The sequence below is a fragment of the Streptopelia decaocto genome, assembly GCF_964273445.1.
Source record: "Streptopelia decaocto genome assembly, chromosome: 1".
NCBI lineage: Eukaryota > Metazoa > Chordata > Aves > Columbiformes > Columbidae > Streptopelia > Streptopelia decaocto.
Genome location: NC_138663.1, coordinates 11,978,031 through 12,266,388, shown reverse-complemented (window position 1 = coordinate 12,266,388; position 288,358 = coordinate 11,978,031). Strand labels below are relative to the sequence as shown.

The 288,358-nt window shown below is 37.7% G+C and overlaps 2 protein-coding genes across 6 annotated transcripts; one reads left to right on the top strand and one right to left on the bottom strand.

Annotated features, from left to right (window-relative positions):
• Positions 1 to 6,518: 6,518 nt before the first annotated feature.
• Positions 6,519 to 45,716, top strand: CD36 (CD36 molecule (CD36 blood group)). Of its 5 annotated transcripts, XM_082057524.1 has the most exons (15): positions 7,291 to 7,417; positions 8,531 to 8,582; positions 20,080 to 20,310; positions 29,323 to 29,483; positions 31,594 to 31,738; positions 33,745 to 33,924; positions 34,075 to 34,166; positions 34,598 to 34,644; positions 37,114 to 37,183; positions 38,833 to 39,020; positions 39,861 to 39,979; positions 41,295 to 41,368; positions 42,126 to 42,180; positions 42,382 to 42,546; positions 43,259 to 45,716. In XM_082057524.1, exons 3-14 carry the CDS (start codon positions 20,191 to 20,193, stop codon positions 42,544 to 42,546), a joined length of 1,416 nt encoding a protein of 471 aa, XP_081913650.1. In that variant the 5' UTR covers positions 7,291 to 7,417; positions 8,531 to 8,582; positions 20,080 to 20,190; the 3' UTR covers positions 43,259 to 45,716. The 5 variants fall into 5 exon arrangements, with proteins under 5 accessions (XP_081913651.1, XP_081913649.1, XP_081913650.1 ...); XM_082057525.1 differs by lacking the exons at positions 7,291 to 7,417; positions 8,531 to 8,582 and adding an exon at positions 6,519 to 6,665; XM_082057523.1 differs by lacking the exon at positions 8,531 to 8,582 and having other exon boundaries at positions 7,261 to 7,417.
• Positions 45,717 to 66,172: 20,456 nt separating this feature from the next.
• Positions 66,173 to 189,834, bottom strand: SEMA3C (semaphorin 3C). Its single transcript, XM_082045430.1, has 18 exons — positions 189,461 to 189,834; positions 186,204 to 186,344; positions 120,272 to 120,432; positions 117,710 to 117,772; positions 114,038 to 114,157; positions 110,159 to 110,249; positions 106,264 to 106,383; positions 104,146 to 104,288; positions 101,987 to 102,101; positions 99,896 to 99,965; positions 97,004 to 97,148; positions 91,970 to 92,192; positions 82,543 to 82,631; positions 80,355 to 80,396; positions 78,923 to 79,080; positions 75,231 to 75,298; positions 72,047 to 72,177; positions 66,173 to 70,128 (listed from the first exon to the last, which is right to left on the bottom strand). Exons 2-18 carry the CDS (start codon positions 186,304 to 186,306, stop codon positions 69,715 to 69,717), a joined length of 2,256 nt encoding a protein of 751 aa, XP_081901556.1. The 5' UTR covers positions 186,307 to 186,344; positions 189,461 to 189,834; the 3' UTR covers positions 66,173 to 69,714.
• Between the last annotated feature and the right edge of the window lie 98,524 nt (positions 189,835 to 288,358).

Sequence of the window (288,358 nt, the reverse complement as noted above, 5' to 3'; positions counted from 1 at the left end):
GAAGTTGAGCCTGAGAAGAAGGAGAGGCGAGGGCAAGTTTATTCCAGATTTATTCTTATTTCTCATCCTATTCTGCTTAACTGGCAATAAATGATGAGTCTGTTTTGCCCATAATGGTAATTGAGAAGTCATCTTCATGTCCTTATTTCAGTCCATGAGCTTTTAATTCTATTTTCTTCCTCTGTCCAGTTGAAGAAAGGGAGTGATAGATCAGTTTGGTGGGCACCTGGCAGCCAGTCAAGGTCAACCCACTACACTTGCTTAGTTTTTTATTTTCTTTGTTATTTTTAGTATCTGTTTTGAATCTTTACTTCTCTCCTAATTTCCTTTCACAACATAATCATGCTCAAGGATTGTTAGTCTATTTGCTGTAAGTTCAGATAGTACTTAATTCTGGCTCTCCCTTATTAACATCAGAGTTTCCTTTACCCTTTTACATACTCTTTGGAGTTGAAAGTTTCCTCCCAGCTTTCTTACAATTAAGTATTGTTTATATGTGCCTGGAACAAAATGATTAAAAATGAAAAGAGAAGCCAAGTATCTTTGGGCTACTGGCCTCTGAATAGTCATTATTGGCACTTATTTAAGTATGACTTTTGCAACGTCAAGATCTGTCTCAATCTCAATATGTTTCTTGCTCTTGACTTCTTACTTTCCGGCATCACATCGTTTGCTATGCTTCCCACAATTACTGCCAGAGCCATTAGAGACCCAAAGTTCATGTGTTGTTCCAAGTCCTTACAAAGTGCAAGAAACATTCTTGTGACATTTTGTTCAGTATCTTTGTCGTTTAACAAGGATCAGCATCTGTTAAAGCTGCCTAGTAGGGCAGATAGTCTTTGACCACAAGATACAGATCTTTCCCTTCTTCACACCAGTTTGCATTCTGACCCTGATAATAATGCAAATATCAGAGGATTTTGAGTGCAAGTTGTTATTTGGGCTTTTCATTAATTAGAAAGTCTGCATATTCCATAAAGGAAAAGGTAATTTAACTGTTTAAGTTTGCAAACCTTGGATAAAAGAGTGTTTATTCAAGATATAAATAGATCAAATTCTTAATGTTGGTCAGTTCACAAGGGATGGTGCCTCAAGGAAGGAAAAACAGTCCAGGCATTTCTGTACCTTGTTAAAGGAGCCTTTATTTCAGAAATGCAATGACCAGATCGGTGAAGCTTACAGTTTGTATATAATAACTTAAAAGATAGAAGTTGTAAATTGTAAATTCACATATTAAGATATTAATGTTAATGATATCTTCTGTTGATATACCTATGGCCTGATTTTTAAAGCAAAGTCTTTCAAGTGGCTTTATTTGTTTAGAGTGTGTCTTCTACTGAGTTTAGTTTCAGAGAGCTATTCAATAAAATATCTAAAAAAAAAAACCTCTTTAATTTGGCATTGCTTTCTCATTTTCAGCAGGAAAAGAAAAAAGAAAAAGAAAAAAAAAAAAGTCAGTTCCAGTTCTTTGGGACAACAGCCTGTTGCTTGAATTGTGATATCATGCCTTTTTTCATCTAGCACTGTACGTGACTTGTGTTTGCTAAAGTAGAAAAGGAACTGTTTGTCAGCCCTTTGTAAAGCCTATGGTTTTACATGCTGCACCTTCCTATGTCCTTGAAGATATATTTTTGTTAATCAAGAACTCTCAAACAAAGTTTTTCCAAGAAAGGATGTGCTGAAACACACATGGGATATACTGAAAGTTAATGCTTGTTCGAAAGACACGAGGCATGCTCAGCCTTACATTTTTCATCAAAAGATGTTTTACAGACATGGTGTTTGTGTTTGGAAAATACAAATGAGCAGCCAAAGAAATGGAAGCCAATTAACATCTGCTGAGTTGAAGAACAAATGTTAAGAATCTTTCCAGTAGGAGAGGAGATGAGCACTGTTAGCACTGCTGGGAACACTCCAGCTGACTCTGGTGGGCAGAATTCTGGGTTATAAGGCTAAAAAAATGACAGAAAGACTTTTTTATTCTGTTCTAAGAGATAGTAAAGAACTATTTAACTGAGCAACCTAGAGCTGAGATTTATATTTTTTTCATGATTAAAACCAATTACTGTTTGGCAAGACTGAAATAATCTAAACCAACAACTTTGTTTTTCACTTTGTAGACACTATATAAACAAACACACCAGTTCCATTGTTTTAAATAACCAGCATTTTTTTGATTTTAAAAGAGTTCTGGCAATGCTGATCTCTCCGTTCTGGGGAAAATGGTAATTTCAACTAAAAGGGATCTGATTTTCCAAAGGACAAAAAGCAGTCTTCATAAATCAGCTGTGTGAATTTGAAGGCATCCAGTATAACATAAGACTTCTGAAAATAAAATTTTTGGAATTCATGTACATTAGGATATTGCAGGGTTTGGGTTACAGAAATAAAGCAGAGATGCTGTTTTCAGCCCTACCAAGACTTAAAAAAAATACATGGAAATAAATGGGCTTTATCTCTGAAAAAAAAAAAAAAAAAAAGAGGAATATCACAGAACTTTTGATTTTCCACTTTCTTTAATTTATGTAACTGCATTACTTCTCTGATGTAAACCCTTTTGCATTCCTGTGCCCTGTCACTTGGTCTGGCTCCTATTGCTAGGTGACTCCAAATACATGCAGAGTCAGTTGGAGAAGAGGACAATTGCTATTACCAATTCTGGACATGCAGGCAGCAGGTTAGGCAACCGGACTAGGAAAAATTCCTTCTCTGACATTTTGCTTTGAGACACGGGAGTTTCCAGTCTCGCCGCCTAGACGCAACACCAATGCCAACTCTCCCAGCCTCCCCGCAGGCTCAGTGGAGATTCTCTGTGAACATTCAATTACATAAGTAAATCTGGCAGGGATGGGTTGTCATTAAACAAGGAGCTATGCCACTTTGCAGTTTCAAAATTCAGACTAACTTTTAACTCTTGAACATGCATAGAAAAAAGTATTTACATTTTATAAATTTCTCTTTACATTTTTATTTCTGACTTTAGACACTGCCAGACTTTCTATTAACAAAAATCAGGTAGAACAATACTTTCAAGGGCTCTGAATCTTCATAAACTCTACGACAGTCCATTTCTTATGCTAGACACTGAGCCACTGAACTCTTCAGGAGCTATTTTTCATGAAAAAAAAAAATCTTCCTATCCTACTGTTTTAATTGAAGTGGCAATTACTCATGCAATATTCAAGTTCAGTGTTGTTTGCTGTTGTAGTTTCAGAACAGAAATGCAACATATTGCAATATCTCATATATTTTCTTGTTATTAAAGATGCCAGACAGAAAGACATAGATGTCAAATATTTGTCAGTGTAATACTTTTTCATAAATATCAATCAGCATTGCATGATGTGTCTAGATTAGTGTGCTCCTTGCTAAACTTTATTATTGAACTGATTTCTATCCTAATATCTAATTAACTAGGAGCCATGATTATTTATCCATATGACGGGTCCTTTTTATACCTCTAAAACTGCTTGAAGAAAAATGACTGTTTGGTATTCCATCAGCACTTCATGAAGCTTAGGCTTAATGCATTGCAACACAGAGAGTTTGGCAAGTATTAATTATTAATTACTTGTGTGTTTAATTAATTTTTACTAATTACGGTATGGTGGAATAAAGAATATAAGAATAAATGAGAACAAAACCCTTAATGAATGAGATATAATAGGACAATTTCATATTGCAATTATTTAATAAAGAGTTATGTGAGCAATTTCAACCGTGATGAAATTCACTCTGAGCAAAACCTATGAACAATGCCCATATGGCTGTTTGCATTCATGTTATATGCCATTGTGTCAAGTCTCAATAACTGCAGTCACTTTTTCAGGATGACACTCATCCCATAGCAAGTAAATCCCAGAGTCAAATAAGTCTCAATTACAAAACAGGGATGAGACCAGGGCAGATAAAGATTATATTATAATTTTATTTGTTTCTGCTCCCTTCTAATGCCTCATGAAATTGAATACACTTTATTTTTGAAATTCTGAAAATCCCTCAAAATCTTTGAAGTGCATATTGGCATGCCTTTTGGGGAATATTGTGTAGAATAACACTCCTTTTTTTGCTTAGGAAGAAAGGAAAAACTTCGTCTCATGCTGGGAAATATTCTGAGCTAAATTTTTGCAGAGAAATAGACACTCGTGCCAGTTAGTTCATGAGAACTATTTTTAATTTGTCATAGAGTAAGGATAAGAGGACTAAAGTCATAGAAAGGCATACTTTTCTCTGTAGAAAATGAAGGGGTTTGGGTAAACATTCAGATGTCTACAATGTAGAGAACAAAATGTGGAAGGATGAATCCTACCCAGAATGGCTGTTCGTTTCTTTCATTCCACAAGATGCATATTGATTTAGAAAGCATTAAAGATTTTTCAGAAAAAAAAAAAAAAAGCTACAGTCTACTGCATGATTTTTATTGGTTTGTGAATTTTTTTTTCTGTTAATTTTTAATCCTGAAAAAAATTGCTGAAGTTCACACACAAGAAACATCACACTATCTCAGTTCTTCCACGATGCTGAAGGGCTGGACATCACATTCACAACAGTGAACAACAACCACACAAAGTTTCCATGCAGTAAGGATGTCACATATATAGTTAATGATAGGTTTATAATGGATTTTGATCCTTAGGTTGTAAGATCCAAACAAGATATGTTTTCAGGTGATCCAGAAAGATCTGGAAGTGAAAGCAGGAGATGTGTCGAGTTGGCACATTTGCATTTGTTCTATAATTTGAAAGTTGTTCTTGTCCCATCCATAGAATGTGTACTGAGCGCATGTCCAGTGCATAATATGAATTAAAGATGAAGTATCAAAATGGTATTTCCATGAGGCATAGTTCTAAAACTGGGAACCTGTCATGGATTAATTTCTTCATAAGAAAAGGAAGGCTACATAGAAATACAGTAACCACATTAAAGAGGGCTCTAGCACCTCAGGAAGCACCTCAGTTTGAGCAATGCACTAAGTGTGGCAACACGCCAATGAAATAGGTCTATGTTATTGCCCCATTCTTCAGGTGAAGAACCTGAATGGTATGAAAAGTATGGCTGGGTTAAGGCTGTGTGGGGAATCATAACACAGTCTCCAAGGTCTGTGTAGGCACAAATCCTCCTAGTCACATACATTTCAGTGAGACACACGTGGAAGTTTCCAAGAAGAAGGTGGTACTTTACAGGGTGTTTGCATGATGGAAAATGGAAATAGGCAAGGTTGCAAGAGACAAAAGAGCTCTACTATGAGCTAAGTCTCAGGAGACATTCTTGGAATTTACAAGACTCATGTATGTTCATGTGCACATACAAGCATGTATAAATGCTTGGGTAAAAAATGGAATATTATTGCCCTTAAAAGAGGGCCTTTGCATTTTACTTGGGCACAGGAAAATAAACCATCCACAGGTTAATATGTTTTCATGTTTGCTATGAAAGAAAAGACCCTCTCACAAGTCTCACCAATTCATGAGGCAACATATGCCTGTCATACCAAGATGAAGATTCCTCTTATTACATGCAGATGAAGAATCAAAATACTTGGATCTGCTGTCTCCAAATGGCAAATAAGTTGTCTTTTACTAGATTTTTAATAACCCTGATGGATGAGAGTTTTCTGCCAGGAAAGCTTCCACTAGAGTTGTTTCTGTTTTTCTTGAGGAGATTCATACACATTATTTGAGTGTGCATAGAGACACTATTTAGGTATGTGTACATTAGAATCACAGACACCATAAAACTATAGACAGAGGCATGGTAGGCACACTGATAGTTATCAACTGACAGATACCCATGTTGTTTGATCAAGATACTGGCATGCTCCTTTGAGTACATGGACTTTGGAAAATACAATGTTCAGTAATCCCTAAAATGTGTAATTATTGTTAAAACAGTTCTCACACACAGAAGTGCACTGGAAATAATCTTCCCTCTTGCATGAAAGTGCAATGTGGAGATGAGCATTTCAGCCTGCACAACCAAGACTTTTAAAATACTGTTCTGAGATGGTAAAGATTTATCCTCTGAGAGGATGTGTAGCAAGGCTTAGGAAAAGGGGAAAAAGTCCATGTTAGAGTCTGACAGCAGAGAAAAGGAATCGTGAAAGAAAGACTGGCGAAAAGCTAACTAGAAAACCACTAACAGAGCAGAGTGCAGCATGGAAGAAATGGTTGCCAAAAGCTGGAGGGACTGAGCATTTTTATGTCTGTAATCCTGTGGCTGTTACTACCAAGAAAGTCTTGGGAGTGTCCTGCTGAATCTTCTCCAACACCATTTTGGGAATCTGATAAGTGACTATTGTTACTTTTTGACTAAAACAGAGAAGCCTGAGTATAATTAGATGGAGGGTGTGCACTCTGCCACAAACATGCCTGGGGTGTTTCATGTTGTGATGACATGTTTACAATTCTGTAATCTTCATGCTATGTAATTTTAAGGATTGTTTTTAAATGCTAAACACCGATGAGTGCTCTGACTTCTCAAAGCATAAGAAAGAAGTGGAGGATACACCCTATATCCTTTCTAGCTGTTGTGGCATGGAAGGAAGGGCACAGCACTGATTTTGAAGGTCCAGAATGCCTGATCCACCAGTGAGACTGTCTGCCTCTGTGTTCAAAGTTTGACTTCTTCCCAGCTTCATCTCAGATCCTCTCTCAGTTCCGGTGCAGGTAAGATAAGGATGAGGTTTATTTTTCCTTACCTGGCAGGTCTGCTTCTTTGTGTATGGGTGAAGCTGTTAAATATTCATTTTTGTAGGAGTGGGAGGACTTCAAAAAGAGTTCTGAATGACAGCTGGGGAGAGAAAAGATCATGGATAGGAGTACCATGGGCTTTACTATTCAGAGGCTTTAGGAAGGAACACAAACAAGAACACAGTACAGGACTAAGTTACCAAACGTAAATTGTTATTTATAATTAACCTTTTCAGGTAAGATTCATCTGTGTACCGAAGAACGCTGTTAAATCTGGCTTTCAGTTGCAACCAGTTTTTGATGAACCAATGGTGTGAGGTTATATACCAGGCCTTCCGGCAGAGAGACAAGGGAAGTAGGAGAAGAACAAAATAGTATCATAGGGGATTTGGGTGTACATAAAAGTTAATGTCAGGGGAAAAGGACAGAATTGATGGAAAGCTGTAAATTCTGGAATTGGGGAAAAAAACCCTAGAGTATAATCCATTGGGGGAGGAGACAGAGCAGAGGAGATGCTTGGTATTGGAGTGACAGCCGAAATGATAGGGTGGAAGGTGAGAGAGATATACAGAGAGCTGGAGGAGGGAGGAGGTTCTTGGGGAAGGAAGCAGGAGAAAAAGGAAGCACATGTAGAAAGGAAAGCAGAAGGGAAGTCTGGCAACAAGCTGGAGACTGCAGCTGTGAAAGCCATACAGGAAGCAATCAACAGGACTCCAAGAAGACCAAAGGTAGAACAACAGTATTTACATAAGAGGATAGGTCAGAAAATACCCAGATTAATGGAAATTTCAGGAATATTTTTATTTCCTTCCTTTCCCATGTCACTTCATTTTCTGACTAACTTTAGAGAAGAAGAAACTTCATAGAAAACCAGGCAAAGAGACTTATAGCATGGGATGCCTCTTGAGTTAGTACCTGTGGGATGTAACCTTATAGCTCCTGTCATACTGACTCGTCAGGGTTCTGTTAACTCTCTGAGACAGCTTTTATCTTCATTATGATAGGCCTTGGCAGACAGGCTGCTCACTGCTGCTATTTGCTGTGACTGTCTGGAAGGAGGTGCCACAATCTGCAGTTGAAATTAGAAAAAAAAAAAAAATACAGTGCTTAAAACTTTAATACTTTAGGAGTTTTTAAAAAGTACTTTAAACAGTTCATAGGTGCTATGATAAAGGGATCTAAAAAGGATCCAAAAGAACATGTTGAGCAAGTCATAACACTGTCACTTGACTCAGATGTTCATCTAGACAACAAAATTCTGAACTAAAGCCTGTTGAAATCATTAGAAAGATTTCCATGAATTCGAACAGTTGCATTCACAGCTGTGACCTCTCATCCTGACCTGTCTCTGTGCTTTGTGTAAATATGTATAACAAGCCCAGATCTGAAGAGCTATCTCTAGCATAAAACTCCTTACCTGGCTTCAAGTGTGTTGCGAGGATTAACTAGGATTAGATGATGTTTGCAAAGAGTTGTTGCAAAGAGCAAAGTCAATTAAGCTTGTTCTGGACTGACAGCAGGGACCTGACACAAGAGCTGGGGCTATTGCAGAGGGTAAGGAGCTCAGAGGCAGGGGCTGGTGTTGAAAGGACTCCTCAGAGCTAGTCTTTCTTGCAAAGCGAAAGCGTGAAAGGGTATTATCTCTGTTTATAATTCCTTATCACTTGAGACAGTTTAGCTACCAAGGAGTTTAAAAGGTCTCTGCAACTTTCTATTTGTCTTTGTGGCTGACGAAAGATTGACTGGCTCGTAGGGCGCTGGACAGGCAGGGTTGCTATAGGGTTGCTACAGCAACTTGATTTTCTGTGAGGAAGGAGCTAACTTAGCAGGCTCTTCTGCAGCTCTCCAGTTCCTGGCGGCCAGAGCAGTGAGAGCAGCTCTTCCCCCACACAGGTACGTGACCCTGCTCCTGGACTAAACACAGTTTCTCAGCACGCAGCTGGACTTTGTGTTTGTTTTGTGAGCCTGCTGTTGCATGCTATTGCTAGCAAAATGCTCTGACATGCTAGAATTACTAGAAGCAAAGGTAGATGTCATTCAGCCTCTATTTTTCTTGTCTGTTTATAAATCTAAGAACATATTTACTAAAATTTTGAAAGTCTAAATATATTGATAATCAATTGATTTTACTTGTATATTTATATCCAGATGATATTTAATATATTGTTAATATTTCACTGTACATTCAATTAAAAATTAATGTGTTCACTTTTTAAACTGTAACATAAGTATAAACTGTGAATCACTATTTACATATATATAAAAGTGTATAATATAAAGGATTATATATATGTATTAAAAAAATATGAACAAAGAGAATTACCAAGTGTATGTATGATAATAAAATGCATGTTTTATATGTGTGCTATAAATGAACATCTGAAAATACTGTTGTTAATTACAGGAAAAGGCCTATATGTACATTTCTCTGTAGATTTAAAATTATAATTAATGTCCACTGAAGATGCAGATGTAACATATATTAAATTAATTCTGATATGTAATTCCTGAGATTGACTCAATAAATATAACATTATAATGTAAATACTAATAACTTGTGCTATTTCAGTGATCTGATTCTCTTTAACAACTGATACAGTAAATATGATACTAACTCAGTGATTTTTTTTTCTGCAGTTGTCTAGTTTGGGGGAAGTTTTTCTGTCTTTAAGTGATAGTTCAGAAGCATTTATATAATTGACGCAATCAAGAAAATGACCAGAAATGTAGATTTTATTTTTTTTTTCAGTTAAATGATTGTATTTTGGAAATACTTTTTTGTAACTGATAGTTATATGCATATTTCTGTAACGTGGTTTCATTTGAAAGAACAATGCCATACCTTAGTATCAGAAAATGACATAATCTGAGTTCAGGGTATCTATTAGTTTCCTGTTTCATTCGCTTCTAGTGCACTGAAATCACCACTAGTACTTTTTTCTACTGCTCTTTTCTGTATAGTTGTTAATGTTTCTTAATACACAAGAATATTTCACAAATACTCCTAATCTCTCAAGACTTTCAGCTACTGTCAATGTATCTCTTGTGTCCAGGTTAATTTTATTTTTTAGTTTTTTTTTTTTTTTTTTTTTTTGAGTTCGAGATGTATGTTTTGTACTTTCAATGTAATAATTGAATATCTTCACAAAAATATGAGAAAAGGAAAATTTCTTTGTCACACACACAAGAGTAGAGCATTAGCACTTAGAATAAAGCATCCTATGGTATAAGAAAATTTGAATAATAAAGTGTATGTATAATTAAGTAGTTTAGATGAAGCCTAGCTCACTACATCCATAGGGTAAGGCCATAACAGGTGAAAAACTCCATGGCAGTTGGTACACATTTTCTTGAAACTGTCTGAGTATGGCATTCTCACCCAGACTGGTTGGCAAGACCTACACAGTCTGCACCTCCACTGCCAGCTGGAGGGGAAAAATCTGCTTCTCTGAGAGTGTTTCCATTTCTGAGAGTGTTGCCGCTGCTGCAGTCTCTGAGATTTCCCCTGAGAAAGCTTAATCAGGAGGGGCTTTGGCCTGTATTAATTCTCAAAATGATTTTCTATATCATCCTTTCTTTTGTTAGAAAACATGCATCTCACTGGCAGAGACCTGTTCTCCTGGTACTCTCTCAATCACCAATTCTGATTCTCAAAGTGGGGCTGGGGAACCATCCCAGGACATGGAGTTGGTTAAGTAAAGCTTTCTTCTTGTTTGGCTCCTTCTTGTGTTGGAGACTGAACTGAAGTCCTGGTGGCTACATGTTGCTCAGACCAAGGACATGTCTCCAGGTCTGGAATAAGAAAAAAGGGTGTCAATTATTTGACAGGTCACCAGCTCTTGAGAAGTCACCAAAAGTTTGACCTTAAATTTACCTCTTCATTAATTGGAAAAGTCCCCTGTACGTATGTTGCTCTTAATTACTACACAGACAAAATTATGGTGTGGCTGGTCGGCAAAAGCTGGCATAAGGGCTACCCAGTCATTCATCAAAGCTGCTGCCATTGTCTGTTTGGGATGACTCACTATGGTGACTATTTCTTAACCAGGTATTGCACCAGTGAAAGAGTTTTGAATTACCCCATTTTCTGTGATTTCTGAGCCAAGGAGAAGAGTTTTGCAAGAAACGTAATATATCCAAGTAGGGACAAGTTTTATTAAATTTCTCTTGACTTTCAAAACATGCTTTCAAAATTTCCCTCCTCTATCATTGGAGCCTCCTCTCTATGCCCTCCTTAGGTTTCCATGAGAAACGTCTCTAGCGTTAATAGTCTTACTCAGCCCTTTTGGTAACAAATTTTTGTATATCTTTGTTGCTTCAGACTTGGCCAGAAGCCTCAGTTATTATGTTACAGTTTCGGTATTAGGTTCAATTCTATGAAGTTTCTGTCTACATCCTCAGTGGCTCTCACATGAACCCACAGGACTGGAAGAACCAAACTCCTCTCTATCCCTAACTCTCTTGTGCTTTTTTCACCTCATTTCACTGCTAAAATCACTTGAAAATAATTTTTAAAGGGATTTTGAGAACTGAGAAACGTGGCAGTTTATGCATGCCATAGTCAGTGAAGAAGAGCTCAGAAACAATATTTCTGGGGAAAAAATGTACTGAACCAGCTGCTGGATCTTCCTTTATACATTTTTCCTTTAAAGAACCTAGTTACAGTATGACAGAGAAACTTATCGCTGACAGGAGCCAAATATAACACACTGTTTCCACTCTACTGCTGCCAAGTTGGCTTGAGCCAACGGTCTGTTAGGATATTTTCCATATAGACAGAACACATTGAGAATCACAAGAGACATCACCCTAGGTCCCGACACTTCACAGAGCTGGGGAAACTATGGTTGAGAGTTGTTAGCACGTTATGAAGGAGCTACACAGCAGTTTGGAATGAGTCCTCCATGTTCTTCTGGTGGGCAATCAGGTATTGATACATGCCTGGGAGTAACTTTTTTCAGGGGGCTGAAGACTGCTTTATATGAGTGGTTGGAGGATGCCTCAGGGAGCACACTGGAAAGCCCTGAAGGCCAACACATGTACAGGAAAAGTCTGCGGTGCAAGGTGGGCAAAAAATTCTACAACACCTCTGCAATCTTTGGCCAAACTTTCCATTAATGTCAGGTGTGAAATATTTTGAAGTTTTCTCATTGCATTTTCTTCTTGCTTCGCAACTTATTTGCACTTAGCAGAGCCTTGTACAGCTGTCCTGATATTGTCAGTATGGTGCACTGATAAAGGGAGGAGCTGAAAGACTTTCTGGGGAGTTTGAGTAGAATTGTTCTAACATTAACCTCCTAAAAGTTATATGTCTAACTTAAATGAGTCCTTAGATCCTCTAGAGTTAAAGGAGATACATCAGTACCTCGGAAGGACTTGATACATTGTTGATTACGAAAAACATTTAAGGTACATAGGATGAATCCAGGGAAGTGCTCATACCTCTCTACTGAGAATAAGTCAATTTACCTTTCTTAGGCCAAATGCCTACTTTTCACCTGGATAAAATTATTTGTATCAAATATTTGTAGCTAATTTTAAACAAGAAGACAATTATTGCTATGAAACTATCTATTTCTTTTCTTCCAGGTCCTTAGAGATAAGGTATTAAAAATGAAACTGAAAAAAACTGCAATATCTTGATACCTCCCTCTTTTAAAGTGAGGTGACTACTCATGCCATATAACACTGTTCTCTCCCATGGCTTTTGGAAGATTAAGTGGTAGAAAATAGCAGTCACAGTGACAGTACCCGAAACAAAGACAGTGAACATACTATTTAGGAAAAAAAAAAAATAGATTATTGTTTTATAATTTGGATGTTACATATTAAAGTTCTCTATAGGCAGTACTTGAAGACAGGCCATGTTCATTCTAGGGGAGCCTCATGTGCAATAGAAGTGAAAAAATTTTGAGGCTGATCTGGATGGATAGCTCATGTACTGCTTCTTATGTATTCTTATGTATTATATGATGAGGTGATAAGCAGAAGATTTTTCATATCCATAGGAAATCAAACTGCCCTTCATTAATACAAAATTGCACTGCCTATGAAGGAACACCTCCTAGTATCTCCAACACATGCAGAAGGACAGAAGCCTCACCCAACTGGCAATATATTGCATGTTTTCTTTTGTAGTTGATTCATTTTCCTCATTCTCTTCCTCAGTAGAACTAAGTGCACATGAGTGAACATGACTGTGACAGTAGGATTTTGGGTAGGGAGTGTAGAAGTACATAAGATGATGTTGACAGAATGAGCTGGACAAACAATGAATCTGTGCTTTTACTTGCTATAGAAAGCAGGTAAACATAATTCCTCACTGCTTTATTTCAAAATAGGAAGAGTGCTCAAAAAAAATAGAAATCAGGTTTTGAATGGTGAGGGCATTAACTTCATATTCTGCCCCAGGGCTTGGAATCTGCCAAACAACTGAAAGGTTTCTTGTTTGCTTGTTTTTGTTCTGAGTTTTGTGTTTGTTTTGTTTTAAAGGTTTGGATGCTCTGAAAAAAAATCAGAGGGTGCAAAAGTACAGAAAGGAGTTTCCTGGTGTTTTCTAATGTACTTGGTAACCTCAGCCACATCTCCACATCTGACAAGGGATTAATGTCAAGATTATTTTCTGCAAGTCTCTTTATAGGAAGGTGAAGAAAAAACCCTGATACTGACATAACTGTGGAAACACAGGAACATAAAATCATGTTGTGCTGTACAGCACATCAGAGAATGCCCATAGGAATGTGGAAACATTTATGTTGGCATCCTCAAAATTAAAGTTTTGTGTGCCATAAAGGTATGTCATTCCCTGATGGAAGGGATCTTAATGTGAAAAACAAAAAAAAAGCAAAGAGGGAGGAAAACACTGAGTGTTTAGTAATCTCAGGGCTTATGGAATATTAACTCTTCATATTTGTTCTCTCTGTGTTTGGAAAACACCCCAAAGAATGTGATTTCCAAAAGGCCCCACTATGAGATGTCTCGAAAAGCCAGGAATCACACTCATCTTTAATATTTTCTTGTCAGTAGCATATTTATTCCAGGAAATGTGGGTGGACTTTATTTAGAGTTTAAAACTGTGTTGTTCTGCTTCCTGCAGTTTTCTGTGTCTTCATCAAGCATGTGAGTGTCATTTTCACCATTTCTCTTTCTCAACAGTTTCTCCTTGTGGGGTAGTTTGTCTGTTGTCTTACCTCTGGGGACTCTGATGGAGTACATAATTTTCTTCTTTTTCTGTCATCGCTCTGTATTTTCTCCCCTATAACCTCTGAACTGTGATATGAAGCCAGAGAACATAGAAGAACCATTAAACACTTATGCTTGGTTTTAAGAAACAGAAATGACTGATAGCCAAAAGTATACAACTTCTCTCTTAGCTCCAAATCATTTTAGCTGGTTTCTGTGGTCAAACTTGACAGTCATGATTTCGCAGCCAAGCACTGCCTGCTAGAAGATATTTTGCTTATATAGGACAATAACAGGATATCATAAGTAAAAAAATTAGCAAACACAACTCAGCATGTATCTGCTGAAAACTGAGTTTCATTTTATCTGCTTTAGTGCCGCTAGGATTCCAAGAAAATCACAGCAGTAGATATTTCCCTCCCTTCTAAATGATGGACATTGAATCCCATATTATCCAAATGAAGAAAATGAGCACGGTAGGGAACATCTCCATGGGCAGGTGTGAGTAGCTGGAATTGCTTCCTCTTAGAAGAGACAAATCTACAATGAAGAAGATAGTGTAGCCTGGGGGGAAAACTGGGGGATCCCAAACAAGAGCATCCTCAGCGGGGGCAAAGCTGTCACAATTGCCCAGAGAGGTGGTAGATGTCCCATACCTGGAGACATCCAAGGTCAGGCTGGACAGGGCCCTGAGCAACTTGATCTGGGTGAAGATGTCCCTGCTTATTACAGGGTGGTTGGACTATGTGACCTTTGAATGTCCCTTCCAACCTAAATTATTCTATGATTCTATGATCATACAAAGAGATAGAAATAATTAATGATAATTATAAAAATAGTGCATGGAAACCATAGTGTGGAGGACTACTTCTTTCAGCAGTTAAGCTCCGTTCTTTAATTAGAGAATAGAAGAAAGCAAATTTACTGCACTTTTCAAGGGTGTGGAAATGGAGTTAGTCAGGGTCACCAACTTTCCCTGACAGCATGTCTTGTATAAAGACTGTCTTACAGGTTGCTTTCAGAGGACCAGGTCTGCTTTCACTCTTGCTTTCACTACTAAGAGATAAAACCTTAGATTCATCAGTCTTAATCCATGTTAGATTCAGTTAGCAGAAATAGATGAGAGGAAAGGAGCTTCTTCCACAAAAGCTTAACTTTCAAATAGGGTGATATCAGAAACAGAACAGGAAACAATCAGTCAAAACACACCACAAATGTTAAACATAAACTATCCAGTGTTAAACCTTGAAAGTCTGGACCTAAGAAGCTATTTTTAGGAATATCCTATCTCTTATAATAAAATAAGCCAAATATAAATCACTTCCTCTCGCTGTTGCCAGAACAGTATTTTAAATCAATCCATTCATTTAATTCACCTGGGATGAGGAGGAATTTAAAATATTTGTGCAAAATCTTGCCAAATTGATTATTGTTAATTTTTTGTAGACGCTGTGCTGGGTTTACTCTTTGGTCTACACAGATGTCAGTGTAAAAATAACTGATTTTTAGATACATCAAGAAAAAGAAGCTTCTGGGTTGGAGTTCATTGAACTTGCAGTAAAAGAGGAAGAGCCTGGGCACTTTATGAGGAAATGTTGTAATCCAACCTGTGGAAAAAAATCCCTTTAAAAGATATTCTGACATTTCCTGATTTTCATTACTTGAAAATATATTATCACAAGGATTAAATTGCAAAGGTGTTTAGCCTGTATTTTGGCAGAGAATTACTGGACTAGTAAGGCTTTACTTATACAGCAGAGCATGCTATAAAGCAAAGAATATTTGAAAATATTAAAGCTTCTTAAAGAAGCTGTGAGGAACTGGTTAGTCATAACTTGCCAATATAAGCAGTTTTAAAACAAATGGATATTAGAGAAGTGACCAGGAACCAAGTAAGTAAGTTAGCCTTTTGTCTCCTTGACCTTTGGCTCACTTGGATCAAAATTTGACAAAGATTGCAGCTGCTAAGTATATTACCACGAGATGTTGGTAGTGGCTTTTAGTCAGACTGTAAAAATAACCCCCGCACACAAGCTCCAATACAACCTAACTTTTTATTCTGGCAAAATGATAAACAGGGAACTGACGTCTCTTGCAATATATAAGCACTCCCTCGGAGTTTAGAGGCTATGTACTTGGTGGGGAGATTTAGCTGCTTGTCTTCTGGTAACCTGATGCAAGTCATGTGCTAAGCTCTTGTATGTTTAGCTGAAAAGTCAGTTGTCCTTACTCAAGGTGAGTCATACGATAGAATGCTTAAAATCAGAGAGTTTTTCTCAGAAATACTTTTGAAATCAGTTGGTGGAAAGCTCTTGAAAATATTTATTTGTAATATAAAATAAAATGACAGGATTTGCAAAGCTATTGCAAGAGAAAGTGAAATTTTACATGTATTAGTGAAATGCCTTGTTATTCTTTTAGCAATGGTTTTTTAAGTTCAGTGTTGCTGATATTCCCAGGTGCATTCTGTCTTAATATTTAATATTCTTCAAACTACAGTTCTGGGGTCATGTGAATTTATCAGAAATGCATACTTTTTAAAGTGATATTTGTTGCATTTACTATTGCAGAGAAAAAGCTCAAACATATAATGTAGATGTATGTCAAAGATTAAAAAAAAAAAAAAGAAAAAAGAAAACCCACAAGAATAACCTGTTCCCTGAAAATGTATCTCTTAAAAACCTAAGGGTTTTTAATCCCACCATCTGAGTTTGGAGAAAATGGAATTATATTTAAAGAAACACTATGTTTTGTGATTGAAACTCTTAATAGGAATTTAAAAAGCCCATTTAAATTTTCACTATATAAACTGCTTCTTCTCCATGTAGTTGCTCTCATTTGAGGCAATAAATCTCATTCTCTGTCAGAGCTGAAGTAATGCCATGTCAAACAACGCTTAAAAATTGCTATTATAGCTGGATAAATCATTTAAGGAAACACATCTAATAGGTTTTTATTGCTTTAAACTGACATGTACAGAAGTATAAGTTAAGTAGGGAAGAAAAAGTTTAATAACATTTTGCATCTTTCTTCTTATTCAGTTGCTTATAAATTGTATTTTCAGAGATTTGAATGGACTGTTTCCATTGTCAGTATTCTGTTAAATACTTTTCAAACAATATTAAAAAGTACATGCCCAGCACTCTATGTGAATATTCTCATTTATCCTGTAGTCCAATCTAAGTTTAAATGATGCTATAATCTCATAGGCAACATTTAATTTTGTTATGGTACTTTCTATTCTGCTTATGGTAAACTATTTTTGCTTGAACAACAGTTTTTGTTGGTTTGTTTGTTGGTTTTGTTTGTTTGTTTGTTTGACACAACTGCATTCTTATTGGAAATTTCTACTTTAATGTTCATATTTAGTGTTCAGTTGTGATTATAATAGCTTGTTGTTTTCTATGTGAAACTGAATGTTGTGTTGTGAGGGCTCTTCATTGCAGTTGTGTAATGGATAATTTGAATTGCATAAACTGAGATATGTCTAGACTGCTATTGCATTGTGCTTCGTGGGAGAAGGGTGAATAGTCTTCAGCTTTTAAAATCTTGGAATAAACTCAACTTACTAGCAACCAGCTGCTTTCTAGCCGTTTATTGCTAGTGCTCATGAGAGATACCTAGTCTGCCTAACAAAAAAAAAGAAAATCTATTGCAACAGCATGTAGAAACTTAGATGGAAATGCATTTTAGTAGAAGATGTATTTCTGCTTAATTTGAAAAGCTTCAGTATGTAAGCCAAGAAAAAAAGCCTAACAATGTCTAAAAGCCTTCTTTAAACACTTACGGCAGAGATAATTTCATTTTTTAATTTCAAAAATATGTATTTCCACTCATAAAAAATAAATCTGCTAGAATAGATAGCATTGAGGAAAAAAATCAACCTAAAATATTACTTTTCAGAATATGATTTCATTGCGAATTTCTGTTTCTCCCTAGATTTGCTATGATGTGTGACAGCAGTTAGATTTTTAAATGCCCACATCACTTATCCAATGAGTTGCACAGCTGTATTACAGTTCTGCTTTTGCCAGACTATTTAGTCCATTAGATCCTGGTCCGAACATACCTACAAAGATAATATGACAGTTGGTCCTACTGACTTTCACTTAGAAGTTCTTCAGGTTTAACAAGTTTCTAACTTGAGTTTGCTTCAAAGTTTGCTGTTATCCACATTATGTATCTATCCACTGTATCAAAGACCCCTTAATAACTTGGTGTTTTTATAATTCAGACAAGTTGTCTATCAGTTATCCTTGTGAAAATTGCAAAAGTTTGGGAAAATGGATTTTTTTCTTAATGTTACCCCTTTGATGAGTTTTTCTTGCTGTTTTGAGCAAAGGCACAGACTAACAGAGCTGGCAGAGAGGAAAGCAACTAAGTAAATCTGGGGTTCAAATGGGGTGTACCTCCCCAGGAGAAAAGCCAGGTTTACAGATGTAAAAGAGACTCTTCTCCGTCCCTAGCGAGAGTTAAAAACATGAGCAAAATCTGGGGTTTTTTTCGTTGGTTCCTTTTATGGGCAGGTAAAGCAAGCAAAAGGTAAAGTTTGATGTGGGAACCATGAGGAATGACCTGGTGGCAGATGGATGGACTGGCTGACTTTAATAGGAAGGACATTTTTCTGAGATTGCAAGATTTGGTCATTCTGCTTGCAAGTATCAAAGGAGAAATGATTAAAATACCAAACGAGCTCACATATACAGAAATAGTCATTGTTAATGGCAAAAGAGCCATAAGCTGCTGCTAGTGCAAAAGTGGGCAAAAGGTGGGTGTGCAATGCAGATAAAAGGAGCGGTCTGGGCTCAGGTATGGACATTTTATATATATATATATATATATATATATATATATATTTGTGAGTTCAGTAGCACACATCATCAGCCTGCTGACCATGGTACCTTATGTCAGTGCCGCACACTGTATGTGTCTGTTTTTGTTTTTAATAAAAGGACATCATAACTGCATTTAGAAAAATAAAATACATTCTATTCCTATGCCTGCTTTACTATGTAGAAATACATGAATATGTTTTACCCCTTTAATCCTTGAGAATTCAGATTGAGTTCTTCTTCCACTCCATATTCCTTTTTTCCTTTGCTCTTTGTGTTTGGCCTTGAATGCGCAATTAACTCTGCAACTAATACCAGTTTTAAAATTGATTTAGAGATGAACACAACATGTTAACAAGAAGAAATTGCTAAGAATAAAAAGGCTATGGGCAGCATCATCTAAAACAGAAAACAGTGGATTTTCTGTTACCTGGAAGTATAAAAAAAATAACAAACGGACAGATTCTGAGGATGTGGTTAATTCCTGAGCAAGAATAAATTAAAAATTAGGCAATTCTTTATCTTAGTTATTGATAAAAAGTAACAAATGGGAAAAAATCACCATGAGCTTACGTTTTACTATATCTCTCACTACTGGTGTAATTCTGATTTTCTTTACAACACCTTTCACTAGGGGCCAGATCTTAAGATATGTTAACACATATTACCAGTAATAGTTGATTTCCAATTAGTAATTGCAGATTTTTTTTATTTCTGAGACAGAATGGTCTTGAAACATAAGGTGTTACGTCTTTCAAAGATAGAAATCTAGACTTGCTTTAAGAATTCTGCCTTTCTGTAAGAACCTTGGTGATGGTAAGGATGGAAAATCCAGTCATGCTTAACTTGCTAAACCAAAGTTTTATCCCGTCAGTAGCAGATTGTGGATTGAGAGGGATCGGGAAGACAGGCTCCTCGTAGGTGTCTCCCATTAGAGGCCGCCATTCCCACCAAGGTGCTGGTGGACCTTTAGGGCTTCCTTACTGGCACAATGCAGAAGCAGCGTGGGTAGCTCACCGCAGCTGTGCAAACTCCTGATTTTCCCAGAAGTGGGAGTCACTGGCATTGTAGGCTGTGATAAAAGCAGAGGGCCATAGCCTCCTCCTTTGGCACACAGAGATTTTAGAGAAGGTGCTTGCCTCAGGAGGAGTGTTAGTTGCATAATAGTTATATCAGTTTACCCTAATGAATCAGAGCAGAGAAAAAAAAAAAGGACTAGCTTGCCAGAAGTATATGCAACTTTTTTTTTTTTTTGGCACTGGCTGCCAGTGTCTGTCTGGTTTTGACATGTTATCTCCCTACCTGCTTCACCCCATGCACTTTGTACTTTGAGCTTTGGAATGTGACTTTTGTTCACTCTCTCCTTATATTAACAGCTACTTTCAGGAAGATCAGTGAGCCTATTGGGAGCAAGAAGTATAAAAAAATCAAGCCTTGCAGGGAGGATATTTTCACGTTGTTTGTCTGCACCCTGACAAAGGAGAGGAATGGCCTGTAACAGGAGCTGTGGGCTCCTCACTGGGGCCATCATCGGTGCTGTGCTGGCTATCTTTGGAGGGGTTCTGATTCCAGTTGGAGATCACCTAATAGGCAAAGCAATAAAAAAGGTACATGATTTCTAAACCTGTGTTCTGTTTCTGCCCTTTTCCTTTTTTTTTAAATTTTTTTTTCTTTATTAAACTTAGTTTTTGTAATATATACAATACAAACTTCCTTGGGAACAGATAACGCAGCAAAAGATTTTTAATATATTAATTATATTGCCATGTTCACTTTCTTGCTGTCTTTAGTGCTTCACATGAGAAAACAAAATATTGCTTTCAATAAGTGTTTTCAGTAATGTAATTTAGAAGTAAGCATTTTTAATTTTAATTATGTTTCTTTGTAGTTTCTTTTGTTTTTACCCATGATGATCCACTTACTTATTTTTCTGCATTTTTTTCTTATTTTGGTACTCACTCCATGGACTTATATTTATGTACTGCAAATAATCTACACAAACTTTTGGTGCAGAATCTAATCCTATATTTGCATGCATTCAACACACATTCTGTGACTGTATGATCCAAGCCAATGCGCTCCACAAGACTACGGGATCTGATCATATACATCTCCTTGGCTCAAGGAGTGTAATGAGTAGTTGAAGTAGAGCATTGTAGACCTGACAGACATATTTTCTTTTTGTTTCGGTTTGGTTTGGTTTGGCTTTTTATTATTTTATTTATTTAAAATTTAGTGCTATCTTTAAAGAAAAATGAAAAGTCAATTTGTTTAACCTTTGGCGAAAAGGATGTGTAACTAAGGGTCTAAATCATGGAGTTAGGGTTAAGTTAGACATGGGGTGTCCACCACAGAGACATATAGAGTCTCCTTGGGGTCACTGCAGCCAAAGTGGGCTCTCTTACAGTTAAAATATTAGAAACATGAATGTCTTTGGCTGATGTTAATCCTCCTGTTGAAGAGTGTGGTGATCTTGGACATACTTATTCAAAGGCCCTTCTGGAAGACTGTCTTTAACAGCTATATGGATATATGAACTGTCAGGAAATGTTGAACTGTCTGTTGGGGCCCTGCCTAGATTCTGTCATATTTTTCTTTTTTTTAATGGAAAATAAATGGCCTCTACACAACATTTTAATTTTGTCTAAAAAATTGGTGAAAACCTAACTGTAGAGGAATTTTCTAATTCTTACCATATTTTTCATAAATTTTCAAATGTATAGAGAATAAAAAAAATAATTCTCACTACATAATGTCTCACCCACCTTGCAACATTTTACAAAGAATTCTTACTTTCTATATTTGCAAATACTTTTAATTGATTGATGTATTGAGGGGATGGCAGGTTTTTTAGAAAGCACGCTTTAAAAATGTGTAGCTCCTTGCTTTAAATATTTACTTTGAGATAATTCAGATTGCTGTCTTATGCCATTAAGTATTTTTGAAGCAAATTACACATATTAGCAATGTTATGTGTTCATCTGTTTACATATAATAATGAACCAGTTATACAGCATGGTTTGCAAATGTCTACATATGAAATTATACCTGCATGAGTTCTTAGTGGTAAAGTGCTTGACAGGGTAATTTTTTCCTCAACCTCTTTATGATTTTCTGCATTGTGATCATGTTTCAGATGCTTGTACCTATTTCAAGGCAGCTTGTTTGATATATACATACACACACATATAGGTAAAGGAAAATTTGTACCAGTATTCATATAAAACATAAAAGAGTAAATTTGTAGATGCTTCATTTTTTTAAGTAAATGGATACATTTTTTTTCCAAACCACAAATCATACTAGATTATATTTTTCCTTTTCCTTTCTCATTTACCTGTGTGAATGAAAGGACTAGTAAGAAAAGCAGATATTTATTATTTGCTACAGTTATATTTAAGATAAACACAGAGCTGACTTCAAAGGAAACAAGTCTGCTGAGTAGAACATACTGAACATTCACCGTTTTTTCTGAAATCTCACTTTTGGAAATGTCATTTTTTAAAGGAATTTTTTGGTAGAAAAAGGTCAGTTTCAATGACAATTTTATGTGGAATTTCTCAAGAACAGAGGCTCTGGGAAGGTAAAAAACTAATGAGCAAGATATTCTCCCAGATGTGGCTTGTAAGCATTTATATTTGTATTTGGACTTGTATTAGGCAAAGCCTAAACTTAGGTCCTCACCACTTGGATTAAAAAGAATGTCAAAATGACATACTTTTAATAGAAGAGAAAAACTGTTTCAGATATCACCATTAGAAGCAAAATCATGTCTGAAATTCTGCATAGTCCAAAGCTTGAAAAAAGACCCAAAGTTGTCCCTCTGCCTATCCTTTCTCAGAGTAAATCTCAGTTCTTAGCACAAGTTGACACCACAGTTAAGAAAAAAACTATGTTTCTAGGGGAAATCAATTTTGCTATAGAATGTTATTGCTCAATCAGAGAAACCAATGTTGAGTAAACTTTTTTCTCCTGAATGAATAGTTTTAGGACACTTCATACTACACCAAGCCAAATTGTCATAAATGAATTTATTGTCAAGATTTAGTCAAATCACGTTATCATCAATTTACTCTCAAGCAAGTCCAGTTGAGCTTCTTAGCATCTCCCAATAAGCTGGGACAAATTTCTTAAAAAAAAAAAATAAATAAATACAATCAATAGTTCTGACCATTCTTGTTTTGCTAACAGCAAAAGCCTGGGCATGCTTCCCTTAAGCACACACCTCTGCAGCTTATCAGACCCTCCCAGCCTCACTTCTTCTTTATTGTAGTAACTGAGAGATAAACGTGAATAAACACCGCGGGACATGTTTTCCTGGAAGGCTGCATATTGTTGTTGAAGTGAAGAGAACGCAAGTGTATGGACAATCTCAGGTGCCCTTAGAAATTTGGCAGAGACTCCCATGGTATAGGCTGTAATCTTCTAGTAGGCAGCTGCTGTCCCCCACCCATGAACACTCCAAACAAAGTCCATGTAACATGGACTGTCAAGGCCAGGCTGGCCAGGGCTCTGAGTAACCTGATCTAGTTGAAGATGTCCCAGTTCATTGCAGTGGATTGGACTAGATGAGCTTTGCAAGTTCCTTCCAACCCAAACTATTCTATGATTCTATGAGCAAGTAACACCAAGATGTCACCTCTTTATGTGGTCCAGCTTGCTAAAATACATCTGTGATTCAACACAAAGCACTTTGCTATCTTCTCTAAACCTAGACTGCTCTACCTGTGTCTCAGATTTTTGGGGATAAGCTGCTTCTACTCCTGCCTGCAGCACGTTTGAAGAATTTCAACATTACATACATTTTCTGAATCTTTTTAGAAGCTCTTTTAAGAAACTGTCACTTGAAGAGCACACTCAAAATGAAACCACCAGTAGCATCTTGGCAGGGATCCACTGACCAAGATTAGTACTAAGCTATTTCAGCTCTGATACTATTCAAGGAAAGGAGACTTACCCCTTAAAAGTTGCTCTTGATTTCAGTACCAAAGGAAAAAAATCTTAGTTTCTGCAATCACTGAATCTACTGAGAGAGGAGAGATGCTTTTCCATGAAAGGCTTAGGGGTTTAGAAAACTGCCCTTGGTAAGTTAGGAGTGAAACAGAAAGGTTTTGGAGTTCTTTACAAAAAATATTTTGTTTGAAGCTATCAAAATATACATTTTAAAATTACTCCACACATTTTCGTTGCACATTATCATGTCCATTTTCATATTATTAGACATTATAATGTCTAACATTAAAAAAAAAATCAAAAGGAAAGGTAAATTCAAAATAACAAAGCAGAAACCTTGCAACTGATATTGTTGAAAGGAGATATTTTGACATAGCTTGATTACTATTTTTTGCCTTGTCCTCCCTTAAAACTGTATAATTTGTTTAGGCAAAATTCCCATCATTTCAGTTATAATAAGAATTTTTGTTCTTTTTCAGTTGATCAGATTTTTTTCCAGCTAGGTCTAACCACTCAAACTCATTGGTAGCTTTTTGCCAGAAAAATCTTTATTACCACTCCTCTAAGAGCTTTTGCTTTCTACCTGAGTGCATGAGCTCAGGAGGTTAACAGAAGCCACGTAATGTTACTTAATATATTAATTCCTAATGAATTGATATACAGAATGGTGTATGCTTTGCCAAAATATCTCAGTGCTCTGCTCTTTCTGTAGAGCCCTCAGGGTTAGTCTCTGCTATTTTTAGAAAAAAGCTATCAATTTTAGCTATTATTATGTTTAGCCATCTGTCTCTCTACATATCTGCTACGTATGATTGGCCAGATTGTATCTCCTCGGCTACTGGAGGCACAGGAGATCCTCCTAATTTAAATTGTGCTTGTGACACTCATGTGATACTTCTTTATCTAAACTAATGAAGCTAAAACAAATTATGTCTCTCAGCAGAACATAAGTGATTTAATCACACATATTCCAGCATTTTCAATGATAAAATTTATTTACTTTCATAATCTTTTATGATCAAGGACTAAAAAAGGACTAAAAGTTTTGATCCAACAAAGCCTGAATAGAAAGGCTAGTAATAAGCTAATAATAATAACTTTAAAAGTAATAGAAATAATAAATAATAAATGGCTTTTCTGGAACTTAACTTCTACAGTTTTATGGAACTGTATTGTTTGTTTCCTCCAACTTACACATGCAGCCCAACACGTACAACACATAGAGACAAACTAGTTACAATTTTGTTACAGCCTAAAGCATTCGTGGAATCACTCAGTTCCCAGAAAATGGCATATTTTGTCCATTTGGCCAGATTCTTTGTCAAAACAGCAACTTTGTCTTACATTTTGTATTTCTTTGCCAGAAATCAAGATGACTGAATTTAGCATAAAGCAACAAAGTACAGCAAGCTTGTACTGCTGACTGCTCAGCATTTCTTGAATTTATGTGTTGACAGTTTACCCGCCACAAGAGGGGGAAAAATTGTGATGAAAATAAAAAGAGTTAAAATTCCCCCTGATTTCACTCAGTCTTGCCCAGTTAGGTTGTGAGATGAACTTGGCTGTGTTGCAATTGTATATTTCACATCTACTTTTACTAACAGTAGTTAACTACTGCATAAGATATTAGGGCTGAAGCAGGTTGACTAGGCAGCTGAGAAGTGTTTCATACTATCAATTCCAATTTAGTACTTTCCCAAATTACCTTATCTTTCATAGTATCACAAAGCATGTCAGTGTTACTAGGGAAACATACAAGTGACTAGCCATAGAATCATAGAATAGTTTGGGTTGGAAGGGACCTTCAGAGGTCATCTAGTTCAACCCTTCCACAATGAACAGGGATATCTTCCACTAGATCAGGTGACTCAGAACCTTGTCCAACCTGAGCTTCGGTGTCTTCAGGGAATGGGGCATCTACCACCTCTCTGGGCGACCTGGGCCAGTGTTTCACCACCCTCATTGTGAAAAATTTCTTCCTCATGTCTAGCCGGAGTCTCCCCTCCTTTGGTTTAAAACCATTACAACCTGTCCTATTGCAACAGGCCCTGCTAAAATATCTGTCCCGGTCTTTCTTATAGGCTCCTTTTAAGTACTGAAAGGCAGCAGTAAGGTCTACCTGGAGCCTCCTACAGGCTGAACAACCCCAACTCTCTCAGTCTGTCCTTATAGGAGAGCTGTTCCAGCCCTCTGATCATTTTTGTGTCCCTCCTCTGGACTGTCTCCAACAGGTCCCTGTCTTTCCTGTGCTGAGGGCTCCAGAGCTGGATGCAGCACTGCAGGTGGGGTCTCACCAGAGCAGAGGGGCAGAATCATCTCACTCAACCTGCTGGCCATGCTCCTTGTGATGCAACCCAATATAGAACTGGCCTTCTGGGCTGCAAGCCCACATTACTGGCTCATGTCCAATCATTCATCTGCCAGCACCCCCAAGTCCTCCTCAGCAGGGCTGCTCTTAATCCCTTCATTCCCCAGCCTGTATTGATACTGATGGTGGCCCTAACCAAAGTGCAGGATCTTGGACTTGACCTTCTTTAACCTCATGAGGTTCGCATGGGCCCACTTCTCAAGCTTCTTGAGAGAGGGGTAGTATTTAGGGCTGGCATCACCAGTGATCAGGTAGCCAAAACTCAATGGCTTGCTGGTGTGAGGGTATTAGTTTTATTAAAGGAAGACATGAATAAAGACAGAGCTTTAACCCACCATTTGCACTCTTGAAGTATGTGACAGTGAATCATACACACCACCTTTGTGGGAGAAATTTTAGTAACAATAATGGCTGAATGCCACTGAAAATAATGGTCTTGCTCCTTTCCTTCCCTTCCCTCTTTTGTCCTGCTATTTCCCTTGTTTTAACTCTGGTTGTCATCCGATCCTTCCCCCTACCCACACCCCCAAGCCAAGTGGATCACTGGTAGAAAGGTAACCTAGCACCAAAAAAAAAAGGGGAATAGTCTTCCTCCAGTCTGGCAAGCAAAAATCACTCCCTGAGGACTGAGAGCTGGCACAAAGGAAAATGGGAGGCATGGGGATCAGGTACCGGGGGCTGCGGGAGCTTTTCCCTTTGTCTCCAGCGCTGTCAGGTTGGATCACCTGTTGCCTTGTATCATCCCTCAAGAGCATTCACGGTGGCACTAGCACAGAGTGAATGGTGAGCTACAAATCCACACAGTAACTTGTTGCAACCTGGCTGTCCCATGTACTCAGGTTCCAGGGACCTCTTCATACCACGTCAAAGTATTTTTTCTCCATTGGCATTCCTAAAGTTATAGTATGGACATACTAGTTACTCTTGCAAGAAAAATAAATGAGAACCAACCTATCTCTTTAGGTGGACAGCAAACTCATTCTAGATTGATAAAAAAGTACATAATACGGTGATATACAGTAAGAGGCAGTACAGAAAGTACATGCAAAGGATTATCGCATAGCTTACAGTCTCAGTTTACAAGAAAAGTCATCCTGGCTGTACTAAAATGCCAGTATAAAGTTCTGCACTCTATTAGCTTTCCCTGCAATAGCAGAGAGCGGATGAGAGACAAAGATCCACCCTTGGGAAAAAATAAGATCATTGACATGGAGAAAGCTGTGAGGAGTTATGTTCCTTATATTCTTCCAAGTCAACACAAAGTCATGAAATGTGAACATTGCAGACTAAACATGTTTCAAAGTACTCAAAATGTCTGAAGTTGAAGGCAGGTTGGGGACTATTTCTGTGCTTCACAGGAGAGGAGGAGAGGTGCTATGGCTCGGGCACCCAGAGCAAACTCTGAAGCAGCAGGGAAGTTCCCATATCATCCTGTGTTATTATAACCCTAACAAAGGGTTGTAAGGGGACGTACAAATGGATGGAGGAGAAAACTTAAATCTTTAAAGAAGTGATTCACACTTCTTTAAAATCTATCATCACAAGGTTGAAACTTTTCTATTCATGTCTGTGTCTGTGTGCTGTTGACTTCTAGAGAGATTAGTTTGTTCTCCTGACCATATATCTGCCCTCAACCGTTTCCCAATCCCATTTACACAGAGGCAGGAGATCAAATCCTGGCATCTACCTCCATCCCAGGACCCTGCTGAGTACAGATCACACCCAGACTGAGCAGACTGAGTTTTACATATATTTGTATCAGACCGCATCTCACAGCTCCCTTTAGCAATTCCCTGTGGAAAGTGAATAGGTGATTTTCAAATCATGTGAGCATTTCCCTTTGCACCAAGGAGGTAGTCTGCCCCACACCGGATCATAGCTTTGACAGTCTTGGGCCTCCTGAGGTTTACAAAACAAGGGTGAAGAGCATTTTAGCCATCAAGTGAGTGCAAGACCTCAAGCTGATGACACATTTGCTGTGGCAAGGTTTCCTTTCCCTCTCACATAAATGCACATAAATTATAGCAGATATTCAAACAGTAAGCCCAGTGCTTTACACCACCAGCAAGGCTTTTGCAACTCCACCATAAAACAGGCAAACAGGATTTCTACAAACAAAGCTCTGCCTGTGTTATGAGTTCTCCAAGATGCAGTGCTCATTTCTAACTGCAGTGGTTATTAATTGGTAGTATATACAGTTTTGTTTTGTTTTGTTTTCTTTTTTGATGGTGCTAAACAATCTCTAGAGACAGAAACTTAAGCTAGAAAGAAAATCTAGAAACTTGTCATTTAAAAAGTCTTATCTTGCTATCTGGAGGGATTCTAGCATTTTAATTCCTGTGACTCTATGAGCCATGTGCAAATTGCCTAATTAATATTGCACCACTCTAATAAAAAAGAATTTCATATGTTGGAGCCAAGCAGCTTAGATTTTTGTTCTTATTGTAAAAACTCTTCTGAATTTTTACCATGGAGGGGAAACAATACATTATAGCAGGGCTTTGGGAAAATCATATAGAAAGAGGTCTGATGCAGACCAGGCAAAGCAGGCATTTCCCTGACAATATAGAAAACATACCTTTAAATTCTCTTTGTCACTGCACAGTCCCAAGGAATGAATAGACATTTACCATGTTATAGCAGAGTGCCACGGTCCTGCATTGTCCTTATAGGCATATTTTGCCCTCATTGCCTGGACCTGGGAAACTTTCCTAACAAAATGTTATCAAAACTAGAGAGATTTCTTAGAAAGTCTCAGTTTTGGTGACAAGAGTTTTCTGACAAAAAACAGTCCTGTAAGAACACTTTTTGCTTTCTTTGGGTGAAAAATTACATAGTGTCTGAGTAATGCTCAGAGATAACTCTTGTTTCTTCCCCTGGGCTACTTAAAAATGTATTAAAAGCAGTTTATGGATTCTGAAAACTGCTGGGTATTGTTCAGTTGTTCAAAGATTTTTTTTTTTTACAAATGCTCAGAGAATTTCGAAAATATTTGAGAACTAAGGCAATGATCGACCACAGCAGTAAGAAAGTTTTGCTATTGGCTACAGTAACAATTATAACAGCCTTGTGATCACTTATTTTACAGGGACTCAATTTTGCTCTCACTAAGCAAGAATGTCAGGCTGCCTTCAAATGTTGGCCAAAAATGTGCGCTGTATGTCTCATATTTATGATAAATTAGCCTTTTTCTTTTTGTTCTGTTTGTTTAGGAATCTTCTATAGTCACCTGGAAAGTAAATGCAGCTTGTCACTCATTTTTTGTGGTTAATTTTAACTTTAATTTCTGTCCTTTTAGGAAGCTGTAATTTCAAATGGTACCATTGCTTTTCAAAATTGGCTTGTGCCAGGAAGTTCAGTTTACAGGCAATTTTGGATTTTCAATGTGGAAAATCCTTCAGAGGTATTAGAGCAAGGAGCACGTCCAAAACTTGAACAAAGAGGACCTTACACATACAGGTAAGCAAAGACCCCTGAGTATGTGATGTCATATATGTTTTGTTAAATTCAGAGAAAGTTCTACTGAGTTAAAAGTTATTTTTGAAGATCCAGCATTATATTTTAGCCAGACTTGACAAAAATGCCTGAACTGCAGCTACACAGAGCAATCACAAACACTTTCTGTATTGGGTTTCACATTGGGAAAAGCCATCTAGAAATAAGTAACTGGGTGTGAAGCTGTTTGCTCTTGTGAAAAACAATTTTTCATTAGCAAGGTGTTTGCCACAGCAACACAGAGGCACATTGCACTTCTTGCTGTTCAATTTTTTGCCAAATTTTTAGATAGAAGAAAATATGACAGATTCCCTAAAGCCAAGAGTTTATCTTATCACCCATGTATCTCTCAATTATTTTAATGATGTGTTTTGTTTCTTTGGTCCTTTATGACTTATTTTTAAGCCTATAGCTTTTCCTCTTTCAATTTTTTCTATGAAAAGCATTCATTTTTCTGAATGTACTAACTAGGGCCTAGTTGCAGCAGTCCCTCATCATTCAAGGAAGCTTTTAATCATTTCCTTAATTTTAATTGTGATGTTGACATAGAACTTGTAATTCTTCTGGAGTCATTAGGCCAAATATCCAGCTATCACTAGCACTCTTGTTATGAAATTTATTTCCTAAAATGATAGGATATTTCTTTCTTGAGATATTTGGGGATGCATATTATCTTTGCAAGAGAGCTTTGTATTACAGCATCTATGGCTGAGGTGCTCTGATGCCTAAAAGATTATTTATTTCTCATTAGAAACAGAGAACGCTTGGTTCATAGAGTACCTGGAAATAGAGTACACAGGAAATGGCTACACAGGAATCAGTAAACTAACCAGCTAACAAATACTGCAGAAGGTGAACTCCTGCCAAACAGAAATGTTTTATTCTGGTGGTGGTGATGGTGCCTATTTTCTCAAGCACAAGTCTCTTCCAGAAGCCTGGATGAGACCATATAAGAAATTATGGATATAACTCGTCTCACTGCTGTGGTCATGCTCACCTGGGATAAGAGGTCTACCTGAGTCAATGTGACTTTCAATTGCCCCTTAAATATTTTCTTATTTATTATAATGTAGAACAACTGGCCTTGAAAATGCAACTGTCCCTATGATTCTGTTGGAAACCTTGTTTTAGGTTTTTGTTTCCAGTTAGAAGTAACATTAACGAGAAAAAAAAAAACAAACTCCCTACTTTCAGGTAGTTGTTCTACACATTACATTATTAATGAAAATAATATGTACCTTAGTGATCTGGTGACAGGGTATGCTTGAGAGGCTTATGAGAATCTCAGGAGAGCTGAAACACTGCTTATAAACTTCCACATGCATAGGAAATGCTATCGAAGTGACTCCCATTATGGATTTAACCTGTAATCTCTTTTGTTGCAACACGACCTATCACAGAATCACAGAATCACAGAATGTCAGGGATTGGAAGGGACCTTGAAAGCTCATCCAGTCCAATCCCCCTGCTGGAGCAGGAACACCCAGATGAGGTTACACAGGAAGGTGTCCAGGCAGGTCTTGAATGTCTCCAGAGTAGGAGACTCCACAACCTCCCTGGGCAGCCTGTTCCAGTGTCTGTCACCCCCACTAAGAAGAAGTTTCTTCTCAAATTTAAGTGGAACCTTTTGTGTTCCAGTTTGTACCCATTACCCCTTGTCCTATCAAATAAAAAGAGTGTTTATTAACCATTCTGAGTCATCCCCTTCTAATTACATGCAACCATGAGAAAGTTTAGAAAAATGTGACAAAACAGTTAATTTAAAACAAATATAAGGAGATACAAGGTCCATTATTAAAATTAAAAAAAAATACTTGCTTTCATTTTAGTATGAAGAAAAAAAATATTCCCTCAGGCACTAAGGAAATATTTCCAGAAGACAAATATTTTACAGAAAATGGATTTTTTTACATATTTATTACACAAATTCACATAAGAAGGGGTTATAAAAAGTTCAACATTCATCTTCAAAAACATTCATCAACTTTTAAAAAAACTTCAGTAAGGCATGGTTATGTGTTGTCTCAAAAATGAAATGTTAAAAAAATTCTGTGTTTTTATTTCCTATTTCAAGGGTGCGATATTTACCCAAAGAAAATATCACGGAAAACTCTGATGGCACAATATCCTACATGTTGCCTAACGTTGCTCGTTTTGAACCTGATATGTCTGTTGGGACAGAAAATGATACCATCACGTGCCTCAACCTTGCTGTTGTTGTAAGTAAAGAAATAAAACCATAATGTCCAAGTTCAAATGCTGAGATACTGGAGGAAATAGAGGAGAAGTTAGGATTAGTAATACTGAAACTGCCACAGGATATGTTTCTTCTCTATGAACTCAGATGACATGAGTGTCAGCTACACTGAGGATAGCTGTATTACTGTCTTAAAAAACATTTTGAGGACATGTTGCATATATAGTAAGGTTTCCTTTGTATTCCTCAGCTAATTTTAATGGTAAATGAAAATTGATTTGTTCCTGTCAGTGGAAACAAAGTCATGAGTTTGGATAGGATGTATCAAAAAGCATCCTCGTAGTCAGTTTTAATGTGAGAATGAATCAAGATTTTGTGGGTGGATTCCCTTTCTGTGTGAGGTACAGCATGGACAGTAAAAGGCAGATTTTGCATCATCTTTCCATAATATCTTCTGTCCTGTTTAGGCAGGGGGGCTGTGTTAAGTCCCATGCTCAGTAGATGCATGGCCTCACTATCCCAGATGCCTGCTCCCCGTGGTAAAATCTCAGCACAACTGCAGTGACATCCCCTGAGCTCTCGTCTCCTGCCGAGACCTTAGTACTTAAGATAAAAGTAATGGGGTCCCACCCCAGAGTAGTGCTAGACCCTAGTCCAGACATTTTTTGTGTTGTCACGGGCTGAGAATGTTTGCCCTTAATTGATGTTTACATTTTATGGATTTGTATTCAGTCCTGGTTGTGTTGCCTGGTTGTGTTGCACTAGATCTGTGGTGTCTGCATGTTCAGGATCTCTGTGAGAGAGTGTGTGCTAGGGGCAGAGTGAAGAGATGTTTGCTGTTAACACAGTATAGAATCATAGAGTCAATCACAGAATCATAGAAGATAGTCACAGTAGAATTTTGAGAGATTTTTTCACACTTTATTAACCCTGGGGGGATTGAACCCACATCTCTTCTGTCTCATAATCTTGTAATATCCATACTTTCTTTTTACTTTGTGTTCAAGTTCAGACAAGAGGGAGAGATTCCTGAGGTTGAGGAGGGCAGGAGTTGAGAGCAAAAGGGACTCTTCCATTGCCATCCTCATAGCACTAAGTACAGAGCAGTGGTCTACTAAAGAGCTGAGGACTTGCTCTAAGAGAAAGACTTATTCTTACACAGATTCACTTGCCAGAATTTTTACAATTTCCTGCTTTACTAGACAGGCTAACACAGATCATTTCTGTTTGCTTTCCACAAGCTATTCAGTGCGTTTAGGGACTTGACTTTGTGTTTACGCCTCTGGGAACCTTCATTACAATTGCTGCCAGGAAATCTACATTATTCTTCATTGAATTAGGAGAAGATATCCGTTATTTAGAATTAAAGCTTTTCAGAAAGAAATTGTTTGTTGCAAATGTATATTCTTTCTAAATAAAGAATTAATGAAGACTGAGCACTTGGTCAGCTTTATGCAAGATACAGTTGTATTCCTGCTAGCGTAACAGCAAATCTAAATGACTTATCTAAGCCAATAAGTAACAAGGCTCATATATTTTTACTGACCTGTTTATAGTGTGACTGAGTCTGAAGTGTGTGACATCTGGAGATGACAGAAAAGAGGTAGAAAACTGGAAGTGGTACAACCTTTGTTATACACATAGGGATTTGAGATTATTACTTGGAGATACTAAAAAAGCCATCTGGCCACAGACCTGGGTAAGTGGCTATCAGTGTCCCTGCTTGAGCAGAAAGGTTGGACCAGATGACCTTCAGAGGTCCCCCCCAACCTCAACTGTTCTGTGATTCGGTGATTAGGATGTTCTAGTGAACTCATGTAAGCAGTAAAGACAAATTGTCTGCCTTTGTGTAAGTTATGCACAGTAATTGTAGTAAGGATTGTCAATTTTAAGTAGGAAATTAGTTTACAGTGAGCTGCAACTCTGGAAACCAGCTTTGCTAGAGGTTTCTTGGAGTCATTCTCTGTGGTTTTGATCTAAAGTGCATGCAGAATTCTATGCTAAACATTAATTTTATTGCTGTTGTAGGCTGCACCTGCTGTGTATACAAACACTTTTATACAACTGCTACTGAACACTTGGATTAAGGCTTCTAAGTCACAAATGCTGCAGAACAGAACAGTGAAAGAAATACTGTGGGGATACAAAGATCCCTTCTTAAACAAGGTCCCCTTTCCCTTGGACCCAGTTCTGGGAGTCTTCTACCCGGTAAGTGAAACCAATGAGGAAGCAAAGCCTTTGATTGTCATACTGTGAATAAAAATTAAGGCAGCTGCTGTGAGGAAGAAAAATCTGACAATGCTACAATCTAGTTCAGTACTTCTAACTGTTTTTTCCTTCTTCTTGTGTCTGTTACAGTACAATGGGACATTGGATGGACTTTACAGAGTCTATACTGGGAAAGAAGATATTAGAAAAACAGCAATAATTGAAAGTTATAAAAACAAAAGGTATCATAGCACTTGTAAAATTAAAAATTAGACATTTTTTCAAGGTATGGCTTTTGAGGTTTGATTCACTAAGAGCTATAGATAAATGGAAAATCTTCAACAAATCAAAAGAAGTTGGATCAAGCTCTGGGCTTAGCAAAACCACCTCTGTGTTGTTAATGATTCTTTTAGGAGCTTGGATTTAAGGCAGTTATTGATTCTTTGATACAAGTATTTATTTCTGTTTTTCATCCTTATGTAGCTAGATCCCTTTCATCCTATTGCGATGCATCATATAGTGTATCTGAATAAGTGAATCAACATCTGTATTCTCTAACTTTGCTAATGGCTCAGGCTTATATAGGAGCAGTTATATTTAGCAATAAAGGTAATGAAATAGATGACGTGGTATAATATAATAAATACAGAATTACTCTTTTTTTTTCTTAAAGGAATCTTTCATACTGGCAAGGTCACTGCGATTTGGTTAATGGCACAGGTGAGCCTATTAGAGCTTTTTTAAACTTCAGTATTTCTTGATATAGCAAGGGAATCATGAGATACATTTTTTAAGTTAATTCCCCTGCACTTTAACAGTTCTATATTCTGTATATTAATGTTTATATAAATATGAATGTGGATATACTGCTATTATACATGTATATTTGTGTATCTATTATTAAATACATATTATACATTATTTTACATTATTTTATATTTGCTGTACACACACCCTCTTCAGCTAGAGTACATGTGGAAGAAATACAAGAAAAGTATCCATCTCTCTGTTTCTACTAATTATCTTTAAGCTATTATATAACTAAGATATATTTTCTTTGCTGTAGTAGTTGAAACTTAGCTTTTCAGTCTAATACTGTACATTAATTTACACTATTGAAAACCAAAATTAAATGCACCAGAATGGACAGAAAATATTTTTACTGAGCTACAAAAAGAAAACAAGGTGACAAGGGAGAAGGCTGTCAGACTGGTGACTTTCAGGTCACCAACAAGAGAAAAGGGATGGAAAAGTAGCTTAGTTCAGGATTAATAGACTACAGAAGAATATTTTTGAATTTGCTTTTGGAATGAATATGAAAACAGTTGTGTTGTTTAAGACACATTTGTTCAAGATGACATTTTTCTTCTTGATGAGTGAAAGCATGGCTGTGAGGACACCAGAATCTGTTGAGCTGAGGCTGGCAGATGTCATGGTGGATGCTTTTGCAGAGAGCCTTAGGCTTTCAGTGAACAAGTATCTAAACAAATAGTTTTTTTTGATGTGTGGTTTTTGTTGTTGAGGTTTTTGTTGTTGTGGTGGTGGTTTTCGTGATGTTTGCTTGTTTGTTTTCCTTTTCTGTGCTGCTTTCCCTGGCACAGATAATTTTCCTTATAACCTAGAGCACATGTCAAGTTATTTTGAAGTATTTCAAGTACATCACAAGAACCTGACTATCTAAAAGTCGGTGAATCAGGATGGATTAGTTCCTTTTAAAAATAATTGATTATATTATATTTTTAGGTTCTGGGATTTTCCCTCTTTCTTATAGAGTCTGAACCCTTTTTACCCAGGGTCAGCATTGTGTTTTTTCTTCTTCCACAGCTGATGGAATAAGCATAATCAGCTAACTAGGCTAAGTGCTCCAGTACAGTGAAAACATGGAGCTTTACCTTATTAGCAAAGGTTATCGTGTCGTTTACAAGAGCATTCAGTGTGACTGCTCAGGAGAGACCATGTGTTTAAAGAAGCAGCAGGTTTAAAAAGTCATGTGAGAATTCCTTCTTATCTTGTAAGCTTTCACACCAAAGTGCAGCATGTATAGTATAAATAAATATCTAGATAAAAATATTGAGTATTATTCTACTACAGGGCTTGAAAAGCGTCCATGTTTGCAAACTCTCCAAGACTGCCGAGATTTAGAAATAGTGTGTCTAGGATGATCTTGGATGTTACTTAAGAAAAAGTGCTGCTGTCAGCAGTGAGCAAGTGGCAGTACATAATTTAGCTTTCTCGCTCTTGCCAACTAGATTGAAAGATATCGCAGATGTTCTCAATCCCTTGGTTATGGCTGCTGAGTAAGAAACTAAACATAAATTATAGCAAGAAGTAACAAATGTACTGGTTAAAAGTTTCTTACAACACCTTGCTTGGAAAAATGACAGTCCTCTTGCTCAACTCTGGATTCTGGCAACACAGAAATGTGCATCTGAGCTATCTGTGTTCTTATTATAACAAGTAGAGGAAAAGGTATTACACAGTGCTGTTCCTGTGACCTATTTTGCATGTCTACCATGAGGTGAGGTGGCTTGTGCCCTAGAATTGCTTCCTTCTCACCATAGAGAAGATCTCAGCTTGCAAAGAAGGGGTCTGCTTGAGCAATCTTTGCTGAAAAAAGGTCTAGCACTATTAAATAGCCAGTTTTGAAGTCTAAGGCTGTGTTTCTTGTAAGTGCTGAGTGCCATAACTGCAGGTGAACCAAGCATCTCTAGAAAGGTGTAGGTCATTAGACTGCATAAACTTTGAAGCAATGGCAACAGGTATTGGGATTCGTACTAAGCAGGATTGGTTTTTGTATCCTCTGTTTTTAATGGGCTTGATCATATGTATTCATATCTGTGGGGAAAACAAAACAAAATACAACACAAAACACACACACACAAGCTGCCATAATTTGGCTTGCTATCTTATCTTATCTTATCTTATCTTATCTTATCTTATCTTATCTTATCTTATCTTATCTTATCTGTAGACTGCCTGTCACTGTGCAATAATTTAGATAAATATTTTCCCTATAAATGGTTTATTTTGTTTACCTTTTTCACAGTTTTATAGGAGAGTAACAGTTGAGAATTGAGCTAGAAATTTAATCACATCTTCTGAGTGGAATTGTTTTCAGACTATTTTATTTTATTTTATTTTATTTTATTTTATTTTATTTTATTTTATTTTATTTTATTTTATTCACAGATGGAGCATCATTCCCACCATTTGTTAAGAAGGATCAGACTCTGCGCTTTTTCTCCTCCGATATTTGCAGGTGCGCTGGTATTTTCCTGGTGTGCAGACACACCTGCATGTGTCACTCGAATGCTCTGTTATTTCAAAGTGCATCTGCTGTGTCTCTGCTTGGGTACAGGTCACTGAGGCAATTTAAAATAAATGTTTCCCCTAAACACAAGTAAATTCATGAGCTGTGCTCATGATTCAGAACCCGATTCTACTACTTTCATTCACGTCCAATAGTAAGCTAGTTACGGTGTATGTTATTTCAGTCAGTTACAGGTGTATCATTTGGGAATATCCAACAATGTTGTGAGCTGTTAGAGATCTGTGAAAGACACAGAGGGTCACAGGGTTGAAAGTCTTGAAAGTCTTCTTCTAAGATCAGGACCCAGCCTATAACCTGCCGTATTTGGTCTGAGAAGGCAATAGGTACAGCAAGGGTCAGTTAGATCCATCTTCGGCATTTCTGCAGAAGATTCTCTGTGCAGAACAGGATTTACCGTCACCCACTAGATACTTAAAATTGTTTTCTCACAGGATATTTTTACATATTTTATTTTTATGTATTTACAAATAAAGCTGCTGAATGCATCCCATACTGATGGCTTTTCAGCCTGCTTCTTCTGCTGTGGCTATGCAGTGTTCCTGAGTTCTCCAGTGGGATCACTGGAAGCCATGTTAAAAGATTTAAAGGGCATCATAGTGTATTTACTTCGAGATGTTTGACCCCTTTATTTATTTTGCTGCCTGGAAACAGAGCTGCTTCCTTTTAACTAGGCTTAAAGTGAGCCATTTGCTTTGCAGGCTGTTTGTTTACAATGATCAGTGTTTATACATGAAGTTAAAGTTCTTCTCTCTTTTTCTTTCCTTTTTTTTTTTTTTTTTTTGGTCAAAAGCATTTTGGAAAGTATTTCACAAGTCATGGTAAAGGGAACTCTATGCAGAGGAAAAATGACAAAATCATTTGGATTGATTGCACACAGTTTGAGAGATCCCTCTGGCCATTTAATTCTCATAATTAATGAACAATGAAGAAGGACAGTAACTATTGCCCAAAGGTTGTGCTGAAACAGGGCATGGAATATGGTTCTGTTCATGTTACAAAACCCAGAACCCTTCTTTTGTTTGGCTGCAATACAAAGCATTGCTGCCCTGGTTACATTACTGTGTAACAACCGTCTCTCTGTATCAGCTGATAATGTATGAGCAAGAAGAAGCTTAAGTGATATTGTGATTCATATGCAACGGAATAAGATTATATGCAGAATATTGCCTGCATTGTAAAGTTTAGATTAGTATTATCAAGTTAGCAAAAGCTTATAAAAAACCTGTTTTAGATTGATAAGTATCTCTACTGTAGTCCAAAAATTTCATAATAACAGTGAGTGTAGAAATTTGTAGGTAAAAGAGCTCTTAAATAATTTGTTAGCTTTGTGTGTCTCATTTAGTATTAGTATTTTTGTCTTTTTGTCTGTTTTCATGGTCACCTTGGAGCTTGTACATCCTTTTGTGGAAGTGTGGAATATTCTCCACTGCAGAGGAACAAGGGGCCTGGATGTTGGGTCCCTGGAGTACTTGTTTCTTTAAAGACAGAAAATGTTGGGGAATCCTTAAGGAATGTTGCCATGAATTCAGATTTTTAATACAAATGACTGAAACATGTTTATCTTCTTCCATCTTCAGATCAATCTATGGAGTTTACCAGGGCAAGCACGAGGTGAAGGGAATCTCACTCTATCGTTTCGCAGTTCCTCGTGAAGCTTTTGCATCGCCTGCTGAAGTCGGAGATAATTATTGCTTCTGTACAGATCAAGTCATTTCACAGAACTGCACATTAGCTGGAGTCCTAGACATCAGTGCCTGCAAAGCAGGTATAGCAGTAACATGGTGCTGCCAAACAGATCATTTAACTGGGGAAAAAGCACATGTCCTGTAGCTGAGGTTTTACTTTAAGATCCAGGATGTTCATGTTTATCTGTGAGTTCTTCCATAGATTGCCTGTGAGACCTTTCACATTTCTGCAGCCTCATTTCCCAAAATGAGGACTATATTATCACACTTCTGTGCTATGCAAAATAGTGCTATACAAAATTGTGATACTACAGATTAAATGCTGACACTGCGGGAATGAATGTATGGAAAGGAAAGGAGGGGGCACTGTCTGTATAAAAGCCAGATATAATCACAGTCCTTTTTATTTGTGTTAATTTACACACACTGTCTGTGTGTGTGTGTACACAACTATATACACATGCAGAGATGCAGAGACACTACTGGCTTAGTTTAACATGAGTATAATAAAATAAGTTTGTACAGAGTCTGCATTTGGTGCAGAGTGGACAGTGTGGATTCCCTTCAGGCTTGATTTCTACTAAAAGAGGATCATGAAGGTGAGGGGAAACTGAGACAGTCAGGTTCTCCCTTCCACTGCCAGCTCCACAGTGTAAATACAGACAAGCAGGATTTGTAACTATAATTTATTTCACCATAAAAATTTTCCTCATGACAGTAGAATCACAGAAATGCTCTTTTTTTTTTTTTGGGGGGGGGGGGGGGGCGGGGGGGGGCTGGTGGGAGAGGTTGGACTCTAAACATTTTTATCAGGATTGTGTGTCTATATAAAAACCTATGTTTGCATAGAAGATGGCCTCAGAAGATGAACACTGAAACAAGGCTTAATGATTTGAATGAGTTTCTTTGTTTTCAAATAGGAAAACCAGTATTTATCTCTCTTCCACATTTTCTTCATGCAAGTGAATCTATATTGAATGATGTCGAAGGCCTGAGCCCAAATGAAGAGGAACATGAGACATTTCTAGATGTAGAGCCTGTAAGTCCAAATATTTAATAATTATAGCTCAGTAAACTTGCAATATTTGAGTTTAATTGTAGTAAAGCAGGCCTTTTACCAGAGGGATGACCAGAAGATACAAGATTTCCATGCTTGCTTTGGCAAGATCTCCTCACAAAAGTGTTACAGTTTTATCAGGGGAAATTTAGAGCAAAACTTTGTCTCCTTCTGACCTTCAAAGCTGGGAAAATAAGTTTTGATTTTTCCTTATTGGGAATGTGGGATTAAATAGATTCTGCAAACTTTAAAGTCTGCAATAGCTTTTCTACGACATTCAAGTACTTTGAACAAATTATTTTCTATGGAAGATCTGTTCGCTCTACACTTTTTTTTTTTCCAGCTTCTGTAACTAGCCATTTTTTAATTACCATCTAAATGGAAATTAAATAAATATAGATGAGTTTATTTTCAAGAAAACTGGTAAGTTTATGAACAGATTACCTAGACCAGGCTGAAAATAGTCTTTGTGACTCAGTTTGTACAACAGACCTCCTAAACTGAATGACCTCATCACAGCTCTGATCTTGATTATCTCTGATTTTACCTCTACTTCTGTTCCAGTGATTGATATTCTTAATTTTAAGAGTATTTACCAAAGTGTTCTGAATTGTGTGATGAATTCTAAGGTTCTAAAATTCTAATTCGCTCTGCATTTAGATGAAAAAGTAAAATTCAGCATTTCTCACTAAAATATTTTTAGTCATATAATTTGACAGTTAAGCTATGTAACTTCAATGATGAGATCTAAAGTTAAATCTTTGTTTCACCTTATTTGGAATAGAGACATAAATCAGAATTTCCTAAATCTGATATGAAATTTTCAAGAGTCATACCCTGTCTTGGTTTTGTGGAGGACAAAGGGGAAAAGGAGATGAAGAAAAGATCTGACCTTTGTTTTGAAATGTTCAGATATGAAATGTTTGTTTCAGCCATTTGAAAGTTAAACGTCCTTCTTATTAAAGAAGAAAACATATCTAATTTCTGGTGGGAAAAAAAAAAAACCTGAAACATGTACTTATATGAAACATTTTGTAAGGGATTTAGTACTTTTAACCTTTTTTTTTAACTTTTGGTTTTAATTGCAAATTATAAAAGTTACTGTAGTGAAGCCCCAAAATCAGAACTTGTATGAGAAATGAGAGACCCTTAGAAACATTAAAATTTCATAAAATGGAATCCTTCAAAACATAACAAGTAATACCAAAGTGCTTTTTGACACACTCTATGTTCTAGGCTTAGGCATCCAAAAGTTTAAAATAATGTGAGTTGTTGGTTTTTTTTTTTCTGATTTTAGATCACTGGCTTTACACTCCGATTTGCAAAAAGGCTGCAAGTAAACCTCCTTGTGAAGCCCGCACCAAAAATTGAGTAAGTACTACTTCATTATTTTGTTTCTAAAGACTTTTTTCAAGAGGGCTGATTGGTCGAGTGTCAGCAGGAATGGCTGGGAAAAGAAGGAATTAAAAGATTTTCCCAAAGCCCATTTATATTTTTTGAAAAAAATTCCATCATGACTTTTCAGAGCACCTTAATTTCAGCAGAAGAGCAACCCTTCTGAAGCAAGGCACTGTCCAAGTATTTTAATACACATTTGTTTCCTCCACAGAAGCTAGTAAGGCAATATGTTCTTAAAAATAACATGCTTACAAAACCCAAATGGGGGCTATGAGGATGAACTTGAAGGCAAATACTGTTTTCCATAACAAATCCAAAGAGAGAGAAATTGTGTATGCTCTGTCACTAGGTGGATTTTATCACTAGGGCTGGTGGGTGTCTAGCTGTTTCTTCATTACCCCAAATGTACATGTACAGATGTGCATTTGGGGATCCTGTACATCTGGCAGGTGGACACCACACAGATCTTCAGACCCTCACACCAACACCTCATTGTGCTCAACCTTTCTTCTTTCTGATTGCCCACAAGACTAGACAGAAAGAGCTGGTTGCCTGATATATAAAATGGCTGCTATTACTAGTAGGCTTTTTTTTTTCAGGCTAAAACTATACTAAAAAGGTACGTCTGGAAGGTAGAAATATAGTTAGTGGAGAAGAAAAGTTTTTAAATAGAGACTGGGCTTATGCACCAAACCAAAGGTAACATGCTGTAATTATTTTCTCATTTCAGAGCTTTATCAAAAGTTCAAAAACCTTATATTTTTCCTCTTCTTTGGCTAAATGAGGTTAGTATATTTTCTATTAATCTTTACTGTTTTAAAAAAAAAGGAAAAAAAATTAAAAAGACCTAGTTTTTTTTTAAGTCTGAGTGCCCTGAAATTGGGCAATTTAAACTAATGCTGTGATTTGCACACAACAAGCATATTTTCAGCAAGTAAGGGCTTGCATGGTTACCTTTCACTGACATTTTTCTTGCACTGTTTCAGTCTGCTGTCATTGGAGATGAGAAAGCAGAAATGTTCAGAAATAAAGTCACTGGTCGGGTCCAGATGCTGAGTGTGCTGCAGATGGCATTAATGATCGCAGGTTCTGTGCTGTTCGTCGCATTCTTGGGTTCCTATTTCATATGCAGATCAAAGAAATTAAAATAAGTAAGTAAGCACAAATGGCTCAACCCTCGGTGGTAACTTTCCCTCAGGGTTTCAAGAAGTTCAGAATCACTACCTGTTTAGCTGTTCTTATTTTTTAAGTGCTAGTAAATTTGGCAGTTTTTCTCTGTGAAATCATCCAGATAATTTAGCTAATGTTTTCAAATTCTCTTCCCAGCCTTAATCTTCCAGGATGCTCGTAACACACTCAGGAGAGGGTATTGGGAACTATATCAGAAGACCAACATTTTTTTTCCAAAACACAGCATTATTGTTGTGAGTTCATGAAAACAGACATTTTATCCAAGACTGCTAAACTGCTCAGAAGTGCCTTCTAGTACTTCTCTGTGACAGAGGCCACACAGCTGCAGATTCCTCTGCTCTTCCAGGACAAACCCATGTCTAGGGTTCAGAGAACCCACTGGAAATGACATTTTTTATTGAGTGTTGGTTAGGGTTTCTCATTTCTTTCAGGCATGCATCATTGTCATGCTGTACGAGCCCACTAAGACTAAATATACTCCTATCATGGGTAGAATAACTAAGTAGTGGATTAACGCACTGACATCTAGGAAAACAAGCGCATTTTTTGAGTGATTTGGAAGAAGTGCAGAGACATGAATGTTTTGGTGAAAAATATGTTGTAGTAAAAAGACATTTATAAGACGAAGACTTACCTCATCACATGCTGAATTCTGATTTTGTTTCACTACAGGTAACAAAAGACTTCAGAGGTAGTCAGTGTTTAATAGAACTTTCAGCCAAGCAGTATGTTAAAATTCAAAGACAAAAGGTATGATTCAAGGCACAGTCGGTCCACATGCTATGGAATTCAACATGCTTTTCCATTTTGAGAAGACCAACTCACTAACCCAAATAAGCTGATGTTTCCAAAGGCCCACACTTGCGACGTCACTAAAGAGGCCACCATGGAAAATAAGCTTTCAAATAACTTTGATTATTTGAACTTTGTTACAAATTTTAAATGACATTCAAGCAGACTGAAGTTGAGGTGCAGCTGGATTTTAGTCAACCTTCCACCATTTATGCAACTTGCTACTTTTTTTCTACTGAGACTTGCAAGACAAATGGAAGCCGTTTGCTGATGTTCTGTCTGTGAGCACAGATTGGGAATGACAGCACCTTTGAGCTCATTCTGTGCTCTAGATGCTCTCATTGCAATATTTCTTTCTGTTCCTTCAAGGAATGGAAGCTGCTGCAATAGAACTGCTCTCTGTCCTCTATTCAGGGATGTGAATTGCGTTGAATGTGAAGTTTATTATGTAAAGTTACTAACTGTAATACGTGAAGTTAATAAAAGACTTACTAAAATATGTGGTTTATACATTTTATATAGAGATGGCTCAGACAAATGCCTTGGTCATTCATATGTTGATGGAGCTCATCAACACTTGGCTCCACAGCTGTTTAGTCATCTGAACCACTCCCAACCTGCTCAGCTGCTAATTTTGTTGCCTCCCATGTGCTTTTCTTTCTGGCTCTTGCTTGAACACCAGCTTCTGCTCTGCCCTAACCCCCCTTAGCCCGAGGCCTCCCCTAGAGAGTGATCTGATACAGATACGTCACCTTTAAGGTCAAAAGAAAATATTTCAGAATGTTCCAGACACAGGAAAGACTGAGATAATTACTTGGATCAAACATCAGAGGGTTCCACTTCCCTACTATAGAAGAACATAGATGAAAACAGGTAGTCCCAATTCTTTAATGATAAACCATCTGCCACAAGGAAATTTGTGCAAGCATTTGTTTAATGAGGTGCATCAGCCTGTAGACAGGTAGCAAACACTGCCATCTGCATAAATGCTTTACTTTTTCATTTAATCTGAATGCCATATCTTAGAAATGAGAGTCACTGGGGCAGATATTTAGTGTTGCGGGGTCTCTCCTTTTCCTGTGGATTCTCTGAATTCACAATGGGATCCTAAGTTCAGCACTTTCTATGATTTCTTCTTGGACCTTTTGTATCCTTGAATAAGAGCTGCAAAGAAAAAGAAAAATCAAACATGGCCAGCCTCTCATAGCCTGGTGTTTGGAAATAATGCTACAATGGACTTTAAACCAGAAAGGTTTGTCTTGCTGGTAAAGGACAATATCTTTGGCGGGGTATCTTTAGTAAGGTGTTTTTATCCTTCAGAAATAAAGGGAAAAAACCCAACAGACTAAAGTGCTGTTGTTTTAATCCTATGTTCCTTGTGGACAAAGTTACGCAGCTATGAATAAAGCTGAAAAATCACGGAAAACCAAAGAGACTATTTTTGAAGGCAAAGTCTATTGGGTACGTTCAAAATAATGGCTGGATATGTGGAGGCATGACAGTCAAGGGAAGTTCTGCTCTCAGACACCCCATGCATTTGGTTGTTCATGGTGCTTATTAGTCAAAGAAAAATCAGACCTTTCTCTCATCTTTACATTGTGGATGGTGTCATATGTCATGGTCTGTTCCCATATCAGTCTGGGGATAGTTTGACACAACTTAAGACATCCTTAGAGTCCTATGGACTAGTCAAAAAGGTATGAGGACATCTAAAGTCATTAAGTCACCTTCACTGAAACAAGTATAACTCTGCTATGGTTCAAGATCTGACACCAGGTTCTTATTCTAAAATTAGTCTTTTGTGCCAGAATCTAACAGTGAGACCTTTTCACAAAAACAAACAAGCAAACAATCAGTAATGCCTCTGTCATTTTTGATACAATAAGATTTCAGCTTCATTTTCTTTGGCTTCAAGTCCATTGTCAGCAAGATTGTGTTTGCTCTACTAGTGTTGTTTACTGCTATGTCATGCTCCAGCAGCAGTGATCCAGCAAGCCAGGCCATGATTTTAAATGTCTCAGGGCCCAATTTTGCATGCACAAAAATACATTTGTTCATATGTATAATCTCATTGATCTCAATGTAGGTTTGGACTTTTAAACAATGTTCAGCACCTACATTGCACTTGAATTATAGTTATTTTGTCCAAAGCATCGCTTGCAGTTATTGTTAATTCATGTTATTAAGGCTAATGTTAAATATTTACATTTGTTAAAATAATGCAGGATAAACATTTCTTAGAAATGTTAATGAACTCAGTAAAAAGAAAATAAAGCTCAAACTCTTCTTTCTGAGAACCTGATGTCTAATTGTAAATAAAGTCTTCCATGTCAAATAATGAAGCCTTTGTCTTTCTTTTCTTGGTATTTCGGCTGTGTTTTCTTTTCCTGGAGATGGATTTTATAAACTGATGAATAAGTGAGCTTGAGGTTAACCTTGTTATGTCATTGTTCTCTGGCACATCTCTTCTGCTTAGAAGTGCATATCACCTTTCATGTTGCCACATGTTATGATATAAATACCAGAATTTTGCTCCAGATTGAAAATACGAGGAGACTTTGTGGGCAGAGCTCAGCACCAGCACATCTAAACTGAAGCAATCCTAAAACAATTCCAGGAAAACGAGCTCAGAGAGAGAGACCTGCTTTCAGCTCCCTTGCGCTGGAGGTGCTGGCAACACAGCGTTACGCATCCAGCAAGATGTTTCCTTTGCTAGTTCTGCTGGTCCAGCAGGTCTGATGAGAGGGGAGCCCAGCTACACTCACACCTCACGTTCCCCACCCACCCCATATCCTTATGGGTGAAAATCACTGGTGAAAATCAGATCTGACCCAAGATCTACCAGCCCACGTACACACCCAGAGCAGGTGTGCCAGCTCTTGATCTCTAACTGTAATTACGCTTTCAAAGCCTTTCTTAAAACCTGTTCTTCCCACCTAGCCTACCTGTGTCTGGTAAGGTAATATAAACATGCAACTACTCCCTGAAAAAGAAAGTTGATGTTTTCTCTGTTCTTTAGCTGTGAGAGTAGGCAAAGACATATTTTATTAATGGGTGTACAGACTCCAATGGTATTTAAAAATACTAAATTTGTTAATTAATAAAATATGTTTACAGCTCTTTATTGTTTTCAGTAGCCATATAAAACCAGAAAACAAAGAAGCAAATGACTGACACCAAATGCAAACTGCGTTTACAAATAGATGCTATTCATTTTCTGTTCTCTGTCCCCTCTTTGCATACCAGATGTCTCTGTGGTCACACCCTCTCCCAGCACTACCCAAAGGAGCCAGGGGCTTAAAGCCCACACAGTCAGGGCCAGACTGGGACCTTTCTCGGCAATATTATGTAAGAAAAGAAACCAAATGCTTTGCAGTGGGCGCCACCCAAAGGGCATACCGTTTTTCACAAGTTCTTTTGCTTAATTTCAGTATAGGTCATAAAAAGTAACACTGCCTGAAATTGTTTCTTCCTCCTGAGTAGACATCACCAGGAATAGTTGCATTACTTCAAAAGCAATGTGAGAAAAACACATCCTAAGTGTTAGGTGAACGGCAGATTGTCAGATGCAGCACTAAGACAGAAATTTTGATGCTCATTAATATCCTGGAATGTTTTGCTAAGGCCAGGGTTTCCCTTGGTTTCTGTGAACTGGTGTTTTACAACATACACACTTGATGTAGCCAGGGGCAACCATATTGTTCAGGACTCTATTTCAAGCCAAACATCACTTCTGTAACACCAAGGATTTGTGGACAAATCAGGACTTACAAATAGTCATGTATGTGCTTTTCTATGTGACTTGGGTTTTAGATGAAAAAGCCCCCACACTTGCAAATTCAGCTGCATGAGTATATTTGCATGTAGTACTAGGGAAGTATAAAGGGCATTTTCCCCCTACTTTTTCCTTGTAATTTTCCAAATGGAAATCCCACATATGTAAATGCTTCTAAAGGTAAATGTCTCCACTGACACTTCCTTTCATGATAGGATCTAAAACATGACTGGCCCTTCAAACCAGCAGTGGGAGGTAAAAGCCTGCTGGAGGTGCAGGTACTTTTAGGTACTAGCATAAATTCAGACATTTCCTGTGTTTTTGCCACAAATGTGGAAGCATATATTCTCTGTGCATTCACTCTACAGGTGTAACTGTTTATATTTGCATCGGTGAAATAATGGATCTACTTTGTGAAGTTATAAGTTATTGCTACAATTAGCGCACGCACACACACACTGTCTGTGATGTGGCAGCAGCTGCATTTTATTCTGTGCTCTCGACAACCTCAGCTTGGTTGCCTTCGTCAGGATAAATTGAAGAACATTGTTGACATTCATGGGCTCATGCTGACAGAAAGCAAGGACCAAAGGGGAACCAGGGCCCTCCAATTATTTCTATTTTTCCTATGAGCAATGGGAAAAAGCACTAAAAATACTTTTGGCAAAGCATATACTTTAATTCAAATACAAGTCAGTGCAGTTAAGAGGTTAATTCAGGAAATCTACTCCAGTCACCATCTAATCTTCCAGGCAGCAGAGACTTCCCTGAGCACCCAGGAGCATCACCCACTTTTCTGAATGGACGTACGGATGTGTCTCCTGTGTAAGATCATTTGGCACTTAGTACAATCCTGAAGGAGCCATATCTGATAGATACATGTGATGTTTCTAGAAGTAAAAATAATTTAGTAATTAGAGGTATCAGTCAGAATGTGGAATATGTAGATTCCAAAAGCTCCTGTTGTTATATGAATCCACACAGATTACATCAATTCAGATGAAGAGAGTATGCTACGATTCGGGTTATTCCTTCAAATGAAGTTATAAAGGAAGATAATTGCTAATCCACAAAGACGAAGGGGATCTTGGCTTTATTTTGGATACTGGTTGAGAGGTGGAGGATGTGTTTTATGTTAGTTTTAATTCTTACTGAGTTAAAACCAGAAGTAACATAAAAAAAATCAAGGAGCAGAAACCCTTGATCTGCCTTTCTAACCACATACAGGAACCGTAACACAAGTGCTAAATGAATTTTCTCCTTGAGGAAAGAGTTAGATGTATCACTTTTTAAAGTTTAGATGGTCTATTTCTTAACACACCAGCTTTTATGAAATCAGCTGAAGACCCTGTATTTTACCCAATGTTTCACCTGAATTCCTTCCTGGGGCCAAGTACATTTTAGGCATTGCAGCACTATCATAACATTTAAGTACTTCTGTTTAATGTTGCTTTACACAAAGATACAGAAAGGCAAGTCTGCAGAGATAGTATAGCATGGCAATGCCCCTTACGCCTCTAGAAACTAGAGAGTGTTTAGCTCAAAGCCACCTGCTAATAGTGCCAGTCCTTCAATCTGTGCTACATGGCTTCACAAACATGAGAGTGCTCAGTGGCCCTGGCTGTGGTGGTGGAGGGCAGATCACACCACGTCAGAACCTCCCAGATCGTGGGTAATAGTTGTTATTCAGTAATATCTAATATCTGTTTATTTACTACAGCTGAAAATTGAATCTTATTAAAATTCTCATGTTTGACTGAGAACAGGTCAAACCAATGAGTTTAAACTGATCATGGTGGTACTATCTTACTCTGATACATTCGACTTTGCATTTCAATTTCTCTGAGACACACAACAGAGAGACGTTCAGCAACTACCTCTGATCAATCAGATCTGAGCTGAGACCTATTAAATGGTTTTATGAATGTTTAAATCTTTGACAAGTGGTTAAATTCATCTATTTGGTCTTCACCTGAAAGATACCAGAAGCTCTCACTATTGCACAAATGATGATGAAATTGATTTACAGGCAAATATATTGATTTGTGGCATCCCTAACTCACAGTATACAGTAGCTGTAACTGTTCCTCTTCCATTTAGGCAAAACAAAAACCAAACAAATATACAAAGGAAGGAAGAAGAAAAGAGGGAGGAAAAAGAAAAAGGGAGCGTACTCTCAACTAAATGTAGAAATGTAGAAATGCAGAAGGAGGAAGGAAGGGCAACTCGCATGGCTATGGCAATGGCTTTTGATAAAACCCAACTGAACAGCTGAAGCAGTAATTTTTGAGTCCTCCGATGAAAGGCAATGAGGATAAGAGCACTCTAGAAGGCCAGAGCAGGGAGAACAGCTGCAGAGACAGGTAGGAGTGTGCAAGTGTACAGCTATAAAATAAAAAAAAGGCTGCAGTGCTCCACAAAAAGGATTATAGGGCTGAACACAGCAGGCCCTGGGCCTTGCAGAGGTTGGGGCACCAGGAACATCATGAGTTTCTTGCCCACCAGCCCCCAAACTGTTCAAACCTGATACCCTACCACGTGTGGATGTGTGCCATACACACATGCAAGCAAACCAGGAAAAGCAGGAATGCTGTTAACAGTCTCAGTTGCCTAAATGTATAAATGTAATATATCCCAGAACACCTAATTCTTTTTATTAGCAGCTAGTTTAGGAAGGCCTGGGTCTCCCACAGAGTTCCTATCAAATTACTCATCCCTCATGGATGTCTCAAAAATCCCAGAGCATCTCATGTGAGAAGTCTTGTTAGATCACTCTATAATCTCCGTAGTTGCATTTTCAAGGCTGGTCTCTTTAACACAGTTGCTGGGCTGAAAACAAGGTAGAAAATCAGGTCATAACTACAGGAAGCCACAAAAGTCATGTAGAAGGCTAGTCACCAACATTTTTTGGCTAGCTTTGGCAGCTTTTGGCAGCTAAACTGAGGAAGTGTGGTCTGGACAGTTGGGTAGTGAGGTGGACTGTGAACTGGGTGAAGGAAGGAAGCCAGAGAGTTGTGGTCAATGGGGCAGAGTTCAGTTGGAGGCCTGTATCTAGGGGAGTGCCTCAGGGGTCAGTACTGGGACCAGTACTATTCAATATATTCCTGATGACACCAAACTGGGAGGAGTGGCTGACACACCAGAAGGCTGTGCTGCCATCTAGTGAGACCTGGACAGGCTGGAGAGTTGGGCAGGGAAAAAATTAATGAAATATAACAAGGGAAAGTGTAGAGTATTGCATCTGGGCAAGAACAACCCCAGGTACCAGTATCAGCTGGGGAATGACCTGTTGGAGAGCAGTGTAGGAAAAAGGGACCTGGGGGTCCTTGGGTCAGCAGGATGACCATGAGCCAGCACTGTGCTCTTGTGGCCAGGAAAGCCAATGGAAACCTGGGGTGTAGAAGGGGTGTGATTAGTAGGTTGAGAGAGGTTCTCCTTCTCCTCTACTCTTCCCTGGTGAGACTGCATCTGGAATATTGTGTCCAGTTCTGGGCCCCTCAGTTCCAGAAGGACAGGGAACTGCTGGGGAGAGTCCAGCATAGAGCAACAAAGATGATGAATGGAGTGGAGCATCTCTCGTATGAGGAAAGGTTGTGGGACCTAGGGCTCTTTAGTTTGGAGGAGACTGAGGGGTGACCTCATTAATGTTTGTAAATATGTAAAGGGTGAGTGTCAGGGGGATGGAGTCAGGCTCTTCTCAGTGAGAACCAATGATAGGACAAGGGGCAATGGGCGCAAACTAGAACATAGGAATTTCCACTTAAATATGAGAAGAAACTTCTTCACGGTGAGGGTGACAGAGCCTGGAACAGGCTGCCCAGGGAGGTTGTGGAGTCTCCTTCTCTGGAGATATTCAAAACCCGCCTGGACACCTTCCTGTGTAACCTCATCTGGGTGTTCCTGCTCTGGCAGGGGGATTGGACTGGATGATCTTTCAAGGTCCCTTCCAATCCCTGACATTCTGTGACTCTCTCTGAGCAGCCAAGTTACCCTGTTCATAGGTATCGGACAAGGTACTTAATCTTAAATCCTTTGTTGTTCATGCTTCTCACTTGAGCCCTCTTATGGAACCTCCCCTAAAGCTCTTTATAGTCAGAAGAGAGAAATTAATTAAAAGATTACCCATCTGAATGGTTCAGGAGCAGATTTATTACCTCCTCTTGCTAATCTCTTCTGAGGTTTTTTTTACAGACACTTCTTGGATGTTCCAAAACAATGTTTGGGAAGAAATGGTCTCTTGCAGCCTGAAATACTGAGTGACATATTTAGATATAAAACCACATATTTTACAGTTTGACAACACTGAATGTTTTGGTCCACATGCACCCATGCCACAAAACTTGGGAATGTAACGCACCTGCCAGAAGTGGCAGAGATTGATGCTTTCCAACTCACTCAGTCACTGTTTGCAGTGTAGGAGTAATGTGTAAACCATGGGGCAATCCTGAAGGCAAACAGTGAATAATTTTGAATGAGAAATGAGAGTTATGTATTTGCATTCTATTTGCAAGCAAATACTGAACTGAAAGAGGAAACACTGTGCAAGGCTCACCTGCAGCTTCTCCTTTCTGCATTTATTGCGGGCACACAAGGATCTTATACATGGGAAAGGAAAATGAAAGTGCTGAGAGTTTCTTATTTCTCTTGCTGTTCCCTCACAACATTGATTCTTGCTTCTTTAGAAAAAAAGGGATAAGACTGGAGATTTCTATCAAGAATTTCCCAGTGCCTTTACATAATAACCCTCCAATCAAACTTTTCTGAAAACCCTCCTTATTTTTATACACGTTTGGTGCTGTGCATCTTAACTTCCAGGCCTCTCCGTGCAGTGTCTGCAATGTGCACTAGATGGCAATGCAATATCTAAGCTGAATGTCCAAGTTCTCCAGATCTCCTGCCCAGACTGGATCACCCTGTGCCGGGGTTTGAGTGGGTACACTTGGATGCAATGAGACTCCAGCTGAGGCCCCTTTTTTGCATTAGTCCAGAACATAAAATAAGCATTGCATCACTGCCTCACACAGTTTGGTAGTGTTGCAACAGTTACCTAATTTGTTCCTATATGTTAGCTTATGGCTTTAAGAAGGAAGAGATATTATAGGGAATGTTTGTTGTTGTTTTTTTTTTCTGTTTTGGTTGGTTGGTTGGTTGTTTTTTGTTTGTTGTTTGTTGTTGGTGGTGGTGGTTTGATTTTGTTTTGTGTTTTCATTGTTTGTTGCTTTTTTGCCTTTTTTTTTTTTTTTTTAAGACTACATTTCAGGTTGTGAAGAAATGGTGAAATAGTTGGACTCTGAGACAGCACATGCTCTCAGGCCTGTGAACAACGTAAAGATGCTCCACTTGCTGCTCGTCAACTACTGCTTGGTGCCTGCTTGGAGGTCCAGGCTGGCCACCGCTGACGAAGGACATGAGACAGTACCCAAGACCTTCATGCTCAGCAGACCCAGTTGCTGACCCTTACCATACCACCAGAAAAACAACTCCCACTTTCCAAGACTCTTCCTTTTTAATATCCCCATTCTCCATCCAGAAATCTCACCTTCTCTGATTCTCTTTGCTTTCTGTGGTTATAAGTGCACCTGACCATGACATGCTTGAGGAAGTGAGCTCAATTTTACTCACAATGCTGATGTCTAGAAAAGGCTCTGTATGTATTTGTGTAATTTTGTATTTGAAAGGTTTGCTTAGATATGGTTACAACATCCTTCCCAGATTTTCTGTTGTAAAGCTCTAACCATTAACTGATATATGGTCTTTATTGCAGGACATGTTTTGGTTGCAGAGAAAGCAGGTTATGTTTCTATTTTTTGTATTTGGGAAGAACACACACATTACAATGCAAGTGGCTAGATAGAGAGTTAAATGTTGAGATAATGTATTTGCATCAATAATAACAATATGCAATTAAAAGGGTGCCCATGATGGCAACCCTAAATGACACAAACTAAAAAAATCATGAAAACTGCAAACTTAACGTTTTAGCCTGTCTTCAAAAACGTGTCTACAGGGTGTTCTGTAGGGTTTTCCAAGTGAGCAGGATATGAGACATTTCTGATCCCCATTGTCAAGCTGAGAGTACAAGCCCTGCTGAGAGCCAGCACCTCAGCAAGCTGATCAGGTCTAGCTGAAACGATTGTGAAGCCACTATTCAACTGTGTCAATTATATATATATATACTTCCTGGAGCTATGAAGATTGGATAGTAGTCTCTTTTATTTAGAAAATAAAACTTATTAAAAAATGATATGTTTTTCCTAACATGGTCATGTTTTTAAAGCTAAAAATATTAAAAATATAAAAGGTTGTTGAGAAGACCGTTGAAATGATTTCTCAAAATTCGAGTCCCCCCAGAAATTTAATCACATTAAAACTGAAGACATCTAAGAAGAAAAAATAAGGTTTTGTAGGGTTTGATCACCCTGAATTCCAGGACTGATTATTTGTGGATGTGTGGCAGAGTTTATATGTATATATACAAGTACCTTTTTATATGTAATTACTGACCAAAAGAGAAATGTTGGAGTCTGTGCCTGCCAAGTCGTGGGCTATGATCTCTCATCCCAGTGAGATGACATCCTAATACGTAGGTGAAAGGACTTGTAACACTCAGGAGACCCTTTACAATGATGGATGATCAGTTTCTTTTTTCAAAATCAAACTGCCTGAATTATATGGACAGAGAGTCAGTACTAGACTATAAGTTATTCCTCAGAGAAATAAGGACCAAGATGTTACATCAGAAGTTATCTGTATTGCTAAACAAACAAGGTGCCACATGCTGGGCTTGTTCAAGTTTTCCTCTCTGTTTCTGTTTGTAACATGCATGTGTGGATGTCCTGAAGATACGGTTTCTGTTGACTGGCCTACATCTGGTATGAGAAGGATATTAGATGTGTGTCCAGTCATCAACATATGTTATGGAAGTTTCTGGTAACAATTTTAGGAAAAGGATTTCATCCTCAGTTTTACAGTCATTTGGTATAAAAGTTCTCTTAAGGACTTTTCTCATATATAATTATGAAATTTGTCTTTTCATGTATTTTACATAAGAAATCTCTACCTTTGACTACCCACTGCAATTACTTTTCGGTACACCTGTCTTCCACTGAAGAAAAATTATTTTTAAATAGCTATATATATACAAACTGAACTTGCCATAGAGATGATCCTGCAGGGAACTGATCCCATAGTGAAGGCTTTTGTGTTGTTGCACTTTAGATGTTGATTTAGAAACTCGTATCTATTATTCAAATTAGCTCTGTAAATAAGCTTTGCAACAAGTCTTGCCTGATTGAAGCTCGGTGCATGGTAGCTTGGCATGCCTGCTGAAGACTAAGCCTTCATGCTGAGTGCCTGAAGGGCAGGGAGAATGTTTCCGGAACTGAGGAGGTGGTGGAGGCGTGTTTAAATGACAGATATGCAACTTGTATAAACTTTCTCCATTACTGGCTTTGCCAAAGAAGACTTCATAGGCAGCTGCCATCACATAAATTCATCTCCAGCTGCTGACTCACCAGGGAGCACACACAGCTGCTGATATATAAAATACCGCCTTTTGCTACTTCTGTCCCTGTTGATCTGCTTTCTCCAGCCTTCGGCAGTGGCTGCTGCTGGTTCCTCCCAACAGGCTATGTCAACTAGCAAACATGAAAAAAATGTATTGTGAAGCAGACAGTTGCTGCACACATGACATTGTTACTGCATACCCACATAAATAAGAACAAAAATAGAATTTCACCACCTGATAAGGCTGGAACTTCCATTGCATCATCTGCAAACACACCCATTATAATGTGTACTGCATCACACCCTCCTCACCTATTTCTTCTGCCTTGATAACCACCCATTGCTTTGATAATGACTGCTTTCAACTCTGTGCACAACTGTACCTGAAACCACCAGTCTGATAACTGGCAGTGAGGCAACATTTGAGAAGATAACATGTACCATGGCCTTTCGGATGGGTGCGGCCCCACACTCTTGACCAACTTTCCCACCATAACAAAGTGAAAGTGAGCACAAGTTGGGAAAAGACATGCAACCATGTGTTGGACATGTTCTTTTTTTTCTGTGTAACTCAGCCCTGTATATGAGACTGATAATGTCTGGAAGTACCCACCAGCCCCTTTGCTTGAAGAACTCCATGCTTCAGTGCAAAAAATGCATGTCCAGGGCTTTTCCATGGGGTATTAGTGATTTACTCAGTGTGTGCCAATGGTTTGCTCAAAGCCTGGAGCAACATTTTGGTGCAGAGAGCTGCAAAGCCCAAGGCTGGGTGGCCTCTGTGCACTGTCAGCCTGACAGGGTCCAGCTCTCTGCTGGGGAAGGGCACAGACATTTTCAGGTGCCAGCAATTTCTCAGCTTTATGGGATTAGGAAAGAATTTGTAAAGAATCACAGATTTCTTGGAAGGATTGAAGCATGTTAATAACTGTAATAGCACAGGATAAAAACCTTTTACTCATTTTCCAGGCCATGGTCCCAGCTCTTGGTGGTCATAGGAGGATCTCAGACCTGCAGTTGCTTCAGGCAACAGTCCTGCCAGAGCTTAAACTGTCACATGCAGGACATTTAAAACTCAAACACTCAAAGAGATCTGATCACTGAAGTACTGCTTACACCTATAGCTCTTATTAATTTCAGTGGGTCTTAAATAACAATTTGTCAGCTAGCCCAGGATCTTGGGCCCAAGGCTCAGGTTGCTCTGGTTGTAAAGAACCCTGAAAATGTGACCCCAGAGTGATCGGTCATGAGGCCTACAGATACCCACCTAACCAAAAAGAGCAAGTGATAAATGTAACCCCAAACCAGACTCTAATGAGTACCATTTAAATAGTACAGGTTTGGATTGCAAACCAAGTTTGAGCTACAGCAGTCGATGATCTGGGCTGCCTTCAAATAGGTGGCCTATCCCAGCTCTCACAAATTCAATTAAAATATTTCCATTAGTGCAGTCAGGGTCAGTTTGAGACATTTTGCCTTAATTAAAGATTTCTTACAAATAAAAACTCACTTTGTCTCATTTCTGTGTTCAGAGATTAAGTTTTGCAAGCCAGAATGTATGAAAGCAACAAGCATTTAGTGAAGTTTCAAATAATGCCTTCCAGTAAAAGTTTTTGCTCTTTCTTGTATACATTTTTCTACTGAAAATCAGTGGTTTTGTAGTCAAAAGTTAACAAATGTACCAGCTTTCAGCATCTGGAGAAATCATAGTCCAAAATAAATCATATGCTTTATGTAGTGTTTAGCTCTGGTGTGGTCACTTGATTCCTGAGGAATGAACACATTCTGTGTGTGTAGGACAAACTCTTCACTATAAGAATGCAATCTAGCAAACACCAGCTGTTTAGGGTTTTAGCCAACACAAAAGAGGAAAAAATAATAATAATTAAAAAAAAAGGTAGAAAGCTGTATTTACAGCTGCATTAGCACTTAATACCATGATTTTCTTTCAGAATAAAACTGACCTTTAAGAGTAGCAAATTTGGAATATAAATGCACAACTTGGCCTGATTGTGAAAATGCTGATATAGAACAGGTTTTATTCTTACAGTGCTTGTCAAGCCCTCGGCTTGGAACCACAAAGCTCTTCGGTTGTTGTACTTTTCCAGGCAAACAATAAATCTGCCTGCTTTGTGCAGTTTGATATGATAGCATGGCTTATGCAATTCTTTTAAGTAATGAAAATATGCCTGAGACAACAAGAAGGAGTTGCTGTTTGCATTATTTTTTTCACAGGGATGGTAAGGGTATTGAAATGCTCCTGGCTCAAGCACATACGGTCACTTATTGATTAGCTCTGTAGACGCTGTTATAGCAAATTATATTATATGCCCTCCTCCCTAATTACTTAATTAAATCCCCTTGGGCTGCAACAATTTCCATATTGAAGTGGGTGGTTCATGCATAAATATAATGACTGGAGCTGAAGCAATCCTTTTAAAAGAAGAGGCATAAGGCCAAAGGCTGTTTCCTGGAATTAAATTACATGATTTTAAATCAAGTTGGATCAGGTGGGTTGCTGTGGTCATAGGTGTGTGCTGGGCAGTCTAAGTTACTCTGTTGGAAAGAACATTGAAGTTGTATCTCTCTTGTGCTTGTAGTGGTCTGGAAGCTGAAAAGGGTGGAGGAGGCAGTTCTTGGGAGCATCTCTTCAGCAGCATAGAGAGGCTGATGCTCATCCAGGTATATCCACCAGAGTCAAGCAACTCTGTCCTCACTGCAGCCTTTCAATGGTCCTACCCTGTGACTCCTTCTGCCTTTTATCTGCCTTGCTGACTCAGAGGGAGGCTGTCACTTCTGTATTTGAAGAAGGCCAAGAGCAAAGGGCATCTGCTCTGGCCTGGGGCCTCTAAGCACTGTTACAGTGCAAAATGGAGGAGGTTGATACTCTTCGGTTAGAGTACATTCTCTTTCAACGAAAGCCCAGGGAAGAGAGGAATGAACCCAAACCACTTGCTGTGCACATCCCAGTGCATGCCCCTGAGTGAGCTGGTAGGTATGAAAGCTTTCAGCTGATCCATGGTATTGGTGTCACTGTTCTTCCCTCCTTCTAGCACCTGCCTCTTCAGTCATCCCAGGAGGCAGCCATGCTGGGGCTTATCTCACCTGCTGTTATGTGTCCTTACCATGGGTGTTATACCAGCATGTGGCACCCTCCTTCTAGTTAATGGACCAGAAGAGGCACTTCTGAGTCATGATTCCTTTAAGCTGAAGGCTTATGCTGAACCGTACCACAAATGTCAAAGTCTTATTTCTATCCCTTTGACCAAGGAATTGAAAGAAGTACCTCTTTGAGTATCTCCTCTCATGATATCTGGTTTGTTTAAGACTGCCCAGCACTAGAAAGAAGGTTTTGGGTTTTATTTCAGAATTAATCTTTCAAGTTTCTTTGTGTGCCACAGGATCTCGCTTCAGGAGGACTTTCTCTTCAATATGTTTTATCTAAATCTAGATGCCTAAATCAAAACTCTCACTTGACTTAAGTGACACTTACTGGCTGCAATCAACTAAATTTCATTTGCTCACATGTGAGTACACCAGTTACCTAAGCTCTTGGGAGTTTTGAGGATTTCCACAGCAGATACTATTCTGATCACAAAGGATAAGCATGTAGTTCTCAGACTATGTGCAACCACAGCTAAATACATCCAGAGAAAGATTCCTCCCTTCCACCCTTTTCAGTCACAGGTCATCAGGCTGACTCGAATGCCAATCTCTCCCCAAACAGAAGAGATTTTAATCTGCTTCTCTCAACTAACTTGAGGTTAGGTCTCTTGTTGCATCTTGGGCAGGGTTATCTAAGTCTCTTTTGCGGAGGTTGCTTGGCTTTGCATAGAAAAAAAGGAAAGAAGAAATCTCAGAAGCCTCAATAGAGTGCTCAGAACTGTTACCTGGCAGAGAAACCAGCACTCTGCCCTGTTTGAGCACTGAAACCTTCCTTTTGTACAGATTGCACTGAAAATCCAGACCAGAGCCTTCATCTAGTTATTATTACATGAAGAAGCCCAACATTGTGGCCTGATACTTGCTCGACATCTCTCTTGCTCAAGAGGGAGGACAGAGAGGAGCAAATCCTACATTAATAAATCAATGAATTCTGCATTTACATAACAGGTCCTTCTGGATAGTTTGAAACTTACTCTTCCAGAAAGTGTCTTAATGTTTATTTGAAAGCCTTTGGAGTTTATAGATGTATTGTTTTTCTCAGTAGACAGGGCAATAAACAGCTGCATCAATATTTACCTAAACAGAAAAGTGGGGGGGGGTGGGGGGGGCTGTTTTCTCCAGCACATGGACTGCAAAAAAAAAAAAAAAAAAAAAAAAAAAAAGTTTATTTGTTTCTTCAGTTTTTAAATTTGAGGGAAAAGGGACCTTCCTGGTATTTTGCAAACATGCAACCAGATCCATGGTGATGGTTGAGCTGTGATCAGCTTTCTTGTTTTGCTGGAAGTCACTCTGCAGCGGTATGTGAGCTGCTCCTGCAGGCTTTACAGCAGTCAGCCAGTACATTTCAGCAAAGGTTCAACTCATCTCCCTATGTCTAGTTATAAAAAAACACCAACTGTTTGCTTACAAGAATAATACGAGGACCGTATTGGTACATATTGCTTTTATTTGCTGTAACTCATTTTCAGCAGTTTAAATCCTTTATCTTTGTGAAAAGGCCAGTATGCAATTTGGGGTCAGTGGTGATAAGACAAGCTGAAAATATTGGAGGTTAAATATCCTGTGAGACTTATATTTTCATTTCAGCTGTTGCTGTGCGTGTGTAGCTGTCCACAGAACAGAGTGTGAGATCTGGGATGACACATTCATTTTGAATTACAACCAATTATATGACCAGCCAAATAAAAACATAAATTCAGCCTGTGCAGTGCTCCCATACTAATTACATCACATATTTCTTTGAGTCGGTGCACCCGAGTGAATTACAAACAAACAAACAAATGAAAACACAGAACCACCCTGCAAAGACAACTAGGGACACTAAGGATCAAGATTTGTGGCAGCAAGGAAAATTAAACTGCACAACTGCTAGAAATTCCTATGTTAAGGAAGACAAAACAACCGTCAGAGACACAAAGCACCAGTGTATTTCCAAGCAGCTGTACCTTATGGTAATGGAAGAGATTTTTAAAATTTATGTTTTTAAAAAATTTACCACTAAAATCAACTCAACATTAAGTTAATGAGGCACTGTGAATAGTTTCTGGTCCAGGGCTGGACTGTAGAACTGCCTTATTTTAGAATTTTTAAGTGTGGAGGCACACTGTAAAACTGAGTTTTAAGTACTCTCTGATCAACAGTAAGGAGAATATGAGCCATATGCTCATTAATGTAAAGCAGAAGCGCATTTTAGCACCATCTAACCAACTTCAAAGGCAACTTCAAGTAAGCAAACAGGCCCTACCTGTCACGTATCATCAAACTGGTAATTAACAATGTTGATATAGTTGGTGGGCTAAACAGCACAGGTACAGGACAGCCAGGGTTGCAAAGTCACGCACATTTCCTAGTTTGGTTCAAGGCTGCATCCGCTTCTGAAAAACTGTGGTTCTTCCTAGAAGAGAGAACCTCTGATGAAGAAACTGTTTAGCTATCTTACTTATCATTCAGTGTGGAGGAAATAACTCAGTGATTTGGAGGTCTGGGTGGTTTGGGGTATGCAGATGATGGAGAAGAATAAAATTGTCACAGTTATGACTGAGATTTGTCAAATAAAGTCAACAGCGGGATGCATTTTAATTTCTCTTTTATTGCATAATGGCAGAATCTGTTGGTGATAATTTAATTCTGATGTTTGTTTTGATTTTTTCTTAATATTACTGAGTCAATTTTTCTCTGGTTATTTATTTTTTCTTAATATACCTTCTGAATAATTTCTCATTAGTATGTGTTTGCAATACCCTGACTTTGTATATGGTTACCATGGCCATAGTAACCTAAAATAAATAAAACAGAAAATAAGCATTCTACTCAGTGACTTGGAATGAATTTATGAAGAAAGGATTCAGAGCACCCACTGTCAGGTGGTGAGAAAGATTTCAAATGCAGAAGACCCCAGACACAGGAAAAAAGGAGGCTGAGCATGATTCTCAGAAAGCCAAATCCCACAGGCCTCATTTAGCCCTCAGTCCTCCAAGCTGAGTAGCTAATATCAGTAGGAGTTCACTAGGAACCTGGCTTAAGGAACTGAGAAAGAGAATACATTGGACTGGGCTTCAATTTCATATGTCTTCAAGGAAATATTTGCTGGATCTTTCCTAGGATCTGAGGATGGGAATTGCTAGATGATACGTGCATTAGCCAAGAAGTTTATGACATTGCACAAGACTCAGGGTATTTTAGCATGAACTGTCTCGACTTGGGTTCTGATTCTTTTGTGAATTATGTATTTCCTGCTCTTTTCTAGTAGCTAAATTTCAAGTTCAAGGTATGATGTATCTCATAGACTGTCTTCTTTAGTGGAATACCGGTGTGCAGCATGCAGAAAGCATGACAGAAACTGTTTTTCCATCTTACAGCTGAAAGAGGTCACTACCAAGGATTATCTGCAAATCACAGCTTTCCTGGTTATTGCACTAACCTTCCCAGTGCTATGTCCTTCTTTAGGATGTCTTTGTGCAACTTAGTGCTTTGTCCTAGTAGAGGGACTTAAAACAGTGGCCTAGACCTAAAGGTTGCTTTTCAAAATTCCAATGATGAAAAGCAGCTGTGAACTGACTTAATCAACCAGTTAAATGGTGTTTATGACTGTTTCAGTTTTCTGGGACAGCACAGAGTAGCTGAAGTGAACCAAAGGAGAGCCCAGAGTTGCCAGTCTGAGGCAAGGGGCCGGGGACTGAACCATCTTCTTTTCTTCCCACACTGACAAGTCAGGCAAAATCTGGTGTAAATGGGGCCCAGGAGGATGCAGCATCTGGCATGGCATGACACTGTCTGCCACACTCAGCTCTGCCTTCACAGCCAGTAACAGCTCAGTCAACAGCAGTTACTTCAGAGGTTTCCCTCAGAGTGAGATTTATTCTTGGCATCCAAACCTGAGTGCTCTCAATGCAGGAAGACTTGTACCATTTCCAAGATTTCTGCTGGCTGACTTTACAGTTGGCTGGAGGATGCAGGGGAAGTTTCTGTTCAGCTTATATGGTTTTCGCCATCGTGTCGTTAGCTCCTTTCAAAATAACAGCTTGCCTTCTTGACAGGAACGAATAATCTGGCAAGGCAATTCTTTCTTTGTTAATCTCTAACTGGTCTTCAGCAACACCAGAAAATGCACCGTCTCAAACTTCATTTAGGGCTTCTTGGCCAGTGTGTATCGTACCACAACAGGCCCCATGCTGGGAGACAACCAGCATGCTCCAGAGGGCCAGGTGGTTAACAAATGGTAGCAAATACTATTCCCTGCTTCTGGAGCCCCGGATAATCCAACAGGCATGTTATTCGCTGTTTTAACTCTTTCCTGATAGCTCCAGACATGTCTCAGTGGAGGACACAGCACAGGACAGATCCACATGTAGGACAAATCCATGTATAAGTAAATATCCTAAATATTCCTAATCCTTAGAAGTATTTGAAGGAAAAGAAAACTTGTGAGCTTGTTTTGTCCCATATATCTGAAGGAGGTATCTGGATTCATGGCTGGGATAAAAAAAGTGATCTTTCTTTTCTATGGCAAAGGCCTTTGATTTTTCTCCCTAGAAGAAAACAGCCTTTGGAACAATTTTTGTGCTCACTGTTTTGGAAGGCTTGGAGGAATTATTTTGATTATTGGCCTTTTTGAGTTATATATATAATAAAATAAATAATTTATACTACAGGTAATCTGTGACTGGCAATCTGTCAAATAGATCTGTATGACATAATCTACTGATGTGTTTCTCTCTGTTCTTTGCTTTATCTCAAGTTCCTTAAAGAAAAATCCTTGAGTTAGTGTACTTATATTTTCAGGCATGAAATAAAGAATAGTATGAACATAGTGCTGAAAAAAAACAGAACACAATGTTACCCAAACATCTTTTGAGTGTGAACATATACATTCAGCTAAGTAGTCTGGTTCTGCTGTTTGTTCTTAAGTTCAAAAGGCTGCAAACATCTTGGAAGTACTTCTTTATATTTTGTTTGTTAACTGACACCATGAAGCAGACAAGCTCGATGAAGTCAATAATGTGTAGCATCTTTTGCAGATTATAATAGGTAATATATTTCAGAATATTGGAGTGAATTGGGTTTGCAATTAAAACAGCTAAATTAAAGTAGCCCCGCTGGGACTACTAGCCTGAGTTCAGATGGGGAAAGGAAAGGGAAGGGAATAAAGAAGAGTCCATGCAGAAAATGAGGAGTAGAACCCTAAAGGAATAAGTGCCTTTGAAAGAGGAAATGTCTTAATTTTCAACAAAAAATAAGGTGAGCATACAGACTCTTGAAAGGATCCCACCAAATCCTCGTTACCAGCAGCAGAAGGACATAAATCTTGGTGAGCTTTGACTTGTAGAAGAATTAGACGTTTAAGGCTGAAAGAATCATATTTTTCACCATGTGAAAACATGCAGTAGCAAGTCAATGTTCGCAGTGTTCACGTGAGGACCATGGAATGTTGTATTGGTTTTTTGTTTGTTTGTTTGTTTGTTTGTTTTTCTGGGGTCCTGTTCCTCTTTGTTTGTCTTTTTGAGCAGTCTTAAAAATGTTATAAGTTTTTTTTTTCCAAATATTGTACCCTTTGCTGAAACGACTTATGTGGATATCATGGATAATACTTCATATAATATTTTTTTTACTGAGATCTTATTAGGCAAAAGGCCTGAAAGGATGCCGTGGACATAATGTCATAAGATGTCAACAGTATAAACCCTGTGTCTCTTAGGGACCTTTGAAATGGAGACAACGAGAGCAGATATTGGAAACAGAACCACTGCAAAGAGCCAAGGAACAACAGATATCCAAAGGAGTTGTGAACCTTAGGTTAAGTAAATGTATTTTTGCTTACTCTTTCCTGATGCTACATGTTGCTGTACAAGTTGACCGACTAGAAAACAGTCTTTCTTATTGACTCATTTCCCACAGACAACAGTACTGGCCTTTTTATTTTATTTCATTTTTCTAAAATTCTTCAAAAATTTTTAGGGCTTTTAAAAATGTTGGATATTTTGAAATCCCTTGGCCTAGACTGTCTTGAATGTGAAGCTCAGCAAACATTTGTGTTCATTTATAAGGCTGGCATTCAAAACAGAAGTAATGAAGCTGATACAGTGCTAAGAATATGGGAATGCTGTTTGCTCTGTGAAGCTGTATATAGAATCCAATAATGAGTCCTGGGATACAGGGCAGTCTATCACTGTAAAGTAATTATTTGTTGACTGCTGAGCCAGCTGTGTTGAATTTATATTTTGGAGTGTTCAGAATGCCCAAGCATCTTTAAATCTCAGTCTGTAGACATGTTAAATGATGGTACATTTTTTATTTCTTGCACTGTGCTAGTCTCCTGATGCTAAAAAGAAATTATTGTTGAGATCGTGCAGAACAAGTAAGTTAGAAATGGGAGTGATTAGAATAAAGGGCTTTTGTACACAAATTACTTGTCTTTAAAATGCTCTCAGAGACGGTAATTGCTCTTCCCACAGGATACTGATGTGTTGAGACGCAGAGGTCTGATTTTGCCCATGTTGAAACAGAAAAGGAACATAGATTAATGTTAAAGGAAGCTAAATGTATCAGCAAATACTGTATGGAAAGAAAAGCTTTTCTGTATGCATGTAGTTATATGTATGCATGTATCTACCTGGAACCTGCTGGTGAGCATTAGTGTGTAGTTCCACTTGGGCTGGTGTTACATGAAGTCACTTCTCCCCAGATCACCTTGCAGACCATGAGGAGGGCTTAGCAAGCCAGCTGCAGTGCGAAGGATAAAGAAATATTGATTTCTTGAGACCTAGTCCATTGCTTTAGGCAAAAGCCACAATGCCTCAACCTGCTTATATGGCCTGCCCCACAGAATTACAGCTGCCGACTTAATTCTGGAGGCAATAATTAATTCCAGAGGCAACAATTACCCTGTAGCATTGTCTGTGGTACCTTCAGTGCAGGCATCATTTTTCACTGGTCCCCTCTAGGCTTCTGTGGCTGCATAGAGGAGGCTGCACTTGACACTGCTCTGTCCCGCAGGGATCCTGCATGGGCACATGCATCACAAAAGACTTAAGTGTGTGTGGTTTTACATCCTGCTTGAACTTGAAAGGAGATCTTGGAAGGTCTTGCCACCAGAAGAGAGACCTCAGAAAATACAGTATCTCCCAAATGGAAAAAAAAAATAAATAAATCCAACAGACAAAAGAGAAAGCTCAGATCTTTGAAGAACTCGTATCTGGTGTCTGAAGAAGTCCAGTATCTTGTTTTGCCACTGCTTGGAGCTAAGGGATCAAAGCAGTAAGTGTTGTACCATGCTGCAACACTGAGGAAGTGGGGAAAAAGAGAAGGCAGAGAAGATCAGCAAAAAACAACTGAGCAGGATGTAAAGACAGAGAATTAGATCTGGGAAAGGTTACTCAGAGTGTAAAACTCAGTCCATTTTTTTCAGAGCCTAATCCAAACATTCGCTACAGCATGTGGGAGTGCTCAAAACCTCAGCTTCCAAACCGGTCTGAGTGTTGAGCAGGTAACTACCCCATGTCAGCACATCTAGGAACCAGCCAGAACAGAAACCCTGGAGTGAAGTAATCCTACCCACTCACACCTCATAAAGCCTTGAACCTATCTACATGGGAAATCAAAATATAGGTTTAATGACCCAGAACCTTGTGGTGGAGGTCAGTATTTTAATTATTATCCCAAAGAACTGAGAATGGCCTATGTTTTCTTGTTAAAACCCATCTGGAAAAACAGATGATAACAAGAGCAATAATAATACTTCTTGGATGACAGCTGCAGGAAAAAGGAGCCTACTGTAGGTGTCAGCCACATTTCTTCATTCCAAGGACAAGCCAGGAATTGGGAGAGAGCTGCGCCTCGCCAGGGCGCAGCCTCGCCAGCCTGCAGAATGCAGAGTCCCAGCTAAAAGAATAATCTGAACAACACAACTTGGGTCATGAGCAGGATTTCACAGAATTCAATTGTTTTTTTCACAGTATCACAGTATGTTTGGGATTGGAAGGGACCTGTTTGGAGGTTTTTGTGTTTTTTCCCTACTGAAATAAAAGCAGAAAGCATTTATACTTCACTCTTCTTTTTTAGTCAGACATTTCTGGTTGACTTTGAACTTCTAGCGGGAAGTAAATTATGAATAAATGCTAACCTGCTTTTATACAAGGTCTTCATATGGGATAACCTCTGACTCTTCACATACTCCTGGAAATCCCCGCGACTGAGTGTTCAGTGCAGAGCAGGGCTCAGAACTGACCCGCTGCAATACCCAACACCACTTTCTAGGACTGGTTTAAGAAAGTCTGTGGGATCTTTTTCAGATAAAAAATTTAAGCTCCTTATTTTTAGCACACATCTGTAAGGGGGAGAGCAAAACATTTTTAAGTTGTTGCAACACACTTTATTTTGTCAGGCAAATAGCATTTCAGATATTCAATTAAATAGCACTATGTTAAACTACATTTTGTTCTTTCTTACACACTATATAATGCATATTCACTGTAATGACAGTTTCATCATGCTAGGAACCTATACACATACCTACACTTTTAAAAACAAGATTTTCTTAATAAAACACGCATATCTACAGTAACAACAATTGCAAAGAACACATTGTTAGGTCAAGATTTCAGCAAACTTTACAAACTACACAAAATAAAAATAGCCCCAAAAAATCCATACACAGTGAAGTTCTTAGCAGAGAACATATCTTTACATTTGGTGAAGTTATGCCTAGAAGTCATTTTGCTTTTGTGTTTTTTAAGGAATAAAATTATATACATTATTTAGTAATCCTTAAAATAGGAGGTATTAAATAGCACAAACAATATTACAGTCTTACGTTTTGGTGTTACCTACAGTAGAGGGGCTACTTTAAACAAATAAAAATTGCAGTTTGTCTCTCCTGTACATTCAGGGCCAAACCCTCAGCTGGTATAAACCACAGTAGCTAAATGCACAGCTAGCAAGTTACGTTAGTTTATTCCAGCCGAGCATCTGGCTCCTGATTACTCTACACATGGGGAAGGCTCGGACCAGTTATGCACTGACAGAAGCTTATTATATATATGCTGAAGTTTTCATGCAGCAGGGAAAATGTTAGTTTAAGTATAATCCCTTAAACAGTCATACCATAATAATGGTATATGAAGCAGCTTTAAAAATATTATTTTATAATCATATGAAACTCTGAGCTATGCTGATTGTTTTAACGGCATCCCTTATTGCCAATATTCTACTAGAAAACAGTGTAACTATAATTTCTGAGGCCTAATGGGGGCCTATTAAAATATCACTGTACCTAACCACTTAAAGGGTAAATTGTACCCTTATATACCTATTAATCACTGTATTCCATCTGGAAGCAATTATGATCCTCACAATAGACATTAATATCACACTAACTCTGCAGTGGATCTTCTGGGGAAATAGGAAGAGTGTGGCAGCATACAGAGTATATGCACTAACGTCATTCCAGGAGGTAGTTTGATTTTGTGGCACTCGATTTTTGGTTTGTCATTTACACACTTCAAAAGTCAATCATCCTCAGGAAAAAAATATTAAAAAATAAAAGAATTTTTTAAAAAGTGGTTTGCTGCACTGAAAGTCAGCTGGGGGGGGAAAAATCTTATTTTCTCTTATCCATCTCATTTTCCTTTTTTGTTTGTTTGTTTGGTTGGTTGTTTTTTTTTAAACTCCAGAGTGTGCCTTTGCCAGCTCTTGGGGCCAGATCCAAGCTCACTGAAGTCAATGAGAAAGTTTCCTGATGGTTTTCACAAGAAAGACCTTAGATACCAGTGGCTACCTACTGCAGAAATATGCATTTAGGCCTTGATTAAGGAAAGCACTTAACTAGATGGCAATATATGAGCAGGCTGGCACTACCATCCCCATGAAAGCAAACAGTAAGCACACAAATTAAATTCAAATTGATCCCACCAGTGTCAAAGAGACTTAGAGACAGTGTTCAAGTGGTTTGATCAATTAAGACCCATTTCCCGGCTATTCTGCATCAGGTGGTGACAAAGTGACACATCTGACTGATATCAGGAAAATACCAGAGTTACCTCCATTGCACTAGATCTTAATTCACACTGGCACAAACCCAGAGGTGTTCTCCTACACCCTATAGAGTTACTCACAGAGAATTCTAATAGAAACAGAATCAAAATAATGCCCGAAGAGTTTCTACAGAGACCCATCAAGTTGTTTAAAACTATATTTCAAATACAATATCCATCTGTTACTGCCTGGAAGTAACAGCTTTTAAAAAATATTTTTTCTTATCTTCTCTGGTATCTGAAATTATTTCCATTCAATTTTTTCCCACAAACTCACTTTCTTTATTTGACTCTTTTTTTCTCTCCTTTTTTTTTTTTTTTTTGGTTGAACATAGCTTAGTTTTGAGCTGAACATTATTTTTAATTCTATTGTAAAATATCATGGAATAAACCACAATTTTTCTAAGGTATTCACACATTTTTAATCTCTATTATCTGTCTCCTCTGAATGGAGTCAGTGGCTTTTGGAACACTTACATAGTAAAATGAGGAAGATTTGCCCCTATTTTTTGGCATTAGTGTTGCTAAAAAAAAACTCATAGTTTTTCCTAGGATGGCTTGATGCACATTTACCCAATTTTCAACTAAACGTACTTCACTAGACATGACAGCTACTTCTTAAACAAAAATATTTCCATTTAAACATGTCTCTCAATCTGTTAAACTTTTTGGTTTTTGACCCAAATCCATTTTTCAGTTTTATTTTTCCCTCATTCTTTTTTTTTTTTCCCTTTTATTTTCCTGATCTTCTTTTCATCAGAAGACTGAAAATAAGAGGCAATTGTGAAAATAAAACTGAAAAGAAAAAAGGGTACAAAGACTGGAAAATGGAAATGGTTTAATTTAAACATTCTAGTTAAAATATTTGCAACTTTGAGAAAACAGCTGAAAAAATAGTGCTTTACAATTTTCAAAGACACACTTGTTTCCACATTGTAGACCATCTCCAATTTAGCCATGGAACAGATTAAAGATTATCTATGTTTTTCATTTCTGCGTAAACACTATACAGTATACCCACATTCTCTCCTATATAAAAAAAAAATTGGAGTGGAATTATTTGAAAATAGCTAAAATACCTAAGTCACAGGTGCTTTTCAAACTGTATGTATAATGAACATTCTCAGCTTTGTGCCACTTATAAAGCTATGTAGTGTTACAGGGCACCCTATTTTAATAAAAATCAATATGAGCAGAGATATTTTAAGTTACATTCCAGAACTCATGAATTTATTACAACTCATACTATGCACAATAATCAGTGTTTCCTCTGACAAGCAATATTTTTTCTTTTTCTTCTTCTAGTTCCTTCATTTGATCTCTGAATGAATGAAACACTTCTATTATACTTTACTTGCTTCCTGTCAGAATGCATTCACATAATTTAAACTATGAGTGAAAGCTGTAAACCCAATATTGAACAGTAAACAAGAAGAAACTCATGTTCTTAAATGCAGTGCAAGGAAATCTTCGTACCATCCTACTTTGAGTATGCATCTTAACCCAGATTCTTTCACCACCAGTCTGTTAGGTACAGTTCCAGAGTTGCAAGACAATGCCTTGATTTTGTAAAAATTTCTAATCAACAGTAATTAAATGTTAAATGTGAATCTGGCTTAAGACGAATACTCAGTTCTGCTTCTAGGACAGAGCACAACTTAATGTCCGTAAGTATCTAGGAAAGAAAATGCTCTGCATTATTTTCTTTAGTTAAGTTATACTGCATTTTATTAGGAACAGGATCTTTCCTGAGGCTTGTTGGATTTTCAACTAATTTTTCATCAGATTTGCTCAAATTTGTTCTCAACAGACAAACAGAAGCCCCCTACAGTAAGGACAAATATATCTATTACTACAAAATAACATTAAGATCCAGGTAATTGATTCCTTCTATTTCTACTTTTCCTGCTATTGATAAGGGCCTTTAGTTTGCTGTAGTCCCCTCTCATCTTCTGGGATTCTTCCCTCTGCTGGCCGTGCTGTCTACTGTCTTTGCAGTACTGGTTGATCATCTGCATCTCTGAGTGGCTGAAAGCTCCCACAAAGTCCTTTGGGTGGAACTGCAGCGCCCGCACCGAGCTGGCCCAGGTCCAAGGGGACCACTTGTCAGTCATGTAGGCCACCATCTCTGGATCCAAGACTTTGAAATTGATCTTTGCTAAGGTCTGCTTGAAGCTGTTCTCCGTTGCGATGCAATGGTAAAGCCCCCGGTCACTGTCTTGGACAGAGCGAATGAGGAGTCCTTGCTCAGTGGCTATGATCCTCTCATTCAGCTTGACCTAGAGGGCAAAACGACAGAAGAAACTTCTTAGTGAATGTTATGGAACAACATAGTATTTGACCTCTTGGTAAGTCTCGCTACAAACATCTCCTTCTTTCTTAAAGGTACCATATTTTACTTCGTCACATCTTCCAGAGACCATTGTTATTTCTACTGTTAGGAGAGAACTCACTTCAAGGTAGGTAAATGTTGCTAAAGAAAATGACTTCAATATTTTTATTATGTTACAATAGATTTGATCAGGATGAAGACAAAAATGCAAATCTGGAGACTAAATGACAGAAGAATTTTCATAATGTTCAAACAGCAGAGCTGAGGAAATGAACTTTCATTTCAGGCTTACAACCCTGAGAATGTCTCTTCCAGCATCAGTGATTGCTGCTGAGACTTGATGGAAGAAAGATGCAGAGTTGGGGTTTGATCTGTTATTGAGCACAAAGTGGCTTCTGGTTCTGGCTTCTGGCTTCTGGCTTCACAAATATTGTGACTTTGAGGAGATTTGTGAGGGTGACTTCTGAAGAACTGTACTTGCACTGCAGAGTCTATAGCCTGGTATAAAAATTTTCATTGCAGTGGCCTTGGCTGGGACTTGGCTCATTGGAAACCAATTTTTTCATCTCCTGTTTCCTTTCTGGCTTCAGACCCTGGACAGTCCCTGGAGATGGTCACATCATTCAAAGGAAACAAGTTACCACAGCTTGTTGAGCTATCATCTGATTATAAATGACGGTGCAGATGTCACTTTGCATATCATCTGTGAAGTGTAAAAGTTGCTAATTTAACCCATTATGGAAGAATACCAGTGCTGGCATTTTTTTGAATGATTTTTCTATTTTGCCACTGCACTTTGCATTAGACCTGATTCTCTGGGGAATTAATTAATTTATTATGCTATTCTGTTACTGTAAACTTTTGCGGACATTCAGAAATCTGAGAGCTTGAAATGAAATTGACCCCTTGATTGCTTCAGTTTGTCTGTTGTTACTTAAAACTGCATTGAACATAGGAGCAAAAAAGGGAGATGTTCTGCTGAAGCAAAGGGTTAAAGAATGACACCTAGATTGCCAGAACATGACATGAGAAAACCAGCATGAAAGACTCAGTGAAAAGCTTGTAAGTCTTCTCTGATTTTGGAAAATAGCATGATATGAGAATAATGTTTTTCAGTATTTATAATCTATCAATAGACACCATATTACTTAATGTTTCATTTCAAAAGATGTTTTTTTATTATTTATAGAGTAACTGTCTTGGATTTGAAATGGATTTTTTCCCCTTTTATATTACTTAAGGAAGGCACATTCCCCATAAACAATCATACTGTATATTACAGTGCTGAAACTTGAGAGCCTTGGAGAGTGCAGTAATGGAAAATGTGATTGCACCATGGTGGGGAAATGCTTTTGTCAATACGTGTTCTTAGCCTGGACTAGTTTCTTGCTAAAGAAACCTTTCACATTTCTCCCACTTTTGCCTTTTATGTCTTCAATAGCACAGAAGGGCTACTGTCTACTGACTTCTTCCTGAACCTTACACAGGTTATTGCTTTTATGCCTATTTTCCTGGATCAATAGAAAGTCCTCAGTGCTGCAAACCTTCAGTTTGCAATTAGTAATGTGTGCAGGAAAAATTCATTAACTAGTTCCCTGATGTTAGGGGCTGACAGAATTTTCTGATAGCTGTTCTGCTCTGATAGAAATCACTGGGGCTGAGAAGTCAATTCCCAGCTATACTGAAATGTCCGCCCTTATTTATATGAATAAAGCACTGGTCACTGTGCTGCATCCACACAAATTCTCCAGCTTCACTGTAACACGACTGTCGGATGAAAACACAAACACTCCTTTGCCTTAGTTCAGGCAGTGGATGAGGTGCTGACTAAGGTCTCTTCCAGAGCCACTGCTCACATCACTCACCTCTTTCCTTCTGTCATTGTCTTTCTGTAGCAGCCACTTAATAGAAGCCTGAGGAGATTTGGGTGTGCATTCGAGAAACGTGGTGTTGTTTTTGACTCCATACTGAACTATTTCTGCTGCGTTTCTGTATGCTAGAAAGAAAAAGAAAACAGCTCAGGCTACTGTGAATGGCAATTTGATACAGAAAGCAAGTAAATGTAATACAGAAAAAACGTTTGCAATAAAGGTAAAATGAAGTATATCTGATCCCGATACTGGCTAATAATAAGTCATTTAGGGAAAAAAAAATCAGATAAATGAAATGAAATGTGAAGAAGTACATCCAGTTACAAACACCAATGTTTCCAATCATATATGGTCTGCTCTGAGTAAGTGGGATAATTAAACTCTGGGATATTGTTCCCTGTCCCCTGAAATGATCTCCTTCCCTACTAGTACAAGAATGCCTGTCTAGAGCTATCCAGAGAATGAAGCATTTAATACATTTCTTCACACTTCACAGTTTACGGGTTGGGGGAACATGGCTGTATGACTCCACCACAGCTGCGAGCCCTGAAGAAGGTTCTCTCCATTCCAGCTGTGTGCAGTAGCAAAGGGAGGCGAGAGAGGGCAGACGGGGCCCCTGCTTGTCTTGCACGGCAAGAAAAGGACTTGGCTCTGAATCTGAAATGCAGTGAATATGTAGACAGGCCAGCAACAGAGAGCAGGACAGATTTATAGCACTCCAGCAACACCTGGGCAAGCGCTGAGCATATGTCATCGCTTAGACTTGTTGTGCCCCTTTATAGTCTTGACAGAAGAGCAATTGGCAGTTACTGGTAGGAACTTTTAGATGCTCATTGCTTGGCCCAAATCATAATATTTGTCCTGAAAACAATATACTTCCAGATTTAAAAGCTTACATCATACTTTTTTTTTTTTTTTTTGACGAAGGAACAATGCAAATACCTAGAGGTCTATATGTCTAAAATCTGACTGTTCTTGCACAGTCCTAAGACTGTTTTTCCTCAGACTCTACTTTATCTCCTATTCTTTTCAGCTTCTTTCATCAACTGATATGTGAAATTGGAATCTATTCTACTACAGGAAGGAAATTTTACTTGGTTCTAGTCCTTCAGAGTTTGCAGTACATTTATGAGGTTGTACCAAAATCAATTGTAACTTTTAGGAGAATAATGTGGAAATATTTTGCGTTCATAGACCATTAGCTAGCAAAGAGCTTATCTGTGGGCTGACCAATCTGTAGCTGTGGTACAGTGAGAATCAGAGCTGTTACACATTATTATTCTTATGTACACTGGAACTAAGTGTACCACAAAAAGGCATTTTTGTCTGTTTCATTGGTCAGTATATACCTGACTTCTTACCTATTCCATACTACTAGTACTTATACAATCTAAGTAAAAGATTGATAGAATACAAATGCATTTCTCAAATGGCCATAAGGACTAACACAAGCATAACAATATTAAACAGAACATTTGAAAAGCAATCATACGAGCCCCTTAGTTCTTGAATATCTATTTAAAAATTGCATTATGCCAAAAATATTGAGTTTATACACGCAACCTATCATGTTTAAAGACTTCATTCCAAAATTATGGTTCCCTATGAACCTGGAAGATCTCTTGCAATTGCCTGACTCTCTGCTGTTTTGTCCTTTAGGTTGATTTCATTTTTTTCCCCAAACACAGCAGTTTTGCTATAAATGGCTTTAAATATATTTTGAAAGAGTCTAAGTTGCTGTTTCTTTTTATCTTTTTTCCACTGGGGGAACAACTTCCATCTACTTATGCTATATCCCACTGCTGTCACCAAAACTTCCTTATAAATTTCCTAAAACACATAAAACTATAAATACATCCACATTAAAAAAAAAAAAAAAGTTTGGAAAACAAGAAACCTGTTTCACAAGACTGTCAAGGTTTAAACATTTTTTCCCCTCAGCCCAGGAAGCAGACAGTTGACATTGTCACATTTTCCACATTGAAAGAAGAGACACCCACCCTTGGGGACAGACAATGGGTCAGTGGTCACAGCACATGACTGCAAGGTAGGACACGCAGCTCAAGTTACTTTAAGATACTCTAATGGTGGAGTAACCTTTTGTAATTGCTGGTTCAAGCTACTCAGCTTCATATAAATGGCCTAATACTGTGTCATGGGGAATGACCTGCTGGCACTCTAGATTGGCAGCTAGAGCAGGATTAGCCAGATTTGGGTTGAGGAATCTACACCCAGCTGACTGTTGTGGTCTGTTTTGATCCAGGAGATTCTTCTGAGACCCAGTAGAGACCATTTCAGTAGAATTATTAACTGAACCTTTCACATGTAACTCTTAAAGCATTGCTCTTTTATTCAAAAGATCGAATTGAAAGTTTACAGTCAGGTCTATTATTTGGTATCCAGATGAAAATGCACTTCAGAAGCAGAAGTGACAGGAGCATAATTCTCTAACAAGTGCCCTTGTTTTGATGGCACACTTTGTGATGGCCTAGCTCAGACATGCATGCAGTTGAAGAGGATTAAGCTGCCTTTATGTACGAGTCTACTCTTATTATGACTCGGGCCATATTTGACTGGTGTTCATCAATCTCGGGAAAGCGGTAGCTGGGAGGACAGCACTGGCTCCCCTGTCCACTCACTCCATGTCAAGCAGACTAAAGAGCTGCACAGTTGGAAATAAGAAACTTCATAAAGACATTTGGAATGGCTTCTTTTCCCACGTAAAAGGAGAAAGGAATAATTTTAACTGAAAAGACAGGCCTAGAACCTGCTGTTTGCTGAAAGATGTGATCCAAAACTCATCAAATATTTAGAATAACTAGAATTAGAATATTTAGAATTAATTAGAATAATTCTGAGGTCCAAGACTTAAATGCATGAAGAGGCATTAATAAAGACTGAAGAGATTTAGAAATAGAGAAGTCCTCAAAATAACTGTACCTGTTTCTAGTCAACACTGTCAGCTTCTCATTTAATGTGTGCTGATCTATTTTATCCCATATATGCAAGTTTCATGTAATTGCAAGGAAATATGCTAAAATGAAACCAAACCAAAACACAGACTTGGAAAGCCATTATGCTTTACCAGTAAACCACACAGATAATGTGAGTTACGATGAGTCACAAAAAGGAAAGTCATGCATTTTTCTATAGCATGAGGATCTCTAAATTATAGTACCTTTCAGGTTGAAACCTCGGCACTGAGTCAGAGGGTTTCCATGTCTCACGTCTTGCCTACGACTCCTCCTGAAATATTTTGTAAAAACAAAAATGTTATTCCAAGATAGCTACACTGCAAATAAACACTTTTTTTTTCTTTCACTAGGTCAACTGTTAGGGACAGTTCATGACCTACTGTTAGTGTGCTTTATTACTGGCAGGCTACCTCGAATGAAGATACTGTTCAAGTGAATAATCTGTTTGTTGAAGTTTATAAAATGGCTGTACTTTTTGTAGGTAAAGTAGTTTTGCAGTGGAGATGGAAGAGCTAGAGCTGACGCATAAAATAGATATATGTTGACTGTTGCAAGACCTAACATTCAAAGCCAGAACCCCCAGCTGGAACTCTCCAGAAATGCAAGCACCTAAGAATGAGATGCAGAAGGGTCACAGTGCTCACATCTAATGCACTAACAGAAAATTATAACATAGGGCATGTTCCCTCCTTGATTTTGGCAGGCACCCTATTTTTGGTGCCTGTAGCCACCTGGGTAGCAGAGTGACTGAAGTATTCATCCAGAATGGTAGAGAACTAAGGTTCTGTTCTGTCTTCTACTTGTGTGTGACTATTTCCAAAAGATACTCTAACTCACCAAATCTCAGAATACTTCTACATGAGACTCTGTTATATTATTTGGATGACAGATGAAAAATCACAATTCTGTAGCAAACTAGCTAGAGAGGTTACTGGGACTGGGAATGCTGGCATTTCAGTCCTCCTCAGCTAGAAGAACATAGCTCACAGAATTCAGTGCATGTAAATCTGGCACCTGAAATTTTTATTCTTATGATATATTGTTTTGTTTACTGAATATTCTGCAAGTTAATTCAATATTTATCAAGTAGAACAAAAAAATATATTGGTGATAGGCTGTTGCAAATAGATGCTCCTGCTATATGTATTCTGAACTATGGACTAATGACCCGTGAGATCAGAAACCATAAAAAGCCCCTGGAGCTCCACTACTGCTGAGTGAAGGGGGATGCCTCTGTGGTCACATTATACCAGGTACTGCACAAACACTCAAAGATAGTGCTTATAATCCTGTGTCACCTGATCCTTCACTGCATTGTTTGAAAAGGAAACTTTTGAGAGGTGAAGTTTCAAAGGAGTAATTTCTGACATTCCAAGTATATTTTTGAAGTTTATAATCAAAAATGTTTCATCTAATGGCTTGGGATCTTAACCTTTGTGAACTATTTGTATGAGTCAAAGGAAACAATGAAGAATTTTAGTGAATTTCAGGATTCCTCTGCTACCATGCGCTGTTCCATACTGTCACAAATGGCACACTGCTTGCATTAGGCAGCTCTGAGAACATAAACTTACAGTTTGATATTTATTAAAAAAAAAAGGTTGAGAAGCTAGTGTTTAGAAAATAAAGATAATACTGTCAGGTGTTTTGAGGGAAATCAATGTTGGATGAGGAACTGCAATAATCCATGGGAGAAAGAAGTGTCAAAAGAAACAAATAAGTGAATGTGTCCAGCAGATACTACTGTCTAGACTATGGGATTTGGCTCCAGTTACCCATGTTTTCTCCTTCTTAATCTTTTGTTAGATAAAGGGACAACTCATTTCCTTCACATATGAAAAACAGATTTGTTTTCCATACAGTATTAGGTGTTTATTTTGGTTTGATATAAAAAGCAAATTGCAAACAAAATGTCAGCATGAAAGCAAGCCCCAGTGGAAATAACCCTGGGTGTATAGAATTGAGATGGCAAGGAATCCACTGGAAACTGCACAGACTAAGTGCACCTGACTGCTCATTATATCTTTCCACTACTATGTTGGTATAGGAGTTAGGTGGCCTGAGACTCCGGGATTTTTCTTTTCTTTCCTCCCCCATTTTGCGACCTTTGTTCCATAGCAGAAAACAATCATTTTGCAGACTGGAGGCTGAACATACTGAGTGAAAGCAGTAAAAACCCCAAGTACTTTACCAATGGCTACATGGCCAGGTTGGGCTTCACCTTTTCATCTGAAATAAGGAATGAATTGAGAAAACTTTGCAATAACGAAAGTAATTGTCTTTCTCAGCTTGGAGGAGACTAAGAGGAGACCTCATTGTGGTTACAGCTTCCTCACAAGGGGAGAAGAAAGGGCAGGCACTGAACTCTTCTCTTTAGTGACCAAAGACAGAATCTGAGGGAATGGCAGGAAGATGTGCCAGGGGAGGTTTAGGTTGGACATTAGGAAAAGGTTCTTCCCCCAGAGGGTGCTGGAGCACTGGAACAGGCTCCCCAGTGAGGTGTCACAGCCCCAAGCCTGACAGTGTTCAAGAAGAGACTGGACAACACTCTCAGACACTTGGTGTGAACTGTGGGGTTGTCATATGCAGGGATAGGAGTTGGACTCGATGATCCTTGTGGGTCCCCTCCAACTCAGGACATTTTATGGTTCTGTGATTCATCCCAGTGGATGACATTGCCATCAGCTGGCTGGGGCACTGGAGCAGAGCCAAGCTTTGCCTGTTTCTGTCTGTGACCTCCCTCTGCACAGGTAAAGGAGTGAAGGCCATTAACTATATCTGGTCTTCTGTATCTGCAGCTCAGGTGCAGGCAGTGAGTAGAGTGGTGCACAGTGGGTAAAGCTCTGTCATCCATCTGAAAGGTTTGTTTCCTCTGCAGCGATACCTCATTGTGTATTCTGTAGCTCTGTTTGTATATCAAGTGAAATCTTAGTAATACAAGAGCTCACTACAGCCTCCTGCTATTAAATATTTCCCTTGGGATGAGGAAAGAGGCTCCTGTTTTGCATAAGAATTATGAGATGGACTATTAGTTCCATTGTAAATTAAAGAGAAATTGCTTTCCCTGCCTGCTTTAATAAATCTTATGTCAAAAACTCCAAATCTGCAGGCATTACATGGAAATCACATTTACCTAAAATTTCCCTGGAAATAATTATTTCCACTTAGGAGAAAATGAGGAACAAAAAGAACAAGTGACTTTATTCCTCAGATAGTCTGAGAGATATTTTGCTGCATTTAGGGTTATCAAAATTACATCCAGAGTAAGCAACTGAATTCAAACAAAGGGAACAAATGTTTCATGGATTTTGTGTGCCTGAGATGGAAGTATTAATATTTATGATTAAGAATGTGTTTTGTTTTGTTTTGTTTTCAGTCCATTACTTTAAATATGAAAAGGTAAGTTCTTTATAACATGTTTGCCAGGCTTTTCTCAGTGACAAACAATGATAAGACAAGGGGCAGTGGGTACAAACTGGAATACAGGAGGTTCCACTTATATATGAGAAGAAACTTCTTCACAGTGAGGGTGACAGAACACTGGAACAGGCTGCTCAGGGAGGTTGTGGAGTCTCCTTCTCTGGAGACATTCAAAATCCACCTGGACACATCCCTGTGTAGCCTCATCTAAGTGTTTCTGTTCCAGTGGGGAGACTGGACTAGATGATCTTTCAAGGTCCCTTCCAATCCCTAACATTCTGTGATTCTGTGATTCTTGCAGGACATACTCCTAGGTGGTGAATGATTCCAAGCACAATAGCTACAGAGGTTATTGTCTGTACATGCTCCTGAAAGGAATAACATCCCACTTTTCCACCACCTTACAACACCCCAGGCTACAGAGCAGAACAAAAGTCTCCTTTCCTTGCAGACTTGGCTGCTGAACACTGCTCACCTCTTCCCTGTGGGGTAGAACCTGGAGCAGGAGTTGCCGTCCCAGGCACAGTAGGGATCACGGGCCAGGCAGCAGTCGGCGCAGGCGCTCCCGTAGATGTGGCAGCGATGCAGGGACACCTGGGTGACCCCTTCGTCCGAGCTCACATACAACTGTTGCTGCAAAAGGGAATGGAAAGATTTATGTCAGATGTGGAGGAGCTTCACCCGAGACTTGGTTAACGCACCTAAAAACCTTTCAATTAATTTTGGAATTAGCTCAAAACCAAGAGGGGAGCCACTAATATATATAAAGCCAAGATAAACAGAAATCTCCCATGTAAACAGGCCTATAATATTTCCTCCTTCCTGTTAGAAAACACTTAGAAACACTGGGGAAATGTTAATGTTTTTTGGACATTGAGTGTCATTGTTCTGTTCTGGGGCAGACAGGCTGAGTTAATATTGCTCAGATTGGAGAACTTGGTTCTTATTCAGTGAGGATTATTGGCTCAAGCCTTTGAACTAAGTATTTTCTCTGCATATAGTCACTTTAATAAATATTACGCAGAGTTCCTAGTTGGATTTTCCAGCGCACAGATTTCAAAGACATAAAACCTAGAGATCATGCTGAGGCTTAGGGCCAGATCCCGATAGCCTTATATACCTGGAAAAATAAGCTAAAATAACTTTTTATAAGAAAGGAAAGCTTTTGCCAAAAAAGTTTAAAGTGACAGGGTCATCACCAAAATCTAGGCCAAAATGATTGTTCTACTCAGAAACAATTAATCCATTTTTTAAAAAGTATAAATTAATATTGAACAAAACCCCTGAAGCTCTCCCTGTCTTTTAGTCATAAAACTAAAAAATTACACTGAATTCAATTAAGTGAATAATATTTACTTGTTAGTAGTTATGAAAAATATTGAGCAACTTGTTGCTTGCAAAATCATGGAATACATATTTTTAGTTTGGGTGTTTAAAATTTCAGCAAAAACCCTCTCAGCTGTTTTCATCATTCTTATTGCCATTGTTTATTACTAATAAACGAACATGTACAATTGCACCACAAACCCGACAGCCCCAAGACTGCCTTTTTGCATTGACCAGACTTCCAAGAGAAAATTTCTTTTTAGAACTTATAGGAAGAAAAGAAGAGCAAATTTCCTCTTTTAATACCTTTTTTTTTCCCTTAATTGTCAAACAAAACAGCAAAAAAGATGACACTGTCGGTGAATTAGACATGATACATAATGAATATAAATTGTTTTATCTTAGTGGCTCTGGGGCATATTAAACAGCTAAGGGAAACTTCAGCCAAGTTTCTCCATATTCATCATGGAAAACCTCTTGTCTCTATTTAGTACGCTGCACAAAAAAATGTATTCTAACATTTTTAAGTCAATTTATATCTCAGTTAATAAGGACTAAGTAAGCACTCCAATTTTCTTTACCTTTTTAGATGAAATCTTCATTGTTGTTATAGGAGAGTTACTCTGAAAGACAAAATTCCAAAGCACATTTACAAGGCCTCTCTTGTTAATACTGTTCTAATATTAAAATTAAAAATAAAATTAAATCTAAGTCATATCTAAGAACACTATAACTTTTCATATCTTGGAAAGGCGTCACTCACTCCTACTAATTTTTTGTTATTTTCAGAACTAAACAAACCAAGGAATGTCTCAATAAATATATTGGCTAAACACAACTGCATTATTATTACTCGTGTGTCAACAAGTTCTTTTACATTTCAAAATTAACCTGCATCTGTGTTACCTCAGCAATACAGGAGCAGCACGTCTTGAAACCATTACTGTCACTTTGTAATAAAAACCAATGATCCTTGATGATGATGATGACAAAGAAAAATCACACAACAGCTCATGCATATTTACCAAATGATCCAGATAAGAATGTCATATTTCCCCTACACATTATCTACAGTACATACAGTTTGGTTACCATCCAACATATACTTCCAGATTATCAATGTCTAGAATATTAAACATGGCATGTGCGTTATTGAACATTACATTCCCAGAGACCATATACTACTGTGTGTCATCACTGTAGTCTATCATTGCCTGTGTCCAAACCAAATGTTAAAGAGCTGGAAAAGGAATTATCACATTCATTGCCTTAAGAAAATGAAGCAATTCATTATTCTCAACCAAACAAATGATAAAATTGATGGTAATAAAAATGTTCAGCACTTCTTTAAGATTTAGTATTTGCTCAATCACAAAGGAAAGCCATAACGCTGGGCCAGGATTAACTGCAGTGGACTACAAGCAGAGCAGGGAGGCCAGGACTAGAAAATCTGGCTGCGAACTATGTGAACTGGCAAAAGTTTGAAGGAGTTTAGAGCTGCTGTAGTATCTAATGAGCTGTCTGGAGACTCAAGGTCAAATGCAACATTGGATCTGATGCCACATTCTCCTTTCCTTGCTTGTACTCTGGAAAGGAATCAGTGCTTTGCTTACTCTTGATATTTACTTGCACACAGCCAGTGATCTCATCCCCTCCTCTTGGAGAGACTCGTGAAATACTGCTGTGCTGCCCACACAGATTGCAATGGCAGAGGTTACTGTATTGTGATTTTTAGGGTACAGGACAAAACGTCTGTGCACAGAGGTCAAAAGACAAAGTTTAGGGTCAGGATTGCTCTCAGCCCACCTATCTGCTTGCTCTTTTAATTTACCTTTCAGTAGATGGAATTAGTAACAGTTAGATGAAGGCTAGTCTTTAGGTAATATAACTCATGTATCTTTTTTAAAGGGAGGTCTTTAACAAAGGCGTAGAAAGACTAATTATGCCTTTATGAGGTTTAACACAGAGTAAATTCTTTTTCTTAAAGAAATTTTTAAAGCTGTCTGTCTAGATAAAAAAACTTTAAAATTTCATTTTTGTATCCTCTTAATGAAACAGAAAAGCCCATAACAAAATGCTTCACTAAGTTTATAGATGCATACTACCATTTGCCCTAAGACTACCTGCTTTAAAGAATAGCCCATTCAAAAATTTGAAAGGGATTTTCAGCATGAGGGTGAACATTTTCTTTAGGTTGTTAGAAGCTGCTACATGCCAGAGTGATTGACAGAGGTTATTCCCTTATTTCTGCCTGTAGTTGTTTGTATTTCTTTTCAGCTTATGTTGTGTTAAGCCTGTAGCTTTCTTGACTCCAGAGGCATGTGGCTTTGAAGAACTGGAGTTAAGTGAAAACACCAGTTTGCTTCCACTGTGCAGCTCGGAATCAGGAAGATTATCAGATAAGCAAAGTAATACAAAAATCTTAGATTCCATCTGTAAATAGCGACAGTCTCAATACATGATGTCAATGATAAAAGTTGCCTTCTGGCAGCCACTGTAACATGACCTTGTAAAAATCCAAATCCTTCTAGTCAGTATAACAATATAAAAAATAAGCAACTTAAATATAGGAGAAAAAAAAACCCTTAAGCTAACTACAGCCTTCATAAGAGTGACATTTATCTTCCTCTTTGGGTGGGTATCAAGCTGACAGTATGCACATTTACTTGATCTTTTATCAAGTCACAGTTGCCCTTGCCAAAGTCTCTTAGAACAAAGTGTTTGTGTGAACACACACATTGGAAGAGTAAAAGTAGGAGCAAGCCAAACCTGAAAAACCTCCAGCTCTTCTAAAATGAGTTCTCCACTTGCAGAGAAGTTGGTGGGTAGAACAACAACTTTTTGTACGGTTCCTTGATCTGGAAAAGATGAGAAATAGTGAGACCATGTGGCAGTGAGAAAGAAAGAAAAAAACAGATGCACCATTAGCAATTATGAAAAGAAACCACCAAAGCAAGCTCTGTGACATAGAGAAATATATTAAAAGATGTTCAGTAATTTTTAAGGTGTGGGGTAAGAAAGAACCATGAGATGATTCCTTCCCAAGTCACAGACTGTTGATAACTTGTTTGTGACTGTATATGGTATTATTCTTATGTATGAATACGAAGAAGTCATGGTAAGATTGGAGTTAATACCATTACTGTGTACCATTCTACCCAAAAACATCAATCAAAATCAATATCTTCTGTGCTAGTTGCTGTACAGGTACACAGACAGAGGCAGTATCTGTCCCAATGATCTCAAAGTAAAAACACAGCTATATCAACAGAGGAAACATAGCTACTGTAGAATTTAATATATATTGATATTGATCAATAAAACATAACAATAACTGATGACATGAAAAGGTAAATCTTCCAAAGAATAACTCCATCTGCACCTGAACAAAAGCAAAATGAAGTAAAATGAAAGTTGGGGTGTTCTTTGTTTGTTTGTTTGTTTTTCAGGAGAGTCAATAATCAAGTCTGTTATATTTGGTTCATAAGGAAAAAAGGAAAAGCAAGGCAAAGATACTGTAGCTACTTTATCATGGCTGCCCTCTCAAAATGCAGTTCCAGGCCTCCCAAATCCATGCAGGTCAAAGGAATAAGAAGTAAGAAGAAAGGGACAATGGCAGTGTTTTTGTGGGGTAGATGTGATAAGGGAGACTAAAGAGATATTTGTGATTAGTTTACCAAATGTGTTATGCAGAAAGAATATCTGTCCAGGAGGGACCTGTCTATGAAGGCTCTTAAAGGCTGAGACAGCCACTGAAGTACCTCTCATGTGGCAGAACATGCAGAATATGGGAGAATCACAAGGATAGGCACGGAGTATTTTTACGTGGAAAAAGCACAGCACATAAAGTTCTTCTTGCCTGAAAGGTCTGGAAATTAGTCTGAGTAGAATGAATTTATTTGCTCAGTATTGATTCTGAGGAATGACACCACATGGTATAGATTCTGTTTGGCCTTCAAAAGTTTTATGAGCAATACAGACTTGTGCAGATAGTAAAACATTAGTACGGTATAATATAGGTAAGTATTTCATGTATTTTTAGGAATTTGTGACCAAAGAAAGGAAATCTCAGCTTCCTGTTTGGCAATTCATGATGCAGACAATGTAAACTGAAAACAGGCAATTTTGCTTTTAAGGTCAGTGACTAAATACCAGAGCTGGAACTGCAGGGCAAGTTGGTTGCAGTAAATAATTTGCATCTTCTTATTTCCCTAGAGAAAGCCAGCAAATAATAATATATTTTACTTAAAAAAAAAAAAATCAGGTTTAAAGCCAGAATATTGATATGTAATGACCTGACCACACACAGAGAGCACATTGTATTATTTTATCATTAAAAAGCAAAAAAAGGAAAACTGAAAGCTGACAAGACTCAAAAATGTGTAGCTATCAATTGTACTTGCTCAGGGCACATTAGGCATGAATTTTACATGAGAATTTCCTATGGAGAACATTCATTCTCATTATACAATGGCATGATAAACCAGTTCCTTCCGAAGAAACTTTACTGAAACTAAATCTTGTGATAGCACAGCTGTGGTCTAGACTGGGTGCCAGTATTAGCAAAGCTATGAGAACCGAGAGAGATTTACTAACTGCCAGGACCCACTGAAGCTTTAAACTGCTGCAGATGCATCCCTCAGTGGAGCTAAGGAGAAGCATGTGTGTGTGTGTATTTCTGCTCCTGCTAAAGTGAATAACCCATGCACAAATGTACACAACTTAAGCCCAGTCTAACTCTGCTTCTTTGCATCGTTTTATCAATGTCCTCTCTCTAATGTTAAACTACACCATATAAAATACTGCATCAGGAGTGCAGGAAGGAGTTGCAGCCTTTTGTGGGTTTTGTTTTTGTTTCTCAACTGCCTGCAAAATGTCAGCTACCTGTAACCCTGATATACAGGGCACTAAGCATGTTGACAGTGACCTTACCTGCAAAGGAATGTGAGCTTGCTGAGCCTCTGAAGAACCGGTTTATTTCAATGATCCATTAGCACATGCCCCACATCTAAAATTCCTAAATAGTCTTTAGTCTTCAAACATTGCCCCAAACTGAAATCAGAACCTGAGGGGAGATTTTATCCTGGGCATTGGCACAGAAAATACTGATAATGCCTGACGCCAAGTCCTTGTGTCCTAATAACCTTTCTTATTTGAAAACTAGGTTCCTATCTACCTTTTTGTCACACCCCAGTAAAATACACAGAGTTAAGGACTGTTTACCTTGTATTAATTCCCTTTGACTCAATATTTCACCATTCACTTTGATTCAGTATAGTACCATGAGGGACAGATCATTGCAGAAAGGAATGTTCCATTGTTTTAAAGGAATTAGTAAACTTAATACAACATTTAAAACAGATATTCATATTAAGAAAAGTAGGCAATAAGAAGCTATTCATTAAACAAAACCACGTAGAGCAAGGAATTCCAACAGTCTGTGTGTACATATATATATGCATATATATACATACTTCCAACAATACATGGCTTGTAGGCTGTAGCTCTCCACCCCTTCTATAGTTTTTCTGCTTTTTCTCAGCCTGTCCCTTAAATGAAAAGCAAATATTTGTGCCCAGAGAACACTTCTTATTCCTTTCTCAGTATTACTGAGTTCTCCACTATAAGCACAGTAGCTGACAAATCAAGTCACCTATATGTGTTCTGTCAGAAAGCTTATGCTACATCTCAGTTTTGCTTATTTCCTTTAATGACAAAGTAGCAAGCTAAATTCCCTGGGTCAGGAGGAAGGTTGGAAAGGATGCAGCACTGCAGGAGATATTTCCAAAGTAGTAGTGCCTGAGCTGTTTCCCAGTGTATTTCACAATAATTTTTTGTGTTGTGAGCCAGGCATAAAAGATCACCAATCAAGTATAAGGTTTTTTTCGTTGTTTTTTCCACATTTAGGTCAACGTATGAGTTTATAAGCTAATTCTGTAAAAACCATAGAAGTGAACAGGACGGTTTCCTTCTCTGTTTTCTTGTTAATTCCAGAAATACGCTTGAAAACAGTTCTACATTGTTGTGATATCACAGAGTCATGAAAAAAGCTATTGTGCCTCCAAAATATCAAACCATCTTTAGAATATATGAAGTGAAGAAGCAGATCTATGCTTACCACTTCCCTGACTTTTCACCGGGAGCTGTTTGCAGCTTCGCATCAGCCCAACAGCCTGCGAGTCAAGGGCAGATGGACAAAGGAGAAGGAATCTCCCTCAAGCTGACCGCAACAGGACAAGGGCGTCTCATAGTGACTGCTTTTTCTGTTTCAAACCTGCTTGGGCAACTCTAGGTCTCCCAGCTTGACATGGAAGACAATGTTACTGAGATCACATTCCTTCTGAGAGGATGGAGAAAGAGGGAACAGCAAGGGAGGAAAATTATAACCTCCTGCTGGCTAAACCATGGTGTAGAGTCTGGAGAGTGAGAAATAAATAGAGAAGACGGAAATCCAATAAATGGTCCAAGGAAGGAAGGAGAGACGAATAAATACTATTACTGCTAATAATAATAAAAAGAAAAAGTAAACAAACAAACAAACAAAAAGCTTTCTTGGAATGCAGGGTACGATTCTGGACCCATATTAATCAACTAAGCTTCACGGATACCAGTTGGATTATGCCTGATTATCTTACTGACCATGGGCAATGGAAAAGGCAAATCTTAATGAACAGCAATTAAAAATACACAGGTGTTTGGCTGGAATCTATATTCCAGAAGCTGAATCTGCAGGTCTGTGTTTAAATCTTGTTCTCTGAATTTTGACTATATTTTCTTTCCCCAGCCTTAAGTGAACACTCCAGTGATCGGCATTGTGAGCCTCAGAGAGAGTCAAGGCCCATCCACCCCTGAACCACATCACACACACAAATTGAACAACAAATAAAAAACCCGAGTTTCCACATCATTAAAAGATGACTGCAATGGAGACTAACTGGTACCTTGGCAGGAGTTTCACATAGAAGACTCCTGCAGTAATCCCCCATCCCTGATATGTCACGCATTGCTGGAAACCCTCCGAAAACTTTTATCCATGTTGTACCTGTCAGCCTAATGGTAGTTTAATTATTTTTGGTCTCTAATTTGAGTTGAATCTGATGCAAACAAATAACATTATGATGAAAAAAAGACAGCAAAGACTTTGAACAAAGCTTAAAATATCTCTGTTCAAGAAAATGTTGAGTTTCAACAAGACACCTGAGATGGTGGCAGGTTAGCAGTTGAGGCTGAGAGCCAGGTCCCCATACTCTCTGATGTCCTTAGGTGTCTGCTGTAAGCCAGGGCTTCTACTACAGCCACCTAATCTCTCTGTGCTTTAGTTCATCTATCAAATGGGTGTAACTATTTTCTAGCTCATAGAATTGCTGTGAAACTTTGTCAAGTCATTTCAAGCTACAACAAAGAACAGAAAGATGGATACAAATGTCTAATGAGCTCATACTTGAGGGCAGAACTTTCACATAGGCCCAGCTTAGTCAGTCTTCTGGGACACACTGTGATCTTGTTTGAACAAAAACTGAACAGGGAAAATGAAACAGGTGGAGGAACACCCTCTCAGCTTACATATCTTCTTAAAAGGCTGTGAAAAAGCTTTGGATGAGTTGGTCAACAAAGGCTTTGAATGACGCAGGCAGTGTGACCAAGAGGAAGAAGGAAACCCTGTCTGTTGCCTGTTGTGCCACTGTTGTGCAACATCATCTTCCCAAGCTCATAGACACGAAGCTGCAGCCAGTGAGTCTGTGGGAGGCAAGTTTGCTCTTCTGACCAGATTATCTCTTTCCGTTAGAATCTGTAGTTCATTACATGATTTCGGCTGTCTTGTTACTGGAGGCTACTCTTGTCAGCAAGGTTTAGTTTTCCAAAAAGGCAGATATCATGCAACACCATGAAAATGAGTATTACAACCTCAGCTCTGAAGGCACTTACTGCATCCAGACTTCAAAAACAAGCGTTGCATCAGAGAAGAACAGAAAATAAAAAACATCGATGAACCTCATGCCACATCAGATGCATGTGGCCCACATTAATCATCTGAATAAGCAACACTGAAGTCTGAAGTGTCTTTTCATGACAGGAACTTAGATCTCTTTACACAAAAATATATCCTAACTTGATAGCAAGCGGCTGAAAAAAATCCTATTGGTGCCTGTGGCTGTTTAATGTACCCAAGTTTGACCCAGCATTTAAATATTTTCATAACACCAAGAACAATAAAAAATCCCATGCATAATCTTTCAGTTGTGCAATCTGCGTGTACTTTGACCAAAGGCTTTCGTACTGCAAGCAGTAGGTGGCATGCTTAAAAAATAAATATTAATCTCAGGAAAATGTTCTCATGCTGTTTTACTGCTGTTCTTAAAACTCAGATGGAAAACAACCTACCAAAGGATAAATGGAAAATGTTGAAAGATTGGGTTCTTTAGATATAGCTGAAATGAGTAAAGTAATTACAGTAAAACTCCAGGGTGAATCAAAAACTTCAGGACTGAGTCCCAGCCTACCACAGAAATGGGATAAGCGAAGCAGAACTCTAACCCCAAATTCCCTAACTGCTTATGTTATTACTCATTGCACAGGGAAAAGGTATTATCAGCACCGCCCTTGTCAAATATGCAGATGAGTGATTACATTATATGCAAGTAAGTTGTCCCTTGGGTTTCTGTTTGGGAAGATGAGGTGTACAGCACCCTCCTCTTGCAGCACTGCTCTTTATTAATAAAGACTTGCTCCTTACTCTAAATCAACTCATTTCAGAGTGTGGCAAAGAGATCCCTTTGGGTAGACTTAACAAAACCAGCAAGCTTTGTTAAGTGTTTTGGGAGTATTCAGGTTGAAAAGCATAGAGAAAATAGAAGATGGTTATAATTTGAAAAGCAGGTGAAATGCTGCAAGAACAATGTCTGTCCCTGGAACTTACTTTGTTACCAATGTAGGCAAGCAAGGAAGAAAAGCAACATATTAACTCTGGACATAGATCAGCCTCTGTGAGCAGCTCAGCACTTTTGTTTCAGGGTGTGAAGGAAACACTAAACTTAGTTCACACTAATGTGAAAAAATTACACAGCTGCCTACACCCTCCCATGCCATGGTGACACGATGAAAACCACTGGGGTTCTTGGAGCTTTCTACTTCTGTTATTCTTCACTTGCATTCAGGAACTGATTTATTACTGAGGCTATAGAGGAGGAAGAGAGGCAAAGCTAAACATTTTCTGTGTTCTGCATCTGGCAAGACATAAAACACTCCAATTTCAAGCATGAGACAGGTCACTGACAGTGACAGACATGGCTGGCAACATCTCAGTTCAGCAGCAGTAACTCATCATCCAAGCTGAGTGTAATTGTCACCAGGTGTCAAGTCCCATTGTCTCCAGCTGTGGGGCTCCAGACTCCCAAGGAAATTATCACATGAAATTCTCCTATACAATGTGGTTTTTGCATTTGCTGGGATGAACTGACACCAAAGCAAATCTCCTCAACATTCTTTTTGACAGTTAATATCTCTATCGAATCCTCTGGAGTCTCACAGAAGCAGAGAATAAAGAAAACTAGTTTCTCCGCTCAGTGGCTGAAACTTGATCAATTTTATTTAAAAGGGCTGAGAAATGCAGTAACTTATATTGCACCAGTTTCTTCTGAGGAAGATCTTGGAAGCTATTAATGTCCTGTGCCCTTCTCAGGGAGAACAATGCCTCCCCTCCAGCTAACTGGAAAGCAGACAATTATCCTTGTCTCCAGTGTAACACAGAAGATAAAGCAATGAATATAAATTATCAAGAGCTGCAGTTTTCATATTTATACCATAATGGACCCTGTGCTGATACACAGCAGAGGATTAACAAAACATAAGAACAAGCTGAAGTATGTTAATATTTCTAACTAGTAACAGGTGTATGAGTGAGACAACACTGATCACCTAAAAAGCCGGGAGCTAATCAAATTATAAAATGAAAGGAACTGTATCTCTTGCAGAATTATGGAAAAGCTAAATATTGTGCTAAATATTGTGTATTGTGCATTTTCATGCACATTTCAAACTTTCAGTACATTTCCAGTATTAACTATCACTGCTACACTGAGAACCCTATATTGGTTGGACACTTTTCCACTAATCTGTAGTAGAATTTTCCTCCAATTAACATCAGATATTTAGAGAACATTTTAAAACAATGGCTCTGCTATAAAACATTCATTTGAAAGATCTGTACTAGTCTACCAAGCTATTACTCTGGCTAAACGAAGAGATTTGGTGGGGAATAAAGCTAATAGAAAAGCAAACCTCTTTTACTAGGAGTTCTTGTGGAGTCGTATAACAGTAGTAGGGACAATCTCTATTAATACTTCTTATATTTCTTCAATAGTGTACAAAGACTCTTCACTTTTGTAGGAAAGCAGGAAAATGACCCTGAAGGGTCCCAAAGTCAAAAACTGTAGCTGCATTAAATAAAGTAAAAAGACAATGCGGTTACATGTTGTGGGGGGGGAAAAGAACCCTCACTTCAAGAAGAAAGGCCCATCCTAATTAACTTTATTTGGTAGTTTCCAATGACTCTGCAAATAGAATTAGAAAGATGGTCAAGAACAACTTAAAAATCATTTAGCAACTGCCAACCAAGAAAAAAAAAAAAAACCCAGATCAAAAATTGATGAAATTTCTAACGTAATTCATTAGCCTGAGATTCTCCTACCTTGACTATGCCTCACAGTACACTAAGCATTCACAGTACAGTAGATGGTGACCTGGTAATTGACACAAGAATATGAACAAAGCATTTATCTTTTCCCATTTCCTTTCATTGAACTGCAAAACCCTGTAGGCTGGAAGGTGGTCTGAGAACTGATCTGGTCCAGTCTCCCACTCAAAGCAGGTTGCCTGGGGCTGTGTCGGGCTGTGTTTTGAATCCTTTGAGTCTCTGAGGAAGAAGACTATTCTATGATTGTGTAAAGGAGAATTCACAATCTCTCTGGGCCCTTGCAATGTCCTACATTGCAACTCTCCATGTTCATTGCCTCTCACCCTGACACCAAGCACTTTGAGAATAGTCCAGATCTGTTTATTTCCATTAGCGAGTTGTACTGTCCCATTAGATAGGTGTCAGCAGCACTAAGCTTAGCTTTCCCTGAATAAACTCAGCTCTCCCAGCCTCTTCTCATATACCACACGCTACAGTTTCTCAGCTCATCTTGTTCCATTAGGTCAATGTTTTCGTTGTACTGGGGAGCCCACAAGTGGACATGGTACTCCTGACAGGACCTTAATGCAGGGGAAGCATCCCCTCCAGCAGCCTGCTGGCTGGATATACTTCTGCTAAGACAGCACAGCATGCAGCTTGTCTTCTTAGGCACAAGGGCACCCTGCTGATTTTGATAGCTGGGGAGGTTTTTCTGAAATAAGTGAAGATAGTTCCTTTTAATCCTGCCCTTATAGAAGCCTGAGATTCTTGAGAGAATTTTCAGCACCAGCTTCCTAAATCTATTATAACAGGATGGCTATTCCGAGCCCCATGTGAGTTTGCTGGCAGACACGGTTATCGTACAAGCAGAAAACAACCAGGACCCCAATAATATGTGAAGCATATAAGCAATGCAAGCCATTTCTATAATTATTTTCTGATGTTCAGAGATATATTTGTTCTCCTGGAGTTCTTTTCCTTTGTTCTACTTGAAACCATCTGTAGTAAGAAAAGATTAGCCTTTGTGCCTATCAACCTATAATGCCCTGTTAACCCAGCGGGAGTTTCAGATGTGAATGCATTCTAGGGTCTAGCCAGAGCATGACTCTGCTCGTCTGCTTCCATCAGAGGAGTGTGATTCATGTCTGAATATTTTAAAAAATCAGAACTGATCAGTGTGAGAATCACTTGACCTGTTCCCTGCAGACAGCATAACACCAGATTCAAATTTGATGTAAGTAGAAACAAAATGTAGGTTTTATTAGACAGAAATTATTTTAGAATACTTGGATCAAAATCTCTGATTCTCTGTGTCCACTATTGCTAGGACTCCAAGTATTTTTTTTTTTTTTTTTTTTTTTTTTTTTTTTTGGTGGAGTTGTGGAATTGTTATTTCTGCCTTTGTAACATCTGATTAGGTTGTACTTTTCTTCAGAAGTAGCTTACACAGCATATATTAAATAATGAGCTGATTGGAAATTGTAATGCGATGGAGGAAAACGACTATTGATAAGTTTGTCTTACCTGTTCCAAGAAATAAGACGTGGTATCTTCCGTCAGCAGCATTAACTCGATCCACAGCAATCTTTGTATACTTGTAGTCGGCTCCTATCCGGATGATTAATGGCCTCTTGTGTATTGGGTAAATAGGATTAAACATCAATGGGTGGTTCCTGATGAAGGTCACAACATCGTCTGGAAACTCTTTGGTTGTCCGCATATTAGGTGTAAAGGCTCCTCCTGGACACTGTTAAAAACATGCACGGCAGGGCTTAACAATACTGACCATCCTTCAGAGAGTTTTCATCTTCTAGTCATTTACAAATATTGACAGAGAGTTGACAAAGCAAGTTCCCGAAAGAGCACTTCAGATTCTGACTGAAAGTAATTATGTTCCAGCAATGGGAATGAAGTGTTTGAATAGCTGTGCTTTGAACTCACATCAGTTCAGATAAAACAAACATAATCATATTTTTGCACTTTCAAAACCCATCTTGATGGCAAAGATCCATACTTCTGGACCTATTTCCACATTCTTTATGTTCCCAACTGCCTGTTGAAAAAAAAATCCAAATAACTGGTATGGAAAGCTACCAAACTTTTGCAGATAGTTAGTTATAGATTTAGTACAAAGGCAAAAGGTGAAATCTGATATTAACTGTAATATGTTCAATATCCTTCTAGTTACTGTGTTGATTATGAAATTGTAAAAGAGCCTGTGGCTCATCTTCATTTGAAAAAAACAATGATAGGGAGTTTATAAGGGAGTCTCATGACAACTCATTTATGTCTGAGAAGGCTGACCATTCACAGGATCTTGTTCACACTTTACCCTCTGCAGAGGTTACTCAATACTCTGGATGCTTCTTTAAACATAATGAAAAACCAGCCAAACAATCAGCCCTGAGGCATTCTGGACCTCATGAGGAAATAAAAGCAATCTTAGAATGCTCAAGTGCTTACTGAGAGTGAAACTAAAAGAAGACTGTGGGAAGAAATTCTGGAGCTATGTCAGTAACTGGTACAATGTTCTGGAGGTACCTGTGCTACTTTACATTACTTTTTATTCAGCCATCATTACTACACTTCTTATTGTGGCTTCTAAACTTTCTTTTTACCCTTTAGCAGATTACTGAGCTGTGAAACTCTACTCGCAGTATTGGAGTATTCAGAAGTATTCAGTATTCAGAAATATTTCAACACAATATTTTTCCAGTTGGAAAATGTTAATTTGTTCAATATGAAGCATTTAATGGAAACTTATTTATTTTGATGAGGACCATTCTTACATCTAGGATGGAATTTCTGGTCAAACCAAACATAAAAATAGCTTAGTAGCTTAGGGAGAGATTTACCTCACCTGACTTCTACTGTCTCCAAGTCAGGCATTTATTCTTAGCCATATAGATTTCCCCTGTAGTCAGTAATTCAGACTGGATACCCTGCTTTTAGATGGCTAAAATTACATAAAATGAATCACACTCTGAGAGACTAGGAAACTCGCTCTGGGTATATGAGTCATGTGTTCAGCTACCTGATGTGAGCAAATGTTAGAATCTGCGTCTTCACCTCCCAGAGGATCCCTTTAACCACCAGGCAGGAATGCACGTTCTACCCTTGATGCTAAAAACTGTTCCATCTTCTGTACGTAAAAAACTATTCATTGGGCAATACCAGGAACAAAGTAGAGATGGGACTGCACCCTAATCCCAGGCTTTAGAATCACCTTCTGTCTCAATTAAGATTTAATTATTTATACAAAGTAGAATAGGTCTTTAAAAGAAACTGCTCTGGAACAGTTACCTTCAGGAAGAAGAACCAGAACTCAGCTCAGGTATAGGTCTCTTTTTCCATCTGGCATCCTTGACAATTAATTCTTCTGCACTCTTATTTATCCTGAGGGTTTTGTTTTCATTCTTGTTAGAAATGACACTACATGATAGCCCTCTAGGTCCTCACAAAATTGAATTCTGACCGTCTTGCTTGCTCTACTCTTTCCCTAGATGGCATTTCCATCCAGTCTTCCAGGAAATGTGTGGAACTATCTGCTAAGATTAGCAACAAATTCTGATAAAAGAACTGTCTTCATAAATCTGTAGGCTATTGGCAAGAATATTCTACTTGGTAGTGGTCTGTCAGACCCCAGTTCCTCTCCAGAGAGATTCTGTTTCATGAGCAGTTCAAACCACACTTTCCTTTCCTGCCCAGCTCAGTGAAAAGACTTTCTCTGATACTTTCTGTGTCTTCCATTCTTGACTTGGAGATCATAAGACCTTCGCCTGTGACTTCCTGAAAAAATGTCTGTGCTATGGCTCACCCCAGTATGACCCTAAAAACTTCCATTATATTGTTGTTATGAGCAAAGCCTTGACAAACATCTTTAATCAATTAATTATTTTGCTATGTCCCGTATAAACCAACGATGAGCAAAAGATGTTACTGAAGAATCCTGTAAGCTCGCCCTTTCCTGGAGGGATTGAATGTGTATCCTCACACCTCATTCAAGGGCTTGGCTACATCATGATTATGTTTACAGTTGATCACCACACAGTTAGGTTGCAGAGAAAAAATGAATTCTTTAATTTACAGCATATTCCCCAACATGCGTAGTTACAAAAACTATTTCTGTAAAGCCTGAAAAATGGAAACTATCCTGAAACATCACTGAATTTAGTAGCAAGATGCCAATTATGTAATTTTTTCCCCTTTCTTTTTCCATAAGTAAGTTTTGCTTGTGGAGAAATAATAATAAAAAAAGGTACTTAGTAAAGGGCAGCCAAACACCGTGGAGCTGATTATGGCCAAATGAACATATTGCTTTATTTAATCCTACTGAAACTATATCTAAGCCTTTTCACTGCTTATTCAATGCACTCTAACATTTCTGCCCAGAGGTTTAGTATGAATATCTCTTTAGGCAACTGTAAAGTAGGAATTTCCAAGTCATATAAAAAGGCAACCCTGTATAGTCCAGCATCCCAGCAGTTGCAAAAAACCTGCATTCCAGGGGAAAAAGCCTAATGTTCCACAGTCTGCAAGCATGGCTATTCAAAGTCAACCTCTGAACACAAATTTTGAGCAGAAAAAAAATCCCCACGTCCTGATTTTTACAGATGCCTTGACACAAGTGAAAAATAGTTTGTGTCATGCATTTAAAGGTGGTATTTTTTGGCAGTGAAATAAAAGCAAAGCCAAACAGGTCCCAACTAAGCAAATATACCTTTAAGATATTGTGTTGTGACTGAATTGCCAGGAAGCACAGAAAAACCAATGATCAGAAAACCAGCAATGATCATCTTAAAAGAATCTCTTTTGGCTTTATTTTTTGTGTGAGGTACGATCTAAGAATTTATCTTCAAATTCAGAGTTCATTGGCATATCTGAAAAATCGAGATAATTTCTGTCATCATGTTAAATCCAAATCTCAATTTTCTTTTTCCCTTTTCCTTGTGCTGTCCAAGTTCCTTAGGCCCATCTGGAATGCCTCATAAGGCTCCATGAGGTGAACCAAGAATAACATGGCAGTGGTTGAGGAAACACATGCAAATACAATATTCTAAAGCAGCAAGAAACTGTGAAATGTGACTAATCACAAGAGCCTGAAACTTCCTGTTTAAATGGACCATTTATTTTCTATTTCTTTTTTTTTTTTTTGCAAAGTTTAAGCTTAAAGCCTCAGTAAATTCATGAGATTAGAGCTGTATGAATTAATTGCAAAGCATTAAACCTTAGTGGAATATCAGGTATTGATTAGCTAATTCTAGAGATCTGGGAACATGAACTCCTAAATCTTTTAGTCAGTAATAACTGCACTAAAATGTCATGGAGAATTGTGTGAACAAGGAGAGCTATTCCATGTATCTGTGCATTAGTATATGACAGAGAACGATGTACAGCACAAAGATGAATATGATTGAAACATTAACATGGTTAAGTGTTCTTGCAGTGACTTGCAAAATTAAAATAAAATTCAATTTCCTGTGATAAATGAAAAAGCAACAAAGTATTAATCTAAAAAATAAATCATAGCTACATTGTTGAGAGATGATCTATGATTCTGTGTATACTACTTTAATTCTGATACTTAAGAAATAGTAAGAAGACTTCATAGGAGTCAATAAAATGTCATGCTACCATACTTCATTTAGCAAATATGGATTTAGAGAAGATTCTAGAGATGGTTCATATATTCTTCATTAAAACTAGAAAGATCAGACTTCATACTTCTGCTATATCTAAATTAAGAATAGTGGAAATAAGTAAATAAATAAATAAAGACAAAAGTGCATCAACAGCAATTTATATACACCATAAAGGTGATTAAAATTTTTGTTTAAAATCTTTCATGGGACATTTTTGTAAAACCTGAAAACAGAGCTAGCTCTAAAGGTGTACCGAATTTATTGGAAGATTATTACTACCCATGATAAAGTGAAAGAAAGCCCTGAAAACTTTTCAAGGTATACAAAGGCATTCTTAACAAGGAGGATTTCTATGAACTGGTGGGTGTGAAAACTCATCTATTTCAAGCTCTCTCGTCTAAGATTCAGTGCCTGACAGGGTATCAGACCTAGTCAAATGGCAAGTCCCAGAAGCCTTGTTCTCCTGCTGCATCTTCCAAGTAACCCCGTAGAGCTGCAAAACTTTACAGAACTATGGAAAATTCATACACACTGAAGACAGACTTAGAGACATTTGGTTCCAGACTGCAGAACACACAACAGTGTCCTTGTATGCTTACTTATTTAACTATCTTTCATTCAAACATACACACAAAATGTAAATGCACATGCAAACATATGACTGCCATCTAATGAAATAATTCTTGCAACCTTTTCAGCAGAAACAGCAAGAGTGATTAACATTTTGTTTCTTTCTAGAAGATTTCCAGGTACTACGTGATTTGTATGGCAAGCTGCGAAGCAAATAAAACTGTTCTGAACAGTAACTAAGAGTCATAGTCACGTATAGTCCATTCTCCTAGGATAAATAATATTTATTTATGTATTAAACAAAGACAAGTAATTGGCAAGCCTGCATAAACATCTTCGTACTTACAGTGCCAGGTCGTGGGTATGGAATTCTGCCCTGATATGGAATCAGCTGGTGGTTTGGGCCCTCCTTGTGTGCAAATGGCCCATTGAACACGGTCTGGATGTCTGATAGATGATACACACACACAGCTGAGCCTTTAAATATGGAGCTGGAAGACAGTAGGAAAAAGTATTGCAATGTACCAACTTTTGTACAGCTTTTCCATCATTTTGCACGGCCCAATGATGAAAGATACCTCTGAAATAATATATTTAATAGAATTTAATGCTTCTGTAGCATGGATTTAATACATTTAGAATCAACTAATCTAGCTTTCCAACATACACTATTACTCCTTAAGACTCCTAGAACCTTTTTGAACAGTGAACTAAAAAAAAGAGGGAGGAAGGTACCACCCTACAGGCAGAATAAGAAAATTTCTTAATGTTAAATATAAAAGAAATATAATCTGGGCTCAGTTAAATCAATGGCAAAAATATTGCTGACTTCAGTGAGACAAGAGTTTTATAAACTTTGTACTGCCAAGCTCAGCATAGGTTTCCAGAACTCCCTACCTGTATATTAACCACAAGACCTTCACGAGCCTCCTAAAATACATGGCTAAAATATTAATCAAAACATCCAGCACAATTACAATTAGCTAGATTATTATAATCTGTTGGCAGCTTTTCTAAGCAAAATGAGGACAGGTTGTGGCTTTAAAAGAATTACTCCTATATAGTCCTCAAATCCACCCACAAAACTGATCTTAGAAAGACCCTTTCAAGTGGGTTGAAGTTTGATTCTTCCTGAGGAGAACCTGGGGGGTCATCACCTATGAGAAGAGCCTATTTTTCCACCACTCTGGGTTCAGCAGTGGTCTCAGATGTCTCTTCAGCCAGCACAAGCCTGAGTGGCCTCCATCACCTCATGATGATTAGTGCACTAGGAAAATAATTTCCAGAGTGATGCTAAAGCTGACTGAAGTTAATTAACTCCTTTTTTTTTTTATTTCTCTCACTTCATGTGAGGTTTGGGATATTTATCTTAACAAAGTGGAAACTGGACAGTCTAAACTCTGTCTGATGTTAACTGTAGGATGAAGATATGCCAAGTGACCCTCTGTTTTCAATTGAAAGAGAAAAAAACACTCCAGAAACAAACTGAAAACATTAGACATAGTGTCTAAACAAGGAAAGTGTGATCCATATTGCCCTCGGCTATATATGGATTAGCAGAAGGAACCTTTTAGATGGATTATGGTATTTTAGTGGAAATTTTAGTAGGTATTAATAGGTTTTAAGAAATGTATTTAATCTTTCCAGATGTTTTATTCTAGATTTACAGCAGATTATGCTTCCAAAACAATTTGTTTCAATATTACTTGGTTTCCTTCTGTATGGTTTAGATAAAGGTACTAATAGTTACTATTTGCTTGGACGTTTCTCTCTTGCTGCTGTTATGAGTTGGAGGTCTACAGAACCGAATATAAATGAATTGCTAAGGAGTAAAAATAATTAAGATCGCTGTATGTAACTAGGTAACACATACAATCTACAGTCAAGCAAAGAGAAAGCAAGCATAGACCATGTGGTTAATGATATCAGAAATGCATGAGTGTAAAAACTCCAATAGAGAGAGAAAACAGCTTGATAGCCAGGAAAATGTGAAGTTTTCTCTTTGTTGTCACCTTATATGGTTCTGTGATTCAAACCTCATTTCCACTTCAGGAATACCAGGAGAATTAGGTAAAAGTGTTTCCAGCTCAGGCATGTTGCATCCACAACCTAATCATAAGTGTGGTTTTATTGCTAAACATAACCTCAGCATTTTCTCTTTTTGTGCAGTAGGAATAATAAAATGTAGACAGCACCAGATGTTTACTAGCTATGGGATTCTCTTTTCACCAATTAAATATCATAAAATCATATTTTCCTGGCTGGTTGACACATTTGAGAAAGCAGATCCCTGGATCCACATGAAAAAAAGACAGAAAAGTTTGTATCGGGAAAAAAATATTTTTTTGTGCAAGGATTCCTTTACTGGAAATTTCCATTAAAGGAATTACTAGTAAGAAGTTAAATAAATTGCTAATTTGATCATATAAATGAAATTAAATTTTAAAACAAGCAAAAAGACCTCTTTGAAGGTAAGTAATAACAGCTAAATAATACAGGATAGCATATCAGAAATCACTAAGCAGTAGCTCTGCTGTGGTGAGGGGAAGAGAAAAGTAAAATAAATAAAAGTAAAGCTGGCAGAATCTGTTGGTCCACCTGTTGGTTTATCTTTGTGGAGAGTTTCAGCATAGTCAGCCATATCTGGTACTTCCACTGCGCTTGGGAGCACATTGAATGCTTTCTAAACTGGGAAGTAAGTGAATACTACAGACTGATAATGGGGAGCTTAAGCCTGCGAGGAGGTGATCAAATGCCATATCAGCTTGTCTTTTTGTAGCCAACTGAAGTTGACACGGGTGATTTGCCATCTGTGCGATCATCTGCCAGCTGAGAGACTGGAAATGATTTGTATGAATTCATGTAAGAATTCCCGGTTTGATCCTTTGGGGTGCTGGATGTCCTTCAGGAGGTGTTAAGTGCTCTCAGATGCCACATGAGTTCACTGTGTTGAAGTCATTTAGCTTTCTGCTGCTGACGGAAACATGTGGCCCTTCACGGAAACGCTTTCCCAGTGCCAGCTGACAGTGTGTCAGGGAGCAGTTTGCTCCAAGCAGCAGAGCTCTAACACGGGTATGTCTCAGTAACGATGCTTAGACCGTTACTCCCGCAAAAAATGGCCATCGCTGACATACAAAGTTGCACAGGACAGCCTTTACCACAAACCATCACTTTCAGTTTTCATGTAGAAAACTGTGCAGTTCAGAAAAGTAATTTTTTTTTAAATCTCCTCATTTACCTTGATGTTGTAAAAATTCCATACACAAGCGTTGTTCTGGGGTTATCTGTCTCTAAAAGAAACACATCCTCTGTAAGAAAAGGAAGGAAAAAGAGAAAACATTTTGAATGTTAATAAAAAATTATTTCCCAGTTTAAAGTATGATTTTATTCCTGCTGAAGCCAACAGTAGTTTTATCTCAGACTTGAATGCGAAAAAGCAGACTTGTCATATGAATGGAGCATATACATAAATCTAGCACTTGAACATTACGAAACAGTTTTGGAAATGAACTCCACGCCATCTAGTTTTATGAAGACAAAAGGCAAAGATTTTCAAACATGTTCAGGATGCACGTCTCACATTTCTCTCAGCTGGGTCTCATTTCAACAGGTTGCTCAACAGTAGGCAAACATTTAAGTTGCAGTAGGTCAAAGACAGAGAGTTCCGACAGACAGATATAATCCAAAGCAGGACAATTAGGTGTTTTATCATCTAGTACACACTCTAGATGCCATCACTAGCTCATTTTCAACACAATATGCATGAGACACAGCTTTGCAGTGAAGGCACAGAGAGATGTAAATCTCCCAGCTTCTGTTCTGTAGGGATTCATTGACTGCACAATGCAAAACCTGCTCACTGAACTGAATTTGCACACCATTACATCTTTTTTACCCTTCAGTGAAAAAGACTTTAATTTCTGACAGATTTTCCTTACAAATGTTTTTACTAACACTAATCAAACTACCTCTTAAATTTATTTTAAAACACGTAAGAAGACTGAACTGTTTGAGCTTTTGTCATAAAATCTGGTCTTTAGCTTTCCATAAATTTATGTGGCTCCTTCATTAACTCTCTGAAATTTTTAAACTTTCTGTTAAATATATCAGAAGTAAAAGACTTCATCATGCAGGACTGGCAGTGCTACATACTTCTGTATTATACATGAATTTCTAGCTGTAGTTGTATTCTTCCTCTTTGCTACAGGATTGTGCTGAGAGCCCAGCATGAGGACATTGTCTCCTATTCTGGATGGTCCTCCGTTCTATCATACAGAAAACTAAAAGCAGTTGTCCTGCAGTTTTGTTGAAGAGGAGTGGGCTGGTAAATCACAACTCTGAAAGAACCAGTTGCTGTGGCAATGCCTGAAGGCACTAGGAACTTCTGAAATTCAGTCTTCCCAGCACCTTGCATATTTATAGTTACTCCATTAGGATCTGCTCCTAGGCCCATCATGTTGTATCAAAACTTTGAATCAAAGCAAGTACACCAAATGTAAAGACATAAAGCAAAAAATACTCAAAACCCCATTTGCTACAATGAGAATCAGGAACAATGACAGAGAAAAAGGAGAGAGATTACAATGGAGAGAAAGTCAGAATCAGATGCAGCCACAGTGTGGGGCCCAATAGCTATTTAAATTATTTATATTTACACACATCCCAGATCTTCCAATACCTGAATTTAGAACTATGACTTTGTATGTCACAGCTGTGGACAACATAGAATTTGAAACTTTCTAATAATGTTGTCTGGCACTTATGTATCAAGATATGCATCTATTAATTCCTTATACAGCTTGTAACTGTTGTATGGAATATTCACGGAATATTTATTCAATGTATTATTGCTAGTGCCAGTAACAGGATTTATTAGTATTATCTTGAACTATCAAATTGAGGCCTCTACCCATCGATCAAAAAAAGAAAAACTGTATTGCAGAAAAGCTGTATGTTACACAGTGGTATAAGAAAATTTTTCAAAGGGATGTATGTTAAAAGACCCTCTATCATAATCCTAACTAGGAACAAAATAACAATAGTCTTCACTTCCATGTTCTCTTCCAAGTATTACCTCTTTACATATATGATTTCTTTACATAGTCAAGATTACTTTTATTTCAAAGATAATGCTAATTACCCAGAGAGATTTATGAATAATATTTTCATTTCCTGTCATAAAACTGCAAGGGGAATTTTGTCGTGAATTTCTACAAGGCTAAGATTTTACTGTGACAACTTGACTAAAGAGTTGCATGAACATCAATAATTAACAATTCACAGGGTGCAAGATTTAGATAGAACTTTTAAAGAGATTTTCTTGCCATACCTAATTCATCAAAATATGTTTCTGTTCCATCTTCATCCATTACTGAGCATACAAGTCTTGCTTTCAAGAATGTTGTCCACTTGTTCACAAGGCTACGCTGACCACCTGTGTCATTCTGGAAAGCAATAATATTTTTAGAAAAAAAAAAAAAAATACAACACAGTGAACATTTTACTGGGCTTTCCCACATTTTCTTCAGGTCAATTTGACCCATCATCTCAAGAATTATGCTGTCTTATTTGTTATTAAAAAGCAGATATGCCTAAACAAAATCCCCTAATCTAAACGCTCCAGAAAAAGGAAAAACAAGAACTAGTTTTCTGAGCAGACTTTCTGTGCTGGGCTAGCAGGCTTGGGAGGGTTGGGCAGTAGATTTTGTGCAGCAGCACTGTGTGTAGGTGTGACTGGGAAGGACTGTGGAGACCTGTATCATTTCATGACATCTAGCATGAAGAAGTCCATGATACCTCTTAAAGGTCTAACAGTCCTATGGGAGGATGTATCTTCTAATCCTAGCAGCAGTATAGCTGCATCTGACCTAGTAAGCCATGTGGGCCCATGAGTTGGATGCTCTCAACCAAATTCAGAAATGATGGCTAGCATGGGTCAAGCTGGGTTTGCACTGTTGCAAGTCCTGCTAGCTTGGTCCAGAGCTGGCCTGGCCACAGCTCGCTCAAGGATCTCTCCATCTCTCTCCAGTGCAAGGTGGAAACAGCAACTGCTAAACCAGATGGTGCAGCTCCTGCCTCATTCTGCTGGTGAACATCTTAGATAAGTGCAGTATCTTCCTAACCGCATCACACAATGTCACCCAAGGAAAGGGAAAAAGGAAATGTAGAAGCTAGGCAAACCTGATTTCGGTGTAATGCTGTGCATGCTTCACTGGTGTTCCTGGAGCTGGTAATCAGACCTTTTGGGTGACCCACAAGGTGTCTTTTAGGGGGGTTTCTTTTGGTACCATTGCATAAACATATTTGGCCAGTCACAAAGGTGTTGATATATGAACATTTGAATACAAGTTTACAAATATGGCTGGCTCAGATTTTTTTTCATTGGCTTTGGGATTCTGCTACTGGCTTCAGCGTAAGCCTAAACAGGCTGAGGCCTTTCAGAAATCATCTGGACTTCATTATTACAATAACAATAACAAACAGAGCTATAATTGTGTGAAATGTCATCTTGCAAAATACTCAAAAAGGCATTTGGACACCCTCACAAAAATATAGAAAACAGAAATTATAAAAGAGATCACATGCCTCATCACATTGCTAGGGAAGGAGTTTAACACAATCCCAAACACGCCCTTACACCTATGCACAACAACACAAAGCATCAGATTCTAAAGAAGACTCAGATTGAAGACAAGGAATACACAAACACTCACAACTACATTCCTGAACCTTTCAAAAAGAATGAATAAAAAGGCTAGCAGTAATTATGCACTTATAATTTTTCTCTGATCAAAATAAAAAATCCATTTCAACAGAAATATTAATAGCTTTTTCAGTAATTTTTCAGCTACAGTTGATATGTTGATATGAAAAAGGAAATAGAGACAATGAGGAGCACTGTGATAATAAATTAAATACTGCACAGGAGTAGCCATATTTCTTGAATTTAATTTTCCTGTGCACATTTGTTAAGTTAGGCTCACACATACATCATTGCAAGAACTCAGAAAGGACAGATATTGTAAAAATGAAAACAATATTTGAAAGTTAAATCAACTGATTTAAAAGCTTTGCTCTGATATTTCAATGTGTTTCAAAGATTTTGAGTGTTTGTGTGTGTGCACACAAAAGACTTCACTGTCTTATTATTCCTTTTTTCTAAGCAAAGAACATACTTCATTCATGCAAGGATGGCAACTTTGGAAATTCAACACTGGTAACTCCTCCAAGTCAGTCAAAGAGATAAACAAATTTCTAAATATCTTAATTTCTGTGTCATTATAGTTATAGCCAGATGTACATATCATGTTCAGACCCAGACCCTATCTGTGTGTTCAGTAACAGCTCTTTTTAATTACGAATGTGGAAGGTAAACCAGGAAATTTGTTTCAAATTTAAATCAAAGGCTTTTCAGTCATTTCATCTTTTAGCTTATCATATCACACTAGTAGCTTGTCCCAACAACCTGGCAAACATAATAATTCTTACTGGGCATATTCTTGCAATCATTGAATGAATTTGCTTTGTGCTGCCACTGTTGTCTGTGAGTCTCTCTTTGAAGAAGAAGTAGATTTTGGCATCGTTGGGGTCAGTGCCATCTGGGATAACATGAGCATCCACAAAAATAGGCTCTGAAATGAAACAGCATACCAAAAAGATGAAACCAAAAGATGTATCAGTATAATCAAATAATTATTTGACAGTTACAGACTGCTTCAAGGAAATGCTACATAATGCATTTAGGGGTACTGCTGTGGCAGGTTAGGCTACATGCTCTACCCTCATGTGTGGATATACCAGATTTCACCAGGTAAATGTCTTCTTGATGTCAGCCTTAAGTTTCTGCATCCTCATATTTTATCCCACAGCAGATTTTCAGAAAAGTAATTCAAGTACAGAAACAATAGTACTAGATTACTGCAGAGATTCAAAGACTTGGAGGAATAAGAAGGAAGAACCACTGTGTTACCAGGGCACTTAAGGAAAGTCTCATGGAGGCTAAATATGAAAGTAAGGTGCTGAAAGACTCTTTAGGAAAATAATAAATAAGGTACTTTAAAAATGCATGAGAAGACAATAGCTGTTGGAACACTGAAAAAAGCAAAATATGCAAATGCTTGAACAGCATTTGAGTTAATATCAGAGGCTGATAAAATACTGTAAAGAAACACTAGTGTAATATAAAATGTAATGTAATTTATAATAAAATGTACATTATGACATGAAGTTGACTATGCACTAGTTTCTTGCCATTCCTTATTAGGCAGCCAACCCTGTTGGTGTCAATACCTGCAGGATGTATGTTTTTGGCAATTTCCTATGCTAAAATAAAATGGATAGTAGTGAGAGTGCTCAGAGGACCTTCTCCTTTGTCTGAAGGAAGAAGTTTCCTGCATGAAGGCTGTGTCTTTTCAATGATCATACAAGATTGCTTGATCAGTTGAAATCCAGTACAAATCTTCAAACAATCTGATACAAAGGTTGGATCTCCAACTTTAGACTGCAGCATTTTTCTATTCATGTAAGCCCATTCTCAATATAACAAGTGTCATGACTCTGACTCTAAAAGAACATGGAAATAAATTGTGCTTGTCAAGTACTTGTTCTGAGTATATGTAACAGGCAGATTTTTCAGAAATTAAGCTTTTTAATGGTTCTATTTTCCTAACTCAGTTTAGGGTGCATACTTTGGGGTGTGCAGATAAGTGTAAGAATATATAGCAAACAGAATAAAAAATAGAAAACAGACATAGTTTCCCATTCATAGTGAACTGTATTTATTCTGATTGCAATCCTGTGAGTTCCCTGTATTCACAGCCATGCAGGAATAACAAGAGTCACCCTAAAAATAGTCAAGACAAAACCACAATAATATAACTTTTATACCTGAAGGCTTTTTTAAACTGGAACTGCTATGTTAGTTTCTCTGTAACCTTTGACATCTATCTCTGCTCAGAGGGCTGAACACCATTTTAATTCAAAATAATTTATTTAGAAGATGTCTTCTTACCAGTAAAGTCAGGGAGAATTTTCACATTGACTTCAGTGAAGCCAAGAGAAATTGTTTTCCTACTGTGTTTTGCTAATTTATTTCTTACCACTGAAATAAATGGTAATAATTATCACTGACTTCTCTGATAATAGGACTGTCTTCTGCACATATTTTGAAGGCGGTGAGTCTTCTGTATAGAGTTGGACCAGCCCAAATTAAATGAAGTTGGTAATTCATTAGAAAAAAGACTTAAAATCAAGCAGTCTAATTTAAGGCAATGTCTGATGCATTGGAGGTGAAGAAGGCTCTTCCACAGAAGTCAGATTGTCTGACCACTTGCCATTTGGAAAGTTTTATATACTTTCCCTTTAATAGCTTGGTTCAGCCTTAATGCAAAAAAAGGCCATCAGGTGGGGTAGTCTAAGAGGTTGGCTCATGTAGTGAATCCTTTCTGGATTTTCTACAATATGTATTTACACACATTTCTTCATGGTTCAACTCCGTAAATTAAATTCAGAGAAAAACTCTTTGAAAGAGGAGCTCTTTATTTTAAAAAAAAGAAAGCAGAATCTCTGTGAAAACCATTAAGAGCTTGGGTAAAACAGTCATCTCACCACTCAGCCACTTGGAGTTGTGCTGGTCGGTTCGCACTGCATTCCTCCTGGTCAGACTCCGAAAAATGGCTGCATCCGTCCCCATGAAATCAATATACATCCCTGAAAAAAGCTCTTCATCTGCAAAGATTGAAATGAAAGGGACAAATCAAATGCATTGTTATGGCTTTTGGGAAATCCATATTCACTTATCTATTTTTATTTTAAACTCAATAGCTCTTTATTTACACAGGAGTCTATACAGATAAATATTGGGTCATGGAAATGAGGATTTTCTCTCATTTACAAAGACAATATAGAATGCACAAGAATAATCAGATTTTGCTTAAAACTATATAATTAACAGCAACAGCAGAACTGTACATCAGACTAGTATTATCAAAAAGAATCACATTCAGTTTTTTAAATAAGTACTTCAAAAAGCTTCTTTTGATATGGGAGTAGACAAAATGACTGGGCTGAATTTATTGCTGGTGTAAACTGGCACAACATCTATTGCAGTCAACAGATCAGTGCCAATTTTTAGCAACAGTATTTTTAAGGTTGCCTCAGGCAGCCTCAAGTGACTTCATTATTGCAGAGGCCAGACAATCATATTATTGAACTTTATACAGAGAAATAAGGAGCAACGATTATCCCCTTTTATGTACTTGATTCTAAGTATAGGGTCATTATGCTTGAACAGAATCAGACACGCAACTCTTAGATTAACAGAACTATGAACTTTAGCTCCCTGTGCAGGGCTGAAAACTCAGGCCAGCAGTCAGGATGTATATCTGTGTTTGTGCGAGTCTGCGTGTATGCAAAAATACACGTATATATAATTATAATTCTAATTACATATACTACTATCATTTTCTACTCCGTGAATAACCAAGCAATTTCCACTGACTAATGACAATGAAACCCCAGAGCAGAAAACAGTAGCTAAAATAAACTCTCAGAGTGGGAGTGGTGGCTGAATACATTCCAGTACAGCTGGGTCCTTTGATTGATGTTTTTGTCTGGATTCCTGGACTACCCATAGAGTGTGGTCAAGCTGGCAAGGTTCAGAAGCACTTGAGGCTATTTTTATGCTCTGTGTGTGTGTGTGTGTGTGTGTGTGTGTGTGCATCAATATGGAAGACTACTGGCTCATGAGAAGATTAAAACTCTGTAGGTTTTGTTTTTTTACTGCTGGCTACAGCCTGAGCTGAACCCCTGCAGAGCAGCCAGCAGCCTCTCTTCTGCTCTCATCTCTCCCAGTGATGACAAGATTCATACACAGGGGATTTGAACAATGCTTTTGCTGCATGTTTGTGAAGCATTTACGTCCTGAGCATGTACTGACAGAACGATGTTAGATCTATACTGATTTATGACTGATTTTGTATACTGGTCTTGTTGTCTCAATTCATCAGACCTTTATCCTTACGAAATAAATTGTCTGAAAGAGATCATGATTATGGTTCACCCTAAAAGTTATGTACAGCTCCATGCATATACACATGTGCATACACTTTAACAATCGTACTCCACTATGTAATTTTAATCCTATTACATATCAATGTTATTAGTTATGTCTTAAGCATTCCCAGCATCTACTTGATAATCATGTATTAGATGACATCTGTCAACTCCACATCCTTTGGGTTAAATTCTTAAATTCCACACAGCGCTTGGTCTGCTCAGCACAACCAGTTCACATTACTTCTCTTTGTTATTGGGGGAATTACTGAATTGATGAGGTATGCCTGCTTTTATAAATATCTCAGAATCTTGGTATGGAGAGAGACATGTATCCTGCATGTTAGTTATGTCAAGCGTCTTCAAAGCACATTTTTCATTGCTTTGATGCAAAAGTATCTTTGTACAAAGGCAAATTGTATCAAGTTCAAATTTGGTTTTATAGCATCACTTTCCCTTGAAGGATGAATCAGATTTCCTGCTGTATTCTAGGTCAGTGATGCTCAAAACTGTCAAGAAATTGCAGTTATATCTAAAAATGGTTATGTTGTTGAAGAGTCACCCAGTCTGGCAGTATTTCCCACCTTCTGAAGTGAGGAGAAGGAATTCCTCCTGCAGAAGAATGCTCAGAAGAGAGTCCATCAGTTTAGGCCTTGCATTTTGACTTAAGCTGAGATTTACAAAATCTTCCCTTTTCTGATATGGATATTCAGGCTAAATTCTGTTAAGTTTAATGTTTTTGAAGTGATTGGACTTTGTAGTATCAGGGAGAAAGTACAAAACTCAATCTATGGGACTCTTTTGAAAAGGAATGCAACCTTTGCAGAATAATTTAAACTTTGTAGATTAATTACATCATGAAAGATAAGTAAAACACTAGGGATGGCCTCTTCAGTCACATAACTGAGACATCAAGGAAGTTAACCTGAAGTCTACTAAGAAGAACAAAGCTGTCACAGATGTATTGAAAAATAGCTTACTGTATATACAGTAATTCAGAAACAATGTACTTTTATGTACCTTAATGGTGTTTCATAGAATCCAGAAGGAACAAGGATAAAAAACCTTGTTTTTTAATGACAGATGATTCACTTAAAAATACCAGAACAGCAATGAGTAGCAGTGGATTAATCCAGCACTGACTTTGAGCAAACATTTTTTTTACACAGTGAGTATCTGTAAACATTGATCATAGATCACTGATAAGATAAAGATATAAGTGAAGCCAAGGTTCAGAGACATGTCTAGGTAGAATTTTCCTGTCTTCTAAAGGTGCTTCAGTGCACACACTTGTGAATGAAATTACTTGTCCTCTGTAGTAAACATATTTGCAATGGCGAATTAAAAAAAAGAAAAAAGTTAAATTATATTTTAACAGACCATGTAGCATAGATTATATGGCACTTTTTTAAGCTCCACAAGACTCCAACTTTAAGGGAATTATCTGGCACAATATCTAATTGTCGTTTATTTCAATGGAAGAAACACACACACTGTGCCCTTGTAGACCTTGGATGAAATATGCAATACTTGTGTGCACTAAGTTTTATTTGCTAAGAAAGCCTGAAAAATCTGTGCAACTGCTGTTTCCTTCATAGCAAAACATATAGCAAGGAGTAGGCACATGTTGAAAAATCAAGCCTTTGGTACAAGAAGTCTGTGAGCATGCAGCAAACATAAAAGGTTGGGTTACACTATATATATATGTAAGATGGTAACTCTTGGTTGAAAAAAAAAATCTTTTACTGATGACTTAGGTTGCATAAAGTGTATGTCCCCTTTGAGTCTTCAGTTAGGAGTGCAGTAGACACTGCAGTTATTCTTTGTATGGCATATATCTTACAGTCACTGAGTCCAATCATCACCAATCCATAAGAATATTTGAGGTGTGTCAGTTGTACTACTTTCTGGGCTTTCAAATGGAAGAAAATTGCAAAATTGGTTGGGTATAAAGCCAACTGAAGAGTGAAGAGCCTAGCAATAGCTGGTGGGCTCTACAGCAGAGATGACAACAAAAATGAAATTCAAAGTAACTAAAGTCTTCAGGCTTTCTTTCCCTGGCTACTCTGAGATTTTACAAATAATTAAATGAGACACAAGTGCTGTCAGGATGAACAAGGTCAGAAACTGTTCAAACATGAAATGCTAGACAGGGTAATGAAAAGTTGAAACTGACCCTGGGAAAAAATGTGTAAGCTGGAAAAGGGACAATCTTGTGTTTTCTGCTTCTCCCCTTCAACAGCTCATTTCTGCATCTCATTTGTACACCCACCTTAGCTTCATGAGAACCTTGAAACAAGGATGGACTCAACCCTTTTGCCCATCAGCCAGACAAAAGGCTCCTTGGAGGCTGAATTCTGTGTCCAGCTCATTTCAGCCATCCAGTCAATCCACACCATGCATGATCACACACATTTAGACCTCAGCAACTTGGGGTATCTTTACTTACTGATCATAACAGACACCGTGTTCACATTAGGGTTGAAAGAACAGCGTCCCTTCCCTGATTCACACTTGGAGTCGATCTTGAAGATTTGTTCCTGCAATGTAGATTCGTGTGTCACTTCTCATTTAAGAAACCATCAGATGTAAAGTGATTTTTATGCTCAGCCGTTTCTAGTATCAACAGTTCTCAACACTACTGGGCACTTTTGCTGTGCTATCAGCAGTTTAGCTTTTCTATTCAGAATTTCATCATCTTTTTAGACAAAGTTTTCATTGGTACCCAGTTATTTTCATGACTCTTGTTATAAATTCAATACACTGAAACAGAGAATTTTTCCCTCTAGGCAGTTATGCTTTGGAGAGGTTTACTGACCTCTGCAATAACATCTGTGGAGATTACTTCTGGTTTTTTGAAGTTATTTATCATTTGCTGAATACATGGTGTTACTGTCTAGGATATTATAATAAACCTACTAGAACAATAATACGTAGTAAAGAAAAACCTTTTATGACAACCATAACTTGGTGACAGTATAGATCATTTGCTCTTTCCTGAGCTATCAGACCTCCAAAAATCCCCTAAATCATGCTTATTTTTTTCAATATCATCTCTTGGATTATGTGTAGAGCTCCACTTCAGTAGTGACAGGTGATTTATCAATATATCTTGTTGTAGCCTGAAATCTGTTGGAAAATTTTGCTGTTTAGGAATCTCGGTATAAAGCTTTGTTTATATTTTATGTGGTGTATAAGTAGGAAATTACTATTTGGCAAAGTAGAAGCAACCAGGATTACATCTTGAAATGCAAGTAGTCTAAATATCTTTAGAAAATTCACCCAATTTGGAGCACCTCTTCACTTCTTGATTCCCAGCAATACTGAAGAGCACAATATGCTGAGCAGGAGGAGACTCAGGTTCAAGTCCATTCCCTAAAACTATAGCCAGTAAGGGCAGAGACATTGATTTGTCAGATCTACTCACATACCATTGTATACCAAACAAACAACTTGCTCCTAGCCTCCTCTAAAAAATTCCTAATCTTTAATGAAAGGCCTAAAGACACAACTGCAGAGAAAAACAAAAACGAAACTAAAACCCAACAACACCCAAACTTAAAACATCCCCATTTCAACAGAAAAAAGTAGCTGATGAAAACTCAAAAAAAAGTCTTCTGTGATGTAGATGCCAATGTATTAATTATTCAGCTAAGGGCAGTAACTCTTATATTCCCTATAACAATTAATGTAAATCACGGGGGAATGGGGATGCCACACAGATCACTGAGCAGCCATTTGGCAACAGGGAACTGGAGGCTCCACCACCCTGAAACACTCACCTACAGCAGGAAGTTTTCATACCCTATTATGCCCAATCCCTTTTCCCCCTCTTCTGTTTTGCCTAATTTAATCACAGAGATCTTGTCTACTTCTTCAGTAATAAGCAAGCTAAACAATATTAAAACATAAGTATGAAGTTTCTAATATGATCTTGGGGTTTTTGGTGTTGTTTTACTTCTAGATTAATATGCAGCTTGATGTTAATCCATATTTACTATATTATACTACTACTTACCAATTCAAAATGCCCACAACTGCACGATTAAATTAACTCCAGGATTACACTTAATTTTCATATATATTAAACTACTTTTTAGCCTATAATTAATTCACATAGTGATTACGTTTCCTTCTATTTATATTTATTTTGACATTAGAATATATTTGGGTGAATAAGAGGGTCATTACTAAAGACCAAAGCATCAAGTGTGCCAAGCAAGAAAATTAATTATTTTTTTTAACCTCTATTTCAAGGAAAAGAACAACACTTTGCCTCATCAAGGAAGCTGCCTTTTTTGAGATTATGTAGAATCATGGAGACAAAAGAGCAAACCAAGTTTTCTAATGATTGTTGGATACGATTCTTACTGTCAGGCTTTGTAGCTTCCAGAGAAAAACAGATGTGCTTTCTAAAATATCTATTTTGTATGTGCAAAAACACCCTTATATGCATGGAAAACTGTGCAAAATTAAAGGTGAAATGATAAAAGCAGAGAAAAAAAAAGAGTTCTCAGTAGTTCCATCAGCACTACATAGTTCTTTATTCTGGTCTATTAATTAGTTGTGAACTGATATATGCAAGGAGTTCAAAAGGAAATGCTTGGTTTTAAACTGTTATGCTATTGTTGGCCTGTACAGTAACGGCTTTGAGCATGCAATGCCTACAGTCAAGTGTCTGAAAGACTCCAGACGTCTGAAACAGCAGTTTATTTAATCAATTGATCATAGGCATGTAGCTATACAGACAGGCTAAGTGAAGCCAATTCTGCTCTTCCAAGACTTGTTCCTTTATTTTTAACTTAAGAAATTGAATATCTTGCGTCATCATGAGATGTCATTTCCCACCCTTCCCCTCCCTCCCACTCTCTTTTACACAAACCCTAAAATAATGAGATTCAAAGTTATCTGGGCTACAGTACTAGTACTTCAGCTAATAAAGGAATATTGCATTAATTAGAGACAAATGAGATTGCTTTCTATGTTTTAAATAATTTGTCAAGAAATAGGACAATGCTGAAGAAAGCTGACCTCAGTTTCAAAACACATCAAAATAAGTTAATGCAGACTCCACTAACCAAAAGGATGGATTTACTTGTTCAGTTCTGCTTGCCTGTGTTTTAAATCCAGGCCTATGAACCTCTACTTTTAGATCATTCATTAGGACTGAAGTTGCAGTGATTCAGACTACATACTCTGTTAAGGAGGCTGGAGCCAGGTAGGGAACTACCAAAAGTCACTGAGATCATCCCATGCAAACCTACCTGGGGAAACAATGATTTATCACCTCTCTGGCAGCCTCTGCAGTAGTCTTGGGTCTTGGCCAGAATTCCCATCCCATTCCAGTGAAATCAATGATGAATTTCCCAGTGTCTTCCCTAGAAGCCAGCCCAGCTTTTTAAGCTGCCCTCACATGGCAAAGCTCCAGGTAGCACTCTTTGATCTTCCTTCCCAACACATCTGCTTCCACATTCTACAGGAAAACATACTGCACAACCCTGGGCCTGCAGACATGAATCTGACCCAAAAGCTACTGAGGTGCTGGATCTCAGTTAGGTGGTTTTCTTTCTCCTTCTGGTTGCTTAATTTATTACCTATTACATTTGCACATAAACAAACATTTCATTTTCAAACCAGGAAACTTGGACAATATACTTATGAAACATCTGGTACTTTGTATATGGAAAATATACAGTGAAACTGAACTTAGAAAAACTGAAGATCTATCTAGACAAAATGAGATTTACACCCTAGAAGATCTCACAGTGATGAGAAAACTTACTGACTTCATCACAGCAGAATATACTGGAGCAAAAACTGTGCAGCAGATGAAAGTTGCCTGAACTGGGATTGCATCTACTGGGTATTAAGTTGAAGTGCAGCAAACCTTCACATCCCTGACTAGTTGGCCAACTGAAGGGCTTCTCCCAATAATAAGTAACACATGGATGCTATAAAAAGTGGACTGCATAGTTTACTTTTTATCTAATTGGCTATTTCCTTTCAAGTTTTTCTTGGCAATTTTTCCACCAAACAGTAGGAATGAATTCACCAGACAACCTCAAATAAAAAGTAGTATCAAATGCAGCCCAGCACATGGTATGACTGTGAAATTGTGGACAGCCATCATATTTGAGGCATGGCTTTTGATCATGGCTTTGCTTCTTGCTGGTAGCAGGTCAGTAAACTATCTTTGTTATTTTTCTATTTAACGTGAGTGAAGGAATTTATTTGGATCATTGATTTTGGCATTTTCAAAATTTAGAGGTTTGCATAACATGAGCAAGGCCCACCACAAAGTAAGGAGATAAAATGAAAAGAGACTTACCTCAGACCTGCGTCCTCTGTTGACATAAACACACACGGGGCTGAAGGCACCGCTGCCGCAGACATACAGGTGTGTGCGGTTGTACGACTGTATCACACGCACAAAATTTCCACAGCCATGCTGCAGGGAATACAGGAATAAATAATCTCACACTGGGAAATGCTATTAGATGTTATGAACTTTAGGGAATAGACACAGTTTATAACTTAAGTAGTATCATGAAAACCGTTGTAGACTTCTATTTTCTTTTCATGCCATTTTGCCTGCTCTGGGAACTGGGCATTGATAGAGCACTAGTTATAGAGGAGTGCATGTAACTTCCCATCTCCACACAGAAATACAATTTTCATCCACAGACTTCTCTGTACCTTGCATGGGAAGAAGCATAATCTCTGCAGGAAGTACCTTTATAAAGTAGGAAGTAACTTTATAAATTTTCCTTAAGGACACCTACAAAACAGTCTCTTCCTTTTTTTTTTTCTCCCCTAATTTTTTTATGATGGCTGGGGATAATTAAAAAAAAACAAAGTAAGCTCAAATCTCAGATCCCATTATTTCTGTGAAAAACTTATTTTCAGAGCATTAAAACTCTGAACAACACAAAGCAAATTTTCAGTGAACTGTTGCTTCATATTGAAGATGATTTGTAACACCTTCAAATCAGCATGAAAATTAAACCAGAATGCTAAGTGCCGTACAGTTTCACACCACCCAATTTACAGTTTTCTCCTTCCAGCATACCCCTTTCTTCTCTTGCCTTTTCCTTTTTTGACTATGATCAATTGTTAATGTACTTTACGTCGAAAATATTTTTCTTACTGAATATTTTTCTTTCTGAGATCTCAGAACAGTCTTCATATTAAATCATGCAAACCTTTCACAAAAAGACAGTGAGAACTGCATATATTTTGGGACCACAGGATTGGAAACTGTGCCATCAGTCATCTTTGTGAAAATCAGTGGAGTTAATTCTTGTCCAGCATACCGCACAGTTTATTTATATTTAAAGGCATTCATATTTTTGGTTCAGCAGGAGCAGGTACTGCACTACAACATCTGAAAACTAGTGCATAACTGTAGGTGCTTCAGAGTTCATGGAAAGAGTTTCTCTACAGGGAACACTGCATATCTTCAGTGAAGTGTTAGCTCTAGTTATATGAAAAAAAAATCCTTTAACTCAGTCAAAATATATTGTTTCTCTAAAGCTGAGGGCTGTTCCTAAATGTTTCCATTTTCTCATATCCAGCTATCTTAGTTTGGCTCAGAAATGGCTTTAGTAATGTCTTGATATCAAAATTGTGTGTTTCTCAGCAGTATTACCAATCCACATTACATCTATGGAAAGGGAAGGAGGACAGGTGAGGATATATCACTAACTTATATTAAAGTATATGCCAGAAAGTAAACTAATGCTTTCTTTTCTTGATGTTTGCAGAATACTTTTCTAGAATACTCCCAGATAAAGGATTACATGCAGAGAAGTATCAGAATGAAAGTATTCAGGGATCAGGACTAGGAGACAATGTCTACATGAACAGTACTGGTACTTTGAACTTACTACTCTGCTTCAGCTCCATGCCATGTGCTGTCCAAAATGTCTATGACAAGAACATAGGCATGGTTAGATGAATTCCTCTCTTCTGTGAGGACAGTTTGCTGGGGTAACTGTCTGACGCATACTATGTCTTCATGCCTTTTCACTTTATGATCTTCTCTGAGACTTTGCCCGTCTCTCTAGTGTTGAACCACTGAACACCATTTGCAATTTGCTGTGTGATTAATCTGGGTACTGCACTGTGAGTCCACAACTAGCAAAGCAAAAAATCATCATTTCATAACATATTCTGTAGGACTGCTGTGCAAAAGCACCTATGCTTCAGTTTATTTCACATTTCTTGATATTAAAGTACTTTGTGCTTTTAAATCAGTGGAATCTGAGGTAACATTAAATAGTTGTCATAAGGATGGATGTTTGTCAAAGGCAGTGGCTAAGCTTTAGACATCCATATATTACTGGTACTTCTCTTGGATCAGATACTAACACTCACTCAGTAACGATGTCTGGGGAGCTGCCTCACTCTAGACATCTGAAAGTCAGACATCTGTGCCATAGGATCTCACCACAGTCAAGGTAGAGAAGTAGATGTCATGCTAATGTGAGCATTCAAGTTAGCCTGGTGTACATACTATTTAGTAATGAAAAAGGCAGCCAAAGATGGCAAATTCAGACACCAATGTTTTTTAATGGGAGGGATTTGAAACCCCTTAAATCTCCTTGAAAAAAAATTCACTGATTATATAAAGTCCTTTACTGGCTGCTCCAAGACAAGCTATTCCTCTTTTACCTTGTGATAATCACTGTTTTCCAATAGGTCAAACATTATCATGCATTCATAATTCATGCCCTCCCCTTTTTTTTTCTTTTCTTTTTTTTTTTTAATTCATTTTGAACTCTTAATTCTTCTGAATTCGTTCTCTGCTTCTCACACTATTACCAGGAATGAAACTCACAAGAAGGCTATTTAAATTGAATTATAAATTTCAAGTTGTAAACAGTGACTTAGCATTGGTTTCTCTTTTTCTCATTATTTCAGTGAGCTTTCAATAAGACACATCATTGATTTTAGTGGGAGCAGCAACTGTTCCTCAATATCTTTTTTTTTTTTTGTCCTTTAGACTATTGAGGACACATACTAAGAAACTTAATGTAAACTTCTATATTTGGACCTTAATTTTTCTTCTGCAATGCACAGCTGAAATTAAAAAAATCAGCTAAAGTTGATGCACATGGGCACTCTTAATTGACTACATTGCAGGATATTAGCTGTACCCACAATTATACTGTAGTAAAAACAGAGGTTTTATCCAGAAATCTGTCGACTAATGCAACAACATTTGGGCACTTCCATATGATTAAAAGCTAGGAAAGTTTCATCACTAAATATCCAACATCAAAAGTTTTCTGGAGAGTCCAGTATGTAGTAGTTTCTTAGATTTACTTCCCTGTGGATCACATACTTTGCATACTGTTTTCTGCTTAGAGTATCATCTGGATTTTTCCTATTTTTGCCCTAGAAGAAAAACATGAGTGACTAACAAACTTTTGAATTTCAAAAAAAAGCATTGACTTGTGGAAGTAACCTGCCTATAGAGACTGTTCCTGGGGTGAGCAGACAGCCAGAGAGCTTCCCCACACCAAACAACAGCTCAGCAGGCTGTTCAGCATCACCTCCAGGGATGTGGGAAGTGGTGGATTCCCCAGCATTGGACAGTTCTAAGATTCAGCTGGACAGGGTGCTGGGCCATCTTGTCTAGACTGTGATTTTGTCAAGAAAGTTTGGACCAAATGATCCTTGTTGTCTCTTCTAGCCTGGTATTCAATGATTCAATGATTCTACAACCACCAGGACATATCTGGAAAGTACTATTACCTAATTTGACTAGTAAAAAGAAAGAAAGTCGAGGAAATGGACCAGCCGTTAAAGTCTGAAGGTGCATTCTATCTATATAACTTGTTTTTTTCATAAATTCACTTTATCACTTGTCCTGCAGAGGGTTTAAAAAGCAAAACAAACACTTCCTTCATTTTGTTTTTGGCTGCACTCAAGGTGCTCTTACTTTATTGCCAAGTACGTAATTTGTGTATGTATGTGTATGTGGATTATAACTTACTGTAGGATCTTTGCCAGCCATTTTGCACTCTTCAACCTTGTTTGCTGACGCTGGCCAGAAAATCTGCAAGGAAAGAAATATCTTTTAAATAACACATGTATTACATAATTTAAATGAAATATTTCACTCTTTAACTTACACTAATAAGTAAATATTTGGGTATCTTTTACACCTTGATTATATTGCAAAAAAAAGAATTTTCACTGATAAATGAAAATAACTTTCTGCCTTAGTATGCAGTAAACAAAATAAAGGCCCAGGTCTTTGGTTGATATAAATTAATTTTATTAAACAGTTTTAAGATAAGTTGATTTAATTAAACTTCTTTTAAATAAGAGATATTTTCAGCACCATTTCCCAAATTACTGTCCACCTTTACTTTTCTACTTCTACTGAATTTCTGAAATTGTTCACACCAGAAACCAGAAGACTAAAATATTGAAAGAAGAGCGCTTGTAAAATGTTTGGTTTTAAGTGTAAGGGTTTGGACTATCTCATTATAAAGCCTGCTGAAAATCTTAAGTTTTCAGCTTGATTTTGTGATTTCTTTCCAAGATACCTTTCACTACAGATCTACTACCAAGATATCTACTATCTATCTACTTAGAAAATATCTTCCACTACAGATTTTCCAAGAAACACCTCAGTGTCTGAATGTTTATCTGATCTATACTCAAACTCTAAAGTTATTGAGCTTCTTCCATTATTTATTTTGATTTTGAAATAGGAAAGGCATCAATTAGAAATCACTCCCTAGAAATTTAGTAGGTGGCAGAGTCTGATAACATTTAGCCTCGAGATAACATAAAGAATAACATTACAAGATCTCTGTGTGTATATATATATATATACATACATACATATATATGCAGAGAGTTGTAAATATCTATGCATATGTATATAAGGTTTCTATAATGGCATAAGATTAGCAAAGTGAATCTCTAATAAAAATAAATAAACAAATTAAAGAACCTGTGGAATTGCAGAGATTAATTCTGAGCCTAATAGCAGGTGATCCCATTCTCTGCTAGTAAATTGCAGGTGTTTCTGCTTTCTGTTGACCTTGTTTTTTATATTATTATTTTTGCAGGCCTAAATAGTCTGCTGAAATGCCTCACAGCTTTATAGTGCAGAATATACTTCACCCAGCAGAAGCCTTTCTATCTAACCAAACTCTGTGCAGAAGTAAAAGCGACCTGCTAAGGGAAAGTTGAAGCCCAGTCACTGGTTGAGAGGGGAAAGGTTACACAAGCTATTTCAAATCAGAGAAAGCGGCCTCATTTCAGAGGAAGATTTCTGTACCATCAGGAGGAGGAAGGGTGTGTTCATGCCATCACAGAGGCATTTAATTTAAATGTGTAAGTCAGAGTTAGCCTCCCTGCACTCCCTGCACAATCAATTCAGGTAGACAGGCATGTCCAGAGGGTGATTCAGAGCAAAGCCTAATTTAACTGCTCTTAATCACCCTCCAGCAGGACCTCTTTCTCTCTCCTGACACATTAAAAGCCTTGCCTCTTAGGGAAAGCATTTAACTTCTCTGCTGCAAGCTGGATATCTCTGCCCCTTGATACCCCTGAGGTACAGTAATTAAACCCATAGATTAAAGGATTGGATGCATTTGGTAGAACAAGGCCTTTACAGTACAATTTAAGGTAGTGTTGTAGCTGTGATAATCTAAAGATAGGCATGGCAAAGTCTGTAGAGAAGTAATATCTTTACAGTCAGGCTTCTTGGCATGCAAGTACATCAGCAGGCCACCTATTCTAAAAGCAAAGAAGCTGGCTTTGAAATGGCTCTTGAAACAGAAGAATCTGCAAAAGTGTTTTAAACACTTGATAATTTGATTCTTTTTAGATACAGGCTGCCTACGACAGTTTGGGGAGGTGGGACACAGAGGGTCCTTAGAAAATGGCATCTCAATAAGTGAGAGAACCTGGAATATAGGTGGCACCAAGAAGGAGATGAAGGTCAGAGTGTCCAGAAAGCCCCAAACAGGAGATGTTCCAGCAAAGGTCACGGTGTCCAAAAAAACCCAAATAGGAGCTGTTCCAGCCCCACATGTGAAGGGCAAGGGCTGACAACAGACATAACAAAGACTGGAAAAGAGTTTGGCAATTAGGGTTCAGAGCACAAAATAAAAATATAGTTGAAGGTTAAAGGCGACTCTGTCTCTGTAGTTTTTTATCTCGTGGCCTCAAAATTATCGCATGTACCTTATTCTTCCTTACAGGCTTCTTTTAAAAATCTATCTCTGAATTACCTTAAATCTTGGAACGGACTGGAAACTATCAACCCATACAAATTTTTCTTGTGAGGCCAAGACACGCTGAATGTGGCTTCAAAATGAGTAAACAGGTCAATTTTTAAACAGTGTTTGAGGAGCAGTCAGGCTAATAGCTTGTTCATCTTGCACTACACATAACAAAAGAACCAACAGTTCAATAAAGTGCAGGCCTGGGCTTCTGCCTGCTGAAAATAATGAAACACACTTTTTTTTTTGTCTTAAAAAGAAAGGCATATAGTAAGGTAACCTGGGATTCTCAAAATAAGTCTTGAACTTACACTGAGAGGGTCCTGGCTTATATTATTAATATTCAAAGACAGAATATGATCTTTGCTGCCCACGTAGATTCGATCCTGATCTTCATCCATGAATAATATCCTGTAATCCAGGGGACTATGGGATATTCTGTGATATTCGGAGGTCTTTGTTTCTTGTAGCTCTGAAACAGTAAAGACAACAAGTTAATAAAGTGGTTCAATTGGCGTTCTTGCTTCACAACTGAACTTCTTTCTAAATAAAGGAATCTTTATACACAAGTGGAGTCAATAAGAGGTGAAATACCTTCATCAGACACTTGGTAATAATGTAATGCTCAAGTTAAAATATTTTTTTCCAGCTTTAATGCAATTTTTTAATACCTTAAGTATCTAGACATACCTCATAAAAATCAGGCATTGCTGTTATTCATTCATCTAATTAATTCTCATTTTAATGGATATGATTATTTACAGCTTTAGCTTTTAAAGAAGATCATATATTAAGTTAATCAATGGGTTCAATACATTTTGAAGTTTATGACAGCAGAAGATCCACAAGATCAATGAAAATTACATAAGAACAGTTTATTTTCTTTTCCTAATGGGGGGTTCACTAAGAATAGGTTTTTATCTTTTTCAAGGTAATTTTTTTTTTTTTTAATTTCATCACCATGTATGGCTTATTTTAAAGAAAACAATATGTATTCAGTCAAGCCTAAATGTGCTCACTTATTCAGTTGTTTGTTTATGGGATTCAGACCAAACTATCAGAACTGTAAACTAGTTATTTTTTTCTACATAAAACTTCCTCCAATGAAGTGAAGTGAAGTGAAGTGAAGTGAAGTGAAGTGAAGTGAAGTGAAGTGAAGTGAAAAGCATCCTTTGATTTCCATAGTGCAGGATCGGGTCTGTTACAGGAACAGCACAAGCATCTGCAATATGATTATTACTTGTTGCCCTTGAGAAAGTTCAGCATTTCTGCCTTTGCTTGGCCAACATGTTTTGTCCTCCATTCAGATTATTTTTTATTTTCAGTAATAACAGATGGGATATGTCTCAAGAAACTTTAATAATCTATTTGTCCTTATTAAAATATTTAACATATAATTATGCTTTCTTACCTCATGAGCATTATTACTGAGTTGTGTTCCCTGTGACTCTAAAAAGGTGGCAAATACACAGTACATATGAAAGTGAAGCCCCCTATAATATTTATTCATAAATCTAAGAACTGAGTCCACATCCCTTTCACAAACCGCTTATATGGGAAAATATGGCTTGTCACTGTTGCTAAAGCTCATTATTTCCCTGTAGAAAACAGTAGCTATATTTTCCAAAATTAATCATCTTTGCCTTTTAGATAACTAGATTAACATGGGCTAATGACATTTTGGAGAACAAAACTCTCAAAACAAAACCATTTTGAATATTTGCTCTGTTAAAAAAAAAAAAAGAAAAAATAAAAAATTGTGCCTAAAGTATGTACTTTCTGTAAAACAGATATTTAGTGGGAAGCATATTTTTTTCTTTGAAAATTACTTGGACAACAATTTTGGCAAGCTATAGACAATATACAGCCAAATCTTGGGACTTATACCTGTCTGCTAAAGATCTAATGACTGAAAGAACACTTATCAGAATATGATGTGCATTGATAAATATGACTTATAAATCCACCTAATTTTTATCATGATTGTTAGATAGTTTCATAGGAAGATGAAAAATATACTCAATTACTGAAAGTTATGATGTTTTGACTCACTCAGATGCGTGACAGCTATCAGGAGATAAGGGCTGTCTACATGCATTTATTTACGGTAATATTAAAAAAAATAATAATAGTATTTCTATTTCATATGTCCCTCAACAAAAGATAAACATACACTCAAGATTTACAGTCTAGGCCTAAAAGCTTAAACTGAAACAGTACTCATGAAATATATATGAAAATTGTCCATATCATTTTGAGAAGGCTTTCTTCAACCCTTGAAAAATCGATGTTTTTACTTTATTTATTATAAAAAAAATCCTCGCTGTAAGCTTTTATCTTGGATTTTCAAAGGCACCAGGGAGACTCACCAGCATAGTGCTATTAGAATGCAATCCCTTTGCTCTCCCTGAAATTCTCAGACTGACCTTTCATAACAAGCCCAGCACTCATCTCTTTTCCTGGTGGCCTTATTAACTTTACTGTAATATCTGGCAGCTGTAAGGTGAAACTTAACCTTCTCATAACGTATATTTGATATCGTAGGAAAGCACAGATAAACTGGGACAGGCAGCAGTTTCCCGTGCAACGCTGGGTAAATGTGAGCACAGCGACTGCACAACATAATGTCCCTCCTTACTACTCTGGTGACTGACAATGACTGACAGTGAATAAAACATGATTGACATAAAATATGATCAAGATCATGACAATTAAGAGTGAGACAAAAACAGCAACAGATGTTTGATTTCCAGAATTTTCATCTGTTAAAATCCATTATTTCCTGGCATTTTTAACCTCTTTGCAATGATATTCTTTCTAAAGCACCTGAAGGGTAACCTGTCTCCACCAAATTGCTGCTGAGGAGAATACCTTATGACATGTCACTAGACTACAGAAACTCTACGCCTTTCATAGGAGGGAAGGAAAGCCCTGAAACAAATACTCTCATACGGATTTATTAGTTTTATTTCTTTCAGTGCTGAAGCTTACAGTTTATTGCCTCTTAGGGCTACTCAAGCAAGTGGAGATGGAATTTATAATTCCTCAAATTTTACTTTCTTTTAACAAAATTTACCACAGTATTACCCCAGAAAATGTATTTTTTTTAAATATTTACTATCAGGGTGTTGTTACTTGGAAAGGGCAGTGGCCAGAAGGATGCTGTAAGGTCTTCCACATTCCTTTTCACGTTGAAAAGTTTTTGTAAAATAATGATGTAAACATTTACTGATTTTCAGAGCAAATTATATTCCATGCTTTGGGAATTTAACCAAATATTCAATGCAGTAAACCATGTATGGAGAATGATGTTGACAACTCTTTGTGAATATGAACAATTTTGTTTGGTAATTAAAATAATAATAATAATATATTCCATATGCAAATAACTGTGATCCTTAATGATACAAGAATAACCTTTGTTCATCCTTTTTTTTAACAGTCAGTGAATTTAGTTGTGTCTTTCCACAATGATAAAGCCAGTACCAACTTGATTCCTACTGTTAGAAATTTGATCTTAAGAGACAGGTTATGTAGCTCTTGTTCCTTTTAATGAAAAAAAAAAAAAAAAGTAGTGAGCTCTCTCCTGAGAAATATTATTACTGAACTGCACATTTTAGACATCCCAATGATTGGGATATTTCTCCATACACATTGTATGGCTTACTGACAATTAGACAGTTTAACAACTACTCTTTAATTATTCTTTTAATCCACCACAAAAATTGCAAGTATTATTTTTTAAAAAGGAGTGTTCTCACAGGAGAAACAACAAAATGTTTGTGTAGTATCTATTATTAACATCATGAAAGGCTTTGTAATGCTCAAAATTCATTGTGTTGGCCAGAACAAAAAATCACAGCTATCAGATACCAGTAATCCAGGAAGGTGGAGATATGTCTCCTGCTGATAAACACAGTCTGTTATACCCAAATTGTCCAACCTGAACATGGGCATAGAACCGCTCATCAGGTTGTCCTCCGAATGCCTTATTTATTCACTCAACATGAACCTTTCATCACTCCTTAATTTGGATTCACTGGTGTCACAATTCTGCAAACACAACCTGACTTTCCTAACAGAAGGGATATGGTAATCCCTAATACGTAAAATAAGACACCAATATCAGCAACTTCCCTGACAGACAGCCTAATATGGATGTTTTATACACGTTACTGAAACTAATATAATTTTTAGCACAAACATCCCAAAATATTATTATTTCCTGTTTGCAGATACACATAAACACCTGTTACTGAAAAGTTCAGTATAATCAAGAAATATCTTTACCTTGCAGAATTTGGCAAAACTGCAGCCATGGAATGGAAGCATTCCCAGCCCAAGTTCAAAGCACTGAGTTTATCCACTGATAAATTGTGGATAAACTACGATACATGAGAGAGCGCACGTGGTTCTCTCTGCACTAAACCACTCCAGGGTTTCCAGCCTGGCAGGGCTTCTTTGAACAGATCTAGTCTGCTCTGTCAAGCTTTTAATTTAGGATCCCCTGTGGTAAAGTACAAGAAATAATATGTTTTTCCTCTTCTTTCCTGCTGGCATAAGGATTCCATCTCAGAAGGCTGCTTATGGGGAAGCTCAGAGCAGAGGCAGAGATTTGGTGTATGCGCCTCAAAACAAGCAGGGAGTAAGGCACAGCAATCCAGGCTCACACACAGCACCACAGGGAAGGGGACAAACACAACTTTCCAGAAAGATGGGCTACATCTCCCCAGGGAACCTCTGCTGCCTAAATTGGCATGGATTTTAGGTAGCCTTAGTGATTTGGAAGCCAGCAATACAATGGTGTTTTATTTTATTCCCTCATGGGGTGCACAACTGACAGGCCTTGTGTCAGTAGGTTTGATGTAAGCTTCTAGTTAAGGAGGCTGAAAGACTCTCTTAAGCCTCATTAAGCCTTGAGTCTGTGCCAACGAATATGCCAGCCCATGTCAAATGTGAAATGCAATGTAAAATCTCACCTTCTAGGAACTAGAATGAAACCACCTTTTTTTTTTTTTTTTTTTTTTTCCCTCCATATAAATAAACATTTAAGTAGAACAATGTTTTTGCTTATAACATCAAATGGAAATAGATAGCACTCTTTTACTCACAGGTTACTTCTGAACATACGAAAAAGTAATTCGCACATATAACTTTAGAGAGACACTGTACACGATGTTGCTAACATTGAAAGGAATGGTTATATACTTTAAAAATGTGAGTGAAGCCAGACATATCTGCAAAGTTACAAAAATTATTTCAAAAAATGCTTCAGCCAGAAGAAAAGTTCTGGTTTTTTTCTACTCTGTATTAACTTATCTGTTTTGTAGCTTATTAACAGAAATGACTCAAAAAGACCTAGTTAAAAGGTATTGTAGTTCATCAGAATCTAATAATTTAACTATTGTTTTCTTAGCCTTATTTCTGATTTTTTAGTGTAAAGAAATGGAAGAAATAAATGTATTGTTTTTATAGTTTACATTGTACCTCTGAAAAAGTCTGCTATTTATAATATTGTTTTTCAACTGTGTGAGGATACAATGTGAATGTTTTGTTGAATTTTATGTACAGAAAGAGAACAAGGTAAGTCTGACTATTTCCTTTCAAAACTCCAGAACAAGTCACCTTTGTACTGTCAATATTCCTTTTCTTTGAAGAAATCTGTATTGATTCCTTCTACTTAAGGAAGGTGAGATAAGAGAGCTGCTGAAGCATTTTGCCACGGCTCATGCAGTGTTCAAACTAAAACCCAACCCTCAGCCAGCTCTCAAGTGAAGCTGATTACAAATGGGTAACGCAGTCATCTGGCCAAAGAGCCACGAGCAGCCAGATGTGCTACTAGTCAGTCCCTTGTGTGCCTTAACCACACGGGGCCCAAAAAGCTCAGGTGGACCTTTGACCTTTTCTTTATCTCTTTATCTCTTCTCCATGCATGAGAAGTCTTTGTAATTTTTTTTAATGCTGTTAGAATGAAATTTGGCTTTTTGTATAAGGAGGTAATAGGTTTATAAGGAATGGAAATCACAGATGTGCACACTTGCTAGCTTCTGAATCTGTCTGAAAGGGTTTTAATTAAATTTTTATTTAAAAAAAAAAAAAAAGAGTGAGGGAGAGGTGAGAAAATAGATTTACAAGTGCTCATAAAATCACACGCTAACTAATTAACAAGATCACTTGGAGGATAGGGAGGATGGGAGTTCAGACAGTACAGGCTGCAACAGAAACCCTCTTTGCCCAGAGGTAAAATGTGTAATTTGCTAGAAGAAAACTTAATTGGTGTATTTGGAATGAGAGTAAATAACACAGAAATGTCAACGATACCTAAATATGATCTGGTATAAATATACACCTTGAAGGCTCATTAATATATTTGCTAAATGAGTTGAAAATGGAATTTAAGCGTTACTGGATTGAGATACTGCAGTCTTTTATAAATAGAAATAATAGCACTGAGGTTAAGTCTTTGGAGAACCAGGCTCAGAGGTAGCTCTAACATGTCTGAAGTACAATCTGTCACCTTGAGCAGCTCAACATACACATTAGGAGCTGTAAAACATTCAATAGCTCTTTGTGAAGGGGACCATGTGTTGATAGGAAAAGACATACCAGTTAATAGTTGACCTTAAGCAGAGCATTCACATATGTCAGTAGATGAGTTCTTTTTTTACAATTCATAAGAAGACACACAGAAGTCCTAAGATCCTGATAACTTGTCTTTAAAAATATCACAATAGAGTATTAACTGGCTTTAGATCTTGGGGCTTTTTAAAAGTTGTACTGAAAGAGGAATCACTCATGAGAGTGCTGTTCTGTTGAAACTATCAAAAACTGACAGAGAATTTTTCATCTTCGATTTGCTACTTTGAAGAACAAAGGAGGGGCAGATCCACTGAGGTGTGGGCAGCTGCCAGTTTTGTGCAGAAAGAATGTGCTTTCTAAGCAAAGGCAAACACGCAACAAGAGAAAGTCACTTACTTGTATGTGGCAAAATGTACTAGCGTGGCTTTGTGGCACATTCATCAACCCAATGTACCCCATAAGTGCATTTTAATTGAAGATTTACATTATGAAGAACAGACACTATTAAAACACTGATTTTTTTTTTTTTTACTTACACAGATATTGTCATGATGAAATCACACCACATTCCACATTAGAAGCCCCACTCCAAAACAAAGAGGAAAAATATGTCAACTTTTTTCCACACTGCAGTTGCACAGCTATTCCAAGTCTTGCCAAATATTCCAGTATTGAGATTCCTCCACTGAGAATCATGCAAGACCACCCACACCCTCCAGCCAGCCAGTCTCGCTAGGCTGTAGACACTTCTTGGCATATTTTCAGATTATTTCACTTACCTAACTGTAAGCCTGGAATAACTCCTCTGAAGTCTGTATAGGTATTTCAATAAAAACACTGAAGAGTGGACTTCTTATTTCTTAATAAGTAGTGTGCCCTTATAATTTTATCAGTCATTAACGTTATCCCTTTATATAATTGCAATTTCTGGGTTTTATTTCAGAAGATGTCACAAGTACTGCTGCCCAACAGAACTTTCCAAAAGAAGATTATTTAAATATTACCTTCCTCATTTCTGCCCATTATTAATATATCCAGGCTTTATTCTCATTTTTAGTCCCACAAGTAAAGAGACAACTTTGGCAAGCAAGGAGAGCCACAAAGACAGGCCAACCGGGTTTAAGATTACTGCAGTTGAGTTAGGCACATCAGGTGGGAGCCAGTCTTCTCCACGTCTTGCGTATAACAAGATTATGTATAACAGCTCAGCAGCATGCAAAATGCACTCCAAGAGCTGTAAGCTGCATACTGCAGAGTCTGCACAGCAGTAGTGAGTTTACTCTTTTATGTCTTTCCAAAAGACAGAGAGAGGGTCCTTGCCACATTGCCTACAGCTGCACAAGCTCAGCCCATCTCACCCACTAGCCTGGGTGCACACAGTGGCTTTGCCATGGTGCTTGAGATGTTTTTGCTTTCCAGATGCAGGAGTGAGAAGTTTTTGATTGCCAAGTATGACATTATTTTTGAGATGGAGCAAGAAAAAAAGCCACACCCATGGAGAAGTCAGACAAATTCCACATTATTTTTCTTCTTCTGGGAGCAGTGTATGTTTTCATTGTAATCTCTTGTGTTTTCTCTCTTGCTCTTTTTTTCTAGTGGACCGGCAATCACATCATTGGAGGAACGGCTGTGCGTCCTCCTGTGATCTCAGTCAGACAGAGAAATGTTCCAAGTAGCTATCAGACTGACTGGCCATCTGAAGTCCTGACTGTATGCAGACACCAAAACTCTTTGATCCAAACTTAAAGAAAGATATGAGAAGTTGAATAAAATGAATTATTGTAATTGTCTATCTGAAAAATGAATTAAAATAGAAGCTAGTGCTATCCTCCAACTCAGAACTGGGCAGCAACATGAGACTTGTGAGCTGTGCTCCTAATTCATTCATCTTCGTCCCATTTGCCACTCATGGGTTGACCCCTGGAGGAGAACGAGGCCTGAGTGTACTTCTTATTAGCTTTGCATCTAATTCAGGCTGTTATTTTTGTGATAAAAGCAAACCTTTTAAGGCTTAGGTTTGAGTATCTGACTATTTACTCCTCACGAATTGTTGTGGCAGATGATGTGACCCGGGATGTCTCCAAATACTGGGGAGGGAAAGAGAGCAACAGGGGGACAGTAAGTAAGGTTGAGTGAAAGGTAGGTTGTTTTACTGCTTGAATTGTCTTTCTTTGCAAGTTTGCCTTTTTCTTTCAATGTAGGAGTGTGTTTTGCAGGCCCACTAAGGTAGCCTGTAGACAGCTAAGACATAATTTGCCCTTCACAAAACTGACAGAGGCAGCTATTCCCCAAATGTGCAGTTTTGAAGTGGTAAGGCATTTTCATTGATGCACTGATAACCTTGCCTCTGAAGGGTAGTGAGGAACTATAAAATGTTGCAAAATAATCAATATCTTAAATAATGGAAGTATGGTAGTAGTCTCTTAGCTTTTCTGAGTGAAAAAGCTCTTCACATCAACTCACATGCACAGTCTTTCTTTTTCTGTCTGCGTATATTGTCGCTAAGCCGCAGAATTGTGTTTGTTGCCAGAGCTAATAAAAACTTATTGAGAAAACACAACTCAACCACTGAAATATTTCATTATGGTTTCTGTAATAAAGTAAGAACCCACTTCACTGTGGTAAGGGAGAGGAAGCCTTTTCATTATATTCCTTTCTCTCCTTCAAAGAGTCACTTTTCAACCCTACTCTGTATAAAAAAGGGCAAGTAAGTATATACAGGCTTGGTTATAGTTTCATTATTATTATTATCATTTTAATCAAATTAGGATTAGCTATCAGGCAAACATCAGGCATAAAGAGATCAAGCTAAATCCCAAGAGCTTAGCTTTTATTCATTTTTCAGTAAAATAATATAGAATTTACTCAGCCATGAGCTGAAGAGGCTTGGAGGGCAGTATTTCACATTCAAAGGAATTTCATTAATAAATTAATATCAATGGATTGGTGAATCAAAGGTTTTAGACACAGACAATTCTGAATACAGAGGAATCTTCATAAAAGAAGACAAGTCATCGATAGTAAAAATAAGGAAACAGGTATATGGGACGGCAGGTATTACATACAAGTAGGTAAAGTGCTGCTTCCTTTTTTAGTGTGTTTTCTTGCTTCCTGTCAGTCAATGGTATGCATATACCTGCTATCTAATCACTCTTGTCTATATATCAGATAAACATCTCTTTATACGAAGTCTAGAAAGTTAGAAAGCTCTGCTTTACATCTGGGAAGGATAAAAGAAACACTTATTCTCACTCCACTACGTGAGAAAACAAAGCTGCTGGAGGTCAACAAATGGCATCGCCCCTTCAGTGAACCTTCAATGAACCCCTAGTCCAACATGATGCCAGAAGGGTCATTATATTGGAGATAATGAACTTTGCTAAAAGCAACAGCTACACTCAATTCCACAGTTCTTTCACAACTGTATCTTGATTTTTCTTCTTCTAGAATAGGAATATCAGAGTAGTAGAATAGTTCTCCACAATACTCTTAATTAGTTTTTCTATATTTCTTTGTTGTTCTATATGGTTAAATTATCCCTTGTAGCCTAATTTGGGCTCTTTGATTAAATTTGATTTTGCATCCAAGAGGCCACCCAGCCTTTTGACAGGAAACAAGCTGCTTTCGGGACGTGGGTGTTTGAGATGCCTCTTGAAGCCAAGAAAAGTTTGATTTGTTAGAAGAACAAAGGTCAAGCCTATCCTTAAATATTTTCCTGGGTTTCTTTTGTTGTTGTTTTTGGTTTTGTTGTTTTTTTGTTGTTGTTGTTGTTTGTTTTTGTGGTTTTTTTTGCTCCCCCTTGAAATACATTATTCTGGTGTATTAAAGGCATTCACTCCCATCAGCTATGTGTTTTCATCAGATTGCACACTAAGATTTTTTTTTTTTCCCCAAATGGCTGTAATGCCACAACATGCTTCACTGGACACGGTGTTTGACGATGTACCCCAGAAGAATTCAGAGGTTGGATGCAACTGGAAATTATTAGTTTCACCATCAATGTTCACTGTTTCTGTTGCTGAATGCCTAGGGCTGTTATGAGTACTTCCAATATTGACTCAATAAAGACCTAGCAGTTTTTTTTAATGTCAATTTCAAAACCGAAATACTTAGAAGCATGTGTGCATTGAACATTGTTTTATTTAAGCTTACTTCATTTCTGTGTGGATTCAGAAGCTGGCAGTGGGTCCATCACTGTTTGGTGTCATTTTTGAGATGTGGCTGTGTGGGTGTAGGAGTGCTGAGCTCAAGCTCTGCGGGGAGATGTGTTCAGTGTGTAGCGTGCTTGCTGTTTAAACACACAGAACGTAACCGTATTTCACTCTTTTTCGCACCATGAAAACTGACACAAAGAGTGAATTTAGGAGCACATTCCAGAGCTGCATGCTACCATCAATCTTCAAGTGATCACCAGCTGGTATTTGGGTGTACAATAAAAGTCGTGTTTAGTGGGCTGAGCACAGCCTGGTGGATTAGAGTCCACTCAACTTTAAATCCTGTCCTGCTGGTATTTTGCTTTTTGACTTAAGACATGTCAAATAAACTCTCTGAGTTGCATATGTAAAGTGGAGGTAACAGTTTGGTATTTATTTGACAGGGTTGTTTTTGCACTTGGTAATGTACAGTAAAAAACCTTTGCAATTAAAATGAAATAGCTGGAGGAAGTTATTTCAAGTGTGTTTCATATGCAAAAAGAGAGATTTGTTTGTTTGTTTGTTTTAAGTCCAGACTCTTCAGACTTAATAAGCTCAGCCAAAACTCTGGTTTGGATTTAAGAGATAACTTTTATGCTTTTCTGTTTAGATTTCATCTGAATGGGAAGTCATTTAAATAAATAAACCTTCTTCAGTCACTCACTCCATGTATAAACTAGACTTGCCGTATTTATTCGGCAGGATGACCACCCAGTATTTGGCCAAAAGAAGGAAAAAAAGTATAAGAATTCTCTCTTTTGCATGTCATAGATATATAAAAAAATAGATAAAACCTACTTGTTTATATTCAACTCCCAATTAGGAAGTATCTCATAGTTACAGCACCACCACTTTAAGATAAGGGCAGGCTCTAACAGGAGTGAGATATCAGTTCAATTGAATGTGCTGGATATCAGTAAAGAGAAAAAGGAAATCTTTGCTTCCAGGTAAAAGAAGAGACAAGAAGAATAACGTACTTTGCTAAAATACTACATGGACCTCTTAGAGGTTCTGCATCGAAATAGAAGGTTCAAGGAAGGAAGGACTCAGACAGCAATCCAAAACTGAAGGGTATTTATATTCCTGACAGATTAAAATTGGTACACTGCAGGTATAGGATAGTAGTGGACAGTATGGGATAGAAGTCAATCACAGTCAACCTCTTATCTCTGTAGCAAACTATTAATTGTAGCAGAGGATGATGCAAGTGCCCTTAGTATATGACACTGTCCCTGATCCTGAAAGAAAATTAAAAATACACTAACTTTAAAGGCAGAATTCATAGATTGTGTCCTTTTTGTGTGCCCTCTACTCATATTTTGGAAGCATAAGCAAAATAATGTGCCTATACATTTAAAGCATAACACGTATCTAGAACAAAGGAGATTTGTTTCATGATCAGAACAGGGAACCCTAAGTCAAAACTCCTGGGCACTTGCTCTCTGACCTTGAACAAATCTCTCACCCTCCATTTATGTCAGCTTAACCATCTGCTATGTGTTTATAACAACACTTACCTGTCTTTCAGAATTACTATTAAGTTCAGCTAATGTATGTTTGCCAAAAAAAAAACAAAAAAAAGCATTTTTATGTCCAAGATATTGTTCATGTTCCTGCTAACCATTTAGGCTTATTGCATAATACATTTAAATCACTCCATTTTACATGTACGGATGCTTTAGTGTTTCTGTGTCGTATAAAGTAATGCCACTTAATGCACAACCAATTTCCGCTCCGTTAAATAGATAATGTCACGAATTCTATTGTAGTAGAAAGGAAACCTCTACCATGTGACTGTGACAGAGTGAATAGAGACAGTTCTGAATAGGTTTTAAGCAGAATTTGTTTACCAAAGGCATGTTAACTTTACTACATTTGCCCATGAGGAAGAATGTCAAATAGTGACCTTTTGAACTCTTAACTTGAATGCAAGATATTTTCAACAGGTTTAAGTGTTTTAGCTGGTGTTTATTTAATACGGCCTTCACTATTATATGACATACTTTGACTAGTTCTCTTAAATAGCTTCACCTTCATAGCATTTCACAGTATACTTCAAATGCTTATTAGTTACAAAAAACTAAAAGCAACTCTAATAACTTTAAACTTTGTTAAACTGATCTCTCACAGCTGCCCCTCTTCCTTGGCTCTGTTTACTATTCCATACTGGGTTATTGGGTGGTTTACTGCCACTGAAAGTTTCTAGAAGCAGGGGTCTCTTGCATCAGATATGTATTGAGTGTATAAAAAGTAATTTCAACTTATTTTTATGTATTTGTGGTGGCAATCTATTGTAAAGCCTAAATATTATCCAGTGAAGCCACCAAAATCTAGAGATACCTATCTTTCTCATTTGTGCTATGAAAGTTATTCAATCTACTCTTTCCATGGGAGCATCATTAGCCTGAGAATCACAACACTTTACACAACCTGGGTTTTGTCATCACTGACCACTAGTCTGCTGACCTGATTTTTCACTGTATTGCTCCAAATGTTATACTCTCAACATCAATGAAATCAGCAGAGAACCACGGGTATAAAATACAGTTAAAGCATTAAGAATCAATTCTTAGCTCTCCAGCCAACAGTCAGAAATAAAGTCTCCAAATTTATCAACCTTACCAGTTGGCTGCAAGTAAAAATTCAAGAATTGTTACAATATGAGCTCAGGGTGAGAAATGACCTAGAGATTCAGACACTTAGGCACTATTGCTGGTATTAATGCAAAGGTAGAGTGTAGAAAGTAATTATTAGAAATGTGATTCTCAGCTTTGTAATACTTGTCAGTCTCTCCTTCTGGTACAGCAACTCTAAGGCAGAACTGAGGAGAGGACAAATATCCAGCTACTTGCAGGAATGTTCCAGGGATTAGCCTTTTGCCTTTTTTTTTTTTTTTTTTTTTTTTTTTTTTTTATTAGGGCTGCCACAGACCATTTGGTGCAGTTTGATAAAGCCTGGCTGTGCATATCAGGCTCACCAAAAAATTCAGATAGAGAAATGATTTTGTTCTGCATGCCAATAAACCTTAGGCAGCCAACTACCTTACCAACCCAATGCAAAGAGAAACACTGCGCTGGGCATGCCCAGTAGTACAGCTTTCATCTATGAAATTTTCTGATTATGAGTGTAGCTGGAATAACTGAATTAATATTCTGAATTCAGGCTCTTCATTCTCACCTAGATGCCAGTTGAGGTGCATAAATGTTGTATTGAACGTGTTCCTGATTATACTTCCACTCTGTACTGCACTTCCCTTACTCTAACTTGGGGCATGCCACAAATATTGTCGTCTCTTCTGTGGGTAAACTCAGTATAGCAATGCCATTTTATATTCCAAAATATGACCACAACAAGAATTCACCAATACCTGTTGATTTCATAACACAGAAAACCTCCTGGAGTCTGGCATTTCATGTTCCTTTTGCATTTCATTCTGTTTACATGCACCACACTGAAATGATCATGCAGATATGTCATTGCTGCACTCAAAAGTCTAATTCCTGAGCTGAACCCCAGAGGGTGAAGTGGGCTGCCCTAGACTTGTCACTGCTTGTCACACTACCTGTCCCTTTATTGCGTCAAATCAATGCACAGTAGTCTAGAAATAGAACAACGCAGAACAAATGAATAATGATTTACAACTTGTAAGATAAAGTAGACAGAAAGAAATTAATCCATCAGTGTTCCTCATACTGAATGAAATGGCCACAAATCCTGTACTGTCAGAATATCCATTACCTTCCTCAGGCTTAAAACATAAGACAATGAGGGCAGTATATTTTAGGCTTGGATATGAGAAAAGGGGAAGCCTTAACACTCAATGACTCTCCTAAGAAGAAACATTCTGCTGAAGGATGGAGGAATAAAGCAATTATTTTCAGGTCTTTTCTGAAATGGACAGTGACACAAGAACCTAACTTGTCCACACCAACATGATATTCTCTTTTGTTATTGATTTCAACCTTCTTCTACATATTCCTGCTTTTTGTTCTGTTTTTCTCTAATGATTAGAAAAGAAGCCCGAATGATTAACTCAGACTAGTTATCGAACATTTACATGATACCACTAGAAGTAGGTGAATTTCATCAATATGATAAAAATACAACTTTCTTTGGCTTACCTGGTACCTCTAGGGACAAGTGTGACAGTAAAAAAAATATAAATCTGAAAACAGTTAACTAAGGATTTTGTTTGTCTGTTTCAACATCTGACCTTGTGGCACTGAAATTTAAAAGATCTAATTCTCTACAAATATATCAAACTCAAATGTAATTGCATCTAAAACCTCCGAGCAGGACAAAAATCACAAAAACAGGAGTGTAATTGCCATGAGAAGTTCAATTGTTGAATTTTTAATCTTAGAAAGCAAGTGACATATGAGGAAAGTAAGGAAAGGAAGACAATAAAATATTTGCAATTTGAATACATTTACATTAATTTCCTGATAACATTAAATGCCATGTAATAACCCACTGCCCTCACACACTAACCCAATGCAAACGAAAGGTCCTGAAAATACTATTTATAGAAGCAATCAAAATGTGACTTTTAATGGATGCAAAAATAATTAATCACATGGAGAAATGTTTGCAAGTTCAGTCAGGCTGCATGTTACTGATATTTAGAGGCTGTCTATAAAGAACACTCTGCAGATCACATAATTAATACAATTTTTCTCCTGTTCTGTTTTCCTTTCTCCAGCTCTCTAATAAGGGAAAGGACTGTGCTTTTAGCTGGTATGAGCTTGTGCATATCAGTTGAGATGACAGATAGTCTATGTCCAAGGGTGAACTATAGTACACTTACAAACATTGATTAATATTTCTTTTTTTAAATGGTAAAATACAGTTGCAAAATTTGACTATTTTGTGCTCTGCCTTGGCCCGTAATTTATTAATATCCTGCAAAAATTCTGCTTCAGGTAGCTGACAGCAAAAATCCATTCATTTGTTCAAATATGATATTTTAAATATCTGATAAGGTTATTGATAACTATTTTATTAATTAGAATGAGACCTTTCAATTATATTAATTAATAGTGGTAGTGTATGGATATGTGTCTAACACATGAAAATAGAGTGCAATTTGTTTGAACTTTTTTTTCTGGTGTGACGATACTGTTACTCAGGAGAATTTGGTACTTGGCCACATTTAATTGAACAAAGAAAACTATGTCAATAGTCTTGGTAAAAACAATCTAATCAGCAAGAAGCAAGTATTTAAACAAGCTTGCCTCTTTACTGAAAAAAAAAAATAGGAAAGGCATAAAATAACTGCTGATAGTTAAGATATGAGGACATATAAATATGCATTACCATTCTGGAACAGACAAAGTACTAAAATATTACTAGAATCCCATCTCTTTTGCTATATGTCAAGTTAAAAAGCAGTTAATTATTGTGGGTGTGTCTGTCAGAATACCACACTGTGATAAGGGACGTGTTATTTCTGGTTCCATTTCATGACAAAGCAGACATCTTTTACCTCTTTTGTCTCATTTTGTGAATTCATTAAGTTGACACATTTTTGCCTATTATAGTGAGTAGCTGCTGGAAGCCAATTGACTTGGCTTTTAGCTGGCATTACCCAGGCTTTTCTCACAGAAAAAAATACATATTTCTGGTGACAAGGACCTTTTACATTAACTTGAGCTCTGTTACTGGCCAGCTGCACAACTGTGGGTACATAATTTCATTTGTCCACTTCTCCTTCTAACTTTGGTCTGTCCTTTTTATTTAGATTATAAACTCAAGATGGGGCCACAGGTTCCGAACCTCTGTGCAGAAGAGCTGGGTCAGCATATTACATGATTTCAGTTTATTGCAATGTCAATGCAAAAAAAAAAAAAAAAAAAAAGATGTATAGTGGCTTAAATAATTTGGAATTGGGTTAATAAAAAATGTCTGTTCCTTTTTAATTAGTTTTTAAACAGTTCCTAATTTGCATTTTGAACAGTGTCAGAGCAATATTCTTATTGGAAACTTCCCTTCAGGTTGCCTCGTCTGTTTCACTCTGTTGGTAGATCTAGTATAAATACATTATCATTGCTATTGAGTCACTCAACCACATTAAGGATTCAAACCAAAGCCAAATCTTCTGTGGCCATTAGGATTGCAAAACAATATAAGCATCATCTTCTGGGGCAAATAAACAGGCAAGAAACACACAGGAAAGTGATATCTATCAATTGCCTTTAAATATTAAACAAAACGGGTCAGTTGAAGGTCAAAAATATTTTGTATGGCAGCACAAACCACAGACCCAAAGTCAGGATTGACATTAATTTACAACAGACCCGCAAACATTTTAGGAGGAGGAAAAGCAAGGGCATTCTTCCAAAACCCCATAGCTCTATCACCATTTCTGACTCACTGAATACATAAACAATTAAGGGGGTGCTCAGCAGGGCCATTTTAAGAAGTACAGGTTATCTAAGGGTAGAGGCATGGCTTGTACTAGTCTTTCTTTTCCACTATTCAAGTCAAGCCCTAAGAAGATATGAGTTTGTCCATATACTGATCATGCAGGCTGTAGAAAGTCACACAGTTCACTGCAGGCATCTAGTCTGAAGTACTGAATTTAGGAGCTCAGTTTACAGAAGCTCCGTGTATTCCCACTGAGAGAAAAATCAGAGGGTCAAACAGAGCAGGGGAGTAGCTTAGATCCCCTGAAGCTCCCTCTGAAGGAACCTGCCTTGACTTATTGAGTTGAAACAGGGCCTAAGGAGATGAAGCTCTGACTCCAATCTACAAATAATTCTCAGTTTGTTTGACCTGCATAAGGGCACACCCAATGGTCTCAGTTCCCCATGACATCTCAGAACAGGTGGAAAGTATACCTCCTAAAATAAAAGAACATGGACATTTTTCAAAACACCAGGCCCATAGGTCAGTGGTTATATATTTTTTTCTTGCAAGTGATTTAAAATGCTGCAATGTCATGCATGTCTTTTACAGGAATGAATAGCAACGTGAGAGTAACAAATTGGAACTTTAATTGAGAAATTAAATTCTGTCTTCCTTTTATACTCTTCCAAAGAGACAGAACATTTTCAGAAGTGATCCAGCCTCTTTAGATCTTTAACTTTGCACTGATGCTTTTTACAATTAATGGGATTCACAGATTCCACTGAAAGATCAGTGGCTGTATTTTCAGTAAGGCAAGGCTAAAACGTTGAAATAAACCAGAAACTTTTAAAGAATTCAGATAGGATACAAGAAGAAAATAGGGGTAGATTTTCATTTGCTACAGCTGCAATATAGTCTACTCTGGTAAAACATTAAGCACTTGGAGTTTAACTGAAAACATACAAGAAGTTTCACTAGGACTTCTCAGGAACGCAAGCTAAGTATCTTTAAATGCTCTGTTGGACCAGTTTTTAATTTCAGGTAAAAAAGAAAGCAAAGACAGACAATTACATATGAGGGAAAGGAAAGAAAACGAGCAAAGAAATTAAAATATTGGGTTAGTTATTACAAATGGGAATACTGATGTCAGTGTTTTAAAATACACAGCAGTGTCTTTCTGAAAGATAGGAAGCTAAATTTTAGCTGGAAGTTGTAAATAAACACTGGGTTGCCACAATTATGTATTGCTGTCCCAGGAGAGGAAATAATCAACAAGAAATAGGAGGATTATGGTGGAAAAAAAAGAAAAAAAAAAAAAGAAAAGAAAAGAAAAGAAAATAGAGAGCAAAAAGAGGAAAATACCATTCTAGAAAAAAGGTCGCCAATACAGCAGAAAATTGTTTTGCACGCTGTTTTCTTCCTGCTGCCTCAGTGTAATCTTGCTTGGATGTGCTTCAGAACACCCATTTTGAAGAGTCCTTCTAGGTTAAAGGAACAAAGAGGGATAGGGGAAAGATACTTATACACCCAAGATGCTAATATATCTATCTGATAACTTATTTGCTAGATAGTATTAATTTACTTCAGTTTCAAAGCTAAATTGCAACTCTTTGTGCAACAAAAAAATAAGGCAATCTCTGTCAGAAACAGTTGCACCTTTTTAAACGAGTCAAAGAAGAGAAACCAGAAACATGAAGAGTGAAATTGACCTGTCAAAAGTCATCCAAGACCACAGCTTGGAAAAGTACTTACTGCCAAGGCCCAATTTAAGATCCTTAAGATCAAGTGTAGCATCTCAGCCTGTCCTTAAGTAAAGGGAGAAACCATTTGGGAACAGTCATCCCCAAGGATGGTGTATATAGCAGAGCCAGGATCACTTCTCAGACCCCAGTGCAAGCTGGCTCCTCTGAAGCCTTTCCAATGTCCTTGGAGGGACCAAGTACTCTGGCTGTGTACTTACACGGGTAACAAATAAACAGCACATGCTCGAGGAGAAAAATGCAGAACCCCCTACTTTAAAGAGCCATTAATGGTTTGTGGCTTAACTAAAAATAACAATGGCTGGAAACAAAATCTGAATTTGTTTTTTTTCATTATGGGTTCAAATTATGCTGTTCAGTGACCAAGACATTTCATGAGATTCAGTCCAAAGATGTTCAAATGTTACTGTCCTGGAAGGATGGGTTGCTTGTATATCCCTGGGAAACCTGTCAGAAGGAAGTGGCTTTTATAAAGCCCACACTAATACATTTCACTCCCAGCCTCCCACATTACAGAAAATTGAGCTAAGACATCACTCAGCCCATCTGCGTCTCCTGCCTCCTAAACATGCTTCCCTTGTGTTCTAACAGTATATATTTCACTTGCTTAACTATAATGTTTGACGAACAAGGGAAAGTTTGATGTGGGCAAAAAGAACTATCTTTTCTGTTGTAAACTTAAAGAAAAAACACCTGCCCAAACATAGACACTCTAGAGAAAAATAAGCATGCAATCTAGCAACCCAGTTTTTAGCACACAATAGCCTCCAAGCACCGCTTCTGAAATGGCAAAGGCTTGTTGCTGACATGGAATTCCGCTGACAACTCTTAGGTCTTCTGACTTGTCTTATTAGACACTTGTTACTCTTGTTATACTTAATGTGCTTGCACTGGATGTATACAAAGCTATTTGTTATTTCTGTTTCCTATTAGCAGAGGATTTATGTCACTGCATTAGAATGCTATTACAAGGAATAAACTCATCACTACCCTGAAAACAAAAACAACAGGGAGAATAGGAAGAAAAGAAAAAGAAAACCCAGATGCACATCCGGAGAGAAAAAAGTTCTAAAGTTTCCTAAAAAAATATCTATTTTGACCATGTATGTATATCTTGGCGAGTCTGTGTCCCAAATGCAAAATGTGAGGGCTTTGGCTCAAAAAGTAGAAGATTTTTTGAAACAGCCACTGACTTGTCCAATAGCAGAGATGTGCTTCAAAGCAAATTCAGAGAGTGAAGAAGAATGCATGTTTGCCCCTGTGTGCTCAGAAGGAAGCAGCAGGATATGCTATTCTTCAGTTAACCCTGCCATCCTCTTTCATGTAATCAAAGAAAGGTGCAAATTTTCATTGCTCTTATAAATATCACTGCCTTGAGGAATATTACACAAGTCAAAAGTTCAGAGAATCATTTTTTTAACAAACAAACAAATATTTACACTTGGCAGAGAAAGACACATGTTCAGAGCAATCTGAATAAGGAGACTGATACAGTCATATTTGCCAAACATTGGCCTGCACTGATAGGAATGAGCAGAGGCATGACTAAATCTAATTCAAGACCATTTCTGCTAAAGAAGATCAGGAGTTGAAGATTTAAGAAAACAAAGTTACTAGTACTGCAAAGATCATAAAGTAATCATGGAAACAAGAAAATTATTTCTGTTTTACAGTGAGAATAGAAGAGAAGAAGATGACTCAGTCTCTGTGAAATAAAACAATAAAACTTCCTCTATTCTTCCGTAATGAGGTCAGTTATTAAGATTCAAAGAAATTTAGTAATTTCTTCCTTGAAATTCTACTGTGAATGTTGATTCCCACTATTCTTCTATGGTTCAGCTAGAAGAGCTGAACTCCCATGGGAAATGTGGTAGCACCTCCAGTTTTTTCAGAAGTGGTTTGATACTTCCTGAAGTTCTGTAATTATCAGAGTTACTTTTTAGTCTTTTCTCTGACATGAACTGAAGCATGATTTCAAACAAAGAGACAGTCAATTAGCAATGCTCAGTCTTACACAGGGCTTGGTCCAAGCCCGTTAGAGACCTCCCAAGTTTTTGTTTCTGAACATACCAGGCTCCACACATGGGGTCGTGTGAACCGTTACATCCCCCACGTCGGGGCACTTGCAGAGGGCGGGCAGGGCATTCTGGCCAGGGGCTGAAGCCAAGGACTTTCATAAGGAAGCATGTTTTTCAGGAAGTGTTCCTGAGCTCTTCCTGGGGTTGCAATTCCTTGGTCTCCCTGATCTGCAAGATCATTTTCGTGGTGCAGCAGGACAGTCAGCAGGTCCTGGCACACACATCACTCCAGAGGCATAAAAAAGCCAAGACATGGAAGGAACTGATGTGAGGATGACCATATGAGCAAATCTTCTGTATAAAGCATGACTTGTCAGGTTTAGTATCAGTGGCAACAGACAAACTTGACAGATAAAATAGAAATGTAATTTTCAATAGGTCAGGGAGACAGTGAACCGATGCACACTTTGTCAAATAAGGTGACTTTAGAGCCAGGCAGAAGAAGTAAGCCTGAGAAAGGACTGAGCACAGACAGAATGAAAGTTGGCCTTCAGACTTTTTGTGTTTATCACCAGCAAACTAAATCTGGACTTTATTGAGGCTTTCCCCATTGGTGTAACTGACTGAGTTGTAAAAACAGGCCACATAATAATGAGGTTTTAGATAATGTTTCCCAGCACAAATGTTTCACAGAAGCTTCATTTGTTGCCTAACACTGCATAGGGAAATCATAAATACTAGCTAAAAATATATAGGTCTTTATGGACTCATAATACGTTTGTATCTGTTACAACTGGCATTAAGCTGTATACAGCTAGACCTGCAGGCTAAATAATAGCAGGCTTAATTAATTTGTTAAAGCCTTATAAAGTATTCAGCTTTCTAAGTACAAGAATACTATTCATCCAGGTTGACTTAATACCAATAATTGCCTAACAGCAAATCTAGCTATGAGACAATGAAAGCATTCAAATAGCAGAAATTACATGTAGCAATTAGTCAATATTGTAAAACTAACAAAGCAAGTGTTCATAGTGAAAAAAAAAAAAAGATAGAAAGTAGTATATAAAAATAATAAAATGCATGTATTATTCCACTTGATAAATATTTTGTCTCTCGAGCTTTTTTCCTTCTCCCTCCAGGGAAGCACACAATCTCACAGACAGTGTCCAGGAAGAGTTCTAATCCTGCTTGCTACCTACATCCAGGGAAAAATGGATGGGATCAATTTGCTTCATTTTTGGAGATTTTCATCTGGAATGGAGTACTTGACCAAACTGGAGTACCTTTCTGTGACCAGATCAGCTGCTTCAGCATGAAACTTAATATGCTTAATTCTGAAATTCATTAGGAGAGTAGGATGTGAACTATTCTTACAGAAACCATTCATTTATTTTTAGCAGGTTCCATAAGGAAATCTGGTAGAAGGCAAAAAATTTGACCAATGCCTCCAAAGAGTAAGGTTAGTGCTCTCAACCTTCTTATATGCCATTTTGAGCATTAGATTTACAAATTTAGGTCATATATACAAAGCAATTTGAAAAATAGTAACCAACATTTATGTTGCAGCAGCTAATAAAAAAATAACATGTAGTAACACTGCCCCAAGGATCTCAAACCACTTTAATAAAGTCTTAAAACAGAGCCCTGGGAGAAGGGAACACAGTATAGAGGACACATCTCTCAACATCCAGCTCTATGTTAAAGGGAACAGCTGTTTCACACCACATAGCAAACAACACTCAAGCTTGGGGATAAGAATTACAGTGAATACTGAAGCCAAACAAAGATGCAGATGGTAGGTCAAACACAACAGCCAGAGGATTAGATTTTACAATGTTATATATGGGCTCACACTCTACATCTGAGTCTTCAAACTCCAGTAACCTGACTTCTGTTTAACATTCCAGTTAAAGGATAGCACGCCCAACAGCACAAAGCCATCAAACTTTACTCTGGCTGCACTGATTTAGGAGATGGTCCACCCCTGGTTCACCACCCAACCGCAGCAGCAGCAGCAGCAGCAGCTGGGTGTGCCTGGGTGCGGATCCAGCTCCAGTTAACTCCAGAGCCTCAAGAGCTGGCAGGATCCTCGTGCGAACCAGAGCAGCTGCAAAACCTAGGTGGAGTGATGTCTCAAGCTGTCTGTAATGCACATTAATTTGCTAAGTGTGGAAAAAAATACTGTGCAATATTTATAGTTAAAAATCCAAAAAAGCTATGTTTTGACATTGAAGACAGAGTTCTGTGGCTTTTGAGTATCTACTTGGAAACTGGTCAGTAATACTGGTTTATAGTTCATGTCATCCTCTACCTATCCAGATCTAGATACATAAAAATACCCAGATATAAAGATTTGGAAAACCTTGGCTAATATTTTCAGCAGTACTTGCCAAAGTTGAAAACAAGCATTACAGAGATCAATCTTCATGATGAACACTAATTAGCTGGCAAAAAACTTAGGAAAACATGTATGCCACAAATAAGCAAAAGGAGCTTTTATTTTTTCCCAGAAAAAAACCCAAAAAACTAGAAGGAAAATGCTTTCCATGTCAATGGATCAATTTTAATATGCTCTGCTGGTTTTGACTGGAGTAGAATGAATTTTCTTCGTCGTAGCTACTATGGGGTTATATTTCAGATTTGTGCTGAAAATAATGTTGATAACACAGGGATGTTTTAGTTACTGCTGAGCAGTGCTCACACAGGGTCAAGGCTTTTTCTGCTCCTCACACCACCCACCAGTGAGTGGGCTGGGGGTGCCCAAGAAGCTGGGAGGGGACACAGCCAGGACAGTTGACCCCAAATGACCAGAGGGACCAACGTCCCTTCTCTATGATGTCATGCTCAGCATATAAAGCTGTGAGAAGAAGGAATATGGGGACATCCAGAGTGGTGGAGTTTGTCTTTCCAAGTCACTGTTATGTATGATGGAGCTCTGCCATCCTGGAGGTTGCTGAACACCTGCCTGCCCGTGTGAAGTAATGAATAAATCCCTTGTTTTGCTTTGTTTGTGTGCATGGCTTTTGCTTTATTTATTGAACTGTCTTTATCTCAACCCACAAGTTTTCTCACTTTTACCCTTTCAATTGTCTCCCCCATCCCACTGTGGGGGTAGTGAGTGAGCGGCTGTGTAGTGATACGTTGCCAGATGGGGTTAAGCCACTACACATGCTAATGCTCTGGACATTCATATTTTTCCTCACTTGTTCTTTTTTACTGCTTGGATTTGTAAGACGTTCATTGGCTGCATAGCATTCAGGCCAAAATGTATATTTATATGCTGACAGTAGAGCAGATTATCAACAGCACAATTTTCAGCAGAAGAGTTTTAAATGGTGTAACCTGGGCATGTGGACACAGATTTCTATTTCATCAGCATGATCTCTAACCATTAACAAGTATCTGCTGCTTCTCATGCTCAAACTCTCAGAAAGTCAGAGGCCTGGATATTTGGAAAAGGTTTTTGCTTGTCTTTTAATCTTGTAGTTCAATAAAATAAAGCCCACTCATCACCCTTGAAAGCTGTTATGTCCTTGAAAACCTTTTTAAACCATCCCTTGGAAACAATGATGACAAAGAAGTAGCATATTTGTTATTATTCACTGCTCCTTTGTACGGCAGAATTCAACCCAAAATAGCATGTTAAGCCTCAGAGAACCCACAATAATCTTGGGAATATTTTTGTTATTTCTCAGTGTCAGCAAAAAAAGACAGGCAAACAAACAAAGAGAAAACTTCCCAAAGATTCTAAGAAGTCTATAGTATTGCATTGCAAATAAGTTCTCTGTTTTTGTGTTGAGCTTATTTAAAACTTAATCAACACTGAGCAACATTGAAAGACTTAATGGCCAAGTTTTTTCTGTCATATGCATGTAACTGTCCAAAGCTGTATTGCCTGGTGATAAAATCAAGTATAATATGCCCCATAGAAACAGAGAATCTAATCGTCACCTGCCAGTCCTCACTGATAGTCACAATACTTGCTAATTAACTACACAGAAAAGGTCAAGGAAGGAGGCATCGGAAATGAGATTCCTGTGGTGAGGTCCTACGTACAACTTGGTTTGACCAAAACAACTTACATCTGGACAAAATTAGCACTCATACTGCAGATTCTTTGAACTCTGAGCTAGTGGCTAAAGTGGCTTGGATGCAAATATATGTATGTGTGTATATATAAACACAAACGCACACGACTCAAAAAGGCTCCCATCCAAGTTTTCCATAGGGCCAGTCACTGAGACCTATGAGAATCTGTGTCACATCTGTTGTTACACTCAGTACTTCAACCATAGGCAGAGAAAAAGCACATAATGGGATTAAGTGGATGATGCATACGTGGAAAAAAAAAAGGATATCTTTGAGGGCACATTAAACAGTGAAGAGAACTGAGCTTTCAGATGTAAAACACATGGCTAAGGCTTGTAATTTACAATACAAGAGTCTAAAAATGTAAAGAATCTCAATATACCAGCCAGGTTAAACATTTAAATTCCAACATGGAAACTTATTCTGTTGCTACTTTTCTTCAGAGCTTTGACTTTTGTTAACTCCTGTACTCCCATCTTGAGTCAGAATTCCCAGGATCACATACATCAAGTGAAAGAAAAGACTTAAGTATGTTCTCAAAGCACTTTTCCACTATTTACACTAATATTCTCTCAGTAATTTAAAATTTGCTAGTTGACAAGGCCTAGAGTTTTAATTAAATGCTAAATATAAAGGACTATATCTTCGACATTGGTGGAAAGAATCCATAACAATGTAACATTACTGCAAAACTGGCACAGTTTCATAGTAACTCTATATAGCTTTCTAAATCCAAAATTTAGGTTTGCAACCAGCAAAAGACTTACTGTTAATATTCTTGGACACATTTGTTGCTCCCCATAAAAGCGTGCAAAGCAAGGACATATGTGACACATGCTCAGATTTCTAGTTTCCGTACCCTTTCTTCAAAATATTCTTGCAAAATATGCCACCAACACCATGATGCCAAGTGCCTTACAGGTCACACTGGGCTTGCTTCACAGGACTACAATGATTATATCATGGTGGCATTGACATGCAGCCATGTCCAAACAGCTGCTAAAGAGATGACAGGATACCATCTGTCAGGAGGAACCATGCCCAGCTGCTGTCTAATCTGAAGATTACTTTGCTGACATGATGCATATGGCATGAAAAGCTTCATTACCAGGTTAGTTAACCAAGTCAAAAAAATCCAGTGTTACAATAGCAAAAGCCTTTCTACAGCTATAACAATGAGGCCTGAGGAGAATGGTGTTCACAGCACAACACAGAGGAAGGCACTCCAACCCACCAGACAGGAGTTGAAAGCTAACAAGATACTAAAAGATCTGGCAGCCTCCGCTCTAAGGCTTCTGACACTCTCTGCCAGGATAATTTGTTCTTATAAACAAATCACGTCTGTCCTCTAAGTATATCCTCCTTTAAGGCCCCCACATGACACAGGGGTGTATCATGGACCTGTGAGCAAGGAAACGAGTGGGTCCTTCTGTCCAGTTAGCTGCCAGCAGGTACCTCTGGCTTTGGCCCATGGAGCACAATTAATTCTGGGAGAAAACAGATCTCACTCAAAATCCAAGAGAGAACATTCCCATAGCTCAACAGCTGAGCAAGAAAAAGGTTTTGTTTTCTGGAACATCAACTTTCTTCTTGAATTGGATTTCATTTTGTTTATCGCTTTGCCTATTAAGTAAATTGGTAGCACCTCTAAGGACTTCAAAGAGCACTGTTAGCTGACATTAACAAGGCCACTGTTTTTCTTTCTGGTGCTTGCAAGAAAAAAATGTTTGCTGTAAGCAACAAGATGCTAAAGTGCCCCTTTCAATATGTTTATAGCTTTACATTTCTATGATCTTGTTTTCTTGGGGATTCATACTGCATGTCTGCTGATTGGAATAAATTACACAAATTTAATTTCTGTAACATGAAAAGTATGAGAGGAATTTTCCATCTAAAAGGTTTAGCAATAGAACTCACTTTCAGTAATATTTGTCCTGTCAGGCCATAATTGCTTCTGAGAGCCCCACCCTCTAGTACTTTCAGTAAAAAAGATAATGTCATTTCATAACACAGGCATACAGTACACTGTATTTCGCAAATATGTATGGTCCTCTAGTCTCTGCCAAAATTAATAAAATAAGATAGGAAGCAAGGCCAAATACAGAAAAAGAACTTTGTTTTATCATATACTTAGTTTACAATTAGCAAACACAGTAATTCCATTTAAGGTTACAAACTGAGGACGCAGAAATCATAAAGAGTGCAGCTAGTAAAGAAGCTGGATGAGTAATGTCTTTTTATGCTTTTCCTTTTCATTAAGGAAAAAGTTTTAGTTAACAAGAAATGCAGAGACAGTATCAAAACAGTGCTCTGCAATTCATAATTTTTAGAATGCTTTCTCCACATGCTATTTTTGCAGGATTATATGAAATACTAATTAAATAAACTATAAATTTTCCCTCTTTTCCAATACACTCTGTGCAGCTCTTAACAACTTCTGCATGAGTATACAAGAACTCACATGATTAGTGATAAGCAAACCGAAGGTTTAGGAGGTGGAATTCCCTTTAGATGTTTATGTAAAACAGAACTAGATACACCTTGAGATGAAAGTAAATAATGGAAATTAAGTCTTGATTATGAACTCTCTGTGGACTGCACTGACCTGGACTGCATTACCACATCCCTGTTGAGGTGACTCAGACTGAGTCCCAGGCACACACAATAATAAATGTTGTTCTTGTTCTCTTTACATGCTTATAGCTACCATAATACCTGTCAAATTTTTAGGTGTCTTTATTCTCCTACTGCAATTCTGATCCACTGATGGGAAATTACAGACAGAGGACTAAGGTATGTGCTCAAAGCACTACGGCAAAGCTGTCAGCAGAAGGGAGGTGAACCTCCATCTCCAGGAGGCACCACAGCTGCTTGGTCAGCCTTCTGCCAAAACATATACTGGCAAAGCTCACAGAAATGTAATTTTCCTTCCTTAAACATTGAAACCTTGATAAGGGTGTGTAACACATTCAGAGGAGTAGAGGGGATGCTATATCATGCTTGTTCCTGTGTCTAGAGTAAAGTAGGCTCTCTTGAATTTGGACAACTGAGTTGTCTTCTTTTTGCTTCAGTTTACCTACTGGATAATGTCCCCTGCAAAGGTTTCAATGTTTCTTTCTCTAAAAACATTATTAAAATGCCAAATATTGTTATTGTTTCTACCATTTGAGTTTTCGAGTCAGCAGAACAGGTCTGAGTTGCTCACAAACAACCACGCTGCTGAAATTCTTTACATACTTTTGTAGTGTAGGCAGGATAAATCTCTGTAAATATAATGGTTTTGTTCACCCTTCTCTACAGAAACTGGAAATTTTCACTTACTTGGGGGAAAATACATTTTACATTTTCCAAACAGTGTTTTCCTTTTGGGGGTAAATATGAAATCATAAGACACATAATAAACTTTCCACTATGTTTTTCATAAAAACTAGAACTATTGCTTCATTCACATATTAAATGCATGCTGCTAGTGCTGCTAGCCTCAGTGAAACCCTCCTTTACTTTTCTAACACTGCTGTGCTAACAACAAAATCTACCAAGAGTGAGAAACCACACTGCCCACCCAGCATTTGCTGCAGCGAAGTCGAGACAGAATTGGTTGTTGTCTCTACAATATCCTAAACGCAGGAGTGAAAAGCTGCCAGTAGCCATTCCTTTTTTTTTCCTTTTTTTTTTTTTTTCTTTTTTTGTTCTCCGCATTTTACAAAGAAGCAGCAGCTCCAAGAACAACTCTCTGGCAGGGTGCTGTACATGCTGACTTGGAAACTCATCTCTGATTCTAATCCAAACCAGCAGGCTGTGAAGAAAGCCATAGTCTCTCAAGTGTAGCAAACACTTCTCCCCTCGCTCCAGTCTACTGAGACACTGTGTCATCAAAGATTTTACTGTCTCAGCAGGTGGGGGTTATGTACCTCACAGATACCAACACTTTCAATTGCAAGTCAAACACCATGCATTGTTTTTTAAAGGGACAATTTTTTTTGCTTAAATGGTATGGCAAGCATTCTGTACAGTTACAGACCTATACCAAGTCTTTTAGACAGCAGAGGGATCAATGTGGCAGGAGTGGATCTGAAGTCACAACTGTATCTTAGGAAGATTTCCTCTTATAGCTATAGAACAGAACAGTTACATGCACAAATGTTGAAGATATATTTGATTCAAACCCACTATAATTAAAACACCCTAAGGCCATTGCTGCCATCCACTAAATTAACTTCAAATAATTGCACAACCAGAAGATCAGCTCTGTGTCAGTACATGCCCGTTGTAACATCTCTTTCCACATCCTGCATTACTGCTAAGTAATTTTCTCTTCCAAAATATTATGTTGATATTTTACATAATATGTTGATAGACTTTTTGCACATATCTTTGCACTTAAAACTCAACAAGATAGAAGACATCTCCTGTCTTATTCCTAAGAATATAGTGTGCGGTAGGTCATTATGTTTTGATGCTTATGCTGTTTGTAAAGCATTAACCAACCTGAAAGTGCAAGGCAGTACCCTTTTGCACTTCTGGTGCAACAATCATTTAACTATTGATGGGAAAACCTGGTGTTTTTCTGGAGCACAGGAGATATCTGAGATATCAAAAATGATGCTGCTTGAATAGCTGAGCATTCTCAACATAGAAGCCTCTGGATTATACTCTCTCCCTTTTCCTCCATATGGATGATTTCAGTCTAGCACCTACATTCAGAATTGCAAACCTAGTTCAGAGCTTCCCTGCATTTCAGTGCTTTTTAAAGGTGCAGTCAATTTTCAGTTCCAGGGACACATCCTGCAACCAAACTGGATGTAAGACTCATAATGTTATTAGAACTAAGGCTTTTAGAGTAGCTATAGCATATAAATATGTTCCCCCTAGGTCCCTAATATTTAATCATGGAAATATTAAGTGATTTTACAGCTGGAATCCTACCAGAAGGTAGATACTGTATATATTCAGCACATTAAGTATTCATCATTCCTTGTGGGAGTAGCTGATAAGAAATGCAAACAGGCAAATGGATTTGGCACACGTGTGAGGGAAAGGCTGACCTTCACAAAGATTTGATTGATGGAAAAAATAATAGAGCTTACATTGGGGATGCCTCCCCTTTCTGCAGATCCAGCAGTGTTTTTAACTCACTGATGTTTTAACCAGACACAGCAGTTACCTTACACTTCTACTATCCAAACCCACCTTATTATTATTAGTTCCCTATGGCCTTTATTATTCTTTATCAGTATAATGAATCACGTCAATCCAACCTGACAAATGCATCTATCTTCCAGTTCTGCTGTGCTTACCTCAGGTGTAGCACCATAGAGGGGTCAGTCCAAGTAAAACATTCATGCTGAACCTCAAATAAGAAATAAAACCCAGCAAGAAACCATCAAAAGACCAAGTCCTGATCTCAGCCAGAAGCTCTCACATCCTTCCTGTCTCTCCTTGAAAAAAACTATTGCAGCACAGTGAGGGATGGGTGCTCAACATGTCTTGTTCCTTCAAAATCAACATCATCAGTTATTTATTCACTCCCCTGTATCTCTGCAGGGATATCACTAATTAGACCAGTCTTGACCCAAAAAGTCATGTATAGGTGCAGTAACATTTCTTTCACAGAAATTTTTTGTGTGAGTTAGATTGGATAAACATCTCTTCCACCTTTGAATTTAAGCATATCTAGGTTGGCTCAGTTCTTGGCACAGAGGTCACTTAGACACTATTTGCAGACATGACGAAGTCATATTCAGCAGTTGGTAAGTATCAGCCAAATTTATATGCCCTTTCAAGATAAATTCACTGAATCAAGTAACTAGTTTTTATATTTTATGTCCATAACTTTGATGTAAATGTGTAGTTTGATTTCAAAATGGTAAATATTAGACATATAGCCTATTACAGAAAATTGTTGCATAGTAACATTGCTTACAGTTATTATTGACTTTTTGTAGTGGTTAAACCCTTTGAGATACTACAAAAATGTCACTACAGCTGTTATAATAAAAAAGACTTATTTTCCTCGAATTTGTTTTTCAGAATTTGTTTTCTTTCTTGTCTGTTTGAGGACCTAGTACAAGGAAGCAAAAACTTACTTGCACATGTAAAAACTATATCAGCAGTAGAAGAGTGTTCTGGTGTAGTTCTAGCTAACTAGCTATTGCAATAACCAATTTTAAGGTTGAAAGGGATAACTAACACAAAATTAAGCTATTTCTGTTTGCACTTCCCAGAAAAAAAATGTGTTCAATCTACTTCATTTATTGTACACTTTGCAGAGGAGCTTCATTATGAAGCAAAGTGAGGCTACATGTTTCTCATTTGCAAAACACTGAAAGTACACTGGGTAGGATCCAAAATCTGACAGCCTTACTCAGTTTAGGAAGGACGGTAGAATATATAGAATTTCATGAACTTCAGCTTAAGCCAGGATGCAAAATTTCTATTTCTTCCTTTAGTACATTGCTTTTTAACATTTTAGCAGCTGGTCTTTAAATATGCTGCCCTCTTTTCCTCTCCTCCCCTGTGTCACTGCATCTTTATTCACCCTTAACGCCCTCCTGTCGCATCCTCACCGTGGCCTCTGCGTTCTTCCTTTTCCCTTGGGGTGCTGGTGTCTGCTGGCCCCGCACTTGAAGCCTTTGCCTAACGTGCACAGAGAGCTCACAAGCCTGGACTCTGCTCCACACTATGCCTCACTTCCAATGTCGAAGGTGAACTGGTGCATTTTTACAAATACATGTACAGGAGTTCAATATTCATGTTCATTTAATATTGATGACCAAAGCCACTCAAGAAGCAGCAATTAAAGGTGAGCAAACACTTGACATCACAATAGTGCTCTAATGCACAAAATCAAGTTACAAAACCATGAAACCAATAGAATCGCCATGGCAAAACTTACTGGCATCCACAAAAATTACATTTTTCCTTTCTGCTATATATGGTTCATTCCAATACCTCAAGTTTTATTTTCTTTGGGCATATTGTACTGGTCTGTTTAAATTTCTGGCTCAGTTAAAGTCAGGGTAAGAACATGGGACATCTCTAGAGGGATTCCAGAAATGTTAATAGACATCTTCAGTACAGGAAACTCAGCCCAGTAGGATATGGAAGAAAAGAAGGGAAAACATTATGAAAACTGATTGAAAAATGTGGGAAATGCCAGGCTTATAATACTATGCACGACAGCACAAACCACGACATCACTCATAGATGGCAGTCATCCCAGACCTATATAAGGAAATTAGCAGTTTTGCAAAAGCAACTGAAAAGTGAATTTTGGAGCAATTGCTAGCTCATTAAAAATCTCTGTCTTATTTCCATTGGAGCTGGTGGCAAAACATTGTATGATTTTATGGATTTGAGGTAGCAGGTTTAGATTTGCTCATTGTCACTGTGGAAAGGGATCCATATTTGAGGCAAAATTATGACTATTAGTACATTTTTTGAGGAAAGGTTTAATTTGTAAGTTTATGTAGATGGTCACTTCTAGACATTTCACTTTTTACTAACTGCTCCATACAGCCCTAGCAGAGACTGTGATGGAGAGATTATGAAAATGAGATAACTTTTATAACACATATATAATGGAAGTATATGGAATACACAGAAATATATAGAATATATCTGTATTATTTCCAATATATGAAAAATATATAGTTGATCGGCATCAAATATCAACATTCTGTCCTCCTACAAAACTACTGGAGAAATAACAGTTTTCATTATGTTATGGACTGCTGCCAATTACTTGACTAATTTATATACCAGCAAAGGCAAGAAGTGCATGTTTTATTTATTATTCCACTCACATGGAAGCTAATGTAATGGACCAAATCAAAATGGAGAAGCAGAGTTTGTAAGGATCACAATGTTATATCACCCTGCTAAATTGAAGAAGGATCAATACATGTAGATAGGCTTACAATGTTTTTTTCCAATAAATGTGTAATTCTCTGGGGACCATCACTTCTATTCTTCCAGCATGACCTGTTTCAGTCTGCACAGTTAAAGTTTCTCCTATGAATCCCTACTACAAATTGAGTCAGTGAGTCCCTGCCTTGTCCCCCGTGGATGTGGGCAACAACTGATAACCCCAATGGCTACAACAGTGCTGAAGACGCTTATCAAGTTCCCTTCTCCCACACTATGAGTCTTCTCCTTTCCAGACTAAACAAATCCAGTTATTTCAAGCTTTCCTTGCAGGTCATATCGTTTATACCCCTTATCAGTCGTGTTGCTGTCCTCCAGGCTCCTTTTGCTTTGCCTACATCTTTCCTAAGTGCAGTGACCAAAAGAGCACTCATCACTGTGCAGTCGAATAATTGCACCCTGTGCCTGAAATGGACGTTTCCATGAATTTATCTGACACATTATGTTATTACTTAGTCTGCAAGGTAGTAAACCTAACTCCAGTTATGTGGTGTTGCTGCCTAATTTTCTTCCATTTTTCATTTGACCATTTAATTTCTTCTCCCTAATTGCACACACAGACTTTGCAGTTCTCCTTATTGAATTTCAATTTATTGATTTCAGGCCATTTTTTCAATTCAGTGACATTATTTTGAGCTCTGACCTTATCTACCAAAAATCATGAAGCTCCTCTCAGCTTGGTGTCATGTTCAAATGTGGAAATCCTATTCCATCATCCAAGTTGCTGCTGAAAATGTGTAATAGATTCCAGACAGATACTTTTGCAGTCACTCTAGAGAAGTCTTTCCAGTTTGACAGCAAAACAGTATTCTTAAATTATTTTCCACCCACTAAGCATATATTGAATTAATATAGACCTTAATTCCGTAGTTTGCTTTTATGAATTTTAAATGGGGCAATGTTAAGTCGAACTGTAACAGATTAACTTCCTCACACCCATAAAAGCAGACACTCTGTTGAAGAAGGAATTTGGATCAGACTAAAATCTAGTCTAGTCCTTATAAATCTCCTTTGTTTGATTCTATTCACCTCCTTATCCTTCCAATCCACTTAAACTGGTGGTTATAGCATTTTGGTTAATTTTGGAGGATATGTTTCTGTTATTATTGACAGGTCTGTACCTTTTTAAACCCTCTGTTTGAGCCTTTGCAAAGAGCATCACCATCTTTGCTGATGCACCATGCTCTGATCCACTTGGACATGACCATCCTCCAAGGACTGTTGAAAAGACTCACTAATGCTGCACTTAGCAAGTGAGAAAGAGTCTCCTATTATGTGATTAGAAAAGAAGACCCAAGTCTACAGTGTTAAAATGTGATAATAGGATTCTGGCATTGTTTGGGCTGGTGCCAGGTAGCACTTTTGCAACCAAATATTGAGGTTGGGTACAGTACAGAAATAGCCACATATGATTCCCAGCAAATGCTTTGGATGCAGATGATCTATTTTGGAGGCAAAGGCAATTTTTATTGGCTATCTGGGCTATTTCATGCCTCATCAGTACTCAGGAAAGTTCCTAGAAAGTCACATTTACTATTACAAATATAGCCTTGGAACTACAGTACCCAGGAAAATTCCTAGAAAGTCATATTTACTATTACAAGCATAGCCTTGGAATTGAAGGATTCCATATGCTTCCCTTAACTTTTTCTAGGATAAACTTAATTAGTCTCTCACACTTGAAAATATCTAGCTGGTCCAAATATCCTTTAACTTTGTTTGTTTGTTTGTTTTGTATTATGATCAGTGTTTTTCTCTGCCTCCCCACTGAAATAAACTGTTAAACTTGTAAACACAATATGTTTATTTGCTCACTTTTCAGTCAGCTACAGATTTGTACTTTGCTTTCGTATTGCTTACTCATATCAAGTCCTGCAGGGTAAAAAATCTTTGCAGTACTTGCATAATTCAGAATCAGGTTTAAAGCAAATCGTCAACCTGCTCTAAAGTAATACTTTTGAACAAGAGAAGTTCCCCTCCATTCTTCACTGACTCATCAATTAACAAACTGTTTCTTAACCAAAGTTTTAGTGGAGAGTTAGGTTTTAGTGGAGTTATTGTTAAAACACAATTCAAAATAGTTCTGTATCATTACAAAACTTCTAATTCAGTTTGTTTAAAAGCACTGCAACACAAGAAGACTGCAATGATCTCTGATACTAGCCATTATTTTCAGTCTTGGTCAATTTATTTGTAGGGTTTTCCTAAATTACATGGTTAATTAGCTGTGTAGTCAAAAATTAACATTCAGTCAGTCTTACATGATCTGTAGATTTTATAAAAGTTTCTCAACACTTTCATTTTCAGTTTCTTAACTAAAATCCTTTGGGCTAATTTTTTCCATTTTGCCCATTTGTCTTGCACTGAAACCCTGGAAATTTTCAGCTCCACATTTCTGCTCTTCTAAAAAAGGAGGCTATGGATAACATATCATCTTGACAACGTTAATGTCAAGAACTTGACGTACAAAATGTTTGAGTATCCTTTCAATTACCATTCTGAAATTTCACAAGGAGGTATTCTCTTCTCTCTTGTCGAAAAAGCACTCATGTGTGCCCAAAATGTGCACCTTTGAGAAATGACACTTTGCCTGTGCCCAGCAGAGACACACAGTGGACACATTCCAGCCTGAACCTACTGCTGCATGTCAGGCCAAGACGCCAGACCAAAAAGAAAGGAACTTAGCTCACATCAACCCTTCCACAACCTCAGTCTTACGCGCTTTCTGTCGTTCCAACAGGAGGTCAGGCAGGCAATGGAAGTAACCCCTTCAAACAAATACAAAGGGTAACACCAGGAGTGAGGCTGGCCTGTGGTCACAAGTGACTTCTCTAGGTTTGGTCAACAAGGGTTATCCTACTGCTTTTTCCAATTAAGCAGCAGAGGATTGAATGACCTCAGAAATCAAACCTGGCTTATGATTTTTATGAGCATTAGGATGATGGTAGAATTTCAGCAGAAGAGGGCAGAGGCACCCTGCTTTACAAAGCACTGTTGTGAAGTTTTTAATGCGTTTGTTCAGCTTTACTTTGAAAGAAAACTAACACTGCAAACTCAAGCACTCAGAAGATGGAAACTGCCTGAATAAAATATGATTTGACCTCTATGTTATTGTGGATTATATTATTATTTATGACACGTTTCTTAATTACATCAGCACATTTTTTCTTGGCACTCCAATTAACTCATTCAGTGCATGGAATATTGAATAACCTTGAAGTAATTAAATGTTTTTTAATTTTCAGTCCTTGGTGATAGGAACTATTCCGCCTCTTTTGAAGACAATATTTTTAATTCCTCTGGGTTTTTCAAGGCTACTCTATGTAGTATCTGAGTGCCTTTAGAAATGTTAACTAAATTACTATTATAACATGTCTATTAACTTATAGATGGACAATTTAATTTAAGAAAAATTGGGGCATGCAACTGAATACACCAAGATATATTTCTTTTTAGACTTTAATATTGCATAGCACTCTGTATTTCCAGTTGTATGTTGCTTATTATCAAGCCACAACTTCAAATATTTGCCATTTCTGCAATCAAACAGGAATTTCATCCCTGCTGAAAGCACTTTGTGACTAGCTGAAAACACTACTGAATGGACTAGTCTGGCAATGCCTATGAAAACTGCGGAACAGACAAGAAGACAATCAAATTCCCTCAGAAACGTTGAGTCGAAATTTTTCTCTTCTACTTTGTACCTGCTGCAAATAAATGACAGTAGAGATCCACAAATGGGAATCAAATCTCAGGTCCTGATTAATCCAAAAGATGGAGATAGCCTATAAAAACTGGCATGATAATTTCACAATACATCATCACAAAGCAGCTGAGTTAAATTTAGGCTGTCTATTTTCTAGCCTGTTAGTGACTGACCTGATCCTTCAGTATTGCTCACTTCACATGGCTGGGTTTTGGAAGAGTTTTGTAACAAGTCTAATTCTCACCCGTGCTCACTCATCAGTTCTATTTCCAGGCTGATGCGAAGGGGGAGCTCTGTGAATAGCTGGCCTAATATACTAAAAGGCCTCACATTTCACAAGCTCTTACGCTTTCTGATCTTTGATAATATAGTTTGTCAGTTTTTCACTTTTTATCCAACCTGAAAACCTATCAGAAAATGACGATGGGCTCCCTCTGAGACGAGAGCCTTCGCGGTTACATTTAGGTCATGGGAATCTTTCAGCTGACTTCAGCAGACAGTGGATCAGATTTTTAAAAGATGCCAAAAGCGGGTGTTTCTCTGCATTTCACAGGGTTATGAATGCTTCAGATCACTGTTAGGACAACAGACAACATACAAGCTAGTACATTGAATTGTGACAACACGGGGCTTAGTCGTCCAGGTTGATGTGTGTGTGTAGGAGTTCTTGACCTACTCATACCTTGCAAGAGATTCCATGGCTCAGAGCTAAGGTAACCACAACCTTTGAAGTAGGCTATAAACATACGTAGTGCACAAATAACCTGGTGGTTTTGTTTCTTGCTAGAGGAAATTTTCAGTGTATTTATAATGTCCTTTGATGCTCCCTGTAAATTTGCAAACAAGAGGCCACATGTCCTTTCAATGAAACTTCAGTTATAAATATATGTAAAACAAGCTGCTGGAAGAGTTTGAAATAAACAAACAGAAAGAGTTACGCATACATCACCAAAACACAGCTTAGTTACATATTAAAAGCTCAACAAGGCAAGCTTTGGCTCCCACAAGTTATAAAGGGTTGTTTAAATAGCTCTTTTTAACTAGTTATTTAAACTAAGAACGCCATGTCTGAACAGGAGATTAAGATATACATTGGCTATGTGTTTCAGCACTTTTTAAACAAACCCCCACAAGCGTTGCACATAAGAATTAAACAGACACAATGAGAAATGAGTGCTCTTTCTCCTGCATGCAATATCACTCATTTCTAGAGCTGAACTCAAACAAAACCTCATCTGTGGATCTAAAATATTCAGGCAATATTTTGTCCTAAATAATGGAAAAGGGCTGGAATGGACTGTCTCAAGACCTCTTGTCACAATAGATGGAAGCAAATCTAAAGAGGCAACTTATTTTGACAGGGTATCGACAGAAATGAGAAGTAGGTTCTGTAACCCAGGGTATGTACTACATGCTAAGTAAGAATCTACACAGACACCAGCTTAACCTGGAACTCTGTGTATCTTGTTGGTCACCAGTCATGATTAGAGGACAGAAATCTTGCTTGACTTGATGCACGTGTATTTTCTAGCCAAAAGCCTGCTCTTGTCCTTGCTAACAAGAACACATACTTTAGATAAAAAAATATATTATGGTTGTCCCAAGCAACAGAAAGATATGAGACTGTGAGCAAGCAGGATGTCACCAGCAGTGCTGTGAATGCCTTTTCAATGGCATACAGCATAAAAAAACAGTTTGTTTCAACAGATTTTGATCCATATGATATGTCATAAAAAAAATATCAAGGTAGGATTCTTTTAAAAATCCCCTTTATTTTATGCCATTCACTTAGGCCTTCTCTTTTCAAAGCATTCAGAAATCCAGGTCTTGATGATTTGTGGGCATTTTTGTAAAAATCTATCCAAATTTCACACTTATGTTTACAACTTTGTTTTTCTGCAGATTTCTTCCAGCTTATACAAGTCCAGAGGGGTTGATGCATGTGCAAGAAAACGCCCCAGTTCAAGCTATGCTGGTTTATATCAGTCCATAGGGTAGTGCCAGTCTACTCCACAAATATGAAAACATCTTGCAGAGAAAAAAAAAAATGTGTACTGAATGTATTCCTTGGTAGGGAAGCAGCTGCTATAGACAGCCTGCTCTTCACTGAACTGATTACCATTTTGATGAACTTTTACAAACATTCATCTTTGGCTGCCCCAACATTTGAATGAGACTAGGCAACTCTTTCATCTAGATGAGCTGCTGTTGCACGGTGTACCATTAGGTTACAGAAACCTGCTGCTGTAAGCATCCATTACCACAGCCTGGCAGTGACATATTGATTTTCAAGCTGGAACTACTTCCCTTGAGACTAGATAGCATATGGCTGTTTGTTAGACCTGCTGGGTAAAGCATGTTGATGGCTAAAAGGGAAAAGATAGAAAAAGTAGGTGTGAGTCTTTGTATTTTTAAAAGATTATTACATTTTTTAAAAATAATCATTCTGTCTTAGTAACTGCATTTTTTTAGACCAAATGAACTTCAGCCAGGGTCTTCTGCTGTGTTTATTACACAGATAGAAATTCATGAGCACTGGAGTTACAATCAATAGTGTTATCAAGTTGAAACTATTAGATTTTGAACTGAAACAAAGTATTGAAAGGCAGCACCAGGGACTATTGGTTTATATGTGACTGAGATCACAATTAAGCACCTGTTGTACAGAGCCTGGCCAGACAGCCGGACAGCCACGCAATCTGTAGGATTCTTTCTGTGAAATGCTTAATGGGCTTTATGTTAGAAAATAAAGCAAACTGGTTTAGCTCACACTGAAGTCTACACCGTGTCTAGCCCAAAACAGCTATAGGGGTGGAATATAATGGAAATCAATTTTCAAATGTCATTCCATCTTTTCCCCATAAAACACCTCCGTGTATGTATAGATCAGTATTTGGTATATCTAAATTTCTACGTTTAGCAGTATAGCAAGTCAGATTTACTGAAACTTTTTAGGCTGGACATGTAAAATGAATTCTATTGAATGGCAAAGTTAAACACTTCAAAGTGATTTCAACTGAGGCACTCAGAAGAGCTGTGTCAAACTCTTTTAACCTCCTAATTTTGTTATATTAATGAGACATAATTCCGCCCCTGAATACACTCATAAACTTTGCTCTGTGCTGAAAAGTAAGTAGTGACCTGTTCATGGCAGATACTAAAAATATATGAAGAAAATAAAAACTTAAAAAGAATTAGGTGAATGCTCAGGAAATAATATTTATAAAGGTATTCTAAAGGCAAAGTTTTCATCATTCAAGCTGTTAAGTCATGCATTGGCTCCATGGATACAAGCTCCAGTTCTCTCAGATATGAGTGTATTGGAGTTTTACTACCTAGTGAAAACAGTGCTCACTACAGGGTTCAAAGTAGTTTGGACAACTTGAAACCAAGTACAAATTGAGAAAGCAAAAAGACAATGATCAGGCGGAAGATGTGAAGAACCTTTTCCTATATGGTACAAATCCATGGTCTAGGCTGTAGCCTGTAGTGTCCGAGCTAAAAAGATCACATGATCAGGAGAACATTTAGAATTTATTAAGTAATTCCATTTAAGTGATGATTAAAGGCAGATAAATGGGTGAAGTTACCGCTGATAGGAACAGCAGCTGGCATGAGACCACTGTAGGGGTTTTTTCCATCCCTCAATTTAGATTTGGAGCACAGGAGATTGTCACAGCAAACTGCTTTGCTTCCATACTCAAATTTTGTTCAGGAATTAGCTTAGCAGGAGCTTGGCTGAGTTGCAATCCAATCTGGCTCCACTAATACTTTTAATATTTAGGCTGAAAACTATTTTTACCCAAAGACTACCTCAAATCTTTTTACTTGTCTGGTCTAGACAAAGCCCTGCTTGTATTGGAAAACAGAATAAATTAACAAAATAAAAACTGTAGTAATTTATATTTTAGAGAGGCAAATATTAGCTATAGAATTAAAACACATATCTTGGATGTGTTCATATACAGATGACAAATCACTGCTCCAAGATTCTATAGAAGTTCTGCTCTAGGATATGCTCATTAGAAGAATTCAACAGTAGCAGAAGCAACACATTGCATTACACTGTTTTGGTGATTTTAGTGATTTAACGATTTCTGAGCTCCCTCTTCATGGGCACAGAGAAGTGAAGGCGGTGAAAGCAGCACCCTATCCTAGAGGGTGGGCACAAGGGTGGGAAGCAGAGCAGCTATAGGTACAGTGGAAGAGCATCACACATTGAGCCATTTGCAGCTGCCAAAGTGCATGGGAGGAAAGGCAAAAACATGTTCTGAGAAGGCAGCAGGCATTGTGTCAATCCTCACAACTCTCTCCCTCCCTAAATCTCTTCAAAATACTTCTGTAATACCAAGTCATAAGACAATTACATTTCTGGACTTTACATGAATGCTAATCCCTTGAGAAGCAAATGAGTCCCTCGTGGGAAATACTTCGGAGCATTACAGAAAGAAAAGGTGGAATACTTGAAGCTACAGGAAATTTTTATTCATTTCAGCATGATTTAATGGATGCACAGTTCTTCCTTCCTTGAAGTCGATAAGTGGCCCACTGAGGTTAACAAAATTAGAGTCCATGACAGACTAGCCAAAGCTTTTCATTACTCCTTTTCTGAAAAAAAAAAAAAAGTCTTTCCAAATTTAAATTCACCTCAGCACTTTCCTGGCTGGTCTTCTCATTCTGAAACTGAGCCCACTTCTGCCTTCCTCCTGCCACCACTCCCCATTGTTCCTGTCCAGCCCCCTCTCATTGCTCTGCTGCTGAGCAGAACTGCACGCTCATCGGTGCTGCTAAATGTTCACTCAGCCCACATTATCCCAGGACCTATCACAGGTCTCTAATCACTGGAAAAATTATATTCTTAAAAGCTCTCTTTTATTAGAAACTTGGAAATGTATTTTAATCACTTTTAACAAATGATGAGAGCTTCTAATGCGCAGAAGTAATTTCTGGGCAAGGACATGAGGCAATTGAATCAAACTAACCTAAAGCTGTAAGCTTGATCCACTTAAACTCAGTAAAAAACTGTCAAACTAGTTTTCACTAATACTGTCAGACCAGTGGGTTAAAAAGCAAGCACTCAAGTTCTCCTGAACTTTTCCTAACTACTTCTGGCATATCTTTAACTGTAAAGTTCAGAGACTTCCAAAAATAAACTGGTTGAGACGCAGCTGCCTGCTGGCAGTGGCATCTCCAGCCGAGCAGGCTGCACCACGCCACGGGCATGGAGGGACCGCTGTGACCTGGGACAGGCTCACAGGGAGCTCTGCCATCTGGGCAAAATGTCAGGAGAGCTCAGGTCTGTCATCAACAGTGACACTGCAGAGCAGCGCCAGGAGTCCTGTCCCAGCGCCATGCCAGCGGGAAACCATGGGGACATGGAGAGTGGGCAGGGATGCTGAGGGTTACCCACATTTGCTGCCCCAGTAAAATCAAATTCCCTGTTCAGACATGGGTATGTGTAAAGTGTTGAGAAGCAGAGGATCAAATCAGCCTTGGGAAGAATGATCATTACAGCTGCTGCAGCAGTATTACACAAAACTCTGTATTTAATTTTGGAAAGGAATAATGGAGAAAAACAGGCTAGAAAATGACATAAAATGCAGCTGAAGATTAGAAAGATTGATTTCTTCTGTCTTGTTTTCAGTTCTGATGTCTAATTCACATTGCAAAGTGATAGTAGAGTCTTGTTTTCCCACAAGTTTTACAGATCTTTATGCCTTTTTGTAGCTTACTCAGTGACTCTACCATGTAGAGCTTTCTGACATGCTTAATAATGTACAATGTTCTCCTCCAGATTATCTAGCTTTTATGCAAAAACTCTTCACAACGGGTAATGAAAAACTACTTTAAAATCCAAGGAAAAATTCTAATGACTGAAATGAAAATATAAGCATTTTGGATTTTAATACTTGTTCTAATGCTTCTTCCACTTTTTCATGCCTTCAAGGAAGTGATAAAGCTAATGGGCTCAAAAGGTACAGCCTACATTTATTTACTCTACTAAAAGAACAGCAGCATCAAATTAATTAAGCACCATAAATTAAACAGCATTCCCTATTGCATACCTAAACACTTCTGCACTTTAAAACTGCCTGCTGCATGGCACACAGAAGTTTAACCACAAAGAAAGCAAACGAACAAACCAGAAATTCTTCTTATTTTGCATATACCATATAACTGATTTTATAATCCTTTGAAACTTATACAAGCTAAAACTGCCTTCAGGCATCTTATGCACCTACAATTAAAAAAAAAAAAAAAAAAAGTAAGTCTACTTTATTTTGCTATTTTGATTTACTTGGGTCCAATTTTGCAAAACCACATTAGCTAGAAAAAAATAACTTAAGCATTGGAGAAAATACAAGATTTTCCTGAGCATCATGGTGAGTCTGTCTTCATTTCTATTGTTCTTTAACACAAGTCCATTCACTTCCTCCAAGCCCTTGTTTCTCTCTACACCTTTTAACTCCAGCTCAAAGAACTGATGGATCAGCTAAACTTTTTCTCTTAAGACTGCAAATTCTTCAGCAGTGCAACTTCTTTTTTGTTACATAGCAAACAAAAAGCATAAGGAGATGATTTTACATGCACATTGCACAACAGCAGTAAAGACTCTGAGACTTTGCCAACTGTATCCTAGGCTGCATCACAAGAAGTGTGGCCAGTAGGTTGAGTGAGGTGATTCTGCCCCTCTGCTCTGCTTTCATGAGACCCCACCTGCAGTGCAGCATCCAGCTCTGGAGTCCTCAGCACAGGACAGACATGGATCTCTTGGAGAAGGGCTAGAGGAGGCCACAAAAATGATCAGAGGGATGGAACAGCTCTCCTATGAGGACAGGCTGAGAGAGCTGGGGTTTTTCAGCCTGGAGAGAGAAAGGTCTGGTGACACCTTCCAGTACCTAAAGGGGAGCTACAAGAAATCTGGAGAGCAAATTTTTACAAGAGCATGTAGTGATAGGACTAGGTGGAATGGCTTTAAACTGAAAGAGGGTAGATTTAGACTAAATATAAGGAAGAAATTATTCACCCTGAGGGTGGTGGTGCACTGGAACAGGCTGCCCAGAGAAACTGTGGATGGCCCGTCCCTGGCAGTGTTCAAGGTCAGGTTGGATGGGCTTTGAGCAATGTGGTCTAGTGGAAGTTGTCCCTGTCCATGGACGGGAGGTTGGAAGTAGATGAACTTTAATGTCCCTTCTATCCCAAACCATTCTATGATTCTATGACTCCACTGATGAACTACATTTTAATCTCCTTTCCACAACTATCTTCTTTCAGGGCATGCAGAGAAGACAAGTACATGTGGAGGCTACTTTATGCAGAATATGCCTTGATGCCACAAGAGGGGCCAAGGAGGCAGCAGATTTCTATGTGTAATAAAGTGCTGGCACCAGTGACATTTGTCTGAGTAAACAATATTATACCAAACCAGAGGCTCACACCAAACTTCAGACCTGAATATCTTTGTTGGTTAAGTATGAGGCTGTTCAGAGCAAAAGTCTGTAGTCCCAAGTCAAAACCCTGCTTTTGAAGGAAGCCCTCAGCAGAACAGACCTACCCATACACATAAGGAATATATAGAGAAAAGAGCTGGGAGCAAGTATCTATTATGAAGAAATCTGATGAAATCTGCTTTCACCACAATATTCCAACACTAGTAACAATACTGCCAAGATCAGTCACAGAGTGAGACAGAGATAACTGTTTCCTAGATCATGAGGCCCCTATTCCAGTATTACAGCACCATATCTAAGCCTCTCTGCTTCTTGTCTGCATACACCAAGCACAGCAGACTGCCTTGGCACCGAAAAGTGGAGTCACAAAGCACTGTGGGGAGATGCAGGGAGGCAAATCTCTGAGATGAAAGCAGTCTAATGCTGCATCACCTAATGCCTGCTCTTACCAGCAACCCAACTTAGTATAGGTCTCCCTCATCACACCTGCCAAGGTAATCTTGTCTCAGGCATCAGTAAGGAAATCACTTGATCGACCTTCAGATGCATGACTTCAGGTGTCATTTCCTTTTGTAGGTAAAACCCAAGGTTTCCATCTCCAGTCAAACTGAATGGCAAAATGTAGGATTAATTAGCCTGAAAACCCCTGGAACAACACACCCTTTAATTCACACATCTGTCCTACTGCATATGTGGTCTTTGGAGGGCAAGAATAGACATGTGCCTGAATATATTATAATAAAAAGCTGAGAGTACAGGCCTACGCATTTGTACAGCTGGTGAGTCCATGGCAAAATGACAAGCTTCAGCAAACAGAGTGTACATAAGCATGTAAATAGAGTTGTCCAAAGTTTTGGCTCTATTACTTCACTAGTATTGTGTCATTGGTGACATGTTAGTGTGCCTACGGACTTGGCTCACTGAATTTTTACTATTTCAAATCTAATACCTTAATAAGCAATTAGGAAAACGATACATATTCACTAAGTTCAAGGGAGTTAGTCTGGATTTGCACACATCAAATTACCATTGCAACAATGGAAGTGTATGCACCTGCAAGAAATAAATTAAAAATGTGCTGAATTGTATTTAGCATTACTTTGAAGTCTACCTGGAGGACTCCCATCATAGAAGAGCCCTTTACCACCCTAAGATTATCCATGGAATAATGAACTCCCTTGCTAAGATCTTCAGTATTAGTAATGTGAAGGAAAACTGGCACGAGCTTGGAACGCTATAAGTATTCAAGGAACTGAAGAGATTGAATTATCAAGGAAGATCAAGAAAACATGAACAAACAAACCAAATCGTGCCCAGCAAGGCCAAAAAGTGATTGTAAAGCAACATAACAACAGTTCTGTGTGAGTGTACTGTACTCAGATGGGATAGGATTAGGATGGAGCACAAAAGTATAATTCACTGTTACAAAGAGTTACCAAACAGAAAACAAAGGCTCATAGTTAGAAAATAACACTTATTCCTGAAGTTACAGCTCAGGAAAAAAGTTTCTATGATTAGAACATTCATTACTGAACAAGAGAAAGAACTTCAAAAATGTGCTGGAGCAATCACTTTTTTTCACTAAAACGAGGCGGATTAGAGGAGTTAAAGATTTCTAATATTTCTGATTTTCAAAATTCCTTCATTTATAAGACATGTCTTTTCGTTAATACTGGATTTCAATATTGGTTGAGTCTATTTCTTAAGACAGAGGTCTCACAGTGACATTCTGTGCCTGTGTGTATATGAATGCACACACAGACAAAGGGATAGAGAAGTGTGTGTACATATTAGGAAAAGAGAGATATTTAGATATCTTTCTTACCTGAGGCAAAAATTATAAAGTGTTCTGAATTCACAAGTATCTTGAATAGATATCTATCCTGTTGCTTGAGGGAATGAGACATAAAAGCTCCGAGAAACAAGCAAAGTTAATGAAACTGAGCCAAATTCTCTGCTGGCATAATTTCATTAGAGGTAAATGCAGCTGCCCCCACATACATAGCTGAGAAGGCTACTTGAATGACGAAGAGAGAAGAGGGAGTCAGTCTAAATGTGTGGTTTCAAATTGTGTTTTTCACTGTCAGCACAAACTGTAATTGCAACACAGGGCAATTTTTATTAATTACGCACTTCAGAATTAGCTTATAAGTATGTATTGCCCTGCATTTCACAGTTTTTAAATGAGTATCTTCAGGATTGTTCTGATACAAGTATTAACTGACTCTTGTTATATCTCTGTTTTCCTTCATTTCCATAAAAATAATTTATAAAACAAAATTCACAGTCTTCATTCATTTTATAGCTGCTTTCAGTGCAGTAGTTTCCTTCAAGTCATAAAGCAAATTGTTCTTACAAAGCACCAAACAACAATTTAATTAACCTTATCAAGTTTTAAAGGAGATATTCACTAGGGCCTAAATCCACTCCAGAACACAGACATCTCTGTATGTCTGTATGCAGCATTTGGGGATCACTAGCATATAAAAATGACAGATTTGTTCACTCATAATAACAAGAACTTAAAACCTCCAAGCACAGGAGTGTCGTCTGGCAACATATACAAATTTAAATCACTTTTGGCATCTGTGAGCCAGCCTAAAGCCAGGCCAAAGTGTTAGTAGCTTTCCAAAATTAGATGTTTCCCAACATCCAGCCTTGGAGATGAAACACAACAGATAATCTATGCGGCCTAATCTGTGCAGAAGACAGTCGAAGTGAAGATTTTGCAGCCACGTGGCGAAAGTCCCCCTTCAGTAGGCTACAGGATTCATCTGGTGGATGTGAAGAATGGAACAGGGGCTGGCTGCAGCTCTGCTTCTCCACTGTCCCACAGGCTGCTCCTAATGGACAGTTTCTGTTTTACAGAGCTACCAGCTACTATAAAATAAAGTTGCAATTATGAAAACAAGAAACTGCAGCTAGGACTCAGATCTAATCTACTGCCCATTATGCTTCTCAGTCTAGTTCAGTTAACTCTTTTTTTTTTTTTTTTTTTTTTTTTTTGTGTATAATGGCAGAGCTTAAAGAGTGGAGTAAAAAGTACACTTCTTTGATTACCTTACCTTATGTCTCCTACTTACAATAGTTATTTAAGAAACATTGGTTGAAATTGGAACTTCTAAGACTTTGCTTCCAGATTAAGATGGAAACTAAAACACTTTGTTTCTCTCTTTATTACATACAACGCAGAAAAGAAAGTAATCTCTGCTCAGTTCTTTGAATGTAAACTATGCAAACATTTCTCTTCAGGCAATGACCCTTCATGTGAATTCCAGGCTAACGGAGGAACCTCCCTGCAGACCTGAATAGTACAGTTAAATACCAATATTTGTGTTCTATTCCTGTCCTCAAAGATTCTTTCCTATCTGCTTCCAGGTAATGTTTAAAGAAAACATGACGATTTTGGGCAGCATTTGTTTATTTGATGGGGTTGCTTCGGCTCCCAGTCTAAGATGCCTAACTCTCCCCATGGGCTCAAAAGCAAGCACAGACACCTTTGAATTCCATTCTAGGATCCATCATATAATACTTTTGCCAGACATTTCAGTACATTATTCTTTTGTTGTATTAGCCCTCACTTTGTAATATTGTTTACATGCAATTACTATATAGCAAGTTGTGCATTACAGCATATAAAATATAACAAGTAGCATCATTCATTGCTAAATTGTCTGTTGAAGCTCATCCAATATATATTAATTAAAATTTTTCAGGTATTAATGTTAAAGACCTTTGTACGTGATTGTGACACTGCACATTATTTATTATACAGTTTGCTAGTGGAGAGAGAATAACTTAAGTTCTCAAATCACAGCTCATCTGCTACCTCAGGTATCTGTCACTCAATTGCAATGATCCATCCTTTATTCTAGAGCTAGCAAGGCCTGGGAAAGTGTGGAACTATGAGGATGCTTGGGTGACAATTTAATGTTGGGGCAGAAAGTTAATCCAATTTATCCAGACATAAAATGCATTAATTCTTGTTGCTTTTAAGCTGAGCTAGTGCATCTACCTAAGAATACTTTGAATATATATTCTTATTCCAGTTCTTATTTCTTGCTTTAAGGTAAATACTTTATTGGCATATTTTTGTTTGTTTAATGAGAGATATGTGTGCTTCCACTGGGTGCTTAAGTGCATTAAAAAAGCCATGGTATGTGGCTACCAGGCTTACATGATACGTAAACCAGACTGTGAAAAGTGACTGTATTCCTACCCAGTGGTTAAATGCACAAAAGAACCATGGGAACCTCGCTCTCGCCTTTATTTTTGGCTTTAGTAAAACAAATCCTAACTCTTTATTTGTCAAATTACTATCTGTTACAGTTTGAACTTTCCTTAAGCTTTACCCTCCTAATGAAGTTTAATCTGCCTTTGGCTTGAAGCAAAAGAGCATTGTGTGTTCATGTGTGGGCAGGGTGAATGTGGTTTTGCAGAAAAGGAAGTCTTCTGTATGTTGGGGGCTAAAATCAATGGAAAATGGAAGCCAGCCTATTGGCCTTGTTTTTCCAGCTGTCAAATTTTACTCTAATAAAGTAGATAGTATTTCTTTACAACCTCATTAGTTTTTCCTAAGCAAACTGACAATACCATTCACTGTTCTGTGAACGCAATCTCCATAATTTATGCTATTCATCTGTGAGAAATACTCTGAACGCTTGTGTGTGTAGAAAAAGGAACCTTTCAGCAATGTGTTCAGAGGCCCAAACATTTCTCCTACCTTATTTTACTTTTTAACTTGGACAGGGGACTAGATACAGAAGGGACCAAATGTGAATCAAATTGGGGGAGACAGTAAGTGTGAAGAATTGTCAGGGCAATGCACATTTAGCCTTGGCAAAATAGTACACAGTCTCTTAAGGAGCTTAGAAATAACTAACAACTGTGTCATACTGTTTAGGATTCAGTGGGTCTAGTTTTTAACAAGAGTAAATATCAGAATAGGAAGAAAAAAATTGCAGCTATAGAAATTCAAATTTGTATTTGTAGAGGATCAAATTACCCCCTCAGTCCTTATAACTCAAGTATTTGCAAGTCTCAGATTTACTAATAAATTTTATTTTTCCAACACCCCTGTGAATAAGGAGGTAGCAATAGCACAAATGGCCACGTATGTAACAGCAGTCTTAATAGGTTTATAAATGCTTCAAGGTATCTCATGTTTCTTATGAAACCTTGAAGTACTGAGATTGCTTTCATTAAAGACACTCTATAACTGAGAGTTTTGTTGTTCTTTTCATTTTGAAAAATCTTTATTTGATTTTTGTCTCTGCATAATAAAACTCAAAGCAGTAATGCTGGTATTTGGGTTTTACTTTTTATCTGCCTCTGAATATTTGAGATGCTGGGAGAAATAGTCCTACTCTGAGTCTGTTTCAGAAGAATATTATTATTACTATTATCATTATTATCAAAATTGAAAAAAGGTAGCTTTAATCAGTTAGGTATGAGACATATTTAATTGACTGCAGGAGAGACATTAATGAATGATTGCTTCCCATCCACCCCCATATTATTCCCACCGGCTAACACAAGCTTTAGCACTGCTGTGGTGGAAAAGAGAGCATTTTGCTTTTGATTTCACCTTCTTTTCTGAACTGTAGTGTAACGTTCCCTCAATTAGGAAAATTAAATATTCTCAAATGTAAAAATATTAACTAACTGTATGAGACAACACAATTACAGAGAAGGTCTTTTTCTCTAACCTTTGTCTGAACTTGTAAATTACTGATTTCTTTTTGTGGTAGTTGCTTGACATGCCTCATTTCAGTTGCTACCAGTTGTCATAGGATGGCAAAGTACATGAAAATCTTTCATTCTGCTTCCACCAGACAAACCTCAACAAAGAGTCTGGGTGCAGTCGTGTGGGGTAGTGGCTGAAGAGAAAAGAAGGAAAAAACAAACCTGCAAACCAACCCTGTCTCTATAAATAATACAAAGTGGCAATTACTGGCACCGGCACTGAAGAAGGGACGGCAGCAAACATGAACCCTTTCTGTCATTGCCAAGGGAGCAGCCAGGCCGGCCCTGAGATGTGTAAGTGCCACCCTGCTAATGCATCCCAGTTCCATGGGCTTTGAAACCTCTGAGCTAGAGAAACACTACATGCTGAAGTTGGGACATAAGGAAAAATTGTAAAAAATAGAAACTGATTCTAATTTTTATTTTTTTTTTAATTCTACCTTTCATTAGAAAATTGACTACTGTCTTACAGTGAAAAAAAAACAACAAACATTGAACACTATCATGTATCGCTGCATTCACAACTGTACACCTAACTTTTAGGGTGGAGAGTGATTAACTGTAGATTTCTAATTGGAATACTCAACCAATTGAAAAATATGACCCAAAGTTCAGTAAGATGATTGGACTTTGGAAGGATGTATGCTTTTTTTCTTTTTTTTATTATTCACCAAATGAAATTTCTTTTTAGTTGCTGTTTCCTTTTGTTTTGTCAAAAACAAATGGAATCATGTAAGGCAGAGAAAGACTGCTGCAATGCAAGCTATATGCTGTGGATAAACTTCTGCAGACCATTTTGAAATTAAAATGCATCTGTTCAAAGTGTATGGAGACACACATATGAATACAGATATTTTGTAAAGTTTTGTACCATGAGGTTTTGTAACACAAAGTTCTGTAACACAATCTTACTTTAATTTGTGTGTAACATCCATAAAATTGAACACAGAACAAAAGCTGGAAGAAATAGCCTTTCTATGTCCTTTTCTCCTTAAGAATTTCCTTTCCTTTTGACATTTTGGCTTGTTTCTTTCTGAGGGCGCATTCTGTCTAGAATACCCTGTTTATGCTGGAGGAGCAGTTTGCAGTTGTTGCAAGCCTGACTTAACAGTTAAAAAAACCCCAAAAAACAAATCTGCAAGACTTATTTCTACCTTCTGGATCACTGCTGCATGTGCCTTTCTAGCAAAAAACACATCAAGAGACTTATGTCCTCTTTCCTGTGCTAAATACCAGGGTAGAATTCTTGTTGAGTGGGACATGTACATGGAAACAAAAAGTCTTAATCCTGTAACACCATTTACATTAATTATGGTCTACAAGCTGAGCAGCACTAAATCTGTTATTCCCTTTACCTTGCTTTCAGCCTCTTTTTTCATGTGCAGGAGGAGACAAGGCAGAGAAGGTGTGGCAGCTGGGCAAACAGAGGTGGCGTATTTTGCTATGAACTGTGACCCCCAAATCCTAAGTAATGTTTGTGGAAAAGAACAATTGCTTTATCCAAGAACAATCTTGTTGGTATTTTCTATCAATAAAGAAATCATCAAAGGATTTTTTTTCCTAACTTAATTTAGAAAGAAAATAGTTTTATTTGTTCTTCAAAAAATATCTTCATCTGGTCTAGTCTTTTTTATCATTGGCATTTATTGTTGTAGATAACAGCTGTTGAGAGCCTTCAATCACAGAGCTTTTGAAGGCTGATGGAAGCATCAAGCTAATATTTTCAGTGGCTCTGGGATCTGAACCCATATCCTCAGGATTAAGGTGGATCAAATGAAAATGAATACCTCTTTACAGACAAAATCCACCTATCCTTTACCACACAGAGAATGAATTTGTCTGCACAGAGTCTAGAGCAGTGAATTGAGATTTTTTATTAGTATTATTAATATACAAAGTATTTTGCTCCTATTTTGGTATTACCAAAATGTAACAATGCTTTGGCTTCCCCAGTGACAAGAATTAGTGCCCAAAATGTACATTAATCTAGTAATGAATATAGGCTTTTGCTTTTAAACAGCTTGTATAAATTGAGTTATGGGCAAGAATCAAAAGTTATCCTCAGAAAGTTATAGAGAAACATCTCTAAAAATGGCTGGCAGATGAGTTGCTCATGATATCATGACATCCATCCTCAAGAAACACTCAAAAACTGCCATGGGACACAACACTCACATTTGTTCACACCCTCTGGAAAACAAACTCAGCAGTTGCCTCTAACCCCACTGGAGCCAACAAAATCCTCTTTTTTTCTGCCCCAGCTGGACAGTGGAACAACTTAATAGCCCTTGAGTACACACACAGACAGATACATGGTCCTGATTCTGATCTTTAAAGTGGCTGAATGATGAAATATTGTAATATGAATGGAATCAGACTCTGTTCATATTATATGAGAAGTTGAGCCTGGAGAGAGATGAAGAGACAGTGAACAGTTACTGAACTGAGCAGCTCACCATTAGAATGGAAGAATCTCTTTCTAAGACTAAAAATAAGCCAAAGAACAAATAAAGTCTCTGGAGCACATGGCACAGATGGAGAGATGAGAGAACTGGGTTGGTCTGGTTTTAAGAAGCAAGGAAAAGGGGAAATCTTATTGCTGTGTACAATGACCTACTGGAAGCTATTGAAGCATTGACATTAAAGGGTGGGATTTCCACCCTTGGAGTTATTCATGACTGAATTGGGCACATCTCAGAGCAACCTGATCTAATCAGACCTGCTTTGAGCAGGATGTTGGCTGGAGCTCCCTTCCAACTCATATGATTCTGTGGTTCTGTGGAAGACAGGAAAAATGTAGTTTTGTTAAATAATGTCAGTAAGAGACTATACAACCTCTCAGAGAGGTTAAAGAAAGTTTCCCTAAGTCTGTACAGCCTAACAATCAATAAAATTTTAATGACTTTTTCAAATATTCGAAATAATACAGTATCAATCACAGGACCCAAAATAATAACCTCAGAAGAACATACCATATTACTAGTTTTTTGAATGATGGTAGTGTATGTATGCATGCGTGTGTGTGCATTTAACATTAAAGAACAGAGCTCCAGCTTGCAAACTTGGGCCCTGAAAAGAAAGAAAATCACATAGATTGGGCAAATTTAGGATGATATGCATATGGAACAGGATGTGGCCAGGTAGTTTAGAATTTTTTACTCTGGACTTTGCCATCTTAATATCATTTTTGCAAACTTTTTTTGCTATACATCTGCCATATATCAGAAAACATAAAACATGCCCAGAAGGAGACTCGTATACCTCCACAAACATTGTATGTACTGCAGAAGTCTGCTTTATCTGTTCAATGTAACATTATACACATGTACAAACTTTGAAAGTAAACTCGAAACAGATGTTACTGTAAGTAAAGATCTAATATCTATTGTGAGACCAAGTGTATACTGTGAAATTTGGTTATAAATGTCACTTATTTAATTTAACCTTAATTTTAAATTGATATTAAAGGAGTTCAACTGAATTTTAAAAATGAATAAATAAATTCTACACCTGTAAATTTAGTTGCATTCTGCACAGTCCACCATAACGTGTTGATTTACTCATCATATTACAAATGAGCTCAGTTTAACAGGAAGTCAATCTGTTTTTCTTAAACAAGGGAACAAAGGAGATTATGTACAGAAAATACAGGTAGAATCATATGACATTCCTTTCATATCATTTCTTGTAATGTTGCATATCTAGAATTTCTGCCATTCCTTAGAAGAGGAATTTTTATATTTTACTGTGCAGCTACAGACAGATCCATGTTTTTCCCTTCCACACTGGGGAAATCTATTGTATTAACCTGTAAGAAAACAATTTACACAACATGCAATGTTTCAGACTTGGAACCTCACACTTTAGGCACAATAATTTGCAGTAGGCATCTAAATAAAAATTCCTGATGTTGAGTGTTTATAGCTTCCATTGTGGACACAGGCTGCCAGGTCATTTGGGTCAGATTTCTGACCTTTTTGAGAAAAGCTAACTTTGTTCTTCAGAACTGCTTTAGTAGATAAGCTGTGCTGGAAACACTGCCAAAATAGATGCCAGCGTCTTCATACACACACCTATTGATTGCTGATAAATTCAGAAAACCACAAAGCACCCAGGTTGGAAAGGACATCTGCAGCTTATGTCAGCCAAACTCCTGCTCAAAACAGGACTAGCTACTGAAGTGAGATAGGTTTGCATGGAACCGCATCTAGCTGAGTTTCAAATACCTGGAGTGATGAGAGTCCAGCCTCCCTGTATAACCTGTTTCAGTGTCTCACTATGCCTATGGTGAGGGACTAAAAAAAAAAAAATGGAAAAATGTCCTACCATCTAAACAGAATTTATTTTGCTAATACTTTAGACTTCTGCCTTTTGTGCTGTCACAGTGCACTTATTAGAAGAGTTCAGTTCTGTCCTCTCTCTACTCTCCCTGTCAGACAGTTGAAAATATCCATGAGATGCCCCTCAGCCTTCTTGAGGCTGAAGAAAGTCAGATGTCTCAGCATCTCCTTGTACACCATGTGCTCCAGCACCCATAACAGCTTAGCAGTCTCTGACTGGCTGCTTTTATTTCTCTAGCACCTCTTATGCTGTGAGGGCCCAAAACAACAGAGCAATCTCCCTGATTTCTCCTCTCCAGAAATCAAAACAAATAAATGGACACAACTGCAGAAAACTTTAACATCTAAATGACACTGTAGGCCAGAATTGTGCTCAGTTCCTGTGTAGAAAATTAATATTTTGCCTCATAACTGAGCCTAAAGAGAATACATGTATGTACTTTCTTCAACATGAGCAGATCTGATATCAGATCTGAAGTCAGCTTCAAAGGAGCTGGAGATTAGAGCAGATGTTATGGCTGAATGTTCTCATACATGAGTTGGAGTGGAGTACCTTCATCCCAACTCCTTCTGCCTGTGAATAATCTCCATAAGACCCTTTCACCTCTTGGTAACTCCCACATTATCCTCTCACTCTCCACAGAGAAATAATTGCTTTCTTGAAAGGGCCTTTGGGAGAAAAAATGTCCCACAATCTGCTACTTCTCTCTCACTCATTTCCACATAGAACTCACAGCTATCAGCCAAGAATTAGAGCCTCGTGGAACAAAACTCATTTTCAGCTGCTCAGCAAACAGTTTGGGGCCATCAGAGACACAGAGCAGGAAAAATAAGCAAAGGGAACAGTAAACAGTGAGTGGCAACCTTGTTTATTCAGAGTGCCTGTGGTTTATTGATGTTACACACAATCTCAGGTTTAGCTGATCTTAGATGTTTTCTCTCATGTCCAACCTGATCTGAAAGGGACTTTACTCCAGCTGGCTAGGGAAGCTTTCAATAGCCAGAAGCAAGCCATAAACCTCTCCCAATGCCATTGTCCCCTCATGTGTAGAAAGAGAATAACCTTAAAGCAAAGGTCCTTTGCAGTCACCACACAGAGTGAAAAGAAACAACTCAGCTGCTTGCCTGTTGGACAAGTCCAGGCAGACTTCTTTCACCTCTCTAAGGACAAGATAAGAGAGGAACTGGCTATACAAGGAGGACAGGCTGCCTCATAACCAGCATTCAATGCCTGACTCCAATACCAATACTAATACCAATACCAGTACCAAAATACCACTACGAATAAAAACACGCTCAATAGAAGAAAAGATAAAATAATAATAACAATAATAATAATAATAATAATAATAATAATAATAATAATAATAATAATAATAATAATAATAATAGAGGGGGATCTCATCACTATACTGCAGTTATGGATGTATCTGGAGTGCTCTTGAGAGGGAAAGTTCTTTGGCAATGACACCCTGAGAATCTGGAAATAAATGGATCTTTTTTCGAAATAGCAAATAGAAATTAGGTCATTATTTGTGACAGATTCCTGTACTGCAAACAAATTCACCTCAAGAAAGATTGGGTTTTTGGTTTTGTTGTTTTGTCTTTTTTTTTTTTAATAGATATTTAATTCTATTAGATCACACCCCTAACACATCTATGTAAATTACCACAGTAGGTATGAAACCTGCCTAAGTATTGATTCAGCTGGCACAACCTTCCTTTATAAAACTCTTTTCAGAGCTCTTGCATCAGGGTGGTCTGCTCTCCCCAGCTGCCAGGGAGATGCTGAATTCCTGTGCTTGCCCCTGTCCCCCAACGCCTGCCTTTATTGAAGTGGACACAGCAGCAGCTTTAACTAGCCCAGCCACCTATATACACACAAACTCAGCAAGGCTCTTTCTGTTCTATAAGCACCATGCTAGTGCTTCATGAACTCACTGATCATCTTCAGGGTGGTGGGCCAGGAGGGAGAATTCATCAGCCAGGGAAACACATACTGTGCAAGTAAAGATTCTCCTGTGTCTCAGAAGATGGGACCAGATCAAAGCCTGGTTGGTCGGTCAAACCATGCTGGCCAAGTTTGTAAGTCTTCTCCTTGCTTCACATTCAGAATACTGTTAGTGCAGACAGTGACATACCTGAGCACTTTTGAAATTTTCAAATTATTTTTGCAATTTTATGCAGTTTTGCCACTTTAGGAATAGACCTTTACAGCCGCCTGTGTCAGCTTAAGAACATGTTTATGTGAGATCAGGAAATAGTAGAGAGGAAGTCTGAAGAAACATCCAATGAAATAAAAATCACTGACATTTTATTCTTCTCCTACTCTACTTTTGAAAAGTATGTTTGAAAAAGTCTTAACATTTGCAACCATCCATATCTCCTGGATAAATGAATGGCTGACACCCTTCTCATTTTAAGGGGACTTATCAAAGCTATAAAGATGATAAGTTATTAAACCACAGGTAATGGCTTTGCAGGCATATTCATTTTCATATTTTATAGCCATGTGTGCAGTTTTATTTCCTTAATGCAAACCACAATAAAACACCTCATGAGGGCTTTAAACTCTTTTGTCTTTGCTGTAGGTTTGTCTGCTTCAAGAATAAAAAAGTAAAAAGATGGTGCTTTATTTTCAACAGTGGCAGGAAGTGGGTTTTTAGACGAATCAGCTTAAAAAATTCCAGCTGTGTTCACGTTGAAGCCATTGAAAAGTCTAAGCCCAGGATCAACTCTCCACGCCAACTAAATCCTTTTCAGGCCTCAAAAAGTAAATTTTTGAGAAAATGCCAAGCCTCTCCTTGAAAATAACATCTTAATTGGCTGATATTAAAAAAACAAAGTGCCATTCTGAAGATGTAAGTGCTCACTTTTCTGTATACTTACCTTGTAAAAGCACTCAACATACTAACACAGAGACTGTCTCGGAAAACTGCAATGACAGGTATGCAGGCTGGTTATTTCAGACAAGGTGGAATTTCTAAGAACTGTAGAAACCGAATGTGCTACAAATGTCTCCTGTACCATGGAAATGCATCAGAAAGGCCAAAGAAGTGTGTGACAGTGTTTGCCCAAGGAAAACATCATGTTTCGTTCCTTGTCTGGCTGTGGCTCAGTAAAGGGTAAGGAAACTCCACTCTTATTGTCTTCTAAGATCAGTAATTGCTTTCAAGGAGTTTCTATATCACTTTTAGGTTCACATCCAGTAAAATATTTGAGATCAAAAAGCAGAAAATGCAGGAGAACATACTGATGTATATATGAAACAGTGTTTTGAATGTACATGCCTTCTTGCATTAAAAACAAATTACTGCAGGATTATTAACACATCTATCCTTCTATTGTTTCCTCTTTGTTTCCTGTTACACTACTAATTTTCATGTGCATATATACCATGATACTTATCTTCCCCTTTTGCTGTTCAAAACTTTGCATTCTTGGCCTGTTACATGAGAAGAAAAGGAACCTCTTCAATCCCAGCCACTGAACTGAATGAGCAATCAGACACTTGCCTCACATATTTCCCTTATCCCTGTAAATCTGCCTCGGCAGCTCCTTTAAGACAGGAGACTGAGGGATATAGCTTGATTTATACAGATGTTAAAAGAAGCTAAATATTTTCCCAATTTAATTCATTCTGAGCTGACAGAAATTGATTTATTCTGCATAACAAAGGAAATGGTACTAAGCAGCAGAAACAACAACAAATGACCAGAATAACAGGTGACAGAGAAAGCCTATTACTCTCAGGGAAGGATTTACCGGACCTTGTTTGGTTCACTTTTTTTTTTAGTTGCATTTGCAAAGTGATACAGTAACTATGAAATTGCAAAGGAAATACTAAAAGGAGACAATAGATAGTTGAAACTGAGTTTTAATACGTCACACATTTACTGTGTAATTCTAAACCAAAGTCCTTTTCTTTATTTCAGAATGCCAGTCTGACCCTCTTAACGGCAGAAAGTGATGCCTTTAATTGAAGAATTTGGCTTCAGTTTGGGTTTTTTTGTTGTTTTGTTTGTTTTTTGTTGTTGTTGTTTGGCTTTTTTGGTTGTTGTTGCTGTTGTTTATTTCTGGTTTTTTGTCTGATTTGTTGGTTTGGCTTGGTTTTGGTCATGTGGTGGTTGTGTTTTGTTTTGTTTTATTTTGTTTTGTTTTTTACTCAAATTAACTACCAAGACATTTTTTTCCATTAAGCAGCTTGGCAGTCCAGGGTGATTGTGATGTATCCTCATCCACATTCTAGAAGATAATTTCAGTAAGGCAATGATTTATCTCATAGCAGTGACTAATATTAAGCAGAACAGTTCAAAAGTCTGTGTATTCATTCCAAACTATTTCTAAATGTTACATTTCACAAAATCATATTTGCATTTGAAATTTGTACTTGAAGAATTATCTTCTCATAAAAGTAGGGTGTTTTCTACATAAAGTATGTACTTACAGCTTTCAAAATTAATCATTAAAAAAACCCAAACCAAATCATTCTTGCTTCCCCAGGATTACGGTTGTCATTAAAAATGACATATCACACTCCTGAGATGATGTTGAAATTAAGAACTGGCCAAATTAACAATTAACAATTAAGAACTCGGCCCTGAAAGGTGCTCATAGACCAAACTCTAAGCTCATAATGATTTGAGGGCATTCACATCCCAGATCTGAAATTCACCTTCTCTCCCGATCAACACACCGAGTACCTGATAGATCCTGCATTGAACTCAGTGGGGCTATATAGTGGTGAAACGCTGTTCCAGAGATTTTTCTATCAAGATGGTCTGATAGAGGGTTCCAGAAAAATAGGGTTTTTCAGATAATGGTGAAATATCATTGGCTACTGTTTCTTGTAGATAAGATGTAAGATGGTACTACTACATTTCTTCAAAATGTTGTCTCCTGTTTTTATCACTTAAAAATATTGATACTGTGTTTCTGAAAATAATCTGATCATAATCTGGGTAATTAATTGTGGTAATCAAGGAGCCTTTGTAGCACTCTACTTTTGCATACTGGTTTGCTGGGTGAGAGTAGCAGTTGTGAGTATCCCAAATACTAGCTGCTGTACAGAGGTTATGTTTCCTGTCCCTCTATCAACCTTATTCACACAAGAAGCAAGAGACTCTTCCTCAAGGAGAGAGAGATAGCCCTATGTTCATAACAATAAGAAGAAAAACTAAATTCTCTGAAGGGCATAATGTTCCCAGCTACAGAGAGAGGACAGTATCGTGGGAGAGGCAAAGCTATCACTCCTTATCTTCCTTCAGCTGTGATACCAGAGTCTTAGCTTCCAGTAAGCAGGATTTCTGCTTCCAGGAAGAAGCCGTATCAGTGGTGGATGAAGTAATGATGCAAATGCAATTGTACCAACTTTCCATTGAATAAGAATGGAGGTATGAAAGGAAGGGAGGAAGGACAGAACCCCCATTAATCACCATCATTCACTTAATTACTGGAAACACCCACTTGTCTTAATTTACACACTTCACAGTATAACAGAAGACCCAACTTCGCACCAATTCACTCAGGTAATGGAGTATTTTTCACTCCTGAGTTGCATCCCCGAGACCCCAAGTCTATATTCGGTTGAACAGGAGAGAACACAGAGCCCTCATTTAACCTGGAGTCTGCTGTGGCCATGGCAATCTGGATGTAAAAATGAGATGAGATGCAAAGCCATGCTGTGAATCAGCAAACTGTGTCCCTATGACAAAGGCCTTTCCCTGAGAAAGAGTCCTAAGTCTTTTTATGAAGGACTGTTATTGAGAACACTGAAATGTCAGCACCAAGAAGAACAAAATACACATGTTGAGGAAATGGCCAGTTCAAATGGCAGGATAAGGTCTTGGTCTATGTATTTATTCATGGCAGGATCTCAGTCAACACACTTCAATAAAATGAGTAATTATTGTCAGTCACGTCACTAATTACATTTGGTACACAAAAAGGCTTGTGCAGTACCATATATCAAAGTGCACTGTGAACTCATCCCATATGGAAATGGCTCACAGAGGAGCTCTTGTTACTGGTCCTCAAACAGTCCTGAAAAAGATGGGGTATTAGAAATGTCTACATCATTTTTCTCTCATTGCATTTTTTTAAACATAAAAGAAGATGTGTTGTACAATAATGCCAATATAACTGCCTATGTAAGGACTTCAGCACTTGCCTTGGACAGGCAACACAAGGGAGAATTGTAATGAGAGTGCAGTGGAATTGGCCAAGATAAGCTGCTTTCTTCTATGACAAGTAGAGAGAGCAAGGATGTGTCGAATCCATCAAAATGTTCTAAGATAAAGTTTGACTTTTTCCATACCAAAATAAATAATAATAAGAAAAATGGATGGTTCAGATACAGGTCAAATTGACTGAGTTGGGGAACAGAAGAGATTAAAGGAAGTAAGACATCTTTTAGATAACACATCTATTTTTTAGCATGCAAGAAACACTGAAGTCTTCTCAAACTTCATAAAATAATTCAACGACTTCTTCATCCAAGAGTAGGATTAAATTTATAACCTTTTCCCCTAAATTTGGGGGCTGATCCTTAAATACCTTGAAGACAATGTACTTATTTGTGCTTTCTGACAAGGGTGGCTCTTATAGCAACTTCAGAGAACAAACAATGAACTGGACCGGTCATCATCTGTGACTTAAGTGTTATTGCATGATAGTTTCCATAACTGAAGTCAGAGCACATGGCACGTGCAATCTAACCTTAAAAACAGAACCAATGTATTAAATTATCCTCTCATGTACACTCATGTTAACAATAATGACTGTGAAGCCAAGGTAGTGGTGCTGCCACTGAACAAGAGTTAGTGAGAAAATAAGCAGATTCAATGTCATTTGTCAAGTGGGACCTCTACCCGTGGAGCTTGAGAAAAAATACTGAGCATTTTACAGAATGAAAATGACCCCCTAAATAAGACCCCTGAAGACTTCTATTTGTAAATTAGGTATTTGTCTTTAAGAACAACCAAAGACTTCATTGTCAATTCAACCACATGTAAAAATACTAACTTCATTACTAAAGATAAGAAAAAAAAATTAGTTTTAGTTGACAGTATTCAAAACTGAGTTTTCTGATCTCCAGTGTGAGACAATTGTAGGGGAAGGATTTTCACATGGTTGGTGCTCAACGCTTTATAAATTAGTATTATTTAAGATTCACGAAGCTGTGAAAGCCACACATCAGTTACTTTTGAGAAAATCTGACCCACATTTTCCTGAAAATTATGCAACTATAAATACCTAAAAGATTTCTGTATGAGTCTTGCATAGAAACAAAAATAAAACCACAGTTCTCCTTTCTCTCTCTCTTTTTCTTTTCTCTTTTTTTTCCTCTCTTTTTTTTTTTTTTTTTTTTTTAATAAATAAATAAATGCTTTACCTCTACTTCATTTTGCTTTCATTCCATGGACACCACCAAAGAGTCAATCAACTGTTTGAGCATAAACCATTACCTACTAGACTGTCATCAGCACAACGTCCCCCAAATAATAAATGAACTTTTTATTAACTCTGGTAACATTAGCATTACAATGAGGGATTGTTTAAAAACACGTTGTACTGCTGTTGCTCAAGAGCTCAAAGAAAATGGTTCTCAGTTCCTTTATTTTTCCTTGAGGGTAACCACAGGGGTTGCATTAAATCTTTTAAAATATGTTGACAGTTAAATAAGCGCTGCTGTTGCTCTGGTGACATTTTATGCTTTTTAATTGTCATTAATGAAGCTGACTGATACTTTCTTAAAAGCGCTTTACGTGTTCTAGTAATTTCATGACAAAAAGAGGAACAAAACCGTCTGCAAATTAGCCTTGATCCACTTCTCGTATGGAATTTTCACTGGAGACAATGGGAGAATCTGCATGGGAAAAATCTGCTTGACCAGACATTTTAGGTAGGAATGCATGAAATGCTTCCACTAAATTGAGAAATTATCACTTGGTTGTGTGTCTCCATACAAATTCAAAGCTTAAAGATGATTTGCTTGATTGGGTTTTCCAAAATAAGTAGTGAAGCTGCTTTGACTGATTCAGAATCTGATGTTAAAACGGTATGGCCCAAGGTTTTAGGGTTGTACCAAAACCCAAAATGTAAATGTGAGCTGGAATGAAATGAAAGTCTGACACTATCCTGGAGTCTAATGATTCCTTTCTTATTTTGATAATATTCCCACTGATTTGAGAAAGGTTTTGCCCTTCTAAAGACTGAAGGATACAGGTCCCAATTATCTGCTCAGGAACGTGCAGTAACAAGGAGGAATGCATGTAGCCTGAGAAACAGCAGACACTATGCTTGATAGTTCATAAACAGATAAGGTAAGTCTTTTGCTATGGGTAGAAAATAAACTATGGTGCTTTAAATTATGATGAGTGATTTAAGTAGATTAGGGAAGATCTATTCCAGAGCCAAGGAGCCTGAGGAGGTAAGAGGAGGGGGGACAGTACACTTATAGTTTAGGGAGTGTCAAGTCCTTGGCTTCTCCCACCCCAGGTTCCCTCTCTCTCTCATGCTCCATGGTAACACAACAGATGATTCCCCAACATTACAGCATCTGCTGCACAACAAAACTCACATCTTTGCAATTTTAGAATCAGAAAAATCTGCATCCACCTTTCTTTCTTCAACTGTAAGGGCTTTTCAAGTGCAGATATACAAATATTTATGGTTCAAGCCATCACAGTTGAACAGGACGATCAATCATCCATCTAATTTGTCATCAATGGAATCATTATGACAAATCATTCCAAGCAAACTGAGAACCCCTTCGCCTGATTCTCCATAAGCCTAGTGCCACATATAACCACGTATACCTGTGCAAAGCATGCAGTTCAGCTCCAGCCTGACCCTTTCCTTCATCCTAGTAAATGGCTCTACCAGGTGCAAAGCAATAGAAATCAGGCCTCAGGGTTCTGTACGGCACTGCAATTTTCAAGCCACTCAGGGTGCAGACAGCAATAAGTTCCACACTCACGTCAGACACACATTTAACAATCTCAGCTAAGTCATGAGCTACATTTTAATTAGACAAGGGGCCAGGCTTTTGATTTCAAAAATAGAAATTAGGGTTGCAGTCCTTCATCTATTGAAGTTAATTGCAAAATCCCTATTATCAGGCTCTTGAGGTATTACCCAGGCTTACTTTTTAATTACATTTGATTCTTAATGAAGTAGATGGCAAAAAGAAAAGCAGCCCATGATTCAAATGATTTGCATTTTTATCTTTCCTGATGAACAACAGAATAGGTCAAGGTACTTGCTGGATTTTCCCATGAGAAATGCTGCAATGTGAATAAGCTCAATTGACTTGATCTTGAAGGAGCAGGTTAACTTTGAAAAGCGTCACTCATTTTCTCCTCCTGTATACATTCTACCCTCAAAACTTATGCAATGTAATTATAGACACCAAGCCAAATCCAATTCAGAACCTGAAAGATATCATGTAAGTATCCTAAGCTTGAATGACTTGTCTTTATTGTCTAATGTCTTCTAAAACATAAGGAGTCCTAATTATAGTTTTATTTTCACATTATGCACTTTATGAGAGTGACAGTTCTCCATAAAAACTGACAACATTTCAGAGCATGGAGACAGCCAATAACTTGATATTTCTACATGATTTAAAAACAATAAGCTATGAAGGAACTTAAGCAGAAAGAATGTTATCACACTTGGCAAGAGAACAATATGAAGTTTCACCTTTTTCTCTTATATCAGTACCCATGTAAATAAATGAAGATTTATAGAACAGACATTCATACCACAGGTGGGGCCAGTACCTTGTTACACATAACAACTTGCAAACTCTTTTCACATAATGAAAGCTCTTTCTTACCATCTAGAAATCAGGCTTAAAAATAAATTTACTGGTTTTATATTGTATGAAAATCTCAGCCCTTTATTTCAGATATTATTCATCATATTTTAAAATGCATGATTACTTTCTTATTTTTATGACTTTGAAAGATCCATTAAAAACTAAGGACTTTAAAATATTTTTTTTTAAAAAGGTTGAAAGTTAAAATAAGAATTAGAGAAAGTAAAACGTCCATTTTAAGAGAACCAGATAGTGTAGCAGGGCTCTGGTGACACTTGCATTCCCCTGACTTTCACTGAAGCCAGAGACTCTCAGTTTTACCCATTCAAAGCATCACTTTAAAAATCAAGGAGAGGACACCAGACTTGCAACAACTGTCCATTATAGTTCAGAAATGAGCTGTAATTGAGGCAGCCCAGCAAGGTTATAGTCAGGAACCTGAGAGCTGAGGCTTTGTTCCCAGGGCTGTCCTGGGGTGCTAGAGCTCTTGGGGCCCAAGAACCTCACCAGAGAAAGGAGTTGCTGTGACAGAAAGCTGTCATAACCTCTTTTAAAGGAAGAAGGGACAACCTCCTTTCAAAGAGGGATAGAGAAACTAAGGTTTCCATTCACTTTGTTTTCTTTTCCCTTAAATTCATAGGATTGTTTGTTTTTTTTTTTCTTGTTTTGTTTTTTTCCCCTTTTCCCTATGTTCTATGTTTCAGACTTGCATGATACCTGTGAATAATGAAGGAACAAAACACAAATCTCTGGAGTGCAAGTTAAAACCATTTGCCCCTCATGATGATTCTTTCCCATTCACAAGGCTAAATATCACAAAACCTCAGTAGGTCACTTCCCACTTCATGCTCACAGCAGAGATCTGGGGAAGCCCAGATTGCTTTCCAGGCCACCATGGACACAATGTGGAAATCTGAATCATTCTGTTTTGCGTAACTGTGACAAACCTGCAGGTGTAACACACAACCATGGCCAAACTTTTTAGTGCGTTGTGTAGAATCAGTACCATCTACATTAAGTCAGCATTACTTAAGGACGGACAAGAAATTCTTGCCTACTTCTTAATTTGGCAGTTCCTCCTGGAATGTAATTTCTACTATTGCTTTTACTGGAACCATGACACTTTACACCTATTAAGTATCACGTTCATAAGTTTAGGGTCCTATGCTCCACAATATACAATGTCTTGTAACTGTTCAGTCTGCTGTTTGATATTTGTAGGTCTAACTTAGCACGTCTCCTTCTGGATGTCTCTCAGGCTCAAGAGTACACAGTTATGATCGTGGCAGCAAATAGCAATTTAAGATGCTCTACTAGCTATGATTATCTTTAAAGTGATTTTTAAAGACTATTCATAGCACACAGAATTATTTCCATATCAAGACATGACAGTTGCAGGGCACTCCTGGACTTGCGAACCACATAAAGCATCCTAAACCAGAAACTGTTGGTGCAGGGAGTAGCAAGCCCTCATGCCTCAAAGTCAATCACAGAAAAGGCAGAGGGCTGAAGAATGCTGAAGCCCCTATATGTAGAGATGGAGAATTTCTGCTCAAATTTAACAGAACCGATAAGCCCAAATAACATATAGTTTGAAGTGGTGGCTAAAATCAGCATTTAAGACAAGGATTAATACCAGAACAATAAACTACCATACTATTAAAGTAATACTGAGGTAATTGCAATAATAAGGTAGTGCTCATCACTTCGGAATAAATGCACCTTCCTTTTGAATATAATAATTATGATTGTTTGTTTACCATGTGCTGGCATCAGTGATTGCTACATCTGATATACTGTATAAATTGCTCAAGGAATGATATTTTGCCAAAGGACTCTGCCTTACCAACTGTCTTGGTAAACCTTCAGGCAGCCTAATTTTCTGAGTATAAAGTGTTTCATTTGGACACTGAATGAAAGCAACTCCAGTCCCTAATAAACTTCCACTACATTTCATGTGCTATCAACTTTTCCAAACAAAATTAAGGATAATAAACCCTTTAGTTGTTAGCAAGCCATAATAACGTTCACAATAAAGAGAAGGTATTATTAATTATTTACCTATAGCTACAGTAGCAATGAACTTAATGTAAAAAAAAAAATAATCTAATATAGGCTGACAGGTACTTAGCAACACAAACCAAAAATAATAATTGTAGATGCAGATCAAAAAGCCAATTTCTACTCAGTTACTGAATTTAAGGGGAAGAAGAAAATGTTCAATCATAACATTTGCTTAAGAATATTTATCTTCTTTCTTACCATTGAATGTTAAAAACACCCTTGCTTGAGGCTGGGAAGATCCTTTTACATCGCTAAAGTAAATAAATATCCCAATCAACACGTGCAGTGCAAGAAATGCCATCTTCTCAGATTTGCAACTTAATATCCAAGAAACGAAACCTGAAAGACAGAGATATCACATTACTGTTGTTTTACAGTTTTGTGGAACAAAAACAACACTACAGGAAGATCTGTGTTGGGAAGCTCTTCCAGCTGAAGCCATAATATATGATAACATGAAGGAGGTACAGCACTTCTGGTTTTGCTTCGTACATCTGAAAATGGTTTTATCCAGTGGTCTTCTGTGCTGGCACAAAAGGAGCTCTCTGCCTGTTAGTATGAACCAACAGAACCTGAGTTTTGGTTAAGGCAGACTACAGCATGAGATTCAGTTTATTTAAATAAGGACAATTCCACCTGCTGGAAAAATGATTATAGTAAATGTCAAGGCAGAGCAAAGCAAGGACAGGAGATAGAGTTTCACAAATAAAAAGCTGGCTGATATTTTTAGATGTCTCTCCTTACTTTACATCATATTTGACCACCTTTTTTTTTTTTGGTGGGGGTGGGATGAGGGTTGTGTTGTTTGTTTATTTTCTTTTAAGACATTTGAAGTCAAAGGTGCTTGGAAATGAGCTTTTAGTTTTAGTAAGCTGAGTGCTCTAATAGCCCTCTATATCTTTTTTTTTTTTTTTTTTTTTAAGTTGAAAACCTGTCTGCATGTCACTAATTTCAAAACCATTGACACCAAAAGTATTTCAACATGCTTGAAACTATTAGCCAACATTTGATTTTTGGGATAGCTGTTCTTCCCCTCATGGATTTCTACAGAGCACTAACAATGCCTGGCATTGGACAGGGCATAACACTTGATACTTCTGCTACTTCTGCACATCTGTTGAATCTACTTTCACTTTGCAGAGTTTAGCTGCTAAGACTGAGCTCCTCAGAGAATCAGAGAACATCCCAAAACAATCCCATCTTAGCTCAGGGAGGGCTTGAGCTCACTGGAGTTAGTGAAGCTTTCCTATCAATTCCAGTGGTCTTTGGACCAGACCCATAGAACCCAACAGACATTAGAGGCTGAATATTGCATAGATATAATTCTCCTAAACAGCATCTCTCCAAAAATTATGAAGTCCAAATTTCATCCACCTATGATAAGAACTTTGTTCTTCAGCTCAGCTACAAAAGTGAGAATAAAACACACCATCATTTTAGGCCCATTCTTTTGCCCTGCTTACATATATATATATATAATATATATATAAAATATATATTTTATATATATATAATATATATATATATATTTCTTTTTGGCATCAATAGCCCTTCTACTAGACACTTGTTGGTTAATCAGGTGATATATTTGATTGTATGGTAACTGCAAGCACTTCAAAGGATACAAACCCTACAGCTAGAAGAAAGGCTATACCTTTATTTCATGAAGAGTTTTGTTGCCTGCACAATCATCTTATACTTCTTTACCTCAGCTCTGATCTAGCACTACAGTCCCTCCAGTGGAAGTCAATATTTCTACATTCTTGTTCATTCAGTCCCTCCGAGATTCACACCTGTCCTAAAAGAACCAGGCTGTAACCACCACAACATGGCAGGAGCCAGCTGTCAGGCAGGGATGACTTTAGGTCAACACCAATTTGGGCTGGATCCACATCACTGACTTAACAGTAAAAGCCCCGTATCTCGTTACTGCCTCTGTCATTCCTACCCACTCACTGTAAATCTTTTTGAAAGGCTTCTCTCGGCACGAAAACTTCATACTGAGTTGGGGGTGGGATGGAGGGCGTGCGAGCCAGTGCACAGAGCTGTAGCCATACTCTAAACTCTCCTTCACAATTTGCTCTGGAGTACTGAGAAATGCAGGAAGATCAAGTAATGCTACAACCCTGCTAATTGACAAAAGCACCAGTGTCAGAAATGTGCCAGCTACAGATCTAGTCTACACGAGAAACATATCCATCCTGGCCCAGCTCCAAATTATCTCTAAGGGTTTGTTAACTAATAAAATGATAGTTGCAAGGTTTTCGCCAAGAATAATTTTTTAACAGGCTGCACGAACTCTAGTATTAATGCTGCTTTATGGGCTTTAAATTTAAAACCTTGTGACTAGCCCATGGGATATCCTTTAACCCCTCTTCTAAGAGAGAAATGCCATTAAATCCTGATAAAATTGCTTTGCCAAGCCAAAAGAAATAGCCAATCATACTCAACATGTGATTTAACAGATGCAATGGGATTAGTATTTTACAGCAGTAGCACTATGCTTTCTCCGCTATAGAGATAAAAAGTCAAAGAGGAACAAGTGTGTGGCTTTCTCTCTTCCCTTAAACGATACTGTAGGAAATAATAATAATAAGAAACCTTTCAGCACTCCTTCCCTCCCACTCTCATGCCTCCTGCCAATTCTAGTGCAATGAGTTACAGGAGTGAAACATTGCTACATTTCATTGCTCAAATTGCAGATTTTCAGCATTAACACAGAAGTGACAAGCAACTGTAAGATTCAAATTCTGAGCTGCATGGTTCCTACCCAGCTGTTAGACACATAAAGAATATATGCATACGGTGCCAAAAAGGTACCTCAGGGGGTCTGACATGTGAGTTACCTATAGAAATAGGTTTAATTTCAGAGATTTACATACCTGATTGCTGAACACAAACTCATTGCAGGTTTGATTCTCGGTTTGGGCTTATATCCCAGTTCAGAATTTATCTCAGTAAGTCATGATACTATATTCAGCATGTCCTGTGCACATGATCTCTGCTGACAACCCACAGACCTAAAGCCTTGCAAGTACTTCTAAAGAATCTTTTAGGACAGACAAAAAGCAATGTTGAATTACATTTCTGCTTTTATAACCTGTTATAACTGTAAACAAAGCAGCAAACTGCTACCAAAGTAAAGCGGAGAAGTTTTCCAGCCGCGGATGTCGCTTTCAGCATGCTGCATTGTTTTTGGAAAGTATTATATAGCTTTGCTGTGAAGTGCTGTGCAGGTGTCATCTGCTAAAGGCTGAGTCCTACCCTTAAATGCTGTAAGGAAAATCATTCAGCAGAATAAGGGAAAGAAAGGGGGGAAAAGAAAAAAAAGCCAAACAGACTACACTGATCTGGAAAACATTGCTTTAACTAACTCTGAACAGTAGGAAAATTCAACCATCAAACACATTTCACATCTATTACAGCAAAGAAAAAGAACTTTTAGTTATGCTTACCCAGATATTGGAGGAACCAGTAATACAGATTTTGATCTGGTTTCTATCAGTTTATGGACTCCACTCCTGCTACCAGATCATTTTATTTCCAAACTTGGCTCATTGTAGGGGGTAGAAATAAAATAAAAAAAAAAAAAAAAAAAAAGAAAAAAAGGAAAAGTCTCTCTTCCCGGTGGTTGCAAAGGTACTCCCGGCTCCTTTATAAAATAATCCGTATAGCTGGACTCCTAACGCACCCAGAGCGCTTCTCTCCAGCCCCCAATTAAGCACCTAGGAGTGAATGGAAAGTGGCCGGGCGGGGACGGTGAAGGTTTTGGTTTCCAGTTACAGGCGCTGCCCTCGCCGCCGCCGCCGCGTTAGCGAAGCACCGAGGCCTCGGGTGCATCATTAGTGAGCAAATAGGGGCTGGAGCTCATAAATAACGGCGAGGCCACACCCCGCCCGGCGCGGCGGCCGCCCGGCCCGCCCCAGGCAGCGCGGGGCCGCCGGCTCCGCTCGGCAGCGCGGAACGCCCGCGGGCGCGTAGGGCGCAGCCTGCCCGGGCGGCGCTTAGTTGCGCGGGGTAGGGGAGCACGATACAATCAAAGGTTTTTAGGGGAACAGCCCCCCCTGGCTTGCCCCTGAGAGTGGTTCCGTGGCAGGTATCCTCCGACTCCCATCCGCGCAGTTTGCGCGCCCGTGGGTCTCGTTGGAGGAGAGAGGGAAACTCGACGGGAAAGTTTCTGCCCCCCCCCGCCCCGCCATGCGGGCTGTCCCGGGGCTCCGAGCGCGTCCCGACGGCAGCGCCGGGGCCGCTGGCCAAGCCCGAGGGAGGCGGCGGTGCCGAGCGGGTACCGGAGTCCCCGGAGAGAGCCGAGTCGCCGGGAGAGAAATGAGCCCCCGGGGAGCGCCCCGGGAGAGAACCGAGCCGCCGGGGAGCGGGCGCGGGCGGAGAGGTTCGGGAGTAGCGGGGAGCTTTCGGGGGAGGCCGGTAGATGTCACTGTGAAGAGAGGGACAGAGGCAGGGTTGTGGTGAGGGGAAAGCAGGTCACATCCAGCCCCGGTCTCAGAGTGTTGTTTTTTGTTTTTTGTTTTTTGTTTTTTTTCTCCTTCTGTGAATAATTTTCTCGATTTGAAGCTTTAAAAGAAAATGAGTGAAGAAGAGTAAGAAAGGAGCGTTAGAGCAGTAGTTAGATCTCTTGTTCAGTCTCCTGACTGTTTCAGGAGTTTTACAACAGGCTTTCAGAAGCTCTTTTGCAATTTAGGAGATTGGGGGCTGCATTTGCTCAAACTCGTTTTTTTCCCCAAGATACTGACCTATTAGTTGTTGCAGACTTTCTGGTTTTGGTGAGGTTTGTGGCCTCACGGCAGTCAAATAGCTTTGAAAATTTTACCCAAGGTGTCTTGAAGATGTGCACTGCAGCATAGCTCCATTAAAGACACCAGAATTTTCCACACAACAGTGTTTGGGTTCTGAGTTAGGTTTTCTTGAGTTGTCTTGCAAGCATATTCTGTTCTACTCTGTCCTGCTGGGTGCAAACTTCTTTTGAGTTAAGATTTCTGCTTTTACAGGGAGAGATGGTCTCTGAGGCAGTGCAGGGTTTATGGCTGGATACCGCCACAGCAATGCTTCAAAGGAGCACATCTCATTACATTCTTGCAGACAGAAGTATGTTAACAAGTAAACAAGTACCCACAATGAATCAGTGCACACACTCAAGTTACAATTTTGTTTCCAACTATTACACGCTCTTGCCATACTAACCAAAGCAGTAAATAATACTAATGTATTATAGCCAGAGAGCAGTGAGTAGCCTGAATACAGTGCCCTTACTAAACAAATTTTGTCTGTACATGTGGATGTCCTTATGGCCTGTGTCTGTAGGCTACTTTTACTGTGTTGAATGTCATATGCATGAGTTAGGGTCACACATATTTCAAAGGCTTCAGTGCCAACATAGCAAAGTTAGTGCTTTTTTTTTTTTCAACAAGAAATTCCACTCTTAGAAGGCACTTATAATCTCAGAGAACATAAAGGTATGGGATGCTCCATCCTGTGAAATGAAACATCAGATTTGCAACAGATGCCAGAAAAGAAATTGGTCCAGAATTCTGAAAAACTTGACCAACTTCAGATCATACCTTGAGGATGAATTAGCTGATGCCTTCAGATGAACTAAACTCTCCATATCATGAGTCCTTAAAAATATAGATGCTCTTTCAGCTCTCCTCCTTCACACAAATAAACTATGCAGAAATGTGCGAACATTTGCTGTCCTAGAGACCAGTCAAACTGAGCCATCAAAGAGCTTGTTCTCACTGAGCAGGTAGTGTTGCTTTGAACATGTTGCTCATCCTTGAAACGTGGTGATGTTCAAATGCCTCAGTCTGACAGCAGCAACCTGGCAAAAGGAGAAGTCACTTGCCTGCTTTGGAAAATCCCCACAACCAAGTGCAATTAGAGATCACCACACCAAGCAACAGAAGTGAATCAGCTAATTCAGTATTCTCCTTCTTGCTGTGGTCTGTGCAGGGTGATTCAGAGGAGAGTGCACAGAAAACCACAAAGAAAATATGAAATAACCTCTCTTTTAGGAAATGATTGGGAGATGCGTAATGGGTGGCAATACCAGTCAAAGAAACAGGAGAATGTTACTGTGAGATACTAATACTAAAAATTATAATTATTCTAACTATCCTCCCCTAATATTTTTGCCATAATAAAAATGAAACAAACAAAACTATGATGATTCTACTTTTTATTCTTAAAATTCAGAATAATAGTCATCTAGGTAAGATCACAAACCCATGCTCCTGATAAATATAGCATTAGAAAAAGACAAAAAGAATGTGCCTAAGCATGAATCAACCTCAGCGTTACTAAAAGTCACTTGCGTTTGTCAGTGTTTCTGTATGTATGGACACGGGGGAGCCATCTGGCTATCTGCATTTCTTTTACACATGTGCTTGCTATATCATAGATAAAAAGGTAAAATGGAACATTGAGGAAAATTATGGGGCTTTCCAACACTCCCTCAAGGACTTTGGGTTTATAAAATAGCAAATGAACTACAAAGAGACAAACGCAAAACTTTAATCTGTGAGATACCATCACACTCATATATCTGTTAGGCAAAGCAAGAGTATGCTAATTTTAAAAACAAAAAGCAAATTGAAACAAGAATAAGCATGCCATATTGATTTATTTGTATTTAAGATGTGCATATGTGCAGGTCAGAGCATGCTAATTAACTTTAAAAAGCAGTTTGAACTTCACAGCTGGGCTGAGTGAAATGGTTAAAGTTTTACTTTAGATGTTTTGTAATAGCATATATTAGCTTCAAGCAAAACTCATGGAATGGAAATTACTTCTCCAAACTATGAGGTGGGGTTTCAGTATTTACTGGCATGAATCAGCCATGTGAGTGAAACGAAAAGTATGCAAGACACTTGCTTTCCAGGCTGAGCATTTTACAGGCTAACACAGGGATGAGGATAAATAAGTTGGACTTTGCAGCTGATTTTTCATCACTCCTATATTACACAAAGCATAGAAGGTACTGTACAATTTGCTTCTAGTTCTGTCTTGGTGCATGTGAGATTCAAAACTAAGTGCAGTTACTCCTGGCTGCATCACACGTCAGGAGGGCCAGGCCCTGGCTCTCAGCTTCGGAGTCGCAACCGTCCTGATTCTTGCAAAGTGATCTGAGCAGGAAAACCCTCATGGCCAAAACAAACAGATGCTGATTTTGTTGTATCTGTGCATGGTGTTTGCTTCTTACCCAAACAAATAATCCTAATGGACCCAGGCCTAGCTTTGGACCTAAACACTAAGTGAAGCCAGGAACAAGAAAGACAAGAGTGGATTTGGGCGTTTACTTAACATTTTGGTTTGGGGTTTGGCTTTTTTGTTCCTGTTTTGTTTTGTTTCTCCCCACTTAGATTTTAAGCTCCTGAAAAGTGAAGAGATTATAGGAGGCAATAAGGCCAGAAGGAACACAGGTTTGAAAGAGGGAAGACACAGAAAAAAGAAACTAAGATGGATGAAGATGGCAGAGAAGGAAGACAAGAACCTCCTGAGATAAAGCTGGATGGTTAAAGACAACATAGTGAAATAGAATAAAATAATTTCACTGGACTGACAACAACTGGTCGTTAAGAAGATCAGCAGGCTCGGTAATCAGTTTCTGCTTTGAACACAAGCACAGACTTACAATTCAGACAAGATCAAATGCAAGCTATTATAAAGGAAAATGTAGTAAAGGCATGATAAAGTGACCATGAAACATAATCCATTCCTTCCTTAAAAATCAATAGAATTGTGTGTACAGTAAGTGTCCAGATTCCAAGTGTCAGAGAAAATGCTATTAACTTCCACTTCCTCTGTCCTCATTTATGAATGCCAAATCACTTTATAGAAGTGCAAGGTCATTAGGTAATCCAATTACTTCACCAATGTTTATTTTCTTTCTTACAGTTAGAAGAACTGGGGAAAGTGTGAAATACATCAGCAATTTATTGTGGAAAAGCTCTTAGGTGTTTGTTTTAAAGGTGGGCTAATATGAATAACAGTTTATATTCTTTTTTTTTCACAAAAAGTAATCCAAAGATTCAACAGATAGTAAAGGTAAAGCTACTGGTGATACCACTGTGTGATCACAGATGGCTTAAGGTCCTTGAACATAGTGTGCCGTGACTTCTCCTTGGCTTACTCAGGTGGGTCAAATAAGGACTTCTCATGAAGAGTGAGGCTTTCTTACCAAGGTTAAAGCCTTATAAAACTGCTGACATGTAGCTATGTAACTGACAATGTGTTGTCAAACTGAATTCATCAGTTTGCTTTTTACTACTTAAGGTTCTGTGAAAGTCCATTTGCAGGGGACAATTTGTCTTTCCACAGCTTAGGAAAAATTTGATGCTTAGGAACAGGATCAGTGTAACCACATTAATGAAGCATTATTACCTGTATGAGAACAGAAGAAAACATGCTCTTAGTTTGATAAAACTCCAGTTGTCTCCAGTCAAACAGAAACAGCTCTGAATGGTTTCCCTGAAAGTCAGTGAGCCAGCACTTCATAGTGACCTCTGTCATTGAACAGACTGTGCTTTCTGTAAGGTCATCATCAAATAAGTACTTCTGTGTCTGTACAAAGGATGTAAGCCAGTTCCTGGTATGCTACCAGGCCTTCATGCCTCCCATTTTCACTGAGACAACTACACTATTTCTGTTTCTAGAAGAAGTACAGCGTTTTGGTCAGATTTTCCACCTTTTAGCCACAATGACTGAATGAGGTCAGTGATATAACCAGAGTCACTGTGCTTGCACAAAGCTCAGTTTGAGTTTTTAACAAATCAAACAAGTCATCATTATTTTGCAAGCTGATTAGTAAGAATATGTATTAGGAAGACTTGTATGAAAAGAGATGGGTCATTGACGCACCAGGGATGGCTTCAGGCCAAACAAGTTATAAATACAAGAAAGAGCAAGTGCATAGAGTATGCAAAAATGTGTAATCTGTGTATTGGAAGTACTTGGAATGAAGGTACTATGGGGTAAGGAACTCTACAAACACACAGGGAAGTAAAACAGGAGTAGTTACAGAGCTTTTTATCCAGACAAACAAACAGACATCAGTGGGGAGGTGAGAAGATTGCTGCAAAATAGAGGGGGACAGTGACATGACCCTGGGCATCATGGCTGTTTCCAGCACGACATGTCACTCTCCAGCCAGGGGCTTGATCTATTGCTACATGCTACAGGGCTCATAGTACTCAAGGAAGTCCTCTCACTCTGTTGGAAGAATGTTTTGGAAAGGTAACTTGCAATGATTCAGCTACTTCAGTGTTTGCAGAACATGATATGAATCATTGGTTTGAAAAAAAAAAAAGGCAGCTTATGACTTTTCCCATTTATCTTGGGTTTGAAACACACTCCTAGAAGCCTGATTGAAAAATAGTATCCACCCCCAGTCTGGTCCTGGATAATACACCAGCACAGTCCTATTTCCCACACTCCTTCATCTTAAAATGAAGAGTAATGGCTGCATACCTCACAGTCTTCAATTTGTTTTGTTCTTTGTAAATACAGACTAAGCTTCACTGGCAGTATTTGTCAGCTAATTGCTCACTGCATTTTGTTTGCATGCTGCAAGCTGTTACTTTAGAAGAGGAGCAGAAGGGCCATTCTGCATATGCCTTGTCCTTCCTTAAACATGTCCTGTTGGCCACTGTCCCTATTAATTTCCCTAAGGAAGTTCTTATGCAGAAGAAATAACAGTTAAAGAACTTGTGTCTCCAGATGAAAGAAGGAAAAAAAAACTAATGAAAAAGGTAATAATGTAAACTACGTGTGCCAAGAGGATTGTTGACTGAAGCAATCTGAAAAATGCCCACTTTGCCCTGGAGGTGTCAAGGATCTGTCCCTATGGACCAGAGGACACTGGGGAATGGAACAGGCCCCAGAGATGTCTCCTCTCCTTCTGGTTATGGCTATCATAGGAACTGGGATTTTAAACCAGATGTTTAAAGTGAACTACTATGACCATTCTTACCTTTTCTTTGGGAAAATGAAGTAGCAGTGGTTATTTCAATATAAATCAAAAATACTCTATAATTCCCCAAGGTGGAAATCATCAAGATGTTATAAGCTTTAAGTCCTAATTCTTCAACACAGTATAATCTCAGTATCAAGGAAGACAATCTTGCATCCAACAAAGTGTTCTTTTCCATTTCTTAAAGAGGCTGTCTTGTTGTCTGCTATGAACCAAGGCTTGTCTCTGGAATCAGCATGATACAGATGGTGTTGTACTGATGTTATAGCTGCAATACTGATCATTTTAGTGCTGTGTTATATAGATACTACTGCATTCTTCTAAGGTCCTAAAGAAGATAAAGATGAAGCTCTGGTCTTTATTGTGTTCTGTGCTGTATTCTTGATTGTGTGAACTCTCTTTGTCCTTTGTCACAGGTATCCATAGTGGGCCTCCAAATGCTTGTGATTCATGGGGACAAAAGGCTCGGCTTTCTTTTTTTCACTATCAGTGCAACAGACATTTTGAAAGGCTCTTAAAAATGCTTTTCTGCAGTATATTAAGTTATCATATTTCAATAATCCAAACCCTTCTTGAAAGCTTCTCCATTGTATTCATTAGAATGTGTTGCGTAAAAAAACATGAGCAAACTCTTGGCCTCCATAGTGAAAGCCTATTAAGTCAATGTATGTTCAGTGAGGTTTAAGAGAGTCTGCTGACTTTGTACTTTTTTGGGGGGGCCTCAGGACAATCAGGATCTGTGTTAATTTAAAATAACATTAAGTCATCAACTTAAAATCGAATTCTAATAGTTAAAACAGAAGGACTGACAAGCACTCATATAATCTGACCTAGTTATTTGTTAAAAATATGCTTTGTGCCTATTATTTAATTTATTTATTTAATTGCCCTCTCAAAGTTAGCACAGCATCCATGGGAGCACCTGATGCATGAAAAATACAGCACCAAATAATCTAACATTGTGAATTAAATCTCAGAATCTTCCATCATACTGAAAAGTTTCTGTTGCTTTAACTTCATTCTAGGTTTCTTACTGGAAGAACCACAATTTAAAAATCTGTCCACCTGTACTTTTTTCTTAAACAACATAAACATTCAACTAAATATTTATCTTTTTATTTTAATCTTACTCTTTCCAGAACATATTAATTGAATCTTTATTTGAAACTATTAGCAGTAGTTTGTTATAACACAAGAAGGCAAAAAAAATCTATAATTTGGATGGCAGCCACAATGCAGTATCTTCTCCGCAATTACATCTTTGCAACTTAAAATGAATTTATTAATTGTTAATTATTCAAAGTCAATTAAGAGGAAGAAAAGGCAAAAGATAAACAGAGAGTAGAATCAAAATGTTTCTTGAGAACTTTGTCATTTATTATTTTGTTATTGCTAACTTTTAAAACACTTAATTTGTACTACTTCATGCAAGCTTATCTTAATGTACTTCAAAAGTATTGTGAAATTTGAGATAAACATTTTCAGTAATATTTCATCACAATCTTGTCTGTTTGTTTCTTACAATTTACTTATATTACAAACACTTCCAGAAATCACTTAAATCCTTTGTTGTCAATATCAGTAAATATGTATACATAATATATGCTTGGTCTTTGCTTTATATACACTAATTTTATTTAACAATTGGCAAAGAACATTCATCAAAATGTTCTAAAACTGAGTTCCTTATTCTAATTGTTGAAAAAATACTTCTAAGACTGGATTATCCTCTCAAATATCCCAGAAGTGGAGGAAGTATAAAGAAAAAAAAAAAAGTTAGTATAACTCATTATGACCATAATATCATGGACAGCTTATTTTTCTTTTTCCTTATTTTTTCCTTCCAGGATAAGTGTGGGTTTGTTTGTTTTTCTGAACATAAATTCATAATGTAAATTATATTAGACCAGATTAATTTTGGGGAATCCCTAAATTTTGCCATAAGAGGGCATTATTCATGCATTGAGAATAGAAAATGCATCTTAAGATAAGCACATATGTTTTAAGAAATGGCAATTCTATACACTCATGCACCAAAAGAGTAAAAAAGATGAATCGTTCCATAATTAGGAACACATTAATTGGGTAACTGGGACAGGCATAGTTCACTATCTTTTTTTGTTGTGTTTTTTTTTTTTAAACTGGGTAGTCTGAAAATATAAGGGAAGACCAAAGAAGAGGCAAAGTACTACTCTGGGAGTTTAGAAATTACCACAGAAGAAGACAAAGCCAGAAGTTGGTGGTTTGACCTATGGATGCAATTCAGAAAGTATGCCTGGGCAGACTTAACGTTAGGCACTTGTTTATCCTCTCCATGCAAATGGAAGTTAAAGTTACATGAAAGTGCTTCCCTTGAAACAAGCACCAAGACAGCAAAGATGACGCCCTTAAAACTTTATTATGAAGAAAGGACTGAAGAAAAATTAGAGGATGTATGAGACAAAGAACATGAATTCTTAAGTTCCTTCTGTGAATCAAAAAAAACCCAAAAAAACTTATACCTGAGCTTCTAACATTTTTGAGTTAGTTGTAATAATGAGAGGAATACATAGATGTGCCATGTCAAAATATGGACGTGAGAAATCTTTGGGATGGGAAAGAGTTGTCTTTTCACCCCTCCCCACCAAAAATTTTGGAGTAGAAGTTAGATCCCAAAACATACTGTAATGACGTCTGCTAATGTTGGTGAATGTTGGATTGTTTCCCAGAAAGACAGAAAATTCTTCATTCTGGAACAAGAAAAGTTGTTAACAAAAAAATATGTGCTATGTGGGATTTTCAGAGCCCTGAAAGACTGTTACCATGTAATCTGCAGCTCTGCTTTTCATGAACAGAGACAGACTAAGGACCACACGTGCTGGGTGTCTTGGGCAGTGATTGTCCCTGTATGCCTATTCTATCAGGTATTGCGAATGACTCTAGAAAAGTATTTGGTTGCATCATACTTCTCCACTACAAGTAATTGATTATTTTAATTCTGAGTCTCTTGGAACATAATTTTCTGACAATATTATTTAGCAAGTAACAAGGATGTATTTCATTGTCCTGTTTCCCAGGAGTACATAATTTATCTCATGATGTCTACCTCTAAATCACTTTCACTAACAACTATAGGGAAAAACAATTTGACAAGTAGAATATAAATTGCTTTCAGATATGCTTTGGATGTTCTCCAGCTTGTCAGATCTTTTTTTTCCATTGGCATATACCAGAAAAGCACAGAGATCCAGCAGTAATGTTATTTGCAGAGATTGGTAGTTGAAATGAAGAGCTGAATTTGGTCACTTCGTCGTCTGTGTAGTTTTATGAAGAATTAGTAATTAATATGAAATGAATTCTGCAGAGCAAAGATTTATCATCTTTGAATTTCAACCCACTTCATTGTTGCATGGATGTTACATTAAGAGTTGGAAGGTCAATACTTCACTTGGCAAAAAAATATATATATTATTCTGGTGAAGCCAGTAAGTCCACTGACAAATAATTTGCATTCACACCTGTGTTTCTTTATAAGAATTAGATACATTCCCCAAGGCAATGATACCTCAGTATCTGTACTGGAATCCCCGTCATTAAAAATGGAAATCATATCAATAAAATTATGCATCTGCAACCTCCATTTTTTCACCTCCTTTCTGCTTTAGGTAGAATGCCAGGATTTTTGTTAAATTCATCAGGAAACGAATACTTGAAATGAAGGACTACAACCCATCTGAATTCTGGCATACAAATTTGCAAACTTACTTGAAACAGGTTAAAATCAGATAGTTCCAGGATGGGCAGCTTTCAGGAGTGCTGCATTTGCTCCACTTGTGGAACCACTTGCATAGATTCAAGTATATGACTGAAAAAAGTCATACATTTTTGTGAAACATACTCGCTACTGGTCCTCCAAAATTCTTCCCATTTTTCTGTTGTTTGTTTGTTTTCCTTTGTTGTTATTGCTGTGATTATAATTATTACCTAGATACTTGGAGATCTGAAGCAACAGAAGTTTGCAGTTACATGTAAATAATTAGAAAATTGTAGTCACTAACGGGAAATTATACTGGTAAGTATTAGGCCTTTTAGGTGCAGTGAGTCTAATGGCTGCTGGAAAGGCAGGCGCTTCCGTCTGGAGCATCCAATGTATCCTTCATACCCAGCTGGAGATGGTCCTGCAATAGTGTCTGTACCTATTTGGGAGCAAGGAGCTTCTGCCAGGCAATATTGTCCTTTGTATTACAAGCAGGCTTAGGTTATCTTTTAATAATGACAATCACAATAAAAAGACTGTACCTCCTGTCTTGTTTTAGTTCTCTCTGTAGCACAAACATTATGCAACCTGGAAACACACATTAGGTACAGGTTTCAAGGTTTTTCAGTATTTTCCATGTACCTGCAAACACACAACAGCTTCGTGAAATGTTTTGGGCAGTACAATCGAACTGTTTTGAAAACAGGAAGGGTAGTCAGGTATGAAAGAGCTCTTACTTTTCCTCTCTTAGAAGAAAATACCTGATATCACTTCAAGATTCATTGGCTTCCATAGGCAGCAGATATCTTTTCCTTTTATCTGTTTCGTGGCATCACTCTGAAGAAAAGCTATGGCCTTCTACACACTTCAAACTTGTACTCAGGTGTCACATTCTCCTATTTCTGCCTGGTTTGGGGACAATATTTATACAGGGTAGGCCTGGTCAAAAACCAAATGAGATGATAAAGAAGTATTTTCTCTTCACTGCTGTAGGTTTTGGATTAAAACCAACCAACCAACCAACCAACCAACCAACCAACCAACCAACCAACCAACCAACCAACAAACCTTTTTAAAAATTGTTTTCCCCAGCTAAAATCTGAAATACGTGCAGTTCTTTAAGTTTCCTTTGTGATCTTCATGGTTAATTCCTGTGTGTCATGACTTCAACCCCATTCCTATGTGCCTTAATTCCACCTCCCCGATAAGGTTTTCTTGCCACATTCTTTGTCTAGCTTCTCTATTTGAATATGAAACTTTTCAGAAAGGATCTCTTTCTGTATTGCCTTTAGATAGATTCTTGAAACTAATCCATTATGACTCAAAGCAAACACCGAAGAGCTTGTAAGAAGTAATGCCAGAACATCATACCTACGTTTCTTGATGTTGTACAAAACTATTTTGTGTGAGAAATGTCACACATTTGCTGTATTTGTACAAGAACCTTTCAAATCATTAAGAAGTGTAAAGTTAGGAACTTTGCTAAATCTGAAAGGAGTCACTGCAGAAAAAACATTTACCAAGATTATTTTTCTGTCATCTTTCAAACTCTGTCTGTGAGCACTCAAAGAACTATTCTGATATGCAAAAAAAAAAAAATCTTCTAAAGTGCAAATGAATATTTGTGAGCTACTTCAAACAGCCTCAGGACTCACTACTGCTTATCTTAATCCTTGGGTAATGACTGGTTAAAAAAAATTCTGAATAATGAGAGCATTATAAAAAAATCAAGTCTATTCACAAAAAAATTCATGAAAAGAAAATGGGGCTCAGGTTATTGAATACATCTTTCATTCTGAGTAGTTTGTCAGACTCTATTTACATCTTAGAGAGGATGATGATTTCCTAGTTGGTTTTATAATACACATTCACTTTGTAAATATTTAAAGATGCTAATTTTATTTTCTTATCATAGAAACTTATTTTTGACAATAATATTTTCAAAGTATGTTTGTTAGTGAAGAGGTATTTTGGCCCTTGCTGCTGACTACTTCACACCTTGTTTGGTGGTTTACACAGGTGCAAGGTGATGTAAATTGCAATCAAAAGGGAATGATTTAATTTTAATTTTATTTTTATGTTCCCTTTGCACAATTGCAATAAGTAAAAAGCATTATTTCTATATATAGCGTTAGTAATTTCTTATGACACAGGAAAACAGAATTTGTGCACAGATCAGCTGCTTTCTGTGAGCACATGCCCCACTGCACACCATCTAAATAAAAGTAATTTTTATATAGAATGTACTAATATGAGGGAAACAAACAAGAAATAATTTTTGATTGTATCACTAAGATTCCATTTGGGGGTTAGAGCATCTTAGCTTTTATTAGTAAAAATAAACTGCAAATAATAGCATTGAAGGGAGTTCAGAGTGAAAATTTCACTTTCTGCAAAAAATCAGAAACATAACATCAAGTTATCATCATAAGCTCTAGAGAAGTTAGTTGTAAAGTATGCCTTACTGGCATTTGCAGATTTAAAAACATATCTAGATAAAATGACCAATAAAACCTTTATTTTTCAATCTTTAGTATCAAAACAAATTGAAATCCTCTGGTATTGAACATATACAGAAAAATCCAGACAATAAAATATTCCATTCTTATAATAATGTTTCATGTCTCTGCTCTTAAAAGTCTAGATTTTCTTCAGAAATTTCTCTCTGAGGATAAAACACAATCTTCCAATCTATCAAGGCTGATGCACTAGGTCAGGAAACCTGTATTCTATAGCAAATAGCTGAAAGTGTTTTCTCATTCTTCATGCCTGCGTAAATTGCAGATTTTATCAGAACATCTCAGAAAAATTAGGCTATCATCTGTTGGGCAGGGGGCACTTAAATGAAAAAAAATTATACTATATATTATCTCATCATATTACATTATAATGTATAATATATAATGTATAATGTAATCACAGTCATTAAGGATTGCCTGGGTTTCGTTGTGAATTATATTAATGTTAACGCAGTGTTACTCACCTGCAGTCACCAGAACTCTCTTGTTGATACTTCTGTCACCTGAAAAATGAATTGAATGAAACCACAGAATCACTGCATGATAAAGGTTTGCAGGGATTTAATTTCATTCAATCCCCTCTCAAAGGAGGACTAACTCTGGAGTTAAATCCAACTTTGATGTGAGATCACATTATTCCTTATCCTGACTGGTCTTGAAAATCTCCAAGGACTGATGTTCTACCACCTCCCTGAGCAGCGTGCCCCTGTGTATACCCACACTCATAGCGAAGAATTTTTTTGCCTAAGTGGAGTCTCCTTTGGTTGTTTTTGGCCCACCCTTTCCTTCAACACCTCCTGTCCTTTCGCTCCTGCTAGGAGAATCTGCCTCTGTCTTTGCAACTCCCTTTTGTATAGTAAAGGCTGCTATTTGATTCCTCTTTGTCCTATTTTCTAGTTCTGTTTGCTCTGCCTTGCCTCAAGCCAGTCAAACTTCAGTTGACTCTGGGAATGGGCCATGAGGTAAAGCTAAGGACAGGCTGTGGGGTGGGAGGAAAACAAGGTTTTCTCTTCCATATACACACAGAAAGAGGGGATTTCTGTATCCATGACTAGGCGGGCATGGAGCAGCAGAGAAAGAGCCAACACAGTTGCCCAATCTGTGCACAAAAGGACAGCTGCAGCAGAGAGCTAAGCTTTCTGAGATTCATCTTTAAGTGGAAAATTTAAGAATCAGTGTTGGTTTCAGAAACAGTTTGTACCAGATGAAGCTGCCTCAGCACATCCTTGATCTGAGCAATGATATATATTTGAGTTTATAATTGAGGGCTGTAATTTATAGCAGAAGAGTATGTATGAGTACTCTATGAATGAATACCTCACTGGCAATCTGACCAACTTTGTGTAAGGGGAGTGAACTGATGAATATATACCATATGTTTAGATTGTGTAAGTGGAAGCAATCCTCAGTGACTTCAGAGAAGCTGTCCTTGTTTACACCAGCTAGGAGCTAGCCTTGTGCATATAATTTGCAGATGAATAAATGCAGATGTTAGCATTCTACAAAGCTTGCAGAGTTTCAGGTTACTTTTGTTAAACAAGGCATCTAGCCCACAAGTTTAGATTTGGCAACATTGCGCTGCACTGCTGTCTGAGGAGAGACATAGGTTTGGAAGTGAGTGTGGCATATTTGAGCCTTTGGAAAAAAACAAATGTTCATATATCTTAACTGTACAAGAAGTTTTCCAAGGCAGAGAAAACAAGGAAGTGAAAAGGAGGATATATGGAACCTGAAACAGTGAAATGTGACAGCTTAATATGTGTGCCTGAAACCTTATACCCTGCAGACCTGCCTTTTGCCAAAATACACAAGTAACTGCACTGCCTACAGCACGGGTATCTTAAGGATGCACTAGTTTACTGAAAGAAAGTTGAGTTTTCTTCAAGTTTGTATTCAGTGTATTTATACCCATCATAGAAAAAATGGACTTGTGACACATTAGATAGTGACACTATCTAATGACAGTTGTTAATGATAAAACCCTGATTCATGACGAATGACTCCAGCAATGTCTCTGAAGTCAAAGGGAGGGCTCACATAATCTAAGTGCTGTGCAGCAAGGAAGGAATTGTAAGGACCAAACTTTTAGATTTTGAACAGCACTGGTATGATTTAAAGCCCATGAGAGTATGCTCATTAGGCATAAGAGAAATAGTTGTTGTGATGATGTATTTTATTTCATTAGGAAAATATACATTGTACTAAACTTGGCTGGTTTTTTTCAGCAGTGTTTGCAAACAAATCTTCTGGGATAAACAAAAAATGAATGATACAGCTGACAATAATCTAACCATGCAAATGTCTTTTGGTACAAAGTAACACGTACAAAATTTGCTGTTGCTACATCTATACTGTAGCACCCATGAATGGTTTCCTATTTCCATGCAAAGGAATGTTGAATACTTGGCATAAAAGGCAGACAGTGTGTGTCTGATTTTGTGCCAGCTTGAATGACTGATGGATCAGGATCCCAAGGCTCATTGTAATTTCAGTAGAAAGTAGGTGAAGGTACAGCCTTTATCTTTGCTATCACGTATATGCTGAGGAGGACAGTATCATTGTTTGAAGACTGGATGACTCATTCTCTGCTATTTGTTTCCAGTTTCTCATGTTTATTTATCAGGAATATCTGTATATGCAATCAGCTCAATCATAAAGCTCATAAAGAATTGAAATCCAGTTTTGTTTCAATATATTGTGAGATTAAAATTGTAAGCCTGGATTTGTCAGTCTGCATACAGTGATTAAATAAAAGTCAGATTAGAAAAATCCTAAGGCCCGTATCCTGCACAAGCAGGTATCCTGCTACACATCCTGAGTAGCCTGGCAAGTTGAATCCTCTGGGACTTTTGTTCCTTGAACATACTGATCAGAAGTTTATTGTGGAGAAAATAATTGTTCCACAATGCGAGAGAACTTGCCACTGACATGTTAACATGGCTGGAGAAAAAATAAAGTCTCTTAATCAGTCAAGCCATCAATAGACTTTTTTTCCCCAATATCATGTGCTTCTTTTCCCACTTTCTCCTCCATGTTCTGTAGGGTTTGCACAACCATTTATGCACTGAAATAAATTCACTAGGTTGGCAAAACTCACTAATGAAGATAAAGAGAACCAGATCTGCAAAGCATTTTATATTTCCTCTCTACTTTTCCTGCTAATACAAGTTCACTTCCAGCTTGAGTTACAGGGTTACAGACAGACGTGAATGCCAAGCAGGGACATGCGGTATTCATTTGTGTTTTTTAATAATTGTGCTGTGTCTTTGACTTGGTTGCTGTGACTGTAGCTTCCTGTGCTGGCAGCCAGCAGAACACGCAATTGGTATAAGTCCTTCTCTTTGATCTTCTGCTCAAGCTACACCTTTTTCTGGCTTTCCATCTAAAGCTAGTTATCCAACCTGGCATCCTTGCTCTTTCTTACAGTTCTTTGAAAGCAGTCACCCTCAATTGAAGTGCTGGCTTTAACAAGGAACATGTCAATTGCCCTTTGCTGCTATTTTATTTTTACAGTTCTCTGAACCTTTTCTTCCTTCATCTGTGTTTTGCCTCTTCACGTTTCATGTTCTCAGGACTATATTCTCTGTCCCTGAATAAAAAGTCTTTACACTATGTATTATAAAAGTTACACTTTTACCTGTAAAAGTAGAGAGTATATCACTGATTTCCCTTTAAGCAATCAGCTATCCATCCTGGGTTCCTTCAAAACCAAAGTGTATTAGCAAGACCTAATGAGGAGTGCTAATACTGCATACAGTACGCATGGGAACAGAAATCCCTGCTAAAAGCTCTTGTTGGTGCTTTGGAACTAAAAGGAACCAAAAGCAGGGTAGTGAAATATTCAGATAGTTCAGATCTTATATCCATTCTCTCTTACATCAAGAGCAAGCATTTACCCTTTCTTTTCAATTCTAATACATTGGAGAAAGAAGAAGACCAGCATCTCTGGGGAGCAGTATAAATTTATGCCTCCATTATGTAAAAAAAAAAAAAAGAGTGAGCACAAAATGAGAGATACTGGCACTGCATCTATTGTTTAGTGCAATGTGGTGTTGAATTCAGGTACAGTGTTTCAGTGTTGGGTTGGAAAGTTTCTGGAATAAGTACATATTTTAACTAACAAAAAATGAACATCTCTAGAACATAGGAAGCCAGTGACTACCAAAGTGGTTCTGTAAGACCCAGAAAATTAGTCACGTCAAAACATCTTGTGCCTTGATAATGTGGCAGTGTGGCTGTTATACTGCAGGGATTTTTTTTTTAGCACAAAAACAGGCACTTGAAACTTTTTAGTTGAATTCCTGAGCTTCTCTCACAATTTTTGACTGAGCTTTTGTTTCAACAGACGAACCTACAAGAATTTCCAAAAGTGCTGTTGTTTTCCTCAGATATCTCAAGACAAAGGGATAGAAGTTAGCTCTAGGGTCTTTTTATAGAAAATACAGCTACTGCTGTTGTAAGTGTGGATGCCACATAACTGTACAAATGTGTCACAGAAACCTACTATTTACCAGCCACTGTTTATAGAGAAGTCTAATGCTGCCTTATCCTCTTCATAATACCACACCTGAATATAGCCAGGCACCATTACTGCAGTATCAGAGCTGCTGTAGATGGTAACTTGTCAGCTGAATGTCTCTCTCTCATCACTGAAACATGACAGCCAAATGCAACAATGAAAGCTCTACTATATAGTCATAGAGTTATTATCAGAGCTACTTAGCACATCACTACTTTAAGTCTCGCAGGTTTAAATACACTGAACTAGTTCTATAATTCTTTTAACCTTACTAATACAATAGTTCTACATAAAGATGAGCTCAGAGTGTTGCAGTGGTCAAAAAAAGCAAACAAAATATAAGGAATTGTTAGGAAAGGAATAGAAAGAGTAAGAATAACAACAAAAATACCTAGTGTATGATTCCTTGTTTCATAATCTGTGTTCTTTGCTATCTCAAAAGAAAGGAACATGGGCAATAAGGTTGAATGAAGATATAGAACAGCATTCATACAAGCAACAACCGAGTAGTTTGGACCTCTTCAGCCTATGAAGAGAAAGCTAAAGATAAAGATCTGCAAAATTAGGAGTGCCATAGAGAGGGCAGATACGGATCTATTAGGTTTTTTGTTTTGTTTTGGTGTGGTTTGGTTTCCAGTACAAGATCCATCAGACAATCCAACTCCACTATCATCTAGTAGTAGAGAATTTCAAAACAAACATAAAAACGTGATTCTTTACGCAACAGGTTTTATGACAGTGGAGTTCTTTGCCAAAAAATGCTTTGTTTGCAAAACATCTATGCAGGTTAACAGACAGATTGGACAAGCACTTAGAAAATAAATCTCAAAGTAGCTAGAGGCAAACAGAATATTATGAGTGAAATACTATACATACTTGCTCTGATCCTCTCATCTGGAGACATTACTAGGCTAGATGGACTCTCAAAGCAGTGTGACTGGTTGTATATGTGATGAAAACTATCAAAACCAAATATATTAGAAGTACTTACCTGCAGAGATGCTGCCATCAAAGAATGTGTGTTTCCCAGTTGTCTGAAATTTAGAGAAAAAGAGGAGGTGCAAATCTGGGATAGTATTTTGTGACTAAACATGGGTGACCAGAAAGTTTCCCACATGGAAAATCTGTAAGGGGATAACTTTACTTGCATTTCATTTTGTTGTCTTAGGAGGACCGATTTAATGCCCAAGTCTATCATAATATGCATGGGGATATTGACTCATACAGCAGACAGACACTTAGGAGCTCTGCAAATGAGGAATAATAAGTAAGTCTTCTTCAAACTTTGTAATTAAATTGATCTTACTCTCCTTTGATAGTCCAATGATGATCCTTAAAGCTGGTTGAGACATAAAGCTGATCATTTGCCATTATTACGTACCCCGTAATTTATTTAAGTTCAGATCTTGAGAAGTTAAAACATTCCTGTAACATCTGAGGACTTGCAAAATTGCAGGGCTTAGCACTTATCCAAGTTGATGATTAGCAAGTACTGAGATGTTAGCCCTATGGTCCCTGGCAAATTACAACAAGTGAAAGTTCCATTTATAGTGGTGCCTACATTTTCTCTCTGGTTTTATAAGGCTACAACATTTTTCAAGCCTCCTCCCATGAAAGCAATGTGCTGACTAAGTCAGAATGATTCATGTTTTGTACCCTGTGTGGATGTATTCCAATAAAACAGAAATCCTGAGAATGATTGAATAAAATACCACAGAACTGAGCTCTACTATGTTACTATTAAGTGTAATGCACTGGCTTTATATAAGGGATTCAAACACGAAGCAAATTTTTGTCATATATCTAATATATAGACAAATAAACAGATTCCACTGAATGGCTTAAAATCACAGACTGTGACAACAGATACTGTGTATTTTGAGTATGGAAAAATAAGAATATTTTACAGCACATAAAAAATACTTCTTTTTTTTTTTTTTTTTTTTTGGTGAGGGAATGTCAGAACAAAGAGCACTTACAAAGGAGGAGGAATCCTCACAGCATAATGAAGACCACTTCTTGAACCTTCCTATAATTCAAGGAAAAAAAATAATTAAATCACTTTATTTTCCGTATGTACTGGCAGAATTTTCTATAAGCTTATAAAAGGATGTATAAAATTTGCAGATGATGTGATATATCTTCCATTTTGGCAGCTCTGAGCATCTTGACTGCAGACACTACAGTCAGCAAATTCAATAGGATGATGTCAGTTCACTCCTGATGAAGGCTGGGTATGATTTTTGGAGCCTTCGTAATCTGTCTGGACAATTGACACAGACATATATTTCACATGGCATCTGGGTAACTTAAAAAGCTCTTCTGGATGAAACACTGCTGTGATATAGTAAAATATTAGAAGGTGGATGCAGTTATTAAAAAATTGTGCCTTTTTAGAAGCCATATCTGGAATCTTTTGACTACCAAAATACGTTCTAAGATCTTTCAGGACAAATCTCTCAGCAAGCCCAGATAAGTGCCTAATCATTGCATAGAAGATAGAGGGGTGAATGTGGATTTCTGCTGGTACAGGGGAAGAAGAGTTGCCCATGCAGGCTGCAGGGCAGCCCAGCAGCTCTCCCCTGTCTGACTCAGCATGTGTTTCCATGGCAGTCTAGGCTCCAATGCAGGGAATGCTGGGGGGGAACAAAAGGGAGCAGTTTTACACTCCCCCTTTACTCCACTGCTGTGTCTAACTCCTACATTCCTCACTTCTGTCTGTTGGCAGCAAGTATTGATATAGATTTGAACTTTCAAGCTTGGGTTGTTTTTATTAACAGAGAGTTCTCCGTACCAGGCAGCTCTTAGGGTGGGGAAAAAAAAAGAGTAAAAAATAAAGAGAAATAATTCTACTTAGTAAGTTCTCACCTGTCTGGCAGAGAGGCAAAAAAATCATTATTTTTTTAAATAAATGGTGTGCTTGACCATGTGAATCCTCCAACATGTTTGGCAGCAAGCTGCAGATTGCCTAAACCCTGTTTGTGATTGGTGGTTGTGTTTGGTTCACTTGACAAGTCACAACAATATATTGAAGCATAAGCACTATTGATAGTTTCGGTGTTTAATTTTTGCTAAGGATTTAATTCTCACTGAATCCCCTTCTATTCCAGAAATCAATTAGTAATTCTAGTGAAACCCCACCTAGGTAACCTGTGTTTATCTCTGATTGAGAGAGAACAAAAGGTTATCTCTTACACGGTGCTTCTGCAGCATTTTATGTTTGTAGGCATAGCTTGATTGTGTTGGGTTGATGTGAATAAACTATGTAATAGTTGATGTACTTTTGTTTGCATAAGTTTTTATGTTCTTATGTCTTCAAAATGGTAATTTAAGTATTGTCGAAGTGACTTACATTTCTGAGTTTTTATAAATAAAATGGTGTTTTTTACACATAAATTGGCATAGTGTAGGCATTATTCTCAGTAACATTGCACAGGTGCACCTGAGGATTTACAGTGAAGGCAATGGAGTTGTATGGGTGTAAGCAAACAAAAAATATAAGGGTAATAGAGGAATATTTATGAGAGAATATTTATGAATAGTAATAATGCACAGTTGACAAAGAACACAGATTAATCATGCACAGCATAAGCTGAGTCTAGGTTCAAGAGTGAGAAATAGGTGAGAAATTTGATTTGGCAAGAGTGCTGAAATAAAATTAAATTTTAAAATGAAATAAAATTATTTTAAAAATAAAAATAAAAATTAAAAATCAAATTGTATATCTGAAACATAGTATGTGCCCAGGTTGAAAAGAGTACTGATTGTCTGCAATGTGTTCTAAATAGTTTGCTCCCTGTACTTTTGACAGCCTATTTATTTGTAGTCAATAACACAGTTTCCAACATAAAGGCATACAATTTCTGAACTCACTTAGCTAGCAGATCTATTATTGTATAAAGGTTTCTGGGGTTGTCTCCCCTCCTTTCCTAGTACAGTAAATGCATTTGTTTAAAAGCTACACAGAATTTCAAAACCTCACATGCCAGACAAAATGTAAATGGTTCTGTGACCCTGTTAACCCACTTGAGCTGACGTCTATTATTACCAGCTCTACTTATGTGTAAGGGAAATTGTTGCTTTTTTTTCCTCTGCAAACAGTTGTTGCATCTTGGGTCAAGCCAGTTGTTCAAGGTCCAAATAAAGAGGAAGCCTCATTTCATGGTATGAGTCACTGAGCTTATGATGCAAGGGATGACTTTTTGTTTGGGCTGGGAATATCGAAGGGTAAATGAGTGAGCACAGTATCAAACTGCGTATCCAGTAAACACATGGGGATACTGGCCATGACACACATAGGAAAGACCAGTGACATCTGTGCTGAAACTTTCCACTGATAATACAAACTGGAAAAAGTTTGTGTTGCTTTTTTTAATAGTATATAGAATCACAGTAAGTTTCTGTTACTATGTTGAATTTTGTCATATCAGCTAGGTTCAATGAATATTAATCACACTTGTAAAAAATTGAAAGTGCTTTGATGGTTTGGTAATCCCATTTTGGATTTTATCTGCTTTTTTGGGGAAATAGTGCATCAATTTGTATCCAAAATGCAGATGTGAAATTCTTAGTGTCATTACAAGCTCTTAAAAATGTAATTTTTATTTTTCACATTCCTGCTTTTTCCTGTATGAAACAGAAGCTCTGATGAGAACTGTAATGCTTTGTCAATTGCTACCTTCCACTTTTGTATTGATTATTTAGCTGACAGTTAGATTTTTCAAAAGGCATGTAGACACACAGGTCTACCACTAAGGCACTTAATGGGATTTTCAGAAGTTTCTGACCTAGCCTGATTTCACTGGGAGATAGGACCATCCCACTAGGCCTCTGTTGGCCCCCGGACATTGATTTGTTTCTGCATAACCCTGCCAAAAATGTGTTATAAACCTGGCCTTTGATCCTTACTACTGTAAGTATTTAATCTTATTATATTTATACACTGTTGCACATGGAGTCTGGAACAAATCTCTCTCTTGGGAACCTATTATTTAATTTATTCTTCATATTTCTGCATTTTTCCTCCATGTGCTTTTTTCAGGGTCTTTAGTAACTACTCAGCCTGCTAACAAGTCCAGATCAAATCCCTTAAAAGTATTTTTTTTCTCTCTCTAATTGTCATTTTGCCTTACCTTTTCCAGATAAGTGATAAAGGAGAGTGATAAGAGTGATCCCTCTGGCCCTTCCTAGCAGAGGAAGACCAAAAGCTAACATGTTAAGTTACCTTGACCTCATCAAGGAGTAGGCAGAAGAGCTCATATGGGCATTTTTTGGTGGACCAAGTAAAGAAATGCTCTGACGTTTGAGGAGTTGTACCTACATCTGTTGATCATGTTCTGTGTAGGTGACAAAGGTGAGGTCTTCCTCCCTCTCCCCCCAAACACCCCCTCCACCTACTTCACACTAGCATATGCAACTCTGAGCAGAATGCAAAAGAGAAAGTCTTCTTTAAAAGAGAGGCGTGGACTTCTACCTCCTCCTCTCCCACAGTTCTGCTAGTCGGGGATGTGCTCAGAAACTCTTTGAATTCTTCTGACCTCTAAAATCCTGTCCAAGGGCTTCTTCTTCCATGGAGATATGCTCTGCTTCCCAGTTTCTGCAGCTTTAGTGGAGAAGTGTTACCATAGACATGTAATGCCATTCTTGTGGTAGAGGAATTTTCATTTATTTGCCCTTGGAGTTGTACTCCTGCAAGCCATCCTGATTGCTCCAATCAAAGCTAATCCATAATCTTCACAATTTCTAATTCATCATATGCAAATGCATGCTAAAGTCTACAAAGTTTGCTTGAATTACTGTGCTGCCTCCTTCATAGAAGATAGTGGTAGGGTGATCAAGGTTGAGGAAAGGGTCCTGATGAGGAATTTTCTCTCTTATTGTAAAGCAGCTGACACGACATCAGAGGTTCTTCTGGCTGAAATACCCAGCTGTGAGCAGCCAGTTCAGATTCACTCAGCAGTGATCTGGGCATATTTTCTTTCTCATGGCCATATCCCAGAAATCGTAAGAACTGGAATGCAGTGTTTCTGTCACACATACAATGTGTACTAACAGTTGCTAGGCTGCTTTGAGCTACTTAGTAGCACCAATGTACTGTAGAAAAGAAAAAAAAAAAAAGCTCTCATCTACAATTCATATTTTGTTACAAGAGGTAATTTCAAAATATAACTTTGGGACAAAATCCTGAAGATTCTCCATTCATTTACTGACATGCCCGGGACCCTGTTTATTCATGGGCATTCAATATCTGAAGTCCTCCCTGAGTTCATTGTTGATAAATACTAGAAAAGTCATCTGCTTCCCAACATCTTCAGTAGTGAGCTCAGTATCTCATAGGATTAAACCATAAGTCAAACTGTCTTTCTTCATGTATCATTATTCAAGTGGAAGCTACAAAAAGAAAAAACAAATAGCACTGAGATGTATGCAATTGCTAATGCATGCTGGCAGAAATGAAAAACTCTTATGATTGAAAATAAAAACAAAAGTTCTAGTATTTCCTTTTGACCTGGTAGTTCTTTTCTTAATTTAATTCCTGACTGGTTCTTACCTTTTATCAGCAGTGTAAATACTCCTCAGCATTACTGATGTGATTTGTCAATTATATGCTAGTTTTCTTTAGCCTTAGGACAAAGTGCAAGTTGGCCTAATTTCCAAGAAGAGTACTAATCAAAGCCTCTGAACATTAATATGTAGAATTGTTGTTAGAATCCGTAACAGAGGACAGCTAGTGTAAAAATAAAGAAGTGTCCAAGCAAGGATTCCCAATTATGAAGAATTCATAAACAAATAAAAGAAAATAAAAGCAGTTACTCTCCATCTAGATTATAAAGACAACTCATAGCAGTTCAGTAGAGCAGCTGGATCTAAATCATTCCAGACTTACTAAGTGTCTTGCAATGGTGTTGTCTTTTATTTGTGTTGTTTAGAAAACCATTGCCAAGACACAGGCCTGGAGCTTATTATGATTGTGTGTACGATATACACAATAAAAAATAGCCGATTGAAATCTTAACTAAAAACAAGAAGCAAAAACTGCCTTGATGATCACAGACATAGCAAGAAATAACAGGCAACTCTTTGTGTAAATGGTGTCTTTGAAAATGACGATTTAGATTTATCATTACCCTTTCACACAAGGTTGTGAGTCGCTAGTTTTTTTTTTTTTTTTAAGAAATTGCTTTTAGAAACAGTCACTGTTCTGACAAAGGAGTCTTTCAGATATACTCTGTGCCTTTGATGGATATTTAAGCTTTTTCCTCCAGGAGTGACAAAAGAGAAATAGTGTAGATTCCACTTTTTTATAAATGTTTCTTTATACAATATGTGGTATATATAGTTCTAATGATGCGTACTTGCAAATCTGGCAAGACAAGTAGGACAATACATTTATAAAATATGGCCCAAAATCTCAGGTTTATTTACAAAAAAAGTTAAAAATAAATTTTCACAGACACTGTGAGAGAGGGCAATTTAAGAAAGTATGGGTAAAGAAACTTGCTAAAACATTTTAAATCCCACCAGTTGGTTTTGGGTTTGCCCTACCCTTGGCATTTTGGAGGTTTAAAAAGTACATTTTTTATTTTCAAGATTTTCCTCAATATTTGCATATCTCTATTGATAATAAATTATGCCCAGCAGTAGATAGAATTCCATTTTGCTTGCAACTATTAGTGATACATATTGATAGAACTTCTATAAAATTTTGAAAGGTTATTGGTAAGGCATTATAATTTCAAAGCCTTTCAACTTCATCAGAAAATAGAACCCTTATTATTTGGCAAAAAAGATCATTTAGTCTAACCTGCCTGCCACGGGCACAGACATCTTTCACTAGACCAAGTTGTTCAAAGCCCCATCCAACCTGACCTTAAACACTTCCAGGAATGGAAGATCAACAGCTTCTCTTGGGAGCCTGTTCCAGTGCCTCACCACCCTCAGAGTTGAAAATTCTTTCTTATGTCCAGTCTAAATCTACTCTCAGTTTAAAACCATTGTGCCTTGTCCTATCACTGCAGGCCCTGGTAAAAAGTATGTCTCCGTCTCTCTTGTAAGCCCGCTTTATAAATGAAAAGGCTGTATTAACCTGTATCTACCCAGAACCTTCTCTTCTCGAGGCTGAACAATCCCAACTCTCTCAGCCTTTCTTTACAGGGAAGGTGTTCCAGTCCTCTGATCATTTTTGTAGCTCTCATCTGACCTGCTCCAACAGGTCCATGTCTTTCTTGCACTGGGGACCCCAGAGCTGCCTGCAGGACTCCAGATGGGGTCTCACAAGAACAGACCAGAGGGGGAGAAACACTTCTCTGGACCTGCTGGCCATGGTCTTTTTTTATGCAGTTCAAGATACAGTTGGTTTTCCAGGCTGCAAGTGCACACGGCTTTCTCATGTCCATTTTTTCATGCACCAGTATCCCCAAGTCCTTCTCCACACGGCTATTCTCAATCCCTTCATTCCCCATTCTGTACTGATATTGGGGATTACCCTGACCCTGGTGCAGGGCCTTGTATTTGTCCTTGTTGAACTTCATGAAGTTCACATGGGCCCACTCCTCAAGCCTGTCAAGGTCCATTTGGATGGCATGCCTTACCTGAAGCGTATTAATTGCATCACTCAGCTCAGCGTCATCTGCAAATTTGCCAAGGGTGTGCTTGGTCCTACTCTCTGTGTCATTGATGAAGATGTTAAATAGTGCTGGTCCCATTATGGACTCTTGAGGGACACCACTTGTTAGCGATTTCCATTTGGACATAAAGCTATTGACTGCAACTCTTTGAATGTGGCCATCCAGCTAATTCTTAATCTATCAGACAGTCCATTCATCAAACACCTATCTCTCCAATTTGGTAGTAAGAATGTTGTGGGAGACCATACCAAAATCCTTACAGAAACCCAGGTAGACATTAGTTGCTCTTCCTTGTCCAGTGATTCAGACAGTCCATTGTAGAAGGCCACTAGATTAGTCAGGGATTATTTGCCCTTTATGAAGCCATGTTGGCTGCCTCTAATCACCCCTCTGTGTTCCATATGCTTCAATGTAGCTTCCAGGAGGATCTGCTCCATGATCTCACCAGGCACTGAGGTAAGGCTGACTGGTCAGTAGTTCTCAACTGTGCAACTTCTCTCAGTTACAGAAATTTTTGGTGGTAGTTTGGCTTTTTTTTTCAGTCTTTGTGAAACAATGACACATCAGATTCAGTATCATTTTTTTTTTTTCCTTGAAGTATTTTACTCTAAAACAGACTAAAGGGGTTTGACTATGGTCACAATTTTATGTTAAAAGAAAACTCTGAGGAAAAGGAATTCCCATTTTTTAAAATTTGACCAACTTTAATCCAACAGACAAATGCAAATCTAATTTGTATTTCTGAAAAAAATACAAATTTGCATGGAAGAGAAATTAGTCCTTAGTTCTACTGCTAAGTACAACTTTTGTTGTCCAAAATGATAATTTTAGTGTTGTAATAATAACACAATAAGGAAGGCAAGGGGCAACTAATAACCTCATGTGCATTTTAATACATTTGCCTAGAGGATAAACAGTTTGCTTTAATGTTTCCAGGAAGATACATCTTGTTTCTGTTTTCTAATACGTGTACCATATATCTCAGCTGACTTCAAGAGAGTTACTATACCATTTGAAAAGCATGTGGCTCCTAGCATGGGCTTGGCAGTTGGCTCAGGCAAGTTTTGGGGGGGATTACTGTTCATGTGTATCAATGTTGAGAGAACATAAAGTAAGAAATGCTAACCATGAAATCAGAAGAAGGTTAGACATAGAGATTTGCTCCATATCATCTAATAGTTCTGTCTTCCTGTGTGATTAGTTTTTAACTGCAAATATGTATGACAAACTTTTAGATTTTAAGCATGAGGCTCTCTACTGTAGTTTTTTCTATCTTCAGAAGATGATATTAATAAAATTTCTATGAATTCACAGTTACTAAAGCTAGCACAGCTTTTACAGGAGCCAAGCAAGAATAAATCAGTGTGTATTTCATCCAAATATATTACTTTGTTTGTCTTTGTCTTGGTAATATTGATAACATTTTTTTTTCTTCTGTGAATATAGTGTAAATTGGCTGGAAAAATTAAAGATGAAACCAAAAAGTTGACCTGGAATTTGGTAAAAATATATATAAAATCTGTTTATTATAAATTCTGCCATTGTAGGGAATGAAAATGAAATCACAAAGTTGAGACACACAAAGTGAAATTGTTAATAGATTTTCCTTCCTACCTGAAAGAAATAAAATTGTAGTGTCCATATGGGAGAAATATGGAGCCAGTACACATGCACATTGCTTTGCTTTTCTTTCCCCTCTCGCCAAGTATTTTCTCCTTTGCACAGCTGGCTGACCTAATGGAGGCTCGAAGGCTGCTGTAGGAATCATACCCTGAAGGATTAGCTGTGCCATTTAGCTCTGTCTCTCTGCACGGGGAAGTGCAGCTCCATGCCTCTCCAAAAGGCAAACTTCTTGCACAACTGTCTGTGTATTGTGTCATCAAACAAGCCAAGTCAGGGCTCCTTTTTTTTTTTTTTTTTCTCCAGAATATTCAGCTTCCTTTCCTTTTTTAGGCAGTGAATGTGTAAGAAGCAGGGTGAGCTTCTAGCCTGAGCCACTCCCTTCCTCTTTTGGGCTGTTCAGCTGTGCATTTGCTTTTATGAACACGTGCAGATAGACTTGAACTTGTTTTGTCTGTACTCCAGGGTAGGTGGATGTGAGCCAGCTCTGATCTGTCAGTGAGCTGGCTACGTTAGCATAGCGCTGTACAGAACCTGCTGAGCTCTGCTGAGACTCTGCAGTTATCACTGGGGTGCAATGACACACTCATGCATCTTCTTAGTTTAAGAGATTGGCCAGGAGTTGGGTCTGGCCAAATAAATATCTCCATAGAGTGCGTATGGATGTACTTCCAGTCTGTGTCTACATCTTTATCCCGCTGTTGCGCAAGGAAAAAAAAAAAAGTGAAAATTAAGTGAAGCCTCCTATGCATACTTTCATTCTCTTGCTATTTAATCTTCAAGAAGTAGGGGGTCAAGCTAGCCCTAAAATAGCTATAAGAGGAATTAAGGACCATTTGTGCTTATTTAATCAATGGAAAATTGTCTGTATTTGATTTCCTTTGACATTGGTTTTGTCTTTAACTGATAACAACTTAGACAAATTTAATCAAGCTCCTTTAGATATTCAGGATGTGTCTCATGGATATATATGGCAGTTTAGATATATAGTGCAGATGTGAACATCTATGCTTTAGGTGAGTGCCTACACTGTGGTATCTGATGCTGTAATTAAGCCCCTGTCCTTCTAAGATTAATAAACCTGTAAAGAATAGATGTCAGACAAAAGCATACTGTTAGAAAGGGGAACTAATCAGACTGTAATTATTTCAGTAGCACCTAGGAGTGCCAGATAACAGTCAGATGACATCTTGTTCAAAGACATATGTGAGGTAATATGAGGAAGAATGTGAATTTGTGTAAGATTCATGAAGTCATATTGTTGTTTTATGTTACAAAAAGTCCCAGTGAAAATGTGCATCATCTAATAAAAATATTTCTAAATAAAGTTAAATTAAAAGAATGAATTATCCTGATCCACAGTATCAGGCAAAATCAAAATTATTATTTGAGACAGGTGTGTCTCTTAATTTTCCTCCTTTGTGTTGAAGAGGACATGCTCCAGGACTGCTTCGATAAACAACACAGATGAAACTGCACCAGATTTGTCTCCATGCTGTGTAGCCTTTTCATACTTCTGCAGCAAACCTCTATCCCTACATGCTTCCAGCAACACAGCTCTAATGTCATTTCACACACCCTTTACTGAAAAAACCCACACATATAGTAACTACGTATTGAAAGAACAGAAGGAACATATGGAGCCAGAGATCTGAGTGTCTCTCCAGTGCTATGTAGTGTGGTTTCACCGCTGTGCTTTAAGGAAAGTATCAGCATGTTCACAAGCCACTGTGCATCATTTGGCTTGAGGAAGCAGGGACCGCTGCTTGGCAGAAGCATTTAGCACAGTAAGTGCAGCAGTAGTATATTTAAGATGGGGTTGTAAAAAACACCTTTAATTCAAGTTACTCCATTCTGATTACCTGTATTTAGAAAGGGAACTCTGAACTTCAGAAGAACCGAATCTCTGAAATCTAATTTGGCCCAGCCAAAACCTGATGTACTATGAAATATGGGTCTCAAGGGAAGCTTTGGATGTCAAGCATCTGCCTAAGAAGTAGCACATTTCAGCAACCAAATGTCAAACAAAAGCTGGAAACAGTATGTAGAAGTGTGAACACACATCTGTGGATCTGTAAATACTTTATTCCTTGAAAAATGTAATGCCATTAATCCTGAAGCTATTCAGACTCTAGTTTACTAACTGTTTTCTTCTGGAAAAAGTCAGGGCCAAATATCATATGCAGGGTGATGGAGGTGATGGAGGCAGAGCGTTGAATGCCTTCTCTTTTATAGTCTGGACAAGCTGTTTATCCACCACTCCCAGGTACTTCCACTCTGCTAGAGCAACTTGAACAGGGATTTTCAGTCTTCCAGGAAAAATCCCTTATTCTTTGTACTGCTGACTTTCTTGAGCTGCTCTTCTTTTGCCTCTCACATTTCAACTGTTTCCTTTTGAATAGAATGCAAAACAAAGGAGAATTATTTGTTGGCTTAAACATTACTACTTTCATAATTTGTACAAGATAAAGCACGTCAGAAGATGACATTTATAACACTGAATGACATAATCCCTGTGATCTAGCAGTTGTGGCACTTTTCTGAAAGGTAGGAAACGTAGCTCAATATTCTAAAGGAAAATGTAGTCCGAGTCACCCTCGTAAATGTAATTGAGATCCAAGTGAAATATTTACTTCATCCCAATCTTTCCCTCCTGTTCCCCTTTTAAACAAATAAAAGTAATCCTGTTACAGACTTCATTTTAAAGGAGGGAGAGACTGGCTTGTCAGTTGACAAAAAAAAACAATGGCACAAATCACCTTAAGGGAAAGACCTTATTGAGAGAGAGTGGAAATATAAACATAACCCACCTAAAAATTCAGATGATTGATTTTGATACTTGCTCACAGTCTGCTGCTTACTGATTTTTTTTTTTTCTTAATGACATTTGCAAGTTATTGTTCAATTGGAATATATTAAAAAATCACTCAGGAGAGCTGTAGGTGGCATCCTCACTTGACTAAGGTCAGTGAAAATATATGATTGGGATCAAGTTTAAGCCAATAAAGACAGAATACTCAAACTGAAGCTCATTTAAACTATACAACTTGGTTAGAAATTGTTTATACATCATATACATTGCAAAGCAATGTGGAAATATCAAAGCTAGCATTAATTTAGTAGGCTTGGGCTTGCTACAGCAATACAGAAGCCAACACATATGTTGGTGTCTGAGCAAGTAATGCAGATAGTCTGAATGGGATTTATCTTAGCAGCTGCACCTTCCTACCTGACACCTGAGATAGTTAACTGAGGTCTGTTTGTAATCTTTGAAGAAAAAAAAATAAACTTGAGGAACAAATAGTTTCCTTGTAAAGTAAAAGCTAATGTTAGTCAGATGACTTGCACCCTTCCTCTTTATTTCTATGGATTGTGTAGTAACTGTGACTAGATCAGATGTAGAAAACTAATATATACCTGCGAAGATATGTTGGAATAATATCACTGCCCTTGACCTTGTCTTTATCTCACATGGATCTGTGAGATTTTTAGCTCTTTGTTGCTTACAGCTGAACTAAAAAATATCTCGAGTATGTCTTCTTCAGACTGTTCTGCCAGTTGTTTTTTTCTGTATCTTTGAGAGGTGGAAACAGGCAAAAATATATCTATTTTGAAATAAATTAAGGGCATTCCAAGGTTTTATGAAGTTTCACATGTTGGGTTTGGAAATAGAGAAGATGGTTGGTAAGCAGATCCATAATTAATTGTTTTTTTGCTGATGCTTCACCATTCTGAATGGAGGGCCGAAAAGGAGTGTCAGACAGCACAGTGACATACCTCTCTGTAAGTGTTATTAGGAATCACAGGTTTGCAAACTTTCATTAATTTTAATAAATGGGAAACTGAGAGAAAAGTCAGTGCAAAACCAAAAGGGAAATGATTTAATTTCTGATTGCATCTTCCTTCTTTAAAAGAAATAACATGAATAGTGTTTTCTTGTAGTTGGTACATTTCTTTCTAGTATGACTGATGATAAAAAAAACTTTTAAGATTTTAATTTTTCTGGAAAAAAATAATGAAGTCAGGATGGGTTTTAACAGTTTAAGAACTCTGTGGACCTTTTGCATCTTCAAAAACCTCTTAGAAAGGACTGTTTCATGTAGTTTCCAAGACCTAGCAATGATTACTATACTGCAACTTCTGGCTAGCAATGAAAAATATATTAATTAAAAAAAAAAAAAAAAGAATTTCCCAAAATTTTGTTTTGTTTTAGATTAGCCAAGTAATAAGCTAAATGTAATTTATATTATTAAATTTCCATTACTCTCTTTGTTATGCTGATGGATTTCTGGTTACTATTTTTTACTTCCACTTCTTTGAAGGTATTTATTTTATTTGGGATTTTAAAAGTAATAACAGTTAAGCTCTCTTGCATCAATGGTTTCCATCCAGTTCATGTTTAGATCCAAATTTCAATCCAGACTTGAGGAAAGCCTGCGTCAGAGGAGCCTGAAATTAATGTACTTGGTACAAAAAATGGAGAATATAACAGTGAGGTTGTCTTCTGAAAACCCTGACATGTGATAACCAGTGTCCCAGAACTACTTGGTATACTAAATCCAATCTACGTTGTGTCTCATAGTTCAATTTGAAAAGTCTAATGTAAAATACTTTACTCTTGGGGCTTCCTAAATCTCTGAAGCAGATAAAGATTAAGAAATAGTGCAAATTAGAAGAAGATTAGGAAATCAAGCAAATCATGCCTGACAAATTTGATGGCCTTCTACAGCATTGGTGGATAAGGAAAGAGCAACTGATATCATCTACCTGGACTTCTGCAAAGCATTTGACACTGTCCCGCATGACATCCTTGTCTCTAAATTGGAGAGGCAAGGATTTGACAGGTGGACCACTTGATAGATAAATAACTGCCTGTATAGTCACACTCAAAGAGTGATGGCCAACAACTCCTTGTTCAAGTAGAAAACAATGATGAGTAGTGTTCCTCAGGGGTCAGTATTGGGACTGGCACTGTTTAACACCTTTGTCAGCAACATGGACAGTGGGACTGAGTGCACGCTCAGCAAGTTTGCTGGTGACACCAAAGTGTCTGGTGTGGTCAACATGCTGAAGGGAAGGGATGCCATCCAGGGGGACCTGGACAGGCTTAAGAGGTGGGCCCATGCAAACCTCATGAAGTTCAACAAGGCCAAGTGCAAGGTCCTGCACATGGGTCAGGGCATTCCCAATCACAAATATGAGCTGGGTGGAGAACAGACTGAGAGAAGCCCTCAGGAGAAGGAGTTGGGGATGTTGGCTGATGAGAAGCTCAAGATGACCCAGCAATGTGCACTTGCAGCCCAGAAAGTCAGCTGTATCCTGGTCTGCATCAAAAAAAATTGATCAGCAGGTCGAGGGAGGTGATTCTCCCCCTCTACTCTGCTCTTGTGAGACCCCACCTGCAGTACTGCATCCAGATCTGAGGCCTCCAACATAAGAAGGCCATGGACCTGTTGAAGCGAGTCCAGACAAAGGCCACAAAGATGATCAGATGGCTGGAACACCTCTCCAATGAAGACAGGTTGAGAGAGTTGGAGTTGTTCAGCCTGCAGAAGGTTCCAGAGAGGCCTCATAGCAGTCTACTAGTACCTAAAGGAGGCCTACAAGAAAGCTGGAGAGAGACTTGTTACCAGGGTCGGTAGTGATAGGACAGGCATGATGGCTTTAAACTGAAAGAGGGTAGATTTAGGTTAGATATAAGGAAGAAATTATTCCCTATGTGGATGGTGAGGCACTGGAACAGGCTGCCCAGAGAAGCTGTGGATGCCCCTTCCCTGGCAGTGTTCAAGGCCAGATTGGATGGTGCTTTGAGCAACCTGGTCTAGTGGGAGATGTCCCTACCCATGGCAGGGGTTTTGAACTAGATGATCTTTAAGATCCTTTCCAACCCAAACCATTCTACGATTCTATGAATACAGTTTGTGGCCTAAGTCTCCACAACCTCCTGGACTACAAGTTTTCTGTTAAATCTTTTAAGGGTGGAAAAGAGAATAAAACCTTGAAGTGTGAGTTCCAGATTTTAAGCTTCTTTTGTCTGTGCATAATTACAGAACATCCACTTTACTCAAGGGGTTCAAGAAACAAAAATTATTTTTCCTTTTTGCACTCAAATATACAAAATAATTTGAATTGATACACTAATTTTATTATTATAACTAAAAGCTGTGGTAAATGACTGTCATTCTCAATTTAAATTCAAATACTGGGAGATCAGAAAACCATGTGAACTTTGGATATAAATCCAAACCAAGCCCAAACTCTATTTTTTAACTAAATATCAATTCCAAATTCTTAGATTTTTGTATTCCAATAAAATTAATGAAAGACATATGAAAATATGTTAAAGAGAAGAGTATTCATGCTGAGCTGAATATGAAAGCAGTTGGAAAACCTATAGGCTCAATGCCAGCTGAAAGATCCTCCAAATTCTGTCTGAGCAGCTAGAGTTTGAGACAGATATGCAATTTCCAGCCCTTGGAATGTGTGCACCAAGGGATGATAGAGTTAAGAAGGTGAAAAGGAGTAAAAAAATCAGTTGTTGCAGGAAGAAAATGTTCATTTTACATTACACATTCTTGGTTCAATTGTCTATACAATACCGCAGAAGCTGCCTATAGACTTGGCAGTGAATGAGGAGACCAATACAAGTTGTGTGTTATGCTCAGGGTAGAGGAAACAATAGAGACATTAAAAAAAAAAACAGAAAACCTCAAATAACTAAGTGCCAGGATGTGAAGTAATAAATATTTGGTACAGCTCAGGATGAGTAAAAAGGTTTTCGTCCATGTCAGTATGATATGGAAAGCCCATTTGAAACTCTGCTCAGTTGTGACTTCAGGCTGGAAGACCTCATCACTGGAACAGATTTCAAGGGTTCAATGTTTTTACGATTATATGGAACATTACAGTGAAACAGCAGCTCTTTCCAGCCTCCCATGTATGGACACTGCAGTTTTGTAGAGAGAATACTTTCTGGCATAATATTGTAATTCACATACACAATGGATTATTGTAAACCATACAGACACCTTTTGTGAAGAGAGCATTGTCCATTAGAGAAATCTGGGATACCAATACAAATGATACATTTCATGTTTTGTTTTGTTTTGTTTGCTTTCCCTGTGTAGAAGAGTGTGAAAATAACTTCACTGTGAGAAGAGAGGAAGGGGAAAGACATTCCGCAATAGTAGAGCTGTAAAAGTGCAAGGAGTAGAAAGTTGGTTAGTTTGCCCAGCTAAAATATGGACAAAATTGTCTATAGACTTCACTTAATGATGTTAGGTAATGGACATGCATACTATGTCTTTAACAACATAAAGAAGAAATAAAGTGTTGCAAATATTCTTGAAGTGGTTTTGTATCATGGGGAATTTGAACATGAAATTTCAAGGGACTTGCTGGAGCTTCTGTGTCTCATCCACACTGAACAACTAAAAAGTACAGAGTTAGAGTACAGATAAGTCTCACTGTTAAGCATTGCAAAGGTAAATTTAAATACAGTTTAAAATGAAATTACTTGGTTTTGTAGAAATGTGCTTAGAAAATAATATTCCTTCTCCAGCCTGTGGTTTGACTAGTTTGTCAAACTTTCAATGGCATTCTGATTTCAAGCCACAAATTTGTAAACAGATTCACTTCTATGTAATATGTGCTAATGGAAGAAAGGCAATGTGCCCAGTCCTTTGTTTTCTTCTTTGCAGAAAACATGTTTTCCTGATGAATGACAGAGTACTTATGTCTTACGGCTGGTTTTATACAACAGTAGTGTCACCTTTCTGCATGTGCATGCATATATATTTAAAAATATGTATGTGTATATATACACATATATATGTGCACATATATATGAATATGAATATGAATATATGAATATGAACATGAATATGAACATGAATATGAATGTGTACATATATATTTCTGTGAGTGTCTATATGCATGTACATGCACACACATATATACAAATATATTTTTATATATGGAAACATGCATACATACACACACATTTGAACTATTTTTTGCTATTCTGCATTTCCATAATGAGAAATCTCTTTCAAAGTGTGTGAAGCTACTATATTTGGAGAAAACAGTTAGCTGAAACTAAGCTAATTAATGAGGGTCATTCTATCTATCTATCTATCTATCTATCTATCTATCTATCTATCTATCTATCTATCTATCTACCTACCTACCTACCTACCTACCTACCTATTTATCTATCTATCTATTTGAAGATCCAGTCCTGTTTCTGTTGATTCCCTGTTGCCACTGACTTTATGTGTGACAAGAATTGACACTAAGGTCTCATTGAAGGTCCAGTGAAACTGAAGAAAATCAATTGCAACTTATTTTGTGTTGCATTAGATGGATATGAATGGACATGTCATTACCACGCAAATTGGATTACTACAAGTAAATAAAAGTGATACTAATAGAAAGACAATCTTGATGCAAAAATGAATGGCTATAAACTGCAAATGAATTCAAATAGCCTGGAAAGGAAAAGTTTTCTATCCACAACAAGGATATTTTGGAACATCCAATACATAGAAAAATTAGGTTTATAAGTGAGTTTATGATGGTTCTGGTCAAAATTACTAAGGATATGGTCACAAGTGGCAACAGTAGACAGAATTTTGTGGCCTTGGTCCGTTTCTCAAGTTTATCTGTAACTGTTGCTTATGTTGTAATTCTTGAAGAGACATAAGTCTTGAACATTTTCAGCTAGCTTTACTTTTAGAACTTCACAAAAGGTGGACTGGTTGAGATTTCTTAAACTTCTGCCTTCAGACAGAGGTAGAAGACAAGAACAGCTGTTTCAAACAATTATTCTATTTAGAATGAAATAATCAGGATTAATCAACAAGATGGGATCCAGTAAATGATTGTTTTAGTGGCAGATATTTTTCAGATGTGTTCTTGTATATATCAGAACAAACCGACATTTTGAAATAAGCTAAGAAATAAGATACAATTTGTTCAATGTTTGTGGCTTCACTTATTTTTAAAACAGATTCCTCCACATTATTAAAAACTGGTCATATTTCAGCAGCGTAATTGACTTAGAAAATACATATAGATAGTATATCCCACTGAAGCAAAATATTTGGTGCTTGAACTTGACAGTGTTAAATTGGTGTTGCTAAATTCTTATGTGTTAACGTTTTCCAGAATGTGTTAGAACTAAATCACATTGCTATTATCCTCATATTTTGGCTTCAGCAAACTGACATTGTTTTAGTTCAGGTATTATAACTGTACTGATTCGAGCCAACCCCAATGCTTTATTTCTTCAGCACCATTAAGCATTTGATAATGAACTTTCTGGGTTCAGTACATTTATGTCTTAGCTCTAATTCTCAACCTGAAAAGTCAAAATACCAAAGGTTTTGGTGGCTTGTGTTCGTGTTTATTTGAATCACTTTCATCTAAAAGCTGAACTGCAAATCTTAAGAGAGCAGGCTTTTTTGAGTTTTCCAAGGCCCTTCCTCAATCCAGCTTGGAAATTATTCAAAAATAGCTTCATTTTCATTATTTCACAACTTTCAGTTCTCTTCCTGTGTCAGAACTTGAGAATGCAGACCAAAGGTGGAAACAATGAAAGGTCAGAGAATTTTATGGAAATGAAATTCCCATTTTAGGGAGCTGAGGTTTATTGTCTGAGTTTGAGGCAGTAGTTTTCTTGTTATTACTGTTGTTGTTATTGCTACTGTTATTGTTATTAACATTATAATTCCTGCTTTAATTAAACAGGACAATATTTGTAAGAATTGTCAGATAAACACTATTACTGCCAAAGCTTGATCCTAGTGTTTATTCAGTTTATTCAGTTCTATCACATCCCTTCCTATCAGTGGCAATGTGTTGAAGCATGTCTTTTCCCAAATAGATTTTTAATAAATTTTGTTCCTTTTTATATCACTAATTAATGTGTGTGGTGCATTGTTTACATCAATTACTAGTTAAACTGAAATTTGTATAAGAACCATAACTGTTTACACAAGGCTTCATTCTCTTACTGTTCATTTTCTTATGGTGTAATTGTAAAATCTAATGAGTGTTTTCTTAAGGGAATGTGTTCCCTCCCAAAGAGTTTGGCAAAAACTTCCGTTTATTTCTGAACAAGGCTCTACTGTTTGACTACTGGCTTTATATCTGATATAATGGCTTATAACTATGGTACCTGACATACATCATGTTAACTAGTACATGTAGCTTTTAAAAAAAATATATGCAACTTGACAAATCTAGAGGCTGTCCCACATATGGAAGCTTCAAAACAGCAAATATTGTCTATTTTCTGTCTGGGAAAAACTCTCAGTTCACAAAGGTTTCAATGCCACCATTTAATACCAGTCACTGAGATATAAACAAATTATTAAAATGAGGCGTATGTGTCATTTAAGAGAACAAGAGGCAGGACAATCTGTCTTCATCCTGCTGCAAAAAGAAAAGGCTGTTTTATTTTGAAAAGAATGCAAGGCATTAGAAATCACTATTTACTAGAGCTGTAGCTATAAAATATCACAAAATGTTGAAAGCTAGACTTTTTAAATAATTTCAGTGGCAACCTCTGAGGTCAAGGTCCAGAATAATTGCCCAAGTAACACAAGTAATAGCTACAATTCTTGAAACCAGGCACCTAGGTTGCAAACCAGCAAGGAAATTAAGAATAACCATTATGGCTAATGCTAAAGCATCTCTGAAGGCTACTTACTGAGCAAGACATCATTCTTAGCTACCCAATGTGGTGTACTAGCATAAATTATTCTGAACTTCCCATTCCCCATTCAGCTTAGACATCTTTATTCAGGTTACGTCTTACATGCGAAGTCGAATTCACTTTAAAGAGCTATAGGTTAAAAAAAAAAAAAAAAAATGGTTTAGGAGATCAGGTAGTGGTCCACAGATGTCTTTTCCTGCAAGAAATTGCCAGGAAGGTGTCACTCTTCCAAATCCCTAAATCTTGCATCCCTCGTTGTGTAGTGGCCCAGCTTCAACAAATTAGAAATGGGTTCTTCCCAAAATTTCCATATACTTTCATCCTCTATTATCACCAAAGCTCAAAGATTCTCAATGGCACATCTGTTAGAACACTTTTTGAAAAATATCAGGTTGGGTTTGAATTCTCACAGGTCGGAGAGGGAATTTAACTCAGATTTCTCACTTTTTAAAACTAATTTATTTACTACATTGCTGTTATGCAAAAAGTGGGAGTAAGGTCACTATTACAGTGAAATAAAGTAATGGTTAGCACTGAAACCTGTATTTGGAGTCACTCATAATGAACCGTATTTCTTCATGGACATGCAGATTTGGATATTGCTTTGCCTTGAACTACTGTTGGACTTTAGCAAGAGTTTCATAGTCCAAGGTACTTCCATTCTTGCAAGGGTGGGTAGGAAATGTGGAAGATGAATTGGAAGGTATTTGATGAGCATAGAATGCAGAGGTAGAGGATGGATTTTTGGGTGAAGTAACTGAGCATACTTTTCACTTAAACTCTGTCTTAGATGTTGAATTAGGTGTTTTAGGTCCTTTCCTACAAAACTGTCAGCTTATGCCAATAAGTACAGTTTAACTCTATAAACTATAGAATTTAACTCTATATCTGGTGATAAATTGTTTTGCTTACAGGTAAAATCAGGCTACTTTAGTAGCTTTCAGTCATTGTATTAAAAGTTTGATGAAATAAGGCAATAAATCTTCTATATTAACATATGTAAATAAGCATGGTGCTATATAGTCAAGCAGTTAGAAAATATGGAGATTTGCTTTGGACATACTCATTAAAGTATGACAAGAAGGGTGAAACACTACAAAAGCAACCTTGATGTTTTACTGATTTTCAGATAATTGCTTTCACAGTAGCTGTAACACAGCATTGGTGTAAAATATTTTTTATTATGCCAGATTTTCTTGGAGAGCAGAAAAGAAACTGAGAGAAAATACTGAAACTGAGAGAAATACTTGTATCTGTAAACACCTACAACATCTTTAAACACCTACCTGACTTACAAACTTAAATGCTAACATTTGTGTGAAATGAGTTGCCTTTGAATGCATAGAAAGATGCTACTAAGCAGGGCAAAGTTTGCAGTCAGAGATAATTTTTCACTAGAGATAGTCTCATCACTGGCAGAGTGAGTGTGGGAGGTTAAGAACAGTTGCTCTGAGTTTTATTTCATTATTTTATTCAATGGGCTAGGAAGGCAGTTGGTACATGTGGAGCAGAAGGGAAAGATAATAAAGACATTAGACGTGTCTTGTCATACAGAAAGAGAGAGGAGAAAGGGCCAGGGAGCAGAAAGTGTTTTTAAAAATTCAATGTGATTCTATTTTGCATTCAATCCTTTGAAATTTGCTCTTGGTCATTAACCACCATTCCTAGCAGTGTGTGCTAAGCCCTGTGGGAATGAGCTGAAATCACAGCCACTGATTTCAGTGGGCTTTGTTGGCAAAATCGTATCTTTTTTTTTGTCTACATTATGGTAACTTCTTTCAGGAAGAAAGAAAAAAGAAAAATCTTGCAGAAAAGGTGCTCTGCCTTACTTTGTTCTGGGACTTCATAATTACACAGGATGAGTGGCATTTCTCATTGTGGTTCAGTTGTGAGTGACATGAAATGAAGTAAACCACACCAGACTGATGTGCCTGTTTCTGCATCTGATTCCTTCCTTTTTTTTGGGGGATGGGTGTTAATTCTGGTATCTTTTTCTAGCTGCATCATAAGGGAACCTAAAGAAAAGTGTCAGAGATGAACTTTTATTTTGGGAAAAAATATTTATTTTTCCCATATCCTAATAAACCCAGTCATGTAAAAGAAACTGCAGGTGCTGCTCACCCTGTTCTCTTCAAAGGTTGGATTCAACCCAGGTCAAAATTTTGAGTCCATGAAGTCAGTGAGAAAACTCCCACTGACTCTGCCGAGGTCGGGAAGGGTAACATTAGATAATTGTCACTATGGTGTCTTCCCTGTTGTCTCAATAAAATAGGTTAAAGTGGTTCTAACTCAGATTTACAGATGTATACTTTTCAAGCCCAAAAAGTTGTTGAATGAAAGCCGAGACACATGTTCTTTAAATGACTGCAGCATGTTTGGGATATAGTTAACTTACAGGATGTGTACAGCAGGGAAAAACAGTGTAGATTAAGAATTGTTTACACTGCAAATCCTAGGCAACAGCCTCCATTTGCAGAGTTATGTGTGAGTGATACAGGATTTCTCAGAACGAACAGGGTGAAAATGAAACAATAGCAAGACAACATGTAAACATATACTATAAACATATACTTACGAGTTGTAAGGATTTTTCTTCTCATTTATTAGGATGGATAAATTACCATTTACATTATCATTTGCACTAAAGTAGATGTAGATTCTAACTGTGTTGGCTGCTGAACCAACTAGCAAGTAACCAAGCAAAGAAGGAGGAAATAGAGACAAAGAAATGTGGCTAAAACTCACAGGGTGTCTAAGTCAGCATCATACAGATACTCAGGGACACAACAGAACCAGTGCTGAGGATTAATGGTTTTGTGTACTAGACTATATACAGGTGTTAACATACAAAGAAATCGAAGTCTTACACTGCAGTACATTGACCTATACATTACCTTTGAAGTGGTGCTGTTTTTCTGAAGGACAGCTATTAGACTTTTTAATTAAAACAAAATAGATTGGCTGAAATTAAAATAAATGAAATTTTGAATGTACCAGCAGGTACTTAGCAGGCAGTTTTCTAACTGGGCAAATTTGAAATGATCACAAAAGATACCTGATTTGACATTAATTTTAGGTTTTCTGTTCCTGCTCATGTTGATAAATGATTTCTTTTTCAGTTACCCAGAGGTTTGGTCTCATAAGAGGACAGAGTTTTTATGAAAAAAAAAATCCAACAACCAGAAATCTTGAGCTGAGCTATTGAAATGATAGGATTATTTTAAATAGCCCTTAAGGGAAACAAAAGCAAAAGAACGATCTTTTTCAGTAGAAGTTTAGAGTAAGAATATCCCCTTAGAAAAATGCAGATTACATATTAAAAAAAGGCATAGCTAATTTTTCAAATAACAAGCGAGACAGAAAATGCAGAAATCAAATGTCTTGAACAAATTATAAGAAATCCATGTACTATCTGGGCACTAAACCAGAGCAATTCGTGTGTGGTCATCTGAATACAAAACCAATATGCAGCTCTAATTGAAGGAAGGGGAATTTGGCCCACAAAGTCATTGTTTACTAGCCAAAACAGAGATTTAAGAAAATATAGATTTATCTTTATTCTAATTTGTAATTTTGGAGTAAATCAAGGAGTGCTCTGTTTAGATTAGTTTTTGCTGAATGCCCCTGTTTACTTGAACTAAGTGCTGCTCAAGAAACAGAAGAAGACATAGACCAGACATTCTATAATTTAAACAGTCTGATAACAGAAAACATACCGTATGCTAAGGGGAAGTGTTTGTTGATTTTGCTTTACTTTTCATTCATTTACTAATTTAAATAGATTTTTAAGCCACCTGCATAAATTTGAGCATATTTGACTAAAAGTTGGCCAAAGACCAGAATAGCAACAGAAGCAGCTCAAGAGAGTGAAAGCCCTGTTGCAGAATTAGAAATAAGATGAACTTTAGCAGTACGAATGAACCCATGAAGACCTCCAAACTAAGAAAAACAAAGTTAACAACACAGGAACTATTTAATCAGGAATTAAATTTAAGTGCTGTGCTGAATTAAAGTATACAGCATATGGTGCAGTTGCAGGCACCTATGAGTAAGGTAGCATGGTACCCTGAAGAGTGTCAGCCTGGACAACAAATGAGCCAAAATCCTGAATGTAACTCACTGCGTGGAGAGAATTAGAAATATCAGGAAGCTGACCCAAGCTTACACTTTATCAGAAATGTATTTAGCACAGAGATGCATCTGCACTCTTGCTTCATCTCTGGAAGCTCCAGATCCAGCTTCTCTATCTGCCCCTGTCAGAGGCCCAAATCCTCTGACAGTTTATATGGTAAAAGTTTAGAACAGACTTCGTCCTACCTGCTGAAAGTGAAAGATCAAAATGTAGTCAAAGCCAGACAGCCTACAAGAAAGTGTGGCTCTGTACTTAGTGTTTAAGGTGGCGAATGTGGTAGTTTAATTCAATACGAAACTTTCATAGTTATGGCACTGAGCAGATCTAGGCTACGATCCCAGATGTTGGGACTGCAGCCTGGAAGGAGACATGCATTCCACCCGCACCCTGCGATAGCACAAACATTAGCAGAGGGACTGTGTTTCTCCAAGGTTAATGCCTTACCACGGGGATACAATCTGTTTCCCATCTGTCTCTTCGACCTTTTTTCCTTCCACCAGTGAATCCTGGAGCAATTTCAGCAGTAGGCATGTGGAGTGTGCTTCCTTCCCTGAACCACAGAGTAATTAGGGCACTCTGCTGAGAGATATGGGTTTGAATCCTTATAAGCAGGTTAAAATATTATTTACAGTCCTTTTCTTCCAAGTCCTGGTGTTGAAAGCCAAATGCAACATCAAAGCAGTATAATTTCCTTCCTATGCTTAGCAAAACTTCTAGTAACATGAAGGGCACACAGTGCTCATACAGCCCTCAGTCTGAGCGTGTTGCCAGTATGGAAAATGTATGCTAATGGTAGTGAATTCAGTTGTCTGTCACTCAAAATGACTTATTTTTACTATGATCGAAGAAAAATTGTCCTTTGGGAATTCTTTGCCTTCCGTCTTTTCTGAATGGATTGTACAGGAAAATAATTTTACTCAGTGTTGTCCTGGATTAGGAGAAATAATCCTTTCTTCTTTTCTGGATGCAGAACACCCTCCGGGCACTTTCCAACCCGCTGTCTTGACCTCCTTCGGTTTTGAAATGTTTTTCTGCTTGTACTGGACTCCCTGTGTTAATACTCTCCCTGATGCAGCACACTGGTGGAACGTACAGTCCTGTCCCAGATACAAATGTTTGGCACAGTGTTCCCAGCTTGGAATCAACTGTTTATGACTTTCCTCAGCAGCACAACAGCGCTCAGTGATTAAATACATTCAGATTTCTCTCTGTCCTACATTAGTTTATGTTGAACAAAAATATGACATTTAAATTTACCTACTTGGAACCTCACCCAAAATGAATCATCACTGTTTTGTTTGAAGTCTTGGCTCTGGGAACACGCCAATAAACTCCTAAGAAAACAAAGGTACAATGAGATATAAATAATAAGCAAGAATATTTCTACATGCAGAATCAAGGTAGAATCTAAGAGAAGTACAGTGCTGGGCTGATATTGCTGGGACAGAATTTTGTTTTGCTACCAAGAAACTTAAATGCAAAAATGTTATTGTTAAGAGTTGTGTGAATTTGGTCACCCTGAATGCAATTTACTGCAAAATGTCATTCAAAACAGATCAGCTTTATTCACAGACTAACATTTCCAAGTAGTTTTTTATAGTAAAAGATGGAGAGAAGGAGAAAAGGGAAAGGAAAGGACTAGGAAAGGAAGAAAATCTCCTTTATTCTGTAAGTCAGACTTCAAAATAATCACAGTATTCCTAAATTTGTCTGAATTTTTTTCCATGGATAGGTAGCTTCTTTTTTCTCAGGAAGTTCTCTGTTCACCATGTTATAGTGTATACAGCAATGGAGTTGACAGAGTTTTTCTTTTTCTTTTTCTTTTTTCTTTTTTTTCAATAAGTATTTAAATACTTAGTAGAACACAGAAATATGTAACACAATGATTTTGTTACTTGGTGGTTTGGACATTGACACAGTGCATAGGAATCTGGCTTCCTTTACTTTAGGAGAATGTATTTCTTTGTACAAAGTATAACTGTGTTTGTACAAAGTATAACAGAAGTAAAATAAAACATTTTCAATCAATGAAAATTATCCTGAAAACAAACAAAAATGTTTAATCAGAGGTTGCTGTAGGAGAAGCATGAAGTGACCATTCAGCTATGTAACGCACAGTATCACCCACAGAACAGGCTGACCTGTAAATAAGCACCAGCTACGATCTTTTTGCATCAATGATGAACTTTGTAAGGACAAAGTGTGACATCATCAGGTCTCAAAATCTTGTTATGTCACTTTTGTACTGATTTCAGGTCAAGTTCTTGTTTATTTGGATGCAGCTCGTTTGACTGGGCTCATAAATGAATCTTTCACAACTCTTTTCTAAAGCATTTGAGATTCAGCATTGAGAGGCAAAAGTAATAGCACAAGCATGATCTGGCAGTGGAAGGCTGAAAACCAGGGCATCCAGGCTCAGATTTTGAAGATTTGTTGTTTTCTGACATAGCTAGCTGTCACAGTCCCTAAAGACCCATCCCTGGTTTCTGGTTCCATGCTTCATCTGACTGCTGTTAAAGTTTAATTCAAAAACCTGCTTGTTTGCTACTTCTTCAATGTAAATTATTGAAGTGGCCAGTAAACCCTTAAAGAATTTCTATTTGCAAAATATGTATTTTACTATGGCAGTTTCTGTAGACGTAAAATACAAAACTCAACAATTTATCTGCTTTTAAAATTGATATTAAAATTAGGCTGATGTAAAAGCATAGGTTTACTCTGAAATAGGAACACCTGCAAGAAGATCCCAGAATAAAGAACTGCTGTACACAGGAAACCTGTTTGAAAGTCTGCACAAGTCTGACAGTGTCTCAGGACAGACAGATGAAGCCTGTTTCACACCAACACTTTTTAAGATCTAGTCTCAGGTTTCAGTTCCTGCCTGTCCTGTTCCACAGTGGTCTGATCTGAATGGCAGAGTGATCCCAGTGAAAGGAAAGGGCACTGAGGGCTGGATCTCCTGAGCTCAGCAACCCCATCTCCAGCTGTACAGCCACGCTGCCTTTTCTCCTCTTCATCTTGAGCTGTTTCCCACACAGTAGCAGCTGCCAGCACTTTGGAGGGTGGGTGACTGCTCGTGGCCCCCTCCTGGCAAGTTATTCCTCCTGCAAAAGCTAAGAGACGTTCCTGTATGTTAGTAAAAGAAAAAGGAAAACACACCACCTATCTTATTGACTTCTTGGGCAAATGTTATAACCAATAGATTATTACAAGGGCAAAGAAATTATTTTCTCTTGACATGTTCCTGAGCCAGCACTTCAGGGTAAATTTAAGAAGAAAAAAAGAGAGAGAGAAACCTGCCAGTAGGGAGAGTGCAGGGGCAGAGACACCTCACTGTGGCTCTGGGATTTAAAAAATATTCATCCACCTCCACCTTCTGTGTTTTACAGTGTTAAGTTGGAAACCTCACAATGCTCACTGTTTTGATCTTGCTGTCCAACAGCAGCGTCTCTACACCCAGCACAGATGGATTCTGGCCATCGAATATTAGGTTTGCTACTCCATTTCTGGGAGCTGGAGCCCTGTCTGGGCTTGACCTTTGAATAATTTTTGTTTTGTTTTTTTTTTTTCATAATAGGGTTTATAAAGATAGAATTTTTGACCTGTCAAGAAGTAGATTCTGCAGAGCAAGAGAAAATGATACAGCTATCAACTTCATGACAAATGACAGTGATTATATCTTAGCAGGACATCTGTGGCTAATTTATGGCATCACAGGTGCACAGAAGGCAGGGGCAAGTAAGGCAGTTAGTTCAGTAGAGAAAGGACCTGTAGCAGTCTCTGCACAGGGACTTGCAAGGTTAATTGATTAGGGAAAAGAAAAATTACACAGGCTATAGTGATAATTGGTTTTTATCAAAATTTAAAAATGCATAGTAAAATATAGAAGGAAAGGGAGGAAGGAAGGAAGGAAGGAAGGAAGGAAGGAAGGAAGGAAGGAAGGAAGGAAGGAAGGAAGGAAGGAAGGAAGGAAGGAAGGAAGGAAGGAAAATGAAACTAGAAATGAAAAACATTTTTTATCTTTAAACCACCACAGTTTCCTTGTTTAAAATGTTTGTAAAAGGCAAAGAGGTATTTTCAATGAAAATATTTTCTTCCATTATAATAAGCAGTGGGAAAACATTGAACAGCTGTAACAGCTATAATGTAATACACCCTGTAGTAAGCAAAATATGTACTTGAAAAGAACATTGGACAGGGAGTGCAGCCTGACCCAGTTCAGCAGGGGTCACCTGTATGAACTAGGGTCAAAAATGCTCTTCCCTGATTTTACAACAGGTTAGCACTATCTTCAAAAGGAAGTGTCTCTGCCTGCTTGTGACCTGGAATAAGCAGATTAAATTTGCTCCGTAAATGGAAGGATGTGAAACAGCTATGCAATGGTACCAATCTGATCTTTGGTCTGATCCAAGCCCAAGGAGCCCCTCAAGCCCAGCTCCACCAGTGGACCTGTTCTTGAGGTGGTGAGAGCACCATGTCTGGCTGCCTCTGACTTCTTGAGCAGGGATCCACTGATATTTAGGGGTAATGTTGGGGGAGTTTGGAATTACTTAAATTTTTGTTTCTCTGGGACCTTAATGATTCTGCTGTAATGCTTCTAGGCCCACCAATGCATGTTCTTTTCAGAGGCAAAAAGAAACATGATAAAATCACAGTGAACTAATAAAACATACACTGAAGACAGTTTGCTCTGGATGAGGGAGAAGTTAAGATGCTAAATGCCTTCTTCATCTCAGTCTTTAATAGTCAGAACAGTTGTGTTCTAGGTACCCAGCCCACTGAGCCAGAAGACAGGGATGGGGAGCAATATGAAGCCCCAATAATCCAAGGGGAAATGGTTAGTGACCTGTTACATCACATGGACACCCACAAGTCTATGGGGCCAGATGGGATACACTCAGGCGTGCTGAGGAAGCTGGTGGAGGTGATCGCTGAGACACTTTCCATTATCTACCAGCAATCTTGGCTAACTGGGGAGGTCCCAGTTGACTGGAAGCTGGCTAATGTGACACCCACCTACAGGAAGGGCTGGAAGGACAATCTGGGGAGCTACAGACCCGTCAGTCTAACCTCAGTGCTGGGCAAGGTCATGGAGCAGATGACCTTGAGTAACATCACATGGCACTTACAAAAGAACCATGGTCAACATGGGTTTGTGAAAGGCAGGTCCTGTTTGACCAACCTGATCTCCTTTTATGACAAGGATACTCAACTAGTAGATGAGGGAAAGGCTGTGGATGTTGTGTACTTAGACTTCAGTAAAGCCTTTGACACTGTATCCCACAGCATTCTCCTGGAGAAACTGGCAGCTCATGGCCTGGATGGGTTTACTCTGCAATGGATAAAGAACTGTCTGGATGGTCAGGCCCAAAGGGTGGTGGTGAATTGAGCCAAATCCAGTTGGTGACCGGTCACGAGTCACGAGTGGTGTTCCCCACGGCTCAGTATTGTGGCAAGTTCTGTTTAATCTCTTTATCAATGATCTGGATGAAGGGATCGAGTGCACCCTCAGTAAGTTTGCAGATGACACCAAATTGGGTGGGAGTGTTGATCTGCTGGAGGGTAGGAAGGCCATACAGAGGGATCTGGACCGGCTGGACTCTTGGGCTGAGGCCAGTTGTATGAGGTTCAACAAGGCCAAGTGCCAGGTCCTTCACTTGGGTCAATACAAGCCCAGGCAGCGCTACAGGCTCAGGGAAGAGTGGCTGGATAGCTGCCTGGCAGAGAGGGATCTAGGGGTGTTGGTCAGCAGTGACTGAAAATGAGCCACCAGTGTGCCCAGATAGCCAAAAAGGTCAACAGCATCCTGGCTTGTATCAGGAATATTGTGGCCAGCAAGACCAGAGAAGTGATTGTGCCCCTGTATTCGGCGCTGGTGAGACCCCACCTTGAATCCTGTGTTCAGTTTTGGGCCCCTCATCATAAGAAGGACATTGAAATACTAGAGAGAGTGCAGAGGAGGTGACAAAGCTGGTGAGGGGTCTGGAGCACAAGACTGATGAGGAGCGGCTGAGGGAACTGGGGCTGTTTAGCCTGGAAAAAAGGAGGCTGAGGGGAGACCTTATCGCTGTCTGCAACTACCTGAAAGAAGGTTGTAACATAGATGGGTTTGGTTTCTTCTCCCAAGTAGCAAGTGATAGGATAAGAGGAAAAGGCCTCAAGTTGTGCCAGGGGAGGTTTAGATTGGATATTAGGAAAAAATTCTTCACAGAAAGGGTTGTCAGGCATTGGAACATGTTGCCCAGGGAAGTGGTGGAGTCACCCTCCCTGGAGGTGTTTAAAAGGCATTTAGACAAGGTTCCCAGGAACCTGGTTTAGTGCTAAAATTAGGTTGGGTTATGGTTGGACTCGATGATATTGAGGGTCTCTTCCAACTGAAATGATTCTATGATTCTTGTTGCATATAGAAAGCTCCTTTTCTTGGAGCTTCTTTTTGGTGATTTTCTATTGCCTGATTTGAGGAGTCTGTGGTTAAGGTGATTATTGATTCTTGCTCCTTTACTGGCTGAACTTCTCTGATTTAGTCAGAAAGCAGGTGAAGGTCATTATTTTTACTCTTACTAGTAGATGATCTGCTTGCAGTATTTTTTTTTTCAGAGATGGATGAATGTCACAGAAAATTTCCTTTTTACAGAGAGGATTCAAGGAACTCTAGAGATGGTATTTCAGCAGATGATCTCTGTTTGAGTAACATTTCCCCTGAGGTGTGGGTTAGTCCAGTAAAGAATTTGCTTTCCTGATAATAAGCCTCTGGACATTTTCCCAGGTAGTGGAACTAATTCATATGATACATTTGTATGCCGTTAAAATCAAATTTTGATATATTAAACCACTTTTCAAAAAAATGTTGTGTTTTAATGTTCCACTCCTAAGCTTGCAGTTAAAATTAATTTCATTATCCTATCTGCTGTGGCATGTAGAATCTCTTATCTCCAGGGTGATTTTTTCATTGCAAAAGTATTTGAAAATATTGTTTGTCATAAGCTAACAAATAGAAAATAAACAGTGTGATTTCAAATTTAATCTTCAGGTACTTTTGAAAGAAACTAAAAACAAATGCATCTCTAATATAATATTTTCCTTATTTACATTGGAAACAGCTTTATGTGGATGAGGCTTGCCAGTGATGTACATATGAGAAAGTGATATTTCCCTGCGTATGGATCATGTTATACTAAACAATAAATACGACTGTGAAGAATAGAAGCTTTATAAATATATGGAAGAGGTAATAGACTCACTAGCAATGATCTGCTTGTGATTATTCAATTTTCCTGCTGCATGGGAAAAACAAAGGAGAAAATAGTCTTATACCTGCACAGAATTGATAAATACAGTGTTTATTGGATAAGCACATACTCAGTTACTTCCTGACCTGGGTAGACTGCTAGTCATCATAAACTAAGTATTTAGCTCCTTTCTTCATCTTCTTCCTGAATTATAGGTTAACAAATCACAATTTTGGCCAGTGTATTGCATGCTATCTGCTTTCACTGTTGTCTCATTCTTCTTTCTCTATGCTGCTTTGGCAGTCTGTTTCAAAACCATATTCTCCTCTGCTCTATTATTTTCCTCCAGGATGTCTCAAAAAATAGGTCTACTGCAAATTGTCTTGTAAAAACATATTTACATACACAATTTTCAGTTTTGATACCAGCAATACAGAGGGAAAATTGTTCTGACGTTTTGTAAAAAATGAATAAAGAGTGATTGTGAAATGTCAACACAAATTCCCAGGGTCGCAACATGAGTTCCAGACCAGCATGGCAAAAGTAAAGAAAAGGATACATTTAAATCACTTTATGTGGTTCCTTCATCTTAAAATCTTAGTGCAGTAGGGGTGAGAAGGAGAGGAGAATAGAGGCATTCAGGAGTTACACACAAATAATTTAAAAAGAAAATTAATACCTGATAAAAATGAAAGATAGAAAATAAAGTCTGAAATGAGCATTGGGTCACTCCTCCGTTTCTGTCAAGCTTACCCTAGTGGTCTTTTTTCGTTTTTCCTGCCGAACCTGACTTTGTATTTGGACATTAAAATAAGTGCTGTAAGCTCAGCTCTGAATGTATATAGGCCACAAATTTTAAATTAGTATTCAGCCCATCCTGATGTTTGTGTTTCTTGACATTTGAAAGAGTGGACTTTGAAAATTCACTGCTCAAACTGGAGCTTTCTTAACTTGGCTGTCAAAACAAAAAAGAGCATTACTAAAACTCTAAACTTTACATTTGCCTAAATTAGTGCTGTTGAGGAGTATGGTTGTACTTAGCACAATTAGGGAGAAGAGACTACAGAGCAGTTTTCTTCTCTAAGGTCAGTGACAGTTGAATCAGCTCATATACAACACAAAGAAATACTCAGCTGCTGGGACTGATATATATATATATATATATATATATTTTTTTTTTTTTCCCCAGATCATAATATTTAATTAATCAGTTAAACCCTTGCCTATTCCTCTTCCCTTTTATTGACCATCCTTTGCGTCTAGCATGCACTTGATCAATACAGTTGAAAGTGCTGGCATATTATAAACCAGATCAGGGCCAGCTGAGGCAACGAACATTCCCTACATTGTGAATTTCAGTTGCATGGAGCAACCACTTTAGGAGTAGAGAGGTTATTCCTCACTGTCCAAATGATGGATGGAAGATATCAAACACTTGAAGTGTCTTTGTAGAATGGCTCAAGTGGAGCATGAAAAATAAATGAGTATTTTGTATTTATTATCCTCTTCATTAAAAAGCAAAAATAAAAGGAAAAAAGAAAATAGAAAAGAAAAAGAAAAACAGAAAAGAGAAAAATGAAAGAAGAAAAAGGTATCTCTGATATTTAGGGAGGTGGAAGTCAATGCTTACAGCAGCTTAATTTCTTTGGGTAGTGAGTTTCTAAGGTATCTTAATGGCTTAATTAATGTTGTATGTCATTGTGTGTTGCAGTTGTTTGTAAGCAGCCAGATTAATTTGGATAGACAGGTTTTATTATGGTTAGTAATTGAAATAAATGGTTGCAATGCTCTGAATGTAGAAGTAGCAACAGGTATCAGGGAAAAGGTGATGAGTGAAGAAGACAAAAAAGAAAGTCATGAAACTAGTGACCCATAGAGAAAGACACAGATCAACTGAAGAGAAGAAGCAGATGACTGTAGCAAGGGCTGGAATTGAGAGAATGAGCCCAAGCAGTAGGATTTGTTAGTTGGTTGCTTCTGATTATTTACTGTTGAAAACAGAATAATTTTTTTTACCAAAATCAGCTAATTTATAATTTAACCCAGACAGCAGAGCCAGTTAAGTTGTAGAGCAAAAGGGTAAGTGTGAAAGCTGGTAAAAGGGCAATTAAAGCAACTTGTTTATAGAAGTATAATTGGCACAAGGAAAAAAAAAAAAAAAAACAACAGCACAGTTAACAGGAAGCCATGCTACTTTTCTTCAGTTTAAGGAAATAACAAACCCCCTAATTATTATGTTTATAGCTTTTTATGGATCCATATTCCAATATTTACATCTTTCCAGGGCAGGCTTCAGTTAAAGAGAAAATCATAGAATCATAGAACATCCTGAGTTGGAAGGGACTCACAAGGGTCATTGAGTCCAACTCCTGTCCCTGCAAATGACAACCCCACAGTTCACACCATGTGTCTGAGGGTGTTGTCCAGTCTCTTCTTGAACACTGTCAGGCTTGGGGCTGTGACACCTCCCTGGGGAGCCTGTTCCAGTGCTGCAGCATCCTCTGGGGGAAGAACCTTTTCCTAATGTCCAACCTGAACCTCCCCTGGCACATCTTCCTGCCATTCCCTGGGGTTCTGTCATTGGTCACCAAAGAGAAGAGCTCCGCGCCTGCCCCTCCTCCTCCCCATGTGAGGAAGCTGTAGCCATGATGAGGTCTCCCCTCAGTCTCCGTCAGGCTGAACAAACCAAGTGACTTTAACTACTCCTCACACAACTTCCTCTCCAAACCCTTCACCAACTTCATGACCTTCATCTGGACACTCTCCAGCAGGTAGAGCTATGCTGGTGTAGCTATGGTTGTTATCATAACAGATTTGGTCATTTCCCTTCAGCTCTGGCAAGAAGGGAAAAGGCAAAGGCAAGTTCTGAACTTATCCAGGCACATGGGCAGCACGATCTCAGCTGCTTGTTACTGCAGCCAACACCTTCTCTTGGCTGTTTTGCCAAGCCACAAAATTGAATGTTAATGACATAAGGATTAAAACAAAATCCTATGGGACAGTAGCACATTTTTACTGATGTTGTTCAGGAATGCTGAGCCAGGACTGTATCTTACAGTTAAAATTTTATGTTACTGATGTCAATGAAAACAATAATGAAAACATCATAATTGCTGAAGTTTCAGTGAGGGAAGACTTGAATTTTGTTTTGTTTTGTTTTTCTCCAAATGATAATAATAACAAAATGTCACAACACAATGGCCAAATGTACCTCTAAAAAGCTATCAGGAAGTGGGCTCAGGAGTAAATTGATAAGTGATTAAGAAAAGAAAAATCCACCCAACTGGTGCAGCAAAGAGTAAAAATATGTCTGTCAAGATCTGTGTAAGACTGTCTTCGCAAATAAGAAAAAATTCTGGATTAATTTTTCCCCTGTATGGATAAAGAATCAGCATTTCACTTCAGATACCTTTAGACATATTCAGTATATATATCTGATCTTTTTGCTATATATAAGTATATTGAAATTAGACAATGGAGGCATTTGTTTTCACTTCTATTGACTTCACCTCCAGAAGACAATTATCCAGTTTTTAAGAAGTGACGATGACTGGTCTTTGTCTGGAAGCAGTCAAGCCTTCCAGTGTTTCCAATTCGGTGAGATCCTACTTTATGTTTCTATTGTGGGTTCTTTGTTATGTCTGATTTATTTTTTCATTCCAGATGAAAGAAGGGAGATAAGAGTTTATATCTGGAGGCAGAGTTTATAAGGAGCATTACAGGGAACAAAGCCAGTAAAAATTCTAATTAGCCAACTAAAACTAAAAACATTTCTTCCTTCTGGCTACAAAAGAACTGAGAGAAGTCTGTTTTACTAAAATGCAGCTATCAATAATATTTTTAGAAGAGTAACATTCGACTCTTATTATTGAATAGTCGCTGTATATTATGAATATATATATATAATAAGACATTAGAAAAAAACTAGTTAGCAAAGCAATGATCAATGGAAAGGATGCATATTTCTAGGCCAGCAAATAATACTGAGGACTGTGATGTCTTGTTATTTTTAAGCAGAAATCAAACAGTTTGATCATCTGCCACCAACCGCCTATACACACATACTATACACCTGTGCTACATGCATCACACAGACAAATTTTCTTCTCTAAGGTCCACTGTCCTCCCAGCGATGTCTGATGCCCATTCCCTGTTCGCTTCCTGACTGTGTCTAGAAGAGTTCTGAATTTGGATTTGTTTTCAGAATTTTTGGAGGACATCAACAGAGTCTGAGAGACAACTTTTCCTAAGATATGGTACATTCTTTGTGTAATCAAAGTCTGCAGAAAAAATGTCCAAATTCTCTGGCAAGAAATGGAGCAGTCTTGGTCCCTTCCTGGTGAGTTCTACTTGGTTTTGGCAGTTCCTCTGCTAGCAAATCAAGCGTGTGAATGACTGTTCCTGCTCTGAGATCAATTGTTATGACACAGACTGCATTTATATGCTAAATTCTTATTACCAAAGCCATAGTGGCTTCATCAGAACTGCCTTTTGGGCATGGTCGTTGGCATGAATTTACCTCCAAAACTTGTGCTTTCATACTAAAATAATGCTACTAAATGAAGTCAGAATCTTCTTTATTTTCATTTGGTTTAGTGATGAGAATCACCAGAATAGGGAATGTAGATGAGCAAGGCAGAGAAGATGCCTTTCTAACTGCTAACAGTTGTTTTTCTGGCATAAGCACAGTTTTCTTAGTCTTAATAACTCACTGTACCCTGTATTTCAGTTCCTTTTGATAGTGCTCCTTTAAAGGAAGCATTAGTTAATGGTGAATAATGATGTTTTTAAAGATTACTCACCATACTGAATAAGGCTAAGGAGCTGGATTTACTAAAGACCAAAAAACCAAATAAAACCAATGAAAATAAATATTTTCTCCTCTCCATCCATTTCTTATTTATCTATGTTTTATTTACCTATGCACCTTTTGTTAGCCATGAATACTGAGAGTGACGACTGAACCTATAAAGATACGTCCTGTGGCCTCAGCTGGGGTAAGAATGCAAAATTAGGTGCACGCCCTGGCACTTTAAAAAGTAACTTCATGTTGTACCTCTAATACAGGTACAGCACCTTAATTTCCAACACAAATTACTCACCCAGAAAATAGTGCCCCAACCATAATAATATTGCACAAGATTTTGAAAACGAGCTTCCTGAGGAGAGCAAAGCAGAAAGTTACATTTTGCTTTAACTCAGTGGAAAAATTCCAGATTTATTTGACTGTAAGCTGGAACAGAATTTTGGCCAGAGGTTCTCAGAAGCTGTAGGACAGAGAATATTTCACATTAATGGAAAAACAAACAAACAACACTTGTATTCTGTAAGGAAATAAACAGGGATGAATTTGCACCCCAAGAAGGTAATATTAGTACCATCAAAGGACCCAAGGTCTGCACAGATATTTCTCCACACCCCTCTTCAATAATAGCAGCTTTTCTTGGGTGAACTAATGGAGCAGCTGTGCAAGCACAAAAGGCAGGAAAATATGGATTAAAAAAAAATAAATAAACCAAAACACCCTTTCAGGACCCCAAAGACACTTTACATTCAATGCAGCTGGGAGAGCCAGCAGACTGAGAGCCAGCACATTACAGGAGAAAGCAAAGATGCAGTGACACAAAAGGAATGTGGAAACTTGAAAATAGACTTGGCACCAGCTGAATAGCTGAAATTGCTGACCAAATGATGGATGGGTAATATAAAGTGACAATGAACAGGGAAAATTATTTCCCTGGGGAGCAGGCTTTTTGAGTAAACTAGCAGGATATTTGCCTGTAATCTATTTTTGCATGTAATTCTACAATTAATCATTTCATCTTGAGGCATCTGCATAAATTTGTGAGGCCTTCTCATGCAAGTGCAGAGCTTTCTAAGTAGATTTAATATAACTATACGACTATTTAATATAACTTTTTATTTTTCTTCTCCTGATGGTGGCACCACATTAGGACCTGAGTCTTGCTTATTACACAGAGGTGGACAAAGGATGTCTTGCAGGTTTCAGCTTCTGTATTTTTAAAGCTGTTTCTTTTTACAAGCTAAAACCATGGCCTACATATTAAAAACTTTTTTTCAAAGGTTGCTTTCTTGTTTTGTGGATTGTAAAACCAGAGGAGGACAGAAGGCTATAGAAAGACAAGATTTTCTGATCAGACATTGCTTTCCTTAATATTTTGAAGTCTGAATCAGAAACTTTTGAAAACCATGCTTGAATGTAGCACCTTAATTTCCAACCTTTTCACAGAGTTTTTCACAAGATGTAAGTTTTGAATGTTGTTTTGGATGTGATGATTCACTCCAAAACATTAACTTTCTGTGTTAAAGGAACTGTCTTTTCAAACATGAAACTGCCTAGACACAAAATTGTGTGGTGAGTCCTTTATGAGACACGTATTTTTGTGGAAGGGACAGAGAACGTGCATTATGGCCAGTTCAGTGTGGAGCAGCACTGCAAAGGAAGGTGCTGGGTATCTTTATGCACAGAAACAGATTTTTATCTAGAGTCATCTGTTTCCTTTGAAGGGTATTTTGGAACAAACACTGTCATTTAGAAAATAAATTAAGGAATTTTGTTAGTCTCTTGGATGCAATACTTCATTTATCTCTGATAACTTAGATTTAATAGTAACTTGGTAAATTAAAAGATACATTAAACATGTAAAATATCTGTCTATACTAAGCCTTTTAAACCACATCAAGGATAGAGCTCAAATTATAGTGAGTGCCATAAAAAAACTTTAATGTAGAGATTCAGCAACTACATCCTTCTTAGAGACAGAAAGATGATATATCAGATACTCTTGGGTAGCATTGCTTAGAAATGCTGACTTTATACTGGTGATTGTTGTGCACGCAGAGATGTAGTGGAATACAATTAGAAATGCTGTGCAGAATTTAAGAGGAAAGAGGAGAGGCTGAACAGTCAGGCAGGACATTCTGGCCACAAAATCTGTTACCCCGAGGAACTACTTAGTGATGACTGAACATCTGTTGTACTCTCTTTTTGCATTTTGTTATGCATTTGGTTGTAATCTCTTGGAGTCAAGTATTGCAATTTATGTGATGTGCCATGCTGGTAATCCAGACTCAAACTTCTTACTAATTCTGCTGCAAGAAAAAAAAATAGTGTTACTTATGTAGGCCAAAGGGCTACTGTCTCATTTCAACGATGCTGTGTGCAAGTTACCCGGGACAGACTCAATGTTCTACTTGCAAATATCTGGTAGATACATCTTTCCTGGGACTCGGGCAACAGAAGAGCTCAGGGTCCTGTCCCCAGTGGAGGACAGGGGATGGACTATTGCTGTCTTATCGTGCCCCTGCTCCAGCCATGCTATGGCCTCACTGACTGGAGGGCATTTTAGCGAAACTTCTCATGAGAGAAATAGACTCAACCCATAGCTGCATCAGTGACATAATTTATGAAAGCTAATGGGGGTGCAATCCATAAGAGCTTCTTTTCCAGAAGTTACATAATTTAATGTTAGCAGGCAAGGTGCAGAGGAACCCAAAACTACATGTGAGTTCAAAATGATTAGGTATATTATTATATTTTTATTATTAAAAATAAAGATGCAGTCTATGGCAATGTATCAGAGCAGTGTTACATGAATGCCCTTTTCTTATACCTTTATAGGTGTCTACTGTTTCTTAGGTGAACCTTTTGCCCCATATTATACAGTTGCTCTTCCATAGTCACGTAAGGTTATATAAAAGTCTAACTGAATTATCCATCCTATTTTCTTGGCAATCTGGGTTTGTTTTAGAAAGTTGTTTACTGTGTTGAGTCTCATTTAAAGACTTCATAACCTCAACAAGAGTAGCCATACACTTGGGACAGCAAGGGAGAGAAGGGGAATAAAATCTTCTTTCTTTTTATCCATAAGGCTGTAGCAGCTTCGCCTTCTGATGATCTGTTTAAGCTCTGTTGATGAAAACTAGTTTTTATGTATGTATGAGAAAAAATAAGAAAAATAGAAGTCCACATAGGCTTTGAGAATTGAAGAGGATAATTTTTCCTTAAGCTTTACTACTGCAACAACTTTTTGCACTAGAACTTTTATGCAGCTGATTTGTGGCCTTACAATTTGAGCATCACAGCTTTTCTAATCTGACTGCAAAGATGTGATGAGACACATGTTTCTGATTGCAAGCAGTATTAGGCTTGTCTTTGAAAGGCCAGATAATAAAACTGTAATGTTTCTTCTTGTCTATATAACAAAGTTTATTACTTTATTTATTTTGTTTTATTATCAATTTTTGTCAGTATAAACATAGTAAAAATTAAGCATAATTATTATCTGCAAAACACTTGGGGATTGTCAAAATGTTTGCTGTTATGAGGAGTATTTCCAGCCATTATTTCTAGATCCCACCCTAAACGTTGAGCAACATACAGTTGCTGATATGAAAAAAATCCCCATATATTACATAACAATTCCAATATATTGCAAACAGACATAATTTTCTGCATGAGTCTGTGAAAAAAAAAAAAATCACATTAGAAGATATTTGGAGTCCAGGTTTCCAGCTCAAACTTTTATCTTCCCTTGAGGAAGGGTGAGGTCGTTAGTCAGAGCAGCACTTGTAGCAACATGAAGTTTTGTGTGTCACAGGCTTTTAGTTAATATGAAGTCAGAAGGAAAAAATGTGTGTTCCCTTTGCCTGGCTTTCTCCAAATAACAACACAGAGCAGCAGGTGCTGTGTGTAACATGCACAAAATCAGTCAGATGGCCGAAACCAAGCAGCAGATTGCAGACTCGAGGAACACAGTGATCAGGACCCATTGCTCTCCATTTGTCAGGCAGTGTAGAAGTGCATAAAGATTTCTAGCACTGATTTTTCAAAAGCCAGAGCAAGAGCACATGATCCCTGTTAACTCTTCTAATGCCCTAGGTGCTGGGTAACAGGTCTGTGGTCTCCCTTCTTGGCCCCTGCAGTCTCAGCCATGCTAACCAAGATGCCGGTTACCAGCCTCACAGTACCACATGCAATGATTGAATCTTCAGCGTTACCTGTCCCACAAAGGGCTTGTTCATTCTGGCATATATTGAAAGAGACCCTACCCTACACATTTATTTTGCAACCTAATCACTAACGGGTCTTTTTCTGATCGTGATTTATGAAGGGTTTGTAGACAATGAACAACACTTTCAAAAAAGGTGGACTATGGATACATGCTTATTCTTCGTGATTCTGACTATGATGTGGTCTACACTGATATCAATGTGAACCAGATTATTTCCCTACAAGGTGGTTTTTCTTTGCAAGACTCTGAGGAAATTAAAAGTCAGAGTGTTGAAAAAGTCAGTTATGAATGTATTTCTTTAACCAGAAAAAAAAAAAGTCATGCAGAAACATGCTGGACTTCACATGGCCTCTATGGAAAGCATACGGGTCAAGCTATTGCTGACATAAGATGTATTTTCATAATAGTTTGGCTTCAGCAGCAAAGCAAGTTTAAAATAGCTCCTTACTCAGGCTGAAGTTATTTTTAACCTGCATCATTTAAGTAACCCAAATTGCAGAACAGCCATGCAAACAGTTGCATTAGTTGGATCAACGGGAAGGTTGTGATATGAAAATGGGAACAAGCATCTGGAGGTGGAAAGAAAGGGTCTTACATTGATTTTGTCTTCAAAGCCATTATGAAACAATAATCAGAGATTATTAAGTGGATCTCTGTTTACCTAAAATGAGTAAGACAGGTTCCAAAAAAAATGCCTGTTTCCCAAACTATAAAGCAGTTATGGTTCAGGTTTTTGGAAATTACTCTTGAGCAGATTTGACCACACTGGATGATTTCATTACAGGACTGTCCTGCAGGTCTTATTTACATAGTGCAGCCTCCACATGGAGAGATGCTTGTTACCTTAAGATCAACTCTCAAGTGGACAAATATTCAGAGAGGAGACAATAGTAGGTAACAATTACAATAGAAAGAATTATTTTGCAAAGACAGTGGTGTTATATGGATCTTCTTTGCCCTTCTTCTGTTCGACAAAGTACAGACTTCTGTATCATCAGTAGAGCTGTGAACATACAGGAATCTCTTGGAAACACTCAGTTTCCAAGAATTTCCTTTGAGAAGAACGCAATAGAAATGGAAAGGGAAAACTGTAAGAGAGCATGAAAACAGATGAGTAAATAGGGACCTGTGTGACCTACACAGGAAAAATTATGTAGAAAACTCTTCTGAAAGACAATAAGAATCTAGGACAATGGTTTACAGGGGATCATGCATACCATAAGTACTTTTCTCCTGGATAAAACATGCTGAGGAACCTCGCTTTACCTACTAATATAGCTTGTAATTTCTGCTGTGGATACATGTAGTGTGCTCCAGAGACACCCAAGCAAATCAAGTCAGTAGGGTAGAAGGCACAGACCACAGTGCATCCCAGAACAGTATCAGCTTTGTTCCAAAATAGTACTACCACTTGAGAGCAATGCTTTTCCTAAATTAATAAATTATGACACTTCTTTTCATAGAAACAATGTCATGTATGTATTACTGCTTGTTTGAGAGCTTTCTGGATTACTTTCTCTGTAACACAGCACTTTATCTTGTAAATATGTATATGAATTGTAAAAGTAAAGGAAATAATGTAGAATGTCAAGACCTGAGTACTAAAATAAAATTTCGGCATGTTAAAAAGTCCAGGTAATTTTCAACCTATTTTAAGTGTTATTTAAAAGGTTACTATGTTGATTCAGAATTTCTCATTTTTCCATCAAAACAGTCAGTTTGTTTTCAGTGCAGGAATTATTATTTTATTTTTAAGTAACTGTTCATTGACAGAGAATAGACTGAGATAAGCATGAGGACAAATAATCTCACTTAAGCTTTTTTACTTTCCAAGTACTAAAACTTCCATTCAGGTGAATAGGCAATAATTACAGAATCATCTTTTTCCAGCTCTAAGAATACAAGGGAATAGTAAGAAAAATCTCTGGAGATCTGACAAAGGAGACGTGAAAGAAATATAAATGAAAAAATAAATGAAACAGATCATTTTATAGTGTTAATGATGTGTAGCTATGAAATCCTTGGTTGAATCACCAGAACTACAACATATTTTTCCTGCTTAGCCCCTAGTGAAATATTTTAAAACATTTTACTGGTATAAATGTGAGTCAGTAGTTTCTCTGAAGTCTTGAGTACTGTTACAAAAACAGCTCAATGTTCTTTCTGGGCTCCCAAAAAGGAGTTTCTAGCTGAAGAACTTAAAAAGAAAAAATGAAAAACAGAATAAGTTCCGCAAAACAAATAAATCCACTTCTCCCTGTGCCACACCCACACTGGCACATTTGGCTGAGGTTATGTTTGCGGAGTTTGAGATCTGAGATCTGAACATGGAAGGCATCAAGTACTCCATTCTGATCACTAACTGCCAAAGTCTATAGGCTCATTGACATCAGTAGGAAGATGTTCCATGATTTTAGTGAGCTTTGGAAAGTATCCCGTATTTCTGATTTTTAATGTAGAAGATATTTGTGCCTCTTCATTCAATCCAGAGATAACAGGAAGATGGATATGTGGTCAATTATGTGACTAAATTTTAAAATATGGACAGGGATAAAGAAGTATATTAATTATTTTAAGTCTTTACAGTTCAGTTATCAAGATCAAGTGATGGACAGTCTTAAAATTGAAAATAGATTTATGAAGTCACAAATCTCAGAAGCCTTAGGGCTGTCATTTGTCTCACTGTATCTCTTTGGAGACGTCTTGGTCAAATGCCATTGTGACTGGCTGTCCCACTTCTGGTATACCTTGTCTGCATGAGATGTTTATTGGGAAGGGAATCAAGAATATGACTTGGTGGAGGAGGTGCAGAAGCAAAGCTGTTCAATGATAACCATGTCGTTATAGTGAGTAGCCTGCTCACTATTACAGTGCCACAACCCCTGATTTCACTGCGGGACAATGATAGTGCTCTCCGCACACAAATGTAATCCAGAACATGTGCAAACCAAACCAGCTAGAACTGCATTAGCTGGCATTTTGTGCTTTTATGGCAGATTTTTACTGGCTGTGTGAGCACAGATGCTCCCTGGTCCAAAACACAAGCCCCTGCTTAATCCTTCAAAAAGTTTTGAACAAATCTGAACCAGCAGAATGGGTTTATCCTGGATCAGTGCTTTGTGGCATGTGTCCACGGAGTTTTGGATCTGATAGAAAGAGCCCCCAAGCCAAATTTTGTGTCTTGTTGAACCATAGCCCAGGTAAACATCAAAATAATTTTTGTTCTATAGTGCCAGATATTGCCATGTGGAATGGTTTACAAATGAGACATATGTGGTCTCTGTAACATAGAATTTTACTTTAAAACAGGATCGAATTATTGCACAAGAACACGGGACTTTTTTTTTTTTCTTTCTTTTTTTTTCTTTTTCTTTTTCTTCTAATGAGGTGGCTCAGAAATAGTGCTAATCTCATGTTGCTGTCTCATGCCCCATGCTTATAATCATTCAGGGGCCTTGCCTGTATCTGTCCTTCATGGGCAAAATTCCAGAAAGATGCAGCGCTTTCTCTCCATGTTCCTTTCCTTGAGCCTGAATATTGGTCCTAGGAAAAGAAACTACCCAGAAAGACAACCAAACCTGAGTCCTTATCCACAGTGGGATGCTGCTCATACTGTTTATCTTCTTCCTAAAAGCAGATATTACTTGTTAGTTGTAAAAAGTGGTGTTATGAGAGAAGAACAAATGCAAACTGTGACGCTCTCTTCTGAGTGAACATAACTGACTTAGGGTTTCAATCTAAATGTATCCTGAATTAATAATGTATTATTATGGTCATATTCTACAACTGCTAGCATCAAGAAATATGATTCTTATTTTTTTCCCTTCAAGAAATGCACTAAACTATGATGAGACTTGGGCGTCTTTTAAAGGGGTATACATTGATAAGATAAATCTGTGCATGAGGAAAACAAGTTAAACATGGAATAGCACATAAAAAAGGCATCAAATCTGTTGTTTATATCCTAAATTAATAATATTTTAACAACAACTGAGAAACTCAGCACACTAAGATAGGTTAATGAATACCAAGGGCCAAATGAAGATTTCTGTGACACAGAAGTAGTACTAGTGCTTCAATTAAAGAATGTCTGGTTTCTTACAAGCACAAGAAAGCATAGCTTTTTTCCTCACATCTTTTCTTCTTCATCTCCAATCCACTGGAAACAGCAATTCAGTGGGGGCCTGATCTAGTTCCACTGTAGTCAGTAGAAAAGTCTCTGACTGGGATCTGGCTCAAGTCCTTACTAACATTACAGGGTGGGGTTAACAATGTAAAAAGCTATCGTTTCCAGATCTGACTATCTAAGACCAGATGTGCAAGGCAGGAAACCATATGATTAGATTCAAACAATAAATAAAAAAGGAGTTGCCCTTGTTTAGAAGCATTTTCCTCTAGTGGAGATTTTCTAACCATGACAACATACTGCAGGATTCAGTATTTAGTCATTGAGTGGTTGAACCTCTATCCAGCAAAGCCTACTGAATCTTTGGGGAGTCAGGATTAACTGAAAGAACAAATGTAAGAGATCACTTCATGTCCAGCTAAAGCCAACAAAGATTTTAATGCTGAACTTTCTTCTGGTTTTCATTTTCTGCATTTCAAGTTATCTTATTTGAATCTTCTATTGCAGGATCCTTTCAACTGTTGTCGTGTGTTTCCAGTTCATAAAAGTAGGCATTGTTTGAAATGAGATACATTCCTTGAAACCAGCTTTGCTGTCTTTCCTTCTCTCCTTCCTCACCTCTCTCTTCCCCTACCCCCTTCCTTTCTTGTCTTCTCTTCTTCCCTTTCTCTTTCTCCCTTCCCCACCTTCCTTCTCCCCCTCCCTTCTTCAAACTCTTCCATGTAAAAAACAAAAGCAACAAAACCCAAAATAAAAGTAAACAAAAAGATACCCACCACGAACCAACCCAAAGTGATCTGTGTTTGACAGCCTTACATATTACAGCAATTCCCACAGCATGGTGGTCACAGAAACGAGCACACTGTGGGCCGCTTCTCTCTTTTGCACCTTGTATAATAAGAATTGCCTGTTTAAAATGGGTTGGAAATACTGCAGTTCTGATTTGCAGCTTTTTTTTTTTGCAATCACTTTTGCATTTTTTTTTTTTTTTCCACTGAGTTAAGTGTCTAGAGGAAGTTGAAGGCAAATCTGCAATTTTTTAACTTGGTGTATGCTTCAAGTGTATGAGGGGAAATTGTGACTCTGTGACTTTTGAGGTCATTTGCCATTGCAAAACATCCAATCACATGTGCAATAGGGGGAGAGAGAGGGAGTTATGAGGTTACTCATAACTGGATCAGCCCCCAGAATGTAATAAAATATTTGGGCAGCATTTTCAGGATAAAGGGCCCTGTGCTAATATGTCTTTAAGACTGAAAGTTTTCACAACTGTGAGTAATTGGATTAGTTTCTGGAAGCAGCCACCATGAAGAAGGTGCCTGAATAGGAACTGAAGTTAGAGTCTTTGACATACTTAAAACTCTAAATTTACCAGTCACTACTTTCCCATTTATTATCACTGTAGAAGAATGTAAGGATTTATACATTAGTACAAAGGTGGACATTGTCCTGTTTTCATTTCCATTCATTTCTCTGTCAAGGAGGAAATAACCTGCACCTGGAATGCAAACCTCCCCTGCTACAAAAAGAGCAGTTAAAACAGAACAAAACACAACTGTTATAAATCCCAAGGCAGATGCTGTGAAGGCTTCTCTCTCCCTTGCCACTAGTATCATGTTTATTACTATAATTAAAAGATCTGTATAATACGGCAACAGTAGGTGAAGGATATGGTTAGATGCTAATTTTTTCCTCTCCACAGATAAACATGTTATAAGAACATGACTTTACCAACAAGAAAACAAGCCAATTTTATTTTGCCTAAAAAAAGTAGGTTTCAAAAGAAAGAAAAGTAGCACCATTCCTAAATATTGTATGGAACTAATATGGTATGGAAGGCAGAAGCTGGGTTTCTAAGCTATAGTTCAAAACCATCACAAAATCTGCATGCACAGGAGGAATCAACTCTTCAACCTGAGGGAGGTCAGCCTGTTCCAGCTGAGGTCATTCTGATTAATTTGGACAGCTACTGAGCCAGCTGGTAAACAGATGCTTTCTTATAAGTTGATGATTTAGAAAAAAATAGGCCAAATGGTTTGGTTGTGGTTGATGCAAGAAGTCTGATGAACACTGCCATATATTTTCTTCATTTTCCAGTCTGAAGTTCTGAGGCAGCAAAAATATAGTATTATGCTTAAAAATATGTTGATAACATATAAAAATCACGAACTGAAAATGTGCAAAAGATTTGTCTGAGCTACACCATTCCACCATTGCTACTGTAGTAATTTTTGTGGGTCTTTGTAGCAACTCTGGGAAAAGTGCCCTTTTTTATTTATGTTGCAGTAATTCCCTGGGTCACAAAGCAGGTCTTGGGTGCACTCCTTCCTATCAGGTGCTATGTGTATCTGACTATGAGACAGATACGCTTTTGTAATTTTCGCAAGGAAATCACAATGTCTGCTGGAAAAGGTGGTTTTGCCCTTCTGGAAAGACATGCTATCACACAGAATTAGTCTCAACACTTAGTTCAGAAGGTGCTTAACTCCATGTACCAAACTGCTGCAGGAAGATGTTGAAGCTGTACATGTCTGGACTTTCCCTAGAGATGGATGGGCAGCCATTCTTATTCTTATTCTTTTTCATTCATTTTCTCCCTCCCCACACCTTGTTATGTTGGGGGGGGGGTGGTGAGGGAAGAGGAGGAGTTTGAAGCAGGGGCGTGTTGTTTGATTTGTTTTCTCATGGACCTTATTCAGGCTTGGCCTTAATTAGATTGTCTCAGAAAATTTACAGTGCCTGGTTGTCACCAGTCATTGGCTTTTAAGCAAACACAGCCATGGATACACTGAGCTGCATTCTTCTGTCGCTTCCTCTTTTCTCACTTTTTCTGCTCTCCTAGTGGCATATCACTGATTTACACCAGTGCAAATAAGATCCATCTGTTGGTTTCACAGACACACACTGGTTGTTTCTCCTGTTAAATGATACCTTTGTGAATTGTCATTTCTGTGGGCATCTGGTCCCAAAGTAATGAAAGCAGGGGGTGTAGTGGCAGGGAGAGATAGGGCAGGGACAGAGGATTGGGTCTGTACAAGTACCAGGGCTCTGCAGAGCAAAACCACCTGTTGGTAGAAGTCTCCAATCTGCTCAAGTCTGCAGTGAGCAGGAGTGCTGTGGTTGCTTAGTTTTAAGTTTATCAGAAGATAGCAAACGTGAAGATTAATGCTGGGTTTCTTTAAGTCGCATGTTGCTGATAATAGATGCATCTAGTAACTTATAGATGTTGCTAGCACGTGTAACCAGCACACTTCACAATTCTGTTACAGACTTTGGCATGTGCATATGTCATCTACAGCATAAAAATCTCAGCATATAACGTATGCAGATAGATATGCCTGAGCTAAGGCACAAGGTAAATACTCAAATGAATGTGAAACCCTACTTCATTTCATCACTTCTGGAACCACACTACAGAATAAAATTTAGCAGCCTGGTCACCTGTCAGCAGATATTTTTGTGCTGTAGGTTATATAAGGAAACATCAAACTTTGTCACAGACATGTGAAGCGTTTTGTGTGCAACAGGACCTAGGCATTGCTTCACAACACTGCTAACTTGGACATGAGACGACCCAAAAACGGCAATTACCTAGTAAAAAATAAACACCTTTAGTAAAGGAAACTTTTTTCCTAGAACCATACATTAACACATAGGTTTAAAGAATGGAGGAGAAGCAGTTAACAGAGATGTTATAAACTATGGAGAAATTCATTGCATCTGAGAAATGACTGGAAATTGAAAGTACTCTCTTAGGCTTTAGTCAGCAGATGTCCTGCCATTTGCGTTCAGCACTGAACTGCTTTCAAATCAAAATCACATGAGGACCTTTGGGAAGCAGTGTTTTCAAACTGTTTCCCCTTGCAATCTGTCAGAAGTTTTCCATTAAGAAATACCACCCTGGACTGGATCTTGTTAAGATCATGATTCTGATCTCAGCCCTTCCCTCTCTCTCTAATAAATGACCTTTCATAAGAATTTCTTCACTACTGATTGCCTCTTCGTTTCTTCCTCCAGTTAATTTTTTATCCTCAGTGTCATTTTTTTGTTTCTGCCTGTTCCCCCAAAACAGACCTTAAAAGTGTAACTTCCCTAGAGAATTCACCACTTTCCAGAACCAGAGATTTAGCTTGAAGGAAACTGTTTTCCCTCCACCCTACAGCCTCAAACCTGTGGGTTTTTCACTTGCCAGGAGTTATGCTTCCAAAGGCCATCAGCCTCTGGGCATCCTTTCAGGAACTGCCACTGTGGAGCTGCTGCACGGCTTCCCCCATCAAAGCTGTAGATGATGCTTGGGAATGTGTGGCCTTGGGACATGCTTGCATCACCCCTGAAGCTGTGTCCCCCTGTTCAGCTGGCTGTGCAGGCACCAGAGCACCAATGCAATTCTGCTTTTTGGGACCAGCTCAGATGCAACATGGGTCTTTCACAGGTATCTACTTTCCCAGGAAAAAGGCCATAAATTGGGCAACACTTGTGACTTGACTCTTCATCTGATGGATGCAGCTGGGAGCGGTGCACACAGAGGAACTGAATACGGAGCTGGACTTGGGCACAGCCTTTGCTGGAGGAAGCTACATCACCATTTTACTTCATGACTTCACATATCTCCTTTGGATGACTGGGGGATTGTTAGACCAAGAACGTATTGGGTTCATGAATGACAGAAAAGTGATTAACTGTTCCATGAGTTATCATGCTGCCAGGAAGTGTGAGGAAAGGCTTAAAGAATTGCTGTAAGAGACTTGACAGTCTCCCTTACAATTGTATTGGAGCTCTAGGCCTGCAATGGCAGCAGGGACTCTGGGTGCTCCACCACCACTCTGGTAGCCTACCCTTTGGGATAAGGCCAAAAGCGACCTATGTGACCAAGGTCCAGGGACTGAAATGCACTGGCTTTAAGGATTCTGACTGCTTTTTAAATGTTCTTTTTCCTTTATAGTAGTTGTATTCCTTTGGATTACACTCTGTTATGCCCAGGAATGCTTTCTGAACACATCCTGAGCCATGGGTGAAGATATTTTTTTCATTCTTTCCGCACTGCCAGTCTTCCTTACATAGACCTACCACAACGTGTCCTGCACTGTGTAATCAAACGTTGAACAGAAGACAAGTGTAACACAGCTCAGCTTTGTGGCTCACCACATACATGGCAAAACTGACTCTGAAGTATCGTGCCAAAGCAAACCCAGGTCTCAACCCCCAGTCTAGTACGACGTGGGAGTTTTATCTAAGTGGGTTTTACAATTGGTATGTTTTGATCTGTGGTGCCTAAATTAAAGCATTTCTATCAAGAAACCAATAAAGCTCAACCAATTACTTCCAATGAAGCTCCAGATGAGGAATAATCTCAGGACAGTAAAATAACAGAGACTGATGGAGTCAAAGCAACCATCAAAACCAGTGATGTTTAGTTTGCTTCTGTTGGTGGTTAATTCTGGAGTGCTTCACTATCTGAAAGCTTCAGAGATACCCCTGAATCCTTACCTTGAATGGGATAAATTGCATATTTCCACAGTTGCATTCTGATCTTGTTCTGTTTTAGATTATGTTTATTATTAAAAAATCCCTCATGCTTTATATTATTTTCACATGTTGTTTACGAAGGGTTAACAACTGATTATTATCTGTGATATAATGGAAGCCATATATTGTAAAAAGATTTTGAGCACATCTGTAGAAGGTACAGCATGTTACAACATACTTATTGATCTGCTTGATGTTCTGGCAATTGACTGTGGCATTTATTAAAGCAGGTATCATTACTTACCAGGAAAAAATATAGCATGGAGAGTGGACAAAGGGCAAAGAAACTCCTGCAGTATCAAGGCCAGTGCATGAACTTTCCCACCATCTCTCCTTATTCAGTGCAGCCTGGCTTAACTTTTTCAATGGGCCTAATGCTCTGCCCACAGTTGTGCCTATCCCACAATTTTCTGCTGTTTTTGCAGATGTTTGCCAGGGTAATCTCTGTGCTTTAGCATGCAGTGGCTGTAAAGGTGAGATGTAAGGCTAAGTGTCTCCTGGATCGTATTCACATATAATGCCACTGAATATGAGTGTTTCAGATTAAGATCAGATGCTACATAAGGTTTCCAGAGCCTGACTTCTGGGAGATGGAGGGAGCTCAGCCGCACACAGTACGTGGTCCAAATATCCCTGCTCAGCTTCCTTTCATGTTAGAACGGCCATGGACCTGAAAGCCCTGGAAAACAGCTCATTCATTTCTTAATTAAGAGTTTAGTAAGAGGTCAGAGTATGGACCTCTCAGCCTCCATGTTGAGAAGCAAAGCACAGAAAGTGATTTGTTCCTTCCTCAACTATGTACCCACAGAATGTTTAAGGAAAATGGACCTATTCATGGTAGAAACTGAGTCTATAATTTAAAAAGAGATTTATTTTTTATGCTGGAATATATCAGAAAGAAAACTAGTTAAAACAAGGTCCAGGTGTTCCAATAAGGAAGGAATTAAAGATTTTAACAGAGATGATGCTTTCTAATTCTCGATCAAATGATAACCTCGAGTATATGTCAGCCAATGAGAAAAAAACTTTTTTTATCATCATAGCTGATACTTATTGTCCTCAGTTACCAACAACATACTAATAGAAATTGTCTGTATAAAGAAATTAGTACATAGTTTTCTGCCTCATCATTGAACCTTTGGAATGTATAGGCATAGTAAAGCTCTGCAATGAAATGTAAATAGAGCTATAAATGTATGTGTAATCTTTGGTAAGGCAGATCATGTCCACTGAATGTCCTGCACTTTTCAAAACTTCCTAAAAAACTTGTTATTCTCAGGGTAAGATCAACTTTAGCCATCAACACAAAAATTATAGATGCAATAGATATGTAACACTTTTACCAGTTAAGGTGCAGTTTTAAAAAGTTTTTTTCCAGAAGAGTTTTACATACAGGAAAATGTAAGAACCCCCCTTAATAATTTTAAACTCTCAATTTGCATTTGTGTATTTTTTTTTCCTCAGTTTCTGATAGTTTCTCAATTTTCACCTGCTGGTAAAAAGTAAAGAAAAACTAAGACATAATCCAGTATGCTCCTCAATTGGATGGAGTGTATAGCTTTGACTCTCAAATTGTGTTTGGCTGTAAGAGCATAGCCGAGCCCTGAAAGAGTAACATAACATTTCAGGACCAACTTTCCTTACATATCTTTCTTTCCATGTTCCCTCTTCGGTTGCAATAACTCTTGTAAGTAGTTGGTTGATCAGTCTGGATGATCAGGCCCACCTACAAAAAGATGAGTTATCAAGCTGTGTGGTCTAAAACAGAGGTATACCATGTAGAATATTAAGATTTATTCTGTTCATTTTATTCATGTGTGTGGTCCTGCATATTTCTTGCCTGTTGTTTACATTATACAGAATATTTTTTTTTGGTTACTCAGAATATGATACAGATACAGTGCCTCTTTCCTATTTAAGTAAGCAAGCTTTGCTTTCAGCCATAAAGTCTTCACTACTGTAGCTAGGGATCGAACTAGGACTGGGTGAATGGGTGTTTTTACTGGAAGAACCATTTAGTTTAAAATATTTGAAGGGAATGATTCGTGGTAAACATTTGTGTATTTATATGAGGACTTGTAGTTGGTGCCAATAACCCCAAGGGAAGGTTTTTATGAAGTTTTATTCAGGAAAGTGTATGTTCCAATACTAGCAGAAGGAATGAAATGACACATTTCATCTATTTTAGTTAAGTAAGGATTAGTGTCTCTCTTTTTATCTAAATTATTCTGTTCCATTTTACATGCATATAGTTTCCCATGAAAAAAGTGCCTCCATGAAGCAGTATTCCTAGGGACTGAAAATAAAAGAACAGAGGCATTCCATCTGCCTACCTGTCTGTCAGCCTGTGTATCTGAGTTTTTATCCTCATATTTTCAAGCCTGTCTATTCCCGTACTTTTAAGCCTTTTATCAGATAGTTTCCTATCTAAAAAAGTAATTTAATTTTATGTTTGGTCAGCTTCCACTACTTGACTTTGGCTTCTTCTTGTTACTACTCTTCCTTTCTCCTGCGTATGTACCACCCCAGTGTGTTGCTATTCAGTCACAGGCAGGACCACTCTGCCCCTATTGCCTTAGTTTTTGACAGTCTTTTATAGTTATAGGAGGTACAAATATATTTTTTCATAGAGTAATTGTCCTATTCTCCTTAGAAATCTCACTTCACACGATGTCAGGTTGTTTTCACATGTTATCTTCACTTCAGCTTAGTCTTGCTTATTCAAGAAAATACTCAATTGTCCACATCTGTCAGATGCCTTCAAATCCCTATTAATATTGTTGTGTTGCATCTCCTCACCACTTTAAATTTCTTAGCTGTTAAAAGAGTCTTTCTGAGGCTTTAATTTTCCTTATAGTCTGCTTCTGTCCTCTATTCAGATTATGCTCTATGCCAAAAAGATATCCTATCTGCTTCAAGTGTGCTGCTGGCAAGCCAGAAGGCTCTTCTGCACCGAACTGACTGAAAACAAACTGTCTAATATGTGGTCTTCCAGCACACAAGCCAGAGGCCAAATCTAGCAAGATCTACAGGGTCTCCTCCTTGCAAAGTAAAGTAACGGACACAGCACGTTCTTATCTTGGGCATATCCTTGCACCAACCAAGTGGATATCTGCCCCTTGCCTATTCCTTTACTGGCACCTCTGAAGGAGTCTTTTCCCATGAAGTTCCTTATAGGATCACAGCTTCTCTTGATTCCTTATAGGATCATGACTTCTCTTGGAGCCTCATAGGGAAAGACTATCAGACTGAGAACTTAAAGACCTTAGAAACAAGATTCCACCATTTCTATGACTGAAAATGGTTATAAAACAGACCAGATGTGTTCCCAAATGTAAAGATGAGTGAGGAATAAAATCTTGTTTGATTCTTGATACAGACATTAATTTTTATTTGAGACTAGTGATTTGTTCAAATTAAGAAGCAGTAATACCGTAATGATTTGTTTGGGTCATGGTGATTTTCTCTATTTGACAGGATCATTTATAATAATTAAAATAAATAATTTCCAAATTAAATAGCCATATGAGGACAGAAAGAGTGTTAATTTTTTTTTTTTTTTTTTTTTTCTGAAAGACTGAGATGAACCATGGCATTATCCTGATTCTGGTACAGCTGTTTCAGTTTTCAAACTTCTTTCCCTCCCTCATGGTTTAAAACATAGTGTGAAAGAAATAGAAGTGAAAAGAAATAAGAAAGGATATATTGCTCTGAGTATTCTGTGCAAGCAAAAAAGCAACAACGAAATGTGAGGCCATTAATTTTATTTATTTGTTTATTTCAAGCTGTTTAGAAATATGTTGTTCTGCCAAAACCCTGAGTACAAATACAAAACCTTTTGTAATAAATCTTGGGAATTAAAGCCAACTTCCATATACTGTGGAGAAAATAATCTTACAGGAACAACCACTGTGCAATATCTGTCCTCAGGTATGTACACAGTTTCCAGGGTACTCAGCAGATGGAACAAGTGCATCCTTTCTTTTATCTCACTGGATCTCCACAGAGCTATATAAATCATCACAACTAAAGAACAAAGTCTAAAATGTAACAAAATACCCTGAATACCAGAATCATATGTCATCTAGTTTCAGGTTTGCTCCTGGAAAAGCCCTAAATTGTATAAGGAGGTGAATTATGTTCATATATATGAGTGTAATGTGAAACAATGTCTCTTACATGTGTTTTTCCCACATACTTATCCCAGGTTATTCTTTCACAGGTTTCTCTGACTCTATAACCTGTTTTCAAGCAAATAGGCAAAAAAGATGGAGAACGAGAGGAGTCTCAACTCCATCTCAAAAGACACTCGCAAGCAAAATGAAGGCAATGAATAAGAGTGCTGTAATTTCCTGTTAAGGTGGTTCAGAGCAGTAATGATACAGCAAGTTTATTTCTCTAAGGCAAAATAAGCACATCATCCACTGTTAGTGTGGTGCAATGTGTGCATTACCCATAGTCAAGGACTTTACCTCAAACCATGGAGATGGTATTGAGCATGGACCTAACTCTACTGAGTGTTACCCTAGAAAACAGCGTGTCTGCTCACAGTGGCAAAAGTTTTGGCTGTGAGTTTTAACTTACCTCTTGAGCCCATCTAATTTATTTCTATTTTAATGCAGAGCTGTATTTTTGCAGGGAAATGAATATAGGTCTTTTGTAAAGCAGGTGGTTTGTTGAATAGGCCTTCTCATTTTTAAATATTGGGAAAGAAATAAGACTTCCGTGGTCTCCAGACAAATGAGACTTAGAGGTTGTAAGTCTATGACTTCCAAGTTGACCTTCCGTTACTGCTGAGTTGCTGTCAGCCATGCAAGACCGGACAGAACAAAAGTGGATTAGATTTCAGAGACATTAACCACTATACTCTGTGGTCCAAACTCTTTAGTGCATGACCTGAGAAGTAATTCTAGCTTGCCGCCACACATGGCAATATGTAGATCCTAAAATCAAGCTCATTAAAAGACTTAAACAAACAAGACAGAGGAAAGGAAAAAGTGGAGACAAATGAGCAGCAGCTAACAGAAGCTGAGCTTGGCAGCTATCTTCACTTCAGAAACTGATTATATGGATATTTCCATCTCTTAAAAAGGGCTTTACTACAAAACAGTCAAACACCAGAAGAAAATGTGGAGCGAAGGAAATTAGTACGTATGCTTGGAAAGTAAAAATCCTTAATGACTTGGCCTGTGTTTAAAACAGACACATTCTGTAGATATTTAACCTACTTTAATTTCCTGTTCTACCTGAGTGTGATCTGTCCCTGAGTTCTTCTGCAATGCAAGAGTTGAAATAAAACATGATTTCTCATTCTCCTTTGAACACTGATTTAAATGTTTTGAAATGAAGAAAAAGTTTAGTGGGTTTGAGGGCACAGCTAAAAGAAGTCAGAATTTATCTTTAATCTGGAGGTCCCAGAGAAGGAGATTGCATCCATAGGCTGCAGGTCTGATCCCAGGCCTCCTCCATGTTCTCATTCTCCAGTCCTTACTGAAGCCAAGAGGCAGAAATGCAAAGACACACGGGCACACACAAAAAACCAAACCAAACCAACCAAACAAACAAAACCCACAAAACAAAACCCAACACAAAACAGCAGACAAAGAAGAAAAGGCTGATCTGTGTCTTGGCTTTGTTTGGGGTGGGGTGTGGTTTGTTTTTTTTTTGTTTGTTTGTTTCTAAAAGCTCTGCAAGAAAAAGATAGAACCAAGTAAAAATCTAAATTTTGCTTTAATCTCTGGGAGACCTGGGTATAGTTCTAAAAAGTTCTGAAAGACTTGACATTTAAGAAATGCAGTCTGGATTTCAAATCTAAATTTCTTATTTTAGACATATAGCTATTTGGAAGTCTACATTTGATTTTTGCTTTGGATGAAAATGTAGCTTAGCTGATCCAGTAAAAGTATTTTCTCCTTTCCCACTTAAACCGTGAAAATGTCTTATTGTTCTGTTTTGTTTGGGTTTTTTCTGGTATGGAGCTCAGCATTAGAAAATCTGCTTTTCCAAAGAATTAAATAGCCTCTCAATTTTGAAACTTCTACTAATCGATTGAAAGAGCTGAAGCCACACACCACTTAGTACAGAACTGGTGTGAGTTCATACTGCTGCTTCAAATTTGTTCAAAAATATTTTGATAGGGTAATTTTGTCCTGGCAGACTCAGGATCAGATCAAGTATCATCTGTTGTCCTGCAGCTACACAAATGCAGCCCAAGCACCATCTGGTGTGCTCTGGCACAGCATGCATGCCACAACTGAAACATGATCACACGCTCACACCAGACCTACATCAGATTGCTCTTGCTTTTAGTGTGTAGATCAAGTATCAATGAAGAAGGAACCACTAATTATTTGCCATGGTTTTAAAAGCAATATCCCACAGTCAGTCCCAAGTATTGGGTTAATGCTGGGAGATGCTGAATCCTTCTCTCCTATCTGGTATAACTGGGGTTCCCAGTTGGGCTGCTGGTGAGCAGAGTCACTAAGGGACACACTGTGTTAGGCCGGGCTTAACTAAGGGACAGCTCAGCTGTGGCCACAGTTACACAACTGCTACCATGAAAAGCAGACCTGCTTTCTGGGCCTTCAGTTAAACAAGATACTTGCACAGCACAGAGGACACCGGTGTTTTCTTAGAATGTTGTGGCCAATGTCCAATTAATCTTTAACTCCAAAATCTATATTTAGAAACTGCTTTCATTTTGACCTTTCCTCGGAAAATGTATTTTGGTTCTATGTAAGTAGGATTCATTAAATGTTAAATAAATAGTGTCTAATGATGCTCACAGTCTTAAGCTAAAATATTCTCTTTTGGTATTTTCTGTATCTCCTGTTTCACTTCCACATATACAAAAAAGCACCTATATATTTCTAGCTTTGACTTAATTTGATTCATAAAAGGAGAATAAGGAAAAACTTATGAATGTTTAGATATCCATAATAAACCAGACAATTCTGATACTTTATATCTGTTATAAAAAGAAAGAAAAAAAAAATAAAAGAAAAAAATGGTTTGGGGAAGTTTGTTGTCAATTTCAAAAGTTTACAACTTGTTGGGGTTTTTTTATTTTTTTAAGTGTTTTTTTAAGATTTCTAACAAAGCAAAAGAGTAAAACATAAATTTTAAATGTGTTAAAATATTCTGTTTTGTGAAAACCATTTTTTCCCCCATTTCCAGCTTTTCAAGCATTTTGAACTTCTAAGAAAAGAAAATTAAATTCCCAGATAGAAAACTATTTCAAATGGAACCATTTTAAAAATATCCAAACATCAATTTATTTCTTAACAAGATGAATACGTGTTTTCAAAGCAATTCTGTAATGCTGAGTGTACATTTTTTCCTAGAAAAAATTATGCATCCGACTCTAATCAGTTCACACCTGCGTAAAATGAGTGTAAGCAGATGTATAATGCTTCTGTTATAATGTGGTATGGCTTCCACTCACAAGGGAAATCCTGGCTCCAGCAATGTCAAAGAGAGTTTCTCAAACTCATTTCTTCACACCTAATTCATGTTTCATCTTTAAGAATCAGTGATTTCACAGTAGTATAAACGTTGCTACTCTTACTGGTATAATTGCCAGCTCACTCACATTAAATATGCTTAGTATCAGAACAATTCAGATTATTTACTTTATCTAGGGCCAAAATAATGGTTCATGCCCTAGATATTTCCTGTCTAGACTACTATATTGGTCTTTGGATAGATTTTCTGCTTTTTCCATTGTTGTTTTCAAAGTGAAATGAACAAACCTCTGTAGTTTGTTTCTTACTTTTCTAAGCTCACAAGAAGATGATGGGTCTGTTTTCTTGGCTCATAATGTCAGAAAACTATATCCCTGGTGAGGAATCAATCCTTTATTTTTATTCAAATTGTGATTAAATGAGAAAGCAGAAATTGATTCTGTGGGTTAATCTACAATAGAGTTCCCTTTAAATAATGGCAAACTTACAGCAGTGGCCTCTGAAGTATCCTATTTATTGCACTCCAATGAAAGATGATAACACGCTGCATTCAGTGACTCAGTAGAGACACTGAGAGGTCAAATATTCAGGTGGGTTTAATTTATTATTTTATTCTGAACATTAGTTTAGATGTTAGATAGATGTCCCATACAAATTAACCCTATAATCTCCATCCATATCTCCAGATAATTATCTGAATTGTCTTAGAAGCCTACCTTAATACACCTGTTTTAGAGTGCTGAGGAGTCTCTGAACCTAAATAAGACTATCAGATGCTTAACTTTTAGATAACTAAATGAATTTGGAAGAACACTCTTATGGAATACTATCTTTCCTTTTCTTTTGGACACCTTTTAATTTGTGAAGGTTGTCTAAGAAATGTGGTGACTGCCTGTGGATTAGTAAATATTGATATTTTTAGAGTAGCTGAACAGGTCACTAAGGGATTAATAAGCCATCATCTGTTACTGTTAATTGCAGTTTGAGGTTGACCCAATTTATTATAAGATTAAATAATTCTAGTCCAACCTTTGCTTCAATATCTTGTTCTCTCGCATTTGAATGAATGACCAGTCAGAATCCATAGCATACATTTTAATTAATCATTTTTCAGTTTTCAGTTTTTCCTATAACAGTGACTTATTACATGTATTTCTTCAATATATTTGTCCATACACAATTTGCTGTTATCTGAATGTTCTTTGGAAAATCATGACCAAAAAGTTACTCATTGACACCGTGTTGTGGTTTGTTTTGTACTTGGGGCACAGGCAGCTTCACTGCTTGTGTGATTTTGTAACCTTTGAGATTTCAGCTGAGGGACTTTGTTCTTCTATAAGCATGAATTTTGTTTATTGAGTTTCCTACTTAACATGTTTTTATTCAGGGAATACTATTCATGCATGCTTCCCAACCAGTACTCCAACAAAGCTCAAGTGTTCTGTTGATCTCATTGTGAACAGTTTTTAACAAAGATTTTTGAAAGCTTTCCAATAAAAATGCAACAGAAGCAGACTGGGAGAGGTTAGGCAAACAGTGCTGCATTATACATGGCCACGTATAGTACTGTGCTCCAGAAAGGCTGAAGAAATGTAATTGCTCAAAGGGACCATTTATGGGGAAAAATATTAATAAACATAAGTAAATGGTCCACAATCATATTTAGTTTGAAGAAAAAATGAAGACTAATGTCATCTCTGATCTAGAAGATTTTGGGTCACTACAAAACTTTCCAGTTTTCAATGGTATGTGAGGCAAACGCTCTTTCAAAAACACTTGAAGATGCTTTCACAAATCTCCAGTTTTAACCTAAATCTTTGCAAATATCAACAAGTGCAGAGTGACAGTGGTATTGATTGAGTAAGGTATAGGCTGTTCATCCTTTATTATTCCATGTTATTAAAAGTAAAGAATTGTGGTTATCGTATGCTACTCCAATTAACATTGTGCAGACTGTATTGTCTAAACCTCAGTGTCATATGATGTTGTCTTCTATTCCTGTCTTCTTTCAGAAAGTATTTACTTACTATGGCCAGATCTACAAGCAAAAATTCTCCATGTTCTTTTCTTTGTGAAGATATTCTAGGCAGCCAGCCAATTCCTCTTTCTTCGTATTGGGATAGACGAGAGAGTACATGGGGGTGTTTGTCATCTCACAGCTGACGCGCGATTCCTTCGAGAACAGGGCTGAGCAGGGCTAAAGCAGCCTCTGAGCTGTGCTAACAGAAAAGCAGATGCCCCTGAGGAGCTCCAGACTGATTCCAGCTCCCAGCCTCTTTTCAAAAGCTTGGTGCTTAGAGAAAAAAGAAAAACAATGGTTACATTACTGGGCTTTAGTATGAATCCATGAGATATTATACCTTTGTAGCATGGATACAAATATTGCTGTTGCAAAGGAAAGCACTCTAATAAAACAGTCGTGAATTATTTGGCTAATACTCTTGTTCTGTTAAAGACTTGCCCTGTTCTCAAAGAGAGTCATCAAAAGTCAAAACCTGGGCTACCAGGAAATTGAGATTTTCTCCAGTGGGCTCATCACTTGTTAAGTATTAATAACATCTGAGCCAATATGCTTTGAGTATATACTGGATTTCTTTCTTTACATCATCTTTGAATCCCAGATTTCCCACGGCCCCAAAACCAACAGAGAATAGTTATTTATCAGTCATTACTTTTTATTTCAAGTTTTGTTTTTCCAGCACTGATATGTGTGCATTAGTAATATGTGCTCTCTATATATTTCCACTATAATATTATATTTCAAATACATTTTTATCATCACATCTCTTCACCCTTTCTCAATATAGATGATCCTATAATATTGCTTCACTCAGCTGCCCTGCTTTTTTAACTCCTATAGCTCTAAATACATGGCAGTTGTAACAACTATATTTATGTGTCTAATTTTAAACTTGCTGAATGATAATCGCTAAAATTGATTCAGAAACTAATGGCTTTAGAAGCTACAATAGCATAACTTTAGTTGCCATTGGTTAGTGGAAGCTTAATAATACTATCCACAAAAAACCTATAAGATCATCTACTTTTGATAAAACTATTGCTGAACTTTCAAAACTAGCCACTGTAAAAGAGGGAGTTTTGGTTGGGTTGTAGGGTGGGGTTTTTTTTGTTTGTTTTGTGTTTTGTGTTTGGGTTTTGTTTGGTTGTTTTGTTTTGTTTTGTTTTGCTTTTGGTTTTGTTTTGTTTTTGTGTGTGTGTGATTTTGTTTGTTCATGGGATTTTTGTTTGTTTGTTTCTTAGACATCGCCTAATACAATGAGGAGAGTTAAAAATTATAAACATGTTGGCATTTCATTTCAATGTTTGTGAAGCGAGATGATTTCAGAAAAGAATTAAATAAAACATCATGCTCTTGGCAGACATATGGAATTAAATGTGTGTCTATACTGCCCACCTATCCCTAGGCTGGTATCAGTCTGCACTGTCAGGATGCTGCAGGACATCAATGTGCTGTTGCTGGATCGGAATTGCCTCATTGTCTTCAGGGCCACTCAGTGTTAAAGGCAAATCTCTCCTCTTCCTTTGGGATGGGAAAGGGGCAGGAGGCAGAAGATGTCAGGAGAGAGGCTGGGGATATGAATGGCTCTTCCTGTCCTCTTTTCATGAAATCTTGGACAACTACCTAATTTGCACAAAGCTGACACTTTAGGTATGTCCTCTAATGCCAGGAAGGCTGAATAATTTCTCTAGTGAATTTTGGTTTTGCTGTTGTGTTTCAAGGGCTGTAACATCATCCGCAGCAGGTTGGACCTCGAGAAATAAGCTGTGTTCTTAAAAGCAATTTTCCACAGCTAAAAGTCTGAAATGAGACCTTGTCTGATGACTTCATCCTTGTCTTCTTCTCCAAAACCTCACAAGACCCCCAGACTTTAAACTCAGTCCAGGATCTCTCCAAGGTCTCTTAATTTAATATGATGTCATCACAGACTCGGAAAGGATCTCTCGACTTGACTTGTTTAGCTATCCTTTAAAATTACATCCCCAGGCAAAACTGAATGCTCCCTGTGTGAATGTCTGGAGGGAAGTCTCAGAAACATGTATGATTTATATGTTTTAGCTAACAAACTCCAAAAAGCCACTCTCTTTATGGTACCTAGGGAAGGCTGCATGAAATGATGCTGGAATTGGTAAAGGTACTGGAGAATAAAAGAAGTAAAGTTGAGGGCATGCAAATAAGTATTACACACATCCTGAATTCCTTTGTTTAATGTTCTATATTGATCACAAGTATAAATAAAAAGTAAGCATGCTCATTCCACACAAAAAGCCTTTATGACATCATTCAGATGTTTCAAGATATATACAGAAAAATGCTACAAAAGAAGGAAAGATGCACTTTGTAAAGTTTATGCATGTTTTCATACAATACACAATAATTTTCCATGCATTTCTTATTATGTAGAGTGAATTAAGACAGGCTGCCCAGGAAAAAGAGCCCCTGCTGTAAAGGTGAATTGGAAGAAGTTGCTTAAGGGAGAGGGAGCTGAAGGAAGGAGAAAAACTAGCATGCTGTGCAAGAGTGAAAAGCATGCTCCAAGCACAAGAAGTCACAAGGCATAGACAGCTTGGTTCAGAAACAGGCTATGCTATAGACTCACATTGCTCCATTAGCTACATTAGACTAATCTGTTTAACAGTGAGCACATTTTCATAATTTGCTGGTGTGTACTTGAGTTTTACAGAGCTGCAAAGAAGTTGGCAAATTGGTCATGTACTTTATGCTTAGTAGAAGGATTGAAAATCAGGAAAGGAACCACAGACTCTAATTTCAGCTGCTTGTGAGGTCTTTTGGGGTGATCTATGCCAATCAATAATTACAGTAACTGACAAAAAATACTCATGGTGAGTACAGTAGAGGCAGATATTAATCTATACTGATTGGCTGAAATTACTGTACAGGGCGATCATTAAAATAAGGAAAAAGTAACAGTGAGGCATTTAAAAAGAATATAGCAGAACATTTTAGTATTTTCAGAGTATACCTCCTTTAGACAATGAAAAAAAACCCAACTGTGTCAAATAACCAATTCACCTCACTTTAGACAGAGAGTGAATTTGTTTCGGGAGTGCATTGCTCACTCTACTCATTTACTATAGAAAAAGCCCAGCTAACTGGTAGCAAATATACCCTACACCTTTTAGACACATATATATAACAGAGTTTAATAACTATTTTCCTGAAACTGTTCCATTCAAATAAGCATGGACATAGTTTAACAGCATGTAGAAAAAATTATCATGTGTAGAACTTGTATTTTGCACACTGTTCCAAATGTTTATTCACATTTTTTTCTGAAATAATTCAAGCATCTAAGTCCATACTTACCCAAAGATATTATTTTTTTTTTTTCCCCAGAAGTCCTTGGTCTCTGGTACTACAGCTTTTCTTTCAAACTTAGGACTACTTAAAAGAGGGAGATCTGTCTTGAGACTCCCATATATATTCCTGATACATTTGTATTGATAAATAGGTCAAAGTTTGTGGATATTGAGTTTCAGTTCTAAGCCTAACAATAATAGTTTTATTTATTTATTTATTTATTTTTAGACAAGGGTTTTCCTATGTATCCTGCCTTCTTTTTTTTTTTTTTTTTTAAATCATTATAACTTAAAGTAATATATGAAACTTGCAACAAATCAATCAAAACACAGCTTTTTAAAATCCTAAAAAATCCTCTAAGATAGCGTTTGGAAGAAAAGTAAATATGTAATATGTTATTCAGAAAAACTTAAAACCCTGTGTGTGTACAACCAAATAATTCAAAATCTGTCCTAATGAGGAAGAATCAGTACAAACAAGCAACAGCAAGATGCAGATAGACCTCTAAAAGATTCACAAACTCAACAGTTATGATCCCAACTGATCTTCAAAACTGTAGTTAATTATTTTTCATCATAAAAAAAGAAAGAAAAATAAACAGAATGAGACGGTTAAATGTTTCTGACTTTTATATAACCTCGGAAGAACAGATGAGACTGAAGGAGCTGATGGCTGCAAACCCTGTTCAAGTAGCTGCCTACATTTAATCCAAGGAGGTCTACACATAACTTAGAGTATAACAAGTCTTCTATTATTAAACAGTTTGTTTCCCTTCCCTTTCCACACTGCTCAGACGTTACGTAAGTAATGGTTTCTGAAAAAAAAGGATACTTTTAAACACTGAACTTCAGTGATATTCTTTGGCACTTTAAAGTAAAGCTCAAATTTATTCATGTGCATTTTTACAAGCTTATGTATTACTATCACATTTGATTGCCTTGCAGGTAGCTACATTTAATTCTGAATTATTTTAAAGTCAGTCCATCTGAGAGGACTTGATATAGCATAAATTAGATAGTCAGATGTCACCATAAAAGACATATTTTCAACTCCAACAACCTTTTAGCTGCAGATTACAGCCTAAAGGCGATCACAGCAGTGATAGGAGAACTTGACTGGTCAGTCTGTACCTTTCATACCATTGCCATCTCATATCTTGCATGGCACAGGCTGAAGACTCCCTGCAAGTCCTGTATCAAACTCATGTATTTTACTGAAACAAAGTATTTCTTTCTGAAAACTACACCATATAAAATTGTTTTATCAAATGATAAAGATAGTTATAGAATCACAAAATATCTAAAGTTAGAAGGGACCCGTAAAGATCACTGAGTTTAGAATGTAAAGGAATGTGATCTGTGACTATTTTCACCATACATATGAAAGTGTGTGCTGTGATTTAACATTGGCCAACAACTAAGCCCCACACAGCCACTCGCTCACTACCAACCCCCAGGGATGGGGAGAGAATTGGAAGGGTAAAAGTGAGAAAACTCATGGGTTAAGATAGACAATTTAATAAGTAAAGCAAAAGCTACCCATGCAAGCAAAGCATAACAAGGAATTCAAAATAGAACAATGGAAGCAAAAGACGTTTAAATTATGCTATAAAATGGTGGAGAGTATTTCAGTATATGTCTGTCCTTTCTGAATTTATCAGAGCACTAGTCAAGTTTTTGTGTCTGATACATTGTTTGCTGCAGTTTAGTTTAAGTGGCTGGACTGTCCAGATTGTCAGGAAAGGAAAATGAAGAAAACCATCCAAGACGTAAAACTTTATGAGGTTTGAGTCAATTAATTGTCTTTTTGTGTTGTCTGCTACCAAATTGTTTATTTGTCAGAGACCAAAAATGGTACTGTTGGCTAATGAGATTAGAATACAATTAAACCAACAAGCACATGAAACTCAATATACAGGCAGTAAAATATTGTTTTTACATTGATTTGTGCATACAAAACACACTTCAACTGATCTAATGTGAAATTTGTCACAAGCAGATACCAAGTGACAGCTGAGGAATTTGCTTTTAAAAGTCACATGATTTAAAGAAAGCTGTCAAAAAATTGCAGAAGGAAAGTCCCAAATTTTCATTAATTCAGCTGCAGACCTTTCAGGGGGAGATAAAGGGCTGGAGCTCCAATGATAAAAAACTACTCTCAGTATTGTCACATGAATACTCATCAATGCTGTTCTTAGCTTGACTGAATCTTTGTCCATCACCCTCTCATGGAGGGTAACCCATCATCTTTGTGAACGACATCCATATTGTTCACTTTTACAAACAGATGTGAACAAGGAAACATAAGAATGATGGTATCAGGTATAGAAGAACTATTCATCTAAGCCAGCATTCTGCCTCCAGCAATGGACCTAAGCTGAAACCTAGGTAAGAGTAAGAATAAGGCAACCATCTATGAAAGCTTCTCCATATACTCTTCCAGCTTGTAGCTGTTTTCAGCTCAGTTAATTTTCTAAGATAGGTGTAGTTTAGTTATCCTCAGTGATTTTTTTCTATGAACTTTTCCAGTCAGTCCTATAAATTTTTATCATGCACACCATCTTTCAGAGAGGAGTTCTACACATCTGCTATCCACTGCGTGAATGATCACCTTCTTTTTTGTTTGTTTGTTTTACACTTGTTCCCTCCTGACTTCACCTGTACTACTTTGTTTTTATCCTGAAAGACAGTCTATTCCTAACCTCCTTTTCCCTGACATTCATGGTTGTGTAGATTTCTTCTATAACTTCTGTACCTTCCAAGTCACCACTTTTCCAGATGGAAAGGGCCCTAGAATACTTGCAAAACCCACACTGCTGAACATCTTTGTTGCTCTTCTCTGCACATTTTCGGGTTGTATTAATACCATTTTGGAGATATGGAGGTTAAATATTCAGTTTTCAAGATAAATGTATACAGTGGGTTTTGTTTTGTTCTTTAGTGCCTTCCAAATAATTCCTAGTACTGCCAATTTTTTTCACTTCTACTGAGCTTTGACCTGAAGTTTTCATGACTCTATCGATCATAATTGCAGCTTCTCACAGCTTTTGTTGCAGTGATCAGCTCAGAGCTCATCCTGTTATATGTGATGCTGGAATTATTTTTCCTTGACTGCATTATTTTATGTTTATCAATTTTGAATTCCACCTTTTGTTTCATTACATTATAGCTCAGTCTCCTGAAGTCCTTTTGCAAGACTTTATAGCCATCGCTCATCTCTATGTGACTAGTTTAAGAAGGTCTGCAAACTTTCTTACTTTTCTGATCACCTCCTATTTTAGGTCAGTCATTTGTAAGACAAACACCACAGGTCTCAGTACAGCTCCCTGCAGAACTGCACTCGTGTCCCTCTCTTGCCAGAGCTGGCTGCGTATTTCAGCCTTATGTTTTCTGTCTTTTTAGCAAATGATTTATCCGTGCAGGGATGTTCTTTCTTATCCTTCACTTCTTATGCTTTGTCAAAAGCCTTCGGAAATCCAAGCAGGACTGTATCGGCAGCACAGCTTTGTTCTTATGCTTTTGTTGACTCTTTTAAGGTGTTCTATTAAGTTTTAAAGGCAGTACACCCTTTTGTAAAAGCCACGTTGATGCTTCCTAAGCAGACTATATATAAAGGTATTCACAGATTCTTCTCTTTATTAGTGTTGCTAGTAATCTGGTAAGAGCAAATATCAGACTCGGAGGACTTTATCCTTCAGAACTCTCTTGGAGCCATTCTTACAAGTTTTTGCCACTTTCCAGTCATTGTATATCATGTTAATTTTTACAAGAGGTTGCACATTACTTTTAGCATTTCAGATATCCTTTAGAGTCCCCATAGAATTCTTGGGTGATTACAGGCTCTGGTTCTGGCATTTTCCTGTTGATCTTGTTTATATATCCCACATTCTGTGGTCAGTTAAATTTTAGGCACATGCCCTGAGTGATCTCTCACAATGGAAGGCTCTGCTTTAATGTGCTCCTTCCACAGTGATCCCCAATTGCTTTTCTTATGTGATTTTGTCTAATCATCATCGGCTTTACAGACTCTCTTGATGGCTTCCTGATTTTGATGAATTTGAAAAAAGACTTATTATTTGTTTTCAATTATTTTTTTTGTAGTTTTCCTTCAATTTCTTTTCTTTCTTTCTTTCCCCCCCTCCCTGTCTTATTGTGTTTCTTTTTGTGGTCAGGTAGATATACATTTCAGCATTGTTCTAATGTAAGACAGATGATTTTTAAAATTTTAATTTATAAATGTATTATATATCAAAACTCAGAGATATACTGAATATGAAGTGGTTTATGAGTGTGCTCTACCATGTTTCGCATATGCTTTCTGACCCCTCAAAAAGAATATATACACACATTTTAACCTACAACAGATGACATACAAAGAATGAATAATGAGCATCTTCGCTGGCATAAATCAACTTTATTCTGTTCAATGAAAGGTCCACCAATTCCACTATCTTATGTTTAACAGTGCCACCATCAGTGTTCATGGAAAGAATAAAAGAGCAGTGAAAGCATAGGCTGACATTTCCCTTGGCTACGGAGCTTCTGACAGCTGCTGGCTTGGTCACTTCCTCATATGAAATTTGCCCCATGTTTGATTGTCCCCAAAGTACTTGCTTCTCTGTGAATTTGCCTAATACCTCTTGGAACCCAGCTATATATTTGAGCTTCACAGTATCGCAAGGTAATTAGTTGCTTGATTTATTTACTTATCTCGTTAAAATACCTTTTAAAAGGATACTATAACCCTCACTTTCTGTCATGTTTCCTGGAAAAGGGAATAAATTGTTCTGGTTCTATATGTGGTTACTCAAAAAAATGCATAACATTGACTTCAGTGCCTAAAATTGTTGTCTTTGAATTAAGGTTAACCACAGTTATCAAGATAAACAGGCTGCAAGCAAGGATGAATAAAATGTATGCCTTATAAAAAAAAAAAAAATTATTACTTAAAGTTTAGGCAACAGTCTGGAAGAACATTGTCTTCATCTGAAAGAGAAAGCAAACTTATCTGAGTAAAAAAATTATCTGTTCTGGAAGAAGCTGTTGTAACCAGCTGCTAGGATTTTTACAGCCCGAAGTGCATCCGCCACCCATGAATATTTTAAATACTCTGAAGAGGTTTGGTTTTTAAACACATTTCTAATTTTCATTTTCTGTAGTCCTTGAGGCATTTAACATATTTGAAGATACCACAATATATCATGCTCAAATTATCAAGAAATTGCTTTAATTAAGAGTTACGTACTTGTATTAAACTTTATAGGAAAAAGAAATTTTAAGCCCTAGAATCACTTTTGTAATGTAATACTTACTGCTGTACACAACATTCCTTCGTCATCATGATGGAAGTGTATAATGTTTAACATTTCTGCAGTATAATTCTCCCTCAATAAATTCTTTGGAACATCTACAATTTTCTGTCTTCAGATAAACAATGAAGCAAAGGACCACACTTAAAATTGACTAAATTGCCACCAAGAAAGATTTGTCTGATAAATGCAGCTTTTTTACTCTGGTCATCCCTCAATCAATTCTTTTAAACCTGCAGTTGACACAAAGACCCAAACACTGTTTCTATGAAGGTTTATGTGTAAAAGTTTTATTACTTGCAGCCTGACTTAGCCTCTTTGATTTTCCTTTAAACTCCATCTGTATTTAGAAATAAAAAAGTCCACGTTACATTCTTTGGCCTCGGGCACCAAATGTCCATCATATATGCCCATACCACTGAACTTTCTTCCTCTGCTAGACAGATCACCCTTATCCATGCTACCTGTTGAGAGCAGCCCCATTTTCAGCGTTATCTGGGAGGATAATAGTTGACACAAGCCAAAACCACGCCACAGGATATGTTCACCAGCATGCAGTACCACGTACCAGTGTTTGAACCTTAGGTCCTGCCCTGCTTACTTTATCAGTGTAAGAGCAACAGTCTCAAATAATTAATGTTATATAAAGGAGTTTTGTACTTCAGAGCTGATGTATTGTTTTCAAACTATTTAAACTGTTACAGTTCGTTATGCGGCTTGACATCAACAAAGGACAAGCCAAGCCACATGGTATTGCTTATTCTCTTTGGCAGTTTTTTTTTTTTTGTTTTTTTTTTTTCTGAACAAATAATAATGAATAGAAGAGATAGCTGGGAGAAGGAAGAAAAAAAAAAAAAGAAAAAAAAATCAAAAATGTCAGTGACTCAGTGACCTCTTCAGTTCTCCCTTCACTGAAACAGAAACGTTTTATAATCTTTTAACCTGGTCTATTAAAATAAAAATAATCACTGTTAGTTATGCATAGTAGTTTACCTCTCTACAAGAATTATGATTCTGTAATAATAAAAACAAGCCAGTTTTCCATATCTCAAAAGAGAGAAAAAGCTCTTTGTGAAATATGTTCATGAATATTATATAAAAGAATAAGCAGAAATGACAGTGTTCAGCTTGTCAAGATCTGAAGATTTTTGTAGACTATTTTTTAGATTTGAGGACTATTTTTTAGCTTATATATCCAGCTCTTAACACAGAAGTTCAGAGTAATATGAACCAAACTGAAGGTAAAGCACGTATTAATGTACTTACTACTTTTAAAGGAACATAGCACTTTACTCAGTGAAATTGAACAACCACACACAAACAACACTGGACTTTTTCTGATTCACGATACCCTGCTGTGATGCATTGTCCTTCCTACATCTAACAGGCACAGTTGTGCACAGGCTCAGAGATAGTTTTCAGCAAGAAGAGAACTCTGTGTTTACCTCTAAGGAGGATCTGAAATGACACTCACTGCTATTGCAGGTCCATGAAAGCACAGTGCAAGCAGGAGACAGTAGCTTTGGAGAATAAAAGGAACCCAGCAGGAGGTTACACTTACCCTGGCTAACAGTAGGTTTCCTGATAGCTTTAATTGCAATGCAGGCAAATAATAAAGGGAAAACATCAAAGGCAGGATTCACCATGCAAAGAAAAATACCTAAATTTAAATGTCTATGTATAGATATGCCCATGCAAATTAGATGTGTCAGCTTCTAATACAGATAGTGGGGGTATCCAAAGGGATGACTCACTTGCCAGCACAAGATGGCCACTGCCAGCAGAGATGCCCCAGCCCTGGTGTGTTGTGCCTGGCCTCCCACTGCTCCAAAGTGGCAAACACTGCTGCAGGGCTCCTGTGTGCTCCTCCTGTGCAGCTGTACTGCATGTTGAGAGCAGCAAAATGTCACTGGCTGACAGCATCTAGGAAAGCAAGTAAAGCCCCTTGACAATATAGTCTGTCAGGTCTGGAAACCTACCACTAGTCAGGTGCAGGACTGTTTCTGTGTGAAACAAGTAGTTCTCTAGCCTCCATGGTGGGCAGACTTAGATATAACATCAAATTGACAGGTAAATAAATAGACTATCATGTCTCTGAATCTGGATCTGAACCTGATCCTGAAGACATATTTGAAAGGCATGCACCTGAATATCTCCTGCTGTTTGAGATGTCGTAGTAAGCCTGGGACATCCCTGTGATGCATCTGTGGGAAAACTGGCTTCTTGGAGCAGCTGATGAAGCTCAACCAAGATACCACAGAGGATCTTATATGTGAGCAATGACCTGAACCTCAAAGGTCTCGAAGTTAAGAAAGGTTTAGAATAAGCTGTGTGTTGTACCAAATCTTTGGCAGGTTGTGCTATCTCTTTGTTGTCCCCTTTGTTGTCCCCCTGTGTGGACCCAGTGTTCCCTTCTTAATCTCCGTTTCTTCACATTTCCCTTTGCAGAATCTGCAGACTTGGCCATTACCCAAACCCAGTCTCTCACTCTGTTTTGCATCAGTCTCCCTCAGAGCCTGAACGAGCTCCTTTAAAATGAATTTCAAAAGCGTTTTCTTTGCAGATGTGGTACACTTTGTGCAGGGGATTGACTGTCTGCACTACAGTAATGATGTGTTTCAAGGCTTCTCCACATCACAGGCACCCAGAGACCCATTGTCCTTCATTTCTTCTACTTCAGTCCTAAAGAATTACATGAAATGGTAGTATCTGTAAAGTTTAATGAGATGACACACTCCCAGAACATGCTGAGAACTTGAAATGAAATTTTGTATTGGAAATTCAACTATTTTCTTTAAAGAAAGTGCTACGTTGATTTCAGCCTTCAGCATGAGTTTCAACTAGTAATTCATTTTTCTAAATCACATGATCTCCTAATGTGAAGCAGTATAAGTTTTTCCCAAAAAGTAAATAATGAAGTAGTGTTTTTTAAACTCATCACTAGAAAGATAAGAAATAAGGTGTTATAGACCAACTGTATATAGGAAGAAAGAAAACTCTTGTTCCAGATTTGGTCTGGGAGAGATAACTTATCCTTGGCAAATTGGTACTCTAGAAATAGAAACAGGATCTCCAAACACGAACCATGACAGTAAGGTTTGAGAGGCCTACTGTCAGCTCTTTTTCATGTGAAAACACAATAATCAGAAGGTTGATCATGACAATAATCCTTAAACAACAACAACAAAAAAAAGAGAAAATTAAATCATCCCTTCAAATTTCCCATAGTGCTGCTTATTATCCTTTTTCAAGTATTCAGTGGTAGCAGATTCTTTCAGTCAGGCCACATGATCTCCTGTGTTGAATTGTAAATGTTGTTAACGGTGACTTTCTAAGAGACAAACTGAAGAAAAAGCTCTGTACTTAGGAAAAGTTAATGTTCTACATAACTGAATATGCTGAATATGCTTCTATTCAAAGTCAAATAAAGAAAGTCATTTCTTTTCAAAAGCAGAACATGGACAATTGTAAATTTGGGAGCGATGACAGAATTATATGGAATATGACAGTGATTTCTATCTAACAAATGAAGAATGATGATAGTCAGTACAAAGCAGCATTGCAGGAACTGGCTGTATTATCATGAAAAGAACATCAATTCAAGGTTAAACTGTCTTCTGAAACATTAATATGACTTTTGACCCTTCTGTTCTAACTTTAAAAGAAGCTGCCAATTTCTGCATTGCAAGACCTTATTTAGAAATAAAATCAAGTACAAAGAAAAGTTTCAAATAATTAAATGTATTAGACACAGAAGTAAATCTCTTTGGTTTTTAGAATCTATGTTACATTTACAGTAGAAAGAAAACATTCCAGTGACTGAATGCTCCCTTCTCCAGCTTTCTAATCTGCAGTTTTATTGAAGCTAGATCAAGTACTATTTTGATATGGAAACTAAAATAAGTGTTAGTGAGATCTATACTTAGCAAAAAAATGTGTTATGAGTTGCAGTGCTTTTTCCAACATGCTAATTTAAAGGCAATTTACACAATGCAATGTGTATTCTGTGCTGTGAAAAAAATATTTGGGTAAAGACAGATGCAACAGCTGTGACATTTTATGCATGTCTAGATTACTGAGATTCTTTATAAAAGTCCTCAACAAAATGGTACTGCTGCTGCCATAATCCTTGTATGACAATCCATCGTGCTGAAAGCCAGGCCGCATTCTTTGGTTTCTTTTTAAAGCTATTGGATAAAATCTTGGTCCCAGTAAAGTCAAGTAAAAATAAAAATTACCATTGCCCTGAAATAGGTCCAGGTTTCTCTTACGACCAAAAAAAAAAATGCATTCTTACTTGAAGATCCATATTTGATTCAGCATTTTAATTTTTTGTTAATTACTACCACAAATTAAAGTGCACTGTGCATTTTATCAAACTAACACATACATTCCATTAGGTACTTTAAAGATTTTTTTTTTTTTTAACATTGCAGGAAGGAAAAGCTTATTGATCCATGCTATGCTAAACATTTTTTTGTATGTGTATACTCACATGATGGCAGTATTTCTTGCATTTTGTACTGCTTTAACATAACTCATTTTATGGTAAGAGTAAAAAGAGAAATTATTTTGTTTAAGGTAGGGCACGAAGTTGTAATTTGTAGAAATTTTGTGGGTAAAAAATATCTACATTTCTGTAGATACTGATTATTCTATAGCCTTGCATTCAAGTTGTATGCATGAGCTAATAGTTGGCACAGAATCACAATAACTGTGTTAAATTATAAATATGTTCTCAATATTTTAGATTATACATGGAAAACTTACTGAGTCTGAGGACTGTATGCTTCAGATGTTTATTAATTGAGCATGGGTTATTTGTTTTAATCAGTTCCAAGTTAGTAATAGCAACCAAAAAGTTAATAATCCCTAATGGCTGCTTAGGAGACTTACTGGAAATCAGTTGACTGCTTCCGTTCCCATTGTAGCACACAACTTTCCCTTACACTTTACAAAGCTGCCATCAGTATCCATGCGATTGCCACCAACGCTGGTTATGTCATCAGAAAGGTCAAGGAGAGAGCAGTTATTGAAGGTACTGAACTACAATTTGAATTTAGTTTTTGGATTTTTTTCATTTGTGTTTGGAAGAAACAAACAATATGGTAAGTATTTATCCTCTGATAAGAAGATGCTTCTCAAAAGAAGGCAAAGTCTGGCTCCTGGAGGTATGTGCGCTCTACATCAGTCCTCTGCATGCTGAGGATGTAACTGATTAGTAGAGCATTTTTACACATACTAAGGTTTCAGAGGATGAGCATAGTTAAAAAAGTATCTTGTTCACAAGAATTGTTTGCAAATAAATAAATATATAGATTTTTTCTAAAGCCATATGCAAACGTAATTAAAATAGTCATTTCACTGGCCATCGGTGTTAATGAGGTTTTTACTGGAATGAGTCAATCCTGAGCTTGGCTTTACATTTTGTTCACCCATGCTCAGAAGCAAATACATTTATGCAGAAGAGCGTGGAAGTGTAGAATACCTGGTGCACTTAGAATATTTAGTGCAGAAAAAAGCAAAGTGCAGAAAAATGACAGGTGTTCTTTCCAATAATAGATTTATTGATTTATGCTTGAAAGTCATGCAGCTGCCAATGATCTTGCTTGGTTATTGATTTACACAGCATTTATTCACCTGGCACAGCATTTAAAATCCAAAATAATTTATAAATTTCCCTGATTTGCTTAAAGTACCTTAACAAATGTTCAGGTCTGATAGACTTTAACACACCCATCTCAACTCTCAATATAGAACTACAGATTTGTAACCTCTAGAATTTTTTATTCAAACTAATTTTATGTAACATATTCTGCCTGGGTAGGCAGAAAAAGAAAAAAAAAAAAGTAGTTTTTGCCCAAAGAAAATGTGCTCAATTAATGGTACATCCAGGAACAGCATCTTGGAATTGCTCATACAGGGGCATACATTTTGTTGCATAAATGCACTACAAAAAATGTGACTCGTGTCATTTCTGTTATGTAAACATTGCATTTAGCCAGTTATGCTGTGCTGATTAGGTATCTGTGGCTAAATGAACACATTCAGAAAAAGAAAAACATTTATGTGTTTGATGACATCCTGTTTTTTGTCTCTGATTCAGTCTTGGGTCTGCCAAAAATACTAGAGATAGCAATGGAATTTGGACTACATTCTGATTATAGCTATCAGAACAAATCTGAGCTTTACTCTTTCCAGTTCAGTGAATATAAATACACTCCAATTTAATGGGTGCTTTTCTAGCCTAATCTTCCTGGAAAATTAAGGAAAAAAAAAAAAAAAAACAAACCAAAAAACAAAAACCAAAAACCAGATTTTTTTAGAAACAAAATCCAGAGCCATTTTTTTTACCAGAATATCATCAAAATGAGTATTTGGATTGGAACTTGATTGGACAAACTGTTTTATGGACAGACCAGTGGGAAAGGGGGCAGTTGAAGAGCCATTGTTGGAGAAAGTAGGCACTAACCCCAAAAGAAATGTAAATTTGGAAAGATACCCACCCTAGCTAAAATCACATCCTACCACTGAAATAAATTACTGTGTCTATTTTTATTCCTTAAATGTACAGTCTAAACCCTACTTTTTTTTTTTTTTTTTAACATCTATGAAAGAGAAAAATAACATCCCAATTTGACATCATTCCAACATTAACATTTTTGAGACACCTGCTTGACTCCCAGAAGTTTCTGTTCTACTCCTTTTGACTCCTATGTAAAGGCATAGTATGAAATCAGTGACGTAGAGGAGTCCTTGAAAAAACATATAGAAGTCATATATAGGCCACCAAGTAAACCATTTCAATGCATTTTGTACTTCATAGAAATAAGAGGCATGTTTAAAAGTAGGGACAGTCAACTCTACTTCCTTATGATTCTTTCAGCTGATTTCCTGACCTGAAGGTAAAATTCCACTGAGCTCGCTTGGAAAGAAATAACTCTTTCCATCTCTAGGATAGGGGGGGGGAAATTGTGATTACACTGGTAAATGAGAATTATCTGTGGCCAGGATTTGCATTTGAATCTGTATTTGTTCCAAGAGTAAATTTGCAGGAATTTTTGCTTGATTTTCTCTCAATTATTTAACCATTTCTCAGTATATCCAAAGAGCAATACCAGACGGAAAAGTTATGCCAGACATTTAGCTTCTTCAGGATCAATTATTACACTGGTAAATCACGTCTTCCATATAAATAAGAAAAGGATGTTAAAGAAAACATGTTGCGTGTTATTATAAGTACAAGAACATGAGATTCCTCTTTTACATGGTTTAGGGTTGTTTCTGGTGTTTCAATGACCTTACAAATTCTCTCACCGCAGAGTTTTGAGTGTTGTGGTAGGTAGCACCGTGCCAGTCCTGCAGTTGCTACAGTTTAGTTCACAGTTTTCACTGCTGTAGTAAGTCAAAGTACATATAAATGTTTATGTACTGGCAAAGTACTTAAGAATAAAAATAACAGCATGCAGTAGGCAGGCAGCCATACTGTAAACTTAACTTTGTACCTTTCTTTCTGCTGTCGTTTCATATTTGTCTTTCTTCTCTTGGCATCCTTGGCAAAATGCCATTTCTTTCTCACTTTCTCTTGTTATATGTCAGACTCTCTAAACATTGCAGTCTATTCCAAGGCTATACTGGTAAATCAAATTTAGTGGCATACCACTACAATAATGTTAACAGAGTGCTGGAGTTAGATGTTGCTAGAGCATTTTATGGTTATGTGATGTTGTAGTATCAAAATGATTGGACACAGCTTACTTAGCTGATGTGCTCTGGTGATGTGGAGGCAGGGACAGAAACGTATTTTTCAACAGGAGAGTGTTCCCTAATGTGACTGATAATGCGCAATACTTGTGCTTTTTTATCACAAATAACTGTATTCTTGTACAGAAGTGAATTGTCTATCCACTACAGTCCATTTCTTATATATGCTATATACTGTCATTCATTATTTACATCTAGATTGATCATTAGACCATTAAAGCCATTGATTTTTGAACCTGTATAATTTTTAAATATTCTCATAAAGACTATTTTATAATGATGTGAATAATCAAAGACTATTCTCTTTGCTTATTTGTTTATCTAGGCTTTGAAAGAAAGAGAAATTTGATTGATATCATATGGGCTTGTAATCCTCTTGCATGAGAAGGAATTGTTCTAACAAGTACACAGCTGTGTTTTTTGGCTGTTGAGATACACTTTGAAATGCACTGATTGCCAAAATAAAAGCAAATAATTATACTCTGACAAAACAAGTTCTGGTCCATTCTCAAACAAGGAACTTCTATTATAATGGAATTGCTTTAAAAAAATCCCACAACAATCCACAAGGTTTTGCCAAAATAGATAGTAAATATATTTTGAATTAATCAATACATTATTGGCAGTTTGAGACTTAACAAGGAGAAACATCCGAACTTCAGAGAAAAATACTGTAAAGATCTTATATAGGAACATACCTCTGATTCTGCATCTCTTTTTTTTTCTTTTTTTTTTCCTTTTCTTTCCCCATGATCTGGTTGAAAAAGAGCCTTAAAAATAATGCACAGACACTATGCAGATCTTCTGATAGATTTTACATTTTGTTTACAGAAAAAATCCTCTATTGATGACTCTAGTAGAGCATAAAATTATATAATAGTTTTTTTTTTTTGCCATTCAAAACACTTTTTTGCTGTTTGTGGAACTAGGGTAATAGTAGGTGCTCACCTCAGTGTGGTTTAATTTGAAGGTGGGTCAGTGCTCTGTGTTTGAACTCCTTTATCTTGTGGATGGTATTAGTCTCCCATTTCTAGTTAGTGACATAAGTAGTGTATAACATTTTGAAAAACACTCAGTTCTGATCAGCCATATTCTTAAAGGGAGAGTCTTGCCTCATTTGGGAAGGATTGCTAGATGATAATCCCAAATGGATAAGGACAGTTTCCTGAAGCATTTAATCAAGAATCTCAAGCTCCAAGTAGGTGCATTTTTCAGCTCCCTGACCTTGGGCTTTCTGAGTTCAGAAACAAAACTACTTCAGATCTCATTTTATGGCACCTAGTTTTCCCCCTTAAATTCTTACCATCTTCACTGAGAGCTCTGACCTAGAAGTTGGACATTGCACTGGTTACTTCTACGTGTTGGACTATTTTGTCAAGTGCAACACCTAACACATGTAGTTTACTTAACTTTCCATGGAGAATGGTCTACATTTCAGGCTTGGTATCATCCAGCACTGTCGTGGTATCATCCATCTGCTGTGTGGCACTGCAGCAGAGCTGTGCACACGGAACAGGGAATAGAGAGCATATTCTCCAAAACTCATCCAAATGCTTGATGTCTTTTGACCCTAAGTGATGGTCTGTTGAATGGCAGCACTTGCCCACTTACATATCCCTAGCACAAGAAACATCTCCAGGGATTTATATTCTATTTGCCTTAACATATTGGATTCTTTTTAGGCCTGCTCTGTTAAAAAGTACACCATATGGCAGGGAAGAGCATGATCTCCTAACTGCTAAAATGCTTCTTGATATTCAGTCTAGGTTTTCCTTTCCTCATTTTCATCAGTAACAAGAATGTGCTTTGGCTTTAAAGTATAAGATGTATCACACCATGAAAGGAAAATGGGGCACACAGGAAGCATAAAATGCCACTTGTTAGTGGTTTTTTATATCACTGACATGAATTGGACTCAAGAGTTGGGTAAATGTGAGGAATATATTCCTGAATTAAAGATAGCTTTGTTTATTAGTCAGAATTCTTTCCAATTCCAGGTCCAGGATTATTTTTTAAACAAAATATTCAGATTCAAGTAAACATTTTTTTTTCTTTTATTGAGCCTAAAAATCTTTTTCAGATGGTGGCCATTGTTTCTTGGATCACAGCTGCAGGCATTATTTTACCTTCTTTTAAGACTTTACCTTGAATGGAAATAAAATCAAATTCCAGAAACTGGGACAGAATGGAATAGTTTAGGCAATAATGACCATGAAGATGAATGATATGATTCAGGGAACAGTTCCATCACAGCGAAGCCAGGGCAGTTTCCACTATCCACCCGATTTTATCATATGACCAATTTGTAGTAACAGTAATGGAACTTGGCCCAGCACGTTAGTGACAACATCCCATTGTAAGTAGGCTACACAAGCACTACTTCCTTGATCTTGTCTTCTTGGCCCATTGGATCTTGCATTACTTTTCTTCTTCAGTTCCTACAATAACTCATACAGAGACTTTAACTCAAGACTTTTTTACTAATTTCTTGATTAATTTGCTAACAAGCAGCTTTGCGATGTAACAGAGAGACAATGGCAGTGGCAATCATGCTTGTTCCATTTATCCTACACATTACTATTTTCTATGTATATTTAGGATTTTTTTTCTTGTTCAGTTCAAACCATATAATGAGAAATAATATTACATCTTCCCAGATGATGCTTTTATATCATGAGAATAGGATTAAATGTTGCAGTCTACTGGAAGAAGACCTCAGGCTGAACTGCATTGAGAACTGTATCCAGATTTTGTAATAAAGTGAGCCAGATAGACTAGTCTAAAAAATACCATAACAATTAAGTGTCACCATTTAGGATGGAGCAATAATAACGTGTGACAGATGATCTCTATTAACCCCTGCCATCCCCACCAAGGGAAAAGGAGGAGAAGGGAGAGGAGTTGGAAAACTAAAACAGCTTTATTAACAATATTAATAATAAGAGAAATAATGCAAAATATACAAAAACCAATATTGAATCTCCCACTGGATCAGGGAATTGCATGTCACACAGGCTTGCATCATGGCAGCAGCTTCAGGGCAGCAACCAGAAAGTCCTGAACTGGACTCAGCAGTAGATGGGAACTGGATTCAGGAATATGCACATTGGATTGGATGCAGAACAACAGGCAGGGACCTTTTCAGATGCTGGCTGCAAAAGAAGAGAGCCAGACCCTCATGAGCCCTCAGCTTTATATTGATTATGACCTGTATGGCATGGAATACCCCATTGGTCAATTTGGGTCACCTGTTCTGTCAGCCCCTGCCTGCAAGTATGATCCTTTTATGACCCCTTATTTGTGGAACATGAGGGATCTATCAATGACCTTGGCTGCTATAGAAATAAGTATAAATATGGACGCTTTTCTGTGTTCTGTTTCTACTGTTAGCTGAGTAAAACTGAACATCATGCATTATCAGTACTGGAAGCAGACACTGTCTGAAAAACATGTGGCCAACTTCAGAAAAGCTCAGTTACCTAGAAGAAACTTAGCTGAAAGGAAAATTCAGTAAAAGATAATTGGTCCTCTTCTAGCCAAAACCAGGAAAATAACATTTATAAAGTGCTGATGATCAAAAGTGAATACAGCATTGATATTGAGATACTATGAGAGGAAAGTAATTACAGTATCCTTGTCTTGAATTACTTTCTGAACAAGATATGAATCTATCACAACAAAAGATAAGAGGAGGGACAGCTGGCTATTATAACAGTTCTGTGGCATCTCTTATAATAGTTCTGTGGCATCTCTTAAGAACAAACCTTTATCCTGGTGCCACAGACTAAAGTGTGCAGCAAGTACCAGGAAATTCAGTATTTGTCACAGACAATATGATTGCCATAGCCTTTGATTTTGTAGTGACCTTACTCTTCTCTGGTGCTTTGACAGAACAGCAGGAATCTCTACTTGTGGCAGATGCACTCTCCTGCCCTCTTCCCACCCTGAGAGGAACAGAAACTCCTAGGCTGATGGACCACTGTGGTCATGCACACGCCCCTTGGTTGACGGACAGGGCCTTTGACCAGTGAGATGCCTTGGTTGAGAGAAGTTTCTGGACAACAACCATAAATAACCACACCTCAGATTCAATTAGAGTATAAATGGAGCCTGCCAGAGGGACTCACTGTGCTGGTCTTTGGAGCAGCCCGTCTGCAATAGAAGACTGTCCTCCTTAGACTGTCTATCTAAGGACCATTCCTTGAGGATTGAGACACCTTGCTGACCTGGTAAACAATCATTTGGGTACACTTGAGACTTCTTACTTTGACACAAAATGGAAGATGTATATTTTGAATCATTGCTTTAGAGCTTTGGGATATGTTCCCCTTGAGTCTGAGTTGGCTGTGTAATGCTTGAACTCCTAACCAGTATCCAAACCTGTGTTGTTACTGGAGTGTTGAATAATTTTGGATAAACCCCATTTGTAGTTAGTTTCTGATAAACAGCTCTAGTTTGAAGTCTGTTTGGACATTGTTGCCTGCCTAAATTGACGTTTGGGTGCCTCTGTGAAACTACTGAATGAGAGAAAACCTGCCTGCCTTGATCTCCAGTACACTACACGGGGACCAAGGCTCAGAATCTAGCAGCTGGACAAATCATGAAAAACACCTAGAAAAACTCATTCTGTTAAGAGAGGTGAAAACTTCCTTTACTTCAACTCTGAGCATTACTCTTCGGCCAAGTCTCCAGCCTTTGATATA

Excerpts from the sequence above, each read along its gene's own strand:
- CD36 (XM_082057525.1), top strand. The coding sequence starts at position 20,191 with ATGGCCTGTAACAGGAGCTGTGGGCTCCTCACTGGGGCCATCATCGGT. Across the intron at positions 20,311-29,322 it reads TAGGCAAAGCAATAAAAAAG|GAAGCTGTAATTTCAAATGG; the intron begins GTACATGATTTC and ends CTGTCCTTTTAG. Across the intron at positions 39,980-41,294 it reads CATTTCTAGATGTAGAGCCT|ATCACTGGCTTTACACTCCG; the intron begins GTAAGTCCAAAT and ends TTCTGATTTTAG.
- SEMA3C (XM_082045430.1), bottom strand. The coding sequence starts at position 186,306 with ATGGCATTTCTTGCACTGCACGTGTTGATTGGGATATTTATTTACTTT. Across the intron at positions 99,966-101,986 it reads AACATATTTTGATGAATTAG|AGGATGTGTTTCTTTTAGAG; the intron begins GTATGGCAAGAA and ends CTTTTCTTACAG. Across the intron at positions 92,193-97,003 it reads CATACCCACGACCTGGCACT|TGTCCAGGAGGAGCCTTTAC; the intron begins GTAAGTACGAAG and ends TGTTTTTAACAG.